At 32.3% G+C, this 221,246-nt stretch overlaps 18 protein-coding genes and 1 long non-coding RNA gene across 27 annotated transcripts; 10 read left to right on the top strand and 9 right to left on the bottom strand.

Moving 5' to 3' along the window:
- Positions 1–4,809: 4,809 nt before the first annotated feature.
- On the bottom strand, positions 4,810–18,105 carry LOC113402001 (short stature homeobox protein 2-like). Its single transcript, XM_026642097.2, has 5 exons — positions 17,880–18,105; positions 12,399–12,589; positions 8,816–8,873; positions 5,112–5,299; positions 4,810–5,024 (listed from the first exon to the last, which is right to left on the bottom strand). Exons 1-5 carry the CDS (start codon positions 18,103–18,105, stop codon positions 4,815–4,817), a joined length of 873 nt encoding a protein of 290 aa, XP_026497882.2. The 3' UTR covers positions 4,810–4,814.
- A 724-nt stretch (positions 18,106–18,829) lies between these two features.
- Positions 18,830–20,657, bottom strand: LOC113402000 (mitochondrial import receptor subunit TOM40 homolog). The gene is made up of 3 exons (XM_026642096.2): positions 19,869–20,657; positions 19,478–19,672; positions 18,830–19,132 (listed from the first exon to the last, which is right to left on the bottom strand). Exons 1-3 carry the CDS (start codon positions 20,595–20,597, stop codon positions 18,908–18,910), a joined length of 1,149 nt encoding a protein of 382 aa, XP_026497881.2. The 5' UTR covers positions 20,598–20,657; the 3' UTR covers positions 18,830–18,907.
- A 5,167-nt stretch (positions 20,658–25,824) lies between these two features.
- On the top strand, positions 25,825–29,845 carry LOC113401985 (uncharacterized). Its single transcript, XM_026642077.2, has 4 exons — positions 25,825–26,210; positions 26,433–26,617; positions 28,555–28,689; positions 29,296–29,845. The coding sequence occupies exons 1-4, from the start codon at positions 25,922–25,924 to the stop codon at positions 29,431–29,433; spliced, it is 747 nt and encodes a 248-aa protein (XP_026497862.2). The 5' UTR covers positions 25,825–25,921; the 3' UTR covers positions 29,434–29,845.
- A 2,790-nt stretch (positions 29,846–32,635) lies between these two features.
- LOC113401980 (mitochondrial enolase superfamily member 1-like) lies at positions 32,636–36,111 on the top strand. The gene is made up of 9 exons (XM_026642072.2): positions 32,636–32,801; positions 33,633–33,851; positions 34,097–34,219; positions 34,390–34,540; positions 34,737–34,894; positions 35,030–35,172; positions 35,373–35,536; positions 35,618–35,799; positions 35,884–36,111. The coding sequence occupies exons 1-9, from the start codon at positions 32,703–32,705 to the stop codon at positions 36,016–36,018; spliced, it is 1,374 nt and encodes a 457-aa protein (XP_026497857.1). The 5' UTR covers positions 32,636–32,702; the 3' UTR covers positions 36,019–36,111.
- Positions 36,112–36,211: 100 nt separating this feature from the next.
- On the bottom strand, positions 36,212–42,568 carry LOC113401978 (WD repeat and HMG-box DNA-binding protein 1). Its single transcript, XM_026642070.2, has 15 exons — positions 42,347–42,568; positions 41,959–42,202; positions 41,612–41,858; positions 41,406–41,521; positions 40,723–40,891; positions 40,351–40,479; positions 39,950–40,160; positions 39,575–39,757; positions 39,246–39,408; positions 38,321–38,629; positions 38,077–38,175; positions 37,644–37,766; positions 36,917–37,237; positions 36,676–36,819; positions 36,212–36,524 (listed from the first exon to the last, which is right to left on the bottom strand). Exons 1-15 carry the CDS (start codon positions 42,421–42,423, stop codon positions 36,270–36,272), a joined length of 2,790 nt encoding a protein of 929 aa, XP_026497855.2. The 5' UTR covers positions 42,424–42,568; the 3' UTR covers positions 36,212–36,269.
- A 463-nt stretch (positions 42,569–43,031) lies between these two features.
- On the top strand, positions 43,032–55,460 carry LOC113401981 (cystathionine gamma-lyase). Its single transcript, XM_026642074.2, has 8 exons — positions 43,032–43,290; positions 43,668–43,820; positions 43,940–44,136; positions 47,063–47,153; positions 49,107–49,377; positions 54,072–54,224; positions 54,476–54,650; positions 55,224–55,460. The coding sequence occupies exons 2-8, from the start codon at positions 43,668–43,670 to the stop codon at positions 55,369–55,371; spliced, it is 1,188 nt and encodes a 395-aa protein (XP_026497859.2). The 5' UTR covers positions 43,032–43,290; the 3' UTR covers positions 55,372–55,460.
- A 3,511-nt stretch (positions 55,461–58,971) lies between these two features.
- LOC113401982 (trans-1,2-dihydrobenzene-1,2-diol dehydrogenase-like) lies at positions 58,972–62,593 on the top strand. Its single transcript, XM_026642075.2, has 6 exons — positions 58,972–59,189; positions 60,172–60,376; positions 60,543–60,834; positions 61,445–61,691; positions 61,941–62,094; positions 62,443–62,593. Exons 2-6 carry the CDS (start codon positions 60,172–60,174, stop codon positions 62,556–62,558), a joined length of 1,014 nt encoding a protein of 337 aa, XP_026497860.2. The 5' UTR covers positions 58,972–59,189; the 3' UTR covers positions 62,559–62,593.
- Positions 62,594–62,847: 254 nt separating this feature from the next.
- LOC113401983 (gem-associated protein 2-like) lies at positions 62,848–64,614 on the bottom strand. Its single transcript, XM_026642076.2, has 4 exons — positions 64,140–64,614; positions 63,341–63,650; positions 63,162–63,261; positions 62,848–63,088 (listed from the first exon to the last, which is right to left on the bottom strand). Exons 1-4 carry the CDS (start codon positions 64,368–64,370, stop codon positions 62,980–62,982), a joined length of 750 nt encoding a protein of 249 aa, XP_026497861.2. The 5' UTR covers positions 64,371–64,614; the 3' UTR covers positions 62,848–62,979.
- A 525-nt stretch (positions 64,615–65,139) lies between these two features.
- Positions 65,140–76,219, top strand: LOC113401999 (recQ-like DNA helicase Blm). The gene is made up of 20 exons (XM_064215436.1): positions 65,140–65,369; positions 65,460–65,545; positions 65,647–65,669; positions 66,264–66,323; positions 66,428–66,622; positions 67,201–68,236; positions 69,136–69,291; positions 69,611–69,723; positions 69,882–70,060; positions 70,136–70,301; positions 70,822–70,946; positions 71,458–71,617; positions 72,029–72,221; positions 72,684–73,026; positions 73,282–73,416; positions 74,544–74,714; positions 74,790–74,980; positions 75,062–75,203; positions 75,292–75,392; positions 75,959–76,219. Exons 1-20 carry the CDS (start codon positions 65,359–65,361, stop codon positions 76,054–76,056), a joined length of 3,684 nt encoding a protein of 1,227 aa, XP_064071506.1. The 5' UTR covers positions 65,140–65,358; the 3' UTR covers positions 76,057–76,219.
- Positions 76,220–79,200: 2,981 nt separating this feature from the next.
- On the top strand, positions 79,201–85,531 carry LOC113401976 (probable RNA helicase armi). 2 transcript variants are annotated; one of them, XM_064216331.1, is made up of 7 exons: positions 79,201–79,249; positions 79,678–79,745; positions 79,825–80,252; positions 80,929–81,332; positions 81,561–81,713; positions 81,956–84,211; positions 85,164–85,531. In XM_064216331.1, the coding sequence occupies exons 3-7, from the start codon at positions 80,060–80,062 to the stop codon at positions 85,515–85,517; spliced, it is 3,360 nt and encodes a 1,119-aa protein (XP_064072401.1). In that variant the 5' UTR covers positions 79,201–79,249; positions 79,678–79,745; positions 79,825–80,059; the 3' UTR covers positions 85,518–85,531. The 2 variants fall into 2 exon arrangements, with proteins under 2 accessions (XP_064072401.1, XP_026497854.2); XM_026642069.2 differs by lacking the exon at positions 79,201–79,249 and adding an exon at positions 79,259–79,340.
- Positions 85,532–88,851: 3,320 nt separating this feature from the next.
- Positions 88,852–98,378, top strand: LOC113401979 (protein hook). Its single transcript, XM_026642071.2, has 14 exons — positions 88,852–89,119; positions 89,411–89,563; positions 90,992–91,108; positions 91,550–91,644; positions 92,842–92,967; positions 93,261–93,545; positions 93,637–93,774; positions 93,944–94,057; positions 94,403–94,583; positions 94,752–94,882; positions 94,957–95,101; positions 95,217–95,390; positions 95,828–95,936; positions 96,086–98,378. The coding sequence occupies exons 1-14, from the start codon at positions 89,032–89,034 to the stop codon at positions 96,294–96,296; spliced, it is 2,067 nt and encodes a 688-aa protein (XP_026497856.1). The 5' UTR covers positions 88,852–89,031; the 3' UTR covers positions 96,297–98,378.
- Positions 98,379–99,151: 773 nt separating this feature from the next.
- Positions 99,152–157,894, bottom strand: LOC113401994 (cytosolic carboxypeptidase 1-like). 5 transcript variants are annotated; one of them, XM_064217340.1, is made up of 25 exons: positions 157,626–157,894; positions 157,276–157,339; positions 155,894–156,028; positions 141,165–141,247; positions 140,859–140,949; positions 140,693–140,773; positions 140,174–140,341; positions 138,615–138,746; positions 138,408–138,539; positions 137,888–138,031; positions 137,388–137,585; positions 137,054–137,312; positions 136,733–136,983; positions 136,454–136,649; positions 136,254–136,376; positions 136,046–136,184; positions 135,719–135,926; positions 135,448–135,617; positions 134,936–135,073; positions 134,581–134,759; positions 104,189–104,276; positions 103,602–103,766; positions 103,126–103,302; positions 101,719–101,837; positions 99,152–99,646 (listed from the first exon to the last, which is right to left on the bottom strand). In XM_064217340.1, exons 1-25 carry the CDS (start codon positions 157,641–157,643, stop codon positions 99,565–99,567), a joined length of 3,540 nt encoding a protein of 1,179 aa, XP_064073410.1. In that variant the 5' UTR covers positions 157,644–157,894; the 3' UTR covers positions 99,152–99,564. The 5 variants fall into 5 exon arrangements, with proteins under 5 accessions (XP_064073410.1, XP_064073425.1, XP_064073469.1 ...); XM_064217355.1 differs by having other exon boundaries at positions 140,693–140,770; XM_064217399.1 differs by lacking the exon at positions 157,626–157,894 and adding an exon at positions 156,511–156,647 and having other exon boundaries at positions 157,276–157,294.
- On the top strand, positions 119,998–134,408 carry LOC113401996 (uncharacterized). Of its 4 annotated transcripts, none has more exons than XM_026642088.2 (6): positions 119,998–120,165; positions 129,620–129,725; positions 131,950–132,026; positions 132,269–132,476; positions 132,658–132,825; positions 133,396–134,408. In XM_026642088.2, the coding sequence occupies exons 1-6, from the start codon at positions 120,108–120,110 to the stop codon at positions 133,832–133,834; spliced, it is 1,056 nt and encodes a 351-aa protein (XP_026497873.1). In that variant the 5' UTR covers positions 119,998–120,107; the 3' UTR covers positions 133,835–134,408. The 4 variants fall into 4 exon arrangements, with proteins under 4 accessions (XP_026497873.1, XP_026497875.1, XP_026497874.1 ...); XM_026642090.2 differs by having other exon boundaries at positions 132,658–132,835; positions 133,396–133,607; XM_026642089.2 differs by having other exon boundaries at positions 119,999–120,165; positions 132,670–132,825.
- Positions 157,895–162,572: 4,678 nt separating the features above from the next.
- On the top strand, positions 162,573–163,757 carry LOC113402005 (amelogenin, X isoform-like). Its single transcript, XM_026642100.2, has 3 exons — positions 162,573–162,693; positions 162,831–162,986; positions 163,075–163,757. Exons 1-3 carry the CDS (start codon positions 162,688–162,690, stop codon positions 163,654–163,656), a joined length of 744 nt encoding a protein of 247 aa, XP_026497885.2. The 5' UTR covers positions 162,573–162,687; the 3' UTR covers positions 163,657–163,757.
- Positions 163,758–164,691: 934 nt separating this feature from the next.
- On the bottom strand, positions 164,692–168,491 carry LOC113401998 (uncharacterized). Its single transcript, XM_026642094.2, has 10 exons — positions 168,461–168,491; positions 168,262–168,393; positions 167,783–167,894; positions 167,432–167,575; positions 167,222–167,277; positions 166,627–166,716; positions 166,466–166,557; positions 166,076–166,361; positions 165,042–165,229; positions 164,692–164,916 (listed from the first exon to the last, which is right to left on the bottom strand). Exons 1-10 carry the CDS (start codon positions 168,489–168,491, stop codon positions 164,692–164,694), a joined length of 1,356 nt encoding a protein of 451 aa, XP_026497879.2.
- Positions 168,492–169,336: 845 nt separating this feature from the next.
- LOC113402007 (uncharacterized) lies at positions 169,337–173,471 on the bottom strand. Its single transcript, XM_026642103.2, has 2 exons — positions 173,254–173,471; positions 169,337–173,124 (listed from the first exon to the last, which is right to left on the bottom strand). The coding sequence occupies exons 1-2, from the start codon at positions 173,308–173,310 to the stop codon at positions 169,354–169,356; spliced, it is 3,828 nt and encodes a 1,275-aa protein (XP_026497888.2). The 5' UTR covers positions 173,311–173,471; the 3' UTR covers positions 169,337–169,353.
- A 1,082-nt stretch (positions 173,472–174,553) lies between these two features.
- LOC113402008 (uncharacterized) lies at positions 174,554–184,661 on the bottom strand. The gene is made up of 3 exons (XM_026642104.2): positions 184,468–184,661; positions 176,034–176,228; positions 174,554–175,427 (listed from the first exon to the last, which is right to left on the bottom strand). The coding sequence occupies exons 1-3, from the start codon at positions 184,489–184,491 to the stop codon at positions 174,843–174,845; spliced, it is 804 nt and encodes a 267-aa protein (XP_026497889.1). The 5' UTR covers positions 184,492–184,661; the 3' UTR covers positions 174,554–174,842.
- A 12,707-nt stretch (positions 184,662–197,368) lies between these two features.
- Positions 197,369–205,711, bottom strand: LOC113402013 (uncharacterized). Its single transcript, XR_003369189.2, has 3 exons — positions 205,396–205,711; positions 204,676–204,739; positions 197,369–197,728 (listed from the first exon to the last, which is right to left on the bottom strand). It is a non-coding gene; the product is annotated as an uncharacterized LOC113402013 (long non-coding RNA).
- Positions 205,712–206,813: 1,102 nt separating this feature from the next.
- Positions 206,814–211,503, top strand: LOC113402010 (dynein regulatory complex subunit 5). Its single transcript, XM_026642106.2, has 7 exons — positions 206,814–207,135; positions 207,496–207,663; positions 207,983–208,541; positions 208,615–208,742; positions 209,291–209,432; positions 210,635–210,876; positions 211,347–211,503. Exons 1-6 carry the CDS (start codon positions 206,851–206,853, stop codon positions 210,829–210,831), a joined length of 1,479 nt encoding a protein of 492 aa, XP_026497891.2. The 5' UTR covers positions 206,814–206,850; the 3' UTR covers positions 210,832–210,876; positions 211,347–211,503.
- The last annotated feature ends 9,743 nt before the right edge of the window (positions 211,504–221,246 follow it).

The following is a 221,246-nucleotide window of genomic DNA, read 5'->3' as shown; positions in this document are numbered from 1 at the left end:
GTTCTAACCACGGGGCCATCTCGGATTATCGTAAAATGATCGGTAGATATAAAAATATTTAGTATTATGATCATAAATTATAAAGAAAACTTAACTTATGTTATTTATTTATTTATTAATTTGTAGAAGTACCCCCCGGACGACAATTTTCTTTAACTACGCTCACGTAGTATATATATTAAGCTATATCTCAAAAAATGAGCAACATATTAAGAGCGCTTATTCGTAACGTAAACAAATTAAGTACACTCTATATTCCCTTAATCTTATAGTATGAGGATGCAGCAATCCTGACACGATCAGAGCGAGTGTTTAATTTGACCATCAATAAGTAAGTGTGATGCTTCTATGTTGAATAAAGGAATTTTGAGTTTGAGTTTGACACAAAAATACAATTTTTGACCACTCAGGAGGACAATCCGCTATGAAAAAAGGATACACGGGACTGGCATATGTAGTCTTTATCTATTGGCGTAGAAAATCCTAGATTTTATATTTAAGGATACTTGATAAAATCGTTTATTCGCAATTTGGTTCTATAAATATTATTTATTGTTTGTTTTTTAATAATAAGTGCTAACCTTCTCCTAACATACCCCGTAGTTTTCTAAGAGTTAAAATTTAATTTTTTTATACCAATCCCATTCTGTAATATAAATTCCATTCGAAAATAAAATGACATTCAACAATACTACTGAGTACTTTTATATCTTTTGTTATGCTTGATTGGTGTGAAAATTGTGAATGTATAATGTAATGTTATTTATCATTAGGCTGAGTTACAATAATATAAATAAATCTAAAGTCAGAGGTCCAGAAAATATAAATTTGAGGCTAGTTTTTTTGTCTAAGTTATAAATAAATATGGGTATCCAGCATGACCTTAAGATTTTGTTACTTATATCCATACGAAAAATAAGGGTTTAATGTAGATATTTACCACACTTCAAGTCAGTAATAGATAGAGAAGAAAATTTCGACGAGGCAACGTGTGAATGCAGCACGAAGCATTCGACATGCGGCAAGCAGTCATGTTTGTCTCCGATGCTAACCCGATTACGCCCAATCAGCAACGTCGCCGCCCTAATTGGGCGCTCCTGATGCGAGGGCGGGCTTTTTTAACAGCTTGCGCAAACAAGTTCCCTGTCGCCGTGGGCCTGAACAAAGCGCTCGAAAATCAGGACGTCGTAAATAAACTCGGCGTAAGAAAAATGTAACACAGCTGCTATAGTTTTTAAATAAGTTTTAAAATACAAAAATATTTATTTTATCGAGAGATTGAAATACTTTCATTATTATTATTGATAACTGGTTATTGGCTAAACGTTAAATCATAAAACGTATAGTAAGCGAAGAAAACTAAATTACATTTTAATTTTTCTCAGCACGCTATCAAGCTAAATCTAAACAAGGTTAGGTGGAGCTAAGTTTGAATCAAATAAAATTTATTCTTGCAATGACAAAAAAATTACCCAGTCCGCGTAACTACGCGTAACTTTATCATTAATACCGTAACTTTAACAGGTATCCAATAGGAACTCGTATCTCGTAGTAATCTGCACGAACAACATCAATCACCGCTACAAATGTAGAAACAATCCTCTGAACGCAGCCTTAGGGAATTCAATGTAGGGTTGTCGATGTAATAAAACAAATTATTTTACGTATATAAACAAAACATTTAGACTTAACCTAATTCATTAAAAAAAAATACATTTTATAACGATGTAGGGATAATAACTGATTAATGTGTAAAATGCCACTGCCACTGGGGCAGCCCTAGTGAAAACGAAATATCATTTGATCATAGTAACGCTGTTTCTGCGTAATTCAATTGAATAAAAGCGAAGTCATTTATTTTATCCTAAGTTAGATTCTTAAAAATCATTAAGGTATTAATATCTTATGATATTAAATATATTTACGTTTTTATTAAAACTATCCTTAACCTTTATAACCTTTATATCTTTACATAGTATAAAACAAAGTCGCTTTCTCTGTCCCTATGTCCCTTTGTACGCTTAAATCTTTAAAACTACGCAATGGATTTTGATGCGGTTTTTTTTAATAGATAGAGTGATTCGAGAGGATGGTTTTTGTATATAATACATAGACAATATAGTTAAGTATCACTGATAATTTTAAAAGTTTCTAATGTGATGTCGTAAATTTATACATTTTTTTGCGCTTACATTGGAAACGCTGGCTGAACCCTACTAGATAGATCAAAATAATGTACTACAGAATTGTACACCTCAAAAATGTCTACAAAAAAGTCCGCGATGGTATATGTCTATCTCTTAAAGATAGCCCACAATAACATTTTTTTGTCATTTATTTTTTACCACAAATATTGGCCAATTTTCGAGGCGATTTTAACCTATACAGCATTAATCCTTATCCAATTAGGTACCTTAAATAAATTGTGCATTCAATATAGATCAATATGGCCCTTTACAGCATGTAATTTAAATGAATATTTTCGAAGATATTACAGTTTTAAAACGCAGGGACATAGCGGTTTGTATTTCCTAATGAGTGAAAACTGTGTGCGTTGTACCTATTTGTTATCACTATATAGTATAAAACAAAATTGCTCCCGCTGACTGTCTTTTCCTGTCTATGCTTAAATCTTTAAAACTATGCAACGGATTTTGATGCGGTTTTTTTTAATAGATAGAGTGATACGAGAGGAAGGTTTTTGTATATAATACATAGACAATATAGTTAAGTAACACTGATAATTTTAAAAGTTTCTAATGTGATGTCGTAAATTTATACATTTTTTTGCGCTTACATTGTAAACGCTGGCTGAACCCTACTAGATAGATCAAAATAATGTACTACAGAATTGTACACCTCAAAAATGTCTACAAAAAAGTCCGCGATGGTATATGTCTATCTCTTAAAGATAGCCCACAATAACATTTTTTTGTCATTTATTTTTTACCACAAATATTGGCCAATTTTCGAAGCGATTTTAACCTATACAGCATTAATCCTTATCCAATTAGGTACCTTAAATAAATTGTGCATTCAATATAGATCAATATGGCTCTTTACAGCATATGATTTAAATGAATATTTTCGAAGATATTACAATTTTAAAAATTGCGGAACGTAGCGTTTGCGGTGGTACCCCGGCCGGCCGGGGCGGCGGGAGCGTGCTATAGGCGCGTCGGAGGCCACGGTTCTCCCTGTAGCACTTTGAATTTAGCAGCGATCGGACGCGGTTATTATCGGAGCTCTCTAGCGATTGAAATAACAATCCATACTTCCATACTAATATTATAAATGCGAAAGTAACTTTGTCTGTCTGTCTGTCTGTCTCGCTTTCACGCCAAAACTACTGGACCGATTTAAATGAAATTTGGTACACAAATAGTCTAGAGCCTGAGAAAGGACATAGGCTTTTTATTTGGAAAAAGTGCTGTGAAGGGTTGAAAAGGGGGATGAAAGGTTGTAAGTTGTTGAAAGTATTGTCATGTTTAGAATTTTTAGAACTAGAAGCATAAAACTTATATTTTAGGCTGTACACTTATAAAATAACATAATATCATGACACCCACTCGGGAGGGAATTTTGGATATTCTACCCCTAAATGGGTGAAATAGGGGTTGAACGTTCCTATGGATTTCTTTAAGTTAGAAACATGAAACTTTATTTTTGGGATACTGATTAAAAAGGAGTACATACTTATTTAAGTGTTTCTGCATATTCTACCCCTACGGGTGTGATATAAGGGTTGAAAGTTTGTATAGAAGTCCGTCATTTTTAAGATAGAAACATGAAACTTTATTTTTGGGATACTGAATAAAAATGAGTAGATACGTATTTAAGCGTTTCTGGATATTTTACGCCTAAGGGGAGAAATAGGGTTAACATTCCGTAAACAGGTTAGTCTAGAAGTCTGTAATTTTTGAAGTTAGAAGCTAGAAATTTTATTTTTGGGATACCGATTAAAAATGAGTAGATACATATTTAAGCGTTTCTTAATATTTTACGCCTAAAGGGAAAAAGTAGGGGTTGACATTTCGTATACAGGTGTTAGTCTGGAAGTCCGATATTTTTAAGTTAGAAGCATGAAATTTTATTTTCGGGCTACCGATTAAAATGAGTTGATACGTATTTAAGCGTTTCTGGATATTCTACCCTAAGGGTTGAAATTCACACCAATGTGGTATTCAAAGAGGTATTACATTAACGTAACATTTTAAGTTAATTTGTAAATATATTCATATTCTACGCGGGCAAAGCCGCGGGTAAAAGCTAGTTTATTTATAAATTTGAAAAATATAGCGTTGCCTGTAAGCATGAAAAATAAGAAAACGAAACTTTCTCACTAAGTATATAATTAATATAATTATTAGTACATTTCTATGATTAAACTATCGATCTTTGTTGAAGTATTATAGAATAAGTGTCTAAACACGATATTTAACGTTTTCCATATTTACATTTCTTAACCTAGTAATAATAGTAAGACATTCTGTACGTTATGAAGTTAAAATATTTACCAGTTGGTACATAATAATACAATATAATAAAGACAATATTAAAAATTATAATGAGATCATCATCTTTCTCTCCGAATACTCATTCAACTATCACAGTTAATTCATTTACAAATACATTTTCGTATTAATTTTACTCATTGGTCGAATTATTTACTTTAAACGGTCTTAAAATTCACAAAAGTACATTTAAATCGCAGAAACGTATTTTTAGTATATTTTAACGTCATTATTTAATCGTTACGAAGTAATAAGTTTGACAAATTAATGAAATGTCTGTATGGTTAGCCATAGATTGGGCTATGTGTCAGCGGGTGCAGAAACAGGTGAGGGCGCAGAGGTGGAGGCCGGCGGGGTGGGAACGCTCGCAGCTGCCAGCGCCGCGGCGTGCCTTCGCGCCTTCAACCGTAGGTCTGCAATGGAGGACGACCGGCACCGTGCCGCTAACGCCGCTAAGCCCGCGTACGGAGGACACAGGGCAGCTGCAGCCGCCGCCGCTGCACTTGCGTACTATTTCAAATATAAGCAATGTTACTCTTATTTTTACATTTTACACTTCAAGAAGAGAGATAGAAAGAGATTTTGTTACGAGCTCACCTGATGCGCAGCAGCTGACAATAAAGCAGAATCAAAGGGTGCAAATGCGGTGGCCGGTGGATGTGGCGTGAGTGGTAGCTGCGGTGGTGGAGGAGCGCGCGGTGCGGTACTTGCCAGCCGCGGCACCGATACATAGGGCGCCACGCGACACGGTTCTAGCGGCGTACCTCCACCGCTTACAAGCAAACCTGACGAAAACATAAGAACTTTCTATGCATTGTCACATTATAATTGGCAACGGATTTTACTTTATAAACCAATAAGACTATGGAGTTAATCTTATCTTATATAAAGCAAAAGGGGGAAAATAGTTATCGGTCAAACCATTCAAGACACAAAATGTAATCAACTGTAATGTTATTGAGTTTATGTTGTTGTTTAAAGAAACTTGATGAAATTTGTTATATGCATTAATCACAAAACAAGTGATTCATTAAGAGTCAAGAAGCAGACGAGAAAATGTATGTATGTATGTATATACTGTATTTATTAACAATTCCTTACAAATATTCGCATGATGTGAACGTGACATTAATCATAAAAATAGTTAATTGTATGAAATTGATTACGTAGCAAGTTTAAATGATTATAAATAAATCAATTCGCTTTGGCAACTGTGCTTTGATCCGACTCGATTGGCAGAGACAAACGAGCAGCCACCGCTTCGCAAATCCGACGAGATCCGTTCCCGAACTCCACTTAATTAAATTGATATTTAAGTAAGGCATAATTTGCTCGTAAATTAAGCGAGATTCGTTGTTTATAGCCCGCTCCGGGCGAAGTGCGCAATTAATAAATTAACAAGGATCTACGCGACTTAAGGTGTTCGGTGAGGCTTTTCCAAAAGATTCATTAAATTAAATTCAGATTCACCTCAATTATTGATTACTTAACTTTAATAATATCGATGCACTCAAAAACATTTCAACGTAAGTAAATTATGTCATCAAATGCAATTATATATTTTTTAGTTATAATTGTAAATATGTATACTTACAACGAATTATTACAATGACAGACTAAAGTCGAACTAAACATGTTTTATATAAATACATACATTATACAACACAGTATTTCACTCTGTATATACTAATGTATAATTACCTAAATACGTATTTGCATAAGTATACATGGCAATACAAAACAGTTTTAAAAATATTCGAATATTAACATTTTTTGTTAAAATATACCATTCGCGATGTCTACGTCTATGTTAGTAATCATGCAAAATAAACTTTATTCGTTACTACAAATTGTACGTACGCAGCGGGTAGGATCGACACTATGTGTAAATCAGAGAGGCTCCGGTCGCCCGTCGACATTATCAAAATGGATGCCCTCTGCTTGTATGAGTTATTTCCATATTTGACACCGAATTACTTTCGAGAAGTGCCGACATAAATACGAGCGGGTGCGCGTCCAGCACCCCCATACTGCCGCTCGCCCTTCACCCCTGCGACCGCCGTGCATTTATTTGATTAACTCTGAGTTGTTTAATTTAATCGAATTATAAGGTAAGCTGGTGCGGGGTCTTAGCGCTCTCGCTTATTTTAAAGCGTTCGGAACATCTTTACAGCGGTTTCTGCGTAATAAAACATCGCCACCCTCACAGTGTGCAAATAACTTTACAATTTCATGAACAGGGGAACAATTAGGCGTCGATGTATTTTTTTCTTTTTGAATTTTACTGCGCTTGTTATTGTTTTTATAGCGGGAACAACTCGGCCGAGATTCATACCTTCGTTAAAAATGAATCCTTAATTTTATAAAGATTCACTACGGTCGCTTTATGATTTGTTATGTACGTAACTAAATATATTACTTTTCCTTTGTTTAATAACTTTGAACGAAATTAAAAATAAGGAAGGAATTATATATTTTGTATTTAAGATTATAAATAATTATTAATTAGGTATCTACATTGAAATGATATAGATCTGTAACTATAATCTCGTGTATTTTTAGCGTGTGCGAATTATAAATATAAAATGAATGTGAAACAACAAATGAATTCAAATAAAGTGATAAATTGTGAAACCACGAGCATGAATATAATCAATAATAACATTTGTAATCTAAACGATATAAAGGGGCCAAACGTAACAAATAACCGTTTCATTTCACTTTACATGATTGTTCTCATGTTAGGCGGCGCGGGGAGGGGAAGGGGTACATAAGTTAATAAGACATTTAGCAGGGGACGGCGGGATTGCGTCCGAATGGCTCCCGCGGGGAATCATTTTATTCGATTTCAGAGAGCGGCTTTTTTCCGCTTTACGCTCTGTTTAGCGGTTCTTCAACGTAATCACGCTAAAGTGTAATCTTAGAGTATCCCGATTCCCGGCATCCTGTCACCTCTTGTTAGTTAACAATAGGTGCGGGGACAAGATTCCCCGCAAATCTACAATACACAATTACAATTTGTATTGATAACTGTGATATAAGCCATTATAACTATGACTTTACTTAATAATAGGGGTCAATAGGCCAATGTTTAGGGCTAACATTTTGTCTAATTTCTACCTTCACCTGATTTTTTTTTTTGTGCAATATCGTGGACAATTGGTAATAAGACAATTATAGCGCCTATATTAATGCTGATCATTTTAAGTACTAGTTTAGCCGATTTATATTTAAAATGATTGTATTCTTTAAAACTATACTAGACATAGAGTGAGATCTTTCAATCGCTAAGTGCGTTATACCATTCTCCAAATTTATCGGTTTATGTGTATCGCTTGCAGGTTTTTTACGGATTCCTGCGATTCCCACCCGGCCCGTTTTAATTATTCATTCGTGTGAGTTATGGTCGAATTAAAAAACTGTTAGAGTCGGACCGGAGCGGTGCCAGCGGGAGCTAGTAATCAAGTTAGACGGTATGATGGAGAATAAATAATGTGATAACCATTGCTCTGGTCTATGAAGCTGAATTGAAAGTACTGTAGGTATTAAGGATTGATAAACACAGTTGCTGTTAAAATTTATATAATCAAACATCAGAAAATGATGAACAGATCTTTTATATTTAAAGTAATTTTTATTAAATATGTACAGAATAAAACAATGAAAAATCAAAATAAACCTTATACGCTCGTAAGTGTAACTCTTGTTCGCATTAATATTGGAAGCATAAAATTTAAAATCGTTTACCTACATATTATTTCACCTATGTTTTTAACACATCGATCATTAGCTTAAACATAAAAAGTATTACATGCGAAACAAAAACTTTTCAGAATACGTTAACATTAAGCATGCAACACTAAGTATTAAATTTCCACTCGAGTGGATGTTATTGTGCAAAGCGATGCCAACTCGGGGGATGTAGTTCGCCAGTATCATTTGCAATTTCTACTTTTCGACTACATTAAGCGGCGAATTTATTTAGCATAATACATGATTCGAGCATTTGTTTTCATTAAAATTTTCATTACCGTAAGCGTTAACGTCATTGCGGCGAAGGGATGACAAGTGAGCAATTTTGCTTTATATAATAAAAATTAAATCGTCAGTTGGATATGAAGAAACGCTAACATGTCAGAATGATACTTTTGGAAAATGAAATTTAAAGTAAAACCTTTAAAACACATTTCCTAAAAGAATAATTATGGCACTTTAGATTTTCTTCCTTTCCACTGACGAAATGTTTCTTGTAATGCACGTTTATCGATCGTATTACAAATGAAAATAGCACTTTTGCATACCTTTATGCATCTGGCTTTCGTGTTTCCGGCATTTTGCTCGACGATTTTGGAACCACACCTGTGAATAAATATTATTGTTGTAAATACAAATTTATTATTGCCGACCTTGTTTAACTACAGTCTTTTTATTTATTACTCTAGCAGATTTTTTATGTAGCTACCTACCTACTAACTACTAGTTGTTGGTTATTTCACAATTTCGTTTGAGATATAAATTTCGCTGTAAATGTACCAGGTTCGTTTACTAATTCGTTCGTTCGTATATTTACGTTTATTTCTCGGTATCTACGTGTTATATGGACATTTTACTTTAAGAAAACAGAGTATCTTCTAACCATGTAGTATCGTCAGAGATATATCTTAATAATTATGTAATTATAGTAGTTCTATTTCTTCTATCTGTGTAGGATATACAACATGAGAAGCATCTAGTACTAGTTAATCAATATACATAGAAAATAAGGTACTAACTAAAGGTAAGGTTTATGTATATGTATAAGTAGGTAAAGCATAAGTTTCTAAGTATTTTGTATTAGTAACGTTTAACAAACAATGTGAGTGACAATACTAAGTGATTTGTGCGAGCGAACAGCAGCCTGACTGTCTCGACATGGGTGAGCATGGTGAACGCATAAGTAAACAGTCGAACACGGTTAACCGCATTAGCGAGGGCACGTACCGGCCTGATTGCATGACAGAGGGATGCAAATCTACTGCCTACCATAGAGTATTATGAACATGTGAAATCAATTCAAGGTTATTTAAAATGATAAATTATAGATATGTTCATTAACGGAGACGTGCACCTCAACGTTTAATTATTGGCGTGGTAATATAGTGTAACTTTTTTATTTACTGTTATTATATTAATTATCTCACGCACATTAAGACATCATGTAAACTCAAGCGTAACTCTACTAATGCACGCCGATAATTTAAATTGTAGGCGCGCGTCTTCGTGAGTGTATCCGAAATGTGATCCGAAAGTCAGCTCAAGTATATCGATAGCTTGTAAAGTGTTTCAAAAATTTACGCTTACCGAGTTGACAATGATGATTACATGAGCTGATAACTGAATACGACGAATGATATATAGCTTAAAAACTTTAGTTGACATTTTTGTTCCAATAGAAAATACAAGCACATATAGCCCATAAGCAAGAATATACGGATTTCTTTTGCACGTTATTCCATAGTAGATAAAATACTTTTTGGTATCGCATGGTATCACAATATATATATAATAGAAAAATAAAATTCAACTAAATAAATTAGTCCATTATCGATACTAGCAATAAATATTAAAGTCATACATTTAATACAGAATAATCGCAGCCCATTATGTGACGATATAATAATTAAATCAACAAATTATTTTACAAACATATCTAGATATATTTGTAAAATAATTTGTTGATGATACGTTTTTTACTGAGACGCCCGACTCAACTGCCGACACTCAATGTCAATACAAAGCTTACAAATATATTGTATTTATTAATTTAGAAAATTTATATCAGTAAAAAATCTTCTAATTTATGTTTCCGTTTATTGATTTTTAGAAGAGAATCTCATTCTGTATTTAAGTCACATGTGCATTCGTTTTCCGGGTCACAGGCCATACGCTTAATTCGATTACGTTACGTATGTACCGATAGGCGGGTTTAGCATAAAATGAAGGTATATTTACATGTTTGCTTTCTATTTAGTCGGAATTGTCTAACTTAATCAAAGCTAATGAATACGCCCCCAGTCAGCAATCGGTCGTCGACTATAGATGCGACAGTTTAAATACATAACGGAGTGAAGCAGTCGCTAGGAATATTCAGAGATAAGTCTTTATCAAAAAGTAGCTGCTTGTTAGTGTCTTGGTTTTATCAGCAGAAAATTATCTTATGACATCGAATTACAATTATTATTATAGTGGAAGTAAAACAACGCTTTTTATTTTATACCGGGGATTATTATTTAGTAAAGAAATTATGTGTCGGAATTAATGGTTTATAATTATGTACTTGAACTTTAAATTGTTATAACTTTTTATAGACTCAGCCGATTTCGAACCGACAAAGATAACAAAGTACCTTGAAATATAGGCACATAATGACCTATATTATTTACATTCGTATATTTTAACCGTTTTGTCTTCAAACTTTTTACAGGTGAATAAAAATGATTGTTTTGGTTTAGCTTACAAATAAAAATATTAACTTAAAAAGAGCAATTACTTTGAAACTACAGACAGTCTCTTAATTTGCATAAATAAAGATACATATATGCATAATTTACGATAACGTTTGATTAAAATTACAATAATATTCTTTAGTGTACTTAAATGAATAGCAATTTGAAAGAACTTTAAATTGTATAGTATGCAGCGCTCCGCTTAAAATCTTAAATTCGCTAAATCTTTTCGTAGTGCAACTCTTAATATGAAGAGAAGGTATCCACTAAATCCTTAATCCGTATCTTACAGCTTTAAATTATGTATTGATAATTAAGCAATTAAACTATATTAACGTAACATAAAATTTTAAAATATATTGTTTGGAAACTTGGTTAAAAATATCAATAAGTTGGTGATACAAAAATAATACATTTTCTACAACTACTAAAACATTAAATGAAGTGTTTGAGCTTTTATACCTAAATACCTTTACTTGACACTAGTTAAGACGAAGAGCTGGGGTCAGAGGTGGCTTTTATCCATTTATTTCCTTTTCCCCTAACATCGGACGATACCACTTAACACTGATCGGTCACTAATCGCAATATATTGCCGATAAACCCGTGCTCGCTTGATACAATCTAATCTAAATCTAAACAAAATTAAATAAATGAAATGAAACCTGAATACAAATAAGTATTTTTATATTGTAAATATATTAGTATTAATTGTAAATTAACATAGTTTTTAATAAAATAAAATGGAATATAAGGGTAGTACCTACCCATTTTTAATTTTCTTTTTGTTTATTTAAGTAAGAAGATTTATAAATAAGGTACTAGATAAATTGCACGATAGTAAGTGGCGTTTGCCCAAGTACAATGATGCTGTTAGAGAAGAAATCTCGACATCGTCAATGCGTCGCGAAACTGAAATCTAAGATCCTATCATATCCTATCTAATTGAACAAACTATAATATAAATTTACAGTTTGATATAATCTTTAAGTCATCAACTTTCTATAGGTATACATGTAATTCCCATATTTTGCCGTAAATATACGTCCCCTTCAGATACATTCTACTTAGCACCAATTGAGAGCTAATAGCGATATATGGCCAATAGAACGGCACTTGTTGGGTGGTAATTACGTGCATTAGTAATGAGGGTCGTAGTGTTACGTACCGATTGCAGGGGATCGCTTCCGTCTAATTGATATCGCACGTGATCATTTTTAGGGCTATCCGAATTATTATAGAGTTTATAGTGATAAACATCGTTATTCATTTTATATACTTACATCATATTATAATGCTATACACAATTACGACTGAATAATATGTTGTCAGTCTCTTATGAGAAATAAAAAATTAAATTAAAATTATGCTACATTATCACGTAGTAGTCTGTCCTTACCTGGACTCTTGCTTCACTAAGACCGAGGCGCTGGCTAAGCTCCTCTCGCATGAACGCGTCAGGGTAGTGAGTCTCATCGAATAGTCTTTCTAATTCACCGAGCTGCTCCAACGTGAAGTTAGTCCGCGATCGCCGTTGTTTCCCACCACCAGTCCCATTGTTGCTTCCACCGTTTGACTTGTCAGTGAAATCTAAATAAAAACAAATTTGATCAGTGATAAAAATATTTTCTCGTTAACGACGTCAACACTTTATACGATTTGATTGGTTGTTTTCTTTGTTTAGCAATACATATTTTTTTTATCTTTATCTGTTAGTGAATGTGGTTCGAATCTTAAAACTGAATTTTAAATCAGTTCTACCCAACCCATCTAGTTTTACTCATCTTTTTTTTGTTTTAATTTGAAGACTAATTTTTTATTATCATAAATTATGCAAAGGTAAGGAGAGAATAAATACAACTATAAATACGACGAAAATAATTATAGGTTATATATTAGGTTATAACCTAAATTACATATTGGTTGATTATAAACATATACCTATGTGAAAATTTTTATAATCTAATAAATAACAAAAGAGTATAGCTTAAGAACAACATCGTGAAAATACTAAACAATATCTGAATGTAAGGAAGGAAATAAGTAATATTTTTTAGAAATAAGTAAATAAAAAAATAAGTTTATGGACATAAAATCCATTAACAATAAGTGTATCTAAAAGCTAAACGATATTTATTAATTGAAGACGGTCTACCGTCTTTAAGAGAATCAATGTGCTAATCGATTTGGGGAGAAGTGAGTTCGGAATAGTGACGAACGAGCGGCGATACGTTTAAGATGTCGTTTGAAGCAATTTAGCAAATTGGGAAGCTCTCCTTTTTATACGGCAATTATGTAAATGGAGGGATTATCCAAACGTGGGCGGTGCTGCGGGCCACACCCTCTCCCCTTTCGTCCCAGGGGCATTTTAACTCCTTGAGCATCTAAGATTTGCGAACGGTGATTAATTGCCAAGCAATGCACAGACAGCCCTTTTAGATATTAAGTGATTCGATTCCCCGATAATAGCTGCGATACTTTATAACTGTAACGTGGGTAATTATTGTAATTTTTAAAAGCTTTTATTTAACTTGCAATGTTTGTTAATTTGTTTAGTCAAATCTTTCAAGCTGAATTAGAAGCATTTTCTCATATCTTACAGAGTTGTAATATGGCATGTAGGTTCAATTCCGATGACAATTAAATTTTTATAGTAAGCAATAAGCATGATCTGATCGACGCCCAGTATTGGTTCAAAGCGAAGGAACTCAACGGTCAACAGGATAGACACGAAATTTTGTATACATATTCAATTGTCATTGTCCGGTTTATATAGTATTCGCAAGAATATATTAATATCTTGACACAATTGTAACAAGAAATTATTGACATGACATGACATGTTTTTATATCACATAAAAGTAAAAAAATATGGGTGTGATTTACTTCAAAATAAAAGCTTGGAATATTTTATAGTTTATTTATGTTTATATTATAATAATACATTTAAATGTGAAGGTGATTGTGTAAAAAGTGTTTTCAAAAACAGGGGTGTACGACCCAGTGTAACTACAAACACAAGCGAAAAAATAACTTAGGTCCCAAGTTTGGTGGATCGTTGGCGATGTATTGTCTACTCGTGAAATAAATTTACTGTGGTTTAATATAACGATTTAAATATTTTTTTGAAACATTCATCGTAGGGAAACAATATTTTAGTAATAACTGAAATTAAAGGGATCTCAGTAATTATAAAAAAAATATTACAGAAAAAATTCGACTCAGTACAAAAAAATGTATTTCAAATTGCATGTCAAAACTAAAAGTAATATTTTTATTTGTTTGTGGGTTTATTATAATTGTACTACAAGTAGATTTGACAGTTGCTAGTTGAAATGAAAAGGCATTGGTAATTTAATTTCTCTTCTTTTCTTTACCTTTTCGTATTTTAAATCTTATAAATATATTTTTAGCACATATAGGCATCGTAAAATTTAAAAAAAATCACGCAAAAGAAATTAATTGAAATTGCTGTCGTTAATTAAATTTTTATATTTCAATATACAGATCACAACTGAAATTAATAAGATAGCCTAGGTTCGTTATCGTTATCAAGTATTGTACCCTTAATGAGTATACAATGAATTAACTAGGCGACAGACAAACACCTGATTAATTGGACCAATTAAACTCTATGTTAGTCTATAAAGTCCTTAGAAAGAGCAAGGCCAGCTCTGTCGTCTCAAGGTGAAAATGAACAGCGTTCAAGTTAAAGTTCAGCCTCCTTATTTTGCAGAGGTCCACAGCGAGGGTGGAAGTGGTTGCCTTATTATATCTGCTCCGCTTACCCCGAACAGTGCCGCAAAATTGCCCATGAACTCAGGAGGGCAGACTAGGCATTCCTACTCAGGTGGTGTACGTCCAGAGCATGGATGCCAGCAAGGGATTTTGACACCGCAATAGCTAAAGATCCTCCTAGGGTAATATAACCAAATTCTACACAAACATCATGTTTTAGGATGGGAGGGACTTCGGGCCTCCAAGACTCACATACCGGATGAAACGCGGCAGCTTAACGACGACTTTACGCCGATTTTTAGTGAGAGAATGGTACTTCCCCGGGCGTGCCAGCCCATTCGGTTGCAACCCGAAGGTATGCAGCGTGGCAACTACCACTGTAATACACTCATGTTTAATTTTTGTTTTTTTTATTAAAGTTCAGGTCAATACAAATCCATTTAGCCAATAGAATATAATAACTTGATGCATATTTATAAAATGTAGGAAAAACATGCATAAATAAAATTAAAAAAGTCGACCTGTTCTTATTAAGTGATATAAATAAGACTGGAATCTATAAAACCTGTTGTAGGTTCTTGTTTTGTATTTGTCTCGATGTCGTGATATAAGTCCGATTAAATTGGAAATTTCAATTAAACATACCGCTATTTTTTAGTCTATTTCGAACAGACTATAACGGCAAAGAGATTATAAATGACGATGATGTCATAATCTCAATAGATCGATCAATCGTCGTCGAATTGCCAGCTTATCGGTTTTTTATAGGATACACTTCGGACAGTGCTCGAAGGCTCTTTTCGAACTGATTGAGCCATCTCCATTCCTTTATCGGCCTACTAGGCGTAGGCAAAAGTTTCATCCATACGTTGTTGACATATCCAAAAGTCGAACTAAACGGTTTGACAGCACGTTTTTGGTAAGAGTCGCCAAGATTTGGAACGACCTGTCTGGGTCTATTTTTCCTGATAAGTTAAACTCTGGAGCCTTTACGAGTAGAGTGAACAGGTTTCTTTTGGATGGGCGTGTACCACCTTCGTCTTCATCTACACTTTCCATCAAGTGAGTTGGAACACAAACGCCTATTCCATTTAAATTAAAAAAAAAATAAATGGAAAGACTTAAAATATTTGTCATCGTGATGTTCATCTAAAAAGTTTACTTAATGAATTACTGGTTTGGCATATTATCTGTTTTAGAGGTCACCTGAAAATCGCGACGTTACGTTCTTATTAGCTTTATGTGATAATTTTTAACATTGTTCAAAATATGATAAAATATAAATAGAACTATTATGTATTTATATTAATAAATATGAAGACTTAGATTAGTCCGATCACTTTGTGACAATTTTGACGACATAATAAATTACAGTATAATTAGTATTAAGCGTAAAGTAACGTATACTCAATTAATACATTCCATTGGAATTTAATCATCTAATTACGTTACAAATTAAAAAATTTAAGACTTATATTTATAAAGTAATAAATAAAACATATGTAAAAAACTAATTCTTAATACAAGATTTCATCGATGATATAAAAGTAGGTAAGTACTAAAAAGTGTCGAGTACGTATTCTTATTTGTTTGATTATAAATGATCAATCAAATTTCATTTAGGGAAAAGAGTATCTATGGATGTTCTACTCATTTCTTTTCGATGGAATTTATATTCCGGACCGGCGGCAGCTACAAATTCAATATAATCCTGTACAATACTGATTCAAAACTTTTAATATTAAAAAAATATCAAAATACGTTAAAAAGAAACGTGAAAAATATTGGGCTCTTGTATATCAGATAGAGATCACCACGTTGAAAATTATAACAACTTAGCTGAGAAGTTAAAAGAGGACAGTCGGATAGATATAGTAAGACTTTGCTATAAGAATCAAAATGTAAAATCCGATAAAACGCAATTCATCATCGCATCTTTTATAAAATCAGTGTTATCTATTTTAAGTGCTTTTAGATCTAGTCAAATTTTATTACCCGGTAGCGAATATCTATCGTGCGTCAGTGTCGGAAAAAAATATTAAAATAAAAAATAACAGTACGTTTTATTTAGAAATCACAAGATTATTGTGAATACAAATTTATTAGAAAATTTACTGTACTGGTAAAATTTGAAATATTATAGGTAGAAAATGTACCTACGTTAAAATTTTAAGGTAAAAGGTAGATTGGGTCAAAACATTTGTTTTTTATTACAAAATTATTAAGTGTAATGTTATATACAAATTGATTTAAGATTACTATTATGAAATTGACATAATACAAATATATATTAGAAATTATACATTATTTTACTTAAATAATTATTTTTCAATTTATTTTTTCATTTTGAATACTATTAAATAAAAAATGGATACGTAAATAACTATGCTTATGTAAGCCCAGAGTAAAATATTTAGCAATCAAGAAAAAGAAACGAAATACATGAAGATAATACAGCGAAAATTGTTTAGATAGTAGAAAACGCATAGTACAAAAGCTATTTAACATTTTTCATTGGACAAATGTATCGCAAATCCTCCTACAAATTCACATATACTTTGTCTGTTTACTTCAGCACAATAGGCTGTTTAAGTTTAATTTTACAATGTAATTTTATTAAACTTTATGTATAATATTGCTTTTTTCAGTCTACAGTCACATAATACGTCAAAAATCATTAGGCCTCGTATTCATGTGATCACACATATATAATATTATATGTATAAATGTGTCTATTCGTAGTATTTGAGTAAAACTAACATTTTGGATGTTAGCAATTCCAAAAAAAGAATGGGCAGAAGCTAGGGAATTGGTCAAGCTGCTCTCACTCTATTGGCAGACGTTTTTTTACAGCGTTAATGCAAAATAAGTAAACGATTGGATAACGTTTTCAAAAAATAATGAATGCAAAGCGCGTTCACTTTCATATTATTATAATAATCTTTTTTGCATTGTTATAATCAAACCAAATCATAAGTCTCCAAATAGTAATTGGTGAAATTGACCTGTTTACAAATACCGAAATGAAACTATGTGCAAGCTACTTGTACCGCTAGAAAGGAGTCAAATAGTTTGGAGTCTTAACATGAAATAAAATTAAACATTTGTTCTTATTTCTTCACTTATATGTTTTATATCTTACCGTGTTTGTGGTCTTCATCGTCCTCTTCCCTCTTGTAGTTCTGCAGAGGCACAGGAGAAACAAGCCAGTTTCTAGGTCGTTTCGCCGGTGGTGCCCTTTCTTCTAACGCAGTGATGTCTACCTCCTCGTCGATATCATCAGAATCTCCAGGCTCTGGAGGAGGTGCAGGCGCTTCGCCACCTTCCAGCGACTTGCTGACGAAGTCCGCCAGCCGCTCCATCACCATTACTGCCTCGAACACGCGACCGCACGCGCGGCCATCGCTCGCCACGCTCTACGGAACACACTGCAGCGAAGGCGGTTCGAACGCCTACACCATCACATAAAAAACTGCATCATCATAAAAGTAATTTTGTGACTTGAAAATATGGTTGATTTTACAATGGTAGTATAGTTAGGGCGGAATCAGACTCCGCCCAAGTTCCGCGCACGCGCCCGCCCTGGCGCCGGATGCGAAAGCGTAACTGAAGTTGCCGACGGCGACGGCGAATAATACACGCCTACATTATCGTTATATTGAAAATGAATTTTTTATTCGGTCCTTTTGTGTTGTGTTGGTGTAAATCTTAGGTGTAAAACGCTTTGTGAATTTGAAAGATTACACATTCACAGTTTTATACACGTGTTACATTCGTTTAGCCAATTTTATAAAATAAGACGTATTTTGTGCAAAGAAATGAATGCTGAATCGTTATTAGATTAATATTATTTTTGTATTATTATCACTTTTAAATCATAAGTTTTATTGTTTTTAAACGTGCAACTTACCTACTTAGTTTAGGTATTTTTTTTAATTCACCATTCTTAATTGGAAAAACTTCATTGTGAAAAAATATTTATTTATGAAAATTATTTTTTCTAAAATCTAGAGTACAATAAGTTAATTATAATAAATTATAAATATCTATAAAATATGGTATCGTCCTTTAAAACACAAAATTAAAGGTACTAATTATTAATATTCAGTTTTATACACGTATTGAAATATTTGTCAATAAATAATAATAAAAATCAATTAATTGTAAAGGTTAAATAATAGTCGCAGTGACACCAAAGCCGAGTCGAAATTTGTCATTGGGATGGTTGAGAAGTGCTGACACAGCGCAAGCGAGCTGAGCGTTCTTCCCCCCCAGCGCTCTCTGCAGCGTGGCGCCAACAAGTCCGTCGGAATCCACCGAGCTTCGGACTGTCCATTGATCAGTGTGCCACTCGTAGGCCAATGTCGCTACTGCTCGACGTATCGCAAAACCTACCTAAACAAGCAACTTAATCATTATCAATTTATACCAAACGTTAATACTTTATAGAATTTTATTTGTCACACGCAGGAGAATAAGTATAAACACAAATTAGATCCCGTAAAACGTGGCGCACGCTCGAATTGAAAACCGCGACTTTTTGTTAAAACCTATCCAATAAACTATCTCGGCAAAAAAAAATACCTTAATATTATGATAAACGAAGTAAATTATATTTATACATACAATTAATTTACGTATTGATAATTATGTCTTAATTAAAAATATTTTAAGATTGATCTAATGTCAATATTTAAAATTAGTTAATAAATATTAGAGAAATATAGTCCATCTTACTACCTCCAACATAGCTGCAACTGTGAGGAAAGGTTTAATTGCCTTTGCATAGCACAAATCTAAGCCTCTATTTCCTAGCGTTGCGCTGACGGAGTGATCATCGCTGACCCAGCGCGCCGCGCCGGACGCCGAGCTCAGTTCCACGGCTTGGCCTCTCGCCACCAGTTCCGCACCGAGAGATATCTTATTTGTTACGGCCTATGAAAATATGCAATAAGTTAATCAAATGAACTATTTTTCTAGATCATCTAGACAATAACTATGTATTTTACAACGCATTTATAATAATTCTCAAAGTCAAAATATTAATAATATATATATTTTAAATAGAATATAGATAATTAATAATTAATATTTATTGTTTCTAAACGTTAGAAATATTAATAACACTTACTTGTAAATAATGTAAGGCGATAAATTCTCTATTCACAGTAATAATAGATGCAGTAAAGTTATTAAAATAAGCATCCAAAATACTTTCAAAGCTGTATATCTCTGCTTCAGCCAATTGTGCAACTACTGTGGCCCTAGTTCCTTGTGTTGGCCCTACGCGAAGTTCACAACTCATCTGACCGCCTGGTGCCGCCTCCATTACGAAGTAGGGTAGCCCTATTTCCTTATTTTTATCCACATATGACAACAGTACCTTGTATCCTCCCGGTGATACCGAACTAAAAGACATAGAATGTCCCAAAACCCAATTATTCTTAGCACTTTGTTTAAGTGATACACATGCACCTTCGAAGCATTGCGGTATTCTGTATCGGGCAGTATTGTGTATGTATCGCAGCAATCTGGGATTGGATGCGCCTTCCGGAAGAGCATGTTCTTTGCCTCTCTCAGAGACGCAACTAGTTCGTGACCCTGTTACGCCAGCACCAGTTATTCCGCGGTCACTTGCAGATTTCGTAGATTCCGGAACCCGACATGTACATTTTTGAGATGGTGCATCGCCTCCCGCTTTGTCTGCAGATTCCGGACACGGTTGCATATTTCCTTTTCTAGGGCTATTTTTCCCTGAACATGGATTAGATTTTGCATAAATTGAATCTATTTTTATTAATTTTATCAGATCAGAAATCGATGGTATAAAAAAATGTGTGCTCCTTTCATTGTTCCTCATTGTTTTTATGAATTAATAATACGTGTGATAAAAATAAATTTACAATGTTATAATTTGACAACAGTGACACTTCCTGCTAATATTTTTTATAAAGAGAATTTTGATTAAAATAAGGCTACAATGTCTAAAACAGACACGACCCGCTGGTAAATATACGAAAAGTTAGAAAAAAACGTGACTAATTTTGCGAAGATTATGATGAATTATCACTAAAGATATTAAATTTTTAGGAGCAAGCTTATGTATCGGATTTCATTATTTAACATCAATTTATTTCATACTTTATGATTTAAATAGTCCAAAAATAGCTTATACAATTGTAATGTATATATTAGTGGTAACACTGAACACGCTCTATTGACTATTTGCCATTTTGCTGTGTATCTATAAATTGAAAAAATGTTGTAATATCTATAACTTAATTTCTGATTGATATTAAATAAAAAAAACAAGAACAAACTTGTAAAGAATAATTACTTACAAATCAGACGCCTTAAGCCGCAGGTTTTGTTCAAAAAGATCTTATTTACTTACGTAGAATGTATTTTATTAATTATAATAACTAAAATAAGTAACGTTTTCATTTACTTATTATAACTCTAATAGTATCTGTCATCTTCATACATTTACTCTGTTGTTATATATATTCGTAAAACTTACGTAGCTTTGCGTAACTGTAGCTTCTAAATTACGCCTCGTAGACAATTCAACTTTTGCCAACTTAGTCCGTTAATAAAATTTTAGGGATGATAACTTTTTACATAAATTTAATGTACTCGTCTTTCAAGTGTAAAAATTACCTTGATATAACATACAAAATATTTACTTCCGTAGCTGATTTATCATTGCCTTGGTTTTCGATTATTTTTAAAGAATATACTTATGCTTACTCATGTGTACTTTTTCAACTTCAAAATTGAAGAACTTGCATACAAACCGTCATATTACCCTTTCTAGGGGATAATTTGTAAACCGTAACAGGCAGATAGTTCGACACAGTTACTATGCATTTATAAAATAAATTAGTATGCATGAAGCCGAGACCTTTGGTTTAACTAAAGGACATATTTCGATCTAAACATTATTAATTAAGATTCAGCTACATTTTAAGGGCATATCTATTTGAACCCCATATTATCCAAGAGAGTTTTTAGCGATTGCATAACTGCTATTTTTTACAAGAGAAACTTCTGACTATACTAGAGGAAAAGTATGTTTCATCTTAAACCCATTTTAATTACCGTTAAGATATTACGCTTATGGTTCATAGGTTAAAATTATCGCAAATAGTCACCCCTATTACCTCCTAACGGGAATACGTCGAATTACCAATAACCCTGTATATTCATGAAGTCGAAGATCGAAGTCGCTTCCCTCGATTTAAACTGTCGTCGGCTTGCGGCATATGAGTGCGTGAAGCTCGTTTTTACAAAATGTCTTAGATTTGAATACCTAGTTAACAAATAAAGAAGGATATGCATTGCTCCTTATAATCTTGATAAAAACAGCTTTTAACTTCAACGCTACGCACCAGAATGATGTCTGTATAAATATTAAATCTGGTATTTATTTATAGAACGGGCGAATTTTTATATTTGTTTAATTAATTTATTGAATCGATACAATATAACTTTACATCATCAACGATCGTATATCAACATAGTTTGTTTATTAGTGGCATAAATACCTTAGCTTATGAATAAGATGACTATTTGTTATTTTGGTAGGGTCATTTATAGACGTACGCAAATATTATATAAATGCTGCCCGTGTTGTAACTAACGCCACAAAATACATAATTTGCTTTCTAAATTAAACTTGTCGTTTAAACGTATTCCAAGTCAAATGTAGAATAGCGAACTTAAAGTTATCCAGTGACGACTCAGCTATTAAGCAACGGATGGCGTGAATGACCATATTATACTTATTTAAATAAAATATTTTTAATGATCTTACCGAAGTATTTACTAACTTTTATGTAAAAATTGTGCATTATGAAATTTTAACATTATCGTTATTGAAATAAATAACTATATTTTTCTTATTACACGCGACTCTCCCACACAAGGAAGTAGAGTGTATCGGATAGGTGCTAAACGGCGAAAGAGAAGAAAGCGTCATGCAGAATTGCTGCCACGGCATACGAGTTGGATTTACCTCAACTATCAAAGCACCCTTTAGATATTTCAAATCAAAAATATTACGTTTTAAAAAATTGGAAAATAACGAATGTTTACTAATGTAATAATGTAAATTTATTTGTCAAAGAGTTTTTATTCTTTCTTTAACCGTTTTAATAGCCAATAGTTAACAGTTTGTAAATCTGACCAGTAGGTACCTAGTTTAAGAGACATTATAAAATATTTACTGTATTGTACCAGTTGTATTATACCTATATTGTACAAGTATAAGCAGTCAGGTGGATAGTATTTGCATTGTAATATTTAATTTATAATCTTTAAAGAAAAATCTTGTACTTATTATTTTACTTATTGACCCGTTAGTATTTATGTAATTTTATCTCCGATAATTTTATAGGATGTTGTAAATTAATGAATTGTAAAAAAATGTCCTGTGGCTAAGTTAATGAATGTATTGGATTGATTTTTTTGTATTTGTTCTTAAAACGGGGAAAAGGGGGAAAGTTAGCTTCTTTTCCCTTAGGGAGCAAAACTTTCTGGAGCCTCGCCAAGTTGGTTGAGAAAAACTTCTGTCGCTCTTCGCTGCCTCCTCTGCACAAACCTGACGGATCCCTGGCCCACAGCGCTAAGGAGAAGGCAAATTTATTTGCCAATCTCTTCGCAGAGTATTCTCGTCTGGACAGCAACGGTAAGTGTCCACCTCAGTTACCTCCGTTTGGCCCTAAAATAAACGCTGTTAAAATCCACCAAAAAGAGGTACTTAAATGTTTGTTGTACCTGGATGTTAATAAGGCCAGTGGTCCTGATGGCATTCCAGCAGTGGTACTGAAGTGTTGTGCACCCGACTTGTCTCCTGTTCTGACTCGTCTATACCAACTCTCTCTAGAAACTGGTAAAGTTCCAAGATCCTGGAAAAATTTGCTAATGTTCAGCTTATTCCCAAAAAAGGAAGCCGTGCAGACCCAGCCAATTACAGACCTGTCGCGATCACCTCTATAATCTGTAAGATTATGGAGCGTATTTTAAATAATCGTCTCCTGACATATCTTGAAGCAAACGAGTTCCTTAGTGATAACCAATATGATTTTCGCAGGGGACGCTCGACCGGAGATATGCTAATATATGCCACCCACCTTTGGAGCGAGGCCTTGGAGGGTCACGGTGAAGCAATAGCCGCTTCATTAGACATCTCAAAGGCCTTTGACCGGGTCTGGCACGAGGCACTACTTAGTAAGCTTCCAGCATACGACATACCTACTGAGCTCTTCGACCGGATATGTGACTTCCTGAGGGAACAGTCAATTCGAATTGTTTTGGATGGCTGCTCTTCCGATCTAATGGCAATCAATGCTGGGGTACCTCAGGGATCTGTTCTCTCTGCGACCTTTTTTCTGTTGCACATAAACGATCTTTTAAAACCCGGTATTATTAGCTACGCCGATGACAGCACCGTAATTGAGAGGTACGTGTCCAACTCGCGAGCTAGTCCAGAGGAAATGCGGTCCTTGAGAGAGTCCATGATTGAACGGGTGAATGTGACAATGCAGTGGGTGTCCGATTGGGGTGACGCCAATCTTATCCAGTTCAACCCTTCCAAAACACAGGCGTGTCTTTTCTCCGCGAAAAAGAGTAGCTTCGATTTAACACCCACTTTCGAAAGTGTGTCCTCACCGATTACTTACCATCTAGGGCTTCTAGGTATTACCATCACCTCTAATCTCAACTTTGGGCAACAAATTGAGTTTATGGCACAAGCGGCGTCCAAGAAATTATCAATTCTTTCAAAGGTTCGGCGGTACTTCAGCTCTGAACAGCTGCTTAATCTTTACACTGCCCAAGTTCGATCCCGCATGGAGCACTGCAGTCATCTCTTGGACGGTGCAGCCAAATATCATCGGGAAGCTTTGGACTCAGTTGACCGAAGAGCCCGTGGGTTAATTAACAACGAAAAGCTCTCAAATAGCAGACTACACACCCTTGAGCATCGTCGTCGAGTTGCCAGCTTATCGGTTTTTTATAGGATAACCTTCGGAGAGTGCTCGAAGGATCTTTTCAAACTGGTTGAGCCATCTCCATTCCTTTATCGGACTACTAGGCGCAGGCAAAAGTTACATCCATATGTTGTTGACATACCCAAAATTCGAACTAAACGGCTTGACAGCTCGTTTTTGGTGAGAGTCGCCAAAATTTGGAACGACCTGCCTGGGTCTATTTTTCCTGATGAGTTGAACTATGGAGCCTTTAAGAGTAGAGTGAACAAGTTTCTTTTGGATGGGCGTGCACCACCTTCGTCTTCAACTACACTTTCCATCAGGTGAGATGGGAGACAAACGCCTATTCCATTACAAAGATAAAAAAAAACGCCATATATTATTAGGAGTAACGTTTAATGCGTTGACTTCATAAGCACTTTGTAAATTTCCGTCATCCATCCGCCCGTCTCCCAACGCAATTATAAGCATGTAATATTAAGTATAACGTTGTACATGTGTGTATAACGTTATACTTGAACTAAAATTCGCCGTACTAGATTGCTTATAGGAAATAGTTTTCTCGCAACTAAAATGTCTTTCTCTAGGTTCATACTTTGATTAAGAAATTCGAATTACGAGTAATAGCGCCGCTCCGTACGCTCAGTACGCCAAATGAACGGCAAAGCCACACTTAATGTCTGGGAAACAGTCTGTAGTTCAGTTCAGTCGATCAGAGTGTCTGTTCAAATCGCCATATCATATCTATATATCGGAATATTACATATATATATAGATAATATCATCGGATCATACCCTATACCACTCAGTAATATTGTAACTTTCTAGTACAGAAAACAATTTTGGAATTGGATCATTCGATTCAGATATTACATAAAATCAAATACATTTTACTAATTTATAATGTTGGTATAAATAATCTTGTAGTAATGATTTGCTTTTTATGAATAACCCATATGAAATTAGACGTTTCATAATGACGATAATTGAGTCTTGTCTCTGACATATCAACCTATATACTCTTCTTGTCAAAGAATTTGACTTATTTGACATTCTTGACAGTAACAAACTTGTGACAACTTTCAAGTTTCAATAATATATTATCAAAGAGTACTTGCGTCACTTCTGGGATTTTTATTGTCCTTCGTTTGGTGCTGTTTACCGTCCTGACTGAACAAAGACTTTATTAAAAATGACTAGCAAATTTAGTGCAAAAATATTTGAAATGTTTCGAAATCTTAAATCCGATGCGGTACCTCGTCCACCACGAAATACAACAGAACCAGAAACAGAGGCACAAAATGAAAATGTCGATTACACCAATCAGGAAGAAATATTTGTTGAGCAAGACGATCGAAAAAAGAAAAAAAAGAAACCAAAGTATCAAAAATCTTTCTCAGAACCATCTCCAGAAAATACTGAGTTTGCTGAAGAAGACGACCGACGAAGCAGCAATGCAAGCAGCAATGTAAATACTCAAGGTAACATTATCTTCCATAATTGTCAAATGTCAAAATCTCACTTAATTTTCAATTGCTTACACAAAATTCTTTCAAAGTAAATGTTCATTCAAGTAAATGTTTTTGTTTTAAAATATATATACAATACTTTAATATTGTGGTTCAGATAAATTTAAATTATATATATGAGTAAGTATATTTAAGTATTATTTTTCTAATTAATTTGATTATCAAAATTCTCAGCGAGTGGCAATGTCATTAATATCGTAAACTCCAAAAACGTACGCTGTGGGAATGAGTTTGTATACTATATGGGACCAGTCCATGGTCACACTGGCAAGTCAAAGACTTCAAAATCTGAATCTGACGATGAAGAGCCTATTGAAAAAACTAAAGACATCATATTACTCATGGAGACCAAACACCAGGTTTGTTTAATAATGAAAACCTATTTTTTTTTCTACTTAAAGTTCTTTTTTTATTTTTTTTTACATTATTAGCTTACATAAAGTCATTCAAAACAAATATGTAAGTTTTCTAGAGAATGTTTCTGTTATAAATTTATTTATTAATCCTTAATTACATGTGTGCAGTCCTAGAGACCACTCTTGGTTTAATATTAAATAAATTCTGGAACTTTATTTAAGAGCCTCAAATATGAAGAAGAATAATATTGGTAAGAGTAATTTGGTACAAAATTAAATGAAAAATCATATTTGTTGCATGAGGGCATCATATTTAAAATTTCAACTATTTTGTAAAAACTAGTGTATAGAATAATATTAAATATTAAATAAAACTTCAACATAATTACATCCTCCAAAAAAATTCAAAAATTTTCTTGATTCTGTAAATTTTTTTTAAGTGTCTATACATACTTTGCAGTTCTTTAATGGACCCCTATATCTTACTTAAGGCTCCAAATATCATTTGGCATCATAAAATTGTTGAGTATTTCATGAAAAGCTAATTTTCCTCCCAGAATTTGCTGTGAGGCTCTCGCACGGACTATGTTCAATGAAGATGCCTCAAGAAGAGTCTAAACTTTTTCGTTTAGGTTGGAAAGGATTGCCTTACACAGAAACTGGGTCATCGTCAGCCTCAATTTTAGACTTAGAATCACATTCTTCAAAATATTCAACACTTTTAATCAAATTAGATGCAACTTACTTAACCAGGAAATAGTTGTTTCCTGCGACTTCACTTCATACCAAATTTCATCAAATTTGCTTCAGTGGTCGTGAAAAAGCACTGACAGACAGACAGATTTACTTAAACATTTATAATATTAGCAGAGATATCAAAGTAAAAGTATTTTAATCCATACTAATATTATAAACGCGAAAGTAACTCTGTCTGTCTGTCTATCTGTCTCGCTTTCATGGCAAAACTACTGGACCGATTTAAATGAAATTTGGTACACAAATAGTCTAAAGCTTGAGAAAAGACATAGGCAAATTTTTATTTGGAAAAAAGTGCTGTAAAGGTTTGAAAAGAGGATGAAAGGGAGTTGTTGAAAGTATTGTCATTTTTAAAACGAGAAGCATAAAACTTATATTTTAGGCTGTACACTTATAAATTAACATATCATGACTCCCGATAATAAGGGAATTTTGGAAATTCTAAAGCGGTGAAACTGGGGTTGAACGTTTTTATGGAAGTCCGTAATTTTTTAAGATAGAAACATGAAACTTAATTTTTGCGATACTGATTAAAAAGAAGTAGATACTTATTTAAGTGTTTCTGCATATTCTACCCCTATGGAGGTAAAATAAGGGTTGAAAGTTTGTATAGAAGTCCGTCATTTTTTAAGATAGAAACATGAAACTTTATTTTTGGGATACTGATTAAAAATGAGTAAATACGTATTTAAGTGTTTCTTGATATTTTACGCCTAAAGGAAAAAAGTAGGGGTTGACATTTCGTATACAGTTTAGTGTGGAAGTCCGTCATTTTGAAGTTAGTAGCATGACATTTTATTTTTGGTCTACCGATTAAAAATGAGTTGATTCGCATTTAAGCGTTTCTGGATATTCTACTCTAAGGGCTGAAATACACACCACACACATGTGATATACAAAGAGGTCTTACATTAACGTAATATTTTAAGTTAATTTGTAAATATATTATTATTCTACGCGAGCAAAGCCGCGGGTAACAGCTAGTATAATAATATTTTAAGAGGATGTTTTGCTATCTTATATTATTTCTCATAATACATAATCAGCCTGTAAATTTCCCACTGCTGGGCTAAGGCCTCGCATTGGAGCAGCGTGGTCGAATATGCTCCATACCTTCTCCTCAACGGGAGAGGAGGCCTATTATTTCTCATATTAAACTTATTACAATATATATGATATTTTAGGCTGAACATGAGTATATAGATTACATATCCAAGAATCTTGGTAAAAACTGGCATAGTTTCTTCAGAAGATTGGGATACAAACAAGGACAGATAGAAACTGCTGAAATTGACATGGCAAAACACGGAGTTTCTGAAGTAAGTATATTAATAGTTATACATTTAGAGCAATTAAATTAAATATGTTTGCACAAACAAAACCTCAGCAAATTATATTGAGTAGTGTGTTCTTTTGAAACTTTAACTAGGATCTTACACTTAATAATAAGTAGGAGCTTCAGATTCACATTCAGTTCTCTACTAAATGACTAATGTTATCGATATTAAAAAAAACAATTGTTGGTGTGGCTTTGTGCAAGATCGTCGCATTGAAGAAAGGTTAAAATTTCTTTTTTCACACCAATGGCTTTCTACTGTTGGTCCGTCTTTATAACTATTTCAAATAAAAATAATGCAAGCTTTATTTTTTATTTTGCGCATACGTCTAATAGCTATTAGAATTGTTATTGGGTTTCAATATTTGGTCCTTTGAGCCGGATTATATTCGACGTATTTAGTTTATTACTGAAAACAATTGTTATAGAGCTGCATGTTGAATCTCATTTGTTATAAATCATGTTGCATTTTTATTTTCACTAAATTAAATATTCTTTGTGTAAATAAATAAATTTCACTTTTTTTATATAATGATTCAAATCACTGTTTTTATATAATGATTTTAATAATTTATTTTTTACTTTTAAGGCTCGTTATAAGCTTCTATTGGATTGGATAAGGAATGATGATGATGGGTCGCTAGGTAAATTGGCAAACATTTTGTGGGAAGGAGGAGAACGACTAATTGTCAAAGAGTTGGCGGAAATGTACAAGAAGGAGAAGTGATAAAAGAAGTTTATTCAGTATACATTTATATAAGTTAATAGAGATACATTATATATAATTATTTTTAGACAATAATATATTATGTAATCATATGCACTACATGTATAATGCATTTAAACTTTCATATTAAATTCCAAACATTTTTGACAATAATTGTAATTAATAACAAATATTTCAAAGTTGTTGTTTGTGTTTTTTGTAAGCTGAAGATTTCATGACTAATCTGATAGTCAATACTCGTTTTAAATTACGAATTGCATTTAAATTTGACATTATTTAGAATTAAACAATATTTGATTGATTTGATGCGATATCATTGATCGAGAGGTTAGATAAACTATGATATTCAATATGATTTTTTGAAAAAATTGCGTTTTGAACGCCAACGAAGTTGTTATCGGTTTTAAATTAAAGTAAATATACATAACTTAGAATAGTGTTGTATTATATACAGGGTTATTGGTAATTCGACGTATTCCCGTTAGGAGATAATAGGGGTGACTATTTGCAATAATTTTAACCCCCATATGCATCGTGCAAAAGTGAACCATTTTTGAGTAATCGCGTTTTTTAGATTTTTTCAAAATAAGTCAAAAATGCAACTTCAAAAATTTATTAAAAAAAAGTATCAATTAAAATCTATTTTTTTCTTCTGATTTATAAAAACGATTAAACACTGGATATTTTTCAATATTTAAACAATAATTATCGGTCCAAATTTAAAAATGCGAGACGTAAAACGATATTATTTTAATTTTTTTTTTCCTTCAAATATGCCTGAAAAACAAAAAAAATATTATGAAACTTGTTCTGCATATTATTTTAAAAACATAATCGTTTACTTAGCTTTCCGGAAATGTATAAAAACTAGGAATTTATTTCAAAGCAACCGAAATAAAATGATCAGAAAGGACGCTGGTGGAAATTCGTATTCGAACATGACCGAATTCGTACTAAAGGTCGCTCTTTAAAATTCCCACAAAATTGATTTAAAATAATAACCAATGTAAAAATTCTTACATATTTACTTAACTTACTTACTTAATACAAATCTAAAATAAAATTTAGATACATAAACAGTTCAGTAGCTAAGTTACAATAAAGATATTTTGTATTATCATTTTAATCCTGTGCACGTCATTTACGAAGAGGTTGCTGAAAGAAGAGTTGCTTTCTGTAGATTCATGCTTAATGAGGATTTAGAAGATATGAGAAATAATTTATGCATATGGGGGTTAAAATTATCGCAAATAGTCACCCCTATCACACCCTAACGGGAATACGTCGAATTACCAATAAGCCTGTATAAAGATACATTAATCTAGAACTGTAAGTAGTGCACAATATAGCTGTACTATTAGCAAATCGCATGGAATACGTTCATCTAAATTTTGTGTATATTCATTCCATATATTAATTCTTCAATTGGAATAGGCTTAAGACAATGTGCCAAGTTTCGTGATGAACGCATATTCCAAACAAACATATCAAGGTCAATTTTAGATATAAGCGATAGGGCATTGGTTTTCCTGTTTAAATTAAATGCGCTCAATTAAATACTATATTAAGGAGTTTTTAATTATAGTAGCGGCACGCTATGATGGCCGTTTTGACGTTTGCCCGCTCATGAAGTTTCGTATTTAATAAATAATTACATCAAAGGAGCAAATTGTTGTTCTTTATTGTCAATAGTGACGTGCAGTTAGTCATAAAATTTATCGAACGTGATTTCTAAACTACAAATATTAGGGTACCGCGAAGATAACTTTTTTATTTATTTTTTTGCGTAAACGTGTACGTCACACTCTCACACTCGACCTCGTAGTCGGTGTTATATTTGTGTTGACAGTAAATATTTTATTTTTTATATTTTGATATTAAATGTTTTTGGTTTCTTTTTTTGTATCAATTTATTTCTTGTATGTAATGTGTTTATAAAGTTATTCATTCTAATTCCAATTTTTGATTTAAATTGATTTCGTTCGAATATATTACTTAAACTTATTTTATATATTTTTTATTAAACCTTTTTAATCAGATACTACTTGCAACAAAAACTTCAATTAAATTACTTGCAAAAAAACAAAGATTTGAATATATTATATCGATAATAAATTTACATTTCACATCATTTTTTTAATGTGTCAAAACGGCCATCGTATCTTGCCGCTAGAATAAGATATTTTAGGTGCTTCTTATATTGGATGTTAATATAACTTTATAATTGATAAGTAAACAATTTAAGGTAATATATATTTTTTGATATTGTTTTTAAATTTAGAACAAAAATATTCTATTAGTAAAGTCCTATTGTGATATTAAATCAACATTTATATAATAAATGTAAATTAAAAATAAATATTTACTTATCACTTATCTAGTCATTTAAAATGAAATGAATGAATAATAGAAACGTATGTAGCAAATATTTTAATAAAATAAATTTACGTTTTTTTCTGTTTTTTTTTTGTAACCGCCTTGGAATGTTGAACTAAGTATAAATATTTGAGTATTTCCTTTAAATAACAACGATTAGATCTTGTTTGTAATATTTAGTTTTGGTGCCTACGTTGTAGCTAGCCATTAATAAATGATATAACTTAAAGAAATAAAAATCTCTAAAAAGTATACAGATAAAAATGTATATATTTATATGTCTAAAAATGTATATACTATACCTAGGTACTTATTGGGACCTGAAAGTTTAATAATCTCAAACACGTTACCCCTATTATAAATTGTTAATCAGTTATTTTGCTGATTACATATGCTGTGCCTTTAAGTTTCCCACGTTATTAAAATTTCATTAAAGTACAAGGATACTAAATTTTGAATCGATCAGACTAGTAGAAGTTGCTCACATCTCTTCAACAACCGGGAAAGAGCTGATGATCTTCCAAGATCTTCTTTAATCATTACACTAAGCAGTTTATTTTAACTATAACTAAGAGCATTCCTGAAACAAGAACAAGAAAAACATAATTAAAATCGATTCATCCGTACAGGATCTATGATGCCAAAAACGGATATGTAATATAAACTTTTAAAACTCTTCTTCACATTTGCAGTTAAAAATATACGTAGGTAAGTTCCAAAGTAATGATTTCAAAATTATCATCAGAAACAGTTAACCAAACAAAAGTAAATAGCCTATTATGAAATAATAAAGGCAAAACAAACGAGTAGGTAATGACAAGACTAGCTTCATTTAATTATTATCAGTGTAACCTCGTAACCGGTCGCACGTTCTTGCATACATACAAGTCAATATGCCGCTTCCAAAGAGTGATGGACTTAAAATCGTACAAATTGACGTTAAAGATGTAAGATTCCCTACTTCATTGGGAGGTCATGGATCTGATGCTCTGGTAGGAAATATAATAATATATTTTTAAATGCAAAATTGAAAGCAACGTAGTTATTTATTACGTGCAATAACTGCCCTAAATTGCAAGTACATATTTTTTGTACTGTTTATTTTGTTTTTTGTAACGGTATGTAATTAAATGTATTATTGTTATGCGATACGCCTCTACCTTTTACTTTAACGAATTTATGGTTTTACTAAATTAGTTATATAGTTTTCAAACGTTGAAAGGTGGTCATGAAACAAATGGTCATGGTTGAAGCATACATTTTATGAGTTTCAATTTATTAATTAATGTGATAACTTAATTGTAAAAAAAATACTTAATGTTTTTAAGCCAAATGCATTAACTCTAATTGATTATAAAATCAATATTATATATGTGTTGCGGTTTTTAAAGACAATTTGAACATAGTATTATAAAATGTAGTTTTAGTAAGTAATCGTTTTATAATGTTATAAATTTGTTGTTATGCTTATTGTCTTCATTTAGCTATTTCAGCCTGTTTCAATGATAATCCCACCGTCTGTCTAAAATAGATAGTTAAAAATCTTATAAAAAGATGTAGTAAATTAATGTTGCACTGACTTTTTGCAAGCATGACGAACATTTTCAACGGTGACTAGCGAAATACGTAGTATATATTGTAGTTTATATCCAGATACACCTTAACTATAATAATGCGGTGCGACAGCATTTTGATACGAGCAGGGATATCAGGCTCACAAATTAACGATTGAACTCAAGTCATCGAAATCACAATCACTAGACAAACTATTAAAAAAGTTAGATTTCTAGAGTATTAATTATAAAATACCTTTTCCTATACAGCACACTGATCCTAACTACTCTTGTGCATACGTTACAACGACAACTGCGAATGGCAAGCAGGGTTACGGGCTAACGTTCACATGTGGCCGAGGCACTGAGATCGTGGTGCTCACGGTACGAGCTATGAAGAAGTTTATCTTGGGTCGCAACGCTGCTGATATATTTTCAGATTTTGCAGGTTTTTGGCGCACGATCACAAATGATTCTCAAATGAGATGGGTAATTCGATAAACTATTAATAATGTCTACTGACTATTTAATACTAACTAACAAAGTAACATCCTCTGCTCCCTAAGAGCTACTCTGCTAAAGTGGGTACTATTTACATATGAGGCAGATTTTATTCGACATACACCTCACGTTTTTTCCTTGACATACAAAATAAACGAAAAATATTGAAGACCAAATAAAACGCATTGTAACTCAGTGGTGCCCGTTGCAATTTGAAATTTGTCGTTTTATAGCTTGGTCCTGAAAAAGGCGTTGTACATTTGGCAGTCGCCGCCATACTAAACTCACTTTGGGATTTGTGGGCAAGACTGGAAAACAAACCCCTATGGAAATTGTTAGTTGACATGTCACCAGAGGTTAGTAATTAAATTATAAACATAGTCGATGACATAAATATAACAAAAAATAAATTTTATAAATACTTATTTAACTTGTTCAATTGTTAATAAAGCGTAAGGTCATCTTAGTGGACCTCGTTATCGTGTTTTGTTGCTGTTTAAGATATGTACGACAATTTTACTGACAGGAGCTGGTTTCGACGATCGATTTTCGATACATAACTGATGTTATTACTAAAGAAGAAGCCATTCAAATATTGAAAGATAAACAAACAGGGAAGGATAGCAGAATAAAAGAACTTATAGAACAAGGTTACCCCGCCTACACTACTCAAGTGGGTTGGTACAATTTTTCAGTGTATTATTATAGCACTCTTCTTTACCTTCTTATAACCCTTTAGCGTACTGTGATTATTAAGTCTCTACTAGATCTTACTAAAATTGCTGCGTTCACTAGTTCAATTTTATCAAATATGCTATAATCAGATAAACATATTATTATTTTTTTAATTTCTAAAGCGTTTACTTTTTTAAGGTTGGTTGGGATATAGCGATGAACTTGTAAAGCAACTATGCGAGAAATACTTAAGTCTCGGCTTCGAACACTTTAAAGTAAAAGTTGGACTCAATTTTGAGGACGATTACAGAAGATGCAGCCTTGTAAGAAAATATATTGGCGATGATAAATTTTTAGTAAGCTTTATTTTATACAATAAACATATTCGATAAATACTGTTTTTTAACGTTTGAATGAGAACGATTTTAGCGATTCCATTGTCTTTTTTAGCCACATACTTAATTATGTCAAAATAATCAATATGATTGCAGATGGTAGACGCGAATCAAGCGTGGAGCGTTGATGAAGCTATAGAATGGATGAAGAAACTGGCGCCTTTGAAACCGATGTGGATCGAGGAGCCCACATCGCCCGACGACGTGCTCGGACACGCTGCTATCGCTCGAGCCTTGAAGTGTGATCTTTAAATCATAATTGTAATATAATGTCCTTTAATAGAACCGGGTGTATTCTGGTAACAGCTGATCTTTAAGTGGATTCGTTTGATATTAATTAATTATATTGCTCTCGTCCTTTTAAGTAAAAAAAAGCACGATAACAATTTTTATGCATCCTCTTATAATTTCAAACTAAAATCTAAATAATTATTTTCAGACCGTACGGTATAGGCGTAGCGACAGGCGAGATGTGCGCAAATCGCGTGATGTTCAAACAGTTCCTGCAGAGCGGCGGAATGCAGTACTGCCAGATAGACTCCGCTCGGATCGGAGGTATAAATGAGATCCTATCCGTTTACCTCATGGCGGAAAAATTTAAAGGTAAGATTTTAACTCGACGCTACAATAAAATTATGTTCGAGATGACGTTGAATTCCTAACCGGCACGGTTCCCCGCGGCAGTGAACGTGTGTCCGCACGCGGGCGGCGTGGGGCTGTGCGAGATGGTGCAGCACCTGCAGTACTGGGACTACGCGTGCGTGTCCACGCGCATGCGCGGCCGCCTGCTGGAGTACGTGGACCAGCAGCACGAGCACTTCTATGAGCCCTGCGTGGTGCGGCGCGCCAGATATATGGCGCCGGAGGTGACTTCAGATTTAAACGTTCTGAATAATGCGATTATTTTTTTGATAAATTGAAAATTTGCTGACTTATGAATTCATTTTCAGGCACCCGGTTATAGCACTCGGTTTCTGCCCGAGACATTGGACAAATTCTCGTATCCGAATGGAACCGAATGGCAGCGAATGTTCAAGGAGGGTATATTCCCGTCGCCGGATGAGGCGGAGCTCGTCAATATTTAAAATGCAATAAAACAGTTGTACCATACACAGTTTTAACATCTTTATTCATAGAAAATTCTCCAATATAATTCAATATCTACGAATATGTCATCACAGTTACTGAATATTATTAAAATGAATAGCTTATAATTAATGTACGATAGTTCCTTAACATATAAGATTGTCCTGCAATACTTCGATATTGTCATATATTATAATAAATAAATATAAAATAAACATGCTACCTAATTTAAATTTTATTTTCCTTTCATTTAATTTTTTTTCGAGAAGGCAAAGGCACTAAGTTTAGACTGTTTTGGTGCGTTAGTTACGGGGGGGTCATCTACTACATCATCGAGTTTCCGTTTCTGGCTATTATCGTTGGATTTAGTCTGGAGGCTTTTGAATGTTCTCACACAATGCCGAGTCAGCTCTGAAGGTGTTAGTTCAGAATGCTGTTCTTCTAGCAAAGTTTTATTCCGAGAAAACCAATCCACGAATGCTTCTCCGACTTGAGGTTTGAGAGGCTATAAGAAAATATTCATAAACATTTTTAAAAGGCCAAATTATAAACTGTCAACTTACATTGAATTTCAACTGTTAATTTAATTTGCAATTTTAACAAAAAGGTAATAATATATATGTATGTATATTAAAAATAAAATAATATATACTTACATCGTCATTTTCGGTTTTATCGTCTGCTGCATGCACTTCCACGAGGGTCCTCTCAGTTAAACTTAGTGGACTTTGAACTGCTTTAGTTGAGTCTGGTTGTCTCCTGAATGGATTTCTCGCTCCTCCGGGAGATGATTTTATCGGCTTTAAGTGATATAGAATTATTTCATTAATTTAACATTTATTTATTTATATTATTTAGAATATGGTTATTGTGAAAAATAGAAAAAAATATACTTACAACAGGTTTTATTGGAGTATCGTTTTCGGTTTTTTTCTTAGTAGTTTTTTGTGGTATAATCAAACTTGCATTCAAATTTTGCTCCGAGTTCGTGATGTCATTTGAATCTTGACTATCAAGCCCTTGAGTGTGTAAGTTTTGGGCAACGTTCAGATTATCCGATTCCCTTTCCCATGTTTCGGCGAGATTCGAAAGTTTTTCCGCCAGATGCATTCGACCCAGACGAGAGGCGTACTTCGCTGCAAGTGGGAGGAGACGATCGTCCCGCAGTAGCTCCATTAATTCGAGAGCCCTCTGCTCTATTTCACTACGGCATGCGAGCTGTAAGAATTGTGAGATTAATTTGACTTATCATTACTGTACATACATGTCACGGACATAATATTAGAAGATTGACCAATTTGTATAGTTATTACTGTTACACTTTTTTTCCAATTAACAAACTAAATGGATATTTAAATAAGATATATTTTCGATAATCTATGAAAATTATCCTTTATCATCTTTTGGACAAACTGACAAATGAACCGCATACTAAGATTCATTAAAATATCACACTTTGTTATATATAAATTTGGGGCTTACATGAAAAATTTGTATTTCGTTGAAAAATATGTATGCGAAAAGCTATACTACACACTAATCCTGAGGATCCACCAGTATGCTTAAAGTCACAGAGTCATATCAAGTATATTTCACTAGTAATTATATACCTATATGTACTTACAGCAAATAGCTTGAGGGCAGTTTCTCTCGCAGTCTTCACGTCGACATCGGGACTGGTGTTCGCCCAGCGTACCAACTGTTCTTCGTACTGTCCCTTCTCCGTGTCTAATTCACAGAGTGGGATCTGTAAAAAAATAATGAAACTTCGATAGATTACAATATAGCGAAAAATAATGCGTTAAATTGCAATCATATTTCACGGGTCACAATATTTCGAGAGTTTATAATCTGACGAGATAGATTGTAATCTAACGATGTTTGTAATCTTACAGTAACATATTTATTTGTAATAGTAAACAAATAGAATTTTTAGAAACTGTTCTATTTTCTGTTTAGTGCTCCGATGGGAGCTTCGTTTGACACAAACGTGTCTAAGCAGTAAAAATATTTTGCATTACTTAAAGTGAATAATAAGTTTCAAGTGATGTACACACCTGTAACGGTAATTCGGTAACGATGGGTTTAGGTACAGTCACAGGGTACGAAGATCCTCTGCATAATATTGCGCGTACTTTTTGCGTGCCCTCGCAGACCTAAAAGTAATATTTAATATAAGGATACCTAGAGTTTTTCAGAATAAAAATTTCTAATCGGCAAACGTCGAAACAATCGTATTCTAATTCACAAAATCGATTTCCAAAATCATTTTTGTCTTAAAAACAGTCGGTATTCACCGACCGACACGATGAACCAGGAGTCGGAGTCCCCGCGGCGGTGCGCGGCCGTGTCGGCCAGCGGCAGCCACGCGCCCGTCGCCTCGCGCAGGCCGCGCACGCGCCCCGCGCTGTCGGCGCTCACGGGCCCCGCCGCGCCGCAGCCCAGCCAGCTCAGGCGCGCGCCCTCGCTCAGCGCCACCGCCCACGAGCGCACGCGGCCGCTGCGCGCGCACACCGCGTCCAGCCACAGCCGCCCGCCCGCGCCGTACGCCGCCGCCAGCCGCGCGCCGCGCCCCGCCAGCGCCACCGGCGCGCCCGCCAGCGACAGCACCTGATGACGGGTGTGCCTCGCTCGATTATCTGATCCTTTAATAGCGGCCCGAATGGCTCATCGGTCTAGTGGCTAAATTAAGAGCTGCAGATCCCGGGGTCCTCGGTTAAAACCCCAGGTCTATCTATAATAAGTTATTGAGTTTTTCGAAAAAGTCTCAGTAGCAGCCCAAAGTTTGGAAGTTGATAGAGTTTATATTCCTGTGCCTCGGAATGCACGTAACGTAGTCTTGCGCCTAAACTCTTTCCGATCGTGTCGGGTTTGCCGTCGTATCGGAGAATGCACCTGTGTCTGCGCTCACACTTGTTCACTGTAGGTAGCTGATCTCCCTTGAGATTGGCAGCCGTGGTCAAAATCGGTCAGGACGACATGAAGACACTACGATTATTGATGAAACAAAGTCATTATAACAATATGACGATTATTATAATTACTTCGATTCAATGCTCAGTTATTATCAGGTGCGATTAGACAATATCCGATCCCCTTATTTTAGTAAAATTTTACTGATCTTTTAGTAAATGGGTGTATTCAATTGAACAATATAAAATAACTAAAGCATTAACCATTTATATCGAGCACCAGAGCTTAGATTATATATAAAATTTAAATATACCTGTCTCTGTGTGCCCAAGGGGGTAAACAGCCTGAGAAATCTAGCATCAGTCGCACACGCAACAACGTCAGTTGTGGCTGCTAAACAAACTATCTCCTCAGTGTCCGGCATGGACACGCTCCACTCTTTGCTGCTCCCCACTAGTGATATGCACACAAGCTTGCTGTTTGATACAAAAAAAAATATAATTAATCTAATTCTCTACATTATATATAACTTGATCTTGTAAAATGTCTATTTATTCATTTCTTTTTTCACTATGTTAAGTCGAAATATATGGAATTTGCAAATGCCATATTGATTTATGTTGAGTTAATATAAAAATGAACCTGGGTGTTGGGCAAGCCAAAGCCAGAACAGTCGCTGACAGACTTGCCATAGTGTGGTTTAAGTAGTTATTGAGGTGTATGCCATGATGCAGGTTTGAATCATGGAATTCTACATCAATACTGGACTCCCCATTTTCAGCAGTGTGACAGCGAACTATGCCAACATCATTCCAGCACATGTACCTAAATAAGTTCAATTAGTTTCATAAATAGACAAAAATATATTTTTTTTAATATTTGTACAATAATATGTTATATGCTCAAAAGTTAACACTAACTTAAATATTTATTTATTAAGTTTATACTTAAATATAAGCAGACCACTACAATTCAATGTAGTTTATTTATGATTTTTATTGTGTCATTATATCTAACCTATGTTCAAGATGAATTGGTGTTGAAGAAGGCTGGAATGGTGCTTGTACTGGTTCATTTATTGGTGTGTGGTCTACCACCCTCGATGGAGGTCTAGAGTCATCCTTTTCAACCAAGCCGAGAGTCTCGTTTTTTATTTTTTCTAATGATATGGCATTGTCATCATCACTTTCATAGTGTTCAATTAAGTTATCCAATATTTCATCATTATCTGAAAATATAATACAAAATCATAACATGATTTATATGAAGTACTAGAAGACATTGAATTATTACATTAATGAATACCTTTATTTATTTTTTTCATCCTTTGGGCATGGAAAATATTAATTGTTATTAAACAAAAAATAACACATACAAAAATCTATTTGAAATACATAACATCTAGTATCTGTTCTTACCATCATCCTTGTCAACCATTTCAACATCTTCACTCTCTGTTTCACCAGATTTGGAACTGTCTCTGCCGTAGCAGTTAACCAACATTCCTAGTTGACCAGCTACATCACAGTACACAAGCACTCCATTACCTATAAAAATTAGTCCATTAATAAGTTTGACTTGTATGTAACACTGACTACACAGTTTTTTAAAGTTCTGATGTAACTACTTACTACAAGTTTTTTTTTTATTTGAAATATTTAGTACTTTATTAAATAACACAATACACTTTGATGGCATCAAATTAATCTTTTAAAATTCATAACTTAGTAATTAAACAAACTTAAAAATATAGAAAATAGTTAATATATATAACTACTCATCACACATACCTTTAGGATTCCATGCCATAGCAGAGACATTATGTGAAGTTGGATGTTCAATAATTCCCATACATGTCCCTGAGTCGACTTCCCAAACAGCTATCTGACCAGCTACTGTGCTACCCGATAAATATTGGCCACACGGAGAAAATAGACATTGAGACATGGCACATTTTATCTAAAAAAAATGACAATAGAAATCAAAGATAAATTAAATATGTTAACCTATCACCATAATCGAAACATAAATAAATGCTCAAAATAGAAATAAAACAGAAAACACTTTATGATTAGGAGGAAGTTCATTAGGCTGATAGCACAGTGCTGTGTTTTAACTCAACTATACTGAGCTGGGTAATTTTTTCACACAACATAGTATTTGAATTTTAAATGGTTATTATTTGTTTAGTTCTGTAGTACATAGAAATAAGATATTTCATTCCTGTAATTACACCCAATTTCAAAATCATTTAATAAAATTTTAAGATGTTTTATTTTAATATTAATGGATTATTGATATATCATTATATTTACTGTGTGGCTATCCTTTGCCAAAGAACTGCTTAATTTAAAAAATATACTCATAAAGTTTACTTCAATAGATTATATGACTATCAACTTGTTAGTTTCTTAATAAATTAACATGTAATTAGCACTAATATAATCATACTAATTTTTTCTGTGTTACTTACTGTGCTGTGTGTGAATGTCATTCTTTGATTAAAATTCTCACAGCTTAATATAATTATTTCTCTATTACTAGGATAAGCAAGATACTTTCCTTCTGATGGTTCAAAATCCATACGACCTATAAAAGAGGATCTCAATTAGGTATAACATAATATACAATGTTTAAAGAAAACACAATTTGTAAAGCATAATTTTCAAAGTAACTTACACAAAACTTTGGCAGAATAAAAAGTGTTTATTTTCGGTACACAGGAGATTTCCTTAACAATTTTCTGTGTGTCAATATCCCAGACACGTAGAGTACCATCTCCAGATGCAGTACATGCATATTTCATATGTGGACATATAGCCATACTGAGCACAGGACCCTTGTGTTCAGACATCACAAATATTGGGGCACCACCTTCCAGGCTGCAGATTTTTGCTTCCATATTCTCAGATGTGCACCCTAAAGCCTTGAGATTGCAAAAGTAAAATTAAAATATTACAAGATTCACATTTGTTATAAATTAATAATTACAGCAAAAGTAAACCATTTCAAACACAGGTACTTACTTCTATTTTTGGTTTTGACGTAATTTGAGTAATTGGAGCTGTAAATCTGGATATTATTCCATCTTTATCAAATGCTGGAAATGTATATGCTTGCACTGCATGATTATCTGTAGCAACATATAATCGATTGTCTTTAAAACATACAGCCAGTGCACTCTCCCCAACACAATGCGAGTTGGGATCATCATCCTCAATATCTAACCAAATCCTAACATCACCATCATGACCACAAGTAATGATGTGCCTGAAAAACAAAAAAAAGGATTCATCTTCTTATAAATAATCTTGTAAAGATAACATCAGAATAGAAATAATACCTATTAATGTTTCTATTGAAAGTAATAATGACTTTCAAAGTTAATGTACTACTTTAAAAATAAAATATTACCTTCCATCTTCAGTATAACACACATCGGTGTGACCCTCAGCGTGAGCATATCGAAGCGGTTTACTGTCAATTTTCATTTTGGTGTTGTACTTCTTTCTGATTTTTATAGTTAATAAAGTAGAAATTTAAATATGCGTCCGATAATATAATTTTGTCACATGCTTTTGATATTTCTGTATTACTATACTATTGCATACACTTAAAAATAGTTATATAATTAAAATTTGAAACATTTATTTAAGGAAAGAAAAATGCACAATGTAAAAACAAAATACAAATATTCTATAAGAATTGCAGATGTGACAATTGTTTATTTCGCGCGTAAAGTAACTAGAGACTTAGAGAGCTAGAGACACTAGAGTTGACTGTTGCCAACTTGCCAGACTGAAAATAAAATTATGTGTTCAGATTAAGACCGTACAATTATATATTCAGAAATTTAATTTATATCAATTACACAAAAGAATATGGTTCTTTTCCGAATCCGTTGATCTAATTTTTGAAAAAAATCCTTTTTTATTACATTTACTTTATTGAAAAATATTTATCGATAAAATGCTATATTTTGTTATTTATGTAATGGTATATTAGGAAGTATAGTAAAAAAAAGTGTACAATCAGACAGGCGGCAGCACTGATGAACTATTTTACCAACTTCTGGGAAATGTATATTACACCATGTATAGCCAACTAAAGGAAAATAAAACAGCGCGGCATAGTTTGAGTAATACATTTCTTTTGTTTCATCATCGTCATCATCTCTTTTTTGCTCGAGCCGTCGTTTATTTTTATTAGTTTCAGTTTGACAGCGCTCTGAAGTTAACCTTGCTCTTGGTTGCGCGGTTTAAGCTTATACACGAATAAAGCCGGTGTTTCGCTAATATATATAAAGTTAATACAATTATTTATTTTCTACATTCGCTACACTTTTATCCTTAATAAAGGTACGTAATTATCATATTTAATTTAGGAAATGAAATTAAGTTACTATTTTTGAAGATAATATAAATATCGCTGGTTTACTGATTAATAAATTAAGAAGTAATATAATTACAAAATAGATACCAATCATTTTTTATGTGGAAAATTGTGATAATTTAAAACGTGCAATTTTTTATGAAGTTAATCATGTATATCTATTTTTAAAAGCCGGTTTATATTCACATATTGGAGCTACAGAAGTAAGTCTTCAAGGTTATTCTAATTTGCTGGCGAATGTTGGACGTTATTGCCAATTTATTCTTTGAGTAGTGAATTTATCACGCGTCTTTAGAACGAATAAAAAGATTTCTTTTATTTTTAATCTTTGATTTTTTTTTAGATGGGTGACCAAGGATTTTTGAAGCAAAAGCCTGGTTTTTCCACGATTGCGATTCATGTTGGTCAAGACCCCGAGAAGTGGAAATCGGCTGCAGTAGTCCCACCTATTGTCACATCAACTACATTTAAACAACCAGCACCTGCTGAACACAAAGTAAGATTCCATTTTTTTTTACCTTTAACGAGTACAGTTAATAATACATATATTTTAATGGATATAACGAATATGTTTAATTTAAAAAGAAAGAAATAAGAAAAATAATTATATTTCAGGGCTTTGAATATGGCAGATCTGGTAATCCAACTAGAAATACTCTTGAAGAATGCTTAGCTGCACTGGATGGTGGAAAGTATGGCTTAACCTTTGCCTCCGGTCTTGGAGCAACAACAACTCTAATTTCACTTTTAAATAAAGGGGATCATTTGGTGTCTAGTGATGATATATATGGTGGAACTAATAGACTATTTAGGTGAGTAAAAATTTATTATTACTAACCAATAGAAACTTAATTTCAGTAAATAAAAAAATATATATATTTATTAGAAACCTGTTAATTATTTATTTTATACTATATAAAGATATGTTGCTTGAAAATCATAGGTGCGGTTACAATGAAAAGAAAAAATAAACTTGTTCATTTTGAGGTAATGAGCTAATTTAAAATTAATTAACTATTTGAAAAAATATAATATTTTCTCAGATAGTTAAAAATTACAACTGCCCAATAAAAAAGTATAATTCAATATTACAAAATATTTAGTAATCTTTGAAATTGATTATTCATAAAATATAGTTACTGATTTCAAATACATACATACATATATTCATGTATTTGGTTGCATGAAAATCGAAGCATGGCAATATAGTGTTAATTAAGGAAAAAAGACAATAATAGTCCACCTGGTTGATAAGTACTATTGAGAAACCCATTGTAATTATTTATTTTGTAATACTTTGCACATACAGTCGGAGTTATCATGTACCTGCTTTTCGTTTGACTTCGTTTTTAATTCATTAATGTTGTATTGCTCAATTATTTGCCTTCATGTGTTATAAATAGAATTTATATACTTCTATTTTTTTTTATTATAATAGCATCATGACGTAATACGTTTAACGAAAGTTTTACGAAAAGTAAGGTGATCCCTACTAATAATATACATGCGTTACCTCTCGCTTAAACCGCAGAACCGAACTAGATGAAATTTGCTATGGCAAATAGTTTGAATCCCGGGAAAGAATATAGGTTAGTCAAAAGAGGGTTCGAAATTTGTATGGGAAATTAATCAATGTTTGTATGTGGGTAAAAGTGTGCTATAAAGTTTTATAAACTTCACGCGGGTAAAACTGCGGGTTCGGCTAGTTAATTATAAAATGAACAATTCAAAATTCCTAATCATTAGTCTTAATTTTGCTGTTAACTAGAACTTTGAAAATGAACATGGTATTACAAAGCGATAAAAGATTTATGAAAAATATTTTGGGCGGTAAATTCTTCAAATATAAGATGAAAACTTAAAAACTATATAGGTAAAACGAAAAGCGAATATCTTAAATAACAATCTTACGCTTGAAACGTGAAAGGATAGGAGACGGTTTATTTAAAGTAAGTCGTAAGTCGTAAGTCTAACTAACTTACGTAGCTTACATACATATTAAATTTTGAGAAGTTATGTAGATTGTACACGTGGGTCTTATCTGAAGGTCGCGGGTCAAAATCGGGCAAACACCACGGAATCTTTTCATATGCTAATTTTGTGTTTACGATTCTTACGAGGTTAAAATAATATACAACAATATTGGGAATAATAATTAGCAATGCTCTGGCTTTTTCATAAAACATCATAGATTTAAAAAAAAAAATTGCTGTTTCCAGCCGTCGAATCAATATTCCAAGCCTATAGTAGCTTTCATTGTAATTTAGAGTAAAAGCCTTCTACGATAATGATTAATTTAACGAATTATATTGATAACAATGAGGGTAACGTTAAATTGTAAAGGAAAATATGAAATGGATTGGAAAATCTGAGGTTCTATAAACAAACAGGGAAAGACAAAACAATTGAGTCCCTTAAACTCTATTTGTGTACCGATTTTCTTTTTTTTTATAGATATTGACGAGCAAAAGTGTTATAAAAAAAATTAAAAAATATTTTAGCAACACAAATATTCAATACATTTACTTTATTATCTATATTTTATAGCTAAATAATGAATTAAATTTAAATAATAATTTCAAAACAATCAATGTTCTGTTATTAAATTAAAGATATGATTCGTTTCGCTTACGAATTGTCTAAAAGTCAACGTAAAGTATACGTTCACACGCAGCAATCAACAAGTATTTCTAATCACGATTATTTTACATTTTTAAATTACATTAGCAGCCTGTAAATTTTCCATTGCTGGGCTAAGGCCTCCTCTCCCTTTGAGGAGAAGGTTTGGATCATATTCCACCACGCTGCTCCAATGCGGGTTGATCGAATACACATGTGGCAGAATTTCGTTGAAATTAGACACATGCAGGTTTCCTCGCGATGTTTTCCTTCACCGGCGAGCACGAGATGAATTATAAACACAAATGAAGCACATGAAAATTCAGTGGTGCCTGCCTGGGCTTGAACCCGAAATCATCGGTTAAGATGCACGCGTTCTAACCACTGGGCCATCTCAGCTCTTATTGATTATTTAATGAAATTATATTATTGTAATATACAGTGTCGTGCGTATATTACTTGCCTTCTGACGTATTCAGTAAAAATATTATGATCGGTAAACGATTAAGTCATAAACACAAAAATAATATTTAGAAACATTAAACGAACAGAACTAACTTTCGACTGTGTGAACCGATTTCGATGATTCTTTTTATATTTGAAATCTAGTGCTTCCCATGTGGATTCCGAATCCAAAACTAACAATAATTGTAACTACATTATAGTATCGTAAATCGACTTTTAATTAGTCTTTTACTTAGAAGATTCCTAAAAAATATTTTGATCACTGTTTGTTATTCATAGAATATGTGTTGAGTTAGATTTGAAGTGGGTAGGTACCTACCTACCTCCTTGCGTGGTAAATTCATAGATCGTACGGCGTACCTACGATATAGACAAGTAGAAAAAGTAAATTGATTATTAAGTTGTAGAAGAATACGCAATTAAGTTTTTTACTTTTTAGTACAGATTAATTTGTTGTGGAAGTGTTTTTTTTTTTTGTTAAAATTTTTGTTTACTTAATTTGATGTCGTATTTTTGTACACTTATCTATTTGTAAGTGGTACGTAAACTATACGATAATTATAAATGTGAAAGTATATAGCCGATATCTAGTTATAAAATAATTGGCAAACTTACAAACTAAATAATAATTTATATTCAAAAAAAATATTTCAGAAAAGTAGCTGAAAGATTCGGTATCGAAACTACATTCGTTGATTTTACAAACCTGGAACTACTAGAAAAATCGTTTAAAAAAAATACAAAGGTGAGTCGCATTTTCTCCTTGGTACGTAATTATTTACATGACAAAGCATTACGTAGATACCATAGACACAATGATGTATGTAGATAATAATAGCTTATGGTAATATTAGCTGGTCCGGCCTCTTCGCTCGGAAAGATTATTTATGAACAATATTTTATTGCTCAAACACAAAAAAGATTTAATACAAAATAAAAAAATTAATATAAAATGGCAGTCTTATCACTGATGTATTCTCACGCAACGCCACGAAAAGATCATATTGGGAAAGTACTCTATACACATAACAATACATACAATATAAGCAGCAATAAATAATCATTCTATTTATATAGGAAATAAGAAAAGACAATGAACTTCTGTGTCACAGAATCAATTAATCAATATCAATTGTTCACAAACATACACACAAACATTAGATTCATGCTAGTGCTCTAAAGATACATAATTAAACATATAACATTTTCTTATCGCCATTAAGTAATCTATGTAATAAAAAACGTCGTTTATCATGTAATGTTATGTTTATACGAGAGATAACTTCACTTATGATATATTAAGAGCAATTGAGATAAAAACAATTGTTGATAATATCGATTGCAAATAATTGATAATAAATGTTAAAGTAACAAGTGAACAACTCGAGAGCGCGATTGTTCGCCTCATTAATATTATCAAATGGCTTATTCTGTCTGATATTTATTTTTAAATTTTTGTTAACATAAACATCCAACTATTTATTTGTAAAATGAAACGTAATTTTATTTTAAAATGTTAAACATTTTCTTATCTGAATTGAATATTTTTTTAAACAAAATATTTAAACGCTTATACTTATATGTTTGAGTACAAGAAATAAATGGATTTACTGTGGCTTAATTTTACAGTATACAGTGCATTATCATTGATAGTTCCAATTAGAATTCAAAATTATAAGCTAAAATTATACGAAATGTAGTCATGATAATTTATAAGAATAATTTTTAATTGTAGCTAGACTCACAGCTCTTTAATTAAATACTCTTTTTCGTTTATTTTTCAATCAGTGAGATCTGTCATGCAGTTAAAGAAGTTAAATGATCATCTGGTAACTCGTGTAATTGTTATCATTTTTTTTTTTTTTTTTTTTCGTAATATAGACTCTTTCGTCATATATTACTTTAAAACACTACTGAAGTTAAAACTATTGTTGTTTAAATAACAGATAGACGATAAGAGTGCTTAGAGTTATCATTCGCTGATTTTCATACAAGATATATAAATACAATACTGTATATTATTATTACATAGATATTTTTTTATAATTGAACTGCAACTTCTGTGTTCCTTCCCGGGTCTTTTTTGATATAATCTACATTCCGATCTATTGTAGCTTTACATTAAATTGAATAGACTATATTTTGTTATAAAATTTCAATGAAACAGAAAGTTTATTACAAAGAGTTTCTTTAAACTTACAAATAAAACACATACATACACTCACACATACAAATAACACGCATTTAGATTAAGATTTTTGTTTTTAATAAACATTTCTTTTTTTTAATTTTGTAATGACAAATATGAAATGTTTGTTTGTGCGGTGTTTTAGATACCGAAGTTGGTTTGACGTGATAATCTTACAATCATGTGTTTGTTCTGGAACAAAACATTTTTGATTGTAATCGTCTATTATGAATGATTAAATATGTTGAATATATTGAACCTGGTAACCTTTACTCATATTAACATTCGAACCCGTTCAAAAAAAGTTTCGTTTCAAACATTCACAAATGCACATATAAAATAAAATAATATTTCTTTATATCTTACACGTATGTGTAAATATTTGTTTAAGTTTTTAAAATAATGATATTAAAACAAGAACACTTATTACAATCGTACGCACTTCAGAGTATTCGCTAGTAAAGTAGCATATATTATTAAAAAAAAATGAAGCAGTTTATTTATTCGTAGATGATTTGGATCGAAACTCCCACGAACCCGCTCCTTAAAGTGGCCGACATTGCGGCGATAGTGAAGATAGCGAAGGGTTACGACGAGAACATAATCACAGTGGTGGACAACACGTTCCTGACGTCGTACTTGCAGCAGCCGCTGCAGCACGGAGCGGATGTCGTCATGTACTCGCTCACCAAGTACATGAACGGACACTCCGATGTCATCATGGGAGCCGCCGTGCTCAATAACAGCGATCTCGAGAAGAGACTGAGGTTCCTACAGAACGGTATGTCAATTTTTACCATAAGTTGTATATAGAAGTTGATCGTTCTTAATTACGATTTATCGATATAATATTGTTTTTATTCAAATATGTTACTCTCTGTCTATGGCGTCATAGAGAATGGGAAGTATATTGCATATTTAAATAAATAAAAAAAAATTACTAACATGAAAAATTTACATAGTCACAAAACATCCAGTGGCACAGCGCTCAGCACTACCGGTAACAATTTCGTACGTCTAAACTAGAGCTCGGACGATATACGATCCCATGAAAAATTAAATAATATTAGATAATTCTTTATACAAAATACAGCAGTGTATACCTAAATGTTACTTAATATAGACTACACTACACACTTCCATTCCATTTATGGTCATAAGTTATCACGTGATGAAGCTTCCCATTTCTTGCAGTATTACTTTTCAGACAAAGGATGATTACTTTTCTTATCCATTTTTATTATCATAATCTATCTTTTCAAGGAGAAATATTTGTAGTTCATTTTCCACGGCTCCAATTTTATACTATGTCAAATTGATATCGTAATTAAACTATCATGTTATATAAATTAAACCTCTTCGTATTAAATAATTTAAATTCAATTAAAGTGTTGATATTTTCAACACTTTAATACAACGATAACGTGAAAAGAAACGTGTATCGAATTTAAAAACTCTTAGGTAGAAAATGATATCCGTATAAAATAATTCACGTGTATCAGCGTGGTTTACGAATCATAAGTATTGAAAAAATATATTTGATAAACAGGATGAATTTTACAAAGTTTCAATGAGAAGCTCAAAACTATATTTCTGATTACAAGATCAACATATTTGTATCTGCCAGGTTACCTTCCCGATAAAAATGTACCTCGTTTAAACATGCAACCTCTTGATATATAACATTATAAATGTAAAATTAACTCTGTCTGGCTATCTCTCTGTAGCGCTAACACAGCCAAACCAATAAATCGAATTTGATGATAATTGGTATGAAGCTTTTTGAACCCCTTAGTCCTTCCAAGGGCTACTTTTTTATACTTGACACCTGACGACTGACCCCCTTAAACGCGAGCTAAGCCGCGGGCGACAACTAGTTCTCAATCTCATAAACACCCAAGTATAAGAGCTAATAATGACAATAATGTATCTCTTCGATTTCCTACGGTTGTGTACTTCGATTACTAATTTACAACCATTATTTTTATATTGACGAAAAATCTAATTATACAAAATGAATTTGAGTGTATGTGGGCCTAATACATATTTATCTCAGAGTAATGTAAAAACAAATGCAAGCTGGTAGATTTTTTCTATCTTACTCCATTTAAATGACGTTTGTTGATTTCAGTGTGTGTGCGATCATTTTCAGTAAGCGAGAGCCACTTTGTACACACTTCAAAGTGTTGACATTGAGTGTAATTAGTGCACATTGGCACCGGATCTTTTATTTTGTAGGCGGTCGTCCAAGTTTCTCACTGTCGTCTCTTCCTAGTATTTTCGAATCAATACTAATATTTTAAATTTAATATATTTGTTTTGTTATTAAGTTCATAAGCCGGTAAGAATTTATTTAAATTAGGGGATCTACTGTCAGCCTTACTCGAAACTGAAAAATCAACGTAGGTAGTTTTAGCCCTTTTTAATAGATCTTTAGCAATAGTTTTATATATGTATATATATACTTTATACTTCGTTAAAAGCATTTATAGCTTTATTTATTTATAGCGTTCGGTGATATTTTTTTTAATGTACTACATACTTATGTGATTTCTTAGAATCAGCTTTTAATTGGCCAGGAAAAAAAAATACAAAATTGAGTTTTAACATTTGTTCCCTAATTAGTAATACTTTCAGTGTCATCTTTCTTTTCTATACATTTTTTTTGTTTCGAAGAATTTTATTAATCAAAACGTGATCTACGGATATATGTTGTCAAAGGTTTAAAGATCGACTTGAAATGACTACTCCAATGGCACCTACTGCGGTTCTAATATGTATTTGAAAGTCTTCAGTGTAAGTATCGCGTAACGCTCATAAAAATTGTTTAGTAAGAGTACAACGTTCATATATGCATGACTTGATAATATTATTTAAATATCGACGTCATTAAAATGCAATTTACTTAATTTGAATGCAACTTGCATTCAAATTAAGTAAAGGTTAAAAACAGAAGTTAATGTTCAATTAGTTTTATAAAATAGCTTGTTATTTTTAAATATTTTATTTACTTAATCTATTTCAACGTAGACTTTTTTTTTGTACCTACAAATATATACCTACTCAAGTATATAATATAGCATCTATGTAAGTGAAAATATCGGAGTTTTAAAAAGCACAGAATTCTAGTAAAGCGTAAAATAATATTATAAGCGGAGTAAAGACAAATTAACAACTTTGACCTTGAATTGCTATGATACCATTGGACGAAGTCTAAAATAATAATTTTTATTCATTATTAATTCGTGAAAAATACCGTTTTAAATGACGGTTAAGTTGTTATTGGAAAGAAAAATTAACATTGATATATGTATGTATTTAAGTGGAATTGTGTTGTATTGTGAATTAATAGGAATTAATAGGCAGAGTTAATAGAAAATCTATTCAAAATTTAAATCTAAAATTTATCGTTATAGCTCATCTGCGATAAGAGTACAATATAAATATATATAAAATATTCGAAGATTGATCGGCACTTTACTTAAGTATAAAATAACTTCACAAAATAATGTCGTGCTACTTCACGTGTGATATTCAATCCCACCAAATTATCAATTAACCATATGCACGGTATAAGGTTTCGACTTACAATTAGTAATTTAAAACTGTTGACCGCAGAATCCTTACTAGTTAAGAATTGGGGTTAAAGTACCCACTACACGCGGTCAGCACGACAACTAATAAAGAATACTTACTTTTCAGTTATGGCCATAAAACATTATAATGTCGAATTAAGTAACCATTTTCTATGACTGAACGGCGCCATAAATTTAACTTACGATCACTATTGTTATAAAATGTTTGTATTGTTTAACAACCACAGGAAAGTAATATTGAAGTCGTTGTCCCCGCATTTAATTAAATTATTATTTATTATAAAAGTACACTTGTTAAAATGTTGTATGTTGTGTAAAAATAAATTTTAGTAAGGAATTTGCTATGAAACAATTTATTTAGACAGGCACTACACTCCTTATTCATTTCAAATTAAAACTATTATTAATCCTAAACTATAATTAATTAAACTACAGGCACAAGGGAAATAACATCTTAGTTCCCAAGGTTTGTGGCGCATTGGCGATGTAAGGAATGGTTAATATTTCTAACAACGCCATTGTCTATGGGCGGTGGTGACCACTTACCATAAGGTGGCCCATATGCTAGTCCGCCAACCTATAAAAAAAAGTTCTGAAAATAATTACATATGTGAGGGGCATGTTGAAGTATTAGTTTATTTGTGGCATTAACATTTTACCTGAAATCTTCTCGCATTAAAAAAGGGTTCTATGGTGCTGGGCATACGAACATTCAAAACCATAATTTTAATACTGAACAATTGATCTACGTAATCTATACGACCAAGCATATCGACCTTGTTTTTACTCAATCATAACATAATGGTTTCGTATATTGTGATAATAACAGGGTGCATTACATCAGTTAAAATGAGCAATATATAAAATATAATATCCATATTTCTTGTCATACATTGCGTATGTAATTACATTTTACGAGTAAAACCTACAACGTCACGAACATACGTCATTCTATCAACGCTGTTGCGGTTATTTTATGTAAATTGCAAATCAACGTGACGAGATACAATATGCATTACGTGTAGTCAAACTATTGGTTTTCATTTTGCACATGTACCTAGTGACGAGATGGACTTACCTATTTTTGTATAATATTAAGTTTTTTATAGTTTCTAGACTTTTTTCTAGGTTTATTCATTTGGCGGCTTTGTACAATTATATCTGTTTGGGTACCACCGGCTTAAGTAAATACTTGTTTTATTTGAAGGGTGTGTAAGCCAGTGTAACTACAGGCACATGAAACATAACATCTTATACAATTTTAAACAGCGCCAATGTCTATGGGCAGTGGTGAGCACCTTTCATCGGGAGGTCCATTAAATATTTTATTATTAACTTATTTTCTACTTCTGCCCGCAACTCTCAGCGAATATTGCTTTGTCATCTGAAACAGGTCGTTGAAGTTGTATCGTAAATTGTAATATTATATGAACAGTCTAAGCGAAAAATTCGTTTTTTAGGGCGGTGAATGCGAATAATAGTTGTTTCTCCCACCAAATTGCAATATGTTTTTATTGGTCCATCGATTTAAAAATTAGATTTGTTCCTTTAGAGTGTTTTTAATAATTTCAGCGACGATGTTTCCTTTTAAACAATTTTGTGCTAAAAACTAGAGTTATTAATACTAAATAAATACTTAAAAAAATAGTAACGAGACGAAGCATACATAGACAGACAGATAGCGGGAAGCGACTTTGTTTTATACTATGTAGTGAATATAAAAATTCAGTGTTTACGATGGGACTCCCCCTTTATTACACGTCTAGTATATATAAGAATATAATGTCATCACATCTAATATTGAGTATTATATTTTCTATGCATGATACAAGTTTTTTTAAATGTTTTTATTCTTAATAAAAAAAATATGATTTTACAGCTATGGGTATAGTTCCTTCGCCTATGGATTGCTACCTAGTTAACAGAAGTTTAAAAACTCTGGCTCTTAGAATGGAGCAGCATAAGAAGTCATCGCTTGTTATTGCAAATTGGATGCTCAAACACCAACGGATCGCCGAAGTTATGCATCCAGGTTCGTAAAAGTTACAATAAAAACAAAAGCCTTCTTCTGAACATTAAAAAAATAATAAAATTGCTATTTTGAAAGTTGGATGTTATACTGGACCTCCAGGGAGTCCAGGGGTTAACTTCATTAACTAATTTTAAATTCGTACTTTATTGTATTAAAACAAAATCCTAAAAAATAAATATATATGTGTATTTCTTACAAATTTTTTTTGTAAATAATAATTGTCATCATAAATATACGTTATCGTTTTTTAGGTTTACCCTCTCATCCCCAACATGACATAGCAAAAAAGCAAATGACTGGTCATTCTGGTGTATTCAGCTTCAAGCATTCCGGAGGACTGAAAGAGTCGAAAAAGTTCCTAAGCTCCCTCAAAGTGTTCACATTGGCCGAAAGTTTGGGAGGATACGAGAGCCTGGCGGAACTGCCGTAAGTTTGATTATATTCAATTTGTAATAGGAAACAAACAAGTGATCTGCCTCTTGGTACGTGGACAGGTACTTGTGGAAACCATACTTAACACGGGCGTCAAGCATCGGGTATATTAATCTTAACTAATCGGCTAAGTATAGGTACGGTCTTAGTGATGTAAAGTTAACGATTACTGGTACTATTTAGAAAATTATAATTTCTTACTGTTAGATTCAATACGATATCTGCAGGCCTCTCCATGCATGCAAATTAGGCAGCAGTCTCAATTACAAATTTACCGATATATAATATATATTTTTATCCGTTGTTTGAATAAATCAAATATATAATAATTATCAACGATTCAATGTACAACTTAAGAGTAGAAAAAATATTATATATTATTTTTTGTTGTTGAGAAATGCTGTTAATCGTATACTGTATTAAATGATTGTATTTTTTTTTTTTTTGTAAGTCGTATTTTTAAGTAATAATTGGAAACTAATTGATGGCACTCGACGTGTTAATAGATACAAAGAACAATATCGTTTTTCCAAGAACTAGAAAACCTAACAATTTATCGTATTTCAGTTCTCTGATGACACACGCTTCGGTGCCCCAAGAACAAAGAGCAGAACTGGGCATCACGGATTCACTGATCAGACTATCCGTCGGCTTAGAAGACGTTGATGATCTGATCGCTGACTTGGAACAAGCAATTAAACTAGCATTTGAATAATTTTATATTAATAATTTATATAGAATTTTAAAGAATCACAATTTCGGATTCTTATCTAATATATATATTTACAAGTTTTTTTCGATATACATACCCACATATAACCTATTCCGGTGGAAGGAGTAAAGGTAACAGATCGTAGGTTTGATTTGCACTTTGATAATAACTCTCCTATATTATGGACTGCAAAACAGTTCTTGATTAATATAGGTACCTTAATTTGTTTCACAACAATATTTCATAACTTCGCTGACATTTAAAATACCATTTCAGAACAAACCATACCAAACAAATGGTATCACGTCAATATAATCAAAAGCAGTTTATTGGTATTTACTACTTTTTTTTATTGGAATACGATCTAACTACAAGATTACATAAGTATTAAAATCGAAATATTTAACCTCATCTTCTACTTCTATGATTGTTATGAAACTTACAAGTTTAAATTATTATTTTATATCTACGATAATAAAGCGAAATAAGTGACTCCTTGTCCACTTTAGTTAGTACAATTAACCCTTATTAATACCAGAATATTCCAACAAAATTGATAGTATTTAACAATATCAATAGTTTCGCATTTATTCGACTAGAATTATTTTTCCGTATAACAGTTTGTATAAGAACAGTTTATAATAAAGACGATTAAAGTAATGAATTGTATATTATTTTACATGCAATGCTTTAAATGGTAAATAATTTATTAAATTGGATTTCTTACAATCTCAAAATTTGAAACTATTTACCTATATTTCTATGATATATTTAATTTTTTGTATATAAAATAAATTACTATTTTAAATCACGTTTATTTGTTACTTGTTTTTGTATAAAACGTATTCTTAAAATTTTGTAAATTTCAATTTATTTGTAAAATCGAATATACTATTTATAATTTTTATTTGATCACTACTTTATCTAATTTTTGTATAGTTTTTTAATTTTATTAACACAAATTAAACTGCCACAACTCAAAGATGTGTGTTTATCAGTGGCGTCGCATAGGTCACTAGCACCCGGCGCGGATTCCAAATTTGCCTCTTATTTTTGCAATCCATTATAAAAAATTTGGGGCATGGTAAAAAGAGTACTTTTATTGAATAACACTAACCTGAACGCATAAAGTATTGAAACTCGTACTAGGGGTACTTTAAGCAAAAAATGCTGTCGATTGCCTCCAAGGTGTAATTCGTGTTGCAACAATGTACGCGTAACCGTAACGCGTATCTTTTCTGTTTTTCTACCAGTAGCTTTTAGCTCAAAAGGCCGTTTACCAACTATTATATTAGTATATACTGCCTAAGTATTCATCAAAGAATTTATACTGCAAACTAGATACGCAGAATATCAATATGTACGTAGTTTCATACGACAAGCCGCGAAATCGACAAATTGGGGCAACAATCCGCTAGCTTGTTTTTATATCTTGTTTTTTTTACTCAAAGTCATCGATGCCTTGTGAAACGACGGTCTGTCATTACCGTATTACGGTGAAGTACAAAGAATGCGTAAGGAGACATATTTGATATTTATTTAAATTTCCTACTGTTGGGCTAAGGCCTTCTCTCCCTCTGAGGAGAAGGTTTGGAGCATATTCAACCACGCTGCTCCAATGCGGGTTGGTGGAATACACATGTGGCAGAAATTCATTGAAATTAGACACATGCAGGTTCCCTCACGATGTTTTCCTTCACCGCCGATCACGAGATGAATTATAAGCACATGAAAATTTAATGGTGCTTGCCTGGGTTTGAACCCGAAATCGTCGGTTAAGATGCACGCGCTCTAACCACTAGGCCATCTACTAACATTTGTGGCCGTTGTTGTCAATTTAACATTTGATTTTAATCCAATTGGCAGGATGAGTCGCAGAAGGCATTATAGTATAAGCAATGACTTTCAAATATTACAATAAGTCATAAATATGATCTTAGGAAAAAGTGAAGGTGAATTTGGATTATGATTTAGTCACCAGAGCTGTTACTTTTGAAGATGAGTGTTTTGATAGCAACAAGTCTTAAGATTACTAAATGACGTTCCTGGAAATACGAATGATGTTTTGTATCTTTTTAACTATTTTATATCAAATTCGGAAAACAGCTGTAATTGTGAGTCGTCTATAAAAATACAACCAAGCTTGAATTACAACCAAAATTTGATTAAATTTGGTTCGAATTCTCCGCTTAGGTGAAAGTATATTCCAGATTATCCTGACTTGACTTACATAGAATCTGACGATCGAATACTGAATGAAAGTTTGAAAGACTATTTAAATATTTTTGACGACGAAGTTTTTACAATGATTGCCGACTTTAGCAAGTTGAAAGTGAGTTAAAATAATCAACACAATTTTACTGCCACTTGCAGAGCAAATTTTTTTGGGATACTGATTTTTTTTTTTTATGTTATTGGTTGGTGGACGAGCATATGGGCCACCTGATGGTAAGTGGTCACCACTGCCCATTGACAAAGGCGTAAGAAATATTAACCATTCCTTACATCACCTATGCGCCACCAACCGTGGGAACTAAGATATTATGTCCCTTGTGCCTGTGATTACACTGGCTCACTCACCCTTCTAACCGGAACACAACAATACAGAGTACTGTTATTTGGCGGTAGAATATCTGATGAGTGGGTGGTACCTACCCAGATGGGTTTGCACAAAGCCCTACCACCAAGTAAATTTGAAAATTGATTCTATAAAATACTTCTTAAGGCGAATATATTATAAGAGTTAATGTTATGTCAAAATTTACGATATACGATACAGAAAATACGAAAAATTGTCGTAAATTTGTCAGTAATTGTCGGGTATTTATTTATTGGAAAAGTTACACCATCAACTTATCACTAAGCACTTAAAATTAATATCTGACTTGGGTAACATACAAAGTGATACGTCTTTAAAGGTGTAAGCAACATGGTCGGAATAGCCGAAATGGACCGTTGTTAGTCCATCTAATATCGCTGTCAATATATCTAAGAGGGTGCAATGCAACCGATATGCCGACCGACCGATAACCGATATAGATTATAACACATAAAACAGACCTGGCAAAAGTGGAAAAGTAAAAAAAAAAACAGAAGAGTTCAGCTTATAATGGTAATATCAAATTGTTCATTAGTGTAGGTACTTGTATATAATGTTTTAACCTCAATCACTACAATAAGTGTATTAGGAAGGCAGCGAGGCAAGTTCAGTTTACAACTACTTCAAATGGAATAAGCCTTTTTTAAAGTACGTTAATAATGTCGCTATATTAAAAAAATATTTGATCTCACCATTGATTGATTCAGTGAAAAAGGAAAGTAAAAATATGTTTTTTTTATGTATATAATTATACATTGTTCATAATTATTTGTGAATTATTTATTAATATTGGCGCTTAATAGCGCTAGTAAATTAATTTTACGGCGCTTGATATTGAAATACTTCAATTTGCCACAAGAACCCATCCTGTACTCTTACAACTTATATTTACTACAATTAATATTCATTTATGTCGAGTCATTTGTATTATAAATAGTATTTTTCCTTTACTTTTTTATCTCAATATACACTACGATATCGGACTATTCGGACATCACTAAATACAGTTTTACCAACTCATAGATAAGGTGGTATTGTCATTTGGCAATGAAAGTGGTGATAAACTTTAGTAAACTTCATTTTCGGTTTAAAGCCACTCGCCACGTCACCTCTTAAATATTGTGATTTCTTTTATTTTTGTGTTCTCAGAGTCGCATTTGGTAGGAGGTGTTTATCGCGGTCTTCTTCTGTCAAAGTAAAATTTTAGATAGATTATTCAGAGGTAAGAATTGAAAATCAGCTTAGTGGGAAAATAAATAATTTTGTTATATCCTTTAGTATAAGTTGGTGCGTTTTTATTAGGTACCTTTATTTCTGAAAGATAAATTCTGTATTCCATAATTTTATTAAATATGGTCTAGTCTATAAATAGAACGAAACCTTATAATTCTGTCTTGTTTTATAATTTTCTATAACTAATTCATATGATTTGTTAAAAATTGTTATCCCTTAAATGTTGCATTGTACTCTAATATTTGATTTTATTTTTTTTCTTGAAAATTTGTTAATTATACTTTTTTTTTGTATTCCAACATTAAGAAAGGATTTAACCTGAAAAGTATGTTGTATGACAAGGTGATCCGCGAATAACATAAAAAGTGTTGTTTCGATTCCAATGCTGATTTAAAACTTCTTGGCGCAGAATATTTTCTCTGTATCTCTCATGTACTATCTATACTTACTGTCTAATTTCCTCTCCAAAACCGCAGACTTGGTATTATTTCATATTTATGAATACTTGCTCAGTAGTGCAGTCTGTAAAGTCACAGAGAACATTGAGAATAATCCAAAAATAATATATTTTTTAATGTAATAGTTTAACTTTCTAGTTCGATTAGTTTTCGAGAGATGTCTCTTTTATGGTAGTGACGATTTTTTGTTCATATCATAAAAATTAAAATTCGTACCAGGCATATCCAGCTTTAGATTTATTCACTCACGCAAGCGCCACATACGAAAAATATATTTGAAGATAATAAAATTGATGAGATTGTAATATTGTCTAATATTAGAGTCAAATATTGTATATGAATAATGTAAAATAATAATAAATGTAATACAATAAATACAGTCGGTTACCGTAGAATAGATAACACTAACTAGTTCTCTCGATATTATAGAGATATTGCTTCTGAGTAAGAAAAAACGTTTACATTTGAAAGTAATAAAATGATTCAATTTTATTGAATACTCTTCCTTTTCAGATGACGATTCGCTGGGGTATTGTTACCTCTGGTAAAATCTCTCATGATTTCGTCAATGCCTTTAATAGCTTCCCCGACGTTGGAGATCAGGTTATAGCTGCAGTTGCAGCTCGCGATAAATCAAGAGCTGAGGAGTTTGCTAAAACTCATAAAATCGCTAAAGTTTTTGCCTCTTATGATGAAATGGCAATGAGCAGCGATATTGGTATAAAGATAACAATTTTTGAAATCATTTGATTACATTATTTTTTAATTACTTATCTTTTACTTCTTATGTTAATTTTTTTAAATAAGTCGCAGATTAATCTTCTATTTAGTATATTTTCAAAAATTACAAAATTTATAATGTCTTTACGAAATATAAATTTTAGATGTGGCATACATTGGTGCTCTTAATCCCGACCACTTCAAACTTTCAAAGTTATTCTTGGAATGTGGGAAACATGTACTCTGTGAAAAACCATTATGTATGAACTATAAGGAGACAGAAAGTTTACTGAGCATTGCTAAGAGTAAAAATCTGTTCATAATGGAAGCAGTTTGGTCTCGCTTTGCGCCATCATACATGGCTCTGGAAAAAGAAATTCAGTCTGGTAAACTAGGAGATGTTCAATTCGTCGAAGTTAATTTTGGCGTTCCAATTGCAAATGTCGATAGACTTAGGTATACACAATATAATCTTATACAATGAACATCATCCACTTTATATAATATTTTATTATATTCTGATTTTAACGGAGAAAGAAATATAAAAAAGTTTTATCACCGCTAAAACCTGAATAAAATCTTAAGGCGCCTCCTCGCGAAACATGGGTGTAGATCACTGTGTCAATTCACTCACTAACAAAATATCACTTCACTTTTCACAATCGAATCAAAACGTAATTGTTACTGTTTTAGCAATTTTCCTATTCTACTAAAACAACGATCCAGTTCAGTTTTGATCGAAATAGGATCGGAATTGGCCCTCGTTACGATTAAGCTGAGGTTTATTTTTGTGAGGAATAGTCGAAGTAAGATCGGTATGGTATTGGGAACGTATTATAACCGTTAAGTGATAATAGAATTGGCTCTCTGTTCTATGTGGTCCGCTCCGCGTCACAGGACGAACGATAGGGTGCCGCAAACTTTTGCGCGAGTGGAACAGGTTCTGCTGGCCATGATACATACAGGAATGTGGAGAGGTCTTGAGAAAGATTGAATTTGTACATTTAAACCATCTATTTGTATTTAAGATTGTTTGGATGAATAATAACAATATTGTACCTTACAGAAAAAAAGATTTGGGTGGTAGTGCAGTTCTAGACATCGGGATTTATACTTTACAATTTGCACAGTTCGTATTTAGGGAGGAGCCTGTCAAAGTCACAGCCTTTGGTGAAATAAATAACGACGGCGTCGATGTAGTGGACACAATTATTCTAGAATATTCTGGCAATAGGCGTGCAGTTCTTAATGTAAACGCTAAGATTAGGTTATGGAACAAAGCTACTGTTTACGGCACTAAAGGGAGAGTTACGGTAGGTGGAGTTTGAAATCACTTTTATTGAAATTTAATTACAGTTAAGTTAGCGAACATATCGTATTAATAAAAAGTAGTAAAATTGTCTTTATCTAAATATCAGTCTTTGATATACATACAGTACCTATCAAATGGTGCGATCGTTTGGAAGAACATATTAATCCTATCGATAGTACACTATACTAATATATATTTTTACTTTTAAAATTTTTAAACGATACTATTCAAGCCAAACATATATTTTAAGGTCGAGGACCCCTTCCATTTCCCGGACACTTTGATCCACAATGACGGTAACGTGGAAAAGTTCTCTTTACATACTTCGAACCAAAAATATAATTTTGGAAACAGTGCTGGCTTAGTTTATCAAGCTCTTGAAGTAGCGCGTTGTATAAAGCAAGGTGGGTAATGTTACAACTTATATTTATATCGTAGATATTTTTTTACACTACCCTTATAGGATATAGCCTACATTCGTTCCACTTTGGGTTAATTATGTCTATTGTAAAGCTGAAAGTTTGGAACTTATTTCTCCATACTGTTCCTGCGTTCGTTACTTATTTTTGGAGATCACGAGATACAAGAGAAACTATATGTCCACCGATATATAGATTTTTGGAAATGCAACTTCAAGGGGACGTGAGAAGGGTAACTGTATGAATTTAACCTGTACGAAGTCGAGATGGACAAGTGAATACCTAAAACGGTTGATTTATTCCAACAATATATTTTTATTAATATTTTTACAGGACTCAATGAATCGCCTCGAATGTCTCATAAAGAAAGTCTTTTGTTAGCCAAACTAAGAGATATGGTGCGAAAACAAGTTGGAGTACACTTCGAAGTTGATGATAAAGAAGTTTAAAGTGTCTTTTTGAATAAAAATGTTAATTTTAAATATATATATATTAATGATATTGACTGCTTATTAAATAATAATAAATATTATATTGTTATGCATATCTACAAAAGATTTAAAAAGCTATTCCTTGTTAAAGCATTACTATATTATGCTTTACTACATTTATATATTATAAACTAACATCTGAGTGGACTTTAGAATTTGGTCCAGAGAGAAAAGAAAATGTGAGCAATAAAAAAAAGGTGTTTGACATATTTTATGTACTATATTATTTAAATAAAACTCTGGCCTGTACTTTTAAATATATACTTATAAAATGTGTTTTTATTTCAGTCAGCATAAAATGTTGTCATAAGTGTATAATTTCGGAACAAGTTCTGATAATTTTTTATCATTAAATGTTTATTGCTTACAATAATTCTTATCAATCAGCTAAATCATACTGCCTGAAGTATCGGGACACAAGGCATATAAATATATTCAATGGTACTGCAGCTGTTATTGAACTTTCATCTTCTGGATTAAGATGTGATCTGCAAAATCATAGTAGTTGCTTAATATAAATGAGAGGTGTAATAAAATCTTTGAATTCAATTGAATAAATACCTTATTTCTCCACATTTTCTAGCTAAACTCCTTAAAATACTAGTTGTGTCCGAGAGAAGAGGCTGTCTTGTGCAAGCAAGAAATGCATAAATCCACTGACCTAAAAATATGTATTGACTTAAGGTTCTTCAGTGTCAACAAGCTATTGCTATATTACAATTTCAATAATAAAATATTACCTGTTTTATGATTAATTGTGCTACCAGGTTTTACGCCATCAAGTATTTCAATTAGTATTTCTAAACCACGGTCTAACATAGCATTGTGTAAGCCTAGAACGTATGATAATTTTGGATCTCTTTCAAATAAATTTTTCCAAGCAATAATATTATTTGGATCAAGGTCTAGCTTTCTTACATCACTGGGCCATAATGACTTTTTTAATAGCAACCGTGATACATACATTCGAACATCTGAAAAGTCTGCTACTTGAATATTTTGCCATTCTATTGTTGGTTTTAGATTATCTGGTGCTTTAGCATGTGGCAGCTGAAATAATTAATGAAAATAAATTATATAATTAGAATAACCTGAAAATATATAATTTGAAAGAAGAACTACATAATTGTTATACATTATTTACAGAAATAAAATTCCTAGTGTTTAAACTTTTAACAATTTTATAGGGAAATCAATACTATGCTTTTAAAATACCTGTATTAAAATAACTATTCTCCATAGAAATTATTTACCTACAATTGATTAGAAAAAAGCAATAATTACTTAACAACTAAATCTTTGATTTAATATTGATGTTGCATTACAAGTATTACTAGTGTTCTCATAATATTAATAATAATGAAGATATAAAAACAAAATAAAAAAATCTAACTCCAAAATATCTAACTCACTTCATCTGAGCTTTCTATGATCTGGTAATATGTATGTGTATATAATCCACCAAACATACCAATGTATAGTATACTGATAAACTCCATATATACTGTGAAAGTATGAAAGCTGTCCCCCTTACATTACCTCTTTAACAAAACACGACTGATTTTGAGCAAACTTGGAAAAGTCCTTGTTACATTTTGTTACAGTAGAATAATTCTCTCTTTCTTTCATTACTTTTAGTAGGTATTCTTCACCTGTTGTTGGATTTTCCTTTAAGGCCACGTCAGAATTAATTTTAAAGCATGGAGACAATAGGGTGTCTGAATCGTCTTCATGAGTAGTTTTATAAACATGCTTTTTAGTTGATGTCATTTTTCACTATCATCTATAGAAAACGTCGATACCTTACCACTTTTTAGATATTTCAATGATTTTAGTGCTTTTAATGGACTAATATATTTGTTACTAAATGGTTTCTGAGATATTTTAAAGTTTTTATTATTTCATTATAATGTCATAAAATTACACAATATACGATTTTCCACAACAAAGTAATTTATTTTTTAAATAATATCAACCCGAAATCTGTGATTACTGTTTCTTTTAAACTTGTTATACTTTGGTACAGAGGCTAGTCACTTCATAGGAATAAATTAATACATTTTATGTTTTTATATCTTTAATTAATTATTAAATAGTTTTGTTCACGTTAAAACTGATAAAACTTCAATAAAAATTGTAGCGGAGTTGCCATAAAAGTGTTAAAAAAAATCAGTGTTTATAATTATGATAATGTTTTATAATTTTGTTTTCTAAGAAATGTTATTTGCCTTTCATTTATTCTCTATCTGTGCACTAAAACGTGGAGTTCTGCTCTTGTTGCTCTCCTGCACCATCCCTATAATTTAAAGAATAGGAGAATATAATTTTTTGCCGACTGGTTGGATGGCGCTGTCATTTGTACAGTGTGAAGTAAACCTATACTTATTAGAGGTCGAAATTCGGAAATTATTATCAACTAACATTTAAAAGAGCAAAATATAACTAGATTTTTTTCTAATATGAACGCGTTATATATATTATTATTTTGGCAACATTGTTACTTACTTCAGTATTTACCGACTTTCAGATATAATAATTTGTATTTTGTTTTTATGTGTGTGTATCTAACAATATTTAAGTTTAATTTTAATTTTCCGGCTGCCTATTAATAATTTATAACGAATATTTCTCCGAAGTCTGCAGTGGTATATAAAACATTTCAGATTAAAATGAGAGACAGTATCACCTAAGTAATATTATAATAAGGTATTTGTATATAATCGAAGAGTTCGTGAAAAATAATATTCTAAATACTATAATGGATTCTAGGTTCGTAACAGATGTAAAGTTGAAATTATTAATGTTTTTATATTGCTTATAAAATATGATTAAATAATAAATTAGTTTATTTTATTATAGACACAGTACGCCGGTTTCTGAAGGCAATCAAAGTGTTTTGAAAAAGTCAAAATTTGTTTGGAAATCTAAGTCTTCAAATACAATCTGTAAGTATTCAGCAATTTTGTTTAAAGTTAATACTTCAATACAAAAAAAAATTAATTCAACTAACATAAATAAAGTATTAAATCAAAATATATTGTTTCAGCAACTCCACCAAGTTCAAAGAATGTAAGTAATTTATTTTAATATCATAAATATGACTACGAAATATGATAAAAAATACATTTTATTGTCAATTAAAACACAAGAAACAATTGTTTAGAACAACTTTAATAAAATATGACTAATAAGTATAAAATAAATTTTATATTTATACATGTAAATAGATAAAATATCTATACATGAGTATCTAACAAATTTTACTTTTAATGTAATTGTTTTATGGGATTCAATTTTGTACCTATAATTTCTTCAATGTTTATAAAAGAAGTAATGTTTATTTTTATGATATTGCAAAATAAATATTTTGGTCAGTACCCTCTGAATGAGTAAATACTGTGTTAAATAATATAAAGTGATTGAATATGAAAATATTTTTATTTTTATTAGTTGAACTGTAACATTACACCATAGGCACCCTGAATATATTTATTCTAGGAATTGGTAATAAATATAAACCTTACAGAAGAATATAACTTTACAACAACAATTACATTTTTACTAAATAGTCAAAAATGTTATTGTTACTACAAAAATAAATTGTTGTTGTTATAAAAATAATGATTATGGTATAGTATTAATAAACTTTAATATTTTTTCTAGTCCATGAGCTTGAAGAATGCTTCTCAGAGAGATAAAGGAATGAATAATTTTATGGATGTGGTAAGAAATTAAATGAAATTATTTTGCACATTTCTTGGGATGAAATGATTTATGTTATGATTTGTGAATTTTTTGAATTAAAGTATTTTTTATCTTTATTTTAGGGTGAATTAAATGGTATACCTTCGAAAATTTTATATAGTCCAAAAATACATGCAATTAAAGAACCTAAGAGTCCACAATCTGTTGAAATAAATAACACTGATAAAGATAATGATTCATATGAAGTCTTTGACAAAACAGTACCTGATTTCCTTTTAAAAATTGCTGATCATACAGCGTTGAAGAAACATGATATGGTGAGTTGTGTTGTTATCTACCTAATATTTTCATAAATAAATTAACATGATTGAATTATATTGTATATTGTTTATGATCTCCAATCATATTGATAAGATTTCTGTCTTGTGCATATATCCTTGAATTTATTATAAAAAGTGAAAGACATGCTATTGATTTCAAGAATTAATAAATATGTCCTCTTGAAAGCTATCACGCATGTTATCATACTATTTGTGTCCTGTGAATTTACCTGCATTAATTTTGTGTTATACATGGAATGATTATGTCCATAAACTATACATTTTTGTAACTTTTAATCAACTCAGTGGATTTTTATGTCTAACTGTGTATGCGGAGTGATAGATGCATACAGAAAATGTATACATATATATATATATATATATATACCTATAGAAAATAAAAATAGATATGATTTACATTAATAAATTAATAATACTAGTATAACTATATGGTACTGTTAGATATTATTTGCCGCCAAATGGTTTAGATTAGATTATTATCACTTAATTTGTATGCTATAAAACTAGTCATTTTTGTTGTTATAATATAATACTTTTATTAATATTTTTTTAAGGTTGAGAACGTTACTAGCAAAGAAATAGAAGATTGTAAAATATTGTATATTCAGTTGTTAGAAAAAATAAGCAAAGCCTTTAGGAGATTGTCTGATTTGACTAAAAATGTGTTACATGGGTATAATGATGAAACATACAAAAGTGTGAATCAGATTGAAATTAAATTAAAATCAATAATACAAAGTCAAGGGCAACATAATGAACATCAAAGTAATCATTTAAATGTTAATAGCACCATTCAACAAGCGACTAATTCGTCTACATTTTGTATTTCGGATGATGAGTCATTGCAAGCTCTAAAGCTGAGTGAGGGGAGTGCTGATGATTGCAAATCATTTCCCTCGAGCCCATCGTTTTCTGAAAACCAAAAAGGCATCAAATCTAAAGTAATTGGTAAACGATCTTTATCCTTAAATTCAAATTCCTCAAATAATGATTCGATGCATAACATTTATAGCAATCAAGCTGAGGCAGAAACAACAGGAACTAAAAAAAAATTCGTAGTTAAACGGCCTTCATCTGTTATCTTTAAAGAATTGAGCGAAAAATCAACGATATCAAGCATTCCTTCAAATACATTAGAAAGAGTTAAAAACGCTTCAGAGAAGTTGCAGCCACTACAAACAGAACGTCCGTCAAAATGCAGCTTTGTACCGGCAAGTTCAGTACCCTTTCAACCTCCGGAATTAAGCAAAGCCTTGTCATGTTTCCCCTCGTCAGATGCGGAGTCGTCTATAAATAGGAACACTTCTTTTGAATCTGATTTCGATGAGGAAACAAATGTGATTTCTGTCAATGACTCATTGCCGGATCGTTCGAATAACGATGAAAGTGAAAGACATATATTGATTGACGACGACGGGTGGCAGGTGTACGATCCCGGTATGTTTGGCGAAGAAAATAATATTGATTCGAATGAACAATCCGCTACCCAATTACAAGATAATTTAATGGATCAAAACGAGAATGACCATGCGGCGGTATATGAAGGAATGGGAGAGTTTCATCCTGGAACGATAAATGATGGAATAACAGGTGAATTTACATAACATTATGTGAACATATGTATTTATTTATTTACGACTTTCGGATACATTTTTATTGAATCAGTTGGCGCTTATTTTAATATTTATAATTTAGTTTGCCATTAATTTAGAAATCTGGTCATAATAATTGATCACTTCAATATTTAATACTTCTGAATAATTAAAAAAGTGTTAGTTTTTAATTCGTATTCGTAATATTAGTATAGATAGTACCTAGGTGTATTTAGTATAGATTTATTATCTAAACATACATCTATATGATGCAGAACTATCGATACTTGACCTCGATTTAGGATATCGATAGTATCGTTTTGATCAATACTATCGATAGCTCTCAGTGAGCAATGTTTTAACATAAATACAAAAAAAAAAGATTAACAGCAGCAAACAGATATTTAAACTTTTCCCTATGTACAAAACTTATTAATTCTTACACTCTTTACTGGCGCAAATATAATTAAACTTATTTTAAGTAATACTATCGAAAAATCACTGGTTATCGATAGCACCAAACCATCGATACTATCGATAGTATTGACACGTGACAATCCTATCGATATTATTACATACACCTTGAATATTGATTCGATCGATTGTCTATCGATGGAGGACTATCGATATGCAACACTAATCTATACTAATATTAAGAATGCGAAAGTAACTCTGCCTGTTTGTCTGTCTGTCGCTCTTTTACGGTCAAACTATTGAACAGAATTGAATGAAATTTGGTGAAGTAAGCCAGAAATTAATGGATTTATGCCTTCCCCTTTAAAAGCGAGCGAAGCTGCGGCCGACAATTGGTATTGTATAAATATGAGTCAACAAAGGTATTATATCCCTTGTTACTGTATTAATTCTTTGAAATTTTATCTGAACGTTTATTTTTAGGTGAATTTGACGGCTTAAACTATCCTCACTCGGATCGTATGATGCAAAAGTTAAGAGAAAAGTTTGGTCTTAGATCCTTTAGACCCAATCAGCTGCAAGTAATCAATGCTGCACTGCTGGGACATGACTGCTTCGTTCTCATGCCTACGGGCGGTGGTAAGATAGTGCTTAGTTACTATTTTTTCTTTTATAGTAGTCACAACTAACTATAGATGACCCAGTGGTCAGAACGCGTGCATCTTAACCGATGATTGCTGGTTCAGACCCAGGCAAGCACCACTGAATTTTGAACTGCTTAATTTGTGTATATACTTCCTCTCTACAAAGACCAAAATGTCATCGGTACAGGCTCTCGTATATCGAATCGTTGATTATGCTATATTTTTTATTTTATTTTTTGGTATCCTGACTTCATCAAGGAAAGTATATATAGTCTAAGCGACGGGACGAATCACACATCATATTTTTAATTCAGGTAAATCGCTGTGCTACCAATTACCTGCTATCTTGACCCCCGGCTTGACTGTCGTTGTATCTCCGTTGAGGTCGCTGATTTTAGATCAAGTCAACAAATTAAACTCGCTCGATGTAAGTATATCCGCCGTAGCTGCTTCTTGCATAATTAAAGATTTATTAGGATTATAATTAAAGATTAAGACCAAAGATTATTGGTTTTCGCTATCTTTGTTAAAATCTTTTCATTTTGTTTGAAGTAGTAGTTGTTATGCAATAATCGCCTGTGACAGATTTCTGCGGCCTACTTTTCCGGCGAACAATCAGCGGCGGAGGCAAACGAAATATACTACCAACTATCGTTAGCGGAGCCGACAATTCGGCTGCTCTATGTGACGCCGGAGAAGCTCAGCAGCTCAGAAAAGTTTCAAAATACACTTAATATGCTTTATTCTCGAGACCTCATTGCAAGGTGGGTTATAATAGTATGAAAATTTTCGCTATATCTACACATTAATATATATAAAAAGTAACACGTATCCGGTAGGTTCGTGGTGGACGAGGCTCACTGCGTGTCCACGTGGGGCCACGACTTCCGAAAGGACTACAAGCGCTTGGGCGAGCTGCGGCGCCGCTTCCCGCGCGTGCGCCTCATGGCGCTCACGGCCACCGCCACGCCGCGCGTGCGCACCGACATCCTGCACCAGCTCAAGGTGAGCTCCTCGCTACCCCTGCAGACACTCGCTACATTCGGTGACGTGAAGTCCGATGATTGAAAGTCGCCTCGCCAACGGGTTGACACTTCTGTTATTTTTATTAATGCTTTATGGATATACAAAAATCCACGTCCGCTTCTCGTACCTGCTGCATATTTTTAACAGTATTTTTGGTTCTTATTAAAAACTGTACATTGTTGCCATCGGTGTAATAAATACATGTTATCTATCTATTTAATCAACTATAGCTTGACTCAACCTTATAATTTGCTTTGGCATTGAATAATTTCAACCATATTATAGTTAAAAAAATAGCTAGACGTGATTACACGTGATGGCGAGTGGTCTCCATCGCCAAGTGTATTCTATATACTACGTGTAATAATTTGTGTATTGTTTTTTTATTTGTTGGTTTTATTTTATTGTTTTTCTGGTAAAATTGAAATGATATGATTTAAAAATACTTTGTTTTCGTTTAATTTAAATTTGGATCTATTTTTGGAAACAATATTTGCAGGTGACAAATTGCAAATGGTTTCTATGCAGTTTCAACCGATCAAACCTTTCTTATGAGGTTCTGGAAAAGACACCGAAAGACGTAAACAAGGACATTATTAAGGTGATCCGCCAGAGGTTCGCCGGGTAAGTTTCCTTAACATTTTTAAGGTTCATGTGTAGTGTACGTGTTAATCAAATTTTAATACTCATAATATAATAAATATAGTGACTGCATGACTGTTTAATGGCGATAGATGCTCTCACACTATCTCTTCACAAATAAAACATTCAAGATATTTTTTCTTTTTAAATATTGATTTTTTTTAAATATGATTAGTTCTGTCGGCCAAAATTGACTTAATATTGTTTAATATGAATAAACAATAAGTTAAACTCGTAAAAAAGATAATCAATTTGTCCGAAATCCTTACCAATCAAATATTCAATTAACTTTATTTATCATCTAATAAGTACATACTTCACATATGTATTTAAATCGAATGCATAGTAATATTCAAAGGATAATACCGTGTCATCATACCATAATGACCTTTAAAACTAACATGTATTCGCACAACACACACAAAATGTATACCCGGCCTGGGTTCGCCGTGGTCGGGACGGTGACGATACTCTGACACGCGACGCGCCGCAGGCTGTCGGGCATCGTGTACTGCCTGTGGCGCAAGGAGTGCGAGGCGCTGGCGCTGGAGCTGCGCAAGGCGGGGCTGCAGGCGGCCGCCTACCACGCCGGCCTGCAGCCGCGCGCGCGCGAGGACGTGCAGGCGGGCTGGCTGGCCGACCGCTACGCCGTGGTGGGTGCATTCTATTCACATACGAGGCGTCGCTCGAAGTAACATTTTTTCTAACCATTGTTTGTAGGACCTAAAATATTGGTCATTGAAATAACATCATAAAAAAAATCCGCAATAATTCGATATGACAAATCGCTTACATCCGTCCGTCTGACGTTATCGCAGTACTCGCTTTATGTATTAAGTACCCGATGGAGTATCTCATCGGAAACATTATTCCGAAATCGACCTATTCGATGTTTTTATTCAGTGTAACGATTTTTTTAAATATTTTTTCTAACTATTTTTTATTTTAAATGTTGCAATAAAACGATCGCCGCCAGGAGGCGATGGCTTCATCCCCATAGCATGCTATCATTTTTATCATTTTTTATCAAATTTAACTAAAAATACGATAACACGATTTAAAAGATCTGCGCAACGATTGCCTTCGGTATGGGCATCGACAAGGCGGACGTGCGCTTCGTGATACATCACAGCCTGCCCAAGTCGGTGGAGGGCTACTACCAGGAGGCGGGCCGCGCAGGCCGCGACGGAGAGCCCGCCGCCTGCCTGCTGTACTACAACTACTGCGACGTGACCCGCATTCGGCGCATGCAGGAGAGTGAGTGAGCAATGCACGAGCTATAAAACTAAATCTTTTTCGTTCTCTTTAGTGCGACGAATAGAAATGCTACGAACTATACTCTATTCCAATGAGAATAGGAAAGAACCAAAACAAACCGTACTTTTCAATGTCACAAGTGTTTTGTTGATGAGTCGCTATATGATTTACTACAAACAGTTCTTGATTAATATATCTTCATTTTTAATACAACAATATTTCACTTAACTACGTAAAACCACTTAAATTTGACTTCCAAAGTAACGAAAACATTTTTGCCGACATTCAAAACGCCATTTTTCGATGAACGAACAATTAAAATGGAGGCCTCACTAAGGATGTTCGCTAACCGAATGGAAAATGAATAAATGTATACAGATAAAAACACATCGAGACCTACGTCCGGAAATAAAGTATAATTGGAAATAATTTAACGAGCACGGTTCGAACATTCGTTCGTAGAGGAGAGAAGCACAACGAAGGAAGCGAGACAGGTGCACCTGGACAACCTGATGCTCATGGCGCAGATGTGCGAGAACGTGTCGGAGTGCCGGCGCGTGCAGGTGCTGGCCTACCTGGGCGAGCACTTCCCGCGCGAGCGCTGCGTGCGCGGCCGCGCGCCGTGCGACACGTGCCGCCGCGCCGCGCGCCGCGCGCCCGTCGACGTCACGCCCGACTGCGTCACCATCGCGCGCGCCGTGCGCGAGCTGCGCCGCCCCTACACGCTGCTGCAGCTGGCCGACGCGCTGCGCGGCTCCCTGCAGCAGCGCGTCGCGCAGCTGCAGGGCAACCCCTTGCACGCGCTGTGAGTTCCATTATACTTTACATAGAATTTACTCGTTGCGATTTGTCTTCCGCTGACGTACTAAACACTCGACACGCGCTTTTTCGAAAGCTTTCTGTCCACCTGGGGTGTTGGTGCCGACGTAGTAGCTCAAACTTATTTTACTGCCTCGTTTTTTTGTATTGATGCTGCAAACCCCGCACGTAACAGACAGGTATATTCTTAATGATAAAATATATTTTTGGAATTCACAATTTCAATGCACTGGATTTTCAGATGTAAGACGTGGGCGCGCGGCGACGCGCAGCGACTGCTGCGGCAACTTCTGTTCAAGAAAGTACTGCGCGAGCGTATCGAGATAACCAACGACATTTCCAACGCATACATCACAGCCGGACCGGAATTAGACAGGTATTCGCTATTGCAATAAATACATTTTTTATTCTACTTTCGTGATGGTACACTTCAAATCAGGAGACGTTATGGATATTTATGTGTATGAATAATATTTTACCGGTTTGTGAAACGGTTACGGATAAGAAATTATTTCCGATTATCCAATTGTTAGGGATAGTTTCGGTTACGGATATTAGATTATTTAGAAATTGTAAAATCTACAAGATATTATTTTTACTTTGTTTTTAGACTATTATTTAGTATTAGTTATAATAACAGAAACATAACTAGTAGCTTTAACATACAATTAGCTACTCTCTTCAAGTATACATAAACCAAATTAATATAAATATATTTTTATCCGATAGTTTCGGTTACGGAGCTCCATAACATCCTTACTTCAAATGACTTAAATTATTCGAATAATCGTGTATAATAGAAAATACTTGTTTTCGTACATTTGTCTATTTTCGAATAGTTCAACCCAAGATCAGATTTTGACCGAAACCGAAGTTTTAACTTTAATAAACAAATCTATAATATTGTCTGAAAAATATATTAATGTCGATGAAAATTGTGCAGGAGTTGGTAATATGACACAAAGCAAAAGCAGTATATTTATATATCTCTATTCAAATAAAATTACTAAGAAACAGCAATCAAAAACAATCAAAAAATCATAAATTAAAAAAATGCTCTACAAATCTTCATCAGTGTTGAGTATGCTTGCTTAGTTAACTCTGCAACCTACATAATTGTAATCATAATGATGTAGGTTGCAGATGTTAACTAAGGGTGGTGTATTTATAAATCCGCACTTAAAAAAAAATGATGTTGTGCACGGATATTCTTATGTCGCGTGTCGCACTAATCCGGTGTTTGCTTACGTCCTGCTATTCGAAATAAAATTCATGCGCGAACGTTATAGTTCGTGTATCTTCGCTCTCATAAAACTTCTGTAACTGCTAAAATTTACACCTTCGGCCAAAAATCTGCCAAACTTTCGGTCCGACATTAGTTTTTTGGTTACACATTTAAGGAGTCGAGTGAGTGAAAATATATGCGTTGACAGATGTTTGTTTATATATTGATTTTTTTCTGAAGTTACATTTTAGTCATCCTATATACATTTATATCTTCAGATTGCTAGCGGGTGAAATGAAAATTGAGTTCGATAAGCAACCGCAATCCCAGCCAACGACGGCTGTGGCCGCGCCGGCTCGCGCCGCCACCGACGCGGCCAGCGCGGGCATCACCGCGAGACTCGAGAATCTCAAAAATCGCTGCTACGCCGATCTGGTCGAAGCCTGCAGGTAAGCGAAATACTCGCAAAATCAAGTGATAGCTCGATACGATCACGCTACGACACTGAAAGGGTCGGTTTCCAGACAGATGGCGCAGGAGCGCGGCGCGACGCTGACGACGCTGTTCCCGCAGGCGTCGCTGCGGGCCATGGCCAAGAGCCTGCCCGAGACGGCGGAGGCCATGCTGGCGCTGCCGCACGTCACGCGCGCCAACTACGACAAGTATGGACACCGTTTGCTGCGCATCACTTCTGATTATTCGGTCGAAAAGCTAGGTGAGCGGGTGATCCGTCAAATCGGAAATATAGTGAGTATGTCAAATTTAGCGATGATAACGTTATATCTCTTATTTTTAGGTATTCTGATGGAATACCAGGATGAACTGGAGATGCATTCGGCTGAGACGTCGGCCTCAAACCCAACCTGGAGTCCCAAGACCAAAACAAAGACTCGTCGAGCACGCAACACTGGTGCGCGTAGAGGAGGGGTACAGAAGAGGTGATTGTTTGTCGAGTTTTCTTATTTATAATAATAATATCATAACAAGTATTCGTATTTTTTATATATATTAATATTTGGAAAATAGAACGAAACGTGAGGGCTCGACGTTCACAAAGACTAAAGCGGCTCTGAACACGTCGAGGGCGCGCAAGCAGACGCGCGAGCGAGTGGCGCGCGCCGTGCCGGGTGAGGGCGGCCGCCTCTATAGTTTAACATTTCTGTCGTTTATTCGGAAACAATCCATATAATTGCAGTCAAATCGAGAAGGTTAGTTTTTAGATATATTGGGGTTGTGAGACAGATTGTGGGCCTAAAAAAGGATATGTTATCGACCAAGATTTCCTATGAGATTTATCCACCTTTTGGATAAAAGGGGATATAATTATTATTTTATATTATTATTTTCTTGCGATAAGTCGGCTCTCCGTAATGTCAAGAAAATAAAAATAAAATTCAAGTTGTATAAACACAACCCATCACCTACCATCTTTGATTGTTACTGAAATATCGACCAAGAGTAAAAAATTAAGAGATTGAAATTTGCTTTTTCGCTGTTTTCTTTCTTGGGATACATTTCGAAACAGTGTCTATAAACCAGTCTTCTCGGTTCAAATGCAAATTTTAAAATGTATATAACTACAATTTTGCTTTAGTTTTTTAATAAGATAAATTTTAATTCATAAGTATTTATGTATAGAATACTCTATATATTTATTATATAAAATAAAATAAATAAGAGAAAAATATTTTAGTGGCAGGAGGTAGCAGGCTAGGCGCTATGCCGATGCCTCGTGCGAGCGCGGCGACGACTCGCCCCGGCGTGTTACATTCCAGACTAAACTTCATGTAAACACCGCTTTCTTGAAGACAATAAAAAACACATGGACACATTACTTGTATACATATGAATTTCATGCCTAATTTATAAAATTAAACTATGTGATTAATACTCGGTTGCTATATTCAAGAAACGATTCGTTTTGCTTCCGGATAGTGATATTGTCTATGACGCAGTGCTTGTTTTTTACTAATGCGACGGCTACGAATAACGGATAAATATATGAACTCGACGGGCTAGTGTTTCAATAAAAAAAAAAAACTCCATAAGGCATACTATTCATAAGCAAAACATCTGATTCTGAATAGTCAAATAATTATGACACAGGCAGATAGTCCAAAGACCACATATAGTTGTATATTTTTGCAAAATACATGTTGATTGCTGGTTGATTATACATGTTTCTTGTTACTTGTTCAATTAGTCAGAATTATATTTTTAACGATAGATTTATAGTTAATTTCAGAATATTTCAAGGATTAATAATTTCATTGTATGTCATTTGTTGTACATAAATAAGATAAGTATCATAATATCTGTAATGATTCGTTGTATGAAATATTTTTATAAATATGTATGTACTAATTTTATGCCATTTTTTTTTAATTCAGTTTAATTGTGTACAGAATGACTGCCTTGATAACTTACAATAAATTTGTTTTTTTTACTTCTTTGATTATTATTCCATGTAAGGTATTGCTAATAAGATTCAGTGGTTAGAACAAGTTAATGGCAGGTTTTGAACGATAATAATTCATTTCGTGCTCGCCATCGAAATGTCGTTGTGTCGAATAATAATTTGCCATATTATGTGTATTCACCAACCTGCATTGGAGCAGCGTGACGGCTTAAGCTGCGAAAAGGGTGATGAGGCCTTAGCACAAAATCAAATTCCTTTATTCAATATAGAAGCATTACACTTACTTATTGATTGTCAAATTAAACACTAGCACTTATTCGGAGAAAAAAATCCTCTGACCTGAGATGAACCGGCGAAATAAACTCAGCGAGTTTTTTTTTTCGTCAATTTGTGATTATTTACATACATATATACAATATCAAAAAAGAAATAGCCGGAATCGATCGTTTTATTTCCAAAGTGCGCTATTAACCATGAACTCACTAATTGTATAACCTTTCGCAAACAAGCGTTCATTCACATTTAAAAAAAATAGCCAATAGAGACATTATGAACGCTTTCTGGGCTCCTGTTATAGAATCGTATATACATTGCAGTCGAGTAACAGGAATAACAAGTTTATTGTTGTGCATACATACATAAAAAAACCGTCATATTGTACCTTATTTCTATTTAAAAAACAAGGAAGTAAATTAAATTGAAATTGAACCAGTGGATACTATATCAATTATGTCATATTTGTTCCCTGCAAGAAAGGGCAAGTCACTTATGTATATGAGGTATTCACCGCAGTGAAACTTCTACAGCTGTTCCAACAAACACAAAAAAAAACTTCCTCGTGCATATTCAGGGCCGTCTTAACTCAGGGTGCAGGGATGGAAAAAATCCAGGGCGCCGTGTCTTATATGGTCGCTCCAGTAGGTCTCTTAAAAATCTGTTTTGAACAGCTCAGAGTCAGCAGGTAACTGCTTGCACCAGTGCGCTTATTATGCTTTAGACGGGGTTTTGCATATTATCATTGAAGTATGTTTATAGGGAGGGCTAAATTTTCTATCCGGGGACTCAAAGTTCTTTTCGAAACTCTAGCGACTGTCCAGGGTGTAGCCTGAGTATTTCATATATTTGGCCATCTGGATGCTTGAGTTATCAGCGCGGACGTGCCGGTAGGCGATTCCACACTCCATACTCCTAGGTTGCTTGTAAAACCATAGCGACTCGGTTTTATGAGACCGACATATATATATAATTATTCCATCCACATACTGCGAGTGGTTGATGATGGGTGGTTGGGCGTAAACTAATCTAATGGTCTCGACTTAGGCTCGTATTGTGATCCGGGTGGATATTTACTTTGAAAGAAAAGCGTCTCTCGAAAGTTACAGGCACTGTGTGTGGTATAGGTTTTGACTTTTGAGATCGTATTTGAATGTAATATTAATACGGCGGTCTAGTTTGTGATGCTGAACAATAGTAATGCAATAAGTCCTGCTGCTTAACAGGCCTTGACAGCATATGAATCGGCGCCACTGGACCCAAAACACCGCGGACTTTCGTTTATTTATCACTTATTGAAGTACTTTTGGACATAATATGTACTGAGCAAAAAGCTTTATCTGGGTAGCTTGTAGGAGCCATACAGTTGAAGCTCCGTCGTCTATGTAAGCAGTTCTTGCATTAATTGCTATAAATATTATTGTAGATAGCTTGTAGGTAACATATTTATTTTGTTCGAACAATATTAGACAACAGCAATATTTTATACCATTATACCAGTATATTTTTTTATAAACTGTTAATTATTATTTAATGTGGTGCCTTTGGTAGAATATTTTGTGTCTAATTCTACACTACAGTATTCAACTTAAATCATAATTATTCATTAATTTAGTTTTTAATGACAATGTATTTACTGTAAATAAGAAATTTATGAAGATCGTAACTTTGCGGATTGTGTAGAAGTTAAGTATAATACGTGTAATGAAGAAAAAAAGTAAATTGCCAGTTTTTATTTAATTATCTATGTATCTATACATATAATAAAACGTAACTGAACGAAATCTGTACATAGAAGATATTTGAGAAAAAATACGATTTTTCGTATTTTTATCCTATTGTCTGTTTATCCGTTCGTTTGTTACTTCTAATCTCGGAAACGGCTTAACCGATTTGGATGCGGTTTTAATTGATGTACTGTGGTTACCTTCGGGTAACATATAGCGTTTGTTTTATTAAAATCGGGATATTATGGAGCTAGGACTCAAAAAGTTAAAATCGTTTGAAAGTGTTTCAGAGGCGTTATACATAATCCCTTTAAAATTAATTTAATTGAAATTAAAGTTGAATTTAATTTAATAATAATAAACATTATGCATAGAAGCCGCCAACGCAATTAAAGTAAATTTTTAATCAACGAAAACAAAATCGAAAATCGATACTACAAATTAAATAGAATCGATAATCAAAATTTTACGTTGCCGCAATCACTAGTTTCATCTGTCAAATTTGAATAACGAGGGTGAAAAATTGTTTAATTGTTACTGTTTTGAAAACAGGATTGCTTCGAAGGTACTAAATAATAATACTCTGATAGAAATATTGTACTACAAAAATTCTAGACAGATTACAGTGTTTGTGGATTAATTCAATCTTTCTAAGGGTTAGGTTTAACAATACAAACATAAGCCGATTGTCAGTGATTTTTCTGTGAAATAAGAATCTAGATGTTGATACAAAGTTAATGTCTAGTGGTACTTTTGTTGACTGTCGCTTAGAGCATTTGGAAGTTTCAGATTCGTTATATATATTGATTTGTATTTTGTTAATTCGAATCGTTTTACTATCTTTTATGAGGTTTCTTCAAAAACTGTAACAAGTATAATAATAGTATTTTTTCGTTGCTTAGAATGTTAACCATTTATTTTTGGTGAAAACTAAATACTTAACTAACTAATACAATTTTAGAAAAACACTAACAATAAAATTTCATTATACAGCTGGTATGTCATCATCCAGTAATATATCTCAATCTGGATATTCACCATCAGAACCAGAAACGCCACAGGTCTCACTTTTTGAAATATTAATAAAGCTTTGATAAAAAGAAAAATAGATAATGTTATTAAACAATTTATAATTTTCAGAGTACACCGCAGTCTCGAATACAAAGTTTTGATCAATCTTTAAGTCATGGAGATCACGGACACAGTTTTGAACAATCATTAAAAAGTGCTCATAAAGAACTACATCAAAAAAGAATACAAGCTCTACGCAAAGAACTGGACTATTTGAAATCCACAGAATGGAAATTTGATTATGACAAGGGTTTTGTTCAATAAACATTATATATTAGCTTAGTATTCTCATTTAATTACTAAAATGCTTTCATATATTAAAGACTTATTCAATTATCTAATCAGTAATAATGATGTCAGTGAAACTGATCAGGATAAAGAAAAATTCTTAGCCCATGAACTATTAGAATTAGATATTCAAGCTGAAAAAGAAGCAACCGTGTCAACGAATATAGAAAGAGACACACCTAGTGATGCAGTTTGTTTTAAAAAGACAGGTAAATTTTTACAATAAAGAGATAATTTTGTTAGGATTTATATGATATTCATTTTATTTTTGAGGCGAGATGACCCTTTGTTAAGAACATGTGCATCTCAACCGACAATTGTTCATTCAAACCCAAGTAAGCACCATTGAATTTTGGAGTGCTTGATTTTTATGTAAATAATTCTTCTGGTGCTCCGTGTTCATGGAAAACATTTGGAGGAAAGTTGGATGAAGGATGTGACTAAATTAATGAAATTCTGTGTATTCAATCTGCATTGGAGCAGTATGGTGAAATCTTCTCCTCGAAGGGAGAGGAAGCCTTACAACAGTAGTGAAAAATTTTATTTATAGAATAGTTTTGAATGACAAAGCTTAACAAAAAATAAGAAGAATTAGTCAGTAATTATTTCTCTACTGATCACATAAGATCAAAGATCCAGTGCTTATTTTTACAACTAGGCTAATTATCAACTTTATTATTATAAGTGTCTTAAATTTTGTTTTTATTTTAAATATATTTTCATTTTAAAATTTTGTGATTTTGTTTAATATAAATAAAAAATTATAACCCTATATTGTTGTAACATGATTAATGCCAAGCATATTCTTAATAATTCATTTTTATTTGTTTTTTATATTGGTATTTTAATTTATTAAGATTTATATAGATATTTTAATTGTTTCAGGCCTAATAACATACTGTGAGAATAATATTGTTCTGATAGATGGAACAATTTATTATGATACATCTGACTGTACTTTAAAATTCAATATAAATGATAAAGTCCAGTACTTAGGTTATAAGGATAGCAATGATAGTATTGTCATTGTGAGAATTTTAGCAAACCTAGGGTTATCTTGGGGAGATGTAGAAGAAGCAGAAGAAAATAAATTTAAAGTTGTTGAGCATGTGTTAATTGGCCATGTTGCAAGAAGGCAGGATAGATTTATTTATATTAGTGAAAGTGATTTAAAATTCAACCTCGATGATGTTGAAGGAACCTTTATACCTATAGAAGGAGATTGGTTGGAAATTATGTGTGCTGTGCAAGAAGACTCTATAAGACCATTTAATATTTCCATTGAACAAGTATGTTTTTGGTGGTTAATTTCCACCAGGATGTAAATTGAAACTCATCTGACTGCCTATACTAGATTTAAAAAAAATTGCAACCAATATTCATTAACTTTATAATTTTATTAAAATAATTTGAGAAATAGTGTAAGATGTTTCTTTGAGACTTAGTCTAAGCCTGGTTTTAAAATCCTGGTATTAACTTAGATAAATTGATTTGTTAAACTATCCTTTATGTTTTAGGTTTTAAAAGTGACTGCTTTTAATGCTATTCGAACCAAAATTAAAACTGGAATTGTTACTGAATGGTCAGGCACTTCAGGAATATGTGACAAGCAGATTTATATTGACAACAGGACTCTTTTAAGTGGTATTCAACCAGTTCTCGGATCTAGGGTATTTAATTGTTTCCTATATTTTTTTGTATTTTTATAAGTTAATATAATTGAACCTTATTATGGCATTTAAAAAAAATAATAGTCTAAGGAAGTGTCCAAATTGGAATTCAATCTTTAGCCTTTGTCCGGTAGTTTGTTTTTGACAGATTGATGTATTGACCTTGATAATTAGTTAAAATTGAGAAAAAAAGATAGAATAATTTATGTAACATTTAAAAATTCAAAAGGCATTTATTCTAGGTTCTAGTAGAAGCAATAGAAAGTAATCAAGGTTCATGCACATGGAGAGCTATAAAGTTGATGGTTGTTAATAGCAGATCTACTAAAGGGCCACAGAATATAATACTAAATGAAGAGCAAATCAGTCTTGACTTGGAAGAAGAAAAGAGTATAGAGATGACACATCCTGTAAAATTTGAACAAATAAGTTTTCAACAAATGCATAAAATAATTCTAAATATTACAAATAGAAGTAATCAATTGTATGTTATTAACAAATGGATCATATTAAGCAAAAAACGAAATTCTCAAATACAAGTTAAACCATTTATAAATCAACCAATAAAGTTGGACCCAGGACAGAAACTTAGTTTCACCGTTACATGTATTCCAAAATTTTTGGGGCAATCTAAAGAAAGTTTAGTGTTTCTCTTCAAAGGATTTCAATTGAAACGAATTATTGAGATAAATGTCGTTGAAAACAAACAAAATCTAAGTGAAGATGTTAGTGACAATTATAACCAAAAAAAAGAATTACATAAAGTTGAAGAAATGAAGAAAATAAGAGACAATGTTGAACCATATATTGCTGGAATTAAACCATGTAAATTACCATCATTTGTTGATGTCAGGATTGGAAATTATCCTATCCCAGATAAAATATGGACTGTTCTCTTGGGAGACTCTGAGAAAACAATTTTCTCCACTGATTTCAATAAATTATTAGCCAAAATTGAAATGAATTTTCCCTTTTTGTCACAAAATTTAACAATAAATAATTATATAGATAAATGGCATACCCTTTTATGGATGGATGAAGTTCAAGCTAATTTAAATATGAGAATTTATGATAACAGTAAAGCATTCTTAATACATTGTGATGAATACCTGGGCATTGAAATAACTGGGCTAAGCGAAAGAAGACCATCATTGATTAAAGGAGATAGGGTTATTGTAAATGATATTAGGAATGCTAATGCACCTCGATACGAAGGTTATATTCATAACATAAGAGGGAATTTAGTTTTGATTAAATTTAATTCACAGTTTCATGACACTTACGATGGCGGGGATGTGTCAATAGAGTTTTATTTCAGTCGAACCACATATAGAAGATCACATCATGCCATTAATTTGGCCTTGTCTAATCTTGGTCCTGATATATTGTTTCCTACTCGAATAAATATTAATTCACTCCAAATACCTGACGAGAATCTTGGCAAAATAAAATGGTTTAATCCAAAATTGAACAGCATTCAAAAAAATGCTGTTATAAATATACTTAAAGGCGAATGTCGGCCGATGCCCTATGTTATATTCGGTCCACCAGGTACAGGAAAAACTGTAACTGTTATAGAAACTATTCTACAAATATTGACTATGGTTCCAGAAAGTAGAATTTTGGTTGCCACGCCATCGAACAGTGCATCAAATTTAATAACAGAAAGATTAATACAGTATAAAGGTTCGTTTACCGGTTCCATTGCTAGAATGATCGCGAATTATTTAGTCGATTCTGACAGCGTACCCATTGCAATCAAACCTTATTGTACTCATTTTGATATATCTGCAGAACGTAGGGTGTCAAAATATAAAGATAATTATCAGAATATTCAAATATGTAGACATCGTGTTACTATCGGCACATGTTATTGTCTTGGTATGTTCTTGCAATTAAAATTGCCTAAAGGCCACTTTACTCATATAATTATAGACGAAGCAGGTCAAGCTACGGAGCCCGAAATAATGTTGCCAATGAATTTTACCCATAAAGAAAATGGACAAATAATTCTGGCAGGTGATCCAATGCAATTAGGCCCTATTATTCTATCGAAATACTGCAAAGAAAATGGGATGGACGAATCTTTCTTATGTAGGCTACTCGATAGATTTCCTTACCTGAAGGATTATGATTCATTCCCAAATGGCTTTGATGACCGACTTGTAACAATGCTGAATGAGAACTACAGATCATTAAAGGAAATCATAAAATTGCCCAGTGATATGTTTTACGACGGAAAGCTTGCAGCAAGAATAGATGAAAGCATGCCATGGACACTAAAATTTATTCAAGCGACCTGTGAAATTTTCGAATCAAATAGTAGCACAGGTGGAATATTCGTGTATGGTATTAAGGGTGACAATGTAAGAGCAGTAGACAGCCCATCTTGGTATAATCCTCAAGAGGCAGCAATGGCAGCACTAACTACATGTAAACTATATAAAAGACACATAACGGCTGATGAAATTGGTATTATAACACCATATTTAGCACAGGTACATAACACAATTTAAATGATTATATTATTTTACTAACTGTAAATGAACTTCGAGATTAGGCGTTTTTGAAAATATACCTAACATTTTTAAATACAATTGTAACTGCACGAAAGTCGATTCCTAATCAATAAAGAAAGTCGAAATATTACTAATGGGCAGTGGCGGACTAACAGGGGGGCGGCAGGGGCGGCTCGTCCCGGGCCTCCAATCTTGGGGGACCCCCAAATGCATCTGCGTTCCCTTGATCAAATCCTAAACAAGACTTTAAAAATGTGCTTAGTACCTACATAATTTCATCAACATCAAATCACTACACTCTACAGCCATCTAAACTTTTTACGTGGTACTAATATTCTTTTAAATTCGCAATTTTAAAACGGGTCCAATACGCTGGAGGAATCCCCGTTTTTGTAGCGGGTACTTCCCTAGGAATCCATGAATGAATGGGAGTCCTCATTCGTTTTGCCGCCCCGAGGCTCTGACGGGCTTAGTCCGCCACTGCTAACGAGTATCATGAAGCGACATAGGCGTTAACGGCCACATACACATAGTTACATCTTTTAGATCCTGTGGCTTCACACACTCCTTATATTTGCTGGATTCCTTATATAGACATTCGGCCATAATACGTATTCACGGATTTTAGCAGAGCAACAAAAAGCGAGTTTTTGCAGATTTTGCTTATCTTGTAGTTATAGTTACCTAGTCGAGTTCCCACCTATCCAAAACTTATTTACACTTGCTGACTGGCCGACAAAACGATGAGATTTCATGTGTCAACACTCTTAATGGAGATGAGACCGACGGCATCATGATACCCAATCTCTAACCATCCCGGTCCCGGTTTACATATCGTCGATGGACTAGTAGTAGAGATATACCCATTTAATATAATTTTAAAAGTATTTGAATAATAAATACCATTTAATATATTATTTATTGTTTGCAGGTGAAATATTTGCGGGTCCTTTTCAACTCTATGGGCCTACCTATACCTAAAATAGGTACGGTTGAAGACTTTCAAGGGCAGGAGCGACCAATTATTCTTATATCAACCGTGAGATCTTCTGAATCACTTCTAGAGGAAGATTCAAAACAAGCATTAGGATTCGTGGGAAATCCAAAACGATTTAACGTTGCATTAACAAGAGCTCAAATATCAACACTCATTTTTTGCAACCCACATCTATTGTCCACGGATCCTTCGTGGAAGAAAGTCATAGAAAATGCAGTTTCTACAGAGAAATACATGGGCTGTGATCTGCCCTTTGAGTTTGATAATACTGTGAATAATACATATTAATTTTTTCTTGAAAATGAGTTTTTATTTTTCATTGTCTTTATCATATATTCGCTATTTCTATGTTGTTCAGTTTTAAAAAAATTAAATCACAATTTGCAAACGCATTTAAATGTCAATTTTAGCCAAGATCGATTCTTCCTCATATCTATACAATCACTATGGTTGTTTTTCACGTTTTTGAGCTAGCACATCACGCCTGATCTTAGATTATCTTGAGCGCACTTATTTTCCTACAGCGTGCGCGATCTGCTACTATTTGACCAGAACATATCAAAATCAAAATATTCTTTATTCAAGTAGGCTCTTAAAAGCATGAATTTGAATCGTCATGTTACATTGTTGAATTAAATTTAAAGCTACCACCGGTTCAGAAGGTAGATTCTACCGAAAAGAACCAACAAGAAACTTAGCAGTTACTCTTTTCCACAATTTTAATTACAGATGTCAGTAAACGACAACTATTTTTTTTTATATATGCCTTATTTATCAATGTTTTTTTTAATATAACCTTTAAATTTTTTGATAGGCCAAGCCAAGTTAAAAATACCCGTGGAATCTTATTATAGAAAGGAATACCGTGCCCCAGGAAGGATATATTAACTTTGTGGAGCTAAGTGTTATTAGTTTACCTTTGCTTCTCGTGTCCATACAATGATTGTCACCGTTTCTTTCGAAAAGATCTATATTATTGTGATTATAAATAATATTGTTGTAAACATATTCTGAAGGAACTGTAAATATAAACACTCTATTAAAACATCCCGAAAGGAGTCTCGAGCTCCAAGATTATAAATAGACCTAACTTTTCTTTTTTCGGCGTGAATACTGTTTCCTATCCCCAATTTACCCCAAAGCAAAATGCCGTAATACATAATGCTATGAAAGTAACCATAGTATACTAATCAAGCAGTATCAATAACAGTTAGCTGTCTAACTTTTCTAACCGCGTATGCTGCGGAACTGAGTCAGGGACTGAAGTTTTGAATCTAAAGTGATTCCTAGAAATATTGAAGTGTCGATTACATTTAGATCATTATTGTTCCAAGCTAACTTGAAATTTTGTTTTCTTACAATAGGTAAGGCAATCAGTACGCATTTTATCTTTTTACCATTAAGAACTAAGTTATTTTTGTAAACCAATTTTGTACCAGTGATAATGCATTCTTTACATAGTCATGATTAGCTTGGTTCCTGTCAACTTTAAAAGCAATGAGGTATCATCAGCAAATAATATTATATCACAAATACCTTTAACATAAAAGGAAGATCATTTATGTACAACAAAAATGGAAAAAGACCCAAAATTGATCCTTATGGAACGCCTATTCTTGGTACAGATACAGAAGACTTTATTTTATTAATAGAAACCTGTTGAATTCGTTGATTCAAGTATGAAGCAATGAGATCAAGAGCTTTACCATTAACACCGTAATGTTTTAGCTTGTACAAAAGCGTTTCGTGCTCTACACAAACAAATGCTTTACACGCCAATAGCATTCTGTGATTTCTCCTGTCTTGTATATATGTCGAAGTAGTACTAGTGCCAGTCAACATCAGTTGTTGAGCGACCCCTATTAAGCTGAATTGTTCACCATGAAAAATAGTATTTATAACAAAGTGAACCAGAATTTAATTTAATATGATTTTTTTAAATATTTTGCTCAAAAAATATAGAAATAGGCCTATAATTAAACAGATCGCTTTTGTTTCCACTTTTAAAAATTGCTAATACATTACTACACTTTAATCAATCTGGTAATTAACCTGTTTCCAAGCACTTGTTAAAAATTAAGGCTATATAAATAGCGATATCATAAATAATACTATTGATTAGGTGAACTGATGAATACTGAATGATTTAAATAAGGTAACCAATCTTAAACTTAACATCGTGTCTTTTAACAAATCAACGTTGAAATCACCACACACAATCAGAAAATTATTTCGTTTACAAATAGTTTTAAAAATTTCCTTCATAGTACTTTCAAATAAAGTAAAATCTAGCGAGGGTGGTACACGCAAATTACAATGTATCGTTGAAATTCTGCAAAGGAAAAGTTCAACAGTACGTTCGATAAAGAGAGCTACTGTATATTTTCGAGATTTGTGAAGTATATATATCACTTAGTAATATCAATGAGCCTCCACGAATAGCGTTCTCTCTAACGAACGCACTACAGTGAGAAATTTGGAATATTAAGAATGACAAAAATTTTCATCCAATGTGCTGTCATATAATAATACACAATAAATTAACTTTATCGTACTCCGACAATAATTCTATTTCATGTTACCACTTATGCCCTGTATATTTTGGCGTATAATATTTAACTAGAAGGCATAGGTTTCGTCTTTTTACCAAGTTTGTTTGATTTTTTATTTGATACATATATATTGTAAAATAACGCCATAAATAAAATAATATTTTTTATACTCTTTGGCTTAACTGTTCTATACCGTTTCTTGTAAAATAAGGAAATTATGAAGAAAAATATTTCGAATTTGAAAAAACTGGTTGTTGATGGCGATCTTAGTGAAACGTGTCAACTGCTAAAGAAACTAAAACACGTAATTTTATTTTCAATAACATTTTATTCAATGATCAAATATGGTCCAAATTTTTTACAAATAATATTCGAGAAGTCTTATTTGAAAATATCTATGCTATAGTTTTAATGAGTAGGTAATAAAAATAAATATACAATATATTTTGCTTCAGTGGTGTCAAGATTTCCCTGTTTTGGTCTCTTATACTTTCTTTGTCAGGCGACTAGTCTTTTTGTATTTGTTTAAAATATTAGTAATAAAATATATATTGATATTTATTTTAAAATTATTTACTAAGTATAACTATAATATAGTCACGTTAAATGGAATGAAAAAAATGGCTTTTATTTAAGTGGCTTCAATGGAGAAAGTAAGCCTGATACCGAATCAATATGCCATTGGCCTTGGTGGTGACTGCCTAGTAAAAATCTTTCATTTTCATCTTACACCATTTGGCGATAATATTATTAAAGTATGCATTATACTTTAAATGTATTTACTATTTTCTGATCCTGACTATTATAAATTGAATTTCAATCATTGAAATACATTTAGTTGCTCACGTCCAGCACACAAGACGTTTTACGTTTCACGCACTTTCCACTGCAATTCTGCATCTTTATTATACCGATGCGATATTTTTATTCCTAAATATATTTAAAAAAATACATTATTGTTAAAATTAATTTAAATTGCGTTACACAATTTAATTTACACAAAATAATAAATAATTCAAAATTTATAAAATGACCATAGACAAAAACAATGTCAATTTGGCAAAGAAAGGAATACTCTAATCTCTAAATAAATAAGGAAACGTCACTTTACGGCTCACCGTATTTATTAATTTTTGTATATTTTGTTTTTTTTTTAAAGTCTAAGTTAAAAGTTGGTATAATGCTTTTAAAAAAGTATAAATTATAATACCTTGCAATAATAACTTCTATGTCTAATAACTTTTCCAAGAATGGAATCAAATAGTGTTGTTCTATGTGACAATCTTATTAAATGGTTGCAGACCTTAAATCTTACTGCGAAACATGGAACACCTTCAGGTATTACATTTTAGAATTATGTGTGGGAACATAAATACTATTTACTATAACATCATATAATTCATCCAGTACATAATGTACATTTATTATTGGTTGATAAAGTAAATGATCTAATAATAGGGTTTATTGTAGTGTTAAAAGAACTTCGGTATAAACTATAACTATATAGTACAATGCAATATTACATTTAGAATAGATGCTTTAAAATGTTTATAGAACCATTGATTTTACCCGTAACTGTACCCATATCATATAAGACAAGGCAATAGCAGACATTGATATTATTCACAGAACTATCAGATGGTGTAGCAATAGCTGAGGCACTCACCCAAATTGCACCTGAATATTTCTCAATAAGTTGGAATTCTAAAATTAAAACAGAAGTAGGCCATAACTGGCGACTGAAGGTCAGCAATTTGAAAAAAATATTAGAAGGTGTTGTTGGTAAGTTTCTTGTATCATTTCATATTTAAATAAAGTTGTAATTATAAATAAAGTTGAGCTGAGATGGCCCAGTGTTTAGAACACATGTATCTTAACCAATATTTTCTGGTTCAAACCCAGGCATACACTATTGAATTTTCATGTGCTTAATTTGTGTTTATAATTCATCTCATGCTCGGCGGTGAAAGGAAACATCATGAGGAAACCTGCATGTGTCTAATTTCAACGAAATTGTGCCTCATGTGTATTCCACCAACCCGCATTGGAGCAGCGTGGTGGAATATGCTCCAAACCTTCTCAAAGGGAGAGGAGGCCTTAGCCCAGCAGTGGGAAATTTACAGGCTGCTAATGTTTTTTTAATGTAATTATAATTTATTTATCTTGCATTGCTAATAATAATAAATGAATGAGTGCCTTCAAAGAAGTAAAGAGGTGCTTTATCAATTTAAAGTCAAGGAATTCACAAAAGCTACCATTTTAATAATTATTCCTTTGCCAATAATCTTTCATTACTTTAATTAAATTACATCTTACTTTATGTGTTATTCTCTATTAATTTACATGTTAAGATTTTTATATTTAAAGATACATAATTCAAATAATAAATGCTTTTACTAATTGTATATATTTATTATCTGTTTTAACCTTCCCTTGCTTTTTAGTTTCTTTTATTCTGTAGTATAATATTTAATTATTTTTTTATGTTGGTGTTTTATACCTCCTGAAAAGAAAGAAGTCACCAACATTTTAAATGATTTGGTTGCTTGGATATTTTATAAAGCAATTTCGTTTTTTTAAAAAAAGAAAGTGTTTATGATAACTCAAGTAAATTTAAACAGTCATAATGACAAACATATAGATTTTTTAATGTATAAAACATATATTTTTATGTAAGTAAATATGTATTATATTTACACCATTTACTACTTTCAGTTTTATTTTTAATAATTAAATGAAAAAAGTTTAGGTAATGAAAGGTTTTATTTTCTAAAATAAAATAAATGGACAATTAATATAACTTCTCTATTTAATTTTAGATTATTTAGTTTTTTCTTATATTAGGTCTTTCAGAATAATCAGTTCTATTCATGTTTCCCTATGCAATCTTAAAAAATATATATAACATAAGTGATATAATTCATGAAGGTTCCAATTTAAAAATTAAGAACTTCATGTTTGCAAATTAATTAGTCATTTAGCACACCGATGTATTCGCATACGGAAATAAAAAAAAAATATGTTGTTATTTTTTATATAATTTTTGTAATCTTGCCTTAGTACATAATATTGCCTGAATAACTACTGCGAAATCATCAATGTGAAAGTACTATGGTTTAGTATTTGTGGTTTACAAATATTTTTTTATTTCCTTATAATGGCGGTTTGTTTTACTTTTTGGCACTGTTAATGAGATTCATTTATTTTCAGATTACCATCAAGATATTTTGAATTTGAGTTTACAAGAGTTTTCTAGACCAGATGTTGTCAATATTGCTGAACATGCAGACCCATCAGACTTGGGCAGGCTACTGCAATTGGTACTTAGTAAGTCTTTATTTTTATTTCATTTATATATACCAATAAATTTACATGTGTAGAGCCGAAATGGTCTAGTGGAAAAAACACTCAGTTCTTAACCAAAGTTCACGGGTTTAAATTTTAGCTCTGAAGGTTGGTGGCGCATTGGTTTTATACGGAATCGGTATAAAACCTTATACGGACGATGGTAACCACTTACCAAACACTTCTTAGCATTTTATAGAAAAAAATATTCGAAAAAAAAGAACAATTCAAATTCATCAAAATGATTAAAACAACTACTCACATCTACTAGCGGGCTCGTAACATCTAGTGTAATATATCCAAGTCAATTATCTTAACGCATAATAATATACTTTATGTTATCATAATAATATAACATAGTAATACTTTTAATTATACCTTACATATTGGTACAAATAACAAGACATTAATTGTTTCGTACAGGCTGCGCAGTCAACTGTATTAAGAAAGAGGAATACATCACGCGAATTATGGATTTGGAGTTATCGTGCCAGCGTTCGATAATGCAAGCGATACAGGTAAGAATGAAACGTGAACAATCACTTAAACATCTTAACGTACAAATGTAATTACATTGAATGAATTGAAGTTGTAAACAGGGCGGAGAATGACCGTAATATTTTTTTGCAATAATAAATTAGCACATATTATTTCTCAACGGCACTTTCGATGATGTATGCTCGTTACTCGAAAAGAAATAAGAACGGTTTAGTTACGTACATTTTAATGTCCTTGGATCACGAATTGTACAACTCTGATGTCTGCGTGTAATGTTATGTAGTTAGTTTACGTTTGGGTTTTGTTATTGCTGCACGGTCGGACAAGAATTTAATATTTTTTACCGCGAAAAATTTGCCTTATATTATAATTCGTTCGAAAGCCTTGTGTTTGACATTAGTATGAATGTGAACGTGTTTTAGTTATTGTGCGGTTTACGAATAGATGTATGTAAGTCTTTTTGGTGGTTAAAGTGAAAAGCAGAGTTTTGAATCGGATCCAATATTATCTTATGTCTGGACTGTAAAAGTTATGTTAAGTAATTTACACTTCGCGTACATCATTGATGAGTTAGGACGAGATCTTGGAATTATTATAACAAAACAAATAATACATAAAACCGAGATGACCCAATGGTTAGAACGCCTCCATCTTATCCGAAGATTGCTGGTTTAAACGCGGACAAGCACTATTGAATTTCCATTGTGAGAAAATTAGCATGAGTTGGATAATAATTTACAAAATGTGTAGGTATACCACCAATCCGCATCGGAGTAGTATGATGGAATAAGCTCCTAGCTTCCTTCCCGGACGGAGAGGAGGTCTGAGCTCAGTAGTGACCTGAGCTAGTGATCAATCAAAATATTTCTTAATAAATCAATTAATAATATACTATGCATTTATTTCATTATTACAATGACATAAAAAAAACATCGATTCCTCCTTTTAATACTTTACTTTAGGGCTTTACTTATCAATAATTTTGGGGGATTGGTAAAAAACATGCTGTCTTCTTCTTCCGAATGTCAAATCAATGATGAAAGAATAAAATAAATGACTGTTTAACTAAACATACGTTGTACAACCTTTATAAATAAATATAGTTAAATAATAATATTAATATAATTTAAACTTCAAATAGTAGATTTAAAAAAAAAACTTACATCACACTTCCTTATATTATTAATTAAACCGTAAGAATTGCTGTTTATAACTAGGAATTGGAGACCATAACTCTGGGCACAAATCGTGGTAGTATACATTCAGAGACGACGACCGGCGACCAGACAGATGTTGACATGAGAGAGGTGCTCGCGCAAAGATGTCACGAGCTCGACACACAGGTATGCAACCGAAAACGTCTTCATAATACTGTAATCGGTGATAACGTAAACGGTCTTATCTATGCGATGTTCTAACAAAACTTAATTTTGTAAATATATTTTCGAAATGTATTCTCATACTCTCACTTACTCTTCGGGTACTATTTTATATAAAAATATATATTTTGCAAGTGAAGTCAATTTTCGAGTAAGTAACATGTTCGGAAGGTAAAAACGATTATTACAGCACCACCATAAAAGCTTAAATATCATCCAACGCAATGTTAAACTCGAGAAATGTATATGTTTTCCAGGTGAAAATTCTTCGCGAGGAGAAGATGACGTTGCTGAGCGAGGTGAGCCGGCTGACGGCGGCGCGCGAGGCGGAGGGCGGCGCGGGCAGCGAGCTGGACGAGGCCGGCGCGTCGCTGGGCCCCGCGCACGCCGGCACGCTGCGCTACAGCAACATGCGCGCGCAGCTCGACGCGCTCAAGGACGAGCTGGACAAGGTGGAGCTGCAGCGCGACGACCAGCGCGCGCGCGCCGACGCGCTCGAGCGGGACCTCGCGCTCACCAAGCTGAGGAACGAGGAGTTGCAGGTGCGGGCGGACTACGATCTCTACGAGTGGCGATTACCCGTTTTAAAAATTGTCTAAAGGCGGAGTACTGTAATGGTGCGTGTCGTTATAGATGGCGGCATCGGAGAATGTGGCTCTGAAGGATGAAGTGGATGCGTTGAGAGAGACGGCCGCCAAAGCGGCCGCCCTGGAGGCCACCGTCGCGTCTTATAAGAAGAGGATGGAAGAACATGTCGATCTAAGGAGACAGGTATGTATAATTCGAGTGTACGGATTACGATTATGTAAGTTGACTCGCGTCCATAATTTATTTAATTAGTGATTGTACAATTACAGTAATTAAGTCTATAATAGAACTCAAAGCAATTACAGTAAATTATATATTGTTACAAATGTTACTAGATATACAATGTTTGCAGGTGAAGCTGTTGGAGCGCGCGAACACGGAGCACGTGCAGCGCGCCATCGAGCACGAGCAGGCCGCCACGCGCGCGCAGACTCTGCGCTCGCAACTCGACATCTACAAGAAACAGGTACCAGCGTGGGCGTCGCCTCAGACTTGTGACTTGGTACCACCAAGTTCTACCGCCTAAATGCAATAATTATTATTACTGTTGTGTTCCGGTTTAAAGGGTGAGTGAGCCAGAGTATATATCGGCACATGGGATATGACATCTTAGCTCCCACGTTTGGTGGTGCATTGACAATGTAAGGAATGTTTAGAATATTTCTTACAGCGCTAATTTCTATTGGTGGCGGTGACCACTTACCATTACGTGACCTTTTTGATCATCCACCTACTTACCTATATATATTTAAAATAGAGACATCAGTATTCCGGCAATGAGAAGCCCTAACCGCCTAACAATCCCTCGCAGGTGACAGACCTGAACGAGAAACTGGACGCGGAGATAACGAAAGCGGATAAGCTGGAGATCGAGAACAAGAAGATGAGCAGTCGCGCGGCGTCGCTGCAGCGCGAGCGGGACGCGCTGCTGCACGAGCGGGACACGCTGCGGGAGACCGTCGACGAGCTGCGCTGCTCCACCATCACCGCCGGTACCACCACAGCTTCTTAATATTATACCATGTTTTTATTCCTAAACAGTACTAGATTTTTTTATGCTTCTGTAATTGATCATATTTAGTAAACCGAATTCGATTCGACGTCTGTAGTCGTATCGTGTTTTTGAATAGACATGCCTTAAAAGATCGTTTAAATGCCAGGTTCGAGTGAAGATAACGTTTCGCGAGAGCTGATACCGAACGACTTGAAGGAACGACTGATACGACTGGAGCATGAAAATAAATTGTTACGGCAGAATCAAGGTGCCCAGGCCGACGAAGCGTCCGTGCAGGTAAATATATTGATTATCGAATGTACTGAGTATCGAAACGTGTCCGTATTGTAACGTGGATGCTCCCCCCTCAGGCCCTGCTGGAGGACTACGCGGCGCGGCTGGAGAAGCAGCGCGCACTCAACCGCGAGGCCACCGCGCGCATCATGCAGCTCGAGGCCTCGCTCGAGGCGCCGCACCCGCGCCTCGCCTCCGCGCTCGAGGACAGCCAGAGGAAGTGTACGAATTGACCTTTGTTATAGCAACTTGTGAACAAAAACTGACAGATATTTCAGCAAAACGCCTCCTTATAAAGATTCAAGTTTCGCTTTGTTTATATTAAGTGTTCTTTTAGCGCTTCAAGTGGAAGAGTTACAGGCGACGTTGGCGGAAGAGAGACGACGTGCGAGCAAATTGCAGGAGGCGCTCTCCGCTCGAGAGGCCGAACTTTTGGCCACCGAGGATAAGTACAAGAAATGCGTCGAGAAGGCGAAGGAAGTGATCAAGACTCTCGACCCTAGGACGACAGGTGTGTTGGAGTTCGGTTAACAAGACTATTTTAAATGATTAAAAGATTATGTGGTTACTATGTAGTTAAAATCCTATTTCATATTTGATGACGTAAACGAAGACGTGATCGAACAAATTAATTGTGAATTATTTTAGTACAGACTGGGTTATTAATATTTTATGTTGTATATTATTAACCTGAATAACTAAATTACATTAAGATATTTCAAGTAAATTCTAAATTTCTGCTTAAAGAGGGCATAGCATACTTTATGCAAGTTATTCTATTCTTTTATCTTTTCATCTGTATTGTGCTGTATGTTGTTTAAACATTTTAGAATTGTGGTTGTTGTGATTTAAATATTATAGAAAATATTCGTTTTTTCTGTAAATTTTTTATATGATCTTTTTTTCTGTAATATGACAAAATAATAGCAAGTGTTATAATTTATACAGGCCAACAGTCTCTATCCGACGTCACGCTGGGCTACTCGCGTGGTCCCGGAAACGCGAGCGCTAACGCGTCACGCGGAGAGCCCGTGGCTACCAATAATAATAGACACGAGTAAGTAACTTTTAAAAAAAAATAGTTTTTATTTGACCCTCTATTGGTAGACAGTTTCTATTCTATAGCGGCTGCTTCCTGAACTAGGATCTGTTAATTTAACAGCCACACTTCGCATGATGTGCCAGTAACGTTTTATTATTCCACAGGTGGAGCGGCAGCGGGAGCGAGGAGAGCGGCCGCTGCGCCAACGAGCAGCGCCTGCTGGCGTCGGCGTGGTACCAGCTGGGCGCGCGCTGCCACCGCGAGGCCGTGGAGTCGCGGTTCGCGCTGCTGTCGGCGGGACACTCGTTCCTGGCCCGCCAGCGCCGCCAGCCGCCCCGAGCGCGCCCGCCCGCCGCCTCCGCGCCCGCGCAGTGACCGCGACCCGCGCCCTAGCGTCGTCAGCTCGCAGGGCTGTGTCGTTAGACCGACGGCGGGACCGCCAGTGATACTTCTCTGTGAGATGTGATTTGAACCCACTTTGGTGACTTCTTTAATAAAGAAGTCGGTTTATTCTACCCGTATTCCGCCATTATTGATTTTAAACATTTTGTTCAGTACATAATTTGCATCACACTATTATGTAAACAGGTTAAATAAAAAGTACGGAAAGATGTTAAATAATATAAATTTATTTTAAGTTACCGCTGTTTTGTCAATTATCAGCATTTTTATATAGAGAAATAAGCCTTTACGAATGGTAAACTTTGACTAACCGTCATTAGAAAAAGCAGAAAAATTATAATAACGTATCTGAGAATGGATGACGTTCAAATATGCAGATTGACTTTTCTTAAGAAAACATCATCGTGGGCAGCAAACGTCATTGTATAAAACTAAAACCTTATTAAAATATTTTTTGAAATATCTAATATAAGCATTATTCCATGCCTTTTATACACTGTTTATATCTCAGTGGAATTGTTAGGGAGATTATAGTGTTTGTTATTCGAGTATTATTTTATCCATTTATAACATAATATGAGTCCACTCTAAAAACTATTCATCCTGACTGAAAAGTTGACTCGTTTATAGGACAGCTAATTCTGTACACCGCTAGTGCTATCCTATCAATAAAATATCCTATCATGAATTGCCGTCTCACCTACCTAGGTGTGTCTGTATCCCTGCTCTACCCAGTATAAAATCGCAATGATCCTTCAAGTCGTAACGATGGCCTGATAATGTCCTCTTGTATGAAATACATTTAATTAGAACTAACACAATATTTGTATATAAATATATGCATAAATCATTGTTGTTAGAGAATACGGATTTTATATGAAAATTATAAATACTTATGATCGTCTACATATATGTACAGTTTATGTAAAGATAGAGTAAGTACGATGTGTTCACGTAAATGTAATTAAGAAATAATTCAGACATGAGACCATCTTTTTTATTTAGACAGAACCAATTGTTTAATAGATGTTGATAATGTTTCCAATGTAATTCATATAATTTCATAATTGCCATGCTTTTTGGCTCGAGCTAACTCTGCCTTCTTTTTTCCGAATCATAGAGTATTTAATTTATACTTAAAACGATATATATTATATTATATAGTATTGAAGTGTAATACAGTAAGTGTCAAATATGTTTCGAACAAAACACCTTATTTTTAAAAAATAGTAAAATTTTCAAACAATTATTTTTATCAGTAAAACATTTAAAAGGGTGTGTTTTACAAATGTGCGTTTTATATTTAAATGTATGTTTTAATATGGTGCAATAGAGAAGAGTGAAAGTTAAGTATGTTTGTAACACCAACGGACTCAAACAGTTGTATGGCTTCAAAACAATCCTGTTTATGTCGATTACGTCATGGAAGAGAATTTAGGTACATTTTTATATATATTTAGTAAAATATAATCATTAAAAAAAATATTCTAACAAAATATGTTATTATAATTTGCTCATTATTAAAGACCTTACCCTGTACTAAGTAAAACTTAGTTTTATATTTTGTATTGTAATAATAGGAAACACGCATAAAATTTTATTTCTTTCATAGTAGTTACTGCTGTGAGACAGTGTATCGAGGTCACTGTTATATCATTGCACCTCACTCCGAAAATAGTAAATGTACACATGTTTTCACAAGTATTTATGAAAATTAGTATTTTGTATTTTATTTAAATGCAAACATTTAATTTCGTTTCTTTCATACTAAAAAGAAATTTATTATTAGCATAGACACGACGCGTTTTCCGGGGACTAGTTATTACATTTAGAGATTATAAAACGACAAATTTAACAAATATTGGTGCATTTGTATTATTTATTAAGAATTAAGTTAACTTTTCCTTAATAAAATGTTTTTTTTTTACATATATCTGAAGTTATTTAGTGTCAACATTTTGACATATAAAATTTAACAAATAAACAAAATAGAAAATATTAACTACTGTGTAGAGATATTATATTTTTGTTATATTCATAACGAATATATAGTATATGTAACGAATATATAATATATATAATAAATAATTATATATCAGTCCAAAAATAAATCGTATTAATATTTCAAGTAGTTTTAAAGCTATGTTTACACTGTTTTACTAATGAGTAATAATATATATTATTATATAAAATGGGCATAAACTTGCTCCTAAGTATTTACGTGCACATAAAGCAAGGTACCTTCAATACCAGTACATTCAAAACCTTTATTTTTATATTACCCATTTCTGATCAAATTAAATCAAAACAAAATATTCTTTATTTCAAGTACACTTTTACGAGCACTTTTATATCGTCATATTACAGAACTGTATTAATCGTAAAGTTACCAGTTCGTAATGTAGAGTCTACTGAGAAGAACCGGCAAGAAACTCTGTATTTAATCTTAACTACTATGAATTTATTAAAATAACTTTTATTCATATGAATACCAATAAAATGGTGTAAATATGGCTTTTATCGAGTTCAGCGAGTGTTTAGTATTTCATGTGATAATTTCATTATTAATAAGAAAGTTCGTAGTGACTACGATAATTTATGAAAATGTTTTTTTTTAATAATTATGAAGTGTTTTGGGGTCGATTTTAGCACATGGTAATCAGTTTTATTAATACCAGATGTTTTTCTTTTGCAAGAAGTTATTTAATATTGTTTATATTCATTTATAATTTATTCATAGTTGAAATAAATTGTCACACTTTTTTTTTGTTTTTTATTTCTCAAATATTTCTAAGTAAGTAATAAATTGGGGTTATAGAAATAAATAATTGTTTCGTAATTTATTTATTACTGAGATCACAAGACAATATATAAATTCACGAACAAAACCAAAATTTATAATTAAAATCACAGTCATATACAATTGATTTTCTTTCAAATAAAAATAATTTTGTAAATAAATTATTTATGGATTACAACGATTTATAATATGTTATATATTTTTATAACTGAAATCATATATAAAAGTAATTATTTGTTGTTTTTAATATATTAACGTCACTCAAACGGGTTAAGACAAACATGTATCACTTATTCCTTTTATATCAAAAAATTAAATAAAATTTATTTAAGTAAATTACAAGAAAACTTCTAACTAGTGAGAATATTTTGTAAACATGGCTAGTATTGTAGATAAGATATAGTTTTTGGAGAGAACATTGCTTAAGACACTTATACATAGTTAGTCAAAATCTTCATCCGAGTCGGTTTTCAGCACGCTGTCAGAGCCTGATCCGGGCTCGCTGTCCACAGTTCTTTCACTGCTGCAGGCATCAAATAAAATATTATAAGTAATAGGAATAATATGTCTTACTAGTTAAAGGGTATTTGTCTATGGGATCATCTCAAAATCTTTGATTCGATTAATATCTTAGTTTATTCGGCAGTACGTCAGATGGCTATGTATGAATATGTTCTATGCCAGATTGCCTATCAGTATTTAATATGCGTATAGTTTACTAAGAGATAAACAAAACTGAAGACATAATTGTGATAGTATTACAATAAAATATAGACATGCATGAACTTGAAATCACTTAATATTCAAGGAGGTTTGAGAATATTCGGATTCAAATACATTTTGAATCAAAACTTTGATTGTTCGTAATAAAATAAAATAAAAATAACTTTACTATAATCTTGCAAATACATGAAAAAAGACCAAAAATTAAATTAGTTTAACAAAATTGATGAATGATAGCAAACTTTTATTAAATCGATTCGATCGGCTAAGTGTTTTTTTAAATTTTTATAGTGTATTAAACACTTTAAATTTTCTTTATTAAACAAACTTAAAACAATATAATTATTTTGGTGTTATTAACTATGTCGGCCGACAACAAGTATATATTATTTTCATGTTATCTGACGTGGAAAGCTTTCACGAGTCCGATTGACTATATTATTGTTGAATAATTGATGAAACAATTAAAATAAGTTTTGAGACTGTTTTAAATTTTTCATAAATGTATATACTAATTAATTTTGATATAAGGTTTCCCGCTACTATGTCGAAATCTCTCATGAGTCTGATTAAATACTTATTATTGTTGAATAATTGATAAAAATTAAAATGTGTTTTATGTCAAGAAATTAAAAATTCATTAGCTCTTAAGTCTCAAATTGACTGTTTCAAATTTTTCATAACAGTTTTTCCACTTTATTATAATATACTTACATATAATTAGGTAAGGAATTTTAATAACAAAATAAAACGAAAACTTTCTCGACACTGGAACACACTCACACACACTCCTACAACACCCCTATGGAAAAATACTTTATATTACTAGATGTGTTACACGATTACGTCTGTGTTGAATTTGGATTATACATTTGAAACAGTTTCATATAAAACGGAACGTAAAAAAAAATATATACAAACGAATGTGAAAAATAAACCGACATTAAGTCATCAGTTAGAGAAACACCGGATAAATTACCGATGGCGGGCTTCATACTGGCGCGTCTATCATTACTTTTTCTACCGCTAAACATCAAAACTTTGTATTTTGTAAGGTGGGTGAGCCCTTGGTAGTGTAAAGAGTAGTTTAAATTGTTTGCAATGACAGACTACAATAAGTACAATGACCATTTATCGATCCAGTCGACAATTAGCTCGTATGTTTTCCAAAACTTATCAATAACAAAATGAGAAACCACTCTCGAAGTATCGCATCGTACGACAATTCATCCGTTTTCATGACATATTTGCTTAAATACAATTATAATTTAGGTACACCTTTAGAAGCGGATAGAAATTAGTGACGTAAAAAGAGTTAAAACTTTTTTTAATTTTTAATACGATATAACTTGTCTCTGGATAAAATGTCAATCATTGGCTGAACATATATAATATAGGATCGTTATAAATAAATGTGATGAGCTTCTTGTTCATATTACATTGTTGTACCTAATTAATCCGTTATAAGAAAACGCACTGGCACTGTTGCATTTTATACTTAAGAATTTTATGATTAAAACTGATGTATTTTTATCTTATAATTATTTATTTTTCATTACGAGCATTAGCGTGTTATTTGTTATGGTAACAAATAACACGCGAATGCTTAATGTTTTAGGAGTTTTCATTGTAACATTTAATTATCTAATTACATATTATGGTATCTTATTTAATCATAGAGTTGCACCGAGTCTTTATTTACAGTAATATTAAGTAAGCAATTATATATCTTCTACACAGTGGATGTATTATGATAGCTTACTTAATATATGATTTTAGTAAAGTTTCTTTGCCTTGTATAACATCCATATATATATAATACTATATACCTATAGGGATGGAACTAAAATGCCAAAAGCAATCTAAACTCACCCGTTAAGATCTTTAGTCAGTTGGATGTCAACATTGGAGGCGTTATCACCAAGACCGTTGAGGGCCTCGCAAAAGTCACTGCCCACACCCTGCAGATGCTGAGTATTCAGATGAAATCCCTGGACACGATAAATTATGCGGTTGACGTAAATCGTAGGCGGCATTAAGAGCCGTCTCGAAGGAAGTGTACAAACTAGATATACGAACATTTTATTTAAATAGAAAAATTATGAGCTATTACTGTACGTACATAAATAAATTATTTTCTAACTTAGAAGAGTTAGGCATAGAAAATATTTGAAAATTTTCTTAACCGATAAACGGATAAGTATTACTTTTTAGTACCAATTTTTTTTCTTAATTGGTGTTTATAATTTGTCTCTGGGCGATGTACGAAAACATTGTTAGGAAACTTGCATGTTTTGGTTTTAATTCTGCCTTCCTTAGTCGTAAAGGCGCAAATAGCGTATATCTAATACGTACTTACTACAAATAAAATATAATAACATACGAAAGAGTGATTAAATTTCTAAGTGTCTTTTAATTGAAAATATATTAGTCAAGTTATCGGTAGATCTAGGAGGCGTATAGACATCCCCAGATGTATGAGTCTACGTGTCAGGTACTTAGCGTCCTTATCATTAATCTTTGATGTGCCATCTTTTGTAATTGGAAAATAAATGCTTTGAATGCAATCCATATTGCAGATAATTAGATCCTCATATAATTTGCATTATAATTTAATTAATATACTCCTACGTCTGTCGCTGTATTCCGCGCGGCCCCACGGCCAATTAACAGGCTTTACTAGTTTTAATAGCTACATAATAAATAATATCTTGATTTTTTTGATTAAGCGAGTAACATTGTAAATTTTTAATAACGGATCAACATGTTCAATCTGTTGCATGTAGTTATTATGGATGTTTCCAGAACCTTAGCAACCATTGATTTGCGAGCGTGCTTAATTAATAAGTAGTTAATTACTATGGAAAAGAACCTTTCTTAGAAGCTGGAAGAAGTCTGAAAGTTTTTTACAGATAAACTCACTGATTGTACAGACAAAGTATGGAATAATGTTTAAGCACGTTTGTATAATAAGGTTTGGAATTGCTTATATTGTTAGAGTACAGCGATAGAAGGTAGTATGAGTTGTATGATAATGCATAATGCATCCCAATGAAAGTACCTACTTCAATTATACACTGCCTCGAGTTAGTAGGCATCAGGTAGGTTAGTTTATTTTCACGCCATTGTTAGGATAAATATAGCAACATTATCATATATTGTGGAATTTCTAAAAAAATATTAAAAAATTCAGATTCCAAAAGTATTTCATATATTTTCTGAATTATATAAAATGAAGAGATGCTGTTTGATTCCATCATTAATTTCTAAATGGATTACCTTAAAGGGGCCCCGGTCGAAACCGCAGAAAGACGCCTCCATGGTATAAGATCTGGTGACGCCGAGGTGCCGCCACACTGTGACGCGGGCAGTGCTCTCTCGCTCTCGTTCCACGCGAAAAGAACACGATCCTAACGCGAATGCAGGTGAAATTCGATGCATAAGAGCCGGCAGCATCTAATTTATCAAAATAGTATTTATTATTATATATGCAGAATATATTTTCCTTTTTGTAATTGAGAACTAAAATATGTACGTAGCGATTATATGTCTATAAAATTCTATAAGCGTTGTAGCTTTATAAATGAGTGTAAAGGAATTCGCGTTGACAACTTACGGTTGTTCTAATACCAATTCACTTTTTGCTTCTACCAATGAACTAACGGAATTAAAGGAAGATTGTAAACAGGAAAAAAGTATTAATTAAGTTCCCCGCTCAGTCTTAACTGGTGACAATCTTGTTTCATTTAACTTACAAGGTATTTAACAGGTTCGTCCTGCACGAGCCGGTCGTTGCTGCACCAACTCTCTGCGCCGGCGCATCCATAAAAGAACACATTCTTCTTGCGCGAATGTCCGTGGTAGTCGCAATATACTAATGGTGGTTTCTTCCAAACTCGTATCAAGTATTCTATTAATCCCTAAAGACCATAAATAATATAAGTTCACTTGTAAATGTTAAGAGACAAAACCAATCCACTTAACTAGGAATGAAAATCTGCATTGATATGTATGTAACAAATGAATTTAGGATGAAATTTATCATCTTTACGTTCGACTCATTCGAAAAGTTTATTAATACGAATGTATAATGCATCAAGAATAACTAGAAACATATAGACACGCACCTATATATGTTAAATACATCACATTTATGTATTTTTATATTACCTATATATATACTAGGAGATAACATAAACACAGAACATATAAAATAAAAGAGAAACCAGTAAGACGACGCCTTTATTTTTTATCTGGATGTTTATCCTCGTAGAAAATTAGTCTCGTAAATAGAATTGTCTTACTTTAATCACTAATGAGCGAAAATTCTTGCTATAATTACCTTGGTATGGTAAATAGAAGGATGCAAAACGGGGCTCGGCTTGCACCAGCGTCGATTTAAATCTTCATTAGTTAAGCCGCAGCGATGGCTGGAACAACACAGACGTTATCCGTATAATATAAATATTACCAGGAAGCCTAGCTCTCTATAACGATAAGTAGCGCGGACATGTTCAGCGGAGTGACGAGCCCGTAGGTCGAGTTGGATATCGCTATTTTAATATCAGACATTTTATGGATGCTATAAACCTTTCCACATTCTAATCTATACCCGATTGAGTTACACGGTATCATTTATGTTTTAAAAAAAAGTACGTGCGTAAAATATAAAAGAGTATTTTACTCGAACATAGATAATAATCAATCATAAGCGCGTTGTCATAGTATTTTATTTATTTATATATAATATAAGAATACTTAGTCTTTATATATTATGTATAAATGTATATAAAAAAATAATTTAAAAATTAGAGTAAGTGTTATTTTTTACAAAACGAGTACCACCTAATATATATTTTTTTACTTCTTGTGTGTCATCTAAGAAATAAATTTAATGGTTAAGCTTGCTTTTTTAATTAGTTCCCTTTGTCATCTGTTTCATTTCCGGTACGTATTTATAATATTGATGAATAAATAAACATTTAGAAAATACCATTTACACGTCAATAAAGAGTACACACAATTTAGTAACATGCATGGTATTGTTATAAATTTATACCAAACGATCATAATTGATTCAACGGTCGTATAAGGTTTAGCGAACGACGAAAGCTTTGAGGGCAATTTGAAAGGACAAGCCATTAAGCGAAATGATTGACTGACCACGTAGGAATACAAAGCAGCATTGTATGATATGTTTATTTATAGAGACTTAACGACTATAGAGGATAGTTTCGTTATTTAAGTTTTTTATAGTATATGACGTGATAGTAAATGACTACCACTGTCCAAAGACATTGGCTCTGTACGAAATGTTCAGCATTCGTAACGTCGCCAATCATATCAAAATCAAATCAAATTCATATATTTAATATACAAGCATTACAATAATTATTTATTGTTAAATGAAACGCTACCACCGGTTCGAATAAGTTTTCTTTTATTGTTTTTACCCTGATCTAAGAAGAACCGGCGAAAGAAACTCAACCAATGCGACATCAATCTTAAGAACCGAGATAGTAGGTATGTCTCTTGTTAGGCTCACTCACCCTTCAATCCAGAACACAACAATACTAAGTAAAGCTGCTTGGGGGAAGAAAATGTGATGGGTGTAACCATCCAGACGGGCTTGCACAAAGCCCTACCACCAGGTAAAGATTATTGGAATTTGTGTAGGAAAAAATGCAGTCTCTTTCGAAAGATACAAATCGATAATATCTACTCATGTACAAAACATAACTTAAATAAAATAAGTACAAGACAATCGAAATAATCCAAATAGAGTGCAAGGCCATAAATAAACCACGAAGATATACCTGCATGTAAGTCGGCAAGTATTTTGCTTTGCATTTCTTAGCATGGGGCTTTAACTTTGAAATAGGAATGTGTTTTTTATATCAAAGATCATTTTCAAAATTGAATTATTATTATTGAGTTGTATTCAATTTAAAGGGAACGAAATAAAACGTTAAGCATTTTTGGCTGAGTCTTCAATATTCTAATTGCTTGAACTACGTCGATACCTATTATAAGTTTTCCATGGTTCTTTAAATTTTAAACTAATTAGTGTGAACATAAATACCATGTGAACTATTGATGTTTCATTACTCGTTATGAAGGACTAACGTCTTCAATTGTGTCATTATTTACAGCTAGATTCAGTGCGTCGGTAATCTACGACAATCCACTATGTTCTCTTCCGTTATTATAGAGCAATTCTTGTTGTGTACGTGTTTCTGACATAATCGCATTTGAAAGGTTTACATGAACACATATACTACCTATTTAAAAGGATCGAAAAGCTAGTTGTTCCTGTTAAAATAAATAGCAATGAAATAAAGAAGAAATTATAGTACAAAAGAGAAATAGACTTTCGAAAATGTTATAAGGTTTTTATGATGAAAATTTTACAATTTTCATGTTTTCGTTCCGCAATTATCGGTATTACAGCATGTGCCTTGACTTGGCGCTTTTTCATGATGATGGAGGGTTCGGACTTTGTCCAATTAGGTGTGGTTCAGTGAAGGGACATCATTAACGGGCGGCAGTGCGGCGCGGGCACAGCCCACAGGTCCTCGACTTTGCGCATGAGGCGCGCGTCCTTCTCTAGTAGTGGCCTTCGCTTGCAAACCGGTTGTGCATCTTTTACTCTAATCAGGAAAAAAATAAGCTATGGTCGCATGCGCAGACGAAAGCGTATAAGCGAGAAACTGCACCCAGTCCGTAGTGTTTTATGGTAGATAGTTGCGGCACAACAGCGCACATCATTGTGAATGGTTTAACGCTCAACGTATAAAACTATTTGCTAACATACTTATATGTACTTCATTATTTGAACTATTTATCAATTATTTGACTCTTTATAGTTGCTGGTGATTGTGTTTCGTTTGAATAACTTTATAATTATATTTACTAAATTTCATAATTTATAAAAAGAGGTTAAACAAATAAAAATGTTCCTAAGATAACTATAAGTATGTTAAACATACAATTGTAGCCCTTTGAGACGTGCAGTGATGACCGAGGCTGGTTCAAGGGTCTGCCTGCCATCTATTTTTAGACTGCGCCGCAGCGATGCTATCTGCTCTCAGCCATACCTCGGCCCCGCACGATCCCAACCCGCCCCTATGCACCCTTCGCATAACGTTTGCCCAATAAAAGAGATCAAAGAAAAACTTCCACGTTATATTCGTACTGGTTCGTATTTATATAATATTATGTCCATTGTTTCTATCTTCGTATTAATAGCCGCAGGGTGAATATTCTAGAGCTCGAGATGCTCATTAAATTGAATTGAATAGCAATTAATCTTCACGCTGTGCATTGAAATGAAATCACTAGCAAATATTGTAAGAATTATAAGTGAAGATTATTATTATTATTGGTCATGGTTAAATATGTTGTAGTCCAACGGACGCTCATGCTCATCCGTATGCTCGGCGCGGAGGCTGCTTCCTGCGAACAGTAAGGGAGGGACTGCCCAATCACGGGTAGTAGTCGTTTCACGTTTATACATTATTCTTGTCTTTGTCTGACAACAGAAATGATACTAGATGAGGCTAGACATGAGTATCGATGGTTAGGGATCTTTATGAGCATCGATGTTTCGTACGTCATCAGGATTCACTAGGCAGCGAAGTCAACTCTGTATTCCTAGGCGACGCGGACGACCGGACACAGGGCGAGTTATTTACGATAGCCGCGAGACAATCGGCGGTTGCAACGTTTATCCGGTGTCACCGACGTGGTGCCAATAATATGACGTGGCCATTTTCATTAAATATCATCCTTCGGAATGAATACACGTGCCTGTTCTTTATTTATAGAATAGTTGAATCACGTTACCTGCTATGCGATAGTAAGTAATAACATCGGATGACTTAAGTAATTGTTCTTTTATATCATAACTATCTTTGTTTAGTATCGTTTTACAGACATATTATCGTTAACTTTTAGATGTGTTTCGACAGTCATTGTTGGTTTATTTTTCCATAACGTCGGCGTGGTTAGATCAAGCTAACGGTGTTGTCTCCACTAATTGATTTTATTTGCCGTCAGTTGCGGAAGCGGAGCAATTCGCCACAGGTCGGTTCAATGACACGACACTTCTCGAACAACTGTCCCTACACCACTGGAATGCAGTTTCTTTATATAACTTATAACATCGTCGTAAAAATTATCTAATGTGTTACATTTCAAATATATTCAAATTATGATGATAGGAAAATGGACGACATAACGTTTTTTGAAATTTATTTTATTATTACTTTATGTTGTATTTGTATATTATAAACAAATCGTGTATATTAGCTTTGCTCAGTACACGATTCCGTTTAATATTTTATAGTCATATCATCTTCGTAAGTCAATTTAGATACAACGAAGTTTCCAGTTATGAATTACACAGAAGTAAAAATAAAGCACTGGAATGCTTTATATAGTAATGAATTTTCAAAAGGTACATGTAATAATGGCGTAGTGAGTCATAATACTGAAGGTCTCAAGGATGAACAGGTAATAGGCGGTTGGTGGGTGCAAGAGGGCAGGGCGCAGAACATTATTTATATAACCGCTTTAACCGGACGACCTTGTTACAACTTTTTGACCTCCCTTTTCACAGCCATACGATACAATGTCCTAATAAGTTAAGGTAATCCTCCTTATAAGAGCTTTCGCTGACAATGCTTTTGCGTAAAATCTGAAATCGAGCTGAAGTTATTTGTCGATGGCTATGACTTGCGAATGAATGTCGTTGACTCCTCCGTGCTCTTACAATGATGCAATGTAAAAGGCGTCGTGTACAAGTATTCGCACGACAAAGCATTCTTTGAATTGTCTTAGTGAGATGATTTCGACTCGGTTTGGAATTATTAAAGTTTCTTTCGATTTATTTTTAAAGATTAATTAAAATGTCGGGCGTAATGTACATTAATGGACTTATTATTATTTTTGATTTTTATGTATCGCACAAGTTAAGTGTTGCGAGTGGTCCAGCGTTCATGGTGGCGGCAACGGGCAACTGTGGGTCGTATAGTCGCTTCTATTATAAAAGGCTTGCACTCTCTGCCATCGTAATTCATTATCCGACTCTGTTCGCCTCTTATTATTTATGGCCGCTTAGGTTTTGTCCTGGGTTATTCTCAACGTTGCAGCACTCACTTAATGGATGTACGAGAAAGGAATAATAAGGACATTTGAATAGAGGCAGAGCATCTTAGGTCAAGGTTTTCTTTAATACTTCGTTTCTTTCAAAAGTCTTCTTCGAATGACTTTTTGTGATTTATTACATGACAGGCAATTTTCTAAGCTCATAAAATATTTTATTCTATTGCTTCGGCCGTATTTATAAGCATATTGCGTTAAACAAGTATGGCAGTTAAATAAAAAGAGTACAGATCACTCAATTGATTGCTTGCGACTAAACAAAACTGAAACATGTTCACATTTCGAAATAAAATAAATGTAAACAAACCATATGACAGGTGAAGTAGGGTTAGCGCGCAAACAATATCATTTAAATAAATTTCACGCGTTTAAAATAATTATCCTGGTTTTTATCAGAGATGAATTTCAGTTGCGAGCGTTACATAACTTACCCCTAATTTATGTTTAGATTTTGACTTGCACTATGTCAAAAAAAAATATAATAAAAATAAATTTGTTCAATTTCTTCGTTGGTATAAAATATAACCGAGTCAAACAATTATTTCGATTATAAAAAATTGAACCATTCTAAGTACCTATATACAAAACCTTAAAAAAATCTGATTCTCGTAAGATAAACTTTAAAGTAACGTATTTAAATCTAATATATTATAATATTCAAAGGCCCATTCAATAATAATTTTATTTATGAAATCTCGCAGAACATATTAAAAATGAATCATGTTAAAAAATAATTGTAATATAATGCTTACATACCGTCGTGTCAGTGACAGACAAGGGACAGAAATAGTATAGAATAATTGGCGGACAAGTTACAAATCCATTGGCTAGCTTTATTTTATCAAAATCAACAAAATTTAAAGGAAAAACATACGTTTGATAATACCTCAAGAGACCAAATACGAAAGAAAGATGATAGAAAACTGACCGTAACAATTAATCTCATTGGTGTCTTTTACATCCTACGCGATAACGACGAAATAATCAGTGCCTTGCTGGGAAAAGGCAGTCATAATAATAATAAACCCTTTGACTAGTTTTAAGTAAAGAGTATGCCGATACGGATCCCATCTCAACACTTAACTGGTCAACAAATAGAGGTTCCAAAAGTTCTTACACGATTAATATTAACTTGAACCGTATGTAACTAACTATACGGATATGGATGTAATAGAATCTTGGAACTCTATCCCCCCCCCCCCCCAGTTTAATCGGTGACAATACAAATCGAAAATATTTAAAAAAATATAAAACGCTTTTCAAATATAATAACTGCAATTGACGTAAGTAAGTGAAGCTTGCTACATACATTTTCATAGTTTATGCCGTTAATTTAATAAATTAATTTGTTAACATTACTTATAACATGTTTTTATAAGTTCTTCGAATAAAATATTGTATAGAAATAGAATAGGAAAAATATCTAGCAAGGTATTTTTAATATCATATTCACACGACTGCCTAAAAAAGGAGAGTAATGTTTTCAAATTTTATTATATTATGTATGTATGTGAGTTTCTGTGTTACACGATAACTATTAAATGCCTAAACACATTTGAATGTATAGGATATAACTTAGAGTCCTTATTTGATTCCGAGTGACATTAAATATAATTTGAAGTTAATTTTTTTATAAGGTTTAAGATTACTTTTCGACAGCTTAGTGAAATCTAAAAGTAAGTACTTATATACAAAAAAAAATAAATAAACAAACTCAACTTGTATAATTCAGATTTAAAAACAAATTATATCAAAACAAAAACATTAATCTGCTAAACCAAAACAGAGATGAAACCTACAAATATAACCCAGATATAGCAAATATGACGAGCAAATAAGTGTTCATTTATTTTCAATATACAGCAAATATTACAGAAACAATTTGATACTATACTAAGTTTATTTAATATCTGCCGTCCTATCATAACGACGTATCTAGCTTTTAATAACTGGGTACGCGGTAGGATTTATAATTATATGTTATGTCGTTAAACCCGTACTTCTAATTAGTCTCATTTCCGGCATTAATTAATTCGATAACCTATTACATTTTGTACATATTTATGAAATGAATATTAATAAAAAATTTGCATTACGATCCGGTGTTAGTTTACATTTAAATGTTCGTGTAAAATTACGACTTTTAGGAGTCTTCGTAAAAGTTAAGCAGAGTGTTGCTTAAATAGAATATTATTATTATTAATTAAATATGTCTTCTCTAAAATGAGATTAGGTCTTAGCGCAGCAGTGAATATTTACAGGCTGTTAGATTTTTTGATTTGATTATTTATTTAGTTTTCAAGAAATTTTGATAATAATAGTAATGAAGTCATTGAATTTATTTAATTATTAACAAAAAATAGATTTTTTTTTTTAAATTAAGATTTTAAGTCAAGGTAATGTATGAATAGCAGTAATAACAATAACTAAATGCGCTATGAATATTTTTATGAATAATAAATAAGTAACAGCAACGTATTTTATGTGTACACTATGTGTATAATTGTATAATTTGCATATTATATATATGCATATATCTAATGCAATGTGAGGTCATTTTTCACGCTTAATTTATTGAATTGATCACCGTATCAGGAAACCTCTGAGGAGAGATGCTTTTTACACGGCTTGAAGTAATATCTACATTGTGATTAATGCTATTCACGCGTACGTTGTACCATTTCGCAGGCAACCGAAAGTATTGAGCCATACCTACACGCTCATAAAAATATAGGTATGTATCCTGTGTCGGGCATTTTTTGCGAGATCGTCTCATAACTTATTATAAAATTAAGGTGTCAGTCAGAAGAACGGTCTCTCTTTTGTTCCTTATTTTCATTGGAAAGAAGAGAACAGTCGTTATAGATCTCCACGTTAATTTATTATTATCGGCGTGCGTTAGTATGAGCGAGTGACAATCGTGCTTACAAGATATCATTGTGTGCGTGAGGTGGCTAAGAGTAAAGACAACAAAAAAATACAAACTGATTATATTTGTTAAGTACCTACCTATATTTGATTGAAAATTATTTAAGTAATTACGGACGCACCTTCGAGACTGAATTGATCTATAATGTATATCTAAAAAATGTCGTTTAATACAAAGTTCTCATCAGATTAATTTACAAGAAATTTTAATTGACAATACAAGGTCGTTTCATACAAAGTCAAACTACGTCAAAATATATCTATTTTAATAAACTTCTGTCAAATTCAGTATGTATTTGACAGATTAAAATGAATTATGCCTACAAACTTCTTGATCCCTATAAACGTATAAACTGACACAAGAATGTAAATCTAAATTTCTGAGAAGGTTCCGACTCAGTTTTTAATAGCTGGGCGTTGATGGCCCTATCCTTGGAATATTAGTCAAGGTGAATTGTCGCCGAAGTATGTATTTCAACCGTCACGCACGATTGTGCACGCTTCACTACTTGATATCGTCCTTTATATATAAAAGCTAGTATGCACTAAAAATAAAATATATTTAATCTAAATTTATCCTGTGTAATAAGTACTGCCATCGCGTGAATGTCCCCCCGTCATTTACTCATGTTCAATTTAAGCATGAGTGGTGTTGGTAATTTCGCTCGATATCGTGACTTAAGAACAGTTATAGGTATATCTATTTATATAATCTCACCTTAGGGATCCGCGAAACAAATATATTTTAAATCAAATACAGCTTTAGTTTTGTTTTATAATATTCAGTTAAATTTAAAGTTACCACCGAATGGAACAGTTCGAATCAACATTAGTAGACCTTACCGAGAAGAACGACCTAGAAATTCTGTAGTTACTCTTTTCCGAGAGTTAAGTTACATAGGTAATTAAATACAAATGAACCATTATCATCAGCTCCACTACTTGCTCATCAATTACAAAGGGTACTCAAAATGCCGCCAATGTGAGCCGCTAGAGGAGGATTGCATGACCTGCATTAAAATACTGTATCCCATAATCGCGACGTAATAGTCAGAAAAACTTACCAGAGCGTATTTACCAGAGCAGATTCGACTTCAACTTTTTTTACATACAATCAGTAATAATAATAATAGTAATTAAACACGTATAAATTACGACCACTTAAATCTGCAGCAAATAATTGAAAGATGAACGCGCATACTAAATACAATCTTTTTCATAAAGTTATGTAAAACATCGTTTACATTGCAAATTAGAATACTTACAGGTTTTGTCGGGGGCAATAAACTAGTTAAAAGACGTAGGCCTTGGTGCAGAACTAAGCGAAGGCAATCCCGAGAGAAGCCGGAAACGAAAGGAAAGCGAGCAACAATGGCAATAATTTGTGCAATTGTAAAATACGGTGAGAGGAATAAAATTATTCGATGTGAAAAAGGGGTTTCCCATAGCTTATCTTACTTACCTTCAATTAGATTATATTTCATAAATAATCATATCTTTAGGAATACCTTGATAAACATAAAAACGAACTATGCTCTATATGCAAATGTATTCTAAATTATTTGTCTCGAATGGAAGCGCTCACAGGATCGTAATCGGTGCCTTCGAAAACACCTGAAGCGAGTCGGAGTCAATATTGATTGAGTAAATATTGATAACGCAGAACTGGAGAATGGATGCTAAGCATTGAAGTACAAAAAAAAAACACTTAATATAAACATAAAAATATTTTTTTGTTTGAATAAATATTTGGCATTAAGGCGAGTTCGGTCTTAAATTTATACAACGTAGGGATTGTTTTGATGTTCATTGTGTTCGTGAGAAAGCATCGATTGGCGGCGCAGATGGGCTATTCAGATTGAATTTACGATATTTCAAAATCACGTTCATAACCTTGAACCCACGACAAGCAAAATTCACACTTTGTTTTATTATTTAAGGTTTATTTGTTGTGTATACGTAGATAGGATTATATAAGATAAGCTTTTGTCCGTTGTATATGTAACTCGATGGTAAATGTGAAAAAAAATTCTGTGAAAATTACTAACGCACAGTTTAAGGACTTTTAGAAGAAAATTCTTAATAGAGTGAGAGAGTTTTGAAGGAATTTCATAATGTACAAATAATATTTGTTTCGCGAAATATTAAACGGCCGACGTTCCTACCCAATTTGCAACTTGCCTTCAATCTGAACTTCTTTAGCTTTCAAGATAGTAAATGTGATTACAAATATATATATATATATATACGCTTTTGGGATCGGACAAATGTATTGCGCCAATCATGTACCAAATGAATACGCAACATATATACACCGCGAGGAGTAGTTCTAGGTTTATTCAATAGGTTTCTAGGTTTAATCAGCATTGCTGTAATTGAAACCTTTTTAAATTATATTTATTGGTTATACTCGTATTTTATAAATGTATTCGTTGCGTTGTTTGTTACTCAAAATTGAGATACTAAAAGTACTGTAAACAACGCCAATGACCTCTCTTAATTATTACCTTGCGAAACAACGTAATGATGCAACTTCATGACGTTGAGAGAGGTCTTTATCCGTTGAATTATAATGTTATAACGGAAAAAGTGAGATAAGGTAGGTTAACGTGAACTTTACATTAAACGAGTAAAAATAAACGTAGACATAAACATATAGTATAGAAAATACTAATTTTGCTAAGTATGTTTAAAATAAGAGGCTGTCGAAATAGGTTTCGATGAAAATTATAGGGGGGAGATCGAAGTGGTCCCTACGTAGCGCACACCACCGTTCATTTCTGACACCTCTCCCAGACGGACCCTGCGAGCCTCTGCCAATTATAACGGGAAACTATCCTACCTCGATCACTATAGCGGCTCCATGAAGTAATTGCTTAAACACATAATCACCTATGTCACGACAGCGCGAGACGAATCAATATCACAGTGTCTTATCCGCGAAGATCAAACCTAATAACGGCTGTGCGCTGCCTCAGAAGTATAGAATTATGATAAATATATTTGCTAACCTCTAAGAAAGAGCTTGAGATAACATCTAGTTTGAAATTAATGAATGAACCTAATAAAAATTCCGATGCAATGCACGCATACAATCGGTATCTCAAATCTTGTTTGAGATTCTGCATCCTGAGCGTTGAAATTGTTTTGTAGAGCGCACAAAAATGAATACTTGAAAATGCACAAGTAATTTTATACTCGTATGGCATTTAACTACAATAGAATTCGTATGGTATATACGTAAGTGTACACATTACGTATGGGCATACTTGTATATTTTTATAGTATATTTTTAGTAATGAAACACATTGATTTCTTAACTAACTTAAATTATCAAAGATAGTACAAGTAAAGTAAAATTATATATTTTACTTTGTTTGATAACTATTTTAACCAACGTGTACCCTAAGACTCGATTGTCAAAGTGATCGCGGTATGGAAACAATGATTTTATTACATTTTAAGAGATTAAAGAATCTCTTTTTCTCTTATATTTACTTTAAAATAAGTAGTGTATGAAAGAAATCATATGAAAAAAATAATTCTACTACGTACACAACCCTGATGCAATTATAGTACAATGTATAAATTATAAATTAAAAAGTAATACCAATCCTATTAAGTAATAATAACGACAAACGTAATAGAGATAAGTAAAACAATATAATTGTTTCAGAGCTCGCGCAAACCGGTCTGGCGTGATTCTTCGGAATGAGTTGGCGGACAAAAACCATATAATACCGGCACCGGTAACGATCGGAATAATTCAAAACTTACTGAGAACGCCGTCTTAGTTAGGAGTGCAATTAAAAGGTTAAATATAGAAAGGGTCTGCATTTGTCTTTAACTTTTTCTTAAATTTTCTTAACCTTACGTATAAACGTTGTTTAGTTAAACACTGATTCCTCCCTTTCTGTCACCATTGAATTGACATTCGAAAGAAGGAGACACAGCTTTATTGAACTAATCGCCCGAAACAACATTTGTGGATATGAAGCCGTTTCTGGCTATTAAGAATACAATACAATATTACGAATACATTGTATGACTTATGTTCTCTTCATCTTAATTTTAATGTCATTTCAATTAATATTATAATATAATAAAATATATTAGCTTATTGTGTACCTAGAATTCGAAAATTTTAGCTTCAATATAATCATTATTTTAATAAAAGAAGTTTCAAAAGTGAGGACATAAGCGAGAATATAAAAATAGATTTTAATGGTGGATTATTTTGCGATTCCAATTCAGAATCAAAAGTTTTTTCAATGCGAGACGAACCATAATAATTCGTTTGTGTGTTCCAAGTAAGAAAATATAATTTTGTGTCAAATTCATTTAAATTTTACATTAAAGAATATTTAAACTGAAAATTTCAATAGCATGTTATTAATTCGTCGTGATTTTGTTTTGAATTTTGATTAATGACTTATGAAATTACTTTATTATCGATAAAATATGAGAAGAATGATAATAAGCTGTATTTTATATGTTATACTTCAATATTGTTTGGGACGTACGTGGGGTCTTCTTGTAGCCACTATTCAAACGTCGGAGTCAAGTACTCGTTCAATTAAACGCTGTCCGAACCTCAGTAACATCTCACGAAAAAAAACACGCTCGAATCTCGCTTCTTTTGTTCCCTTTGTAGCTATTAAAGCAATATCAAGTTTTTTTTTTCCTTAAAATAAAACTGTGAATTTTATTTTATCGAGTTGCATCGTATCGCGCGCCAACGTAACTCATCCGATGTAAAACAATACGATAGGCATCGGTTGAATGCGATTAAAAAGAGATTTAAAAACGTTCCTGGAGGCATTGAGGCAATTTAACTTTCTTCTAGTTAATTTTAAGTGCAGTATCTTGTTGTGAATGGTTCAATAGTATCGAATATACATTGTGGCTTCAGATAGTGTTCAGATACCCGCTTATCGGGTATTATATGTGGATTACACCTGATATGCTTTATAGAGTTATCTCTTATATTCTTACAGTGAATAAATTTTCCGCACTGTAAACTAAAACATTCAACTGCTTCGGGCGACTTATTAGGCTGAGGCTCTAAACCTCGGTTTCAGGGTAATTAAAAAGTTTCTGGCAAGGAATTACTTAGTAGCAGTCCAAGTCCAAATTGGAAATATTAATACTCTCGTGCCCAGAAAGCACGTAAAAATGTTAGTCCTACACCTGATCTTTTTCCAGTCATGAGAGTGAGGGATAGTACAATTGTGTTTGACCACACACTCGTGTACTTAAACCTGCATGTGTATTCGACTAGTATCCTTCATGAAAAAATATCCGCATCTTCCTAAATCAGCTCAAGTGTTAGCAATATTACCGAATAAATTAATTTCAAATATTATTCAATTTCCAAAATAAAATGGTTAAAAATGTCGTATTTTTATATTTAGAGTATTTATACAGTGTGAGGTGCGCTGACCACCGGCCCGGTGGCCGTGCGACGAATAAACAGAGTGCCACCAATTATCGTGGCTCTCAAAGTAACATACTTAGAGTGATGCAGCGGCGGCGCCTTTCAAGTCCACCGCGCAGTTTCCATGCTTTTATTTCTGGATAAATCTAATGTTCAACTCATGGCCACTTATTTTCTCCATGGCATGAAAGTTCACAATGATTTTTTAATTTTTATTTAATATAAGTCTCCTTTGTATTGCTTAGCTTATTTTCACTTTTATTTATTTATATTAAGTATATAATAAGCATAATAAGAGATTTTGATAAGATAAGGAATATAAATTTATAATATTATTTATAATATTCACGCGTATTTATAACTTACATAACTGGCATTATTATAATTTTAGTATACTAAGTTCTGAAGAAATATAGCATTTAAAACGATTATTTCGAACATTGTTTGTACTCATTTTCAATTATTTTTATTGGTAACAGCAAAGATCGTCAAGCTTCTAATAAAAACAAGGACATCGGTTGAAAATCAGTGGAGAAATGGGTGCTGAACTGTTTTGATTTTGCCTGTTTATAGTTGGCTGCTAGCGTAAAACTTACTCTATAGATTAGCTATTAATGGTGGTAGGACTTCTTGCTGGCCTGGTGAGATACCATCCAGTCATCACTTATAGCCAGTGTAATTGCTATTTACGAATACAATTATTGCCTTAAATCCCCCGGCTGGTAGAGCAATGATAGTAATGATTTATATTTCTTACAGCATCAATGTCAGGGTTTATCCACTTATCGCGTTTAGTCCTAGTACAACAAAGTTTTTTTTTTTTAAATTAATACTTTGACGACAGTTTTAATGTAAAAGACGTTGGTATGTAGGATATTTTAAATTATACGCACGAATTTATAAAAAAACTGCATAATACATAAAAAAACGTACGAGGGGAGGGTAATTTACAAGTAAAATTAAATATTTAATAAAAAACAGATTATAAAAATAAATATATAAATAAACGGTAATCGCCTATTTACTCCGAATGTGATGAATGATCCAATCACGGACGTGTATCGTAATAACCTATTTCTGCTTTTACAGTTTTAAATTATGCAATCGAATGGGAGATGGTGACCACTTGCCATCAGGTGCTTTTGCTCGTTTGTCAAACTGCATCATAAAAAAAAAAAACTACGAGAAACGGAACCATTTTGACGCAACTGCATAGCAGTTCCAAATATACCTAGTTTCGACTTCGAGCTCACTTCTGATACCACCTATGATCAGGATGTTTAATCCTAAAAACATTTATCGTGATCCCTCTTAGGTATATAGCCAGAGGACAACAACTGCTGAAATTCATTTTTACTTGGTGATAGGGCTTTGTGCAAGTCTGGGTAGGTTACCACCCACTCATTAAATATTCTACCGCCAAGCAGCAGTACTCAGTATTGTTGTGTTCCGGTTTGAAGGGTGACTGAGCCAGTGTAACTACAGGCACAAAGGACATAACATCTTAATTCCCAAGGTTGGTGGCGCATTGGTAATGTAAGAAATGGTTAATATTTCTTACACCGCCATTGTCTATGGGCGGTGGTGACCACTTACCATCAGGTGGCCCATTTGCTCGTCCGCCTACCGATATCATAAAAAAAAACTCTCCATTCCGCTTAACATAACCCGTTGAACACAATTGTTACATTTTTCTGTTCGCGTAAATCGACCAAAAAAATCGATAGTCAATTGAAGAATTATTATAAAATAGTAACATGTTATAAGATGAGTTATTAATATACATGGCTCTTAAATAAAGTCGTAAATTTGAATATAAATCACTAAAGCATGAAACTCGTAAGGTGTGAGATCACCGCCATCGCGATATTTTACCTTTTTTTTATCATGGCTGTCGGTCTCTTATAGTTGATAGCTGCACGCATACTAGCCGACTATTCGTAAAAACATCTTGCTCGTCTTAGTTTTTAAGAAAAAATATTTTGATTTTATTTACATTTTGTAAATATACAATTAAACATATTTTATTGGATAATAGATAATAGTTAAAAAAATTTACTTGCATATAAAACCTGTACATGTTCACTGGTGGGCTAAGGCTTCTTATCCTTTGAGGAGAAGTTTGTAGAAAAAAAAGAAGTTAATTACTACAATTATTAAATTGATTACTTGTTCATCATAAAGGTGGTCATATTTTATCAAAAGAAATTCTGCTTTGATTAAGTAACACAAACTTCTCAATTTACGACATAGCGTTCTTAAATAAGAAAAACTTAGACGACCCCTTGGACGGGAGAAGAATTCGCAACGACCGCAACAAGAACAAATTGAGCGAACGCAACTATAGTACGGTACGATTTGCCGAGATAACTCCCGTGTCGTAGCGAGCGGGTGCGCGGGCGCCGAGCGTCCGTCCGCCGCCGGACGTCCGTGCCCGTACCGCCTCGCCGGCGGATCGAGCCCCAGAGATGTTGTGACACCATTACTGGTTTAACTTATACATTTATCGAGAGACTCGCACTAAGAGGTTCAATGGACGTGATGTTTGAGAAGCCGGTCGTCGAAGCATAGCCACCATTGTTTGTGTAGACGAGCGCGCGGGACGCGTTGCTGTTATAAGGGGGGGTTCTGGAGAGCGCGCGTTCAGTGTGCCCGAGTGTCCCGTGTTGCGTGTGCGCAATCTAGCGCGTGATCCCGCAATAGTTAGAAGAAATCCAACATCTCTATCAACATGCTCTTACTCGCCAGCTTTTTCCTGCTCTTCGTGACTACGCTTGGGCCTGTCGCAGGTATGTCTTACAAATGTAACATTACTTTTGGAAATAATACTAATGTTATTTTTAAATTAATCTAAAACTGTCCGATTAGAAATTATTAAATTAAGTCTATAATTTGAGTTTATTGGTCTGCATATACTTTTAAGCGGTGACTACTACTATTTGACGGTCCTCGTTGTAAATTATTCTAATAAACTCGACGACTACATGTGATTAGATGACAATTTAATTTCGTAACACGGTCAGCCAGATAAAATAACCTGCAACTAGAATACGAGTACAAGTAAAGGACAATCTAATTGCCAAATGTACGTTAACCTGAAAGCTCAAAATTATAACGATAATAATTAATAGTATGATAAATTAATTTAAGTAAATATAATATCAATTTCAGTTCTAGAATTAAAAAATTGATTCTTTTCGATAGTATTTAGGTCACAAAACGTCACCTAAATTAGTGACGTTTTTTCTTAACTGAAAATTCTAGTAAACTAATATGCATAAAATTCAAACCCGAAAATATATGCAGGGCGTTTCTGAGGAGGTTTTACATGTTGTACTGTTGACATAACAAGCATGGATTTTATGTTCATTTCTTATAATGAAAAACTACTAAGCATTAACAAGCATTTACCGAATGCTTAGAAAAACTGGCTCTAATCAGGATGTAATAAAAGAAGGAATGGTTAACGTTTCAAGTTTATGACTTCTTGAGATCGCTGCTGTGACCCGCGGGTCCTCGACCTTCATTGTTCTGTTTCTATCACAGTACAATGGCAGTAGGCAGCTCACAAACATCTCAGCTTTAAAGAAAAATTTAGCCTCAATATGAATTTCAAATCTACGATGTAAAAAAAAATTAAATTAAAAAATAATTAAATCCTACAAATAATATTAATTTAACTGAATTTATTTTTAAAGATGTCTTTCTATATTTAGCATCCAACATATATGTAAATAGTCACTATAAGGTTCCATTATATAAGTTATACAAAAAAATATAATAAACCAACTAAATATAATATAATATATATACATATATATATTAAATAAGTGAAGACGTCAAAACCTTTGCAATGGATGTAATAAAATATTTAAAAAAAAAGCAAGTAGATGAACGATAAAATAGAAAATTAATCTTATTAGTTCAAAAGAAGCAATATAACGTATTTATAAGAATATGACTATAATCGTTAGTTAATATATCACACAAATTTGAATGCATCCAAATTAAAAAATTGTTAGGTAGTAATATATCTAATAGAAATTAAAATAAAATATTTTTTAATAATAAAACGATTCTAAAGAACTTACAATTCGATAAAAGGTATTTCGACTATTTACCTTTTATTGAAGGATTGAATGTTACTTTTTTTTCGAATAATAAACACAGTTTTAATTTCATCAAATTTAAATCAACTAGAAAACGGAACTACCTACCTATCCACTTCATATTGATTCAAGTGCGTCCCCTGCTACGCAGGCAAGTGCACTATGCTCAGAATAAAAGGGTCTTTTTTGCTCTCTACGAATTACGTGTCTTCTCTTACGTTGAAATAGCAATTTTGTTTGTGATATGTGTCATTTATAAAATATGAAATTAATTATAAATGTTATCTTTTTAAGTGGTCAGGTGACGTAAAAAAAATTCACGACAACGGTATCATACATATTTGCTTCGTTATCTTTGAATTTGCGTTACATGACTATAAAAATGTTTATTTTTATTTTCACTTTATTAAAATGCATAGACATCTATGCTTAATGATGCGCATAAAAAAACTTAGAGTCATTGACACTTTGTTCGTCTTGCTCGTGCAATGTTTTATTAGAGTGAGCGAATTACCTCATAAAATGACTTCATAATCTCACGAAAATTCTCAAGTTGAACGATTTATACAAATCAACATCGTTGTGAGCGATTTTGCTAATGAGGCGTATCCGCGGTATCAGACAGGTTATCGACAGCAGCAAAAACCGTGGAACGGAAGTTTTGTGAGAAAAAATAGCGAGGGGTGATGAAGAGCGACGACAGGTGCGGGTTCAACGGCCAGCGGATAGTTGCCGAGGACAGACACGTACCTTTGCAGTTTCTAAGGAATAAAATTATATCTTATCTGTATAAGTCTCCAATGCCTTGCAATCCCACTACCGGTCTTGTAAATAATGCGGTAGTGATATTTTTATAACTCCACCGTGGCGGCTCTTTTTTACAGCTGTAACTCTTACCGTGCGCTCACTCTGTGGCAATGACATAAAGCTCGTCAGATCTCTTACGATTAGCATTCCATTTCTTAGCATAATTGCAGTCCTCATTATGCAAAAATGTTGTAATGTTAGCTAACATTTAATATCAGAAAATAGCTTACGTGTACAAGCTATTATGGAACATTACGCACTTCCGTCGCATCTGCATGATATAAATCGTTTTTATTTGAAATATTTAAAATTCGCAATTCATTCATTTGCATTTAGATTTCATATTACAAAATATATATACTTTTCATATATATTTTGGTATGTTCGAATAATGGCGTAGCGATAGAGTGATTTTATACCGCTGTTGTGTAAATGGTTCTAAGTAAAATTTCAATCATTAACATTTACGAGGCTTTTATAGATGTCTAATCGTCGAGAAACATAAAAGATAATGCTAAGCAGAGTTAGCACTTAATTTTTGTTGTGCTCAGAGTTATTTAATGTTCATTACAAGTAATAAATTTTGGCTTATACGATATTGTTGAAACAAGTTTTTTAAGGTACTCATAAACTCGTACGTAAAATCGGATTAACTTGAGATCGGTTCGGTGCCGAAGGGTTTAGAAATTTAATTTATTGTGATACTTCAACACTTTTTTGTCCCTAAATTTGTAACTGGGTCCGCAAGAGACGGTGATTATATCAAATTACGGGATGTTCAACGTTTTTTTGTGCATATATAGAGTTTTAGGGACAAGGACGTGTTGCGAGTTAGGAGAAGTTGCATTCTATCTTGAATATTTATTCTTAAAATACTTATTCATATTGAATACAGAATAGCAAGAATAAAATTAAACAATTATACTATTGGAAATTTTTGGTTACCAAAAATAATTTGATTTCGTAAAATGTTGAACTTGTATGGGCATAACCAACCGTGAACAACTGTTTGCCTGGTTGAACAAGTCCAGGCCGGTATCGGGTTTGATGACTAAAAATAGTCAGGTTGGTGCATTCCAGCACAGGGACGAGTGCGGCGCGGGATTGCAGCTCGTCCTTGGGTTTGTATACTGCTCGTTTGTTCTTCATTATCTTGATCCCTTTTTTGTGTTTCGATCGTTATCCGACCGCGAACGATTCGATCGATGTTCCCACGGCGGGGTTAATCAACGAAATTTGATAGAACTTTAAATTGCAATTTTTTTTACGGTACATTAAGCAATAATTTGCGGTCGCTCGAATCATTACTTTGAGTCTGAACCAGTTTCGTTCAACTTAGTTCTCCGTCTTTTTCTTGGTAGCTGAAAAGTGATCTGTTGGTATATAATTTAGTGAATTAAATTATCAAGTCGTATCAATCAAGTTTATCGTAACATTACGTTAAAGTAAGCTGCAAAAGGACGGGAAACGTGGTTACGGCCGTGAAATGGGGCCTACCTTGCCCTTGTACTCGGCGGCAACGTAATTTGCTCGGAGAGGGCGAGTTATTGCGACCGATACGAGCGACTGGTTTGCGTTATGCAATCATGTAATGCAGTGCACAATCGCACACATGCTTAAGCGCCGCTCGCCGCGAGGCACGACGTTCTTCTTACATCCTGGCGCTAACTTTTTACACGTAGTATTTAACATTGTAAGTGCGGTCGTTATGGATTTATCTTATTGTTTAATATAATTGAGTTAAAAATTAATAAATATCGCAGTTTAATGTATGACAGAAAAATAAACATTATTTTTATAGATCGTCTGTTTGTCAGATTGATTATTTCTACGATATTTAAGAAATACGTGCGGTATGTACGCTCGCTTGGAACATCATAAAAATAAATACCCCCCGTAGTGCTTTAGAAGAATACTACGGCTAGGAATACTATTTTTAGAGACTATGTTCCTTACAATGACCGGTCGTATACCTCTGAATCTCAATTCACTTGCAATCTATTCAAAAAAGCCTGTTTCTTCCTACACTTTTTTTATTTAAAGCGTTCTATTCAAATACGTAACTAGTTATAAATTTAAATTCGAATCTTAAGAAAAAAATACATGAACACTTAGAATTTTATAATAAAACACGTTTTTGTTATAATAAATAAGTCCATTTTTATCTAAAATCAGAAGACGCTGAAGTAAAGCTGATCAATCACTTACCGTAAACGTAAAGAGTATATATACGTAATAAACGTAAAGAGTATAATTATCAGCTTGTACTTTTTTACAAATTCCTAATTATAATAATCCCAATGAGTCTATTTCATAGGCCTTGCGTAATCACTGCGCCGTGATTGCAGCACTCATATAGTTTGTGGTGCAAATTGTATCATGTAATAACGAAATAAGATTTTATTTATTTACTGATATAAATTGCTGCCGATATACTAATTTATTTATAATATTTAAATATCACGTTTCAAATGATACTTACTATCAAAATGTCATTGGCCATGGTAATATTAAAATAATGCCACTAATGCCAGTAAATGCGATGGGCTGATGGGCAAAATCCTTCTCTCCTCTTGAGGAGAAGGTTTCCACAACGATTATCATATGCGCGTTAATGGATACACATGTGGCAGAATTTCATTTGACACATGTAGGTTTCCTTTCGATGTTTCCTTCGTTTAAGGGAAATAAGAAATAAATAATAATAATATGGGAACAAATTCATATTTTACGAAAGCGAAACATAACCCAACCAAAACTATTCATTTCCAAAAAGTTTTTGATTTATTTGGTATTTTTAAAGGTTAGTAATATATATATATAAAGCAAAATGAAAGAAAAAAGTAAATAAGTAATTGAATGAACAGAAAATCGTGCAATTGTCGACGATAAAATTTCTTATAAGGGGTATTTGCGCAATGTTTTCCATAAGTGGATGTCGTGCTGCGTAACAGCCTATTATAGACAGTATTATAGACACTTGTGAATAAGCATATAAATCTATCGTTTTATTTTACTAGAATAATGTAAATATCATGCAAATTCCATAACATCCCCGCTGTTACTGAACTATGTATAAATATTGCAGACAAGTTAGCATAAACACCTCGCTTTTTGCAAACTATTGGAATTGATTCTCGGGATATTTTTATCAAATGTATTACTTTTTTATCGATTATGGTATTATGAATTCATAATAAATCAACAGTATTAGCAACTAATGTACAAACGATACGGTATAATTTAAAGTAAAAAGTAGTTGCTTATAAATGATGATGAGCTAAGGCCTCCTCTCCTTATACTTAAGGATACACATTGTTGGTACTTTTGGTTTCCTCGCGATGTGTTCCTTCATCACCGAGCACCAGATAATAATAATAAAAATAAACACTTCGGTGTGGCTATGGTTTTAACTCATAATTATAGGTTAAGATTCAAGTCTTCTAACCACTGGTTCATCACGGCGTCACAGTATAATTTACATCAATTTAAATGTATAAAAAATCAATCTAAGTATTAATCTAATCCAAGCCATATATTTTTTATATCAAGTCGCACTTTTTTCGTGACCAATAAACAATTGATTTATTCATACACTGTCGATTGTTTTTGTAAAATTAAACGACATAAAACCAGGTATTGTGTTATTAGTATTCGTTAACAAACTGTCTCGTGACGGAATCTTAAGTACCACGTAATAATAAATACAACTTCCTCCCATTCATTCAGGAATAAAACACGAATATTGTACGCTGTAAAATTTATGTACCCACACCGGAACTTAAGATCCGATCTCGTATGAATCTTTTGTTTAATGAATTTTATATTAGCCCTAGTAATAAGTAATGTAATCCGTGTAATTGTTACCCTCTCATTCGCAATATAAACTTCGGAATGTAACTATAAATTTTAATTAATCTTGTTAAATGAAGATTCAAAAGAGCCTCGTAAAAACCTTCTTGAATCAAGTATATTCGATTAATTTAATGCAATTAAATGTGATTTGTATTATCCGTGTTAAATTTGTTGTATAAATACTTTCTACACAGTTTTTTTACCTCATTAGTTGAAGGATATGAATAGGACTTTCTTAGGGTCGCAGCTTGAAGTTAAGTAGCCGTAATAACTGGACTTTCTAAGGTTACAATTAGTATTTAAATTAAAATGGTAATTTCTGATATTTTAATAGAGCGTACCAAAATATAAAGCTCTACAGCTGCATAATTTAAAATAGGAGTATAGATTTCACCTACTCAGTTAACTCAGAAATAGACAAAACTTTAAATATTTAATAAAACTATCAATTATATTGCTGGAGGAATTAATAAGAAAATGACCTATTTACTGGATCTATGGAGGAAGATTCAAAATATCTCATATTCATAATAAACCTTATTTCATACTATTATTTTTCCTTCCACAAAACCGTTAAAAAATTCTAGAGTTGACACCCTTAGAGGTACCAGATCCTTAACATGTAGGGCGCATACAGTTTCAAGCCAAATAATAATGTAGGTACTATTCGCACTGCATAAAGTTTGCTTTGAATGGGTGGGCAATTTATTTGAAATAGTCTGCTATCAAACGATATGTATTGTGATGCGTCATTCGCGAAGTGTTCCATAGTTTTGGACAAGGGGCCGTTAGAAGCGCGTCCGGTGTGCGGCGCTGGATGAGCAGGCGGAAATCTAAACGGCTCGGGGCACTCACCCGGTAACGTTGTCTTGTTGTCGAATATGTAAATGTTAGGTATCATTCAAACCTAACCGTGTTTTGTAATATATAATGTTTGGTTTTGCCAGAATTATATTATATTGTATTGGCTTAGAAATAAAAACAAAAAAATGAACGTTTAATATATGCTGTATTATAAAAGAATTTTATAAAGTATTGAATGTCGCATCCTGGTTGGTGCCGAGCGAGTACGTGTCGGGGGTGTCGGCAACACGGCATCTGTATGCATTGCGCAACATCTACGACGTGACCCGCCTTTTTGTCTCATGCTATCTTCATACGTCAAAACTAGTATCATTCAATGCACTGTTTGTGAAATGCATCCATCATATCCTAATATGGAATTTGAATTTCGTGTTCAACATAAAATTATATTCATGATCTTATCTGAATAAATGTAATTTACTTTTACAATCAGGAAGTGGACTTCATATTTGGTAATTAATTTATATGTTATTTATTACGATTTTTGGGAGTGTTGAATTCGAAGCCTAGAGTTTCTTAGAATTAAATTATTTTTCGAATGTTGAAAGTGTGTGTTTAAGTTTGTTTGTATTTGCGTTTATCGACATTTTATTTATTTCGTGTCTTTAAATAATAATAATGACTCCAAGTCAATTTCCCGAAGCAGGAATCGGTCAAATAAAGAAGATTTATTTACCATTCCGGTTGCTATAACAGTCCGTACAATTAATTATTCGAAACCGAATAACGAGAAACATTAAAATATCATACTTTTTGTAGACTCAACATCTAAAAGGAGTTTCATAAAGCGAACAGGTTCCTTAGCATTGGCCACTGTTCAAAGAAACAGACGACTCGAAAATATTTAACTGCAATAAAAGAAAACATTACGTCAGAGAAGTTGTTGTATGGAGACAAAAAGAATAAGTCGAGAAATGCGCGACATTGTATATGCATGAGGTAGCATTATGCATGGATTCCAGGGAGACGGGAAGACGAGACGAGTAAAACCTGGCTGATACGATAACCAATTCCATTAACTCTGTAATTGACAGCTTAAGTATTATACGCGAACACGTCCCTACAAAAAACATGCAGAAATTAGATAATAATAGGTCATTTAACATTTTCTAATCACCATTCCTATTATCATTTTCCATTAAATATTATTTCTTATTGGTGATTTAAAATCAAAGTTCACATATTTAATCAATATAGAACAAGCGTTACTCTAGCTTATTGATTGTTACCAACTACTACCGGCTGCGAAATAAACACCTCAGACTATAGAAAAACCGGCGAAAAAAAAATCCAGCGGGATTTTTTTAATCTCAGAATTATCAATTATAGGTTTTGAGCAATAACATAATTATATGGTTTAAATCAATTCAGTTACAATTATGAGACAAAATTGTTTTGTGCAAATAAAATCTAGTTTACTCGTAAAAGACATAAAAAATAAAATAGTTATTATACTTGAGAAAATAATATCTTCTAATGTAAAATATCGCTTATATCGCTTAAAGCAATGTGCAAATGAGAAGGATGTGGATTATACTACTCGCTCATCCGTTTACTCATCGACAGGCACAGGAAATAGGACTACCATTAAATATATTATCGATATGGAAGCTTTAAATCAAAATAAAGACGTAATAAATTATACTTAACGATATAGAATTATATCTTTTGAGTTAGTGTCGTATACAACGAATGGTACGACTTGAGAGTTGTTTCGTTATTTGTCGTCATAAAATAGCCCACAGCTACTCAACCATTTCCTCTGTTCTTATGATGATTCTTATTCTACAACTATTACTGCTACAGAATTTCTACTCATCACCTATAAGCAGTTTTCCTCGCAATGATTTCCTTTACCGCATCAAAAATCAATAACACGTTGTAAAAAAATATATAAATGGCATTAAGAGATGGTATTTTCAAGCTACAAAAATAGAGTAATACTCTTCTTGGTGGAATGAAATGTAATCGCCACACGATGTCTCAATCTATAAAGTATATAAATATTATAGGGAAACGTAATTTATTGCAATATAACTTAAGATCCTGTTTTAAACGCTTAGAGTTATTGCGACATAAATAAATCCCGGTAAGCCACAACAGGAGGTTGGTAATCAATGAATTTAATTACGTAATATCGGAACTGTTGCCCGACCGCAGAGCGTGCCGCCCCGTAGAATAATTATATTCGACGTATAATTTTTAACGTTTTTATTCTCACCGAATTTAAATGAAGTAACGAATTGTATCGTTATATAATTTGAGACAAAAAAACAACCAACCGTTTCGTTTATTAATTTTATATTACAATAGCTGATAAATAAAATACATTACAAGCAAATCGTATGGCGTTTCGTGAACAATTTGTCCAAAATATAAAACAATTAGTGATATAATAAATATAGATAGAATGTTACATATTCAAGAACTATTGCTTTTTTTATTATTGTAAGAATTTTTGATTAAGTATATTAGATAAAACTTATTTTGTGCGCGAGTGTATGCAAAAGTGTATTTGAAATATATAAAAGCTTTATAAGAAAAACATATTTAATCTGTATAATATTTCTTGACCATAAATTGTAATCTACTTTTTACATTGTTACAGCTCAGAGGATAACTACGATACAACTCGATGGCGTACAATACTTTATATCGAGGATGAACCCGTACAGCCCCGAGCTGAACTATTTTCTGGCTTATCAGTACTGCAGGTGAGGCCACTTTACATTGCTAACACTAGTGCTCTGCGTATCGAATCGACCATCGAGGTACTTAACAATGACACACCTCCATAGCTTAACCACAGTCGTATCATATTTCTCTCGGCGCGTTCGATAGACATAATAGTTATATCGTGACTCTGAATGCTTATCCGGCTTATCTTTAGTCTTGTCCTGCTGTAACGACGTTCCTCTGGGCGTTAACAAGCAGGCCTAGGTGCGCTTCGAAGGCTCACGAGTACAACCAGGAAGCGTATGGACATTTGCATTACCGTTAGTAGTTCTGGGAAAACCGAGAACAATATCGTTACCTCGGCGTACTTCCGCGAGCTATTCCCACTGCGAAATGTGGACAAAAGGATTGAGGTTTTATTGTGCTACCTCTCCCACGGTTCCCGGATTGCTTGAAGTATAAACTTCAAGAGTATAATTACAGTTCATAAAATTGCACTCCTCTTCATTTTATAATTGCGTAGCAGCAATTTATCATAAATATGATCTTTTCTCATTTTGGGTTGCCCATTAGGAATATAAGGAAGAATAGATTTAATAGACATTTGCGGTCTCGATTTTACCAAGCGCACGCTTAAGCGACTTAAAGGTCAGTCGCCTCGATGCTCGGTCACGATGTCCTTCTATTGCGACTTTGTCACGACCTATATATTTACAGTACCAATTGTAAGAACATTTATACTACGGGCGCATTTAAACAAAATTTAACACTTCTTAAACTTTTTAAAATTATTTCTTCAGTAGTTTTGCTATTGTTTAATATTTTTGAAAAGACATGTTAGCTATCCGAGCTCAAGTAAAAAAAAGACATCGAAATTGATTATGTATAAATTAATGTACAATACTTTAATGCATTGTATATGCTGTATGTTACTAAATTAAGGCTAAAGTGGGAAATCGATTAAGGGCATGTCAGGAGTATTACATACAGGAAATTATGGTATAAATTGGCTCCAGGCTATGATAAGCGCGACGCGGCTACAGGTAGCGTGACAAAGTGTCATGCGAGGTGAGCGTCTCCACAGCGTAGCTAACGCAAACTGCATGACGCGATTCGTCGGATAATTTCGTCGCAGGAAAAATGGGCTAACGGTAAAAACAGAAACATGCCCGAATTCTTTCATTAAACAAAATATATTTTATTAAATTTTTTGGAAATAATAGTAAAGGAAAAAAATTAAAAGCGGTAAATTAAAACGGCCAACAACACATTATGCATAAATACATCAAGTAGAAGACAGTTTCAAGAAACATTAAAAGGGGCGGTTCCCGGTACATATTTGAATGTTTATGAGGCTGATACAAAAAACTACAATACAGTTATGGTGGTAAAATATGTCGATGTGTCGAAGATACCCCAATGGGAAAAACAATTGCTTCACAATGCTGTATAATTAATTCAAGACGAGTACAATTTATGACTTTTTAATTCGGCGCAAGTGGTTTTTGCGTGCGAGGAATTCGATAGTTAAACATTCGTTACCTTGAAATGAAAGCGGTATAATTTATGGAAAAGTAACCTGAATTAATTATTATTACAATGACACTTCTTTAAAATAAACGAACACTCTTTTATTTCACAAGTAAGGAGTTATGCAGTAACAAAAAAAAGGTTAATTTGCTAATTAACATTTAATGTCTTAACAAAATGTAGTATTAAAAGAATAAAGGAAGTGAATATCAGCATTTTAAATCTCGTAAGACGTGATAGTTTTAAGAATGTTGTAACTAAATACGGGAGCCGATAACTACGGGACTTCGCTGGGATTTTTATTCTCTTAAGAGTCCTAGAGTGCGTGTGGAATGTGGACTCGTCGTGGCAAGGCCAAAACGAGTGCTTAGCGGATAAACTCCAGCTCGGTAAACTGGCTTCACGATGTAGTTCTTTGTAAGCTTATGGTCCTTATAGGATACTATTAGCCGATCGGGCTAAAATTGTATTTACTGATCCGGCTAAGCGAGTTTATGAATGTTTTAAAACCAAGTTCTATCAGCAATCAGGATCTAGTTTCTTATGGTCAATGACATCAATTTAAAAAAATATATTTATGAAGTAAATTCAATTACATTTTCTGCCAAAAATAGGAATTTAATTTTGATCCTTAATATTCGAAAAATAAACACAACTTAGATATCAGCTTGTTGTAGCTTATAAAGCTTATAAATTTATAAATATTAAATTAACAAATAATATTATTTTCAGATCGTTGGGATTACAACTAGCATCATTTGAGACGAAAGAAAAGGCCGATTCAATTACAACATACCTTACAAATGCAGGTGAGGAAATCTTTTATTTAGGAAATTTATTACATAATGTTCAATATGGAAAGTAAGCTAAACGTGTTCAAGCCAATTTATTAATTATTATTATGACTATTATGACAATGGATATTAATAATGTTTAAAAAACAATTTTTACTATTCTATAATATACTTTTAATATTTTTACTACTAAGAAGTCCAGTGCATCTTTGAAGTATTAGGGGTTCAATTGTCATATGTTTTTATTATCTTTATAGGCTATAATAAGTACGACTTTTGGACCTCTGGTAACAACCTCGGCACTGACATGTACTTATGGATGAGCACGGGATTACCCTTCAATGCAACATTTAACTATATGCGACGCATGACAATGGACCCTCCCAGCCAGCACACGGACGACAGTATGGACCCTCTGGATATGCCTCAAGGCAGCACCGCTCCTCAACGCACCGCAAGGCATGGGTACGTAGAATACGCAATATACGGTGTAAATATTGTTATATATTGATGTAACTGGAGTCGCAACGAGTACGAGATTCAGCTTGTTTTCCTTTTTAAAAATACTTATGTATTTTGTATGAAAAATAATTTTCAAAATTAAGACTAATTATTATTTTACAAACAATAGTTATATTAGAAATAGTTTGTTTTCCAGAACCGAGCACGTGATGACCAACGGCTGTGTTGCTTTAAAAGCACCATCCTTTCATTGGGAGCCTCAACATTGCGGAGAGATCAAGGACTTTATTTGCGAACAAACACGCTGCTACTACTACAACTACGGCTCCATCCCCGTGTCCTCGGCGCAGGGGTAATGACAGGTGAGATGCCAACCGTCTCCGGAGGCCCGCTCCCCGACTAGCCGCGCGCTGTATAATTCTTGTTTTCGTTTATGCACAGCTTTAAATATTTCACCTTTAACAAACATGTCCCTTTGACGACATTTTAGTTAAGAGTGTGTAGTAGTGGGTATGTAGCTCTTAATGTTTTATAAGTGGTTTGAATTAGCTAGAGAATTTAAACGTTTGTTTCGATAGTGATCGAAGCGCGCGGGCCCGCGGGATAAGGTCTCTGCGCCAACCCAACCACCAAACAAGAGCCCTACACCCAGCAGAATCGGCACTATTTTCTATTACTGATCAACTATGAATAACATTTTTAAAAACTTTTCAAAATTAACGAAATTATTTGGTGGGTGGGTGAAGGGGGCTTTGCTTGGTATCTCTTGTGACATAACAATTCTTTGTTTGATATTATTAATTAACATTTTGAAGCTCGAATAGTCGTCTCGATAAAAGTATCTAGCTCGAACTCGACTATGAGTAGCAGCTATTTAGAGTGACTCTCTAATACGAGGGTCAATTTTTGTTTGGTCTGGCAGAAAGCCGCTGTCGATGACGACTACGACGACGGCGCACCCACTGACATCGTCGTCGCCGCCGCCGCCGCGCTCCGAGCATCTCCCAACTCATTTTACTCTTAACGACCTCATCGGCAAGCTACGACCATCTTCTCTCGACGGTCTCCAGTCCCCTCATCTTAAGTCCGGTGCATTGTTAAAGTCCCCACCACAAATCGATTCTCATTACTCACGAGCGGCTGACGCTCACTCTAAGGAACCTGAGCAGGAGCAAAAGGAAGAAGTGACCCAAGGTCCTTATGAGGCTGATGAGGGTATGGTGGGCGACGATCCAGCTGCTTATCTTACACATGAGGCCCGCGACGCTCCTGCTGTCGACGACATGCCTTCTACTGCCGAGCCGGACGCCACCGAGCACTCCGTCCACGCCAGTGGTATGCTGGCACCCCCCGCCTACTAGCGTCTGACTCGACGGTGACATCAACATTACGAACCGTTATTATAAAAAAAGTTTAGGTTTACGCACTACCAAAAGTATTATTTGATATTTCAAAGCATTTTGTATGTAAAGCTAATGCTTGCTTATAAGGGTGATATCGCTTCGACAATGTTTATTATTTTAATGTAAATGAGATTTATGTATTGAAGTCTTTTTATACGCCTGAAGACGAGTGTTGGGATATTTAGGGTATCTTTTGGGCAATAATCTATAAAACTGAAGGTGGTGGCGACTCGTATAATACGACTTGCCTACATCTTCAAAAGTTACAACGAGTATTCTTCGAAATATAGGTACCTAGACTTCGCCGAGGTAATTGTAGTTGATTTGTCCGATCTCTCGTATTAACACAAAAACCGTAAAAATAATTGTTAAGTAAATTTTTGATTTAAACATTTTGGACATATCCTTCGGTTTAGTTGTTTAAGATAGTGTTTATATTATGTGACGTACCTAGTTAAGTATTATAAGTTGAAACTCAAGAATTTAAAGGATAGTGATGTAGTGACGTTAATAAATTTAATATTAACATGTCTGTTTTGTTTATTTTATTCACCTTATCGACAATCTGCGATACAATTTGAATCATATGGATTGGATCTTTAATTGGAAATACTCAAGTCAAGCGAAAATTATCTGTTGTAAGACCTACGTCATATCTTCATAATAATATATCTTAACATAAACAAACGATTATTAATACTCACCATCCGTTGATGACTCCTTCCACATTAAGCATAGGCACAATCTTAAAGATGTATTTAGCTCGCAACGCGGCAGCTGATGGCGAGGCTGCCAGCAGGAACCCCAAGGTTCCGTCCATCACCCATGACGCGTTGCTCTCGCCGGGATGCACGCGTGCTGTCAGGAAGATTATCTCTCTATCCTGTCGTACCATTATTCTATGAGTTTTTATTTTCGTTAACCTATATAAGGTATCCTATTGTATCGATTAGGAATGGATCAAGTACAATAAATGCCTGGTTCAATGTCATCATAATTTTAAGAGTTTAACTTATTTTAATAACAACTTATTAATTATATTAATAAAAAAATACAAACCACTAAAGGATTAGACGGCGTATCCTCGGCCGATATCGTTAACAAAGGAACTTCATTGTTATTAAGAGAATAGCAGAGTGGCTCAGTGCGGAGATATGATCCGGGAGGCAACTGAGTACTCCATTGCCATATTCTTGTCTAAAATATATTTCAAAATAATGTATTTTATAGCTTCCTCATTATTTAAAAAAAACGTTAAACATTAATGACTTCTTAAACAATTTACGGGCCACTTCAATGTGTTAGTCGCCGGGTTATGGTCGTACCCAATCCTAGTACTAGATCTAAACATTCTGCTTTAGTAAAGGCTAATTATATAAATATTTGACTCTAAAATATATACTATATTTATTATTATATAAATATTAGTCGTTGATATAAAAAAAGATATCAATTGAACTTATTTCTAAAAAAATATCTGTATCTATTCCTATAATGAAGGAAATCATATATTTTAAGTCTATATAATTTTTAAAAGCATAGTAATAAAAATTATAAAAGTATATATTTACCATCATCATTGAATATGTAAACGGGAAATGGTACGCGAGATAGCAGACATCGTTAGTGTGAGGGAACTCTATGTTGAATGTGACCGTTAGGTAGCATTTGTTGTTCTTCTGGTTAGTGTAGTGGTAGCTATTGCGATAATAGCAGATGTCTGACCCAGCTCTCACCCAGCCTAGGACGAAGAATGTAAAACCAAATTGTATTAAATAAATTGATTACATATTTAGAAAATTAGATTTTTTATGTAATAGCTAATTGTGTTAATAAATATACCCGGTCTTCCAAGAACAGCCTCCTTTACAGAATACATAACAGGTTTCATTCCGAAATTGAATTGACTATCTGATTTCTCACAATTGACGATGTTGAAGGTGTATGGACGACCCTGTTGCATGTTCCGAACTTCGAAATAAAACCATTGGTGACGTTTTGTTGAATTTACATCTGGCATCAGAATTAGTTCGTATTCTCTAGGACCCACCTTAAGTACAAAAATACACTTAATATATATTTCTATAAACTAAAACATACTGATGTGCAATTTACAGATCAGATTACAGTAAATTTTTCCTTAGCGTTAATTCAACTGATGCAACACACCTGAATTGCTTTCCTTAGATTACCCGACTCAAATCTTGATTCGAAACTTAACCGCGACGAGAAATTGTTAAGTTTCGTGATTTCTTGTTCATCATTGTTAATTAAAAATAAATTGTCACTGGTCATATTGGTTGTCCATCTGTAATTTTCTTACGGTCAGTACACATTTTAAATTAACTTGAAGTATTATTATGTAACAGTAAATAACCTTTTCTGTAACGAAGCATCGGTAGTCATGCCAGAAGCACAAAGAGCATCTAAGTCGTATACAACTTCATTCATATATGATTCTGGATTTATAGCTCTTTCCACGCACGCCAGTAACTTGTTCCTTTAATGTCAATGTAACTTTAAAAAGGAGAAATTAATTTGAGTTTTTGCGTTGCATTGTGAATTACAAAAACTCACCTGCATGCAGTTCTTTCCATTTTATTTAGAGGTTCAGGTTGGTTAGTTCCCTGGCCACCTGTCATATCTGGATAAGCGACTTTGATGAATGGTATTATGCTTTTAACTCTCGATGATATAGTCGAATAGACAGATGCGAATGAGCTATATCTTGATATATCTTTGTGAATCTTTAGAGATGAGCATGTTGTTATTGCTGTAATGGACATTGAAAGTAACTTAATTGATTTTTGTCACAACGAATGTATTTTTGCGACAATGTTACTATTTTATACTTACAGGGACTTTCATGTATCTTATGAAATCCACGTAGGAATGAAAAAGTATGCGATGAACCTAAAGAGCTGTCGTTTTCTGTGTTCCCTGCAGCTGCAGCTAGAGAAAAACTCGAAGGTGATGGGTTACTTCGAGCACTGCCACTTTGAGTCACAAATATATCTTCCAGTATTGATCCTCGGGAGTTAGAACGACTTTTAACCGCTCTAATTTGCTTATTGTAAGAACCGAATTCTTTAAAATAAATACAATATCTGCAATTAAATTAAAGTCAACTTTAGTAAAATAAAAGGAATTAAATTTCTATAGAAAAATTATACAAACTTTTTTAAGTCTTCTGTATCTCTCTCATTAGGATTAAACCATAAAGTGCTTTGTAAACTCTCTCCATTTTTTATGTGAGCTTTTTCTACATCTTCACTAGATTTCAACTCATTATCTTCCAGCTCGATATCAAGATATTCATCAGCCCCGTCGTTGTCACTATCTGGGCCATCATCATCTAGATCTGAATTTATTGTTTTCGAATCGGAATTTGCACCATCATCTTCATCTTCATGACATGGCCACATTGTATTTGTACCTATCATATAAAATTTCTAAATTTTAAGTTATGAAATTGATGTTAAAAGATTATTCGATATTGTACATTTTATACCTTTTAATATAGGGTTAAGGTTAAACGATGCGGGGCTGGAAACTGGAACTGGTAGAGCTTGGTGCTTGAGACAAAGAGTAATGACGGAGCAGACTCTAGCCAAGAGCCCATCAAATTCTATTTCATCGGGGCATTGCGAGCAGAATCTATGCAGTGTTTGCACGTGCTTCTTTGTACAAAGAGCCCGACGTCCGGCTTCTAGATGATTGTTATAATTATGATTATTAAGTTAATTCGTTTAAAGTTATCTACAATTTCTATCTATATATATAATCTTTTGAATATATGCAATATAAAATTTTAAAAATAATTTATTATGAAATTTTTATTATTGTAACAAAAATGTACGCAAATAATTGACAATTAATTGATAAGAATCGGTTCGGAATCATAACACTTAATATGAGACATAATTTTTTTCCATCGTTATGAAACATGTATGTACATGTTAACAAACAGTAATTTAATTATTAATATCGTATATATATTTTATTACGTACTTATATTACAAAGATGTTGCAAAGTTTGGAGGATGTGTGCGCATATCTTCAGTCTCATGCGACCCTCGTAGCGGTCCCAGCGGTCAAACACCCTGAGGAGAACGCTACATAGGCCAGTCTTCACTATCTGCATGCAGCATACCTCTGTATGAGTTACGCACGTGTAAACGGATGAACACTTGCAAGCATGCGAAGATAAATATAAACAACAACGGCTTAATTACTTATAAACATTGTTTAACGGGTGTTTAATTTAACACTGATTTATCACTGTCATCATTGATTTGACGTTCGACAGAAGAGATCTCAGCATTGTTTAATTAATCATCCTTTATACAACTTTAATCGGGAAAACCTATAATGCAGTAGTGCTCAAATTAGGTGCTTAATTTCAATATTATAAATAATTTCATCGTGACATCTCTCATTCTATGACTTTTAAATTATTATTTTTAATTTATCTACTTACTCCATAAAATATAACTATCTAACTCAAGTAAAATAAGGAGGATATCTTAACTGTTTTTACTGAAGTAATCGATAGCGTCGAGACAGAGCCGAAGTCGAGCGGTCGGTATGAAGCCAAGACTAACTAAAACTCTCTCGTAGGTAGCAATAACTCCGTCTCGTATTAAAATTGAAGTTGTAACAGCTACAATAAAATGCTTACAAATAAACGAGACAAATATAAAAGTATTGTTATATATAGATGAAGAATATTATTTACCATTTTTGGCGAGTTGTTTCATTATAACAAGAAGAGGAAATATCAACTTGTTATCGCTAAAATGACCTTTTAATATGAGATGCATTGTCCTCACACATCCTAACATTCTAACTTTGATTGCGAATTTTGGATCTGAAAAAAAATAACAAAAAATATTGGTACTTAACCTATTTAATATGTAAATGTATACAAAATATCATTGTATATGTATATAATTATAGATAATTATTTAATAACTAATGTATCAAAGACAAGCTACTCCAGTCCATTACAAAAAATAAACTTCGTATAAAGAGTTATATGAGTAATCAACAAAAATGTCACGAACAGTTTTAAGCAGAGGTTAGCTTACACTACTCATAAAAGTCCTTCAAAATTCTATCGGAAATTTTTACCAAAACGTAACAAAAGTTACGTAAACGTAACAAAAATTACGTAAGCGTAACAAAAGTTACATTTACTTTTTGGTAACAAAAGAAAGAAAGTAAAATAGATATTTTTAGCATATAGTTAAAAAAATGTCCGCTTATGATTATTTAAAAAAATGGAATTGAATAATATAGTCTTTAAATTTAAGTTACACCCTAAGGAGCAACAATAAAAACTAAACACAAAATAAAAGTCATAAGTCTCGATGTGTACTCGATGTGTGTGTGTGATGTACATGTAGTCATAAATAAATAGATTGTCGTTGAATTTTAATTCCTGGGCAAAATAAAACATTCAGGCTTTCTGTCAAGATTTTAAATAGTCATTTGGATATAATTTTGGCGATTTTCATATTCCTATTCTTCCTAACTAAGCTATAGTATTTTAGTCCTGAGACTGAGTCAGAGAAAAGACTAGTTTTCGCGGAAAAAAATTGCATTTTCTACGTGATTTCCGACTCTCCGTTGACAAGGACTATCGAGGCTGAAGTCAAGTAGCAATCATTGTCAATACTACCGTCATTATTTGGCATAATAAATATATAATTTATTTTTTAATTATTTATAATCCGTCCGGTTACATATTACGATCGACGTGATTTCTCTACTATGTCAGCTGGCAGTTTTAGCACTTGTCACTTAATTTTTTAAGTTATACGAATATAATAACGCTACACAGTATATTAATAACATTTGAATTATACTCGACTACATTTGATACTGTTCTATCTTAAATAAAGGAGGTACATTTTAAAAAATATTTTTTTTTTATGTAACGAGCAAATGATCCACCTGATGTAAGTAAACAAATTTGTCGATAAACTGGTACTATGAGAAATTTAAACCACTTCGTACACTTATTACATTTTCAACCAGGTGTCACTCAGCTAACCAACTAAGTAAATACGGGTCTGCACTTATCTTAACACCGGTGAATATATACGCTGATTACATGTATATACATACATACAGAATATAATATGGATCCTTCTAAGATACAAGCTAACAATATTATTTTTACGTACTAACAAATAATACAAGTACCCATAAAGTGACCTTTTTATTAAATTAGATTCTTTTTATTAAATATTTTTTTAAATTTAAGTATAAAATGTGTTAAGTAAAATTTACCTTTAGGGGCGAGGGCTGCAACGATCCAAACGAGATCTTGCAGCATCAATTCAGTGCTGACATTGCTGTCGCGTTTGCTATGAATTGCGAGCAACGACCGGATTACAACTTGTGTGCCGTTCATTGAAATGAAATGCTGTGAACACTGCTGCCGGGCAATGTTATTTGCTGAAAACATACATTTTAAATTTCATTTTTAATACAGACGAAACATAACCTTTGTTGTACATATACAAATATTGTTAATATATTCCATGCTGATTAGTCTGTCAATTCAACACGTTATAGTTGAATGCGCTAGTATGTAACAATTCATAGCCCAATAATTACTAAAGTAAAGTAATTATATTCAACGTGCACAGATAATAATGAAATAACTGCGTCAATGATATTGATCACATCGTATTATTTTGTTATTAGATTATTTAGATTACAGTGAGGCTTATTAAATTAGTTTGGTTGAAGGAAGCAAGTGTGTGTTATTCAGCAATATTTGCAAAGCGCCACACTTGGACATACCCTTTTTAAAGATGGGATCTTTATTTTCTTTGCCTGTTTTTATGGTTTCCTTTTTCTTAACTCCTTGTGTTTCATTTGCTACTAATTATTATATGGTTTAATTATTATTATATACATTTTTAAAAAAAGCTTTTCTTGTAATCAATATATACGTTAGTATGTTTACCTGAACACTTTTTTCCTTTTCCTTGTTTTAAACATAGTGCTTCTCTTAGAACCGATGTTACGTATGTCAATGTAGCTGTATCTCTTGAGTTCTGGAAAATATATATATTACGTTTGTATTAAAATTCTTACACACTCTTTTGCTCCTTCTGTCATAATTGTTTTGACATTCGAAAGAAGAAGACAAAGCATATAGCTTAACTCATCACCCCATTATATCACATGTATGTGAAGTCGTTACATTTCAAAGTATTAAATTCAAACTTGTAAGTGATTATACCAATAGAATTATTTCTATCATACGTACCTCCAGGATTGTCACTAACATTTGAATAGCCCCTGATTGTTTACTCCAGAGTTTTTCAAGGGTGTTTTGACGTATATGTTTATCTGTAACCATACATAATAATAAAAAAAAAGTATTCATGTCAAAGACAATAATATTCCAGTAATATGACAAAATATATATGAGCGTAGAAGACGGCCTCGGGGCGTGTCCAGACATGAATATGGCTTCCGTAAGATTACTTTTGTGTCAACAACCGCGTACTGCAAGGCCTGAAGGCCTACAAGTGGTATTTTAAAAACAAATTTATAGCCTTACCCAACGTATACATTATTCGTTAGTGCTACTATTCCATCACAGTAAGTCAAAGTGTTTTGTGCTATTTAATGCTAAGCAAATTACTTGTAAACTTCTGACTGTAATGAAGAGTAATTTCTAAAATATCGTTTTAGAGGTAATTATACTGACATTGATGAAGTGAAATTGCATTGTAAATGTAATTGCCAAGTTTGATTTTTATCTAATATAAATTATGTGCAATTCATCATGTAATATCATATTTAATAGTGTAATTCCGTTTAATGTTATTAAATAGGTAAATATCATTTAATATAAAAGTATATGTTCATTCTTGGGTTTATTGAGATTCTCATAATAATCCGGTTGGCACTCGCGATAACTTGTCGTGTTACTATCATAGTATTTTATTTTCGAACGGCGTTATGTGTTTCATTAATATTATTTCTTTCTTATCACTTATTTTGTATATATATTATATATTTTACTTTAATTTTAATTTGTTCCTTGGAATTAGAGTGTTTTGGATTCTTGATGACTTTGTAAGGTGATCTTACAAAAATCTTTAAATGTGTCACATCCTAATTACCCTACGGCCTTTTTTATACTTTGTATTGTTGTATTCCGTAAATCTTTGGGTACAAGAGTCATAAAACTTATTTCTTTAACTTTTTTAACCGATATGACTTTTCTGCAGACACAAACATATTACGGCAGACATAAATTAAATCAAGGTCTAGAATATTAACTAATAAAGGCAAAGAGGACGTGAGCGGGTCAGTGATGACAACAACTAGCGTCTACAAATTGTTGGCACTGAGCCACGGCGGCACGCGTTAATCGACGTCACTGCGGTGCGGGCTGAGGCCTCATTAATATTTAAGCATTGCACACACGGTTTTTATTGTCTCAACTATTTTCATAACTGTTTTAGTCACAATCGATGTATTTTTCTTAAATTGCCGAAATTGTCCTGCTTGACTATATACACCATTTGTTATGGCGATCGGCTAAACAAAAGTTGGTATGCTTCAGTGCCCTCTAATGGCGAATTACGAAAAGTTGATAATATATAAGCTTCCTCAACGAAAAACAAATGTTTGAATCTCGACAAACTTTCAAAGAACCATTTGCTATATATCAATCAATATTAATAAGTAAGACGATTTTTTTGACTATCTGAAAAAAATTGCTTTTTTGACTATCTGCAAAACTTCTACCAGAAGATGCAGTGCGTTTCGGCGAAGGTCTTAGTACCTATATAGTATTATCATTTAAAAAGCTGTGCCTCAATGTCTTACCTATAATCCTTATTTATAACTGAATTTCATAAAATAATAAAAGTTAAAATTTTGTGTATTACTAGCAGATATTCGGTCGACTTTGTATTGCCTGTGTATAGCAATATTCATAGTGGCACGAAAATACTTGGTGTATTGTCGTGGCACTATAAATATTATAAAGAGCACTATGACAAGTAAAGTAGACATATGAATGACAAATCATGAAAGTGAGTCTTTACTAATATTATAAATGTAAAAGTATTTCTGTCTGTGTGTTACTCAAAAATATGGTATGATGAAGGCTCGAACCCCAAAGAAGAACATAGGCTAACACCTGAGGACCAACCTAAAACGCGATGGAAACTACAATGACCGCTACCCCACAATATATGTCTAAAATCTTTGAGTAATGTCCAAATTTCATTTATTTATTTGATGACGTTTTGAAATAAAATTAAATGAAATGGAAACATCCTTATTATTTCTTATATTATAGTTAAAACATGTCATGTCCTATCATATCCATATAATATCGTATAAAGATCACATTTGTTACTACAAAATAATGCACATAAAATTACAGGATAACGTCACAACTAGTCATGTTAAATATATTAGGTGTTATCCATGATATGCCGTTTTACATAAAACAAATTGTTGTTTTTTTATAGAACTGTCGATGCAATTTGAAGGCGTTTACTACCGGTCACATCCAAATTCAGAAAAAAAATGGAAATCCATTGAAGTTAGGGCTGGTGAGTACAATGGGTCACGGGGACTTTCCAGTCGTAATTTCTGCAGTTTTGAGACAGTCTGTTCCGTGACGTGTGTGGACTAACATTGTGAAGACGTAGTGGGCTAGATCAATTGACAATACTCGGTAGTGTGCCACCGAAATTGTCCTTAATTGTTTGCAATTCTTCACTGTAAATCAGAAGCTAGAACAAAAACATAGACTCAAATTATCTTAACTTAATATGCATTTGGAACATGTTGCCTCCACTGTAATAAAACAATGCGATTGACTTTTTCGATTGGCATAAAGGATCCACTTGTCACCGTAAATGACAATATGATTGACAACACATTAATTTTTTATATTCAACTAGTTAAGGCAAGTTTCGAAATGATTTAATTTTGTTATTCAATGAGTTTCATTTTGTCCCCTCCTTCCTTTCTGAACTTTTTATTTTTTCAATTTGACGTAAATTAATCAGCATCATTGTCAGCTGTTACTAATTTCGATGTATTTGAGATGAATTTTCCACTTTCACTATGGCTGTCTTTGAATAAATTTATTGTAAAAATAAACATAGAACGCTTGTTGTTAGTCTGCATCGCAGCCAAGCTCTTTCGCGGGTCCCTTATGAAAAATAACGGTATGTATAGGTAGCGGTGACAAAAATAAGAGTTCTTTTTTGAAACCTGATCATATTTCACGAGATACAGCGTTTTTTCCTATTGCGTTACTCAGTATTTTTAAGATTTAATATTTGAATGCCATAATATGTAACTTTGTACGCGGAACTCCTGTAGTTTGTATCTTTATATACAATGTTATGTGGTAACACTGTAACGCAATCCGTTGAACGACCTACAGGTTGACACGCTCAGTGCCGTCTAACGGTGAGTTACAAACATAAAGATAGAATAAAAACGTTTTAACAACAAAATTCTTGGTGGGCGGTCAAACAGCTTTGAAGTATATTAAATATATTAAACAGGTCATCTATTTTTTTTACAAGATTGCTATTTAGCTGAACAATATATTGTATCTGTAGGTAACTTCATAGTTATTTCCATGATCCGGTGTACATGATTTGGTGTACAGTATCGAGCAAAATCAATAAACGAGTCTTTATCTATATTATGAAGCTTGAGTGTTTGTATCGTTGAATGCGTTATCAGTTAAAAAAAGAATTTTACAAAACACAGTTATACATAATAATAATAAAAAAATATTTAAAAAAATAATATATTTAATTTTGAAATATATGAGAAAAAAAAAACATCTTTCCACTGTTCTTTATACCATTACATATCCAGAATCAATGATGCGAATTCGTAGAACACTTAGTTCTATCATATTTAAGGCGAATACATGTATTATTATATTACATTATAATTAGCAATAAATTTTACACGCTTGACGAATTGCTGCCACCGTCCATTTGCGTTGATCTCTCCAAACAACCATCTTAATATCAGGCGGGATGTGTTGCCAAAGATAACATAAACAAGTACTTTATCGTATTATTTTTATCATTATTGCAGATCAAGCTTATAATACGCAACGTTTGCATGTTCTACTGGTCGCTCGAATTTGTTTACAAAAATATTAATGCGATTCAGTTGTATGTTTCACTGGGAGGCTTCTCTCCTAATAAGGAGAAAGTTTGGAATTTCATCCAAAACGTATCAGGTTTCCTTACGTTTTCATTTATCGACAAACACGAAATATACATAAATTAAGCATACACTCAGGTCCGATTTGGACCCGCAATATTTGGTTAAGTAACAAGTACCTACTCGTATTTTATCTACTGGTAAATCTGGACTAACTCCATTTTTAACTCACTTTAATAATGGTTTCAAAGAATTATATATTTAAAGTATAAGCTTAGAATTATAATTCACGTAAAGGTAACCATCCTGACTTACTCAGACGTCCCGTGTTTGGCTGTGACGATACGTTACATAGTTAATGTTTGCAAAGTTTCTGCTCGTTATAAACCGACTAGTGTCTTTACGTAAACGAACTTGACGACAAACCAATTGTGATCTCATATGAGACACTCGGGATGGACGTCATTAGGAGCTAGGGATGGCTCAGATTTCAAGCCAAAGTAATAGTACTCGCCTTCCGCCCAGTGATGCCGTAAGGAGGGCCGATAGCAAATACACAATTAGAAGATTGAATAAAAGGCACTGCGCTATAACAAGGCGCTCAAGTCGTTGCTCTTATGCAGCAGGATTGAAACTAGCGGAAATTTAAACGTCAACTGATCTTTAGTCAGTCTACTGTCTCCAGAATATATACAGGTTTAAAGAGACTAATGACTATATCAACACTAAAACTGTTGCAAATAAAATGCTATTTTGAAAAACGAAACTCGTATGTTCCATAAACCGACAAATCATTTGTATAATACGTCTGCCAACAAACAGCTGTGAAGTTGTTAAATAACGTCGGTCTAGTCTAAAATATTTTTTTATAAATAACACATATTTCCCAGCAACAATCTTGTTTATAAACGTGTAATTAGTGATAAATAGTGATAGGATGTATTTTCACCCAGAACATTTTAGCGCTTAATGTGTTGTATGCAGTAGGTATCTAAACATCATACAACTGTTGACATTTATCAGTTGAAATAAAATAATTATTACACTCATTGAAATGTATAATTTTTTTTTATTAAGTGTGATATATTGTCTGCATGATATTAAAATGAGAAAGAATAGCTTCGACAATAAAGTTTATTTATTATTCTGTACAAGCTGCATTTACCTTCAATTAAATCATAAACCTGAATTTTAAACGAGTTCCACAAAATCGTTGAGCTGAAATTTTACACATACCTTAGTTGCTTGTGACAATACAATCCAGTTGATTAAAATGGTGTTTTAATATGTATCATTAATATTTGACATTTATTTTATATTTCAATGTGTCCATCAAATAAACTGTAACCTTTTATTTGTAAAGTTAAATCAATATTAAGTGCGCAGCATTAGTTTAAAAATAGGTAACAATTATTATTGATTGATAAATATCGTTTTTGTGAGGTAAGAACTATTTAGTAGCCTACTGTGTTATATCGCCTATGAAATAAGGCCACAGTGTTATTGATAGCGTAACGGAAGACGTTCCGGGTCGTCTTTTAAACCAATGTCAAGGTAAGTCTTGATCTATGTTAGTTCCATATATAAATAGAACGTAGAGGTGAAACCAGACTGGGCGTTCAATGCGCGTCGCAATAACGAAACGACAATTAAAAGAAAAAGTGAATTTTAGTTTGTAAATATTCAGATAAAATGTGTTACAGAGCCGTTTCTAGCATTTATATACAGAATTGTGTGGCAAATAAATCTAACTACCATTAACATGATTGTTATTTTCTTTAATTTGTAAAAATCGCGATTTTATGAAGAAATTTTGAGGAATAATATATGTTACAGTATGAAATTAATGTTCAAATAACCTCCAAGCTAAAAAATGATTTAAAACAAATCTTTATATAATATGATTGCATATTAATATGATATGTTATAGTTTTTTGGAAAATTTACGTCTATACTTTTCGGTATTTAATGCGTACTTATTTTCCCATTATTATTAAATTTTATCATATTATATATATCTAATTATATTTATAAGGAAATTGTGAGAAGATTTCTTTGTACGCACCATTGGTAGTCCTGCCCAAGTGGAACAACTCACTTTGGATAAATAAATAGAAAATGCTCCGATCAAGAAACAATTTTCGGATAACTAAACTCTGCCATTTTTAGAGACTGACCATTAAAAATGTTGATTTTATTTAACAGTCTAATCTCGATTAGTTTTTTGGTATTTTGGAACATCTATGGCACTGTACCTTTCGAATGATAAAAGTTTAATATTCTCTTCTTTAACAATAAATACTAAATGAAAATGTCAAATGTTTACGATGTATAAGAAAAATTCTAAGAAAAAATAAAAGTGAGTTTGCTTCTACCTTTATTTACCTGCTTCACCTTATAAACTGGTGATTGACAGCGCTAGTCTGAGCCAAGACTTGTAATTTATTGGCATAACATGCGTTCAACGTTTAGTTTCAACTTTAACAATATGATTAGTATAGATATAATAGATTGTAATCTATAAATAAATTAAATGTTTCAGGTACTACAAATGTTTTTTTTTTTATTACAGATGTTAGGGATATTGGAATGAGCCACCTGATGGTAAGTGGTCACCATCGTCCATCGAAATAGCACTGAAAGAAATAATAACCATCTCTTAAATCGTCGACCCGCTACCAACTATGGGAACTAAGATATTATGTCCCGAACCATTTATTCAACACTACAGAAACAGAAATACTTATATGGATACTGTTTGATGGTACAATATATGATGAGCGGGTGGTATCAACACAAAATCCTACCACCAAGTTAATTTGTATAATAACGCTAATTATTCAAAACAAAAGAAACGATAGTTGTTATAGCTTATTTATCTGTTTTAATAATTGTGATTTTAAACTCTACACGGATCAAACTATATTTGTATCGATGTTACGAAGTAAGTATCAACACCAGGAGGGTGGCCGCGCCCCGGCACAGGCGGCACTTATTGTAATGTGAGTAATAATGAGGGATTTCCAATAAAGTATAAATTAATGGTAACACTTCGTGAGGGCTCCGAGGGTGGTAGCCGGTATCGCTGTTGGACACGCGATACTGCTGCAGTGACACTCCGCCGGATACTATATAGCGGATGTTAATCGCTTTCAACTTTATACGATAAGGAATATTATATAAAAGTAGCGTCGAGTAAATTTCAGACTTTGTGTTAGATGAGAATAGTAATGTTTTTGCCGTAACAAATGTTTTCAAATAAGGTTTCATGCAGAGATGCATTTTTAATATGAACGTTGTGATATCTTACAAATGTACAAATTTATTTTTCTACAAGCAAATCCATACGCAGACGTCTGCTATGTATTATGTACTAAAATATACTGTATACTGTTATCTACGAAACGCGCTTCATTTTATGGTATAAGTTTTATATACATAATAATAATAATTAATAAAAAACGTCTCCCTTTTTATTATATATGGTTTATGCTTATATAATGTATAACATATAAAACGACTATATCAGTTATGTATTTCTTAAAGTTAATGATACGAAAAATACTAATCAAGTTTTTGCGGATAAAAATATCAAACATATTTCTGCTCTTAAACTAATATTTTAGTACAATAAAACCTCGAATAATATCGATAACTTTGATAATCAGGATCATACTGTCCAAACATTAAGCACCAGGTATTCATTCAACTTTATGACGCAACAATACGAGACACTACACTCCGAATTTAAAAGCAAACGTCAATCATGCATTTGTGACGTAAGTTAAGTGCATATCGTTCCCACGATCACTCCCTATATAGATTTCTTTAAATATTTAAGTCATGAAAATTTTGTAATTATTATACACTAGGCATTTATTACATTCATCAGGATATATTTTGTCTTTAAAAACTTGTACTGGTCTACAATTAAATAGAAATAGCTTGAGATATTACCGAAATTTTTTGATTGAAACTTTTATTAGATAGAAAAATAGGCAATTTGGACTAATATCCTCCGTACCATCAGCACCTAGTGTTACCATAAATTGAACCCGGAAATTGGCTCATTACTTTCGAATAGGTTTTTTTTTAAATAGTCTGTTTAACTAGTGCAAAATTATTATCAAAGGTTTAAATGTAAACATTATAGTGATAACATATTGATAAACGTTACAAACGATCCGCTTCCGAAAATCATAGCGTAGGTTATATAGTTTAAAATAAGAAGGTTACCATATGCAAAATAAATAGATTCAAATGGGACGGACAGATCCTTTGATTATATATTACGTCTAGTAAAAGTTCCTTTTTAGTTTTAACTTTCGTAGAAATACAATATTATAATTCTGTTTGTATCTATCGAGCATCTAGTAATTGTTGTATTGAGGTTATTATTTAGCATTTCTCTAATATAAATTAGGCTTATTAGGCATACTATCTGTTTTGTGCCTGTTACCGAGTTACACAACAATTACTATTTAGTAATAATACCGTAATCGAGTCAAACAATAGTTGGGGAACTAATAGAGCTATTCGCTCAAGCAAAAAAGAATCCAGAGTGTTTTTCGGCCCATTCAAACTTCTAAACTGTTGCTGATCACGCGAAAACTTCTGCTGAACGTTCGGAACTTTATTATGATTGTTAGGTTTGATAATAGCTATCAGATAATAATTCTTTATAAAGATGAACATGTTACGAGTAAACCGACAAGCTAACGATAGTTTAATAATTAGAGATTATAATAATGGAATATATATAACTTACTAGCTGCTCGTCCCGACTTTGCTCGGCTGTGTTACAGATTCTGTCATACATGATTTTTGCGAAACTTTAACCTTTAAAGCAACTGAAGCTCCCGAAAGGAATAATATTCCTCCGTTTTGCAATATTTTTCATTGATACTCCGCCGTTCGTGTGGTCGTAGCGTGATGGTTTATAGCCTGTGATCTTCTTCGATAAATGGACTATATAACACTGATATAATTTTGAAAATGGGACCAGGAGTTTCTGTGATTAGCGCGCTCACCCAATCAAACAAACGAACTCTTCATCTTTGTAATATTAGTAGTACGTTACTAGTTGTGCCAGTATATGTAATATTGTTCCTCATTTACGATACTAAATACGATTTTCTACAAAACACTTAGTGTTCTACACAGGAATTCTTGGTGCAAGCCCATCTGGGTAGGTACCACCCATTCATTAGATATTCTACCGGCAAACAGCAATAGTTAGTATTGTTGTATTCCGGTTTGAAGGGCGAGTGAGCCAGTGTAACAGTGTAAGAGTGATTTTGGATTAGTCTAATATAAGGATTTTTTATTATTTGATACTACATACTATTGTGGTGACGACTGACCATCACCCAATGGTGGTGGTCCATTAGCCCTTCCGCCTACCTATTACATAAAAAAAGGAATATAAAGACAAAAACAAACTATTATTGCAATAAAAGTTATTCAATCCAACCAACCAACTGAAATAATAATTGTAGTTAATATTAACGACCCGTAAATGTCGTAAACTGAGACTGATCTGGATAATGGATAAACTTTGGAATTTATTCCGTCACATTGCTTCATGACGATTCCTTCACGACGTTCTCGTTCAAAGTCGAGTAAGCTTGGAATAACATCTATCAGTGTCGATCGCTTTAGCTGGATCGCTGTGGACACACTCATGTGCATTATAAGTAAATATTCTGCTGATATGTGTATTGCATGCTATCGGCTGCTAAAGGATGCCATCGCTTATTAAGGTTTAACTGTAATCGCAGGTAGTCAGGTGCAATTACTTGCTTTAACTTGTTTTTGCAAGCTTAAACCATCCGTTCCCATGCTTTTACTAGATTGGGATGTAATATCGAGTGTTACAGTCATACGAATTTAAAATGCATAATATTCTAATAAATTTAAATTTATAAATGCGATTTACATATGCCTTAATACGAAATATGAAAGCAATTCTGGGCGCAGGTCAGTCATGGACCGCGCGATCGACCCTATGGCACAGTCTCCCAATGAGAAGGGAGGGCCTGGTCTCGTACAAGCGGTAAGCCTGTGTTGGTCTAGCCACATTATCCCGTTAATAGTCATAAAAATAATAAATAACCAACATTATAAATTAACTGGGACATTGCCAAACATACACGTGTATGGCATATGGAGTTTAGCCGATAAAACCAACAGGTATTTTATTTGCTGGTTTTAACAGTTTATTATTTTAAATATAATATTAGTAATGTTTAATTACTGAAATTATATTAGTGGCATGGCAATGATTATTATTTGAGTATATGAGAGTAACGTTTTAACGACGATTATAAAATATAATTTAATATATATGCTTTACGTAAGAGCTTCCTATCATATTCATCCTACACGAGCAAGCAAGAAATCTGGCACGTATTATCTGTTTTTAAAGAACGCAAATGTACTATTAGTGTTTAGATTCCATGCTCATAGCTCAATTAGCACTATTGGGAGAATTTCGTTTCATATTGAAAGAAACCGTTGAACGCAACGTCAGGTTTCGTGCCAAGGAACGAAAAATATGAATAAACGTCGCGTTTTAGTTAATAAACATGTGTACAGAGAATATGCATTAATCATTAACATGTTGTTTTAGATTGCATTGCATTATATCTATACATATCATCAATAAAATCGTTAAAATTTGTTACTCATTAATCTCCTGTTTAAACAAATACGTGTCATCAGAATATTTGCGCTTAACTATACACGCCACAAAGAAAAAGAATTAAAAATATAATACGACTCACAATTATTTTGTCTAGTCGTAAAACTTGACATAATTAATAGAAAAAAGTAGTTTGAAAATCTAGCTTGCCGTTTTCAAATTAAATATAGAATCGTGAATACAGATAATGTATTAAATTTATACTAGGAAAGGCGGATGCCGCCATGACCCCTCATAATGTTTAGAATTTAATGTTAGTCGCGCTCCGTGCGTGCTTATCCAATTTTCTTAGTAGAGGAATATTCAAAATTGTATGTATTTATGCAAACGCATTATAGAACCGTAATAGATATAAAGTCAATTTCACGATAACAATGCGAAGGTCTTCTATTTTTTAAAACAACTTCTATTCCTTTATTCTTCGATTTCTAAACATTTTCTGTAGTATGGTGTTATGTTTAGCTAATGACGACGACCGACACAAATAACTCGTAACTGTATTTAACGAGTTGCAACTTCCTATCGAGTTTTATAACCTTTAATTCTTCAAGCTTTCTTTAACATGATATATTAAAATAAATTGCGAAAATGATTTACAAAACATACATATTACAAGATCAATTTAAACATTCAATAATTATTTCTTCCATTACATTTTAGTAATAAATATTGATATTTTGGTGTCAGTATTATTATCTTATTATATTTGAAAATTAGAGTTGGCAATTCCAAATAATCGAAGTCGCAATTTTTAATTGACAATATTGTAAGTCTGATCGACTAAAATAAGTTTAGAACTAGCAATTAATTGTACATTCAAAACAAACGTATGAGAAATGTTTGTTAATTTGTTTTCAAGCGTCAAGTATATAAGTCGTAGTATTTTAATCAGTGACGGTGTTGCGAGGTCATATAATTTTATTTCTCTCGTTTATATTAAAATCTGTTTTTAAGATAAATGAGAGTCTAATCCAACAACAGATAAGTAATATATGAATATATTGAGAGAAATGTTATTAATTTTTTATTTCTCTTAGTTTGATTTATACCTAATTTTTTGTAAAGGATAATATATTACACTGTTTCATATTTGCCTTTGTGTTAAAAACTATAAATAAAATTAGTTCATTAATAGTAATAACTATGTATATTTTAATATTTTTTAAAGTTAAGCATCCGATACCCATACATTCATAGTTAATATGAGTCTGTGATGATATCTTACACTTGAAAACTATTATACAAATATTGTTTTAAGAACTTTTCGCTTCGATCACACAAAGGGCTTCTGATTTCTTAGCGCGTTTAAATGATAAAAAAGGAACTATCTCTTTGTTCATGCTAATTTGAAAACACTTCCGTTTTAGGAAGGACTACGTAATATTCCTCGAGCACGTACGTACTTATACTATATGATCTGATTTTTTAAAGCCATAATTATAAAAAATAATTTAAAGATAAGCTTTCATTTGTAACTCGTTTTGAACAAATACCTAAGTATTTAGTTTAGCTGTTTGCATTTTCAACGGCAGCAAAAATATGTGTATTTCCATTCAATCGGTTAAGGTGAAACTGGTTTAAAATTCGACTGTATTCTTTGCTTATTCACATGACAAGAGAAGTTAAATAAAACCTTATAAAATATCTACCCTTCGATGTTATTTTTTTTACAGTGGACTGTACAAATCGCCTCTTGACTAATATAATGTGTTCCTTTTATTTAAAAAAAAAAAACCTTTCTTTTATTACAATAGCGGTAACCGTGACTTAGTTTCACTAGTGAATATCAATTGATTTCTTCACTGTAGCATAATATTTATTTCATTCGAAGAACAATTAGCTAAGTGATTTATATTCTCTTTAATATTAATATTCTAAATGCTTCCGTCTATAAGGACGGAATAAGATTTTTCGTTTATTGTGCATCTTGCATTTAAAGTGGCACGTCTTAAATAAAAAAGAAACAAAAGTGTCAAATTAATTCATCAGTATACCGTTATAACAATGATAGATATTAGTATTCGTCACAAAAATGAATATTCACTCAAATGAACATTCTTTATAATACAGGGTTATTGGTAATTCGACGTATTGCCGTTAGGAGGTGGTAAGATATACTATTTGCGATAATTTTAACCCCCATATGCATAATGCAAAAGTGAACAATTTTTGAGTAATCGCGTTTTTTAGATTTTTTAAAAATAAGTCAAATGTGCAACTGCAAAAATTTATTAACAAAAAAAAGTATCAATTAAAGTCTATTTTTTTCTTCTCATTTATAAAAACGATTAAACACTGGATATTTTTCATTATTTAAACAATAATTATCAGTCCAAATTTAAAAATGCGAGACGGAAAACGTTATTATATAACTTGTTCTGCAGATTTACTTAACTTACTTACTACAAATTTAAAATAAAATTTAGATACATAAACAGTTCAGTAGCTAAGTTACAATTAAGATATTTTGTAATTTAGCCTAGTTCTTGCTAGAAGTGACTTCCCCAATTGGGAACGCAAAGTCGCATTCTTTTTCTAAGTTGTGACTTAACTACCGAACTAGTCAAATTATTCCGCATTGTATTTGAAGCGCACATAATTCTTATTTTGATTTCTTCCGCGGATGACACAGGCGAGACGTCATAAACTAGGGCTTTCATGTGACCCCAAATATAGAAATCAACCGGCGTTAAGTCTAGGACTCCTCGTGGGCCACGGGATGGGCCCATTTCGGCCTATCCAACGATTAGGAAAATGGCTATCAAACCATCGCCTAGCATTGATACCAAAATGTGCAGGTCATCCGTCTTGCTGGTATATCATATTTGCCTAGTAGCCAAAGGTACGTCTTCGAGGAGGCCAAACATTTTATTTGCCAAAAAATCTTCGTAAGCTACAGTATTTAGATTGCTTGGTAAAAAATATGGTCCGATTAAATTGTCGTTAAATATTGCCATCCAGACATTGACCGAAAAACGGTATTGTGACCATTTTTGCCTCTTTTTATTAGGATTTTTGTCCACTTTTTCACTACAATAATATTTATTGTGGTAGTTAGTAATACTATTTTTTTCAAAAAAGATGCCTCTTTTAAATCCTCATTAAGCATGAATCTACAGAAAGCAACTTTTCTTTCAGCATCCTCTTCGTAAATGACGTGCACAGATTTAAAATGATAATACAAAATATCTTTATTGTAACTTTGCTACTGAACTGTTTATGTATCTAAATTTTATTTTAAATTTGTATTATGTAAGTTTTTTACATTGGTTATTATTTTAAATCAATTTTGTGGGAATTTTAAAGAGCGACATTTAGAACGAATTCGGTCATGTTCGAATACGAATTTCCACCAGCGTACTTTCTGATCATTTTATTTCGGTTGCTTTGAAATAAATTCCTAGTTTTTATACATTTTCGGAAAGCTAAGTAAACGATTATGTTTTTAAAATAATCTGCAGAACAAGTTTCATAATGTTTTTTTTTGTTTTTTAGACATATTTGAGGAAAAAAATAAAAAATATATTGAAATAATATCGTTTTCCGTCTCGCATTTTTCAATTTGGACCGATAATTATTGTTTAAATATTGAAAAATATCCAGTGTTTAATCATTTTTATAAATGAGAAGAAAAAAATAGATTTTAATTGATACTTTTATTTTAATAAATTTTTGAAGTTGCATTTTTGACTTATTTTGAAAAAAATTTAAAAAAACGCGATAGCTCTAAAATGGTTCACTTTTGCATAATGAATATGGGGGTTCAAATTATTGCAAATAGTCACCCCTATTACCGCCTAACGGGAATACGTAGAATTACCAATAACCCTGTATAAACTAGATATTTACTGATTTATGTATACTTAAGGATTGTTCTTGTGATTTTGATAATATAGATATGTAGATATACTGTACAAAAACGTACATAGATAGATTGGTACATTGTGAAATAAATAAAAAAAAAGAGAGACTATTTTTTTTTAAAGTTTTACCGTTTTATAAAAAATATTGATGCATAGCACTAAAAATAACAATATTCTTTGTATGAGTGTTCTGGCTTCGAATTAATTTTTGACAGGATAATAAACAAAACTTTACTTTTAACAAAGTTCCGTGCTTACCATGAGAGGAGAGGCGGGAGTTGATCCGCGCAGTGATGGCACGTGCCACTTCTGCGGAGTCGGGCGCACGCTGTTGATACAAGCGAAGTCGCTCGAACAAGCATTCTGACGCCGCGTCATTAGCCATGCGGTACGCTGAACAAAAGTCAAAATTTTGACTTATATCTAGTTAATGAAAAAAACTATACCATATAAACCAATTATTTATAGCAAGACAAAAAGTGTCTTTAAAATGTTTTCTTAGCCAATGAAAATGTGGATATTTACGGAACATGGAATAAGCTTAGTTACTACAGATGGTATTTTAGTAATGTGTTCATAATAATGAAGTTGTATTAATTAAAATCAAGCTGGTGTTTTAATTGATGTTCAAAGTTAAAAGAATTCTGGCGTGAAAAAGTTGCTTGCAGTTAAGAGTTGAGTCGATATATGCACTTTTATAATTTGTGTGTTTATCTGATATGTAAACTTTAAAGTAGTCGATAGAAGAAATTAACATTGTCATGAATGTAGTCTATAGGCCAACACATACAAAAATCTAGTGTGAACGGTTGATTTGTGAATGGATAGCAAGACGTTTTGACTAAATTTATTTACGAAACGACCGTGTGACGTACGTGCCTGAGTGCGTTGCTTTGTGTTGTCCTTTTCTCAGTAATTGATTGTGACAGATTGTAAATAAACAAATTGGAATAATGTTATACACTCGAGCTCTGTACCCCGCGGCGGCCCTCGGCCGACTACTTGCAACGAACTGAAAATCGTATAGAGCGGGGGCGGCCGCGTTACGTCAGATTAAATCTATCGTCTCACCTCGACTATGCTCGGGATTAAATACTCAATTGTAAATTGGAATGTATTTTCAAAACCATATGATCTATTTTTCATTTAAAATTGTAAATATATCAATTTGTTTATGTATTTTAACGACATTAACTAATTAATGTCGTTAAAATACAGTGTGTCAAAATTATTATAAAAAAAAACAAAATTTTGTTTTTTAATTATTTTTCATTTTAGCGTAATGAATAGAACATGTCTGAAATAAAATATAGTTTAATTACAAGTTGTGGTATATAATAATTGAATATTGTGAATACAATTTTTAAAATATATTAAATATTTATGTCTATAGTATTATAATTATGTGCTAGGACTACAGCTGATATCGATTTACATTTATAAAGATATACACATATAAACTTAACATAATACGGTAAATTAATACAAGCACTTATTACAAACGCGATGGTAACTCTTACGTGTTAAGAAAGAAAGTTATTATTGTTTTAATATAATATAAATATCAACAAAAAAAGGCCCAAAAGTCTTAGTTTAACAACATTATTTTATTAACGTATAATTCAATCAAAGACGCTTACATTTTTTTTTCGGCTTTTTGATTTCCTGTGCCTGAGCCGACGAATCGACCTTCGTCACAAAGTCCTAGAAAATCATAATTAATATGAATAAATTTAAAATAATACAAGAAAAGTTTATTAGAAATTATGTTACTAAAACCCTTTGGAATTTGGATTAACGGGGATTATTCTATGCAAAATGTAAATATACCATCAAAAGAATAATAAATATACGCAAAACAACAACCGCACAATGTTCTTGTTTGAGATTTGTTTTAAAGTACCTACTTCAACTTTTATCATTTATAGGTATCGTTTAATTTATCGCAAGCCTCAACAAAATATTTAATTTATTATATTCATTGACATACCTGGCATTTCTCATTCATCACAGAAATTAAATCTGTTTTTTAAGTTATTGATCATAATATTCATTTGATTTTTCTTTACCAAATTGTATCAAATATTTGATATTTTTAATCTGCATTTTTAAATGTCATTGCAAATATCTGCCAAATGGTTTTTAATTGCTAATGGCCAGTTGCTTAATTTAGTTTTTATGTACATCCGAAATCCATACATAGAATACATATTAATCCATTTAATTAAAATATCAATATTGCCAATGCAATAATTATTACAGATATTCAACGTTTAAAACTCCGTCATTTATGAACCGATTCGTAAATCCTTTATACTTTGAGGTAGGGTACTTACTGTTTGATCCCATTTTGGATGATTTTAATTTTAATTTTCACGAGTTATTGCTTCGAGTATATAAGTATTTGAAGTCGTTTTTTTTGTCAACATCTTATTATTAATATAAGTACATTGAAGAAATATATACCTCGTTTGCTTTGTTTTTTAATTAAGTTTTCATATTCTTATATAATTTATGTCTCGTGAAAAAGACTAAGAGTAGTTTTAAAAAAGAAATGATTGCTTTATTCTTAACAAATAAAAACAATATATTATTCATAAGAAAGCGGTTAATTTATAAAATATCTTTCAGATATTTTTATACTAGTTTTATTACACTTGAATTATGTTAAAACACTTAAAATTTTTTCGATTAATAATATATTGATTTCATAAATAATTAACATACACTGTACTTATATATATATAAAAATTCAGCACATTTATGTAATGAACTGTACGAACACTTAAAATTTAATGGATTTGTAATTTTAACGACTACCGAACAAGTTTAACGCAGTAGAAATGTCAAGAGTGAGGCTTGGAGTCACTGGAAGCAAATGTCAGTCGGTGATCTGTATCTAATGAGATCTAGAGCAGCCTTGCGAGTGATAGGGTGACAATGATATTGTTTTATTGACGAGACACATTTACCTACAGAATTCCCTTAGAAAATCTAATGTTCTCCTTATCTAATTGCAAACTGCTGCTAATATTAAAAAAAAAGTGAAAATTATTTGTTAAGCTGAAATTTTAGGGTAGTTTTTAATTGATTGCATACAGATTTATATTTTAATAAAATTAAAACGAAAAGTTAAAAAAAAAAACAAATAGTTATTATATCACGAAGCAATTGTGACTTTATTTTTTCAGATATATATTGCTATAATCTGTCGATCAAAAGTACAAGTACATACCACTTTAAGGGATCTTAGGTCAGTCGAATTAAACATTTAACTTTCATTAATTGTAACATACTATCACTGTTTACGAGTTGTTCCTACATTCAATGCTCCAACAGAGTGTCGGCTGATATCTACCAGGGCTCGACTATGACAAAGTAGTCGCTGTGATTGGTCAATGCCTTTGATTGGTTATCGGAGACTCAGTCAAATTAACATCTAATAATCAAAACATTAATTGATCGGGTAAAAATCAAGCAATATAATAGAAGAATGACTTAAATAATTTGCAACTTCTTTCATATTATGCGAACTACATAGTAATTTAAAAAAAAAACACATCAATTAAACCCTTACATACTTTTGATTATGTTACTAAAGTAATGCCGATTGAATTTCAGCTGTGCCGGCAAATTTCAAATAATAGCTTATTAAATAGCTATTACTGTGCACAAGTGTGTGCATAAGCACAAATGCACTATAGGTATTGTTGAACTCCCACAATCCATACGGCTGGAGATAAACCGAGCGCAGGACCAAAGGCTCTATGTCCTAACTTATGACACAGCAAGGAGTTAGAAGTACAGGCTTCTGAGAATTGATTCACTGAAAAGGTCAATAACATTCTATTAAAGACACACCAATTTATATTTCCCTCTGTCGTAGTTATTTAAAAGAAAAAGACAAAGCATTTTGTAACTGTATACATTTATTTTTAAGGTAGCCAGCGTAGGAGGTGTCAATATTTATTAAACTATCGGTTAGTATATCTCAACTGTAAAATCATATAAGACAAGTATGACAGTATTCATATTGTAGTAGTATACCAAATGAGGTCATTTTATGACATGAGATTTGGATAGCAACGAAATATTTGAATAATATTTTTTCATAAAATATGGATATCCGAGTAATATAATGAAGCATTATGTACAAGAAGGAACATGCATGCCAACGAGGCATTGTTTTGATTATTTACTCCGTCACATTTCATTTCAAATAAATAACACAGAAGTATTATATTGTTTATTAAATCTTTTTTATAAACACATCTTGTTTGATAAAGCATTTTATGAATAAGAATTACTGTATCGGTGCAGTTTAGTCCAGACTGTTGTTTTATCAATATGTTGTCACATTTTAACTTTTTGCTTTGTAGTGCCTTGTGTTGCAGGGTAGCATTGCAAATTCCAATTGCTGGCAAATCTACGATGGAGCCTAAAAGTGCTGATATTAACGCACAGACGGTATGATGTCTTATTGATATTGATTGAAGTAATTATATATATAGCTATTAATGTAATACTACGAACATTCAATTCAAATCAAATTCCCTTATTCAATACAGAAGCGTTACAGTTACTTGTTGATTGACAAATTAAACACCACATTCAGAATGAAGTATTTATATAATTTGATATTTACTTTACATATCATTTATTTACAAATATGTTATTATTGGTCCGTTCATATCAATCGTGCAGTAAATATATTTTATGTTAAAAATTACTTGACTAGTAAATGGTATATACTAACCCGTAAAAATACGTTATGATAAAGTAAATAAGGGAAGTAGTATTAAACAAATATTCTATAATTGAAATTGAGCGATATGAATACCGCGAAGCACAGCTAGTCAAAGTATAATCAGAATTCGATGTGCGTGATAGCATTTGATTGAGGTATAAATTGTTCTAGGGCTGGGAACCCTCGAGCGTTAAACACGGCGCTCCTAACCGCGTACAGGTATGCATTAATGTAATCTAAATAGTTTTATAGACTTTACATAACTACTAAATGAATAAACTCTGGTGACAAGCAATTATGTCTGCGTAAAATACATATTTTCATGACCTTACCAACAAAACAATATAACGAAACCCACATATAAACCTTCAGCTTCTATTTATCCGTCGTGAATAGTTTTTTTTATATGGTAGGATTATTTTATTATTTACTGGGAATCATATCCAATGCTTGCAAAAGGTAGGCGGATAAATGCAACCAATTATTAAACTTTTATCAACATTACATCTACAAAGTTGCAGCTGCTGCAAGTTGTAATATAGTTTCACACTGACTATAGTTTTTTTTTGTTAAACACGTAAAGATAAACTATTTTAACACTTAAGAATATTAAGTTGAATAAATACCATACAACTATTCCTATCTAAGTCACACTCATTCCACCACGCTGCTCCACTGTACAGCCTATTTCGATCGAGTAGAGCTACAAAACCTTTAATTTAAATAATTAATGCGATTAACTAATAGCTTTACTATATTATGCACTAGAATTAGTTCTTGATTAAATTATCTTTTTTACAATACAACGCCACTCCGCTTGCCTGCTTATATCCACTTAAATTGTACTTACAAAGTTCCGCCTTTCAAAACGTCTTTTTTTCAGAAATTCATCTGCTATATGCATGTGATTATTCAAGATTTCGACCGATGTCATCCTGTTAATTCAAGGTCAATGTCAATTGACTTTACTCCTCCTATTATTGGAACAGGCAATACGTTGTTGTATGGTTGTTGAATTTCTAATGGCAAACTTTTCCATCACGCTTTTTTAGAATGGTTTCCTCATTTGTTTTTGGTCGGACTTGAACTCTTAATATTCTCACCGACAAGCACACAACACTAAACCAGCTCACCTCAATATATAATATATATTACGTTTTTAAGTATAAAATATTTTAATGAAATTTCAGGAAGAAAATAAAACTGACAATTTGCAACAAGTTATCGCTAAAGCAATGGAATCTGACGTAATTAATATGCAAAGTAAAATACCAGCGAATATTTCAAGGATTCGAGTAAAAAGACAGAGTGGTGCAGGTATAGACACAAAAATGTGCCAGTTTAATAATATTAATTTACTTTTAGTTTTCTATCTAAAGGAAAAAGGTGTATGTCATCAATAATACTACATTTTTCTGTTAAAGGTAAATTTGCTGAAGCTTCTAAAATGCCACAGTTAAAATTGCTTCGGCTGTTTCTTCAAATGTTTAAGAACTCTTGGGATAGTGCGTATGTCGGCGGGGCCCACCCTCTACACCATAACGTCCCTAAAATCTTTGTTGCATTGTATAAACAAAAAGTGGTCGAGTTCTTCATTCCAGATGTTGGAGATGACGCAAAGAAGACTTCAGACTAATATTTTATATTATTTATTTTATTATTATTATTTGTAAATATTTTTAAATAAAATTACATCGATCAACTATTTTCATGTTATAACGAGTAGTTGTTTCTAAAATAGTATATACTAGTTCTACTGGAAACTATCCTAGATCCTAGCTATAGGCCCGGTTAGTGAGGATGTCTAGCGAGCCTTGTTCTTTCATAGACAGGAATATCTTTTTTATTTAAATAAATTTACTAGAAGGCTTATTTATGGCGATCCATACTGATTATTTTCATTTTTGTATTTCATATAAAGGAAAGGATAAAATAAATGCATGTGATAAATTCTATTTGACTATCTGACACCCATTCGTATTCGTAATAGAGGCTGTCCGTTTCATATTTTCAATGATTGTCATTTTTATATTTGCATATTTTCATATGACATTAAAATTGCATCAACTATGTCGCTTATTGCCAAAATAATTTATTTAGTAACTTGATGTGACTATTATTGTACAGTATTTACATGTACATTACAATTGTGCAAGATGCGAACGTGGAATACAAAGTTGGAGTCATATCTAGTTTCTTTCTGTCTGCGATTGTAAGTGGGTGATCTCGAACAGGTATAAAAGAATCGTCTGCGGATTAAAACGTGTACAGACATATCGGTACTCTGAAGTCTAGTATCTCCGAGATGAAGGTACGACTTCGAATTACGCTTTAAATATTGTAAAATATATCAGAATATTTAAGAATATATATGATATGATTTTTATTGCTTGATTTCAAATACAATTTTGTTTAAAAATGCGTTTAAATGTGAGGTATTTTATGCAGGTTATTGTGCTTTTAATGTGTGCGGTAGCCAGAGCTTCGGCTGGCAATGCAGTGGCGTGGCCGGGTGCGATACCGCTCACGCGAAGTGAAGTGAAGGCTATTATACCACCCCAAATACAAGGCTTCGGATATTCTACGAGTCAGTATATAAATGCGGTAAGTATAACTTAGATAGGTGATGTTAAGGATTTTTTAAAATATATTCTCCATTTTTAGTTTTTATAAGCAATTACTTTGTTTATAGATTCCATCAGCACCAATCGGCTATCATCCACAACTGAGCTATCAAATTCCTCTGCCAAACTATCAGCCCGTCGTAAGCGCTTCATACTATCCTAACGGCTTTGTCTATCCTTCTTTGGTTCCTGCTGCACCTATTGCTCCTGGTTTCCCCATTTCCCCAGTTGGAGCTATCAATCCCGTCGCTCCAGTTGCTCCTATTCAACCACCAGCACAAAGCCCAGGACTCCCAACAGAGCAACCCGCTGGTGATGAAGATACAGCCGTAATTGAATCAGCAGATTCATCATCTAATCAGCAACAACCATCTCAACCGCAGTTACCACCTAACTTTTCACAAACATCCTTGGACTCAAAAAATATGCCACAATATCCTCAGATACCTGGGGCCTCTCAACAATTTCCATTTTATCCACAAATCCCACAATTCATTCAACCAGGTTTCAATTTTCCTCCTCAACAATCAGGATTCCAACAGAATCCTTCGTTTCCTCAAGAGTCTTCGCCAGCTTCTAGTTTTCCCGCTGCTGATAATACAGATAAAGGTCTCGTTGACGACGACACGGTAACCGTGGATTCTGCGTAATTTAAAATAAAATAGCATAGTTCAATTTCTTATTTTTTTACATTAATGCTTGTTAAATTTGGCATGTAAACTGTCGTATATTAAAATATGTCTTTCATAAATACGTGTTTCATTCCATGCTTCCTCCAAATTGCAAATATTTACAATAAATATTATTTATTAAAGTTGTTTAATTAAATATATTCTACCGCAATACTTAGTATTTTGTGTTCCGGTTTGAAGGGTGAGTCAATGTAACTGCAGGCATGACGAACATAAAATCTTGGCTTCCAAGGTTGGTAGAGCATTGGGGATATAAGGAATATTACTATTATTAGTTGTACCTAATTTTTGGTTTCAGTATATTTTGTAAATAGTAAATTTAATTATGATAAATTACACTTTAATGATATGTGGAAGAATATATAACATGGTCTACTTTTTAAGCAATGTTCTAAAAGTCAAGGTGATTGAAATAAATGAATAGTGTGACAGTTGAATGAAGCTTAACACTTCTGAGTAGGCAGACTGTCGTATCTAACATAATATATCTCCGATCACTAGTTATTCATACAGATTACACTTAGAAGAAGGTTAGATTTCACTAACAAATTATGTTTACAAAACAATGAAAATGAATTGAATAATAAGCTTGTTCAGATTAGTCTTTTAAATAAGTTTACAATATTAGTTTTAAAATAAAATATGGTTTTATTTGCTCTTGTGCACACTAAACAATTTTTTCTTTAAAAAAAATAATATAAAAATATTTTTATAGTACGACTGGCTGTGCTTCGCGGTATTCATATCCCTTAATATATGATTGGCATATACGTGCTACTTACTCGCTATCTTTAAGCTTATTTGAATCGTAACGTGTTTGCCGACTATACTATTTACTGCAAGCCAAGTAAATTTTAAGACAAAATATTTTTCGATACGAACGGACCAGCAATTTAAGATAATTCACATGAAAAACTTAATTAGGAGAAATTATTGTTATGTATAAATAAAACAAAAGTGAATAATTACTATTTATTTTTCGTTAACAACTGTTTACCAGAATCCGGGCTTTCTCTCTCCGATCCACTTATAGAAATCTCTTTCAGTGGTATTCTTACCGTTCAGTCCCAGTGAAAAGTAAAATGTATATGGAAACCACATTGTATCAAATGTCACTGAGATATTGTACCCTCCAACCCCCTCTATAACGGGCATGCTTAACCGATTAGGAAGAAGCAAACGAGCGCAAACAATAGTGCATTCTATTCCGGCGGATACCTGCAACACAATAAAATATTTTATACTGTAACCCGCACCTTTGTCCGTGTGAGAGAGGGTGACTATACAACCCATGTCCTACAATAATTTTTGCGATTAATTATTTTTAACATTATTATATTTACCTTGATCATGATATTCATTTTACCCGGAGGATCAGCGTTAACTTCAAATTTCTCTGAATAGAAAAATGCCGTTCTACTTTGTTTTTTCATGCTCTTAAAGCAATAGTCTCCAGTAACAAAGGTGCGGGCTCGCCACCCAGACTTCTGTTTTCGTCTTGCTCTCAAATATTCACGATGTATACCTATACCTTGACATTAAAAAAAAAGTATGATGTATATTATTTATTGAATTATATTGAAACATATTATTGTATAGTCATCCACAATTAATTAATTTGTTCACTTATCCTAGTAAATAAAAGCACTCATATACCGTTTCGACACATTACCAAAACATTGTATAAATGTTTTGATATTTTTTCCTAATGGTCTTTCGTCAATCAAATTATTGTTTTTGTCTTATAAATATATCTTTCCCTTATTTACTTGTCCCTGTAATGGTGTATCTTTATTCAACATCAAAAGCTGAACAATATTCTTAACCGGTTATTGATGTATAAGTCGAAGGTTCGGCTCTGAACTAGTCCCACCTAATAAACGTTTCACATTTAATTATTGAGGAAAATATTAGTAATACCTTGAATACAAGCTTGCTAGTATTATTGTTTAAAATAAAAAAAAAACTTTTAACATATCATTAATCAAAATTACTATTCATCCACACGACTACTGTACAAGCCAGCAAATGTTTCGCGCGTCCTATCACCAATAAAAATTGAAATTTGAAGGAATTGTTACAAAAAGATGAAAGTAACTCAAGACTAAAATCACTTTTTTTGACGTGAATTAATTGCAATGAACAAAAAAAAAAATTTTTTTAATATCCAAGGAATACAGGAAAGCAAACATTTATTAATATATTCTTTACTGTTTATGTGATGTCCAGCTAATCATTTACAGATACACACATATACAGGGAAATATGTAAAAAATGTATATGTTTTAGCCATGCGTAATAAAAGGTACTTTCCTAGGACTTTTAAAAGACCAAATAATACATTCGATATTTGAATGTCTTGTATTTTTTTACTTACTTGTGCCTCCTTCCATCAACATAAAGTTTTCTGGATATGGTCGTGGTAGAACATGTGCAGAGATATAATTGATGATCCATGACACGTAGGGATATACATCGATGTAGAGAGGTGGTTCTCGATTGAGTCTTTTGCGCATAGATCTACGAGCGCATGGAGCGCTACCAGCGGCTATGCCTATGAGCTGGAAAGTTCCTTCGAGAGCATGACTGACTATGGGAGCACCAGGACGAATGCCACAACCAGAACTGCAAAGTACGTGCGTAACACCTTCGCTTCCTAATTGCTATTAAACGATTTGAGATATTAGGAAATAATAAAAAATATATTCGTTATTTGTAATTTATGGAAAATAGCAGAAATAGTTGTAAAATTAAAAATAAAACATACGGAGCGCATCCGATGTCTCCGACAGTCTTTATGGGTGTACAATTTTAGTGACTTTTTAGCCATTTTCTCGGAGTCGAAGTCTTTCGGTACAGCTTAAAAATCAAATATAATAATTGTTTTCATCAAAAAATTCATATTTATTGAAGTGTTTTTATACTTACAGCTTAGATAATCAACCATAAAAACAAACTTATTCTTTCGCTTCTTTTCACGTTCAGTTAAGTTAGGCAAACAAATTGGAACCATGTAATCTATAATTAATTATAAGTCATATAAATAAAGGCATAATCACATATCAATAATGCTTGTATAAGTAATAAATATGTAGTTTGACATAATTGTTCAATATTGTAAATAATTGTAGTAGACATTTCAAGTACCGATCTAGGTAGTAGGCCGTTCGAATTTTAGCGGATGTTCTTTAATTGTATTATTATCTTTTTTTTTTATTTTTTTTTTTAATTTTGGACAACATCACATACATTACCCTGATCCCTATGTAAGTAGCTGAAGCATTTGTGTTATGGAAAATCAGAAATAACGACGGTACCACAAACACCCTGATCCAAGACAACATAGAAAACTAATAAACTTTTTCTACAACAACTTGACCGGGAATCGAACCCGGCAACTCGACGTGGCGTACGCATGAAAACCGGTGTACACACTACTCGACCCCAGAGATCGTCATAATAATAAAGTTAGTTAGTTAATACCAAAGTGTCGTAAATGTAAAAATATAACAAATTATCTTACGAGATTTAACGGGGCGAAGAAATTTCACCAAGGCCAGACTATTACCTACACCAAACCTGAAAATCAATGACCTCGATCAGAAAATATCACAACTAATTTAAAAAATTACGTTAGTCTATTGAGATTAATAAAAGCTATGGGAAAAGTTATTTTTTAAATGTAATAAGTATTAAGTCAAATACTATATTAATTATTTGTGTATTGCCTTACCTCGAATATTCAGGATGTGGTCTGATCTCAATAAGAGGCATTTCAAAGTATGCGCGAGGACACTTGACGCCCAATTTGGCCTGTGAGCGAGTCAAACCACAATCCTCCTCATCTCTTTCATAGTCGCCAAATATTACATTGCCTCTATAAAATATTACAACTTATAAAGCTTTAGTTAAACTCATGTTTTATGTAGTCAGCGATTTTTATTTTTAATATTAATAAAATATTAATTTTATTAAAGCTTTGCTACAAATTAATACATTTCGGTTAAGTATTGTAAGTAATTGTTATGAATTTTATAGGTGTTAATTGTACAAGAAATTATTTAATATTTTATGAATGTATTACAGCTTATAGTTTTTTGGCAAATGCAGCATATCTGTAGCCGTGCCGACGGAAAACTGTTTGTGAATGAGGACGACACGAGGTGCTTTGCTATGATGCGGTAATCCTGTCGTAACTGAAATAATATTGTTAAAGCAATATTATATATAAGTTTATGATGTATTTGTATATAAAAAATAATTCTGAATTGAGATAGTGAAAGTAAGAAATATTCTATAATTCAGAACAAATTGTATAAGGACACAAGAACGATAATGGTGATGATGTGAAGGTACCACCGGTTCATAAGGTATGTTTGAGAAAACCAAAAATAAATTAAGCAACACTTTATACGCATTATATAGAAATTAATTAAGTATAGTTAAGGTTTAGTTTTGTTCTGGTTTAGTATCATTTTAAAATCATACTAAGCCAATATAATACTTTTTACCTAACATAAATTATAATAATTATAGATTTTTTTCCTGTTTATTGATCCTTACCGTGTAGATATTGCACAAAGCCGAGCCAAGTGAATGTGTGCTCTTTCAGGACTCCGTCTGGGGGCTTCAAATTGAAGTCGTCGTGACATGTAGCAAAGTCTCTCAACATACACGTTGCTATCCGTAGCAAAACTAAGAAGGAAATTAAATTATGTAATATTTATAAAAACTAATTATAATTAAAATTGAATATACGCACAAATTAGACCGATTGTTTTCAAGGTGATCATCGTGCGTGTACTAGCTGTGTAGTTTGACTTTTTGCTTTGACCATCATCAAGATATTTGTAAACATTATTTGTTTACCATTAAAAGAATGTGACACAATGCTTACATTATGTAACTTACAAAACGGAATAAAAATGTACGAGAGATGTATAGGTGATTCAAAGGCAATTATTTCCCACTTTATTTAGCAAAATAAAACCATACTTACCGTTAAAAAAAATCTTTATTAATCAATTAACTAAGATTACAGTAAAATTGTTATTCTATGATTTATTATATAGTTTATAAATTAAATCTAATTTGTAATATTTAAATAGTTTTTTAAAATATTTTAAACCAAAATAATTATGGTTTTTAATTACTTAATTATAAGCGTTTTGTTTGCTCAACTGTGCGTAATATATTTATTCAATGGTGTCACTAATAAAGTACAATATTTGTAAAATTCAATTATATCTAAATTGTTTCTTATTTTCTAAATACCACAGTAAAGCTCTTACAGTTCTTCCTTATAGTAAGTAATATAAGTATTTGGTAATAAAGAAATACATACGTATATAATAAAATAATAATAAGGTAAATATTTACCTTTATAATATACAATAACTAAATTGAATAAAAAATACTTAACTTACTAAGAAAATTAAATTATATGATACGTACAATTTTCATTTATCAAAGCAAAAATAATTTTATTTTAATAACCTAGACGTCACGTATTTTACAAATCATGAAATTAATAAATTTAGTGATTTAATAAGAAATATATATTAAATATTTACAATTGTTTGTTGGTTCCAAATGAAATTACCTATATACAAGAAAAAATAAAGTCATATTAATATTTTTAATTCCATGAAAATATTAATCTCCACTGCTTATGCTTGTAATACTTTCTCTTGAAGAATGAGATCGAAACTGAGGTTTCATTAGCGTCACCCATAAATTTCGCGTTTGAGCGTCACATACGACGAAGTAAACAAATAGGACGAAACCTTGCATCGTTGAAGTTAAGCAGAAAAGATAAGACCAAATTACATTGTGCGAAAATGAAATAATCCCAAAAACCCAGGTAAGTCCTAATAAAAAGAATAAAAATATTGATAATCGTAATTGCGCGCCGATAAGATCAATATCTGCCGTTCTAATTTTACCGTCAGGACCTTTAGAAATAGCATAAATAACCAAAATAAACAATGTAACATTTATCAACAAGACAATGCAGATTGGCACGATTACACTGACGAATAAATAAAATCCGCTAGGATAACAAATAGAGAACTTATAATCCCTAGCCGTTAGTAATTTTGGTATATAGTTATCTTTATCCAAAACTAATACAATGACTACAGGTATGAGCGGAATACCCCATCCAATAAGAGTGAATTTAATCATGAATCTAGAGGGCCGATATACTCCCAAAACTCTCACATATCTAATAAATTGTAAGACTGCAGTTATTAACATCCACATAAAACTTGCTAAAACAGAATAATGCAATAAAGCTCCTAAAGTAATGCACAGAATTTTTGATCGATCGGAAACTTTTGATGTTTCATTATAATCTGCAAATATACTGTTGTCTAAATTAAATACAATCATAAATAAAAGGGGTAATGCAATAGAAGCTGAAAGATGCAATAGAACCTTCGTTCCAGCTTTTTTTCGCCATGTGTGAAATACTGTTGCCGTGATCCAGATACCCATTATACCCAGTAATGATAGGAAACTACCTACCAAGGAAATTATATTGAGTGGTTTGTCATGGACTTTCATATCGTCAGTGTTATTTGAGTCTTTGCCACGTCTGATATCTAGTAATTGTCCAAAATGTGTTAAATGATAACATTCACAAAAAGATAATTCATTTATCCGTTTTCGTAAATAGCACCCTCTATTAGACCAAAATCCTGGAACATTACTGGCTTCATTATTTTGAAAATCCCAATAACCACAAAGTCTTTTTTGAACGGTTGGCATTAAACTTTTATATATTAAGGGCATTGGTTTTTCCAAATTTGAAACAAAACCTGGTATCGAAACTCCTATGATGCGACTATTGACTTTATAGTTGTCAATATCTATTTCCTGAAATATTGCATCATTGTGAAAAACACTTATTATTATATGTACATCTTCATTATTGAATTCTGTTTCATTATTACTTTCATTTTTACTTAATTTTAAAGTGTTGAGTACTTTGTCCGGTAGCCAAGTAGCAATTTCGAGATTTTCAAGTGATAAAATGTCTTCTAAGCTGGTATTTTTAAATAAAGGTTGGATTTCCATATCAGTAAATTTATTATTTCCTGAATTTTTAATAACTGCTAAACCACTTATGTTATTTATCCACGGATAAGAAATTTGTAATACGTATTGTGGTTGAACTGCAAGTTGATAGTAATCATCGAATTCATTTTGATTTCTAGATATAAGACTATCGGGCACATATGCACTTCTCTCAGACAGAATCTCAATTATGTTATTAACGGAATCTAAAATAACATTACTCGAATTAAGCGTTTGAGCTAATCGCAAGTAATTATTATCGAGATCCATGAGTCTATCCATTACCCACGCTATATTTTCAATGTTTCCCATATCTACAGAAGATTGGTTTTCTTGCGCAATATGTAGAACGTGTTGTAAGGACATTGATAAATAATAAATATCTGCTGGAATAATAATATTAACATCTCCTAAAACAAAACCAAGACCGTCAGTAAGAAAGCGCGAAGTGTCAGTTTCGGGAATTTGCCCCTTTACAAATTTGTATAAAAAAGTGGTCGTATCAGATGGTTGGTAGTTTTTATTGCAAACTCCTTCCACATCATCCCAATAGCTTCCCAGTAGATATGAACCGGCGCATAGCCTTTTTACTGGTAATCCATTTTCTTGCAAGCAAAATTCTTTTGGGGCCGCTATATGTCCGATCGCTGTTAATTCCCATTTCAATTGAAGGGAATTATCAACAGATCTCGTTGGTAAGCAGTACATAGAACTTGAAATATTTACTAAAATATAATTATATTTCGGCAGTTCACTCTGAGCAATACTGTTTAAAGTTTTGAAGGTACTTTGAATATTGCATGAGTTATCGTCGTATACGTTGTTTATAGTTACATCCATATGTAACAATACCATCAAATAATTTGAAGTGTACTCAAGATATTCCATTAACAGAACTTTATTAGCTCCAAAAATAGATGTTATATTTGAGCATAAGTTATATTTAACTGTATCTAGCATATTTTGGATATCAACGGTTGAAACATAAACCTTTATTACGAGTGAGAAAACGTGAACTTCATCGCCTTGAGGATTGACAACGAGTTTGTCTGTTTTAATCAAAGAGAAATCTTTTGTGTGCCCCTCACACCAGTATTGCGCCGCTCTATCTGTGATAAGGTGAATTGCATAAACAATTTTGTCAATATCTACAGTGTCACCTACTGCGTTATATCGAGTAGACTGAATTTCAAAAAAAGGCATGTCATCAATATCGATTACTTTTACAAATCCTTTTGCATCCGAAAAACACTGAATACCACGATCATACTGATCATATTTCCAAAGACCAGAAGGAAAATATATTGTAAGGTACATTACTTTGTTTTCATCATTGTATTCAAATATTAATTCTGTTTTTTCATAGATAACTTCTGTTTGGCAAGCCATACAAGGAAGAGAAATTAATGAGCTAGCATTAATTAAACTTAAAGTGCCAATATTATTTATTGCCACATAATTTTCAGGATATAATATATTTGTACTATTATCCCCTTGGTTTAAATTAGCAGAAGCAAACCAACACCACACACTATTAGGTAAATTATTTATCTCGGCTATTTTCTTAAATATAAACTTTGTTAAGTCGTTACTGTCATGACTGCCCATAGGTGTTTTACAAATTTGGTTTTGTATGAAATCATCAAAAGTTAGATCTGTTGAAGATTGCTCTATTCCAAGGCAAACTCCCTCATCGGGCATGTACCTCACAGAGTGATAATTTTCGGGACATTTTGCTGGATAATTCATATTATTTATATAAAAGCATAAATTGTGATAACTCTCCGTACATGTTTCTGTCACTAAAATTCCTTGTTCCGTATCAAGTAATAAGCAATTTTTCAATATAGATGTTTGAATTTTCAAAATATTGTTAGTTTCGACAGAATGTCCCCATTTTGGTCCTGGGATATACCACTGAACTGGGCCAAAAAATTTTGCACGTTTGGCTGGTAACCAAAAATAACGTGAAATATTTTTAGCATTAAGAGAACTTAATAAAGAGGTTGCATCTTCATCACTCAAGTCTGTAATAACAGAAGCACCGCCACTTTTCAAACATGGATAATCCCACGCGGACGATTGCTTGATTTGGTAGCAGTAGTCATTGTTGTTTTTTGATATTTTATCGAAGCCTGGTGGACAAGATGACAGATTGTAATACTTTACAACCTGTAAACATGGATTAAGCGTTGCTGCAGGTGGTTCCCATTTCGAATCGACACAATTTCTTGTTATTAGGCGGTCATTATCATAGCAAATAGGATCTGATATTACATTATTTGCTGGTACACTTTTTTCCCATTTGACACTTATTCCAGTAGCAGTTATCTCTTCAGGACAGATCTGCAATTTACCGAAAAATAAGAATTATAAAAAAAGTTAATTCAAATTATCAAACTTTTATCGTAATTTAAGAATTTCTAATAAATATCCCCTGTATACAAATAGTTATAGGTAAAAAATATTATTTACCTGTAGTCCGAAATGAAACAGTAAACATAAATTAAAACTAAAGATTACACTAAACATTTCGAGAGATTACATTTAATGTTAATGGTATAAATTCTTTATACTTATTGATTCCAAAATAATAAAACCACAGTGTTCAATCCCGCAAAAAAACAATCTGAGTTTTATTTGTAGGCTTTCAGTCATATACTGAATGTTTATGTATACAATATACATGGCGTTCTATTGAGTTTTATTTATGTACAAGAGTAAAACTAAATTCGAAGTGACTTTTTCAAACGTATTCAATTAAGAAAAGTAATTATTTTGTTTTAAGTTTTTTTTGAAGTAGTTCGTATTTTGTTAGTGTCGTGGATTATAATTTAGTCAAAGACAGGTAGTTTTTTTTTTATATTACTTTAGTTCTTGAAAGTATATAAGTAAGGGGTTCGCTAGCACGTTTCTTTATTTTGTCAGTCATCCTAGTTGATTCTAGATGTTCTGGTGTAAGATTTTTTTTATTAATAACCAGAGGTGTCATTGAAGTTCTATTATATTTTCTCACTTATCAACATTGCATAAGTGTCTGCCCAAAAGCAAATGCAACTAACCCCTAACTGTCATCGTCCAATAGAATGACAACCCGATACAGACCTGCGTGAGATCCTGCAGGATGTTGTTTCTGCTTATGTACTTTCCGAGATTCCTGCTTATCATTAGCAAAAAATCTGATAAGTCCTTGGTGGCTCAACGCTGAATAACTACAACTCAAATTACTCTGCGTATCAATATTATTTAACACAAATAACTACAGTAAAATAAACTTTAAATCAGCCTGTATAAACCGTGACAACTGTAATCAGTTTATTAACATTAGTATCATCCATCCCACACAGGAAAACACTTTCGATACGATATCTCTAAAGCCATATTCATTGATTCAACGCCATCCCAATAAAGTACGTTTATACTTATGTGGGTAAACAAAAAGGCTTTAACCTTATCTATCTATGAGAATTGATCAGAGCTTTTAGTTTTACTTAATATAAATATGTAATATCACGCAACAAACGTTACCAATTTGTGACTGTCATTGTGTACATAGATTAGTTCAATATCATTAATAATACTAAATTGTGAAGTACATTTTTGTACAGTTTAGTTTAGTTTTTCGGTTATGCAGATAGCCTTTCTGTTTATTATGAAATAACTTATAAACTTATTTCAAATTTTATTCAACTGCAATTTTGGTTGATTTACATAATTTAATAACCAAAGTATTTTGTATATCAATAATATAATGTAACAAGTTATAGAATTTCAGAAATATAGACGTTTTTATTTTTCGTGAAATTGTAGTGTTAGATAACGTGTTGTAAGTAAAACTTCAATTTAAGGAACTTTATTTTTACACAAAGTAAGTACATTGTATAAGTATGATAACTATACTAATAATATGGTTTGTTTTCAAGGTGTTAATCTTAACATTACAGAAATGAGCGTACAATATAACTTATATACAATATTTCTTAAACATAATAGACAAGAATTAAGAGTCGAGATTTCATTTGATTGAGATTAGATTAAAAGAACATTTCTTTTACATTTTCATTTTATTCGGTATCGGCTTTCAAACCACCCTGTGGTAATGGCGGTGGTGGAACATTAGGTATAGCAGGATCTTTATTGGAATAGTTGAGAACGTTAAGATCGCTTGGTTCGGGTGGCGGAGTGGATGAAGATTTGTCACCAGCTGGAGACGAAACCACGGGAGATTCAGCTTTGAATGCAGGTATTAGTGGCTGCCCTATAAAATTTGTCAATGGTTGATACAATGGCCAGTTGGCATAAGTATGGAATCCAAAAGGATCGTAAGGATCATAGAATCTAAGACCAGGGTATGTATATGGATAAGTAGGTAGATGAGTAAACTGATAACCTGGGTTTATACGTCCTAGAGGGAGGACTTGTGGTGGCAAGCCGAATTCGTTAAGAGGTACAGGTGATTCGGTTTTCGGAGCTAATGGTGGTGTTTGTGTTGCTTTATCGTCTTCTGGGGTTGGACTACTCGGTTCAGGTGCTTGAGTAGGTTGCTCTGAAGCTTCTGCGACTACTGGAGCCTCGGGTGTCGATGACGGTGTTTGTTCAGGTTTGATATTGGTATCTTTAGGGAGCGATGCGGGAACGGGAAGAAAACCCTGTAAAATAAAATGTTGAGCAAGTGTTAAGATTTCAATAAAGATTTACGGTTATAGGTCAAAATATAAATAAAATAGGCAAGCGGTAGAAGTTTGAGATGAAAATGTTACTGTAAAATTATTTTTATCTATTTATTTTTGATAATAAAAATATTAAAAATCTTAATTTGCAATGGTGTCGAGTAATAGAAGTGCCAGAATATTCTCCACTGTACTGTATTCCAACCATGACAGGAGAAAAGTCGAATAAACAGTATTTGAGAGCAAATTGACGCCATATCATTGCTCGAGCTTGATTAATCTATGATATTTACTATGGACTTGCTAAAAAAATGGCGTTTGGAACGTCGACGAAACTGTTATCGGAATTTGGGTAGTTAAATTAAAGTAGGTATAAGTAGTTATTTATAATAGCATTGTATTATAAATAAAAATATATCAATCATAAACTCTGAGTAGTGCACAATATCGTTGAGTTATTAGCAATCGAAATACGTAAATCTAAGGTTTGCTTATCTCTATTTCTACTTTGATTGGAATAGATTATGCAACGTTAATACCATGAGCAGACAGGATCGCATCTACACCCATTTTTTTAATACTTACGTTTGCTAAAGGCAAGTCTCCATAGACGACCGTTTGAAGAGGGAACGGGAAGGTGTTGTGTAAAACGGGCTGGTACAAAGGGAATGCCTTGCTCGGTTCTAAGTTCTGGTTTGATGTGATAAGGGCGTTATACACCTTCGGAACCCTTCCTGGAGTCGGCTCGGCAAACGCCACGACAAGGATAACGCATAAAACCTGGAAAATTAGAAAGAACACCTTCAGTAACTGTATCAATGTTAATAATAACTGTCGACGGATTATCTGCAGCTTATAATATACCTAAGCTTATTTTTTTTAATTAACTCGCAGAGCAAGCAAGCTAATTACCGTTTATTATAAAAAAATAAACTGTTGTAAGCAAATGTATGATTTTAGGTTTTGTTTTGAAAAAATCCATTCCAAGTCAGTTCTTTTAATCGTCTGTTTCCTTTCGTTAGTTAAGGAAACCAGTTTAAGTATAATGTCAATTGTAATGAGTTCAATTAGCGTTTGCCTTGAACATTGCATTATAATAAGCATATATTAGGTAAGGTATTTATTACTCGCATAATTGTATAAGGATAGTATATAAGTACATATTATTTTAATAGTAAGACTTGAAATTTTCTTATTAAATTTATTTTAAACTATTAAAGGCAAATATTTAGCAGTAACACTTATTTAATTACAATGAATATTATATTTTTCATTAAATTATATTTTCCATCGTTGTATTAAAATGTATGTGTGTATTTATGGAATTCAAAACATCACTTATTTATATTTTACCGTCTAATAGCGTTACTCACTATTAATGTGTTCCAGTTTATAGACACAAGGGCTATAACATTTTTGTTTCCAATGTTGGTAGAACATTGGCGATGTGGTTGGATAATATTTCTTACTGTACTAATGTATATGGGCGGTGTTGACGACTTACCATCAGGTGGTATATTTGTTAATGATAAAATATATAACAGTTAACCAAAAACCTTGAGTTCAAAGCACTCAAGCATATCGAATACATATATATCAGTATTATTATATTATAGTATTATTATATTATATATTATATTTAGTAGTATTATATTATATATGTATATATATAGTACGTATAACAGACAATAAACAGCAAATTTAAATATGCATGATATTATTTTGAGACATTTTTTATATAAATTTCTAAACTTAGAAGTTGTCTGGAGGAAATTAGTAGCAAACGATAACGGAGTCTTAGTGTTTCAAATATAAATATATTTGTTTTTGCAGTTTTTTTACCAACGGTGGTATTATGACAAACTAAGCTTCTAATTGCTAGAACTACTAAACCAATATACATAATAGTTATACCAGAAGATGCAGTGCGTGCGGAGAAGGTTTTATATTATTTTAAGCAGCTGCATTTTGCAGTTTCATCCATTTTAAGCTGCGACAAATGTCAAAGGCGAATTTAATGTTCCAATTATAAATAAATTATATTAAATTGAAATTGATTCATCTTTAATAGAATGTTTTGTAACAATATATGTTTCTAGTGACAATAAGCAATTTGATATTAAAGTATAAAACTTTTTATTAAGTTTTTTTTATTATAATAACGGCGGTTCCTTTGATTTGTCACGCAGACAAGTTCGAACTATTTTATTTGAGCGTAAATTCGTAACTAATCGAAGAACGAATAATATGTATACATACTGTGGGAAAACATTTCTAACTTTATTAAAATAGAGATACGAGAACATTCGCTACATTTACGTTAATATTATAAACGAATAGAAATCTTTCTGTTCGAAATTATATAAAGTTTATAAATATTCGCTTACCAGCAGATTACGAAGCACTATTCGATAATTTGAAACATTTTGTTTGGTTTCTAATAATAATGAAAAAAATACATCAATTATCTTTCATGTCACAGTTCCTCTCCATTTTTCATTGATTAGAGTAGGCACTTTTGCTAATACACATTTTGCTAAAATATCGGCGTATGAGTTTCCAAGAAGTATAGGGAAATTAGCGAAAGAGCCCGTTTTAGCAAGGGTTGTTTTTTCCTTGTTTTTTTTTTAATGAAAATAATACCCTAAAATAATCTAAAAATTAGTAGCATTTAAATTAATATTCATTTAGCACTTTAGTACTTACATAGAACGAAAGTGTTAACTAATTGTGTCCGTAACCATAGACACATTCGCATTATTTGTTTCATATGTACTGACAAAACCACATATGTAGGTAGGTGTTATTTGAACTAAGGCTACCAGCGTACCAATTTTAAGTGAAGGGAAAAGAAAATGAGTGCATGGCCATTACATACACTATGTGTCGAATATATCATATAATATGTCGTAATTTTCTTGCATATATGTATATTTTAGGTACATATGAATGTTGAGTTTGCATAGTCCAGATAGACGCAAAAACTACTAATTCCATTAATATGGAATATATACTATAGTTTTATGGTAATGTATGTATAATGTATTGTATATTTCTAATTACGTGATGAGAGACACACTAAAACGTTGTATACAAAGGTTGTACGTCTTCAAACATCTACAGATATGTAACAGTAGACATTATTATATTTAAAAAAAGGTTAAAATTTAATGGATGTCTCTGATTTATCATGTCCTTAACTAAATAAATAACACTAGCGACTAGACCCGGCTTAGCACGGGTGCAATTTATACGTTACGGGTGCACTCAAGGATAATGTGGCTTTCTAGAGGTAACAATTTTTAGAATTGGACCATAAGTTCCATAGACTGCCGCCAACATACAGACAAACAAATTTAACCCCTTTACAATGTTAGTATATTAAGTATTTCCTGTGAATGTATAAATACAGTTCTAATTTTGTAATTTATTATCATTGATTTGGGTAGAAAACTTGGACTTACATGAAAATTCAGGTAGATCGCTTGGCTGATAACACTAATTATATTTGGATTAATTGTAATTGTAATTAGTATTTATTTATATTATTATATATAATAAATTATCTAGGAGTAATTTAAAAAACAAACAAAATTACAACGGTAGTGACCTGGTAGTACCCATAAATGTATATAAATATAATACTATAATAATACATATTAAATATTTAATACATTTTTCAACATACTGGTTTACTCTTATACAATTTTCAATGAATGTTGACGCTAGAATACCTACAAAGCGAGTGGAACAAATTAGACAGAGTTTGGTTCACTGATTTTATATTCATTCTTCAGTTCGCCTGCACAGAATAACCGATATAAGTAAATTGTTTTTTGCAAGAATTCTTGCTATAAAACTACAAGACTAAATATCCCATTCCTGAACTAAGACCTATTTAATAATGCAGGTTAGTCCTGCGCGGAGCTTGTTTGGATCTGAACCCGCAATATTTTCACAATCGGTCAAAATTCAAGTTCCTTGTTGTCCTTTGCAATGATAATGGTTTATATATCATTTAAATTGTAACCACACTAGTCTGGTTCAAGTAACAAATGGAATAAAATCGTAATCGAAAAAAATAATAATGAGACACATTTTTTATTAAAGTTTTTATCTTACCTTTTGATACGTATAGTTGTATGTTACCGATGTACTTTATCAATACATAGTATAAAACAAAGTCGCTTACCGCTGTCTGTCCCTATTTATGCTTAGATCTTTAAAATTACATAACGGATTTTGTGCGATTGTTTTTTAATAGATAGATTGATTCAAGAGCAAGGTTTATATGTATAATACACGCACAATATAGTAAATAAACACTGATAATTTTAGAGGTTTCCGAAGTGATGTCATAAACAAACTCATTTTTCGCGCTTACATTGCAAATGCTGGCTGAATCCTACGAGATAGATCAAAATAATGTACTACACCTTAAAAAGGCCTTTCTTTTACCTTAATTTCAGACCTTAATTTCCGGGATAGTATATGTCTATCTCTTAGCCCACAACAACCATTTTTTATCCTATACCTTTCTCGAGAAATAATGGCTTATGTTCGAAGCGATTTTAAGCAATACAGCATTAATCCTTATCCAATTAAGTACCTAAAATATATTGTGAATTTAATATAGATCAATATGGCCCTTTATAGCATGTAATTTAAATGAATATTTTCGAAGATATTACCGATTTAAAACGCAGGGACATAGCGGTTTGTATTGTCTAATGACTGAAAAACTGTGAACGTTGTTAGACATTCTGTAGCATATTTAGTATCAGCATTGCACCCGCGCGAAGTCGGGGCGGGTCGCTAGTACTAATATATAAATGCGAAAGGAAGTCTGTCTGTTACCTCTTCACGCTTAAACCGCTGAACAGATTTAAATAAAATTTGGTGTGTAGGTAGTTTGAGTTCCGGTGAAAGACAAAGGCTACTTTTTTAATTTACCCCCCGAGTCGGTAAAATGGGAGTTGACGATTTGCGTGCTATAAAGTTTTATAAATTTCGCGCAGGAAAAGCCGCAGTTTCAACTAGTAGTGATACATATGTAGTGTATATTAAATTCACAGGTAATAATATTGAATTCACATATATTCTTACCTCTTCTGTTGTTGAAACGTCAAAAAACGTCTATTATTTTGTCGTGCAGTACAAATAACAGTAAAACTGTTATATTATATTATATCTCTTAATAATAAAGTATCTGATTCCACTCTATACTCTGGTCAGCGAAATAATTATTTTAATAAGCGCTCTGTGTTCGTATTGAAAAACCGGACCTATTTTTAAAAATAAACATTAATGATAAACAATTATCTTTGCAACAGTAAACGATTTGAATGATAACAATTTCGATGTTAAATACGAGTGGCATTTTAGGCAGGTTTAGGTCATTGCCGAATTCTAACGCAAGAGTTTGTTTAATCGTAAAAAAAAATACGTATATAGGCATTAAAAATAAGCGCCATACGACAATCCTTCGCTTCCAGTTGTAGGTATTTATAAAGAACACCTGTAGACTGTTTCGAAATATTAAACACTAGGTCATAGAATGGCACATGTATTTGATAGTATCTCATAAGTTATAACGCGGCTTATTCTCTATAGATTCATTTCAACTTTAAAGTTTTTAAGTATTTTTTATACGTTTTATTTATGATTTGAATACCGATACCGATATACTTAGTAACGTTGGCAAATCCTTACTTTTCCTGTTAGTTGCAATATGAACTGAGTCATCGTATAGAATGTTGTACCTTAATTGCATTTAATGGTTATATTTTTATCCGCAAGTACGTACTGTTACAAGATATATTAAAATAGTATATAAGTGTATATTTATTATTTTATGACTATCATCGTCTATCCCATTTTTATCAATATAGACAACTGAACAATATTTTGCTTATTTTGTATTAAATAGCAGTGTAATTTATTGACTCTTAAAAGAACATTATATTTACATATGTACTTACATGAACCTTTGTATCTTTAAGTTCAAGGCCAAAACAACGTAACAAGAAACTTATATTTACTGGATATTATCGTGAAATTGACGGACAGTGCGAGCAAGCCGCGTCCGGTTTCGATCCGGAAATCGGCGCGTGCGCACAATGCCACCACATTTGTCTAGTGTCGTGGCCGTGCGAACACGCCTACAACAAGGTCTAAGAAATGGAACGCGAGCAGTCATTGAGGTCAAAATAAGATATAAATCATACACTCTATAACAAAGAACTTTGAAGGTGATTTTATTTATTTCAACGTACAAAAAGCTTGGTTAAAACAAAGCATTCGCGAATTCATTTGTTTTTACAGAGCCGAAATGACTCAGCTGACTTGGGTAAGCTACTTTTATGGATAAAAGCGTGTTACCACTGAGTAGTATTGCTCTTCAAAGCAGTTTTATTTATCTTGTAATATTAAAACGGTCGGCTAACGATTTGAATCAATTTTATGTTTAGATAAAGTTGTTGTTTGTAGTATATCTACGTCCGATGTCTTTCCTAAAATTTATTTTTTCACAAAAAAATTAAAAAAATCCGATCGGAGCGCGGTCCTCCAGAAGGTTAACAATGTATTATAAAACTTCTCTTAAAATTATATACGAGGACGACATGCATAGAACGATAAAACATTTCTCGAAAAGTGCACGCAAAATGTAGATGTCGTAATGTTTACGAGGCCTGTGCATCATTGCGCATTCTGAATAGAGACGAGGTTCGATGACCCAGCTGTGGCCTCTGTATAAATGATGAAAGTACTCTATATAGGTACAGATTCTTGAACACTAAGGGCTTGACATTGCTCTTTACTGAGCGTCTGTTGTTGCCTTAAGTATGAATTAAACATATAGAGGCTACTTTTTTATTTACTCAGCTCAAGTACAAAATTTATTACAATATATATAAGAAAGCAACAATGCACTTATTAATTAATTTTTGCCTTATTTACTGTTTATACTTGAAAAAAATGTGAATGACCTTAGTTACAAATAGTTGAACTTCAACAATACTAGAAAATCAAATAAGTTTATTACGCAATGTTTGTGAGTACACAGATGATGCTGTTTCGCAAAATTATGGTGTTTGCGTACATAAAGACGCGCCGACATTTTTTAATATATTATATAATCAATTGTTTATGATATGCTAAGAATTAAAAATCGTAGAATATTCGTTTCAACGTCAAAATGTCTGTGTTATATTTTATGCAATTTTGTTCAGCGTTAAATAGGACAAGAAGTGTTATTTGGATTTATTTTAGCTATATACATATAATTATAAATATGTATATAATTTTACAAATATATATTAAATCAACAGATCTGTAACAGTTCTCTATATTATAGTATGTATGATCATACAACGGTATTTAGCGATATTGAGTTTTCTTTTGATGTTAATATGTATTATAATTGATAACAAATGCCGGGACCATATTATTTACGCTGGAAATCTAATTAATATTTATATTCATTATATCTAATACATATATGGCGATTGAATAATTGATTATTTCTTTTTATTCTTTATGATTGATGATGATCATGATTGATATGACATGATTCTTTATTTATTTTATTATGCGAACCTGCGTCTTTACCCGCGCGAAATAAGCCCCTCAGCAGTAACCTCCTCGAGGAGATTAGAAAAAGTATTAAAGCCTACGTACTTCCCAGGGATTCAAACTATGTGCGTACTAAATTTCATTCTCATTTATAATATAAGTAAAGTATAGTAATATGTAAACAAATTTAAGACAAATTTTCATAGTTGGATGTTGTGATAGTTTGCTACTAGATCAACCCTATAATCTCGCCAATTAGGTTCGTTTTCACATGTCCCCTGGACACTACCACACGCGTGTTTATAAAGCTGTAACCTATCTCATAGATATGTATTACGTGCGGTCGAAAGTCACCTTTTATTAGACTTTGTACGACTAATTTTTTAAAAATCATAAACACCAAAATCTTAATTAATATTTGTCCGTGTACACGTATTTAGTTATTGATTATTTTAGCTTTATAATCATATTATTATTATAAATATAAATTGGTTGTGAGGATTCTTGCGACCATAGAAGGCGATTATATCGTTTTTTCAAATAACAAGCTTTTCTTTAGCTTCACCAGTTTCTATGTGTCATTCAAATCATTCAACTTAAACTAGATCCCCTAATAAAATTGAAATTATGAAAACATTCATGATCTCAATTAAAAAAGTATTAAATTGTGCATAAAATATTATATTGTTTGTTAAAAGCTTGTGTTAAATTCAAAGCGACCAAGTAAAATAAATAATAGTTATTATATAAAATATTATCTATGTTAGATAGTTTTTTTTGAGTCATAAATGAACTACATAGTAGCATAGAGATTTTATGTGATTCATAGATCTGTCGTACAGATAAGCCAATCTCATCTTTACTTTGAAGGCGAATTGTATTATAATCTATATTTTGAGTTATAATAATATTATCAATATTAAGATTATTAGTGAAATACTTAAGACTCTCGTAAGTTTCCTTTCAAGTTCAAATCAACTAAAATAATGTTAGAAGATATTGTGTAACATGTTGCATATAAGTATTTTATAAGAGGAAAAAGAAAAAACATAGAAGTAAATTTGATATACAAATAAAAAATAAGGAAATACGGACAGAAAAGGACAAAGTGTAAATATAAGTATATTATACTAATAATATAGTTTTCGTTAAACTTACAAACATAATATTTATTGCCTTAAGAATATGTCTCATTATGCAACTCAAGCGTTACATCACATTTAACGTGTTGCTAATATACTCAATCATAAGATGACTTACTTTATTCATCAATAATATGTATAAAAACTTTTTAATGAACATACGCCTATTATAAAAACATTTAGTGGGACAAATTTGAATTAGACTGTATAATTTTCAAGTACATTAGCGGCAAGATATGTCATTAATGATATAAAGAACGAAGCAATTAGTATGATAATGAATGAATCTGGTTATAACTCACAGGCAGACACTGTTGGGCCGCCATGTTGCGCGCGCTTCGGCGAGTGGTTGTGGAGTGGCAGCGTGGTGGTTGCGCCTGCGCACCGCGCTCGCCATCAATGAACTGACGGAGGCTGGAAGCGATTGTTCGAATGTTTCCTTTGTATTCGAAGAATTGATTTCCGTCACCAATTCTCGCAACTTTTATTACTTACAATTGTTTTAATTTTTATCGTATTATGTTCTGCATCAAAACATTGAACGAAGTGCATGTCTCTAATGGCTTGGTATATTAAAGAATGAGTGTGAACCTTATTATCTCATCAGAAACACCTTCGATATTGTTACGGTATTTTAACGTAGGTATCATATCAATAGACTCTGTGGATGCATTTCAGTCTTTATGTTACATATAACCTAATATATTTATACGTTTTTTTAGTTGAGTTGTTATTTCATACAAGGATGAATATTTAGTAATCTTAAAGATTAGTGTTAGAATATAATAAATGAAGACTTTAAAGTATATTACACATTATATACTAAAGACCGTTTAAAAAAATTTGAATAATTATCACAAATTTAATAAGATGAGATAATTGTTTAGCAAAAGCCGGTATCTTGATTAATAAACTATGTTCGAACTTTACAATATATTTTTTTTATATAGTGTAGTGAGTTCTAACGTATAACACGTAGGACGTGGCGCCTCTTCTTGTGATTTTATTTCTGTTCTTGTGTCCTTGTGGGCGAATGCAGCTTTGTGCTTTGTCCTACTTAAGTGATAAGCTTTTAGATATAGCTCCTAATTTAGACAGGTGATCGAAATTAACAAACTTCAAGGCCCAAGTTTTACCTAATCGGAATCATTAATCATTATGCGTGTTTCAGATTTACGTTTATAATTTGAAGACTAAAGATAAGTGAAAAATACTTTGTCTATCACATATATATATGATGATCTATCCTGTCAGCACTTGTAAATGTTTTCAGCGTGTGTTCAGTTAGACATTATTTTTTATTATTCTTTCATTATTGATTTGTTATTCGAAAAAAGTAGATAGTATTGTTACATTAATGTAGAGGTCCTAAACAACATTTATAAGAAATATCCGTTTGATCGTCCGACAACTAATGTTTAATTATGAGCAATTGGGTCATCTGATGGTAAGTGGTCACCACTACCCATAGACATTGGTGTCGTAAGATATTTTAACCATTTTTTATGAAACTAATGCGCCACCAACAATGAGAACTGAGATGTTATGTCCCTTGTGCCTGTAGCTAGCTCACTCACCCTTCAAATCGGAACACAACAGTGCAAAGTATTGCTGTTTGGCGGTAGAATATACATACGATGAGTAGTTGGTACCTACCCAGACGCACTTGTACAAAATCCTACCACCAAGTGCATGTCGTCTAGATTTTTTTTTGCTTACTTTATTGTTACATTAGTCGTCTCACGCACAGTAAGATGTCGCATAAGTAGGTACGAGCCTCACTTACAGACACAATATGGAGGGGCGCGCCTTCGTGATTATATAGATGTATAACGCTGTTGGTGACTGGACATTTATATTGAATCATAATCAAGCCTATTACATAAAATCTATTATTCTAGAGACATCGTTTCTCATAAAGCGTTGGTGAAGGTAAAAATATAATCATTCGACATTTCTCACCCTGACAATAAAGTTAATTAATAGTTGAATGTCATTAATACGCAATAATAGTTATTTTTATAATAGATCGAGCACATAGCACATAGCGTTGTGATTATTCCTTTTTTAATTGTATATAATAATATTGTCATTGTGTTATCGCATAAATTAAAAGATATCATAAAAATGCATTACTTTACCCATTTTTTTGTAAAAATAATGACCGTGAACATTATTATGATCAAGTTTTGCGTTACTTATATGCCAGTCCAAATAAAATTAAGCGTTGCATATTTGTTTTTGCAAGTTGCAATAATTTATATTAGTTTTTACAATGAATTCGTTACCGAGACTAAAATAAATGAATATTTAGTCATAAGTTATTCTATTTATTTGGACTCTATTTGTCTTTGTTTCTGTGAAAATCTCCAAGATGACTAATTTAGCAGATTTTTACCGCTCGTCTGCCCGATGTCAACCTTCATTGGGAATGTTTTCGCTGGTATGGTATGGTAGGTATTTAGGTATGTCAGAATTTTCATTTATATAAAAAATAACACAAAAAGCGTACCGTATGTAGGTCTACTTAACTATTTAGATTTTCACAAAAAAATCAATAAAAAGGATTCCTTTATTGTTTCTTTGGTGATAATAAAATAAATTATATTTATATTGTTAGAATACTTATCTAATATTTTTTAAATAATTCCCAACATATTCACTGTATTTTTATATAGAAAATAAACTACCAACTACCCCGTCTTAAGCACAAGTGCTAGGGGTGCAGAGTTAGTATTCTGGCGATCTTCTCTCTCCCCAAAACTGAGTCCTGGGACGCATCACCTGGTCCAAGTCTTGGCTACCATTGACATGCTCCTCCCAAAGCCCGGCGGACCAGATTTTTTGCATCCTCTGCGCCCTGGATAAAGACGAGTCTGGAATTTTCATATAAGTTCTCTAGATATATATATATACAATGCCCATATTGTTGTCATTACTGTGATATATGTTATAGGTATGTGTTGCTATGAGTAACGCTCGTATTTATTGTTATCCGGGTTGCTATACGAACACATTATATTTAACAATAAACTAACTAGTAATTGAATGTGTATTTCTTATTATCCACAAACATCTCAATTATTTCAAATCGTTTATAATTTGATAAAATTGGTAAAAGCGCCATCTAGTTGTATACCTTCGAACCAGTAAGCGACTTAACTAATATTCCAATGAGCAACTTGACAAAATTGTATATAGAGGACTCTTCAAGTGTATAACCGTATACCTGGGCTTCCCGGAGCACATGTTAGGGTTATAATTTGAGCTTACACATAAAATAATGAAAAATCTTGTGGATACATTTTGTAAAAAACCTGTGACATGATTAGTACAATATCATAAATAATATAAATAATTATTTTGAATAAATTTAACCTGTTTGATAAATAAGGCATGCAATTATTTCCTACATTGAACTGGTTTATTTTTTATAATTTACTCGACTATGTGGAATGGGGATCTCGATAGTTCGATACAATACTACGTAGTACCTGCTAAATTACCTCTTGTGCATAATATTAAGAACATATTGAGCGAGCTACATCGGGGAACTAAAGATAATAGAAGAAAGTTATTTCTCATAGAATCGAATATATGACACATGTTTTTTATTAAATGATGTAAATAAAGAAATTAAGATAACACCATCGACAATTATTTTGACTTTTTATAGCTTTATCTGAGAATACAACATAGAGAATAGAAGGATTTCAACTGATAATGATTATTTAGCATTAGTTTTAAATGAACATAGGTATTCAAAAAAAAACTTTTTTGCTTTCACTGACAATATTTCTGATCGTTATGAAACTATTTTAGCTTAGTTCGAGTTCGGATGAAGCCTTTATAATTTGTTGCATATTTTGTGAGAGACATAGTCGTAGAGAAGATTATCGGCTCAGGCGCTTTTGAAGAGAACGTTGCCAAAACTATAAGAGATACAAAAAGACATCCTTGTATGGTAGATTTTTTGGTCGTCGAAACGTCTACTCAAAATTCAGGGACAATATAGATGACTGTGAATTATCTTTAATAGATAAATCACAGTAAAAAAATTTTATTTCTAAAAAAAGGTAAACGATAACGACGACTGATTATTAATTTAATGAATACAAAGATTTAATCTTTCTCAATATAGATGACGTATTAATTTCACACGTTTTAAGTAGACAAATATTGACTTTTATATTTTGCAATTTGAATAGTTACTTTAATAGATATAACGAGTTATTTAAATACACTAATGAAAAAAATACGCGCGGCATGTTGTATATTGACATACAATACGTACAAGTATATAATTTTGTTGTACTACACATTAGCACAGTGCTTGCGAATAATTTTATCTCACTAATTAAAAAATATCTCAGGGTGAAATCTTTATTTTAACCATGTGAAGTTAAGCCCGTCGAGTATTATCTAACATAAACAATGTTACTTATAGAGGACAGACAGGGGATTTCAAATTCAAACTTTTTTCAATATATAAATATTGCACTAACTTGTTGATAATCAAAGAAAAACTACCATCGGCTTGTTAAAGGGATTACCCAGAGAGAACTCATATATTTTTAAAAACCGACTCATGTTGATAGTCGTTAATGTTACTCTAATCAATGTCGCTTATTACCTTCTGACGAATTCACGATCGTTCTCAGCGGTGAGTTTTGAGTTTGTTCTTACAAAAATGCTACATACAGATAAGGTACTACGTGTTCCTTACTCCGTCAATGCGCAAACTACCATTGCGTCTAAGGCGTTATGTGTACTTTATTTTCAATTTATATTTATTTCTTTAGAAAATAGCACTCGATGTTTGTCAGTCAACCTCTACATGCTTAAAATTAATATAAATACAGAGGTTGATGTCTTCTTCTATAAAACATATATACACACACGCAACTATCGAAGTTTTATTATATGTACAGACGATTTTCTGATAGAGAACTTTGACGTTCATAAGGCAAGTATCATTGAGCTCATCTCAGTGGCATTATTCGGTTTTTCGTTTTGTTCGAAGATTCATCTCAAAAACTCCAGCTCTTTAGATATCCCTAGTTAAATGGGATGAATATATCGGTAAGAAATTTCGATCTTTTCAAATCACTTGAACGTTTTAGAATAAATGAAATCTAGGTTTTTATAAAAGTGTAATTTCAAAATAACAGTGATTTTGATATACCGTAAGTATGTATGTACCGTATAGTAGGTACATTATTATTCAAAATATTTATAAAGCTAAACTGTAGTTCTCTGATACAGTTCATGTCAATTTTAGTCCAATGTGCACTTTATACAATAGGCTATCTGTACCTAAGATTAAACAAAAGTCGGTCAAGAGATTATCGACGTATTCAAGCAGATATATGATACCATAGAATACATCTGTCACGATAAATTATGACAATTTTAGGGTATCAACAACACAGTATACGTTAAGCTCATTCTTTCTATGTATTAATGTTTTTAATTTGTCTTTTTTACAACGGTCAGAGGGTAGAATGGATAAGCGAACGGTTTAAAAAATCGGCTAAATACGAGTCGGACTGGTGCACCAATCGGTTCCGTAACATTATCTATTAAAACGGCAAAAAACATGTCCGTCGTATGGGATCCCCATTAAATATTTATTTTATTCTGTTTTTAAATACTTACTTGTTGTTATAGCGGCAACAGAAATACATCATCCGTAAAAAATCCAAGTGTCTAACTATCACGGTAGTAATAGGCTCCCGTTTTATCATTTGGGTACGGAACCCTAAAAGTGTTTAGCAATCATCAGAATTTATTTATTAATTATTAAGTTATGGTTGTTTTGGTTACTACATAAATGACATTGAAAATACTCGCAAATTTTATTTTTAAGGTCAAACAGACAAATAAATTATTCATGTCTTTCAAGTGCGGCTTAGTAATAAATACTGATCTTCGAGAAAGATGAAAGTTATTCGTCATTCATATAATTATATTCGTTATCAGCGCGTCGAAATACATAATGTGCATACGAAACTTCACTTCGCTTTCAATCGAAAGTATGACCTTATAAGTTTATATTATAAGGACGTGAACGTGTAAAAGTACTTAAAATACGTGTTTCTCTCGGGATGTCCGGCAGAAGTGATAAATTAAACTAATCTAAGTTGAACTATTTAAAATTTAAATTTTACGTTGCCGCAATCGCTAGTTCCACCTGTCAAAAATTGACTGGCACCGTAATGCGTTACGTAACGAAGTTTTTTAGGAGGTTTACCCTGCCATGAGAATTTTTCACTTCAATATTCGTTGAGAGTTTGTGACCTATATTTTAATTGCAAATACTTTCATTACTCATTATGTAACGGAGATATATAATGAAAATTAAAAGGCAACTCAAAAAGTCGCGAACACTAGCGTCTTTACGACAAAGAATTTAAAAAAAAACCTTTACAAAGCCTCAGCCTTTACCTAGAAGACAAAAACAGCATATGTCGATACTGTATTATCTAAGTTCAAAAGCAAACACTTCAAAAGCAAGGTTAACCATCCATACATAATGTTCACAATATAAGATAATATTTAGCCTACACACTACGCCTACTACAAAATAGTATGCGATATATGTATGTAGGCTTCAATCTCGTCCAGCAGACGCTTAACAAGATACGCAATGTAATATTAAGCACTGGAAATTAAATTTGCATGCGCCTTGTAGATAGTTCAGATTGTAATTTACTAGAACTAAGCGCTCAGTAGCTCAAGTTATATGAAAGCATGTAAACTTTAAAAAAAGAAAAAGTTATATTTTCTTTGTGAAAGTCTTTCCGTCTTAGTATCTCATTATTTCAGTATCTTCGTGTAAGGTAAGTGATATTATCGCCAGAACAAATCAAAAACGTTATCATCCGTCCGGAATAAAGATTCCACCGGCGAGCATAGGCTGATGGCAAGTGGACAATCGAATTAACAATGTTGTCATATTGTTTTTTAAAATATGTACTTAATATTTTTTCACACAAAATTAATAGCCAGCTAAGCCCAGACTGTATTTGCTACTCTGCTAAGGTCTCCTGCATCTTAGTGGACAATATTTAAAGCCTATTCAAGCACCAATGCGGGTGGGGATATACATTTGACAACGATTTATCCGTCACGTGCAAGTTTCCTCGCGGTATTTGCCCCTCAACGCCGACCACGAGGTATGTTATAAATACAAATTAATGACATCAAAATTCAGTAATTTGTACCCTCAATCTTCGGTCAATACTCATCTGACCAACCACTAGGCCACATCGGGTATAATATAAAATATTATTTTTTATATAATATATTAAATATAAAGTTATTTTATTATTATTGTAAATTTTCTGTCATCAACATTAAAAAAGGAAGCAAGTGGAATATAATAATATATTAAGCGATAATGTGCCCTGATGTTGTAATAATTTTCGCTAACATCTAATATCATAAACGATAAAACCCTTGAATCATTAGCAGTGTCGTTTATTATCGTGATAAACTTCAATAGAGATAAAAAACCAATCATCCATTCTTGTTACTTATAATTCTTTAAGATATTTATAGATTAAAAGTGCCATTACCGACGACTTAAAACAAAGAAAATAAACCGTGAAGCGTGCCCCTGAATCAAAGAGACAATTAATGTCTTATCATTTTGTAATATTATTAATAAAGGCTAATTCGTTGTTTATCGTATCGATGTTATGTAAAACTGTATTATGATAATATACTTAATCACATATGAAAATTGAAAAAATCGAACTTTAGTAATTATATACTTAGGTCTATTTGTTTCTCAACTTAGTTCAACATATATTTATTTATCTATCTATCTATATTAATTAATGAGGAGACGTTTTTATGAAACCATAAGCGTTGAAAAAACTAAACCAATATACATAAAAATTATACTATAAATTGCGTCGTAATTTGGAAAAGATTTCACTACGTAATATAATAGTGAGGGGCGCTTTGCTGTTTCATCTGTTAGGATGTGACGTATTAGAAATTAGTTTCAATCTATACGTATTGGGCACCTGTAATACAATAAGTGTGCAGTATTCATTAGAAATAATAAATTATTATAATAAATAAATAGATGATAAAAAAAAGCGGCCAAGTGCGAGTCGGACTCGCCCATGAAGGGTTCCGTAGCAGCAAGTAATGCTCACCATTATTATTTCAATTTTGTCTAAAGTCTGTTGTAACACTGATTGTTCGCTTGCGTCTTAAGAGTTTCTTGAGACTTCTTGAGACTGAAAAGTACATTGAGGCTACATTACTAAGCTCCTTTAAAGTAAAAACAATAATCAAAGAACTGCAAGTTGTATAAAAGGTACCTTTTAAACATCTTACTTAAAGAACAGAATGATAAAAAAAACAGTGATATTTGTCAATGGAGATGCCAAAATAAAAAATAAAGGATTTGGTTTTATTTTAATAGGTAATTACTAAACACAAATTTTAAAATTGTCTTAAGAGCAATGAAGTCTAAATAAGTATCTCCACGTAATTATACATTTTATATCACTTTACTGATTCTTTATTTATTATATGAATTAAAAATTACGTATATCTTCTATATATATATATATACGTATAACGTATATCTTCAAGTTTAATCTATCTAGATAAAATAACCATTTATAACCAAGATTAAATATGAAGAATTTCGTTACTGATTACATAGGTACGTGTTGCATACGTATCAAGTCTAGAACAATTTAGAAACAATATTTAATTTGTGCTTGATATGTTATTTCAAAATGTACTTTGTTACTAACGAAAAATGTGAATACATTATATTATAAAGTAATACTCATATATCAATTATCTTCAATGAAATATTTTAAAATGAAACTAAAGTAAATTACTATATTTTCAACACGAATGCGAAAATAATCGTTTAAATTGACAATCTCATCTTTTCATAGATAGGAATCTGTCAAATTAGATAAATTTTAATATTATTTATAAAATTATTATTTTTCGCTTGTAGCGATAGTATGATTAAGTTTAGTTGTAATGCGTTCCTGACCGATTTTCTGTCTAATCGGTCATGAGATATATAAGCGTGGGCATATCTAACAGTAACAATGCTAATAGAAGGGCAATCTCAGACCGGAGAGGGATCAGGCGCTGGACAACCGTCTTTACCTGCGTTCTATTGCACCAACATTGAGTTGGCTGCTACTGTTAGCCCTACTCACAATATCCAGAATTATAAGCTGAACCAGAACAACAAGACTGAATAATTGTCTAATTATGATTAACTAAATATCAATATTTTTTAGTAAGTAATATGCTTGCAAAACGATATCGTTTGACAAATGACCATTGAGTCTTATAAATATTGTACATAGGGTAAAATACAATGTTGTACTCTGTTGTGCCTTGTTTTACGAACGCGATTTTTCACTATTTTCCGCACTAAATAAATATTCACAATGCACATAAATTCTAGACTACCTCGACACGAATATAAAACGCAACCGTAAAACAGCCTCAAGCTCTTTGCAGTTTTTCCTCTAATTGATATACTCTTGGAAAAATTCTTATGCGATCTATTCAGTTTATCGGCTATGATAAACGTGTATCTACTTCATTAAAAGTTATGTTTTTCAGTTAAAATAGGTGCATAAATATCCTTTGTATTTGTTAAATACACGATGTAGATATAATGTATCAAATATTTCGCTTAATAATATTATTTATGGCTTATTATTGTATCACTATATTTTACGATTAATATTTATTTATAAAATGTTTGAAATCCTTAATAATTTTACTAATATGAAATTCATTTTCAGCTTCAATGAGTCATTAGCGATTTTCAACGGGAGGAGTAAAAATGAATTAACTACTTTGACCTTGAATTGAAATCTCAAATAATTGATGGTATTTTTTATGAATTTATAATAAAAATGTATTTGGAATGTAGGTGAATCATTTGTTAAATAAATGGTATTATAAATAAACATATAATAATCAAGAACTCTTTATAGTGCATAATATAACAGAGCTATTAGCAAATGAAATACAAACAAGAACAAAGAAATCTTAGATTCACATACGCCATGCTCCTTGTGCCATTGGAACATTATATATTACAGCGCCAAATACGATGCTGTTAATGTTAGTTGTTAAACAATGTTTATGTACGATATAGTATGAGTAAACGAACAAAGACTTTGTCGTAATCGAATTTAATACAACTTAATAATAATTTCAAGGCAGCAAGACGTAATCCGTTGACGGAAAAATAATTTGACGAATGTTTATTAAGTATGCACCGCTTAATAGTTAAATATTAGTTATATATGTGTGCGTATACTTGTGTGTATGTATATTTATATAAACGACCTTTTTCAATCGACATAATTTTATGGCATGATTAATTAATTACCTTACCGATAAAGTGATTACGTATGGAATCATACTAATCCTTAAACGACTTCAAACGTAATAATTAAGTAAGTACTAACTATTTATTATTTCTTTGGATGAAAAATTGACACATTATTTAATAGAACAAAAAGTATTGCTATCCTTTATCGATTCAATACATAAGAAAGAAATAGCAATAGAGAAACACCACTATTATTTATTAATTGAAGAATACGGCCTTGCAATCTTAGTTCCAAAGTTCTATTAGGTCGTGTACACAAAAGGTCGAGTGATATATTTAATTGACTAGTTGAACGCAATTTATTAATTCTTTCCGTTGCTTGTTGTACTACTAACGTGATATCACTTAATAGAATACATACTTTTAATGATAAAATTATAAATCCGCAATTCTTGTAATAGAAGGTACGGAAGTAATTACTTAAGTACTTCAAATAAAATTCGTATACAAAAATATACATTGAGGAAAGTCAATTTATACTAGGTTTGGAATATTAAAAAAGGTAACAATGGAGTTTCCAATTACAAAAGCTTACAAATTTTTTAATGAAATTGAACAAAGTTGACTTGCTAATGAAAAAAAAATATATATTATTTTTATATTTGGCGGATTAAAACGAATCGTAAATCTATTAAATTTTCATCGAAATATTGCCAAAATCCATGGGCTAAGTCGTAAGACATTTTTCTTATAACTATAACTGTTAAGGCTGTAAGGGTTGTTAATTGCTGTAGGTACCCATGTTATCTTTTAATCATTAATATACATAAAATATTTTTTATCAAATAATATATAATATTTAGTGATCTGAGATCTATAAACATGATTATGTACAATTTGTATGTATTCATACATACGTATTATATAGGAATATGTCATACAATTTATAACGTTATTTCAAATAATGTTAAATGCATGTTAGAAACAACTATTCTGAAAATTAAAATGACTTTTGAGTCTAGGCCAAAAATAGCTGATCCCGACGTTTAAGTAACTTGGTAGGAATATACAAAGTTTCTACGGAAGAGTAAGTTTCAGAACTGTTATAAATGACACTGTGATATAAACTTTTCTACGATTTATGTGTCATCCAAAGTATGATTTTTTTCAAGACAAAATACAACACGGCATTGAAGTAATATATTATTTTCTTTGTTGAAATAAAGAGAACCAATTTTATTCGCTCTAGAAACGTATCAAGTTAGACAGGATCGTTCGTAATGTGACGATCATTTACGGATTTAAGCATATTGAGCGACTATGAATACAATCTTAGAGGCGATTGTGACAAAAGATAATTAGAGGAAAAATAAAGTTACGTTATGTGAAAGAAGACATGTTTAAAGTTATTAGAAAACAGCGTGCCCAGTTAAGCAGGAGCCGTAGAATGGCTTAATTAGTAAATAAACTGTATGATCTTGCACGGTAAAATTTAATATGGTACCACAAATGTGCAAAGTATTAAACAGACTATTTGACTAGTCAACCGCAATTTATTAAATAATTTTTTCTGACATTTTAACTTGAACTCAAGAACTTATATTGTCAGAAATATTAAAATTTCTTAGCAATATTTCTTTCAATTAATATTGTTTACAGATTGTGAACAACGGAATCGGTACTAATCTTATAAAGGGAGTAGAACCCGAAAATATGATCCATTTCACCAGGTTCATGCTTTTGACACGAACGCTTAATAATAATCTTTTAAACTTTCGTCGTCACGTCGAGAGCTTTTGGAATTCAGCTTCTGCTAACTCGTACGTAGATAATTTCATCTAAAATACTCTTTACATTAAGATCAATTCGATTATTTTGTATAAAGTCTTATGATAAGGTTATAAAGTCTCGTAAACTTGGATAAGCGAGTAAATATTTTAGCACAGATTTCTCTGAATTTGTCATGATTGATTTGAAAGTCTTAAGGTAAACTTCTCAAATAATATTTAAAGATAAAACCTATAATCTCTAAAACGTCAACTTCAATAATGTCAACAGAAATCTTTTATAGTTTGACAATGTTCTTTGTAGGACTGAATACAATATCGACATTTCCAATATTTATTCCATTGATTAAAAATATATTCCTTGTATACCTCAACGAGAAGCGGCGTGATAGTGCTCTATATTTGCGAATCATTCAGATTTAAAATATAAACGACTGAGACAGAAAATATCAGGTTATTTCTTATAAGTTGGTTTCTGAATAATCATGTTACAATTGCGCCCTAGTGACCTGATCTATGCTATGCACTACTTCGTTTAATTAATTAAAATCCTGAATGGTCACCAATGACTTGAAATTTTCTCTAATTTACATCTATTCCTCTAATCCGAAATTGTCTCATTTTCACCGTATATTGAAATCAATATGTTGTATAATTGTAGGTATCTCCAACTACTACCTTCATTTTTCTTTTTTGTGTGTGTGTGTGCTGGAAGAAATATCTTGAAGGACAATTCCCTATCAACATGCCTTTTATGTTAAGTTCTATTTATACTCTCTTTTGATATTTTTTTGTATCGAGAACCAGCTGTAACGTATAAAAAACTGATTAATATTAATAATAATTTCGAATTTAAATTATAAATTTTAATTTTTAATTATATTTATAATAATAGATATAGTTAAGTTTATACATTACAAAGCAAGTAGATCTAATTAACCGATCGTAATATGTAATAATTTTATGAATCGTGTTGCATATACATATAAGACTCAAATTTCAATGACCATTAAATCTCTATCTATCACAGAAAAAGAAATGTAAAGAAAACAAACGACACAAATTGCCTCACTTAAGTATTTATTCATAATTATTACTTACAAATATTATACACTATTTACACACTAAACTAAAAAAACATATAAATTTAATCGGCATCCTCAAATATACTCGAAGGGTATATAGCAGAGCCTTCTTAAGACTAGAAGGGGGAATTGTGGAAGGCACAATACGAAAAATATTGCGAAAGGGCTGAACAGTATGCAGGTCCCCAGCCAGGCAACCAGGAACCAGGTCGGTAGGAACGCAACATGTTCCATCATACTCGTGCTGTCTCCACCCTTGTGACCCAAATTTTCATGTTGAATATAAAAACTAACAACAATAATTAGGAATCATTGTCGCTGGGCGAGTGACTATGAACGCCATCTGAAAAGAAAATATTAAATTGTATTATTCAAAAAGTTAAAAGAGTCATTTTATTCGTAATTATTTTAAAACACATGATTTATAGACAACATTCCATTTAATATTTCAACATAATTCTTTGAACGTTGATTTATTTCTAGTATAGGGTGTTTTGTGAGCTCGTCTGGGTAAGTGTCAGCCATTCGTATTTACTCCAAACGATATTATAATTTAAATTCAATACATACTTAACGAATTAAAAGTGCGTGCACGACGATTATTTAAATAAAGTATATTTTGATTAGTTTTTTTTATTACTGATAAAAAACATCTTAGATCGTATATTTAACGGACATAATTGTGATTTATCTCTCTTATAATGTTAACGAGTAATCTACCAATATTGGTGGATATTACATATATATATATATATATATATATATATATATATATATATATCACTGATCAAACAACAAATTCAATCTAGGAAGAGCTGTATACAGTTTGTAGTGTCCAAAAAAAAACACTTAATAATAAAAATTATAAGTTTTAAGAGTTCTTCTTTGGCAATACAGAGACTAGAACCGATTGGCGCATTTATTTTTACATAGTTTTATAATGACCATTAAGAACGAAAGGCGCTATCTGCAATGTCATAGCAACTATAATGACATTGACTCCGGCTCTACAGCATGTTATAAAATTGTAAAGGTCAAAAAGTCTCTGTATTTAAGATATTTACAAAATGTTTGTTTATATTTGGGTAGGGGTGTAGATAAGATAAGCTCTTCGAAACAACACAATCGAAATACATTTTGTCTTAAGCTTAAGCTGGTTTGACAAGATTGGTCGACTGTGTCGATATAGCTGGTAAAAACCAGTTTATTTTTATTTTACAATTGTCCTGATAAAGTAATAAAATATTTATAAGTACAAGTTATCATAATAATTGCTGCAGTACGTGAGGTATAACTCGCATTTTATTATCATCGAAAATAATTCCATATTTAAGAGTTTTACTGTTTTTAATAATACCATCGTTTCCTTTTTGTTGTGTATAAATGCTACATATTATCATTAATTTAAACCTTTTTTTTCACTCAGCAGAGTTAACCTGTAAGAAGAAACTCGAAACTCACTCCAGAACACGAACGTGAAATGTCAAAATGTGATATATGACATTGACTATAATAATGAAATTCATAGATTACACGTATCAAAATGGCGTATCATCGTAAGTCGGTTGTCAAAAATTCACGAGTGAGATACGAAGTTAACTCTTATAGAATCGCACTGCAGTACTTTTTTAACATCGATGTTATTGATAACAATCACAAATATTGTTTATTTAAGACCTTAAACTACGACTTCAATCTATAATGGAATTAATGTAATGTTTGTACTTTCAAACTCTGAAAGTTAAGATACGATTTTAAATATTTCGTATCAAAAATATAATCTTACATCTAACTGAACGTGCGCATTTACCCGTGCAAAATATTTAAAACTTTAAATGAAAGCCATCGCAATTTTACACCCTAGTGGGGTGAATTAAAAAAGTAGCCTAGGACTATAATGCCCATACCAAATTTGAATCGATTCAGCGGTTTAAGCATGAAGAGATTACATATATAGTTACTTCCGCATTTATAATATTAGAGAGGATTATTCGATATATCTTTTCCACGGTTGGATTAGTATTGTAAAGTTTTAAATTTTTAATTAGTGCCAACATCGTATTACAGAAGATATTCAAATACATTAAATCATATTAGAAACACAATACACACGTGCTTGAAGCTCAGCACACAATTTTTGACTAATATTTTAATGAAATTCTGTATTATATAGCACTATATTATATTTTTGTCTGTATATTGTGATACAGTATTCGCTTAAAATTATTTAACAATGTAATGTAATGTATTCATACAAAAAAAAATAGTTAATGAATATAAAAAATACTTTTACCATATTATGTGATAACAATGTTATAATTTTTCTCAATATAGTAAACGTTTGACAGAACTCAATTATAATGATATTAAAAAATCAGTATTTATGTTATCATAATACATAAAATGTGTATGGTTATAGTAATACGACCTATAATTATATAAAACTGAGGTTCATCAGCCCAATTCTAAAAATCTCTTTGCGTTAAATAGCCCACTTATTGAGTATTGTTATGGAATATATAACTTTTGACCATATATGTATGCCCGGAACTTTTTGGACACGTTATTTTTTAATTTTCACTAATGTTGTTTGTTAATGGATTAAAATTTTAAAGCGCTAATTAGAATTAATACAATAGCAGGGATTCCATATATGCCCAGTGGGTCGATAATGACCGAATGATTAGCCTTTTGATTGTGAAACCTACTTTTAATAACCAATAAACTATAATACTGTTCAAAATGTATGTTATATATTTTCATAGTTGTGTATAATTTTTATATTTAGAATTGATTTTATAACATAATAATTGTATTGTAAGAAAGAATCAGCGTATATATTAAAAACATATACAAACATTTCCACTATATGTGGATGTAAACGGACTTGGCAAAACCGACGACTCTAAGAATAATTACATTGTTACTGCGTATTTTATCAAAGATTTATAAGCAGGTGTCCGTAGAGCGGAATATTACATATAAATATAGTGTATATGGTGAGTATATATATATGTTGAATTACTCAAGCTCACGAGTAAAACCGCGGTATAATAACGAATGCTAGTCGTGTTTAATATGATAATGATAATGGTTCACGACTTTTCTGTATTGTTATGTCTGTTATATAAAATAAATCTTATCGTTATTCTGTAACGACACATGGACAAAACTGGAATAATTATCTCAACTGGTCGCTCAGTAGTCGCAATTCGACCATAAACAAACAATAAATCACTCAGATTAATCATTATAGAAAATTTGAGGAAAAAATATATAACTGTATATTTTGAATGTATTATTTTGTTCTCTAATTCCATTTTTCGATACAAAATAAAAAGGAAATCCGTTGAAAATCTTTCACTTGCTGGTAGGGCTTTATGCTAGCTCGTCTAGGTAGGTACCCACTCATCAAATATTCCACCGCTAAACAGCAGTACCTAGTATTGTTGTGTTCCGGTTTGAAGGGTGAGTGAGCCAGTGAAATTACAGGCACAAGGGATATAACATCTTAGTTCTCAAGGTTAGTGACCACCTAACATCAGGTGGCCTATATGCCTACCTATATCATAAAAAAAAACAAGGCATTGAACTGCCTATTTATATTTTGATAGCTAAGGTTATTGAAATTCCTGAAGATAAATAATCAAAGCAGAATACGTCGAAAAAAATTGTGGTCAACTCTCAGTCACTAAGTACACGCACACTACTAAAGAAGTATGAAGTTTTGCGAGTGTCAAACGTAGCTATAACGCACAACGATAATAAAGCTGGCTCGTTTATTTTAGTTCTCTTGCAACACTATCTGGACATTGAAAAAATCTGAATACATTTATTAAAAAAATATTAACGTAAAATAATTTTGGAAATGTAAAGAATATTGTACAGTATGAATATTTATTAAAACTTTACATTATGATAGTATCCCCTTTTGCGTGAATCTAAGTTCAATGAGCTCATAACACTAATATGTATCTGTTTAAAAATCACATTCGCTACACGTTTTTAATGAAGAATAAATATTACCTGGTCGTTGAATATTAGAAAGATATTATTTACGAAAATATAACATTATTTTTATTTCAAGCTACTTGCAAGATTTTATCTTTTAATTATGAACTATAGCTAGCGCATCGTGACAATTTAAAATTGTACTCGCATATTGTGCCGTATTGTAGTGATAATTTAAAATAAAACATGCGTGTTTTTCTATTTATAAACTGAAAGCGAGCAAACGGGACACATGTTGCCAAATACAGATATTAGCCATGATTATTATTTAGTTATAATTTGTAGGACAAAGCGGCTGTCCTTTGTGGTTGTAATTAAACTGTCTCTATAATCCTTTAAGCTGGAATACAGTACAGTTTATAAAGTATTGCTATTCGACAGCAGATAATATACCGAATAAGTGCGTGTTGTACCAAATGTTAGGTCTCCGGTGTCTTGTAATGATTTATATTGGCTGAATATTATGCGACACTTGAAAAATATATGCCCTCAGCCTTAGCTGACATTTTCAAGGGAGTCCTATCCAGTTGCACACAATATATTATTGAACACAAGTGCACAAACACAGGTGCAATCCCTATTCTCTTACTAATATAGTCTGATGGGGCGGCACCAGCGAGTTCCGGATAGAGTTCAGACGCAGGGAAAAATATATAACTCAATATAAACGAAATGACATCTCAAGTTTCCACTTTACAATAATAATTATAGACCATAAAAATTAAATTGACTAAAACTATGCTATCAAATAATATTTAGGTTTTTTGGAGTAAGTACATTTTGCGATTTATGCCAACAATTTTTATTTTTTGTTGTTTTAGTTGCGATTAGTAGGACGTGGTTCTTTTATTACAACACTCTCGTCAAATTTAAAAATTATTAAAAGCCGTTTTGTGTTGAAATCTGGGTCATTTTTGTAGAAAAAAACAAATGTTGAAAATTCGGAATCTTTGTCATTTGTAATTTTAAGATGATGACAAAGCCGTACGACATTATGTAACATTTTTTATATTAACGTACGCTACAATATACGGTATGATTCTGTCGAAGACTTTATAATCGTGACACTTCTAACACAACGTGAACTAATCGTAATGACGTAAATACAAATAAACGCAAAAAAATATTACGCCTCAAATATTTTCCTTTCTTACTATGTTTTCCAACAAAATCGTTACATTATTACATTATTATTTTCATGTTAAGCCTCAATGGGCCTTTATTTGAGGCAAGTAATTCTTTGAAATTTAACAGATAAATAATAAATATATTTTTGAATATTATTTTATTCGACTAACGTTTACCACTTCGTCACAAATGCAAATTTAATCTTGCTCGCATAACTTTGTTATTAACATTAAAGCATATGTTTGTTTTCATATCGGAAAATATGTATACTTCATTTATATAGCATTTCGTAACATACACGTTGCACATTTTTAATTCAAGAACAATACAGAGTAATATGATAGAGGTAAAAAGATAAAATTGCTAACCGAATCTTAATGTGTACCGAAAGGGAGTTCGTTTAATTAGAGTAAACTAAGCGTAGCACGTGCTCAATTCCCAATAACACTGTCACTTTCAACTGATAGCACAATAACATAGTTTATTCAAGTGTAGTCTAACTTAGTACTGCGTGGTGGCGAACGGATCGGCGCGGGCGCATGCAACCGAAGGTTTCGACACAAGCGAGGCGAGGGCCAGCCGCTTACGTCCTTCTCTTTTTCTCACGTTTAGACTACAATACAAACGTGAGACAGCTGCTTTAATAGCGCCTGCGACTCTGTCACTAGTGGTTGACCTTCTTGCTCTACCATTATTGCTAATAAGCTCGTCTTTTGCAATCGACTTAAAAACATTCCTTGAGCCATATTTAAGAAATTAAGTAAAACTTATTTAAGTCATGTTAACATCGATTCAAATTTAAACTTTTAATGATTCATTATCTAAACGATGGAATTTGGACCAACGAAAGGTTCATAAAACAGCTTCTGGTTATGTTTAATGGTTTTAAACGGAAGAGTTTATTAAAGACGAGGAACAAATTGATTGATATTTAAGATGAAATAAATAATCAATTTGGACATCTCGTCTCATCGTTTAATTATATTCAATGTAAAATAAATAGAATATTGAAAGAGTGTAATAATTTATTAAATCGTACGATTTTTTACGTATTGTATAATACATTAGTGATTAATATAAATAAAGATGCCAATCAAAAATTGAAGTTATAAGTTAAACTTCGAAGTTACGAATAACCGTAAACAATTTAACCGTTTATGTATAACACAATATAAAACGTATACAATAACTCATATTAAAATTTATAACATGTGATGTTATGTTACGTTAAAGTATAATATTACACGTTTAACGCATCGTTTGTAACAAATACTGGCGTGTTAGTAAAATTATGACATAAAATAAGGTCGATACGTAGTTATGATAGAGTCCATATCATCTATCCTTGATAGAGAATTTTAACTAAAAAAAAGTTGGGTAGGTTTTTATTTACTTCGCAGGTAGAATTCAATATTGAGCTCGATATTTGCTGGAATATGAGCTCTGAACAACTTATCAATGATTGGATATTTTGTAAACAAACTGATTAGAACGTTGGTTATTAATATTTGTACTCGCAATGTTTATTTATTTAGGCTTAGTATGTGTGCGAAATAATATATATAGATATACATATATAGATAATAATTATATGAATTATACAATATTAAATATAAGCGAAGTAGTGACATATCAAACGCGCGTATATAGTTTGTAAACGTGTTATTTAAACAGCTTTTGAATTTAAAAATAATTGTTATTCATTATAATAAAGAAAGGGCTTAATTTATCTAGACACAATATTGACCAAATTGTGTCGTATAAATTTAGGTACATGCAATAAAAAAGCGATTTTTTCGCTGAATTATAAACTCCATAATATAATGCTGAGTTATATACTCAGCTATATCAGTTATACCCTAACATCTATCCAAAAACTCACCATCATAGTATACAAGTTTCAAATCAATCTCATAACTTAATCATACAGTTTTGCGTAAATACGTAAAACAACTTTAAATATAACAATACTTACATATACCTAATTTATGTGGGTACGAATTTGTTTAGGATTTTGTTTTAATTGAATTTTGCGTGTAATTGTTAATTATTAGAATACATTAGTTTATGTCCCTAATAACGTGTGTCGAGTTTAAATTAGGTTATAAATAGAAACGCACCGACGCACATATTTCAATTTTGGAAACTTACATCATCCACAAATATTCCTCGTTATTTTTGATCGTCTGTCTCTGGAACGACCCAAACTGAGTATCTGGGGAGGAAAAAAAAACATAAAATGCATTTGTTTTTTTCTATATGCATATACAACTAACTGAAATCACCCAGATGTGTATTCGTTAAGTAATTTGTAAATCTTCTATTTATCTGTTTCGTTAGTCGAGGACTTTAACCTGGTAGAGACGCCGGACGTGACGACGGTCACGTTCGTTACATATTAAATAAATAAAAATATTGATATTATGACTCATATTACATTTCTTCCATAGTATCTGAAAATTTAACACTTATAACGAACAATAACATTAAATTAATAAACAAAGTAAACGTTACTTTTATATTATTAATAATATATATACAATATACTCTACAAAGTTATATGACTACTAAATTAAAGAGACATATTTGTAGTCAAATTAGTATTAGCGTTGCCTTTTCTTCCTTAATAATTATAATTATTAATATAATTTATACGCGTTATATTAACAAGATCTTAATAACAATGTTTATCTTAACATTTAATAGTATCAAAACAAGTTACCAATCAATTATAAGGTCAAGTGTTTGAGTACGTTCGTTTTTGGTATTTGTTCGAGAACAGATAGTTGTTTTATATAAATCACGGAGTACTTTTAGGTTATTATTTGTTCATTTAATTTGATGCGATTATAGAATCAATAAAACACTTACTTGTTTGATAGCTGCCTGTTGATGAGCTGCTGTTTTCACTTTCTGTACGCCGTCTTGAATTAAATAACAAATTCCATGGATTATAGCTTGCAATCTGTGACCCTGTTTGGTTCTTTGTTTCAGGTTTATTAGGAGTATCCATGTTTATGGAGATATATCCGACGACGTAATTAATATTATTAATTTAATTATAATTAATTTGTAGCAAGTTTTGGTAAGAGAGACGCGCCGGCGCTCGTGCACTGACAAAATAATATTATGATCCAACTAAACAGTCACTGGCCGGCAAAGCGACCGAGCATTGTTTTGATCCGATCTCTCTCGAACACTCACGGAAATAAACGAACGGCGTTTACCATAGAGAAACTGTTTCTTACGTCCCTACCATGTCTCTACACAAAATCTCGCAGACTGAAGTGTTTTAATGGCGCTATTTACAAAACACTTACTAGTTTGAAACAAAGTTTGTTTACAAGAATAATATTATGATTCTATTTCTTAAAAAACCACGATTGACATTTTAATGACGTAGTCACTGATGAATGAAAAATGCCTTTTTTATTTGAAGATAAACATTTTTATCCGTTTATTTTGTGTAAGGAAATAAATTATTAATCAATTATTATTATTATAACAATAATATTTTTTAAATATTCTTTATCCAAGTTGGTATTGTCGACAGTTTTAAAAGATATTTAAAAAAAAAATCATATGTTAAGCTACCAACTAAATTCAACAAATGTTGCCTTTTTTATCTAAATAATCATGTATGAAGTAATGCGCCTTGTTTACAAACGTTTTAATATAATATTTGTAATTGGCAAAGTTAAATATATCCGCAAAGTTTAATTATACTAACATCTTTGCCTAAGAATTGATTAATAGTTGTAGAAGTTGTAAACTTAATGTTATAATTTGTATAATATGAAGAGCCCTAGGTTTTTAATTTACTTGCGGAACGTCTGCTAACTTCTTGGGCATATTTTACTCATCAACTTGCTCTAAAAGTACAAAAGAAACATCGCGAAGTGGATGTAACTTTTATATTATATTAATTATAAAGTTTTTAATACGAACAATAATTATTCGCTCGATTTTAATCAAATCCATTATCTTCCGTATAATCCTAATTTATTATAATATTTTTGGCAAAATAAATTGTTATGATTTAAACACGTTAAATGCTTACAATTTTTTTTTATTTTATTGTAATATTAAAACATTTTATGAAATGGATATTATTCTAATTAAACTATAAACAAACGATTTTATGGCATTATTTAAAAAAAAACTTTATAATACAATTTATTACTAAAATGTTTGTACGTAGTGATACTTTTTTAATCATTACGATTAAAAAAAAGCTATTAATGACGTTTTGATTAGTGATTATTTAATAATAAGCATTTCAGAAGGAATTTACATATAAATAAAGAGAATATAAAAATTAAAAACATGAAAATTCCATATGTAGTATCATCGAATACGCGGAAAGCGTACAGCACATCGGAGTTGATGAAAGCTTCCCCTGGAGAGGCTTCTCGCAAAATCAATGCTGAAGATTTTGAGTGGGATGATGAATTGACTCCAGCACCTCTTACATATTTCGCTGCATTAGCGCTCTCTAGAATATTTCACAGACTTAATCCGCTTCGGAAAATATTGCAAAAAGATATAGATATGCTCATGGACCTATACCCCGCTGATATACCTCTAAAGTTCAGCGTACCTTGTATTAAGGTTATTTATATACTAAGTAAAAGTTTTTTTGTAAATACGTATTAAAGCCAGCGCAGCAAAAATGTATGTACGAATGCGCCAATATAGGTTAGGTTAGGTTTTATTTATAGATTCATTTATTATTTTTATTTATTACCATTTATAGTTTTTTTTTGCTGCGGTGGCGTTATACCTTAGTACCGGTATTTTATTTATTTATAATAAGTCTGCCTACAAATATTCGCAAAATGATTGGTCGCCACCGCCTAAAGACATTGACCAATGTCTTAAAATATATGATGAGTGATGAGGTGATTATCCAGACAGTTTTACACAATAACCTTTCATGAAATACTCGAAATGTAAATTAATTATCAACAGGACGAACAATATTGGAAGAGATCTTTTTATTCAAAGTTTCCGTCGCGGAAAGAAATGGGCGTTTCATATTGGAAAGGGAAATTTCTATCAGCATGTCTGCAGGATTACTTGGAAAATGTTAAACCCGATATATTTATTGAAGAAGATGCAATCGAGCTGGCAAAACTGGTATACAGCTAATGATAATAATACTTTTCGATACTGTTGATTGCCGAACTGAAATGCCTCAATGCCACGTGAATCTTAACTGAATATGGGGGTTCAATCTCGGGCAAATACTACTGAATTTCTATATCCTTTATTTAAGTTTAACTGGCGAAGACATCGTGTATAGTATGATAGTCTACTATATGTGTATCCACCAACTCGCATCAGAGGAAGTGGAATAAGCTGCAAGCCTTTTCAAACAGAGAGAACCAGTTGTGGCACATTTAAATGTTACTTTAGTACTCTACTATTAGAGTGATCAATTATATTTTATTTATAGGTCAGTCCATATATTTTTGAATTGGGTCTTAATCAATTGCAAATGGTACGCCAGCCTACACCTCCTGTTCTAAGTGAAGATGCTGTAGAAGATGCTTGTGTATATAGTGTACCAAAAGTATATGATCACATACCGTTAGAACCAGTATTAGTGAGGTTATTTAATTTAAACGAAATTTCCCTCATATTTGGTATTAATAACCTGCAAGACGGCTACTTAATGAGATATTTCGAATTTTCATTAGCGGACTGTGAATCCTTGTGTAGAGGCCTCGAATATTTACAGCATTTGAGAATATTTAGAATTAATAGAAGCAATTTAGACTGTTCGAAAGTTAAATTAATTTTACAAAACCTCGTGAAAAGAGAGTCTATCGAGGAATTGGATTTTAATCATTGTAAAATTGGTGATTATGGGATGAAAGCATTGGGAGGTTTTATTTTCATTCATAAAAATGTGAAAAGAATACGAATAGCAAACAATAGATTCAAGGAGGTCGGTGTTCAAGGCATCGCTTATGCTTTACAAATGAAACCAGCTGCGCCGATAGAGCTCTTGGGTATCCTTTAACAATTCTATCGACATACGAGTTATAGTTTCTTTTACATAACAATAATTATATTTGCTTGAAGATTTCAGTTTGAATCCAATGTCGTTGGAATGTGCGACAATATTTGCCGCAGCTTTTGTAAGATGCAAGGAAAAACCTCAAACATTGATTGTTAACTCTTGTGGTTTTCACGGAGCGTCAGCAGAAAAGGTTCGAAATCTTTTAGTTATTAGTAGTGTAAGTCAGGTACGGGGATATAAGAAGTTATGACTTTTGTGACTGTAATTAAATGTATCTTTTGTTTATATAATTCATATCATGCTCGGCGGAGAAAGAAAACATCGTGAGGAAACAGCTTGTCTAATTTCTATGATAATCTACCACGTGTGATTCTACTCGTATTGGAGCAGCCTGCTGGAATAAGCTTCAAATCTTCTCCTCCTTAGGCCAGCAGTGGAATATTTAGCGGCTGTTATTTTACTTGGAAATATCAGATATTGTTATATAGGTAATTCAGTTGATATTCGTTTTGATATAATATAAATATATTATATACCTATCTATTATACACATCTTTATATCAAATAACTAAAAATGATATCGCTTATTTTTAACATTTTATTTTATTTTTAATATATATTAAGGCTATTTCTTAATCTTTGTTGTAAAAGAAAAATCTAGAAAAAGTCAATATATAATTTATGAATTCATTTTTATGCCAGTCATGTACTAAAATTTCAATAACTTTACCCTTTCAGATGGCAGGTTTGCTAAGTCTTAACCGTGGTCTGACGAGATTAGACATGGCTGCCAATAACTTATCCGGCGAAGCGGAGAAGACTCTTATTCAAGCTTTAGAACAAAATAAAAGAGTATTGAGAGTCGATTTGCGTAGTACTCGTATGTGTCGAACAAATAATTTTAGAAATGCGATCAAAAATTTTGTATAAATTTTTAAGCGTTCTAGTTTTCTATGCATATTCTTATAACATTTGATATTAATGATAACATTTACATAAAAAAACTAAATGTCAAAAATGATCAAAACCCTATTAAACAATGTCGTCAACATTTCGCCTTACACTTATAATTTAATTACGAGTATCACAATTTAATTTTGTTTCACTCAAATAATTATAATGTTTACCAGAGCCCTCTTAAAGGTATATTTACTATATGTAGTATTAATTCCGTTCAGAAAACTTCGATATTACACTCAAAAGTCGTAATTATAATAGTTAGGCAAATATCAAAATCAAAGTATCATACAAGTATGTAGACGCTTTAGAATACTTGCCTCTTGTAACTTTAGTATACATACTAGAAAGTTAATTAAATAAAATAGCATAACAACAATTTTAAAAAACATATTCAAGCACTTTCAAATATATGCACTATTTTATATGTAAAGCTACCATCGGATTGAAATGTAGAGCTTCTTGGTAACTACGAATATGTAAAATAGTGCTTCAAAAGTAATTATAAGACCACAGCTATGTATGCAGTGACTTCTAGCACAATCTCTAACTAATTTATGTTATTAAAACATAGTATCTTGAGTTTCTGAAATGCTGATAAAAGTCAGGTGAATTATTTTTTAGTAATCTTTGAATAACAGTCGATGACGCTATTAGTGAACTATGAGAATCGTTTATTAAGTGACGCGTAAAAAAATAGTCTTTGCTCATTATTTTAGAATATAGCGGTAGTCTCACGGTAAATCTTATACGTTTTTATTTAATATTTATAAAATCTACGTAAATGTAAAGATAGATAAACAAAGAAGCTAGCTGGTCTGGCTGGTTGAAATGAAGATGCATCCAAATGTATAAATATTAAAAAAATCGGACGCTGAGTTTTAGTTAAATGAGTTTAATATCAGGCTTAAAAACTTATACTCATTTAAAATATTTCAATGTAACTTTATATAAAATGATTTGGACTTGACAGACATTTTGTGCATTCATTATAAGAATTAACGAATAATTAGCATTTTGTAATGACGTAAATACGATGAATTGTATTATATGTGCTATTAGGATTTTTTTTTAAATTAATTACTTAAACCGTAACCTAACATTAAGAGTCCTTTGTATTTCTAGATATATCAGAAGAAACACAAGCCAAGGTGAATGAGCTGTTAGAACGTAACAAAAAGCTTGTAGGGCAAGAAACAGAACCAAGCGAGGAGATTCCACCGCTATATCTCAACGAACCGGAATATTTAATATGGGAATACAATCCTAATAACCCGGACTACATTCCCGGTAGATACCCCGAAAGGATCCCGGAAGTATAAGACGGGTTATGCCATGGAAGATGTTTTTTATATTATGGTTTATATGTATGTATTTTAACAATTTTTATTCGGTAGAGAAATTATATCGTTTTTTTTTTAAATAATTTGGTCTACAGTTATTATTACCACCACTACCTAACTCCGGACAGTTATGAGAACTTCTTTACTGAAAATCACCATCATTTTTGGCAACCCCATATCCCTGTAATGTCCGACTCGGAATTCAAGACCTTATGACCTATATGAGACGTTAGATCGATAAGGGACTCTATTTATTCATATCATTGATACTATTATTCATTGATTTTTATATAAACATATAGTTCTCAACTTGTATGTGATAGCAATGGGAGATTGAAATTTAACAGTACCTTTATAACTGGAAATAAATTAAAGATCTATTGACGTCTCTTTACAATGAAACAACGTCTTAAATATATTTTATAATTTTCACTTTAATTTAACATACAAGTTTTCAATGGTATTAAAGAAAATACAAACAATTTGGCTTACAGTTTATTTTTGGGCGCTTATAATAAATGTGCTTTTCCCCGTGACGCAATGTTAAAATTTCCTGGTATACGCTGTCGTGGAGCTGCGGTTTCGAGATGGCCTCCACATACAATACTGCGTATGATCAGTGTTCGCGACCCTGTGCCAGTGCCACACCTTTCCTCAATAAAAGACGTAAGGTAGGTTTAGTTGTCCTTGATGATTTTATTGTATTACTTAAACTTTCAATTTGATTGTATTTTAAGATTGAATTACAGTTTTTTTTTTTATTTATAACAAAAACTATTTATGTGTGTATTTAAATTACAATATTTTTATGCTAATAATAGTGTTTGTTTAAATATGAACATCGAATTAAATAATTAATTAGTCCTAAATTATTTTAATATCTTATCATTTTCTTGATAATTAATCATACTAATTACAATTTTAAAGATACTTTATTAATCAAAAATCAAAATATACTTTTTTCAAGTAGAATTTTACAAACACTTTTGAATCGTCATTTAACAAACTATATTAAGTAAACCTACCTCCGGTTCGGAATGTAGATTCTACCGAGAAGAACCGGCAAGAAACTCAGTATTTACTCTTTTTCAACGTCTAAAAATACAGTCATGTTAGTTAAATACATGTCATAAATCCAAGACAAGACGTTATAAATATAAAGTTAAATTGTCATCATATTTTATACCAGTACTTCCTCAAAACTATGGTTCAAATAATACCAAGGCGAACTGGTGATCATGAATTTTAAATAATCTAAATTTATTTTAGTATGTATAAAAGTTTTGTTGTGAATATATATTCGTAATATTTTTTTCCAATCTAAGGCCAACACTCAGAACATCGGTCTTAGATAGCCTCACATTCGTTAAGCATCGCGTTTTTGCGCCTGCTCAGGTTTTCGACGTATGTATTCGATTGATGAATTTGATGAACGATTCATTTAATTAATAAAATTAAATTATTTTTTGATTAATTTGATTGCAATGATAAATAGTAAGACATATTTTAGTTTCATTTTATTGTAACAATTATTTGCTATGTTCGTATTTTAAAAAGTAATATATAATAAAAATAAATAACTACATACCGGTGATCGTAAATTCAAATATAGGCTAGCACCACTGAATTAGTGAATAATTTCGTTTTACGAGTCATGAAATTGACTAAAAACCGCTTTGAAAGCAGTTCATTCGCTTTTTTTTAATAAGATGATTATTATTATTATTGCGATAAAATATCATCTAATCCTTTGATAATATTTAATAGAACACAATGTTTTTTTTAATCATTCTAGTATTGAAAATGAAGCGTAAAGTAAGGAGTACATTGACAATAAGGCGAAGAGGGCCTTAATAGAATCTGCAACTTATACATCGCTAGCTGGTTCCTAAGCCGTTGAGCTATCCAGGGTAAATATCAGGGTATTTACACAAGACGATCTCGAAAGTAATAAAGCAACAATAAGTATGTAGTTTAAGATGCTTGAACTTTAAGATTTTAATATCACTAAAATATTACAGTCCTTCGATTATGTAAAATATGTAATTATTATTATAATTTTATTTCTATTAGTTAAATATACAAGGACCACCTGAGTGGTTAGCCTTTTTCAGTCACCTAGTTAGCTTAGACCACTGGTGCTAAGCGGTCACGACTGTCCATAGACAATTATGTTCTTGATGGCGGTAATAAAAGCAGTTCACTTAGCCTTCAAACTAAAATACAAAAATGAAATACAAAAAATGTCGCAGAATACTAATGAGTGGTACTTAAATAGACGGGCTTGCATAAAGCCATACCACCAAGTGAATATATTTTCCATGGCAGGTCTGGTCGATTGGGATAATTTATGTTATTAAGTCATTCTATTAAAATGGATGTTAGCCATTTTGCGAAATTAATTTTATGAATTTGCATGGACATATGTTGACACCACTGTGCGCTTATGATCAATCTGCATATAAATGATATTGAATTAGGAATCAGACTAAACGTTTCGTTGTGAGAAATTATGTAGTTTATAACGTACTAACAAATTTTATTTGTTATAAATTGTTAAATAACAATACTTTAGTAAATTCTATAAATATAGAACAACTTGAATTATCAACTATTTTATTTCGTGCATTTTTATTTCTCAAGCGACTGTCACCTCCGCTAACAAGTTTAAATAGATTTTGACGACTGTTAAGGCTCTAGTACTCTCTCTTTACCTCGCCGCATTCTGCTCCATTTTTACCTCTTTCCTGGACGCTTCACAAACTGTTACAAAATGATTTCTCATGAAAATCTTATGTTTTTAAAATAGCGAATTAAAAAGGGCCTTACATTTTTGCTATATTCAAACTTTACACATAGATATACATACATAAAATTATACTTAAGTCACGTCTAAAATATTTTGTATAAGAATCACATTGGTTTACAAGTTAATCATATTTTATAATTTTTACATTACATTAGCAGCCTGTAAATTTGCCACGGCTGGGCTAAGGCCTCCTCTCCCTTTGAGGAGAAAGGTTTGGAGCATATTCCACCACGCTGCTCCAATGCGGGTTGGTGGAATACACATGTGGCAGAATTTCGTTGAAATTAGACACATGCAGGTTTCCTCACGATGTTTTCCTTCACCGCCGAGCACGAGATGAATTATAAACACAAATTAGGCACATGAAAATTCAGTGGTGCCTGCCTGGGTTTGAACCCGAAATCATCGGTTAAGATGCACGCGTTCTAACCACTGGGCCATCTCGGCTCATAATATAAACGTGATACTTATTCTGTAAGATATATACTAACTTACTTTAACTCTCCAGATTAAATGCTGAGCAAATATTAATAATAAGTTTGATGCGCTTCCAAGTGGTAGTTGAAACTAAAATAAAACTTCATTACTTGAATAGAATAGAATATTATTTTACTTCTACAATTAAAATAACGAATGTGTGCGATTTAGACGTAGGAACATGCAACACGTACTTTGAACATTTAGTTACTTAAATGATCTATGAATTGATTTTTTTTAAATATAGTTTTAAGGTTGGTACAGGTTCTAAAGTTTTTTTAGATATTATTTTTAAATAAATCATAAACATGTATTTAAAAAAAAAAAAACGTATTAAACCTTTTTGTTTGAAAATAAAACATTTTAACACATTCTAATACTCGTGTAATATATCCGAATAATATAAGCGTGTAGCGTTGAACTTCATTCAAGTCACAGAGAGCGATCCCTCATGTAATAAAAGAAATGCAACATTGTGCTTAAAATCCTTCAAATCCTTCGTCTCCGGGGTGACATCTTATGTTTGACTCGAGCCCACTTACTGTATTAAACAGTAGTTTCTATCATTTTCATACATTCACCCTTATATTCGCAGCGTTTTGATCCGTAGTTCCGTAAATTTAACGATTCGTTATTGTACTCTTAAATTAATAAAAAAATAGTTTTTGAATTTTTAGTAACGAGCCTATAAAATTGTACTTTTACATCACATATGTGAATACGAAACTTACAAAACGTTTTTATTTTATTAAGATGATAGTGATTGTTAGTTTCCAGTAGGTAAGTATTTCGATTTAACTCATAAAATCTTCTTCTTCTTCTTCGAGTGCCACTCCGACTAGCGAAGGTTGGCAGTCAGCTTTGAATACTTCGTCTTGTTCTTCGCGAGGCGAAAGAGATCGACAGCACTCGCAATTCCCGTCCATTCTCGGATGTTGCACAGTCAAGACTTTTTTCTGCGCCCAACAGCTCTCCTTCCGGCAACTTTTCCCATCATAATGAGTTGCAAAAGTTCATATCTTTCATGCCTAAGCACGTGTCCGAGATATGCAACTTTTCTCTTCTTGACAATCTCCAAAAGTTGCCGTTTTTGGTTGACGCGTCGCAGAACTTCCACGTTCGAGACCTTTTGAGTCCAACTTATAGCCAACATACGTCTATATGCCCACATCTCGAAAGCTTCTATACGTTTTTTGAGGTCTTCTTTAATTGTCCACGCCTCGCATTCCGAAAGAAGTATAGGCCAGATGTAACAATGTAGGAGTCGTATGCGCAAAGGGATCTTAAGTCTGCGATTGCAGAGTACTTTTTTAACGTGCAGAAGGCACTTCGAGCTATTTCGATGCGAGTCTTTACCTCCTGTTCACAGCTCCAGGTGTCATTAAGCCATGTCCCCGGATATTTGTACTTGCGCACTCTCTCAATTTTTTGGCCTGCTACAATGATAGCAATGTCATCGAAGGTATGTTTAGACAATACCATGATATTCGTTTTTGATGTGTTCATCCTCAGACCAGCGTTTTCACTGCACTCATTAATACGGCTCATAATTAATTGCAGCTCTTCAGGAGATGATGCTATTAGGACTGTATCGTCAGCGTATCTGATGTTGTTAATATACCGGCCATTTATTTTGACTCCACATTCTAGGTCTTCAATTGCTTCTGTTATTATTTTTTCCGAGTACAAATTAAATCTGCTCCTGATAAAATTTGGAATTGTAGGGTTTCTAACAATATATATATTTATATTATAATGAGTATAATGATGAACCCAATTATCTTTAAAAAATATGTCAAATCTATAAATCATTACAAAATTAAGTGTTGAAGGTTGGTTGCCGGTCCCGGACACATGAACGACTGACAACATCACCGCGGGTTAATGAGGCGAGATATCATCCACTTCGGAAACTGCCAGTAACATAAAATTGTGGACAACGTGGGAAATGAACGTTACATAAAGTATTGATACAACGCTTACAAATAATAAAATGCGATTTGATATGAATATGGCCATTTTTATATCAATAAATACAAGCACGTGCAACTTAGTATATGTAAGAACAGTGAAACATTTTCGTTGAAACGTTGCACACAAATTAAACTTACTTTATTCTCATAGTGCAAAAAGCAGCACTTTAAAAATCTTTTAAAACGTAACACGCCTGTACCGACCAACCTAAACAGTACAAATAGCAGTCTTAAAATGTTCAAGAATTTTTGTGAAAAATAAAGAAGTTGGAAACAGAATTGTATTAAAATTGTTATACATCTCGAAATATAAACATGGCAAATCAAAATTCTAAACTCAACCTAAATAATAGAATGAAATTTATACAACAATTTTTTTTTCGTTCTTCAACTAAAACAGTTGAGAAACGAAATTTTTGGAAAATATTAATTAGGATGTATGACTTTTAAGCTGAAAGGTCATTAATCAGAATAGGTTATTAATTTGATATTAAACTTTAAATATCACAAACTATATTTTGATATATTTGATTTTCTAAACACATGGACTTCAAAGCTTAATTATGTCATACAATATGCAACATACGAGAACCGTAATTAGCTTGGAAATGTCCTTCATATTATAAGCTATAGTAAAGCTGTCATTCTGTGTATTATTTTGATTAGTAAAGTGAATTAAGGAAAAACAATTAATGTACAAAACCTATGTATTCATTATATAAGTGTGATTATTCTATTCAAGATGTTCGCAAGTGAGAGCCCAGAAGGCGACAGTTCGAGGTCACTCTGGTGTCAAACGTTGCCTTAAACGTTATAAAGCTTTAAGAAGGACGGCGATTACTCGTCTTTTAGAACATTTAAATTTTCTGCCATAAACGTTTGTCGCAGGCGGGTATAATTATCTTTTTGAATAAGAATTAAACTTCTGTTTTGTCTCAATTGAATTAAAACTGCCGGAAAAAAAGCGAAATTACTTGAAAAGTGTTCCTGTTAATAATAATGATTTAGTAAGTTTAAATTTAATGTAGTATTATAATACTACATTAAATTATCATTAAATTATCATCATATATGATAATTTTATATTAGTTTGATAAATAATAATTAACAACCTTTACCAAATTAAAGGGTTGAAGAAGTAGCCTGCAAATGTATCTCTGGTGCATTTTTATATATTTTTATCAAAGTTTTGAATTTTATTCTACTACTTTGTTTCACTGCTGTTTGGTGGATACATGAGTCATTTCAACCGACATTGGTTTCCCTATGGTGTTTCTTTTCACTGCAAACCATGAGATAAACATGAATTCATTTTTTTTTTCATTATTAATTGAACTTGATTTAAAAATAACTTAGTTTGCTAACTATTTCTTAATTAACCACTAATTAATCTGTAATTATATCTCCAATCTAGTTATGCTGTGTTTGTCTGTACAAACGAAAGAAACATAATTGCAATCATAATAACAGCTTAGATCCTCTTTTGCGGCATGTTGACGGTCAACTGACGGTAAGATACCTATGGACGAGCATAGGCGATGCTTTACCATCAGATCAGATTTACCATCCAGTCAGTCTACACTTTTCATTAAAAAAAAAACATTTATATAAAAAAACATGTGTAAGCAGCATGTAAGTTCAATATTTGCCATTTACTTTCCGTACTTACTCCGCGTAACGACAAGATATGGTATGATTAAAAGATTATATACATACATACTTTTTATATACGGTTGTAGACGATCGAACTACAAGTTTTGAGCAGCGCAGCGTTTGAAGTGATACAAGTTCAGTGAATATACATCTGTCGGTGTAACATATAACGAACATGGTTTTAGTATTTTGACCTACATACAGAGAGCCTTTATAAATGATTAATATCAATAGATTTATAGGAGACTAGCTACCTGACCAGACTTTGCATGGACCGTGAAAGTGTCACTATAAAACGTGAATATTGAAGGACAAACATGCAAACAAAAAAAAATGTTTTTTTAAGCTAGGACTTTCACTGGCCTCTGACTTCGCATGGGTCGAATAAAGGTATACACAAAACATTGATATTGTAGGAGAAACATACAAAGCAAATACTTAGGGCAGGGCTTTCGCAGAACAACTCGCTGAAATGACATCATAATCGGATGAATTGTTTGGGAACACATTGAGGGCAAACATACAAACAATCGTTAAGAAGAGAAAACGCACTCAAAAGGAAACATACATTTTATACAAATAAATATAAGATCGGAAATAAATCGTCAAATAATAGTACTAGGACCGCAGGACTTATTGTTACATATTACGTTCTCTTTTTGTCTGAGAATGTTCAATAAAAACATCACGAACACTGATATGATATATGAAACTGGCTTATAGGTTGGAAACTTTTTAAACAAAGCGAAAAAAGAATTCTTTTTAAGCCCCAACAGCCTGAATTCAGCATTCGCTTTTTGAACATTCAAAGCTGTCATGGTTTTTGTATGACCAGATATTGACCACAAGTCTGTTTATTGATTTTATGCAGAGAATTCTGCAACAGAATGAATTAATTATATACTATCTGTTCACTGTTTCAAACAACTTTTTTTTTTAAATTATATGTTTTATTTTTATTTTAATCAAATGTAGTATCATTTTCGTCTTAGGAACAAGATTTAATTGTAGATTTTAGCAGTAAGTATGTTATCTTCTATAATATTATTTTTTCCTTACTTTTGTGGCTTTTATTTGTGCCGAGATAGCGCAGATTATTTCGGCTATGTAACGTACGACAGAGAAGACAAATATTAGTCTTACAAACAATTGGAAAAGAATCATATGATATTTATTGTCACGTGATTAATGCCAATGTTTTTTAAAAAAAAAAAAACGATTCCGAAGAAGAAATACTTACTTGTTTTTTTTCTAGTTTTATGAGTCAATGTCAACAGGCACAAGAAACAAAAGTACCCACGGTTGTTGGCACGCATATTTCTTCCAGTACCAATATTTCTATGAGATGTATCTTTTTTACCTTAACGTAGCCCATTTTACAGTCTACCTACATATTTGAAATAATAATAAAATACTTAAGTAATAAATTGTAAAGTGAACGTAATAAAACAATCTTTGTTAATTATTAGCACAACTTTTATTTTTACTTTGTACAATGCATCGACTAGCGCATCAGGAAACAATATTTATTTACATTTATTTTAACATTTAGCAACAACTTTGAGCAATAAATACATGTATATTTATTGTATATTTTAGGCATTAACAGTTATATATTATATCATAATGTGTCTGGTTACTGATTTAAGAGAACATATTTAATGTCATGTCTAATAATGTCTATTTAAAAATATAAATAAATATACAGACAACACAACCAAATAAGAATAAACTAATAATCATGATCGTAGCTAGGTCTTAGCTTTACACTGGGAATAAAATACATTTTTTATTTCTATTATAAATGTGATTCGCTTTGAACAGTGTAGCACTATGAACTGCATGATCATAGAGATGGCTACACCAATCCCAAGCAAGAACCCACCTGCGCCAATGATACATACATATATAATCTTGTTAGCAAAATGTTCGTACTTATATTGAAATCATTGTTATTATCGTCTAAGTAAAAATATTTTACAAGTTTAAAATTGACGCAGTTATTTCAAGTACTACTACGTTAATATTAAGTCCACTTATCCTCGCCTTGCCGTATGTATTCCCGCATAACTTAAATTAATAATTTTGTTGCGACGTCAAAGGCTGTGCGTTTTTAGATACTTGCGCTGCCCACTTCCGTGCATTCTTTATTGTACCTCGCTGTTGTAAGAATCAAAATCAGACAATAACTAAAGCATAGATTAATTGTTCTAAAACTTAAAATATTAGTTATTTGTTTGAGTGCGGTAGATATACTTTAAACAATATTTCAAATTGTTAGGTTACACTGTTACATAGCTAATAAAGAAAAATGTTATTTTTTTTTAATTGATTTATATAATGTATCTGTAATCGATTTGCCCTTGTGACATATTATGTTGAAAAAGACCAGAAGAAATCTTTTCAGTTGCAAATATTTTACGTTAATGAAGTAAAGTAAAATAAATCTTCAAACCCTTTCCTCAAAGGTAGAAGTGGCCTTACTCCGGCTAAATACTTAGAGGTAGGGCTTTGTGCAAGCACATCTAGGTAGGTACCACCAATTCAACATATATTCTATCGCTAAGCACCAATTCTTAGTACTGTTGTGTTTCGGTTTGAATTTGAGTGAGTCTGAGTGAACTACAGGCACAAGGGTTATCGACCCCAAGTTTGGTGATTCATAGTGATGTAAGGACTGATTCAAAGTTTTTTCTACACCAATGTTTACTTACCATCAGATAGCATACCACCATCTGCCCATCCACCAAACTACGTTATAAAAAACGTTGATATAAACGCAATAATTTTGTCATAATCTCAAATAATAAACGACAAACATCTTCAGCTTTGTCTAATAAACTAACATAAAGTAATACAAATTTAATATAAAACATTACTCGTAATACATCTAGCTTCAAGTTATCTTCCAATAATTACAAGACAATTGTCAGTTTTGTATAACAAACAATATTTTGGTCACATATGGAGAAACAACAAACTATCTCCTATCGATATTTCAAAAGTCAATCAGCCGCTCATTGCTGAACGTTGGAATAATGAGGATTCATTAATTAAAATTAACACATGTAAATATGACATAAATTTTCACGTATGGAAGATATATTATGGAATACACTTAAATTCGTATCTACGATTTAATATCAAAAGTATTTCGAATAGCGAGCGGTGGCGTTCTTTAAGACATCACATCATTACTCACTCGTGAAATATTGAAAAATGACTCACACTGCTATTTTTATGTGTATATTCTACATGTATGTATATATACTAATGTCGTCGTAGTTTCACGATCGTGATCTGCGATGGTTTCAAGCTTTGTTTTTTCAGAATAGCTCCCCTGGAGAATAATTACTCTTTAGCTTTTTTATTGATTTTTTTGGCCACGTAGTCGGAAATAATCATTACAAATAATACAATTACGCCAGGAGCACTTAGCATCTTAAAAATTAATGAACTAACTTCTTTGGCACATTTTTTAT

Source organism: Vanessa tameamea, chromosome 2 (assembly GCF_037043105.1).
Source record: "Vanessa tameamea isolate UH-Manoa-2023 chromosome 2, ilVanTame1 primary haplotype, whole genome shotgun sequence".
NCBI lineage: Eukaryota > Metazoa > Arthropoda > Insecta > Lepidoptera > Nymphalidae > Vanessa > Vanessa tameamea.
This window is presented reverse-complemented; position numbering and strand designations above follow the sequence as displayed.

Coding starts and splice junctions, on each gene's coding strand:
- LOC113402001 (XM_026642097.2), bottom strand. CDS start 18,105: ATGGTGATGGAGCGGCTGGCGGACTTCGTCAGCAAGTCGCTGGAAGGT. Junction 12,590..17,879: donor CGATGAAGACCACAAACACG/GTAAGATATAAA, acceptor GTTTTTATTTAG/ATTTCACTGACAAGTCAAAC. Junction 8,874..12,398: donor TTAGTGAAGCAAGAGTCCAG/GTAAGGACAGAC, acceptor ATTTATTCACAG/GTGTGGTTCCAAAATCGTCG.
- LOC113402000 (XM_026642096.2), bottom strand. CDS start 20,597: ATGAGGAACAATGAAAGGAGCACACATTTTTTTATACCATCGATTTCT. Junction 19,673..19,868: donor TCGCCTTACATTATTTACAA/GTAAGTGTTATT, acceptor ATATTTTCATAG/GCCGTAACAAATAAGATATC. Junction 19,133..19,477: donor CAGTTGCAGCTATGTTGGAG/GTAGTAAGATGG, acceptor TTGCTTGTTTAG/GTAGGTTTTGCGATACGTCG.
- LOC113401985 (XM_026642077.2), top strand. CDS start 25,922: ATGACTAGCAAATTTAGTGCAAAAATATTTGAAATGTTTCGAAATCTT. Junction 26,618..28,554: donor TCATGGAGACCAAACACCAG/GTTTGTTTAATA, acceptor ATGATATTTTAG/GCTGAACATGAGTATATAGA. Junction 28,690..29,295: donor CAAAACACGGAGTTTCTGAA/GTAAGTATATTA, acceptor TTTACTTTTAAG/GCTCGTTATAAGCTTCTATT.
- LOC113401980 (XM_026642072.2), top strand. CDS start 32,703: ATGCCGCTTCCAAAGAGTGATGGACTTAAAATCGTACAAATTGACGTT. Junction 33,852..34,096: donor ATGATTCTCAAATGAGATGG/GTAATTCGATAA, acceptor GTCGTTTTATAG/CTTGGTCCTGAAAAAGGCGT. Junction 34,541..34,736: donor CGCCTACACTACTCAAGTGG/GTTGGTACAATT, acceptor TACTTTTTTAAG/GTTGGTTGGGATATAGCGAT.
- LOC113401978 (XM_026642070.2), bottom strand. CDS start 42,423: ATGAAAATTGACAGTAAACCGCTTCGATATGCTCACGCTGAGGGTCAC. Junction 38,630..39,245: donor CCTTGGGCACACAGAGACAG/GTATATTTAAAT, acceptor ACCCGTCATCAG/GTGCTGTCGCTGGCGGGCGC. Junction 37,238..37,643: donor CTGCCCTCAAGCTATTTGCT/GTAAGTACATAT, acceptor CAATTCTTACAG/CTCGCATGCCGTAGTGAAAT.
- LOC113401981 (XM_026642074.2), top strand. CDS start 43,668: ATGGGTGACCAAGGATTTTTGAAGCAAAAGCCTGGTTTTTCCACGATT. Junction 44,137..47,062: donor GGAACTAATAGACTATTTAG/GTGAGTAAAAAT, acceptor AAAATATTTCAG/AAAAGTAGCTGAAAGATTCG. Junction 54,651..55,223: donor GAGAGCCTGGCGGAACTGCC/GTAAGTTTGATT, acceptor ATCGTATTTCAG/TTCTCTGATGACACACGCTT.
- LOC113401982 (XM_026642075.2), top strand. CDS start 60,172: ATGACGATTCGCTGGGGTATTGTTACCTCTGGTAAAATCTCTCATGAT. Junction 61,692..61,940: donor GCACTAAAGGGAGAGTTACG/GTAGGTGGAGTT, acceptor ATATATTTTAAG/GTCGAGGACCCCTTCCATTT. Junction 62,095..62,442: donor AGCGCGTTGTATAAAGCAAG/GTGGGTAATGTT, acceptor ATATTTTTACAG/GACTCAATGAATCGCCTCGA.
- LOC113401983 (XM_026642076.2), bottom strand. CDS start 64,370: ATGACATCAACTAAAAAGCATGTTTATAAAACTACTCATGAAGACGAT. Junction 63,651..64,139: donor AGTCGTGTTTTGTTAAAGAG/GTAATGTAAGGG, acceptor TAATTATTTCAG/CTGCCACATGCTAAAGCACC. Junction 63,262..63,340: donor CACAATTAATCATAAAACAG/GTAATATTTTAT, acceptor ACATATTTTTAG/GTCAGTGGATTTATGCATTT.
- LOC113401999 (XM_064215436.1), top strand. Junction 74,981..75,061: donor TTATTCGGTCGAAAAGCTAG/GTGAGCGGGTGA, acceptor TCTTATTTTTAG/GTATTCTGATGGAATACCAG. Junction 75,393..75,958: donor AGTGGCGCGCGCCGTGCCGG/GTGAGGGCGGCC, acceptor AAAATATTTTAG/TGGCAGGAGGTAGCAGGCTA.
- LOC113401976 (XM_064216331.1), top strand. CDS start 80,060: ATGCTTTCATATATTAAAGACTTATTCAATTATCTAATCAGTAATAAT. Junction 81,333..81,560: donor TTAATATTTCCATTGAACAA/GTATGTTTTTGG, acceptor TTTATGTTTTAG/GTTTTAAAAGTGACTGCTTT. Junction 84,212..85,163: donor TAACACCATATTTAGCACAG/GTACATAACACA, acceptor TATTGTTTGCAG/GTGAAATATTTGCGGGTCCT.
- LOC113401979 (XM_026642071.2), top strand. CDS start 89,032: ATGGAATCAAATAGTGTTGTTCTATGTGACAATCTTATTAAATGGTTG. Junction 89,120..89,410: donor GAAACATGGAACACCTTCAG/GTATTACATTTT, acceptor TATTATTCACAG/AACTATCAGATGGTGTAGCA. Junction 94,584..94,751: donor CTGCTCCACCATCACCGCCG/GTACCACCACAG, acceptor TTTAAATGCCAG/GTTCGAGTGAAGATAACGTT.
- LOC113401996 (XM_026642088.2), top strand. CDS start 120,108: ATGCTCTTACTCGCCAGCTTTTTCCTGCTCTTCGTGACTACGCTTGGG. Junction 129,726..131,949: donor CTGGCTTATCAGTACTGCAG/GTGAGGCCACTT, acceptor TATTATTTTCAG/ATCGTTGGGATTACAACTAG. Junction 132,477..132,657: donor CAACGCACCGCAAGGCATGG/GTACGTAGAATA, acceptor TATTAGAAATAG/TTTGTTTTCCAGAACCGAGC.
- LOC113401994 (XM_064217340.1), bottom strand. Junction 141,248..155,893: donor CTCCCGCCTCTCCTCTCATG/GTAAGCACGGAA, acceptor GTATGGTTACAG/ATAAACATATACGTCAAAAC. Junction 103,767..104,188: donor CTTCTATTTACCATACCAAG/GTAATTATAGCA, acceptor TATGGTCTTTAG/GGATTAATAGAATACTTGAT.
- LOC113402005 (XM_026642100.2), top strand. Junction 162,987..163,074: donor CGAGTCAGTATATAAATGCG/GTAAGTATAACT, acceptor CTTTGTTTATAG/ATTCCATCAGCACCAATCGG.
- LOC113401998 (XM_026642094.2), bottom strand. CDS start 168,491: ATGATCACCTTGAAAACAATCGGTCTAATTT. Junction 167,278..167,431: donor CCACATCCTGAATATTCGAG/GTAAGGCAATAC, acceptor ATTGATTTTCAG/GTTTGGTGTAGGTAATAGTC. Junction 165,230..166,075: donor GTTGATGGAAGGAGGCACAA/GTAAGTAAAAAA, acceptor TTTAATGTCAAG/GTATAGGTATACATCGTGAA.
- LOC113402007 (XM_026642103.2), bottom strand. CDS start 173,310: ATGTTTAGTGTAATCTTTAGTTTTAATTTATGTTTACTGTTTCATTTC. Junction 173,125..173,253: donor TGTTTCATTTCGGACTACAG/GTAAATAATATT, acceptor GGTAAATTGCAG/ATCTGTCCTGAAGAGATAAC.
- LOC113402008 (XM_026642104.2), bottom strand. CDS start 184,491: ATGGCGGCCCAACAGTGTCTGCCT. Junction 176,229..184,467: donor CGGCCCAACAGTGTCTGCCT/GTGAGTTATAAC, acceptor CTAATTTTCCAG/GTTTTATGCGTTATCCTTGT. Junction 175,428..176,033: donor GAGACTTGCCTTTAGCAAAC/GTAAGTATTAAA, acceptor TTTATTTTACAG/GGTTTTCTTCCCGTTCCCGC.
- LOC113402010 (XM_026642106.2), top strand. CDS start 206,851: ATGAAAATTCCATATGTAGTATCATCGAATACGCGGAAAGCGTACAGC. Junction 207,664..207,982: donor CAATCGAGCTGGCAAAACTG/GTATACAGCTAA, acceptor TTTTATTTATAG/GTCAGTCCATATATTTTTGA. Junction 209,433..210,634: donor AGTCGATTTGCGTAGTACTC/GTATGTGTCGAA, acceptor TTGTATTTCTAG/ATATATCAGAAGAAACACAA.